General features: G+C 32.7%; 3 protein-coding genes across 6 annotated transcripts in view; 1 reads left to right on the top strand and 2 right to left on the bottom strand.

The window, feature by feature from the left end:
* The window catches only part of LOC114346442 (glutamate receptor ionotropic, kainate 2-like), a 793663-nt gene extending 742859 nt beyond the window's left edge, over positions 1-50804 (bottom strand). For 2 of the 3 annotated variants that reach the window (XM_050656452.1, XM_050656455.1), the window contains exon 1: positions 47235-47365. The gene's annotated coding sequence lies outside the window, so the exon portion shown is untranslated. Of the gene's footprint in view, positions 1-47234; positions 47366-50723 lie in introns of those variants that run through there. The other variant, XM_050656454.1, reaches the window with a different exon arrangement.
* Positions 50805-134139: 83335 nt separating this feature from the next.
* LOC126888536 (uncharacterized) lies at positions 134140-144270 on the top strand. The gene is made up of 2 exons (XM_050656882.1): positions 134140-134976; positions 144208-144270. The coding sequence occupies exons 1-2, from the start codon at positions 134140-134142 to the stop codon at positions 144268-144270; spliced, it is 900 nt and encodes a 299-aa protein (XP_050512839.1).
* A 9708-nt stretch (positions 144271-153978) lies between these two features.
* Positions 153979-274916, bottom strand: LOC114328479 (oligoribonuclease, mitochondrial). 2 transcript variants are annotated; one of them, XM_028277335.2, is made up of 5 exons: positions 274750-274916; positions 274622-274689; positions 268307-268468; positions 261603-261787; positions 153979-154156 (listed from the first exon to the last, which is right to left on the bottom strand). In XM_028277335.2, exons 1-5 carry the CDS (start codon positions 274802-274804, stop codon positions 153994-153996), a joined length of 633 nt encoding a protein of 210 aa, XP_028133136.2. In that variant the 5' UTR covers positions 274805-274916; the 3' UTR covers positions 153979-153993. The 2 variants fall into 2 exon arrangements, with proteins under 2 accessions (XP_028133136.2, XP_050511524.1); XM_050655567.1 differs by lacking the exon at positions 153979-154156 and adding an exon at positions 254407-254712 and having other exon boundaries at positions 274750-274915.
* Positions 274917-288358: the final 13442 nt, after the last annotated feature.

Below are 288358 nucleotides of genomic sequence, written 5' to 3'. Positions count from 1 at the left end.
TTTATAACAGTAAAACTGTTTTATAGCCTGACTCTTAAATGTTCAATTGCCTTTCTTCTAGCTGAATGCTTTATTATTCTCTGTAATTCAACACGTATAGTATGCTTTCTTATAAATAATTTATGTATACAATATTTCAATTATTATAAATTTACCATAAATTAAGAAAGAAACATTACAGGCTACGCCATAAATGGTAGAACACACTTATAATGATGATATCAGGAATTAAGGAACTTCATCATCTTTTCCTTAGGTTAAATATGCAGGAATTGTGCAAAATGTTATCGTTGTTGTATAATAAAGGGAGTTCACAGTAAATTTGGACCCAGCAACACTCCTTATGGAAAAGTGGCCCCGGTCAAATTTATCGGTCGCCAACTTCTTGAAAATATCAAGATCTCGTCTTGATCTTGTCTTGATTTCAAGACAAGAAGTAATTTTAGATTTCAGGACAAGACAAGGAATTTTATGTCAATACCAAGATTTCTTGTCAAGAAAACAAAAAATCTTTAAATATCTTGACTAATAATGAAAACTCTAAAACGTATTTATTTGTGAAAAAGATAACATTATTTTGACATAACATATTTTAATTTATTGAACACTTTTTTTGCTAAATCAATTTACAAAAATTTAAATTAAAAATAATAACTAATGATACTCACCTAATACTGTTGAAAATAAAATTACAAACTAGATTTTATTTTAAATAACTTTAGCACCATTTTGAAATCGTAATTGATAAGCCATGAACTAAGGCAGATAACAACCATGGAGTCAACGCCCAGTCGATTTCTTGGCTTTGTTCTTGTTAAAGCTGCGCTTGAAGATTTGAAAATAGTCTATCCGCTGGTACAGATGTTGTTGGGGTTTCCAGAAAATCCTTGGCCATTTTCGATAATGACTGATAGATATTTTTTTTCGATAGATAGATATTTTTTTTTCGATAATGACTGATAGATGTATTTTTAAATTTCATACTTCAAATATTGTATGTTATCATTATCAGCTTTCTAAATAATATCTAAATCAAGTTCGTTACAATGAACGGTCAACGTTATCTTCTTTTTTCAGACTAAGTGCTGGCTATGGTATTCTTCTTCTTCTTTTTCTTCTTATAATAGGCCTCTTGGCCTGTTCCTTACCGATTTTGAGCTTGTATTCGTAGCTGTGATGTTGACTGCCAGCTATCTCGCCACCTTTTAAAGGGCCTTCCTATTGGTCTCTTGCCTGTTGGCTTCGAATTCCTGGCTATACAGGTTATTCTCTCGCTGTCCATTCTCGTCACATGCTGATTCTGCTCTCGTCGTCTCTGTCCTCCCCACCGTACTATATCTTGTATGTTACATAGATCTCTTATTCTGTCGTTCGGTATTCTGTCTCTCAGTGTTTTCCCAGCTATTGACTTCAGCGTTCTCATTTCTGATGTTCTCAGTATCCTCTTGGTTTCTGCTGTGTCACATCTTGTTTCTAACGCGTACGGCATGATCGATCTTACACATGATTTGTATGTTCGTACTTTCCCTTCCAGCCTCATATCTTTGTTTCTCCAGATGACATCCTTCAGACATCCTGACACGTAATTGGCTTTATTTGCTTGCTTTCGAACGATCTCAACATCTCCATAACTACATATTTCGATTCCCAGATATTCGAATCTCGAGACTTGTTCAATTAGTTCGTTGTTAATTACTAATTTGCATCTTTTGGGTTCCCTTGACACTACCAAGGATTTTGTCTTGGCTGTTGATATTTTCATGTTGTAGTTCTTCGCCACTGTATTGAAAGTTTGTGCCATTCGCTGTAGGTTATCCTCGTTATCGGAGATTAAGATTGCGTCGTCAGCATAACAGAGGATTTTTATTTGTTTTTCTGCCATTTTATATCCTTTTCGAATACCTTTAATGTCTGGTATTGGATTCTGTAAATCATTCTGGGATTTATTACAGTAGTTAGCTTTAATTATTTCTTCAAATTTTTGTACTGCCTCTGATTGTAGAAGCTTTCCCCAAGATGAAAAGGAAAATGCCCCTACTTTGTGCCGAGGATCCAAAATAAGAACTATACAGTATAATTACAATTATGTAGTTTTATTATAGATTTTCAGTATTTTATCTCTCGCAGCTTGAATGCAGTAACGTCTCTATCAATTTTATTATCAAGTTCATGATCCCAATATTTCCAGTTTATCTAAAAGTATTGAAGAAAGTGTTTTAAAGCTTCTCAGACACTGACAAAATTTACTGATCAGAACCCATTCTTCATCTAATATTTTGCAATTATTTAGATTTTTGATGTCGCAAAATATAGTTAAAACATTTTTTACACTTAAACACCATGTTGGCATCTCGAAAGTTGAATGCCATTTTGTAGGCACATCTAATTTCGGCATAGTGATTTAGTTATCTTACAATTTATGGCCTCGCAAGCACTTAAGTTTACGTTGCATTTGCCCTGAGTTTTTGATATTTTTTGACAAGATGTTTAATTTGACTTACAGGAGAGTTGAAATCCAAAGCAGTATCATTTATATCATTTTCTACTTCGATATTATCCTCCAAATAATCAAAATCCTTTTCGATGTCGACACTGTTATGGTTTGGTTCAATCATTTTTATGAAATCCTGGACAGCTAAGTTAAGAATATGTACGAAACATACAAAATACTTATTTTAAGCATGCAACTACAAATCAAATTTAACGTTCGTCAAGGGAACAAATGCAGATCAGGGACTCCCCCCAGTGGCAGTGAAGGCCGTGTTAGCACGCAACGCAATAAAAAGGTCGCCGGGAAATCACTGACCGGGTAATCAAGAAATTTCAAGATCTTGAAATTTCTTGAGTCAAGACAGGATATAAGATGTCAAAATAACGTCAAGACAAGATTTTTTAAATGTCTTGATTTTTTCTCAAGACAAGACAAGAAGTTGTTGTCAAGACAAGAATTCTTGTCTTGTCGACCTCTAGTCAAATTCAAGGAAGGATTGATCAATGACAGTATTCAGTGTGTAGATTAAAAAAGTCCATGTAGCCAAGATCTGAAAAACTATTATTTCGAAGCTATAACCTTCTGAAGTTAATGGATTTACGTGTTCAGTGTACGTCAAGTGCACGAATTCACAGTCAAGTGAACGAAAATATTTATTATTGAAAGAACAGAGGCCCGTTTCTTTCATGCATATTTGCGTGATGCATATGAATCTGTAACAAAAAGCGATGAACTACCCCAGCTAATTGCAATACCATTCGAAAATAATATTGCAACCAACCAAGATAGTTATCGATCGCCCTAGCTTAGCTAAGTCTCCCAAGGTGTGTGTTCGTCTTGTCCTAATCTTAGATATGAAATGAAGGGGTCGGGGCAATAAGGGACCTAAGCCTCATTTAAAAAGTTTTGGGTAAATCACGTTTAAATTTTTTGACAAAATCCTGAAATCACATTTTTATATTTTATAATGTTTACCTTAATTCCTTACATGCATAATAAATTCTTAAATATATTTTTTCAAAGACAGATACAAAATGACACTGCATCTTTTAACAAAAAATTTATTAAACAAATAAATGTGGCTTATGACTTTTTTGAAAATAACAAAATGAACCATTCTAAAATCAAGAATATACCTACAATATTATTTTTTATTAAAAAAATCGGTTTCATCATTCCTGTCTACTTCCTCTGCTTCATCAACTTGGTTATAGTCTTATTAAATGTTACTTGTACTGATTCCAATAATACTGAGATAAAACTGCTGGTTTGTGAGAGGAATATATTGTAAAAGTTTCTTTATATTCTGAATTTTTTTGATGTTCAGTATTATTGGTCCTCCATATGTATATTTTTTAAACTTTTTGTTGTCACCAAACTTTACAACCCTCTTACCAACATTTACTTCATTAAACGTTCCATTTTGGGTGTGTTTAATGAATATGGAATTTGGGTGTTCGCTATCGAATCAAGAAGGGACCAAGCCACCTACTAAATAAAATACTTTTTTGGTCTTAAAATGTGTTATTGACAAACGAATTTACTACAAATATATTTAAAAATTTAATTTTTGACCTTGTTTATATCTCTAACCTATCACTGGAATGTGCTTTACAATTTGGTTTTAGTTTCGTTATAATCGGCGTTCGGGGAAGATCGTAATTTACAGTTTATTATTTGTTGTTTCCGGTGGGGGACAATATACGCTGCGATTATATTAATATAAGTAGTAATATAAGAACATATTTCAATTGTTTTTTAGTTATTATGGCACAAAATATATTTTTCTTTATAAACAATAATTTTTCTTCCGTGAGATATCATATTTCAAAAAAAAATTTATTAGCAATTTTATTTATCATGGAATTCAGTTATTCCATGATTCCAGTTATAAATCCTAACTGGCTTACTGAGAAGGAACTCCAAGTATTCACTGATGCCGAATAAGGTTTATAACAAACAACTAAGTGTATTTAAAAAAAATAAACAAATCCGCTGTTATTGTGTATTTTCTTGTGGCGTATAAAGTACGCCACGCGTGTAGTTATGTCATAACTTGATGCGCGGGTAGTTAAAGGTTAATGGCTCTTTATCAATAAAAAACGTAAAACAGGTTATTTGGGGCTACGTTTTACTAAAAAAGTAAATTTAATGTTATTATAACTTATTAAGACACAAGCCACATATCCTACAGCAAGAAGGTCTCAAGCCACTAAAATGTTTACTTACCTTTTTCGGAGAAGATTCATAACTTTCACTGGAACTCGTATGCGGAGAATATTTTCGATCCTTTACAGAATCGTCAGAGTCAAAATCCGAACCAGAACTACTGTATTTTTCCTTATAAAATAATTGTTTTTCTTTCAACACTCTCCGATCATGTGTCGCCTTGTTGATTTTACTGTGGCTTATGACGTTCTTGCTTAAAAATTTTCCACGATTTAGCAAATCGGCAACATTATAGCCTGGTGGCCACATTTATTGCCCAATAGCCGTAAAACTTCGCTGGTGGCTTGAGACCATTGTTACAGGGCCTGTTTTACTAAAATCTTCAAATTTCAAAAAATGTGGCTTAGGTCCCTTATTGCCCCGGGCCCTTCAAATATGAAAATTCAGAATGGAAGCAAACAAAACAATATTTTAACCAGTCATGTTTATTGTTCAATAAAGATTTAAAAAAATGTGACTTATTAAATGCATTAAACCTTATCCGGGCAAGGCGGGCCCGGTGGGCCCGAGACGCCAATTCTTTTATCATAAACTGATAAAAAAATTTTTATTGAATTTTATGCATCACTGAATTTGTTTAGAAGTATGTTTCCTTCAACATAGTCATGAGCTATTCAAAATATTCATTATCATTTTTGAAATTGTTGCATCGAAAGAATTTTGTCACGTAAAGGGGCAATACGGTCCTGTCGGGCCCTACTTGTATTTATACCTAAACTCTAAATCTTTGTTACAGAAGTTAATCTGGCAGTCAGGTAATGTTTTTGTGGATTTTGTAAAAGACTTTTATGATTCCGGAAGTCCAATAATAAAGTCTAAACGTGCATCAAACAATTTAAACATCTCTTTGATGTGAACATCAAGAAGATGCTCACAATAGGTGTTATATCTGTTCTAAATGAATTGTAAAAACTGATGATGATTGTTGGAATGTAATAGTAATTTTAGGTAGGTACATATACATATTTTGAAATAAATAATGTATCTGCTATCAGTCGTTTGATACCGATGTTAGTGTCGACAAATACTAAGCCAGTAAAATTATATTGAATTACAGTGAAAGTAGATAGTGCGAATAAAATATCCCGAAAACCATTATCAGCTGCAGAACTGCAAGATATTGCTAATAATTTATGAGATTCCGATGATGAAGAATCTCCTGTAGTTGGCATTGAGAGTCACTCCGAAATTGAAGATCATCTTTCGGAAGCAAGTGAAAAGGATGATCAGCAAGTAGTATTGAGTGATAATGAAGAAGAATGTGTAGCTACCAGTTCCCAGATTTCAGAGTGTGTAATTTTTGAAAGTAAGGATGGAACTAACTGGAAGAGTCAACCACAACCGACAGGACGTATGCGATCCTGCGACATAATAAAAAGCAAAGCGCACAAAGTAATGTTATCCCCTGGTCAAAGTGTGTATGATCCTGTTGATTCCTTTTGTTTGGTTGTGGACGAAAAAATTGTGAACGAAATAGTGAAGTGTACAAATAAAGAAGCCGAAAAAGTCGTGGAAATAGAGAACTGGACATATTGCGACTCTACAGAGATGTATGCCTTTATTGGACTCCTACTAACTGCAGGGCACCTGAAGGTCAACAATCATAGTGTAGATATACTTTGGAGTAAGTTTTATGGCCCTACTATATTTTCTCTTTTATACTCTTTTCTCATAAGGGTTTTCACACAATAATGAAAGGCAACAACACCGTAATCTTTTTCCAGGGTATGCGTAAGTACCAATCCTTCTTTTCAAATAAAATGGTCTATTAGATTTACAAAAGATTTTATTTATTTATTAATTAAGTTTTCTTTGGCTCCAAATGTTTATTACTTGTAAATAAATATTTTTTTTACAAAAGTTTTTTTGCATTTCATTATTTTGTGCAGATCCTTCAGGTAGATTGCACCCTCGAAGTAGACCGCATAGGTACTATAGTAGCACCTTTTTTTAATCTAGAGAATTTAAATTTAACTTTAATAAAAAATCAAAAATGAATATTAGATATAATATATGGGTAAATATGAATAGTACATTAAAGAACAGTGGTGGGCCCAACGGATCCGAGTTGCCCGGTTACGTAAGTAAAATGTGTTGACCGGATAAGGGTTAAGAAATATATTTAAATTCTTGCCAAAAACTAACAATTGCTAAATTATACTTATGGCTTTTGGTATTCGATGGAAACTTCTTGATGTCGAATGGTACAGCTGGCGACTTGGTGTAAAAATGGGCAGATGTTGTGGCCCTAGGTCACTGCAGTTCTAGTTTGATGGTTGTCTAGCTGTGGCAACTAAAGATGGTGGATAGCTGCTGGATGTATCTTGTTGTCGTTCTTAGCCTTTAGAGTAGCATCACCAGTGATGTAGACGGCTTGAGGCTCCCGGAGAAAGAAAAGTTGATTTATTCCCAAAAACAAGAAAATATAAAACGCATATGAAACATCAAGAAGAAAAAACCAAAGCGAGCCTTTGCCAAATAATCATAAAAAGTAGCAATTGTCAAAGGAATAAAATAAAAGTAATACTGACGGGGCTAGTTAAATAATTTGATTACTCAATGCATATCAATAAATGAAATGAAATATCCAAAATTGAGATATAAAGACACGTGGAGAGTCGAGGTTAGGTATAGAAACAAAAAAAAACGTTATAAATGATATACATTGTCACATGTCACAAACTACTCACCCCAAGAGAATATGGTCTGATTAAATAAATGGAACCTTATAGGCTCATCTCTTTAAATAAATAAATTTTTCCCTCTCCATTATTACCCGTCCTATGCCCGTAATTGTCACCGTCATTGAAATATGACAGCGCAAGTATAAGGAGATGGACAACCATGTTCCGCATTAAAACAGATACTTACAGAGTAAGAATATATGAAGTACGTCCAGTATGATGACTTAGATGTTAGATGAAAAAAGATATAGTAAATAGAGGATAACAAAAGAGGGCGCCGACGAGTTTTTAACGAAGAAAACAGGTAAAACAAGATTATTACTAATGAAATATTAAATAAAATAATTATTTAAAAATAAAATAGCAAAGATGTGACGTTTGTAACGTTAAAAATCCGTGGTCAAAAATAAATGCATCGTATTTTAATCTTCACAAAATTGAAGAAGAGCAATAGAAAATATGCTGCAAGAGCAACATAATAATTATCATGTTTTCATGAATGTTACCCAAGACCAATATAGTCCAAATCTCCCCCCAACACTGTCCAAAATTAAAGAAAAAAAACTGTTGAAAAAAAAATATATTAGCTGACATAAAACTTTAACCACAAACAGAAAAATTTAACAAAATAAACCCGCTAGTTAGAAAAATTAAGGGAGCTTAATACATATAAGTTATTATTTATATGTTTTGTGTAGTTTGGTTTTATGTTCTTTATGTCTTTTGGTTTGTGTTTCATTGGAAGGTCAGGAAACTAAGGAGCAACTACAACGACAAGTGTTGCTAGAGCGACACAAGACATCTCAAGTTTTCACGCACATACCTGACCTCAGCATGGCAACATCACCATTTAATTTTCAATAAAACGCTAAATCATTATTAAAAAAGTGAAGAATCAATTAAGGAAAGGAAGTTCTCAATTCGGCCAAATTAAGGTAAGACTAGACTCGAACCAGACATTTTAGGAAGAAGGTGCTCCATCCGACCAGTTCATGTAAAGTTGGATTTTATCCAACTAGTAAGGTCATACAAAAGTCATATTAAAGTGATACGCAGCAGAATATACAGAGTTAGTCTGTAATTTGGAATAAATTCAATAGCTCAAATACTAATTGTTTTTTTGAAAAATGCTCAGACCCGTCGATTAGTATTTCAGATTTTATACTGAATACTCGAATTTATACTGGTTGTCCCAATTTAGAGATATGACGCATCGTTGATTTTCTTAAATGGCAACACTGTCATTTTGATAGTTATTTTGATAGGTTGTGTAAAGAACTGCAAAATATCAAAATGTTATTCCCTACCATTTACAAGATACTAAAAAGTAACAAAGTTATGTCTGTAATTTGGAATAAATTCAATAGTTCAAATACTACTTATTGTTTTTTTGAAAAATGTTCAGACCTGTCGATTAGTATATCAAATCGAAATTTTTTACATGCAATATTTATGTATACAGGCTGTCCCAATTTAGAGATATGACGTCATCGTTAACTTTCTTAAAAAGCAACACTGTCATTTTGATAGCTGTTCTGATAGGGTGTGTAAGCTATACAAATCTGCAAAATAAAAAAAATTTATTCCCTACCATTTGCAAGATACTAAAAAATAACAAAGTTATGAAAAACAAGTAATCAAATAATTGAATTTAATTATTTCAATTGAGCAAAAATGCTCATATTTTGTCCAATTTTAAGGATATATTTAAAATATTCTCAAACAGTCAATGGGCAACATTATGAGCATTTGCTTAATTGAAATAATAAAATTCAATTATTTGATTTACTTGTTTTTCATAACTTTGTTATATTTTAGTATCTGGTTAACGGTAGGGAATAAAATTTGATATTTTGCAGTTATGTATAACTTTACAAACCCTCTCAGAATAGCTATCAAAATGACAGTGTTGCCATTTAAGAAAGTTAACGATGACGTCATATCTCTAAATTGTGGCACCCTGTATACATAATTATTGTATATAAAAAATTTCGATTTGATAAACTAATCAGCAGATCTGAACATTTTTCAAAATAACAATTAGTATTTGAAGTATTAAATTTATTTCAAATTGCAGACATAACTTTGTTACTTTTTAGTATCTTGTAAATGGTAGGGAATAAAATTTTGATATTTTGCAGTTATGTATAACTTTACACAACCTATCGAAATAGCTATCAAAATGAGAGTGTTGCCATTTAATAAAATCAACGAGGACGTCATATCTCTAAATTGGGACACCCTGTATACATTAAAATTGTATTTAAAATATTTTGACTTAAAATACTAATTGACAGGTCTGAGTATTTTTCAAAAAAACAATTAGTATTTGAACTATTGAATTTATTCCAAATTACAGACATAGCTTTGTTATGTTTTATTATCTTGTAAATGGTAAGGAATAAAAATTTGATATTTTGCATGTATGTTTAACTTTACATACTCTATGTAAATAGCTATCAAAATGATACTGTTGCCATTTAAGAAAATCAACAATGACGTCATATCTCTAAATTGGGACGCACTTTACACATTAATATTGTACGTAAAAAAATTTGATTTGAAATACTAATCGAAAGGTCTGAGCAGTTTTCAAAAAAACAATTAGTATTTTAACTATTGAATTTATTCCAAATTACGGACTCACTCTGTATAAAAAATGCTAAGAACAAGTATCATGGACACAATTTGTATTCCGCGATACCTTAGGCACTTATACATAGGTGCAAAGATGTCAACTGTAACGTATATATTTTGTTTTATCGACTACAAAAGCATTTTATAGAGTAAAACTAGATAAGCTCATAATCATCTTAAAAAAAGCGGGCTTTATGTAGGGTCACCATTTGAGTTTAAAGTTCTTTGGATGTCTTTTTTTTTTCGATTTCTCCCCATATTATTTCAAACATTTCGATTCTCTGCTATTTACACAATGTCACGAAGATATCTAGCTCTATGGTCTCATATTTTTGGCGTAATTATTGGTTTTCCATACAATATTATTTCTTTATTTGTTAATCTTCTCCAAATATTTATTCTCTGCCTTCTGTATTCCTACGAAGATTTTTCTAAGAAACTTTTTTCCCACATCTCTACATTATTTTTTGTGCTGGTTTATAATCTACGTTTCGCTGGCATACATCATCATGGATCTAATAACTGTCTAGTAGACTCGCAGTTTAGCTATTCTTGGCACATTTTTTGCTTTCACTATTGAATTAGGTGATCCTACTGGTCTGTACTCCTTCATTAATCTTTTATATCGGTATCTATTTTGCTTCTTTTCCCATGTTAGTTATGGTTGCACCTAAATATTCAAATTCTGTCACTTTTTCAAAATTATAGGCAGCCTCTGCCTCTTTAATTTTGATATATTTGCTATCATTTGTGTATATTCCCTATTAGGGAGCTTAGCTCTTCGTAGAGCTTGTTTTGGTTTATTCTAATTCTTTATCTTCAGTGGAAGTATGTTAATTGTACTTATATTTCTATACTTTCCTATTACTCTCAAGTAGCATATTCGATCTGATGTTGCTTGAGAATCTACAACTTCTTTGTTTACTTTCTCGAACACTATCAATCCTACTCCACAATATCTCTTGATCACATCACTCTTGAGCAGTAGGTTCTTTAAGTGCTTTTTTTGTTATTTTATTTCCCAGTTGTTTTCGTTTCTTGCCGGGCAAGGATATCTCTTGTATATTTTTTCATTAATTGAACTAAGTTTGACAAAGCTTCCTGTTCATAAGTACATAAGACCAGTTTCTCTAACAATTTCAAAGAAACAAGATGTGCTCGAGTCTGCGATTTCCCTCATCATATTTTTTAAACATCTGTATGTCTATCTCCTATGTATTTGTTTTTAGTCTATTCTGTGTTGTTTTTTTTAACTTTTTTTACATTTTTCTTAAACTCCAAATTTAGTCACACTCAGGTAACTTTCTCAACAATTAAAAACTTACTACGTGCCCGCATAATAGAAATACTTATTTATTTTATTTCAGATATTTTCAATATCTCACTTGTTAATTACAATTTTAGTCACAATTTATTTTTCAATCACTGCATCATCTACGCACTTGACTATAGCTAGGACCTGTATATGACCCCCTTTTGGACACAACAACTGTAGACTTTAATGTTAGTGATCCCTACACTTGTATATCAGTTGTCAGGTTTTTGAAGTTATACTTCTTTAGGCGCGATTGAGATTGAGGGTGAATTTATATTGATCTGCGCGCATGCGCACACCGACAATATGGTATTAGTCGTTATACGGGCGCTGATTGGGTGTTGAAATGATCTGTCAATAATAAATAATTGTTCAATATAAAGGTAAACAAATGTATAATACATTAGTTTTATTGTTGTGAGGACAGAAACAAAAAAGTTTATAATTGTAGTGACATTTAAACAGTTTTTAAAAGCAACAGGTACGTAATAATTGTAAATGTATCATAGGTGAACTATTTGAACCTACCAAAATACATATAGTCGAGGAAATGAAGCATTTTGGCTCGCAATTTTTTCGTCCAGCATGGATTTACTTGAAATTTTCACATAAGGTAGGGAATAGTCCAAGGATCATTTTATATATCATGCCGCTGTACGCTAAAACCTTGGGGTGGTTGCCACCCCATCTCGGGGCGGGAATTTTTGATTACATTTTAACCATTTTAACCATGTAAATCAATGTAAAAAGTAATTCTAAGAAAAAAACGTTTTTTACATTTTCTTCGTAAAACTAATATTTTTCGAGTTATTAGCGCTTGAAAGTAACAGTTTTTCAATGAAAAAATCGACTTTTTTAGAAGGTTTTTTGAGAACACCTCGAAAAATATGCATTTAATCAAAAAAACTGTAGATGCCAAAATTGTATTTTTGGTAACACAAACCAAATTTTTTTTCTGTAATATTTTTAGGACCAATATAAACCGAGATACGGCATGTTAAAAGTTAGCTTCTTTCGTCAAATACATAATTTGAAATATTCAAAGTAAAATAACGGAAAAACTTTGCATTTTTCGGGGAAAACTTAAAAAATATTTTTTCAAGTATACAGTTGGGTCTTTCAAAAAATAATAATAAAAAGTTTCTAGCCTAAAAATTAAGCAACTTATAATCAAAAAAATGTCGGTACCTGCTTTTCTCTATGAAAAAATCAGTGAAAACAACACCCTAACTACCCTCCTAATTAAAAATGAGTCTTCACCTTTCTGTAATTCCTTTTATATTTGTATTATCAATACACCCAAGAAGTTTGACCTATTTAAAAGGCCTAAGTTTAGAAAAATTAGAGTTAAAATAAAAATTAATTTTTTGGAATTTCCCATTTTTCACCTTTTACTTGAAAATATCTCCGAAAATACTGGAGATACGAAAAAAATGATATACTACTAAATTGTAGCTTTTTTACTAGCTAAAATTCTCTTGTGCATATATTTTCACTATAGTAAAAAGTTAGCGAGATATAGCTGTTTAAACCCTCTATTTAAGGGCAAACACCCCCTTATTCGAGTCCTTTAAACCCACCCTAATTAAAAACTAAGAGATCTTTCGGAATTTAGTTTACACAGTCTTATAACTTTTCAAAAATATTACAAAGTCATTTAAAAAAAAACTTTTTATCGTCAAAAATGAAGGAGCTATGTTTATAAAATCAATTTTTTTTCGAAAAATTCGGATAGTCCGCTTATGGATAATTTTCAATGTATGTATAATACCGCAGAACCGGTTCGTATACTGGAAAATGACTAAAAACTATTTGTATTTGTATTTGTACATATTTGTAAATTCGTATTTTTGTGTAAATAAATGTTTTTGTAATTCTTTAATTCTACTTTTTCTGTATAGAACTATTAAAATATCTACTTATAAGAACTGTAATGTTATTAAGGGTGGTTTTTAAGGGTTGAAATATTATGATATTGTATCCTAAAGTATAAAACAATCATTATTTAACGAATCGAAACCAAATTTTACCCATATTAAAGTTTACAATGTTTTTATATAATTTTTGAAAATAAGGGGTAGTTTACACCCCTAAAAATAATCAACGCCCTTAAGTATGATATAGAATATGAAGTACAGGGTGAGATAACCCTAATCCCAAATTTTTATGTAAATCGATGGAAGCCGAAATTATTCTTTTAGGATAAGTACATTTTTTTATAAATAGCTCCAACAAGGTTGGTTTTAAGGGTTGAAATATTATGATAGTATATCTTAACGTATAAAACAATCATTATGTAACTAATAAGAACCAAATGTAGACAAGATTAAAGTTTAAAAGGGTATTTTATAATTTTTTACAATTAGGGGTAGTTTTCACCCTTAAAAAATCAAAAGCGTACAACGGCTCAATATAGAAAATGAACTAGAGGGTGTAATGAGCCTAATCCCAAATTTTTGTACAAATCGATGCTGGACGAAAAAATTGCGACGTTTTGCCATTTTTTCAGCTTCATTTCCTCGACTAATAGTATTTAATACTTTTATTTACATAATTTGAATACCATCAAAATTTCTATCAATGTTCACCTAATATATTGTTTTCTTACTCTATGTTTTGTTGTATTTTTTCAATTCTAAATCATTTCAATTCAAAATCAAAATAATTTAATTTAATTCAAAAATGTCAAAAGCTTAATCCGTTTAGATAGTCGATCTTCGCACATAATGACACATTGCCTCCGTGGCGAAGCGTTTAAGGCGAATGAACCCCAATATACCAACCGCGCTGATAGCTGGTTCGAATCCCAATAAAAACTTTAATTTTTTTATTTATTTTTTATACATTTTATGATTGTAAGTATATTTATTATATAATTTTATTTTCAGAAAATAGGTATTTAGTTAAAAAATTTTCCGACAATTAATGTTCAGAAATCATTTGTGGCATTTTTAATGTGTTTGTGTGTGTTTTATTCTTTTATTATTTTAATTTTTGGTACTGTTTTAATAAAAATGTTTGAGAAGTAGTAAGTATAAATTAGTTTAATATTTAAATAAAATATAAATAAAAAATATATTAATTTCGTTTAAATCATATAATAGAAGTATAACTTCTTACGTGCGTACAAAGTACACACACATTCTTTTTTTTTTATTTTATTATTTTATTTTAGTTTGTGCACCGGTATGGCTCAACAGCCAACACACCAATCGTGTTGATGCCCAACTAAACCAAGCTTTGCGTATTATATCAGCGACCATGAAGGTCACGCCAACGTATTGGCTACCAGCGCTAAGCCACATAGCCTCCTCACACATCTGCCCAGAATATGCCCTTGTCAGGGAGTATAGAAAAATTAACGCCGATCCTGTGCTCCGCTCTCACGTTGGTATTAACGACAGAGACATAAGTAGGATTCGTTCAACAAAAAACCCTCTGGATTCTGCAAGGATACTAATTGAAAGTAATTTCAAAATAACCGACCGTTGGCGAGAAGATTGGGAAAAGAATGCTTCGCCCGACATCCGGAATATGCCATCTATTACAAGCAAGCCAGAGAGTTTCAATCAACCAAGACGGATCTGGGCGACACTAAACAGAATTAGAACCAACTGTGGTAGGTGCTCTGACTCACTTTTTAAATGGGGGAAAATACCTTCTCCAAATTTCGATTGCGGGGCAGAAAGACAAACGGTTAAGCATTTGGTGGAGGAATGCTCCATCAGATTGTACAATGGCAATCGGTTTGATTTTTTTAGTGGCGACCATGGGAGTCGATTGAATATACAGGGTGTTTGGTAAAGAATAAGCCATAGCTTAACCTTAGATTCCTGATCTTAAAATATGTCGATTTAAGCTAACTTACCTTAATACGAAAGTTGATAATAACCGAAATACAGGGTGGCAAATTTAAACTTTTATTTTATTTATTCTTGAATATTTCCTGACAGGCATGAGCTAACAACACGAAATTTGGCAAGCGAGGGTTTTTTGAGACGAAAAAATCTATATTGGCTACCAAAATGATGTATTACCCAGAGAGCGCCACATACGTCTCTCAGCGCTCATTTAATGCGTTCAATTTTTATTATCTCCCACTCTACATACTTTTTAAATCAAAATTTTTATTCTCTTAATATTTTTACTTAAAAAAGATATACTACATTAATTATTGTAATAAACGCATTTTAAATATGCGTTGCAACATAATTGTTTGCATAATATCATTGTAATTATAGGCTATTGATTATGTACTATAGAAAGGAACTACAACGTTAACGGGGTTTTATTATTATGAAAAAACCGCGGAGTGCTACCATTTAAAGGGGTGCGTTTTTGAGAAATGGGTGAATTAGTCCCTGAGCACAGGTTACATTAGGGTGAGTTCTATGCACTTTTGGTACAAACACGTCTACATAAAAATTGTTCCTGGTTAAATTGCTTATCTAAATATAACTTTTTAGAGTCAAAGATACTTTTGTTTACAAAAATATATTCAAAAGAAAAAGCACAAAGAAACACAAAAGAAAGAAATTTTGTTTTTTGTCCCATAACTTTTGTCCACGGGCATATAGGTATAGACATTGCTTCACAGAGAAAAACACATATTTTCTCTTTAAAATGATGTTTGGTAGAGGTCATTAGGATTTACAGTTTTCTAAATATGATTTTTCAAAGATCGCCACTCAATGCAATTTTGGGCAATTTTCCTTGTTATTTCGCAAATATTGTTCTGTAACTTTTTTCTACGTAGCTTTAGGCATATGCAATGGTACATGTAAGATAAATAGAAATCAATTACCTTTAAAATGTTTTACTGTATAATGTTGTACGACTTCTTTTAAAGAGGTTATCTTTTTCAAAATTTTATACTTTTAACGAGTTTTTATATTTTTTACGATTATTTTTTAAATTTCCCAATATAACTTTTTTTTCTACATTTAGGTATATGTATATCGTATAATAAAAAAGAAAGCTTATTCTGTTTACTTTAAAATGGTGTATTATAAAAAATTCTAGGATTATTTTTGAATAAGATATGCTTTTTCAAAATGTAATAAGTAGGTACTTGCAACGATTTTTGATTTTATAATTATTTTTTAAATTTCTCATTATAACTTTTTTATCTGATTGTCTCTTATGATTTAATCTTATTTTTTATAGGTAATACTTTGGATCCACTTGACTCGGCCGGGCACACTTCAAAATATGGATTAATTCCAATATTTACTGTAAAAGCTTCTGTACCACAAGCTTTGCTTGAGAAAATAGGATGTAAATGTACCAAAGGATGTACAAAAAACTGCGGTTGTAGGAAGATAGGAATTAGTTTTTCAATATTCTGCAAAGGGTGCACGTGCATGGGTACTAATTTTGGGAACTCTAGATAACTGAGGTGTCAGAGGAAGATATTGAAGCTAATGCTAACGAAGAGATGGACTTTGATTTTGAAAATTTTTAAAATGTCAACGTTTAAATAATTTTAACTAAAGTGATTTTCTAAAACTAATGTTTATGTAATTATTGTAGAAGAAATAATTTTAAATAATACAGGTAAAAAAATATCAAAGAATCACTCGGTTTCCATTATTTAATAATTATAGTTGATACACCATTTTAAAGAACAGAAAGTAATCCCTCTTTATTGAGCAATATATAGTATATTCATGTACAAGAAATAAGTTATAATGAGGAATTTCAAAAATAATCGTAAAAAATGTAAAAAATAATATTTTGATGTTAGGTATTATATAATATATTATTTATAATATATAATATATAATATATAATATATAATATATAATATATAATATATAATATATAATATATAATATATAATATATAATCTATAATATATAATATATAATATATAATATATAATATATAATATATAATATATAATATATAATATATAATATATAATATATAATATATAATATATTATATAATGATATTATTTTATTTTTATATTATATTATAAAAAATCGTTAAAAGTATAAAAGCTTGAAAAACCATAATCTCTTTAAAAAATGTCGTACAACGTTATACAGTAGACCATTTTAAAGGTAATTGATTTCTATTCCTATTAAGTGTACCATTGTATATACCTAGAGTTACGTAGAAAAAAGTTACAGAACAATATTTGCGAAATAACAAGGAAAATTGCCCAAAATTGCTGTGAGTGGCAAACTTTGAAAAATCATATCTCGAAAACTATAAACCCTAATTACCTCTACTGAACAACATTTTAAAGAAGAAGTATGTAGGTTTTTTTTCTGTAAAGCAATGTCTATACCTATATCCTCGTGGACAAAAGTTATGGGACAAAAAACAAAATTTCTTTCTTTTGGGTTTCTTTGTGCTTTTTCTTTTAAATATATTTTTGTAAAAAAAAAAGTATCACTGACTTTAAATAGTGATATTTAGATAGGAAATTTAACCAGGAACAATTTTTATGTAGATATGTTTGTACCAAAAGTGCATAGAACTCACCCTGATGTAACCTGTGCCCAGGGACTAATTCACCCATTTCTCAAAAACGCACCCCTTTAAATGGTAACACTCCGCGGTTTTTTCATATATAGATGTCCATTGACCATATGAAATAACAAAACCCCGTTAACGTTGTAGTTCCTCTTAGCCACCTTATTTTGAATATAATCAATAGCCTATTACACCCGAAAAATAAACTTAACGCCATAATAATTTCCAAAAATTTATCGAAAATTGCTTCTGATGGAATTTGCGATGCAATAACATAAATATGAGAACTTGCACAATTATTATTATTTTAAGTTTATTTTTCAGGTGTACCTATAATGATAATATGCAAAAAATTATGTTAAGAACTATAATGATATTATGCAAAAAAATTAAAAGAATAAAAATTTTTATTCAAAAATTATTTAAAGTGGGGAATAAAAAAATTTAACGTATTAAATGAGCGCTGAAAGACGTATGTGGCGCCCTCTAGGTAATACATAAATTGTGGTGGCGAATTTAGACTTCCCGTCCCAAAAAAAACCCGCTTACCAAATTTCGTGTTGCTAGCCTATGCCTGTCAGAAAATATTTAAGAATAAATAAAATAAAAATTTAACTTTGACACCCTGTATTTCGGTTATTGTCAACTTTCGTACCAAGGTAAGTTAGCTTAAATCGAAATATTTTAAGCTCAAAAATATAAGGTTAAGCTATGGCCCATTCTTTACAAACACCCTGTATTTACCAACTAAATTTTTGTTTATAAAAAATAATTATTATTATTTATAATGTATTGTTATCTTTATTTATGTAATAATAAGCTAAATAAATAAATAAAATTGTTTGACTTTAAACAAATTTAAAAATTTCTTGTCAAAATCACATTACATCCTATGCACATTCGACAAAGTACCCCGCACAAACCTTATGGAAATTAGGTCCCAGTGGATTTCTTTCATACTTTGGGAAAATACTCTTTGAAGCATCCTGATAAAAAGTTCTTATGGGCACAACTCAATTGTATGAAGGATTTTCAAGATATGGAGGCACAAACTCGAAAAATTATAAGATTTACTGGGTATTCCAATTCCTTGAGTTACTGGTTATCTGGCAACATGTAGAAGTTTGGATCAAAGAAAAGTACTAGTAGTCTAGGATTTTTTCTGGCTATCCAATGGCGACCTTTACTTTGACCTTGACCTTCAACGGACGTCATCTTCTAGAGTTTCGATAGTTTTCGGCATTAAATTGATATAAACAGATTACTCATGAGTTTTTGGGATCGCTAAACACGAATATGCCATCAGAATTGCCCTCCGGATGTGGTGGCCAGGGCCACTGCAAGGGACGTCATCTTTTAGAGTTTCGATGGTTTTCGGAATTTAATTGATGCAAACGACGTACTGAAGGGTTTTTTAAGGTTATCTTCTGGAGTTAAAAACCTAAGAGTAATCCATTTGATTCCTCCGAAACTCCAGAAGAAAACCTGTCTTAGGCACCAGGTGCTCCTGTGTCTGTGCTGATCGCGTATTCGTGTTCAGTAACCCCAAAAACCTATAACTAATCCGTTTGCATTAATGTAGTACCAAAGACCCTCTAAACTGTTCTGGTGGCATATTCGTGTTTAGCGACCTCATAAAACCCTCCAGAAATTCATGTGCATCAATTAAATGCCGAAAACCATCGAAACTCTAGAAGATGACGTCCGTTGAAGGTCAAGGTCAAAGTAAAGGTCGCCATTGGATAGCCAGGAAAAAATCCTAGACTACTAGTACTTTTCTTTGATCCAAACTTCTACATGTTGCCAGATAACAAGTAACTCAGGGAATTGGAATACCCAGTAAATCTTATAATTTTCCGAGTTTGTGCCTCTATATCTTGAAGATCCTTCATACGATTGAGTTGTGTCCATGAGAACTTTTTATCAGGATGCTTCAAAGGGTATTTTCCCAAAGTGTGAACGAAATCCACTGGGACCTAATTTCCATAAGGTTTGTGCGGAGTACTTTGGTCAAAAATTGCACATCCTTATTAATAACCTTTTCTTTTCTTAAACATACAAAATGACTTTAATAATAAATAAATAATATAAGTATATATAAATAAAATCGATATAAATAAATAAAATGAAATCATAACTTAATATATAACAAACAATCACTTAGGTTTAATGATGTGTTGGTTCTAATTCTATAGAAACTCATTCTATAGAAATCAAATGTAGGATAGAGAAAGCAAGATCTGCATTTCAAAAAATGGCAAAGTTGTTCAAATGTCATGATTTGTCGATACCCATAAAAGTCAGATTACTACGATGTTATATATTTCCTATACTGTTGTACGGAGTTGAGTCGTGGACTCTCATAGACGCCACCTGCAAGAAAATTGAGGCTTTTGAGATGTGGCTTTATCGTCGAATCCTGAAGATATCTTATACCGACCACATTACTAATGAGGGTGTTTTGCTGAGAATGAAAAAAGAAAAAGAGCTGTTAATCAAAATAAAAACAGCCAAAATCGAATACCTCGGTCACATCATGAGGAACAGTGAGAGATATGGACTGTTGCAACTGGTCTTGCAGGGAAAAGTAGAGGGAAAGCGAGGACCAGGAAGGCGAAGGATTTCCTGGCTGAGAAATCTACGAACGTGGTTCAACACAACCACTACAAATCTTTTCAGAGCAGCAGTGTGCAAAGTGCAGATTGCCATGAGGGTCGCCAACATCCGAAACGGATAGGCACTACAAGAAGAAGAAGAAGGTTCTAATTACCACCTCCCCTCAAGATCCAGCCAACTTATTAGTTGACTGTTAAATCCATCCTAGCCACCAATCCTCATTTTAGCAATAACCAAGCAAAAGTATATACAGTGTTTAGTACTAAAATCATCCTTTATACCGACATCAAAATGTAAATTACTTTTAACCGGAACCTGAAGATGCTGTGCAAAGTATAGACAACGAAACCGGTCGCCCGATATAATTAGTTGTGAGAGCGTCTTTTATTTCATTACTTACTAAGTATCCCAAGTGGCAGAATAAAAACATTTTAGTTTTATTTTTAAGGTTTATAAATGTTTTATTGTGGTAAATAAGAAGATAATGGTTTTAAAGTTACTAGATTTTTAGTTGTAATGGCTTTAAAGTTTTAAAGTTGTAGATATACTGCGAGAACTTTAAAACTGTTAAGCATTTGTCACTGGTTTAAAAGTGTCAAATAAGAGTATCAAATAAGACTAACTAATCTTAATAGATAATTTGTCTGATTGTAGATTTAAATCGGTTTATTTTCAGTTCACTTTAAAACTAATCAGTTTTATGCAGAAATTCCGGACAGTTTGGTTTTATTAGGTTCTAGATTGTGCCCCTTTAGTTTTATTGGAGTTTTATAGATTCTCCCATTATGACTAATAAAACCTATTATTGAAACTACCTGATCTCAAGACTATTATGTCGGTAAATCATATGCCTTGAAGCCATTTTTTAGTTTTCTTTAAAGTTGCTTTCTTAAAAGCAATTAGTAGGCTAGGCTATAATAAAACCTAACATTGTTAACTGAATAAATATCGTAAAGACTAAATTATGTTTCTTGTTAGAAACAATAAAACTAAACTCATCTCCTCTTCTTTCATGTCCAAAATGGTCGGCATTTGTTTTAGAGCTAAGCAGTAGTGTAGTGTGTTGTAAAAAGTGGAAGTAGAGTTAGTATGGAAGAAATAAGTTGAAAGTACTTAAAATATAAACGAACTGGTCATTTTAAAAGACAAATACAACACACACAGCACTACGACGCCGACGCCTCGATTTTAGTTTAGATTCACCGGAATAATTCCGAAAAATATGAATTGGAAAGAAAAATAATTTTGTCTACAATTTTAATGTTTTAATGTTATAATAAATCGAAGTTATGTCTTGAAGTCGCTTATTTATAATTTTTATGTGTTTAATTTAATTATTAAATTTTTTTTATTATTATTTTTTAATTGCCAAAAATAAAAAATCTTAGGGGGCCTGAATAATTTAGACCTATTTATGTTAACATTATCAATAAAGTTGGGTGCGCAAGTGTTTTTCTATCTGACAGTATGAAATAACCAAGTTCCTTTTATTATTTTGTTGGTTACAAATACCTATCTACTTATCATAACACATATTATGTCAAAATTTGTTGGCCTATTTAGAGCTTATTATGTTTATAATAACGTAAATTGACTTTAAAAGTCTCCATTTAAGAAACCTAAGTTTGCTATAAAACTGCCTGCTCTTAAAGTGTCTTTTAACATGGCTCTAAAAGTACCCTCACAGCAGCTTTAAAACCAGTTGCTTAAGAAAACAAACTTTTAAAAAGTTTTTATTTTTTGTTTTATTGGCCTCTTTTATGCTGAAAGCGGTTTTATTGCAACCTTAAGGTTTAAATAAAAACCAAATGGTTTTAATTTTATTTTTATTCTACAGTTTAAAGCATACTTAATAAATCCGTTCGGTGCTACTTGGAATGTTGGAATGGACTCACACATGTAACCCATTCATTATTTTATAAAATTAGTTTACCTATTTGTTTTTACCCCCAACGGGTTTTATACTTCTTTTAGAAATAGAAAATTAACACATAAGAAGGTACATAATGGGTAATAAACACACGAATATTCACGGAATCTTGCCCCTCTTCAGATTTGTAAGCTTTGTAATACAGTAATAGCATGATCGTATCCAACTTGGTGTCTATGCATTTTGACGTTGCGACCCTGACAAAAATTGTGGGGGCATCTGGTGACGGTCTTAATTTGAATCAAACATATTTACCTATTCGGCTAACCAACTTTCTCCCTATATAAACAATGATAATAGATAAGGATTAGCTTGTACTATTGAGCAAAAGATAACAGCTACTTTACTAGCGCTGAGTGAATGAAGTCAGAATAACGCGATATTATCAATGGATGTTCTAAGTTTATACAGGGTGTTTCATTAATAACTATCCATATAATAACTGGAGAAACGTTAGCACAAAATACGAAGATTTAACCTAAAACATTTAAATAAAATGTGGTTCCTTACTGAGTTACAGGGTGTTTTATCTACCAATTTAAAAATTATTTTTGCTCAGCATTTTACAACTATTCGACGTATCCTTTTCATACTTGGCCTAAAGTGCGACTACTAGAAAGCCTATTAAATAATGATAAACAAACGTTTCTAGCTACTACCAGAGGCGTACGACAGGGGATGGTGAATGGTTGGCCCTCTCAAATTCTGCGCCACTGGAGGAATAATTATTTTAGTGCCATTTTTAGATTCTCCAGTACTTTTCACGTAAATAATATACTCTTCATTGGTAGCGATAAAGTCATTAGTTTTCGAGATATTTGAAGTTAAATATGAAACGGCACAGTTACTTGATTAATTTATGATATGATTCATATGGTTAAAATTTAAAAATTATTTGTACCCAGTACTTTAAAACTATTTGGCGTATCCTTATCATACTTGGCAGAAAGTGTAGGTACTGTATACCCTACTAAATTAAGATAAATAAACGTTTCTAGCTAATACCAGAGGCATACGACAGGGGATAGTGGCTGGTTGAACCTTCCCAAATTCTACGCCACTGACGAAATTGCTATTTTAGTGTAATTTTTTGATTTAACAATACTTTTATAAAATAATCGTGTCGTTTCATTTTTAACTTCAAAGATCTCGAAAACTAATGACTTTATCGTTACGAATGAAGAGTATATTATTTTCATAGAAAGTATTGGAGAATCCAAAAATTGAACTAAAATAGCAATTTCGCCAGTGGCGTAGAATTTGGAAAGGGTCAACCATTCACTTTCCCCCATCGTACGCCTCTGGTAATAAGCAGAAACTTTTGTTTAACATAATTTAGTAGTTTGTACAGTACCTATACGTCCTGCCAAGTATGAAAAGGATGCGTCGAATAGTTTTAAAATGCTGAGCAAAAATAATTTTTACATTTTTAGATAAAAACACCCTGTAACTCAGTAAGGAACCACATTTTATTTAAGTGTTTTAGGTTAAATCTTCGTATTTTTTGCTAAGGTTTCTCCAGTTACTATATGGACAATTATTAATGAAACACCCTGTATTTATAAATAAACAAGGAAACAGCGAAAAATCGATTTTGACTTCTACTTAACTTTGAGACATTGTGGTATAGTTTTTCAGGCTTTTCTTCATAATTAATCTTTTCCGTTGCTAGTCATGATCTAGCTAAAAGTTTGTGTTTTAATAAATCTTAGTATAAAGTTACATTTAGCAAAGTTTACTAAAAGTTTTCTAAAAAATATTGAATAAAGACAAAATACACTTTTAAAAGGTTAACTCTACTTTCGGATCTAACAAAACAAATTTTTTAACTAAATATATAAATAATTAGGAACTTATCTAAAGTCCATTATCATACATAATATATCAAAAAGGCAGCTCATAAATTAACACGTTTGCTAGCAAGCGACTAATGTGAGCCACATGGATTTTTTCTGTAGACCAGCGGCTCATCCGTGAGCCGGGGATCGTATTGCACGTAATGCCAATTTCAAAAGCTATGATCTATGAGGACGAAACTTAAATACCCCCTTGGTAGCGAACGGGTTAAATCACATATTCTGGAACCAAAAATAGTTCGATTGAACCTAACTTACCTTAGTATAAATGTGCTCATAAAAAAAGTTACAGCCCTTTGAAGTCACAAAATGAAAATAGATTTTTCCAGTATATTGAAAACCATAGAGATTTTTTATTGAAAATAGACATGTCAGGAACATATTAAAATAATAGTGAAATTTAAGCATCCCATAAAATTTTTATAGGGGTGCTGTTTCCTTAACCCCCGCCCTCTCCCCAAATATTTGTGTACGATTCAATTATATAAATTATATTATTATTGTGGTACCATTAAACACGCTAATAATGGCTATTACTCACGGTGATGAAATTTGTGACAAGAACCGAAGGCCAGTGTCGTAATTCATCAGAGTGATTAATAGCCATTACATGCGAGTAGAATACTAGACTTTTTGTACTTAGAAAAAAATAATTATCACCTACTTTCGATTAAAATTATCACTTACAAAAATGAATGTTGTTTACCAATAGTACACGGCTGAATAATTGGTTACCTATTATTAGTAGGCGTGTTCGCTGTGTGCAAGTAGTTGGAAGGGATGCGAGAAACAATCGTGTGTGAGAAGTCACAATATAGACACAGAATAACTAACCATATAGTTAGTTATTCTGTGACATATAGAACAAATTTGTAGTTGTTTATTATGCTATGATGAAGAGGCGAAACTTATTAGCATTATTTATTATTTTTAGCACATTGCAAAAGGACTATCATTGAGGAAAATGAAACTTCGCAAATACTGTCTTATGTATTTTAAAAATACAACAAGAAATAGTCAATTCAAGTTCTATTAGTTTGCGAAAAATTATATGCACAAATTAATGCAAAGTGGAAAACGGAATTTTATCATAATAAAGCAGAAGTAAGTAACGACATAAATTTTGCATTTTTAATATTGCTCCATATGCACTAGGTATAATTTTGCATTCTTAATATTGCTCCATAGGGAGTAGGTGTGTATTGCTCCAAAATATAGATATGATGTGCAATTATTAAATTGTGTTTAATTAATTAATTCTATCTCACTGTGGATATGAATACAATTGGAATCCTAAATGTTTACGCTTATGATAAACATTGTGTATTGACGTTTATGTTAACATTATTTATGTTAACCTTTTAAAAACCTCGATATTAAAAATTTTACCCTAACAACACAAAACATTCCAGGAATATACTACCAAAGTTCTATCAATATTTGAATGTCCTGGACACTCAGTGAACATTCGGTGAACATCTGATTAAATTATTCCTGGAATGTTACCATAAGACATTCTTTGAACATACTACCAATGTTCCTATATTTTAAGCTGCCAAATAATAAATACTTGTAACCGATATAACATTACTTATAACAGAAACTTGTGCAAAAACGAAGAGAGGCATTTATAATTCTTCTTCAATGCGTTCATTTTCAAATTAACCGCGCATGTATTTTTGCACGGCGCTTAGAGACGGCATCACGTAACTAAAAACGACCAACCATTGAACGACCTCGCTTCGACCATCTTGTCGTTCCATTGTTTTCGTTTTGGTAAAGGAAACGCGTGAAGGAAACGTGTATCGTTTTGTATTTGTGCTTTTTTAGAATATTTTTTTAATTCGGATACTTTTATAATAATTTAATAGTATTATTACGATAGTGCATAAAATAGTGTCCTGTTCTCAACGCAATTGCAGTAGCAGAAGCAATGTAGATAAAAAATCTGCAGAAATAACCTTTCATCAAGTTTCATTCATAGGTTAGTGTGCAAATATGTAAACAAAGGAATTACCCATATTTTAGAAAATAAATTAATACTAATACTATTCATAAAAAATCTTTTAAGTAACGTAGATAACGTTTCTCGATTAATTTTTCAGTCATTGAATATTTTTAAACGTTAACAACAGAGTAAAAGTAAAACATATTAAGCGTCTACATATCCATCCTTATCTATTATAGTGTACAAAATAAGCTAATTTTGTAGCCTTTTCCCAACTAAAATAGTAAATTGGTATGACAAATTTTTAATTTATACAGTAGTTCAAATAATAATTCTTCTGATTTATGTATTATATATTCAGTTTGATTTTTTTACTGGCACTGTATACCTACCTGTGTGGCCAAACGATATCATATTTTTTTAATCTTTTCTCAGAACACTATAATGAAAATCTTTACAAAGTGAATAAAATGCATAAATCAGAAGAATTATTCGGAGTTAATAATTGGCCGTATCAATTTAATATTTTAATTGCGAATAAGCCACAAACTGCGCTTATTCCTAACTAAAATAGTAAATAGAGGGATTATTTGTAAAATTAAAATAATTATTCTTCTTTTTGCGTTTTTGCTAATGTATGCGTTTATAAACGTTTATAAACACGACGGTAGACCACACACTATAATGTTACCAATTAATGAATACACAGAATATAAAGATACTAATAAACAATTTCTAAGCTGTTTTATAAAATTTTTGAGTTCATTAATCATAGTTTTTATTTAAAATATAAATTTGTTAATGACGCTTAGTAATGCATATATTTGTATTTTTAGCTTTCCAGCAGATCCTAAAAGGCGTAAAGTATAGATCAGATTTGTTAATGGAGGAGTATGTTCAAAACATTTTTTAGAAAAAGATATTGGCAGAATTTCACTTTTATCTGTTCATTGAGAGACTGTGTTGTTCCAATAGCTTATGTCACACAGGTAATATGCTTAGCCTAATTAATAATACAGTCCATACAATATATATACCGTTGCACTTCATTATTTACATCAGAGATCTAAGTTGACATTGTTTAATTATTTGATTAATATTCAATGTAAATAAATGAAAACATCAGAAATAGAAAACGAGGATTAAGTTATAATCTTATGTTAAAATAAATAATAAAAACAATAAATATAATAAAATAAATACTTATTTGTTTGTGAAAAAGCTATTTCTTTGTGGTATTTTTGTAATCAACTATTCTAATAATTGGGAAATAAGCCACAAGTTACTTGAAAAAATAATTATATTAAGGTTTCTACTTCCACATCGGACGTCATTGTCAAAATACAAAATATTATTTATTGTTTATTTAAATATTATTTAATATTTATTTTATTATTATTATTATTTATCCATATTATTACCTGTAAATAATATTTCTTCTGATTGTTAACATCTTCAGCGACAAGCTAGTTTTAAAAAATTTTCATTCTGGGCCAAAATGTTTCTTTTGGATATGATTTTCATATGAATTTGTAGTTACATACAACCTATCTTTTCATGTCTAAAGCGTCGTTTTCACGCTACGTCTTATTGTACGTTTTGTGTGTCATGCAAAACGTACGTTTTGTCCAGTTTATATTGGTCATGTATAAATCCAAGGTCATATCGAAGATATGATGAGAAAAGCATAAGCGCCGGACTCCACTTACGATTTGTAGTCGCGCGATTGTTTTCATACAACTCAAGACTCTGGATTTGAACTGAGAACTGAGGTAGAGAACGTAAGGAAAAACGTTAATGTGTATCTATACACTTGGCAAAACGTACGTTTTGTCGTACGTTTTGCATGACACACAAAACGTACAATAAGATGTAGCGTGAAAACGATCCTTTAGGCCAAATCCAGTTATACCAGGAAATTGGCTCAGGCCATGTGTATCGTTTTCGGTACACAGCGTTGAGGACAGTGTGTATCTAAAAGGATACACTGGCGCTGAAGGTGTTAATTGTAAAGGATAGAAAAATTACCATTTTTTTAATTTTTTTAGAATCAGCTGAGAGAAGTGGTCTACAAAAAATCAGGAAGGAAACGGAATATGTGGCTACGAAAGGCAAAAGAAAGGTTTGCACAGCAAATGTGACACATTTTTTTATAGAAATATCAGTAAATTAAATTGAAAAAATGTATGAAAAGATATTGTGCAATAAAAATGTTTATATTTATCAAGGATGCATTATTTGGTAAGGCCACATATCGTCAGTGATGTGACAATACCTCCCATCTGTTTTTTCATGAGATTTGTAAGAGAGACTAAACACTTGTTTGAGCCACCTCCTGTTTTCATATATATTTTGACTTGTTTTGTAGTAAATTCAACTATCTATTTACTACAAAACAAGTCAAAACTTACGTATAAAAATAGGAGGTGGCCTTAAAAAATGTTTTTCGTCTCCTGCAAAACTCATGAAAAAACATATAGGAGGTATTGTCACATCACTGACGATATATTTCAGAGAATGTCTAAAAAATATACTGTGAATGTCCTACGAACATTCGTGTACATTCATGGAATGTTCCAACAAGACATTCAGGCTAAAAAAAATACTGTGAATATCCAAAGAACATTCGTATACATTCATGGAATGTTCCAACAAGACATTAAGGAATGTTTAAAATGCTGACACAGTACTTTCCTGGGACTTTCCAGGGACATTCGTGTGCTTTTGGGGACATTCCAGGAATGTTTTCAATGTCCTGTGTGTACCTTCTAGGAACATTCCTGGAATGTTTTGTGTTATTAGGGTAAATGATGAAATTAAAACATAAAAAATATACTGACCCATTTTTACAGTTAAAAATCCTTTAAAATGTTTCAAAGTAAATTATTGATATAAAGTACAATAATTACTGTATTAAATAAACAACTTTAAGTAATTTTATTTGCAGTTTATATACGACTAATACTATTAAAAGTGGCATGCACCACTACTGGAACCTAACTTTAACCCGTGAGTAATGACCCATGAGAAGCCACGGTTAAAGTAATGGGTGTATTATCTATTCAAAAATAGTGAATAATGAGCATGTTATCAAACGATTGCAGAAGAAAGAAACTGGTGGCCGGAGTAGCTCAGGCGGTAGTATGTCTGACTTTCATGCAGGTAGGCCGGGGTTCAAATCCCAGAGCCGGCGAGAACAGCTGACCATTTTTAAAAATATCTATAGGCCCGAAGTCGACTCAGCCTGAATGAAATGAGTACCTTGGGTAAAACCAGGGGTAGTAATAGGCGGTTGAAGCGTAGCACTAGGCCTGTTACCTTCCTTGAATGCAAGTACTTGGAGGGGATACGAGAGTGCGCGAATAGCGGAGAAATATTTTAACTTTCTTAAATAATTCATATTGTCAATTGAAATTGTCAAAATGACGTATAAATCATACCTACTCTAATTGAAGAAGAAAAATTATATGTTGCTCCACAGTATTTATATGATATGCAATATTATTATATAAAAGTAGATTTAATGAATTGTATTTTGCTTGCAGTACTGCTTTTTAATAACTAATTTTATTTACTAATTACATACAATAGGGAACTTGCATAAAATTTTAAATTCGGAAAAAATGTTATAAATCACAACGGAACATAATTTAAAACATGTATCCAATGATAAAAAAATTGTTTTTGTGTTCCGTTTGGCCCCCAAAGACGATTCTAAATTCAAATTATTGCAGCTATCATAAAGCGCGTCGTGACATCATATGATTATAATTATGTTTACATTCTGCACCAACAAAGTAGGTAAACAAAATTGTACATAATTTTAAATTAGACATTATAAACGTCAGTAGAAAATACGTTTGATCGTTTGAACTATTTTAAATCCATATAAACTTTGTACTTTTAGAAAATGGCACTAAACAACACTTATGGTGTTTTCTTTTATTTTCCATAGTAAACCTTCTTTCCTTTCCTTCAAAAACTGTATGAAACTCCAATCTCAACAAACTGGTATATATTATTATTACAATGACATACGATAAATGTCATTAGAATATAAATATTAGAGGCCAATAAACTAAAGAAGAAGAAAATAATACACCTAAATATAACCATAAAAATATAAGTATAACCGTAAAGTTAAACTGTGTGACGTCACGGGTCGCTTGAACTATTTTAAAATACAGAAGACTTTAAACTTGTACTTCTAAGTTATTATGAGTTTTTGAAGCGTGAAATTTTGGAAGTCTCGTTAAAACTGAACAATATTATGTAATAAAAAAATGTTCATGTTCCCTATTTTTTACCTTTTAATAACATACCCTTATCTTACTTTTTCTTCTTATAATTTTTTTTGGGTTATGGCCTTGACAGTTATTCAGCAACCAGCACTAATATAATTGGCCAATATAATTAAAAGTGCTAAGAATGTTGGTGAGCTATGAAACCAGGTGTCGCTTTTTCGAACTTGCACGGTCCCAATCAAAGCTGCGTTAGCAGTATAAAACGGGAGACTATTATTATTATTATAAGAAGGAAAACTGTTAAAAAAATGTTCATGTTCCCTATTTTTTACCTTTTAATAACATACCCCTATCTTACTTTTTCTTCTTATAATTTTTTTTGGGTTATGGCCTTGGCAGTTATTCAGTAACCAGGACTAATATAATTGGCTAATATAATTAAAAGTGCTAAGAATGTTGGTGAGCTATGAAACCAGGTGTCGCTTTTTCGAACTTGCACGGTCCCAATCAAAGCTGCGTTAGCAGTATAAAACGGGAGACTATTATTATTATTATAAGAAGGAAAACTGATTTTTGCTTTTTTCTAAAATTAATATTGTCTTGCGCACATGTGCTTCGTTGTATTGTAACTTCCGGCCAATTACATTCGAAGTCGAATTGTCCAAAAATGAATTACTTACTAAATTTACTAGATATTTACGACTGGGATCAGTGAATCGTGTACTCGTATACAAAGAAAACTTTTATTTTACAAAAAGGACTGTTAAAATTTTGGCGAGAGCGTTTTGACAATGTAAATTTTGGTGAATGCTCCACCTTTTAGAAACTCTGCCAAAATCTAACGAACGTAATAATTTACCACTGCTTGTATAAAAGAAAGGTAAAATCATTTTATGGAGTTCAAAAAACATAAATCTGTACTATTAAATGTAGAATATAATAGAAATAGTCTTTATTGTCATTGAAAATTTACAATTTAACGGATAAAGCTTACAAAGAATCAGAAAATAACAATAACAAAAATACAATTTACTGAAATTGCAAAAATCGTCAATATTATACAATGAAAAATAATGAAATAAAACAAAAACAATATATTGCATAATTTAAATAACTTGAAAATTGCATAATCAACCGGATCCGAATAGGAGGTCGAAATGTACCCACCTGCTTGCCGGATGAAACGTTTTTTTTAATTAAATTTCATACATAGACAAACACGACCAACATTGGTTTACTATCAAAATCGTGTCATAGATATCCTTAAGTGGGGCCGTAGGGGTTAAAATCGACATTTTAAGTACATTTTTGTTTTTTTTTTTTTTGAAAGTATGAGAGAATAATTTTATTTTTAAATGAAATAAGCCCCACACGAATACGAATATGACATAAGATGTCATATTCGTATTCAGCAAACCCACAAACCTCCTGAGCAAACTGTTTGTATCAATTTAGTGCTGAAACCCCTCGAAACTCCAGATGATGTAATTTATTATTTTACCTGAGAAATAAGCCACAATTTAAGAAACCCCCGAAACTCCAGATAACGTGCTCCAGCAGCGTCCCTGTGTACCAGGTGCTCTGGGGTCGGTTCTGATAATGTATTCGTGTTCTGTAATCTCAAAAAGCTCCGAGTGATCTGTTTGCATCAATTTAGTGCTGAACAACCTCAACCTCCAGATGATGTGCTTTAGCAGCAACCCTGGGTACTAAGTGCTTCTTGGGGATCCATTTTGATTGAATATTCGTGTTCAGTGAACCCAAAAACCATTAAATAGCAAAATCTGGCCCTTAAGATACTAACTTTGACATGTTTATGCACTTTTGCATGCATGTTATCCACTTAAAATGAAAGGCATTTTAACCTCTCTTTCTATTGTAGGGTTTTTTCCTGATGTCATTCTGAACACAACGCAAAACGTTGCAAGTATATATGTGCTGATTTAAAAATCGATTTATTTTTTACTAAATGCACTGGTCTATATCACCCTAAACAGAAAACATTCAACTAAATTAATTTGCTCTCCATGTTAAAAAATAATTAAGGTAATTTCTACATGAACTGTTTTAAAAGGCTGTGGCTTAAGGGTTTTTAGGGTATAATTAACTGTAACCCTTTTGCTACTGTCGACAAGTTTAATTTCCAACCACTAGTTTATGTTTACTGATAGAAACAACTGAATCAGTTTTTACATACAGAAGATATATATTTCAGTAATTTATAGTTTACTATTGCAAAAGGGCAACACTGGTATCATAAAAGGATGGAATTACCTAACCTCACATCAATTTTATTGTAGCACGTGCATGGCCGCCTGAGTTATTATTGACGAAATTGAAAGAACCTGTTATTGATTTCAATTAAAAGTAAGAAATTAAGCGTACAGACGTTAATACTATTACAAGTAAGTCAAATTTAGCTTGGAAAATACCCTCGAAAAATTTTATACCTAGAAAAAAACAACGAAGAATGTTAATCTTTAATTATTTCCAAGGAGCTTGTTTATGCTCATTGATGGTAGCGCTAAAATAATGCATAAAGCTCATAAAAAGAAAAAATAATTTGAAAATTAACGGCGCCGGCGAGGAGACTGACATCAATGAATTCATGATAATACAGTGGAGGCAGATGACCTGAAGAAGCACACTGGGTCAAAATGGATGCAAATTGTCCAAGATAGAGAGGCATAGAAGAAGGAAAAGGAAGAGGAGGCCTATATCCAAGGATGGATGTTTAGGGCTGATTAGATAGATAGATAGAACGTAAATCATTAACGTAAAAACTGAAACTATGTATAGTTTATATAATTAGCTACAATCTGTAAAAGTTTCAAGTTTCTTAATTATCAAAAAGAAGAGAATTTAAGCATTTTCCATTAAGAGGCTACAGTAGCGATCAACAGGTAGCAACAAACGCGGTCCAAGATTGCGACTGTAATTTTGAATATTTTGTCGAGATATTTAACACACATATTCGTAATATAGTAAAGAATGGCGATACAGAGCCCAATTTGAGAAATATATTAGTATGTGGAAATTATTCTGTAATTAAAATACAAATTAAAAAACGAGCCTGTACCTCCATTAAGAAGAACAAAAAATACACTTTCTTCAAATAAACTTTTTTATCCCATGCTTAGATTTTGTGTCATTTTGGACCTACTAAAATTTTTTATTTATATCAATAACAAGAAATCTAACATATTATAACTAATAACTAATTAGGCAACAAGGAAATTGTGAAATAAAAATGTATACCATTTTTATTCAGTTGCAATGCGAAGGCAAAACTGTCTTATTTTTCACTTAGAACAGAAAGCGCAAACCAGCACCCTAAATCGATGATTTTCGACTATAATTGGAGTCATTATCAGAGAGGCATAGGTTTTCTGCTCTCTGTCCTAAGTGACGAAACTCCGGGAGCTTATCCCCGCATTGCAACTGACGTTTATGGAGTAGGTGTCTAACGACATCTGGCAACTGAAAGTCAAAGTTTTCAACCTAACAGAAATATTAAAAATATTGAAAAATATTAAAAATATTCCTAAAAAATATTTAATTTAAAATTTATTGGACCATTTTCCTGGTATCACCTTCATGGCTTCTAAAAATTGCAAGCCAGATGTATGCTGAAGCGAAGAAGACAAGAGGGAATTTAAAAGCGACAAATTGTCACTGTCATTTTGAAAAACCTGCGTCAGATTTTCTCTTATCTGTTCTGTTATCTTTATCGATATCTGTTCAGTGCAGTAGTGTATAATTTTAATAATTCGTTATTGTTGTTTCATAGTAGTGTTTATTTATAGTTAATTTATTATATTTTTGTGTAATAGAACTAAGTTGTTGGCCTATTTGAAAAAATAGATTATTGTTAATAATGAGTTTTAGTTCGCGCTACTGTATATTCTTAAAATCGTTTTTTAACAATTAAAAACATAAATAAAAAATTATTGACTATTCGTGTATTGTTCCCGTAAATGCATATGTCTGAAAATTTTCATTCATTTGCATTGAAGAAAGGGCAGTTAAATTAACGTCTGAAGATTTCACCCAAACGATTGAACTAAATAAAAGCGTTTAAAAATTAAAACAAATATTGGAGATCATCTTCCAAAACAAATGAACAATAAAAGATGTTTCAGTTGTCCCCAAAAAAAGTAAAACGTACAAAAACTTTATGTGTTGGAAGCCATGTATATTTATGCAAAAAGTGCTTTTCAACATTACACTCATAATTCAGTTGCAATTATACCTTATTTAAAAAAAATTCTATTGTAAGTAACGTTTTTATAACTCGTGGGATCTTAAAGTACCAGTCAAAACTACTGTTTGAGCCTCACCTCCTTAAAATGGAAAATAAAAAAAAATCAAACTCGAAGGATTATTCGAAAAAAACTGTGAGACAAATTAAATATGTAAAAATAAAACTATGTTTATTTTCAATAAAACCACATTTAGTTATTTTAAGTTATTTATAGTTTTAGGTGGCATGACTGTGTAATTTTAGTTTCAGTGACATTTGTAAATTATTTGATAGTTGTCAAAAACTCATAGCGTAAGAAATAGCATTGTTCTTGATTCTCTTTTTAGGTTTGTATTTTTAAGTTATTTTAGTCATTTTATATTAATGTTTATAATCTTTATTGTACATATTGTAAATAAACTCTTTTTAGATGAATTCATACTACTATCTCTTACAAGAATAAGAGTAGGAAACAACTCTTATAAATCAAGAACTTACGCTGACCAAGCGAAAATAGCGATAAAAATAGATTTTCAAGCCGTTATTTGTACAAATTAAGGATGAAGAATTTGTATTGCTATCAATGAGAATTTGTATTGCTATAGAAGCAAGCAGTAGTAATAGTAAGAATAATGTACAGGGTGCGCCAAACCTCTGGTCTTCTTTGATTACGGCTAAACTATGAGATATACAAAAAAATGTTTATAACAAAACTAATGTGTATCAAAGAGGTCTATAATTTAAAATTATTTTCAATTATACAGGGTGAGTCAGAATGACGGTATGAACCAAAGTTGTATTTTTTTAAATGGAACACCCTGTATATTAAATCATTTTTGAATATATTATTTAAAAATATGAAAAATTTGTATAAGGTCTTATAGGCCTAAAGTTAATAATTTTCGAAATATTTACATTTTTATTGAGAAAAATGGTAATATTTATAGGGTTGTGGATTATGCTTCCAAGGAAATAAAAATTTAGGTGATAGGTCGAAGTTTTTAAAATATAGTGTTATTTTTAAATAATTTAATATTTTTTACTTTTAGCCATAAAATATACAGTGTGATCACTATTTGCAAATACAAAATTTTCTCATTTTTTTTAAATGGGACACCTTGTATATTAGTTTTGCGTTTGGTAGTAAATATTACAACCTTTCTTTTGGTATAAGGTTGTATTTACCTAGCATGTTTCGTTTTGTAGATATTTTAAAAAAACTATAGATTTTACGTTTTGGCGGATTTTTTATTTAAAAATTTTTTTGCAAAAAAAATAATTATAATCTAGTTTTAGAAACATACACTAAAATATAAAATATGAAAATAAAAACGTAATTAAAGATTAAAATAAATCATATGCTAGTACAATTCAATTGAATTTAATAACTTTAAATTATTTTACAAAAAATATTTTACCATATTAATGAATACATAAATTAGTTACTAAATTAAATAAACAACCAAATTTTAAATCAATCGTAGTAATTCTTCTACCGCAGCAACTTTCCTATACCAAATTAATTGTTAGTTATATTGTATTTACGAGTAAGATCAGTTAATAACTTTTTAATTTACCTACATCTTGAGAACGTATAAAGTATGCTTTGAAACAAATGAACGTTATGGAAGTATATTAAGAAGTAAATAGTATCTATGTACCTACTCGTGTCACAAAATCTGGTAATAATTTCTAATGGTTTCGCCCAAAACAAATGTCATATCCAAAAATGTTTCGGTTAAGGTTAAAAAATTAAAATTTAAAATAAAAAAAATTGTTACAAAAATTTCAACTACAAAAGTATTCCCAGTTTTTGTGACACCAGTAAATACTATTTATATTAATAAATAATTTGGATGATACATTTAACATTCATTTGTTTCAAAGCATACTTTATAATAATTTTTATATTCTCAAGATGTATGTAAGTAAATTTAAAAGGTAAATTAAAAGTTTAACTAAATACAATTTAACTAACAATTAATTTCGTACAGGAAAGTTGCTGTAGTAGAAAAATTACTACGGTTGATTTAAAATTTGGTTGTTTATTTAATTTAGTAACTAATTTATGTATTCATTAATATGGTAAAATATTTTTTGTAAAATAATTTAAAGTTATTAAATTCAATTGAATTGTACTAGCATACGATTTATTTTAATCTTTAATTACGTTTTTATCTTCATATTTTATATTTTAGTGTATGTTTCTAAAACCAGATTATAATTATTTTTTTTGCAAGAAAATTTTTAAATAAAAAATCCGCAAACACGTAAAATCTATAGTTTTTTTTAAATATCTACAAAACTAAATATGCTAGGTACATACAACATTATACCAAAAGAAAGGTTGTAATATTTACTACAAAACGCAAAAGTAATATACAGGGTGTCCCATTTAAAAAAAATTAGAAAATTTTGTATTTGCAAATAGTGATCACACTGTATATTTTATGGCTAAAAGTAAAAAATATTAAATTATTTAAAAATAACACTATATTTTAAAAACTTTGACCTATCACCCAAATTTTTATTTTTTTGGAAACATAATCCACAACCCTATAAATATTACCATTTTTCTCAATAAAAATGTAAATATTTCGAAAATTATTAACTTTAGGCCTATAAGACCTTATACAAATTTTTCATATTTTGAAATAATATATTCAAAAATGATTTAATATACAGGGTGTTCCATTTAAAAAAATAAAACTTTGGTTTATACCGTCGTTCTGACTCACCCTGTATAATTAAAAATAATTTTAAATTATAGACCTCTTTGATACACATTAGTTTTGTTATAAACATTTTTTTGTATATCTCATAGTTTAGCCGTAATCAAAGAAGACCAGAGGTTTGGCGCACCCTGTATATAAATTTAAGTGGTTGCAGCCAACAGAGTCCCGTTTCTATTATGAAATGCCTGCTGAAAAGCAACTTCAAGATTATCATTCTGAACTATTTCGTCTGAAAAAAGTAAAAAATGTTTTAGCATCTATGAAATCAAGAGGATGCTTTAGAACATGTACCATTACCTTAGATGATAATTTGAAAGTGATTTATTTTGATTCAGATGATGATGTGGTTTATCAAAATGAGTACCTACAACAGACCTTATTACCAGTGTATGAGAAGAAAGAAGCGATTGAACAATCTCCACCATTAGTCGAGTTGCTCCAGAAACTTGGTGAAACTAGTATACCTAAAGTTGAAAAGAAAAATTACAAAAAAATAAAAGATGATTTTGTACTTCGAAATTTTGATGGTAAAAATGTTCCAATGAATTCATGGCTCAAGACCTTCGAATCATGTTGTTCGCGATGTGAGGTGGATACTGATAAAGACAAGATTTTGATTCTACGTCTGTTTTTTGAAGGAATAGCAAAGGAATGGTTTGAATCAAAAATAATAACATTAGGCTTAGATAACCGTTTTGAGGTATGGAAAGTTAATTTTTTTGATAGTTTTTGTGAAACAGGTTAGGATAATCATAGAAAAGCTTATTCTTTTAAGTATATAGGTGGTAGTCTTGTTGATTATGCATTTCGCAAAGAAAATTTATTGCTAAATATCAAAAATGATTTTCCTATTGATATATTAATTGATTTAATTGTGACAAATTTGCCAATTCATACACAAAATAATATTAATAGAGCTGATGTTACAACAATGGAAAAATTGATAGGTGAGTTACGAAAATTGGAGAATTCAGTTATAAGCAAGAAGAATAAATCAGAGACAAACCCAAATTTTATACAAATACCTACCAAATTAAATACAATAATACCAAAAGAAAAAAATAGTTGTCAATATTGTGATAAAAAAGGATTCCCTGGGAGGTTTCATCCAGAGGCAATGTGTCGTTTAAAGCAAAAAGGTAGAAGGACAATACAAGAAAACAAATAAAATGATATTCAATATGTTAATAATATTGCTATACAGGAGACATTAAATGAAACGGTAACCGACCAAAAAAACTGAATTTGCTGCCATTGATCAAATTAAAAGTATTCCTAAATAATAGAGAATTATGTGGAATCTATGACCCAGGTTCGAATGTTACTCTTCTGAATTCGAAGGTAGCAGGTAAGTTGGGATTAGTTATTCATGAAGATAGGAATATGTTTAAAACGATAAATGGCAGAACAAATTTTACAGGAAAACTAATTGCAAAAATGAAAATTAATAAAATTGAGAAAAATGTTAATCTTTTTGTAATTAATGATGAATATTTCGAGTATGATATTCTACTTGGATTGGATTCTATTTTGAATTTTCAAATGAAACAAGATTTTGATTTAGAAATCTATCAAAGATTAGATCTAGATATTGAAGAGAAGATTGAAAAGTTTAATCACAATGTTAATTTGACAGAATATTCAATAAACTTTAATGAAGGAATTCCCACAGAGCATTTTGAAGCAAAATTAGAACATTTAAAGCCAGAGCAGAAAAGTAAAATAGAAATATTACTAAATAAGTATGACAATATTTTTGCAAAACATAAATTTGATATTGGGCAAGTTCAAAATAATGAAGCTCAAATTAAACTTTTAGAACATAAATTTGTCGCAAAGAAGCCATACAGATGCTCACTAGAGGACCAAAAAGAGATAGAATTTCAAATTGGACAATTGTTAAAAGCAAATTTAATAGAAGAATCATCTTCACCCTTTGCAGCACCCGTTACATTGGCTCTTAAAAAAGATGAAGGATCTAAAACAAGATTATGCATTGATTTTCGTGAATTAAACAAATTAATTGTTCCCGAACCACAACCTTTTCCATTAATTGACGAGATTTTGACCAAAACAAGGAATGCTAAATTCTTTACTACTTTAGATATAAATTCTGCTTTTTGGTGTATTCCAGTTCGGAATAAAGATAAATATAAGACAGCTTTTGTTACACAAGATGGTCATTGGCAATGGAAATGCTTACCTTTTGGGCTTAAAACATCACCAGCAATATTTCAAAGAATTTTAAGTAATATTATCAGAAAACATAATTTAAACCCATTTTGTATAAATTACATAGATGATATTTTAATATTTTCAGTATTATTTGAAGAACACTTAGAGCACATTGAAAGACTCATGGAAGCCATTCTTGAAGAGGGATTTAGGCTTAAACTTCTAAAATGTAATTTTGCAAGAGAAGAGGTAAAATATTTGGGACACATTGTGGGAAACAATTCAGTTCGTCCTTTACATGATAATTTAATATCGATCAGAAATTTTCCAGCACCAGCTACCAGAAAAAAAAATACGGCAGTTTTTGGGAAAAGTAAATTTTTACCACAAATATATAAAAGATTCAGCTAGGTTATTAGAGCCATTACATAATTTAATTAGAAAAGGTATTAAATTTCACTGGTCTTTAAGCTGCCAAACAGCCTTTGATAAGGTAAAGAGTATCCTCTGCTCTGAACCTATTCTAGCTATTTTTGACCCAAATGCTCCTACAGTTATATATTCCGATGCTAGTATTTTAGGAGTTGGTGCAGTTCTCAAACAAAAACAAGAAGATGGAGAAATGAAACCTGTGGCTTACTTTTCAAAAAAATTGAAAAAATATCAGGAAAACAAAAAAGCAATTTTTTTAGAATGCCTGGCAATTAAAGAAGCATTAAAATTTTGGCAATACTGGCTAATGGGAAGAAAATTTGTCATTATTACTGATCATAAGCCCCTTGAGGGAAGAGAAATTCGTACAAGACCAGATGAAGAATTAGGAGATATGACTCATTTTCTTTCACAATTTGATTTCGACATTAAATATGAACCTGGAAAAGAAAATGTAGAAGCAGACTGCCTTTCTAGAAACCCAGTTTTGGAAAATATAGAAAATGCAGAAACATTTATAAAAACAGTGACCTAGTGACATTAACTGAGATAAAACAAGACCAGAATAATAATCGTGAACCGTGACCAGAATAATAGTGAACCTAGTGACATTAACTGAGATAAAACAAGACCAGAATAATAATCGACAAGCTATAGATAAAATGATAGGAACAATTTCCAACCAAGATGTATTCTATAAATTAAGGAAGAACCAGAAAAAAATAATATGTATTATCCAAAGATTTTAGAGTGGAGTTAATAACAAAAATTCACAAATTTTATTGTCATATTTGAGCTGGTAAAGTAATTAACAAAATTAGGAATTTTTACTACATTAAGAATTTGGATTTACTGGCAAAAGATATCTGCCAGAAATGCGAGATTTGCTGTAAAAATAAAACAAGAGTAGGTCCAAAATATGGTCTCTTGTCACAATTAGGTCCGGCAAAAGAACCTTTCGAGATAATGTCCCTAGATACAATAGGAGGATTTGCTGGCAATCGTTCAACAAAAAAATACCTCCACTTACTTGTAGATCATTTTACCAGATATGCATTTGCAGTTACTTTCAAAAATCAGACGACAGGTGATTTTATTAAACTAATCTCTAAAATTCAAGATAAACACCCCATAAAAACATAATTAACAGATCAGTATCCGGGAATTAATTCCAAAATATTTAGAAATAATATGAAACAGTTAAATATTCAACGTGTTTTTACAGCAGTGGACTGCCCATTTTCGAATGGTTTAAATGAAAGACTTAATCAAACATTAGTTAATAGGATAAGATGTAAACTAAATGAAACTAGAAGTAGAGCATGGACAAAAATAGCTGAAGAATGTATAGATGAATATAATAGAACAGATCATTCCGTAACCGGATACAGCCCAGAATATTTGCTTTTTGGAAAAGCGGATCCGATTGTTCCCGAGGAACTTTGTGAAACAAGAAATGTATCAAAAGATAAGCAAATAGCTTATAAAAATTCAGTACGACATCATGAATATAATAAAAAGCTGTATGACAAAAATAGAAAATTCCATGAATTTAAAGAAGGAGATTGGGCATATGTAGAAAATAAATCCAAACTAAACAGAAAAAAACTTGATGAAGTAAGACTAGGCCCATTTCAAATAAAAAAAAACAAATTTCAAATACTTTATATGAAATAGATATTGGATACAAAAGGAACGATATGAATTATTTTCACATCTCAAAATTGTTGCCATGTGACCAACCATAGACTTTCATGGTTTGTCATACCTGTTGGTGGGGGGATGTAAAAATAAAACTATGTTTATTTTCAATAAAACCACATTTAGTTATTTTAAGTTATTTATAGTTTTAGGTGGCATGACTGTGTAATTTTAGTTTCAGTGACATTTGTAAATTATTTGATAGTTGTCAAAAACTCATAGCGTAAGAAATAGCATTGTTCTTGATTCTCTTTTTAGGTTTGTATTTTTAAGTTATTTTAGTTATTTTATATTAATGTTTATAATCTTTATTGTACATATTGTAAATAAACTCTTTTTAGATGAATTCATACCAGTGCCGGTTTATGCACTGGGCGCTTGGGACGGGCGCCCAGGGGCCCGTGCCCCGGAGGGGCCCGTAGGGACCCGTTCCTTTTATTGATAAAAAAGTAAAGTCCGCTAAATAATTTACATATTTTCCAAAATAGAAAAAACGACGACGAAATACCTGCGATTTCGAAATGGTCTGATTTTAAGACTGATAATTTTATAAAAACTATGAACTTTTAAACCAAAGAGTGATGCCTTAAAAAATTATAAAAAAAGGATCAAGATGGAGACAAAGCTTATTATAGAAGATTAAATAAAAGCAACTTTTATAGAGGAAAACTCAATGGAGGCAAAGAAAAGATAGATTGGCTAATATACGCCGCAAGTGCTAAAGCTGTTTATTGTTACCCGTGCAAATTATTTTCAATTGAAAAAATAGTTTAATTAATTTTGGATGAACCCACTGGAAACATTTGAATAGTTTGCTCAAGGCTCACGAACAAAGTAAATTTCATCTGAACTCTATGGTTACATTAATAACAAGATCATCAATAATTTGAGTTATAGACGCTGCCTTGAAAGAGCAAGTAGAACGCGAAGCGAACTATTGGATAATCGTCCTAAGAAGAGTTGTTGTCACTGCTAAATTACTTGCTTCTCAAGGACTAGCTTTAACGAGTCGTCATAAAGGAAATTTTATACTAGGCTAAATTTGACTACTTCTAAGCTGAGCATTTACAACGGAATGCCGATAAATGAAAGGGTTCAGTTAGCTATTTGTCTCACCGAATTTACAATGAGTTCTTGGAAGTAATAAAATCAAAACTTGTAGAAACTTTTGACGCTATAAATACTTTAGTTAAAAACTAGGGATCCATCAAACCTATTTTTTACAGTTAAGCAATAACAGAGACGAAAAATTAGCAATTAAAAGTGAAGCCAAGACATTGCAGAATAAAATGGATACCTTTGAGACAGCTCCATTGACAGTAATTTGGATAAAAACTTTGGAACGAGTTAATGCAACAAGCAAAACGTGAACGTGAAGAAACTGTGGACTTGTGTCAATTGGAGTAGAATTAATGACATCTATTTTGAGATCTGTTGGAGACGTAAGAAATATGTTAAGCGAAATTGAATAGAAACCAAAAATATTTTTTACGAAAACGACGACGATATCTCAAACATATTCTATACGACTGACCTTCAAAGAACAAAGAAGGGAAAAACATTTTTCGATGAAGCAGGTGAAAGTGAAACAATTAAAGGGGCAAGAAATATTCGGAATTGAAGTATTTAATGTTATAGGCCACAATATTACTCAAGATCTTTTAAAGAGAATTAAATGCTACAAAGATGTTACATCAGCTGTTCCATGTTTTTCTAAGCTAGATAAAGAAGCAGTCAAGATGTCAATTAATACTTTGTGTGAAATATAAAAAAGATGTTGATGAAACCAAAGAGAACTCGCATAATGAAATTACTCATTCTATAACATTCTATATGCCAAAAGTTAAATAAACATTTATAAAATTTGGTGTCATCCAAGATATAAAGATTGTAAAGGCAACAATTTCCAATATTTTACCTTTACTACAAGTTTATTTCACGATACCAACTTTAATGCGTCAGGCAAGCGGTCTTTTTCGGCTTTAAAAAGAATAAAAATATATTTAACGCCAAATAGGGTCAAGAAAATCTAGACGCATATCACTATTGTATTATAAAAAATGAAGACCTGGAGCAACTGAATAGTGATAGTATTATATGACAGATTGCTAATGCCTAGTCAATCAAGAAAAAAAGTGATCTAATTTTTGTCACAAGTATGTATTTTTTAGAATATATTTTTTTGTTCGTCATGTGTTGTTTTGTTTAAATTTCTGTTTTTTTTTAATATTTTTAGATGTATTTTTTGGAATATTTTTTTCGTTTGCTATTCTTCTGGTTTGGTTTAAAAAAGTATGGATTTTACAATAAATACATTTGTTTTCTTGTTAAAAAACTGACAACGAATAGCAATTAAGGGGGCCCCTAAATATTCAGCGCCCAGGGCCCGAAGTTAGGTTAAACCGGCACTGATTCATACTACTATCTCTTACAAGAATAAGAGTAGGAAACAACTCTTATAAATATACAAAAAACTCACACATTCGTAAAAAAATTGGCAAAATCTAACACATTCGTTAAAGAAAAGCGTGGGGCGCGTCTTCATCGAATAAACAATTTTCGCCCCAAGCTTTTCTTTAACGAATTTGTTAGATTTTTTCAATTTGTGTGAGATTTTGTATATTTAATCTGTCTAACAGTCTTTTTGCGAATAATCCTTTGAGTTTGAATTTTTTTTTATTTTTTGCTTTTTTGGTTTATTTTTTTATATTTGTAATTTTAGTCACTCGTAACTAAAAAAGCGTTCCATAAATTTTTTTCATATTTTTTATTTTTTACTCTTTAGTCTTACACTTTTCAAACGTTTCAAATATGCAAAAATGTATGTATAAAACATATTATAATGTACAAACATGAAAAGTAGTCGGAATCGGCAAAAAAATTGAAACTGTATTGTTTATTTATAAAGCATAAGTAAACAATTAACGTAAAAAGTGAACTTATGTATAGCTCATATCATTAGCTACAATCTGTAAAAGTAAAAAACAAGAGAATTTGGGCATTTTCTATTAAAATCGTTTTTTTTTTATTTAAACACTCAATAAACCTAAATTGTTTTGACTATTCGTGTATTGTTCCCACGAATGCATATGTCTGCAAATTTTCAATCATTTGCATTGAAGAAAAGGCAGTCAAATTAACGTCTAAATATTTTACCCAAACGATTGAACTAAAGAAAAGCGTTTAAAAAGACAATTTTACGATTAATTATGATATGTAATGTGTACATAAATAAAAGTTTTTAAATTAATAATAATCATGTTTCTTACATGTAAAAATTAATTCAGTCTTGAAAGGGTAAACCAGAATAAGTATTAAAAATTTTCCGCTGTTATACATTATTTATACAGTTGAGGCCTGTGGATGTTGTCACTGCTATCATAAAATTATTAACACTTTTATTTCATTATTAAATAATTAGCTGTATCTTAATATGCAAGGACAGTGTGGTGAAACCTATCTTATTATAAATACAGAAGAGATTGTTCATAAATTTTAGTTTGAATGTATTATTTTCTATAAAAATATAGTTCTATTAAATAAAACGAGTAAAAATATCGCAAATTCTATGTAAAATTCTATGAATTTCGGTACGAAAAATAGTTTAACCATAGAAACAAAAATTAACAACATATACAGAGAGAGTCTGTAATTTGGATTAAATTCAATATCTCAAATACCAATTGTTTTTTTTTGAACAATTCTCAGACCCGTCGATTAGTATTTCAAATTGTGCTTTTTAACATACAATAATAATGTATACCCAATATAATATGTCCCAATTTAGAGATATGACATCATCGTTGATTTTTTTAAATGGCAACACTGTCATTTTGATAGCTATTTTGATAGGGTGTATAAAGTTATATACAACTGCAAAATATCAATTTTTATTCTCTACCATTTACAAGATAATAGAAAATAACAAAGTTATGTCTGTAATTTGGAATACATTGAATAATTAAAATACTGATTTTTTTTTTGAAAAATACTTAGACCCGTCGATTAGTACTTATATCAAATTGTCATTTTTGACATACAATAATAATGTATACAGGGTGTCCCAATTTAGAGATATGACGTCATCGTTGATTTTCTTAAATGGCAACTGTCATTTTGATAAATATTTTGATAGGGTGTGTTAAGTTATACACAACTGCAAAATTTCAAATTTTAATTCCCTACCATTTACAAGATAATAAAAAATAACAAAGTTGTTAAAAACAAGTAATCAAACAATAATTGAATTTAATTATTTCAATTAAGCAAATGCTCTTAACGTTGCCCATTGAAAATTTGACAATAATTGAGGGCAACATTATGAGTATTTGCTTAATTGAAATAATGAAATTCAATTATTATTTATATTATTTGGTTACTTGTTTTTCATAACTTGGTTATTTTTTATTATCTTGTAAATGGTAGGAAACAAAAATTTGAAATTTTGCAGTTGTGTATAACTTTACACACCCTATCAAAATAGCTATCAAAATTATGGTGTTGCCATTTAAGAAAATCAACGATGACGTCATATCTCTAAATTTGGACACCCTGTATACATTATTATTATATGTCAAAAATGACAATTTGAAATACTAATCGACGGGTCTGAGCATTCTTCAAAAAACAATTAGTATTTTAGTTATTGAATTTATTCCAAATTACAGACATAACTTTGTTATTTTTTATTATCTTGTAAATGGTAGAGAATAAAAATTTGATATTTTGCAGTTGTGTATAACTTTACACACACTAACACAATAGCTATCAAAATGATAGTGTTGCCGTTTAAGAAAATCAACGATGACGTTAAATCACTAAATTGGAACACCCTGTATACATTATTATTGTATGTCAAAAAGGACAATCTGAAATACTAACCGACGGGTCTGAGCATTTTCTAAAAAAACCATTAGTATTTGAGATATTGAATTTATTCCAAATTACAGACTCTCTCTGTATATATTATTATATCAAATATTTTTTAAAAATTTTAACAAATTACCATAAAGAGATTGTTGAAAAAGTTATTCCATAGATGCATCTCACTAGAAAATTTATTAAATCCGATTAAGCAATGAAACTTAAAATTAAAACAAATTTTTTATTAAACTATTAAAAAATGACTTGTGATAGGTACATTGAACAATTTTTCTTCAAATAGCTTGTGTTTCCAAGCTTGAAAACCAAACAGATATCGCGAGTTTAATAATGAATGAATTTTAAAAAATGTAACAAAAATGATGTATCTTTTATTTATGTAAAATAATAATTATATTTTATAACTTTATTAGACAAAAATTTGATAAAAAAAATATTAATTAATGAAATTTATTTTTGTTCTAAATTGAAATTTAATGAAGCATTACTATCAAATATAAATGAGATATTCATCAAAAGGATTAACCACGTATAAACACGAGCATGCTTTAGAATTAGTAAACTCCGCTAATCGGATTACGAACAACTTGGAAATTATAAATCTAAACTTGCCAAACTTTATGCAACTCACCTCCTGTTTTTCGTCTGGGAAGCTGGAAAGAACGTCGCGACGCAAAATAACCGAAAGAAGTTGCATGCCAGGCGCACGAAGCGATACTGATAAACTTTCCGGACGTTCAGGCATCATCAAGAGGCGCCGAGTCGTCTACCAATAAGCGCAAAACTTTATGCCCCCAACTTACAAATCATTGCACGTGTTCGTACCTTCTATTTGCCAGAACGGAATTAAATCCGTTTAAAAATTAGGTATTGATAAATCGAGATGCATTGCATAATGGTCAATATGTACCTACTTTAACAAAAAAAGAAAAAAATAATGTGTGTGTACTTTGTACGCATATAAGAAGCTATACTTCTATTATATGATTTCAACGAAATAAATATACTTTAAACAGTTTATTTATACTTTAAATATTAAACTAATTTTAATACTTACTAATTTCCAAAAAAATTGTATTAACCTTCGGATGACCAAGCGGGGGAAATTGTGACCCCAGCGTATGTTTTTCTTTAATAAATTCAAAAGTATTTTCAATTTTTAACTCATTATTTTTTATTTGACTTTAATATCATTCTAGATATCCTCATATTTTGAAATAAAAAAAATTCCCTATATTTTACGAATAAAAAATATATTCTGAAGTTGATGTTTAGTAAAATACCGTCTATTATGTGTACTTCCAAGTAGTTTTACGCTAATGACGTCGACTTTTCAAAGTAACAAGACACTTACTCAACATACACACTACACATGACACTAATACTCATGTTGTGACTGGCTGAATGACATAAAGTCCATGCCATAAAAATAAAAAAATAATAAAAAAAATAAAAAAAAAACTTCATTTTTTGTTAATTGTCATTTTTGACATTTTTGACCTGGGGTCATTTTCCCCCCGTTTGTCATCCGTGTAACAAAAAAAGGTTGGTCATCGGAAGGTTAAAACAATACCAAAAATTAAAAAAAAGTGGGGCAAGCCAACAACATGAGTTGTTCCTAAGCGGTCACCCATCCAACAAATAACTTAGCTAAACACTGCTTGACTAGGGTTATCGGACGACAACCGCGTAAGATTGCTTTTTATCATATTTTAATAATCATCTATTATTCTATTCCCGACGAAGACAAATCCAAAGACACAAAAATTATAATTAATTATAAATTGAATGAAATTCCCATTGAAAGATGGTTTCATTTTCTATCAAATCGCCATTTCATAAGAGTTATAAAAAGATTGAGATGTAATCACGCTCTTACCCCTCTTCATATTGTACAGTTTGTGTCTCACAGAGTCACCTAACTGTGAGTGTGAAAAAGAAGGTGATTTACTACATATTCTCCTCAAATGTTCACATCAATCAGAAAATATAAACAAATTTTATGATAATCTTAATATATTAAAAATTTCACTTCCCGTCTACCTGAACAATTTGATTTTTTCTGAAGATATTAATACATTAAAAACAATTTACGAACATATCAAAAACTGTAAATATAAATTGTAGCAATCAAATTTACCATGTGTTTATGTAATTTTGTTAAAACCAAGCAAGCATGTTTGTCAAAACAAAACAAACATGTTTGTTTTGTTGTTATTATTTAAACCCTGTAGATTTAAGTAATTACTGTATAATATTATAATTGAAAAAAGAAAAGAACAAGAAAAAAAAGAAAAAAAGAGAAAAAAGAGAAAAAAAAGTAAAAAAAAAGAAAAAAAAAGAGCAAAAAAAACAGAGAAAAAAAAGCTAAGAAGATGTAAACCTCCGAGATCTTGAATCGGGTTTATGTCTTAGCGTAGCAAAAAAAATAATAAAAAAGAAATTAAAAATATAATAAAAAAAATACAAAAGAAAAATAAATATTTTCAAAAAAATATTTACATACAACCAAAATAATGTATTATACAGATAATCATTGTAATATGTTATTTTGTTATGTATTTAGAGTTAGAAATACAGAAATAATTCCTCTGATTGAAAAAAAATGTTTGTTTTTAAAATAACAAAAGTCTGGCCAATTGGCTCGGCCAAGGCCATCAAATTCACACAAAAAAATGTTTACTAAGAACACCAATATATTTTTTCCCATTTTATTTGCACTTATACATACGTAACTTGAAAGATTTAGCAACTAACTTCTTACTGTCTGTGTGCGCCTAGTTCATACTGTCGCTATTATAAACGTTCACTTTTTACAACCATTGTCCCAATCGCGCCTAAAGAAATATAACTTAAAAAAAATATTGTTTACTGATTTTAATTTACATATAATTTTTAAATCACTGTTTTTTTAATTTTTTTTTATTTGTTTTGCAGAATGGGGGACAATAAAATCTGAAAGTAAACTTAGATACACTTCAACAACGAGGAAGAATATCCAAATATACAGTCAAACGAGTAAGCGGGTGCAAACCTTGATGTAGGAATGAGACAATTGAGATGTCGTTTTCGGTGGGGTGAGCTGGAGGCACTACCCTTCTACATGCTGGCATGGAGGCGACTTAATTAAACCTACGTTTGTCTTCGACAAACCCTGCAAAATCGAAACAAGACAAAATAGGGAGTCAAACGTGGCAAATTCGTACTGCAAATACACCGATCACTCCAGATCACTGAACCTTAGTATAAAATTGGGTAGGGTCAAAAATGCCAGCGTAATTCAGACTTAACTGACTGGTATCTCCATATCCGCAAAAGAGATAATCCGAAAAGGTATAGGCAGTAAAACCATAATAATCTGCACAGATAACAGACAAGCGCTTCTTGCCCTAAATAGACCACGTGTCACATCAGGGCTAGTAATGGAGTGTCATGAGTCACTAGTATAAGCTTTGGATGGTTACAACATCAACTTGAAGTGGGTTAAAGGGTACAAGGGAAATAATGGCAACGGCATTGCTGACCTGCTAGCTAGAAAGGCAGCAGGTCTGAGACTCTTCGGGCCTGGTGACCTTTTTGGCTGATCAATTACAATAATCGCAGAAATTGCCAAATGTCACTCCCATACGCAAACTGGGAAAAGATGGGAAGAATTGCTAGGATGTAGACTTACCAAGGTGACACTAAGTAACCTTGGGAAGTCAGCATCAGATAACTATTTGAGAATGACTAGGAAAACCTACGCTTGACAGTTGGTTTTTAACTGGCCATTGTCAACTAAGCAAACACCTCCACACACTGAAGCTATTAGACACGTCTCTGTGCAGGAAGTGTGAACGAGATGACGAAACTGTCGAGTATGTCCTATGTAAATGTCCGGAGTTATCGTCAATACGAGAGTTTGGCCTACACCTGCCGACATAGGGGAGATTTGTGCCCTATGTATTCCCTATGGAAATTCACACTGGTGATTTATCCACCTTCCTGGAAATGGCAGGATGGACAATGAGCTAAGAACGACATTCCCCTGGGAGGATGCACAATGAGTTAATTGTGACCTAAGAGCTGTGAAACTTGACTAATCATCCCTACTCTACAGATACAGATTTATGCAACTCACCTTCTGTTTTTCGTCTGGGAAGCTGGAGAGATCGTCACGACGCAAAATAACCGAAAGAAGTTGCATGCCAGGCGCACGAAGCGATACTGATAAACTTTCCGGACGTTCAGGCATCATCAAGAGGCGTCGAGTCGTCTACCAATAAGCGCAAAACTTTATGCCCCCAACTTACAAATCATTGCACGTTATTTGCCAGACCGGAATTAAATCCGTTGAAAAATTAGGTACTGATAAATCGAGATGCATTGCATAATTAGTACGTTCTTTAACGGTAAAATATTCCAAAACCACTATATTTTAAACAACGGCTTGGATTAACATGAAATTTAGCCATAGCTAACAAGCCAAAGAAAAAAGTGATATTTTGGCGATATGTGCTTTTGCTCTGGGGATGGTTTTCACCCCCTTTTGCGGGTGAAAAAATATTCGTCCAAAGTAAGTCCGGAAATGGATAAACTGACTAATTTTAAGTAACTTTTGTTTTCTAGAGTTTTTCACTAAGTCAATACTTTTCGAGATATTTGTCAGTGAATATGTTCATTTTTCAATAAAAGTAACCACGCTTTTAGACGATTTTTCGCAAATAACTCAAATAGTAAGTTAAATAGTAAGTATTTTATCGAAAAAACATTCTTAGCAAAAATATAGCCTGTGAAAATTTTAAAAGAATGGTGTATATATAACGTCTCTATACCTAGTAGAAGCAGAGTTATAACTAATGAAAAATAGGTTCATATTCGTCAAATTCCAAATGGAATACTTTAACGTGAAATAACCAAACATTAAGCACATTTCGGGAAAAACCCATTATAACTTATTTAAAGTGTTTAAAAAAAGCTTCATTTTTTTTATAAAAAAAATTTCTAGCATCAAAAGTAAACAACTTACGCTCAAAATAAAATTAGTCCTTTTTTTGGTAGAAAAAATCGGGAAAATCACCCCCTAGTTAGTATCTCAAATGAACTTAATCGTTACGACTTCACAAGTTTCTTGACTCGTGTATGTATTGTTTATATTATCTGTAAGTTTCATCGGTTCAAAGTCCTTATTTTTGAAAGGGCTGTAGTTAAAAAGGGTTGAACGAGTCACTGATCACGAATGTATGCAAATTTAGAAACACCAAATCTTAATCAATTTTTGTCTAAAAGAAAAATAAATAAATACATGATATTTATAAAAGCAATGCTGACTTTTTTTGTTTTTCGAGATTTTTGGTATCTCTAACAATTTTTAAAGTTATTTTGAATAAAATCATATTTTTCAAAATTAAAATTTTTAAAAATTTTACTTTAAAACCAAATTTTTTCAAAAATAAGCACTTTGAATCGATGAAACTTACAGATCATATAAACAAAATAAGTAAAATAATTTGTGGAGCGGTAACGATTAATTTCATTTAATTTGCTAATTAGGGGGTGGTCTTCCCGATTTTTTTTGCCAAACCAAAAGGGACCATTTTGAGCGTAACTTGCTTAAATTTAATGCTACACACTTTTTATAAAAACAGAATTAAATATTTTCTTAATTACTTTAAAAAAGTTATAATGGGTTTTCCCCAAAAAGTGCTTAATGTTTTGGATATTTCACGTCGAAATATTCTATTTGAAATTTGGTATATATGAATCTATTTTTCATTGGCTATAACTCTGGTTCTACGAGGTCCAGAGACCTAACACGTACACCATTTTTTTTTACTTTTTTACAGGCTATATTTTTGCTAAGAATGTTTTTTTTTCGACAAAATACTTACTTTTTGAGTTATTTGCAAAAAACCGTCTAAAAATGTGGTTATTTTGTTGAAAAATGAACATATTCACTCGCACCCGTATATTAACCCTGAATGTTGTTCTGAAGCTATTTCCTTGTGGCATTTTTATGATTAATTATTTATATGGGAAATAAGCCACAATTAAAATGAAAAAAATAATTTTATTAACGTTTCGACGCCCAAATCGGGTGCCGTTGTCAAAATACAAAATATTACTAAAATAAACAAAAGTGTTGTTGCTAAGCAAAAAAATTCTTCTAATAATTTATTTAATCTCACTCATTTATATTGGCAATTCAGACATATATTATACATTTTAAAGTAGAAGACTTTAAAATGATATTGCCAATATTTATGAGTTGCGTTCCTGGGACGACTTACTGAAAGATAGTTCATTCGATTACATGAAATTAACCCCAACTCAAGAATATCCGTCATAAAAAATTATAGCATGTGATATGTCTTTAAAAAGACAACCAAATGCAACGACAGTAAAATTCTCGAGTTAGAGATTTCATAGTAAATCACAAGGGAAAACCAGGAAAAACCCTGTGATACTATCCCGACATCGTAAGTATTTGGTCTTACATTAATTTACTCTCAAAAAATAATACCAAATTCTGACTTGTAACATGTTTAAATTATAAATAATATTAATAATACTAGATATATAAGTAATACTAAAATATAAAATATGTACTAGCTCGATATTATTGACTTACTAATCTTGGTATTTTCTTTCTATTGACTTCCTCTTTCAGTATGGGTAACCACATCCTACTGCATTCTACCGAGGAATTTGCTACACAATTGGTTTCATTTAGCATCATTAGAGCCGCTTCTTTGATTTTTCTCTTTTTACTATCTGATTCTTTCAGGACTATACTTGAATCTCTCCACTGAACTCTATGTTCATTATCCCATGCGTGTTGACATATTTGAGATCTCTCAAATTCTCTATTTTTAATATAAGATTGATGTTCACTTATTCTAACGTCTAATGGTCTTGATGTCTTTGATTAATGCGAACAATTTTATTTAGGTGAGACATCAAGACCATTAGACGTTAGAATAAGTGAACATCAATCTTATATTAAAAATAGAGAATTTGAGAGATCTCAAATATGTCAACACGCATGGGATAATGAACATAGAGTTCAGTGGAGAGATTCAAGTATAGTCCTGAAAGAATCAGATAGTAAAAAGAGAAAAATCAAAGAAGCGGCTCTAATGATGCTAAATGAAACCAATTGTGTCGCAAATTCCTCGGTAGAATGCAGTAGGATGTGGTTACCCATACTGAAAGAGGAAGTCAATAGAAAGAAAATACCAAGATTAGTAAGTCAATAATATCGAGCTAGTACATATTTTATATTTTAGTATTACTTATATATCTAGTATTATTAATATTATTTATAATTTAAACATGTTACAAGTCAGAATTTGGTATTATTTTTTGAGAGTAAATTAATTTAAGACCAAATACTTACGATGTCGGGATAGTATCACAGGGTTTTTCCTGGTTTTCCCTTGTGATTTACTATGAAATCTCTAACTCGAGAATTTTACTGTCGTTGCATTTGGTTGTCTTTTTAAAGACATATCACATGCTATAATTTTTTATGACGGATATTCTTGAGTTGGGGTTAATTTCATGTAATCGAATGAACTATCTTTCAGTAAGTCGTCCCAGGAACGCAACTCATAAATATTGGCAATATCATTTTAAAGTCTTCTACTTTAAAATGTATAATATATGTCTGAATTGCCAATATAAATGAGTGAGATTAAATAAATTATTAGAAGAATTTTTTTGCTTAGCAACAACACTTTTGTTTATTTTAGTAATATTTTGTATTTTGACAACGGCACCCGATTTGGGCGTCGAAACGTTAATAAAATTATTTTTTTTTTTTTCATTTTAATTGTGGCTTATTTCCCATATAAATAATTAATCATTAACCCTGAAATTTTGGGTTTAATCTCATTTAATATACCTATGCGAAAAACCCGTAATTCTGAGCTGTTTTTTGTAGATTTCCATTCTACTAATAGGTCTGGATCCCGCGTATGAAAAAAAAAGTTGATTAATAGCAAGCTGAAAATTTGTTAATAGCTTAAGGGTGTGTAGTCGGATAAACTTTGATATATGGGAACACTGTAACAGGGGCAGTTTTAATTGTGGAACAGATTAAAAATTTGGAACGGTCAGAACACGAAAATGGCACATTTATTTTGTCCGACAGAACAGACATAAACTCTCCGAACAGAGATTAAACTCTCATGCAAAAATCAGACTGCTATTTACCACTTGTCATAATTTTTGTCATTTGACATATTCTACATGTTCCACTCATTAAAACGCCAATTTGGTGATAAATAGCAGTCTGATTTTTGCATAAGAGTTTAATCTCTGTTCGGAGAGTTTAAGTCTGTTCTGTCGGACAAAATACATGTGCCGATTTCGTGGTCTGGCCGTTCCAAATTTTTAACCTATTCCACAGTTAAAACTTCCCCTGTTCCAGTGTTCCCGTATATCAATGTTTGTCCGACTAGACGACACCCATAAGCTAATAACAAATTTTCAGCTTGCTATTAATCAACTTTTTATTCATACGCGGGATCCAGACCTATAATTTTTTGTAGATTTCCATTCTACTAATTATGGACTTAATGAAGCTATTTCTAGGATGTTACGTACGGCGAACAATTACGAAATAGATTTAGAATTATTTAATACTTCAATTGCATCATTTGAAAAACATGTTAAAAAACTATTGTAGCTAGCTTATGTATCTTACTGTTTTTTATACATATTGTACAAAAACTGAAACTGGGTTTAGCCCGTCAATAAATAAATATAACTCGAAAAGTATTGACTAGGCGAAAAAGCTCTATAGAACAAAAGCTACTTTTACCCATTTCCGAACTTATTTTGAGGGGGTGAAAATCACCCCCAGGGCAAAAGCACACATCGGCACAATATTACTTTTTTTCTTTGACATGAAAGCTATGCGTATGCCAAATTTCATGTCAATACAAGCGGTTCTTTAAAATTTAGAGCAAAAACCGTGAAAGAATGTAGGTACTAAATGGTCAGTATGTAACTACTTAAACAAAAAAAAACAAAAAAATCATGTGTGTCTATTTTGTACGCACGTAAGAAGCTATACTTCTATTATATGATGTCAACGAAATAAATATACTTTAAACAGTTTATTTATATTTTATTTAAATATTAATCTAATTTTAATACTTACTAATTTCCAAAAAATTGTATTAAAACAATACCAAAAATTAAAAAGAAGAGGGGCAAGCCAACAACATGAGTTGTTCCTAAGCGGTCATCCATACAACCCATAACCTAGCTAAACACTGCTTGACTAGGGTTATCGGGTGACAACCGTGTAAGTCAGTCCGCTGGACAAATAATATTAAGATTGCTTTTTAATCTTATTTTTATCATATTTTAATAATCATCTATTATTCTATTCCCGACGAAGACAAATCCAAAAACACAAAAATTATAATAAATATATTTACTAAGAACACCAATATATTTTTTTACACTTTATTTGCACTGATACATACGTAACTTAAGAGATTCAGCAACTAACTTCTTACTGTCTGTGTGCGCCTAGTTTATACTGCCGTTATTTTAAACGTTCACTTTTTACAACGATTTTCCCAATCGCGCCTAAAGAAGTATAACTTTTAAAAAATCTTGTTTACTGATTTTATTACAGTTGGAAGTAGCAGAAAAAAAACGTACCTTTGTGATTATTATACATTGAACTTAGAACATTCTTGTATACGTGTTCCTTGACGGGTATTTGCATATTAAAACAGACTTATTGAATGGTATAGATGCAAAATTCACATTCTCCACGTTTCTCAACTTTCGGAAAAATGAGAAAAACTGTTTACTGTTGAAGGCCATGGTATAATCCTTAAATTTTTTTTTTGTGTAACAACTTTGCTGTAATAGAAACTGTTTGCCTAAACTTTATGGGTGTATTTAATAGAGATTGTTTTGTAAATTTAATTTAAAATTCAGACAATGTGAGTTTTGTCCCAAAATCTCATGGATAATATTAGTTATGATAAAAAATATTTGAACTAACCTACTAATATTTTAGACTACTAACAACTAACCTTGCTAATTTAGATTTGTTTCGTTTCCACTTCTCGGGACTTTTTTCTTTTTCCTTGTTTTACGTCGAAGGCTCTACTAGTCCATCCTTTATGCACCAATAATTTAGTTTATTAACTAGTAATAGAAGTCGTATTATTTAAATCACAATCATAAATGCGTTAATCAACCTTAACAAGCACATGTAAAAGCAACAAGTGAGGAGAAGTTCAAAAAACCGTTGACAAATATCACCAGAGTGACGACAATCACGTGATGCGCCCTACTAACTCTGAATGGTCGAATTGGAGAATGTTAATTTTGCTGCAAATTATGTGTTGGATAATGTGACTTATGTTTCAGAACTTCATTTTCAGTATGGTTTTTCGATATTAAAATGTGAGTTTTGGTTCAAAATATTATCACGGTTCGATTCGCCTTGAAAAGACGAATTCATTAATATACATAATTGAAAATATGAGAATTTGGAGAATGTGAATTTTGCATCTACACAGTTCTTATAGATGTATAATTGGTTGGCGATTACAATACTCTAAATAGAAAACCAATCAATGAGGCGAGTACCTAAAGATAATTTGACATAAAAGTAATCGATCATATGGTAAAATGACAATTGTAATTTATAGGTTAGAAATTTGTCAACGAAGTAAATATAAATATTTTATGTCATTGGTATATTCGAGCATTGTATAGTGAAATTTAATATTATAATTATTTAATATTACATTAAACTATTTTAAACATTAATATTCTGGCAAATATTGGTACAAATATTGATGTTTATACAAATATAAATATTCTGACTGACTATAACAAATTGTGCTGTCAGATATAACTAAAATGTCATGTAATGATTTGCGATATTCTTAAAATCCTATATGACGTCAAAATTAATGGCGCACGAAAAAAAAAGGTTTGGGATCTACTATATATTTAAATTAACAAATAAATAAATATCTAGTTCAAAGGCAATATTAGCGCGTCATCAATATTTTTGTTTTTCGAAAGTTCTGCAAACTTTTAACAGTGCGGCAACAGTAGGTATGTCTTCTCCTTCCTTTTTTTATGGGTTTCGATTATGCAATACGCTATCATTTATTCAGTACATGTATGTAGGTTATGCGCGTCTTGCTCGAAGCAATGCACAGTGTATGTTTTCTTCAAATATCTATTAATTCATTTTAGTGAGAACCAATATATTAGCAACCATGCTCGAAAATAATTCTTCCTTGATAAAAATAAATTGTCATAATCTTACTACAACAACTATAACAGACGAACACTAAGGTACTTTACTTTCACGAATTATAACTAAAAATTAACTTTCCTTTCGGTATTATTTCGATAACTTCAAATAAATTTTTTATTCTACATAAAACGTGTCGGCGGCCATTGCCGCCGAATTTTTTCGCAATAGTGCGTCTATAGTACGATAGTGACTGACATTACACTATCAAAAACAATAATTATTATACTCATAGGCGCGCTAAATGTTGCCAATCAATGGAGTCAATTGCCCCCTCCTTGAGACCTCGCCTGGTGTCTACTCACACTGTTTTTAAGAAAAAGATTACGATTGAACATAAATAGTGAATTTTGTGTCCTGTTGATAAGTGAAATATAAATATGGCAGAATTCCTTGGAATCGAAAATTATTAAAAGTCTTTGGAAGATAATAAATGAAAAACTCCCACAATAAATCTATTCAATTCAATACCAGAGACCAGATAAAAATAGTAATTACCGGTGCTATGTTATGATAATTTGATCATTTAATAAAACCCCCCGAATAAGAGCCGCTTTTAGAAGGATGTTCAAAGTATTATGTAACCTAAAATTGGCATTAAGGATCCGATTACTTCGCTGCTACGTGTTTTCGGTCTTACTGTATGGTGTCGAGTCTTGGACTTTGAATAAAATCGAACTAAATCGCCTTGAGGCTCTCGAAATGTGGTGCAAGAGAAGAATTTTAAGAGTTTATTGGATGGAGAAGATTCGAAACTACACAATACTAGAATATCTCAGCAAGACTACTGAAATTATACAAACCATCAAGAAGAGATAGCTAGATTATTTCTGGCATTTACTGAGAGGTCCCAAATATATGCTAAAAAATATTATTCAAGTGAAAATAGCAGGCAAACGCAGTCCAGGACGAAGAAGAACTTCATGGTTGATTTAGGGTGGCAATAAATAAAATTAAGATACCTATGATGGTAACCAACGTTCTGAAAAGACATGGTACATGAAGAATAAGAAAATAACAGCCCTTCCCGAAAAAGAATCCTGCGTACGTCAGTCACGAAATAGCTATTTGTATAACAAGGGAGGAAAGTGCTACTTTTCCTCCCGAGAATGAAGTTTACTGCCCGACGCGTAGCGGAGGGCAGTAATCATTGAAGGGAGGAATAGGCACTTTACTCCCATGTTATAAATATGGTTTTTCCACCTTCCTCAAATAACAAGTAATTTTTTCATTTTTACTTAATTTATTTATGTAACTAACCAACAAAATTTATTAGAACTAAAACTAACAAGTAGGTACAATATAACTGTCAACTGTCAAATATAAGTCAAATTATTAATGTAAACATTGTTAAATCAGAATAACAATTTACTGTTTTTTACCATTCTGCAAAATAGAGGGTGTTTTTAAATAAACGTTAAAATGTATAGATACTTAAGTAATAGAAAATATATATTGTACAGGGCGTCAATAAGTTATATTTCATGAATGAAATACCGTGACGTCACTTTTACTTTTCCTCCCTAGGGAGGAAAAGTACGACTTTGCTCCCTACAATCAGGTCCGGAAAAGTATACTTTCGGTAGAGGTAGGTGGAATTTTTTTTTATTTCATTGCCCCCACCGTGCAAGGTTGCTGGATCCGCCGTTGGCCGCAACCTTGGAACGCGTTTTCAGTGCGCTAGTGTTGCCTCTTCAAACCTTAAGGCGGAGACAGATATCCGCGCCACGAACTCCGCGCCGTGTGTGCGCCGCGCGTTCGTGGCGCGGTTAATGTTCGTTAAAATTTTTCATTTTGACGATCCAGAGGAAACTTACGAACATTTAGTAATTGTAGATAATCATGTCTCTGTCCTGTACTTCTACTACATTTTATTTTGGTATTGTTCTGAAACTATTTTCTTGTGTCATCTTATGCAATTTACTATTTTATGTGGAATAAGCCACAGTTTGGGAACATTTCGGGAACTACCTTTTTCGCTTCCCGGCAACACAAATATAATGGTAGGGGAGCCCAAGCGGGGATTTTTGCAGTTACTCGAACGCGTCAGATTATCATATGGGGAGAAACGTGGTACCCTGCAGATGTACCTCCACCATATATTGGCTCTTAACACAGGGGAGTTCGTTCAGGGGGGCCCGAAAAAAAATCTATCCTTAAAAATACTCGAAATTGTCAGATTAAGATAAGGTAAGTTAAGTACATGCAAAAGAGTCTATATTTCAAAAATATGACGATTTGAGCGGGGCGTACGGAAATGGGCGAGTCAAAAAGTTTCACAAAAAAAGCGAATATTTCGCGAAATGAACGTCAGATTGAAAAACTAAAAACTACGTGTTCAATATTTTTCAAAAATCTATCGAAAAATACCAAACTTGACCCTCCACGGTGAGGGGTGGGGGTAAATTTAAAATTTTAAATACAAATCCCGCGATCTTTCGCAAAATAAACATCATATCGAAAAACTGCAAAATACACTTTATCAATATTTTTGAAAAATCTATCGAATGGTTCCAAACATGACCCCCCACGGAGGTGAGGTGGGGGGTTACTTTAAAATCTTAAATGGTAGCCCCCGTTTCTTATTGCAGATTTGGATTGTTTGTATAAAAATAAACAACTTTTATTCGAAACATTTTTTTGAATTATGGATAGATGGCGCTATAATCGGAAAAAACATTGTTGGAAATGGAAAATTAAATTAAAAATATGGGAAGTCCCCACTAAAATGGAAAATTTTACTTAACTTTTTTGGTTTTAGGACCTAATAATTACAACCCAATAGGTCCCCAAAGCGCTCGAGTGACTGCACATTTAGCATACTTTGCTCCCCTACCATAATATATCTGCTTGTTCCTACAACCAGAAACAAAATTAGAGAACTATAGGTACTTCCAAGTCATGCGTTACCTTTTTCGTTTTCCGGTGACACAATTGTAATGTATCTGCTTGTTTCAACTGCGTAGCTTCACTAGAAACGAAATTAGAGAACTATAGGTTCTTCCAAGCCCTGTGTTAACTTTTTCGCTTTCCGGTGACCCAATTATAATATATCTGCTTGTTCCAACTCAGTTGCTTCACCAGAAGCGAAGTTAGGAAACTATAGGCTCTTCCAAGATGTGCGTTACCTTTTTCGCTTTCCGACGACACAATTATAACATATCTACTTGTTCCAACTCCGTTGCTTCACCAGAAGCGAAGTTAGGAAACTATAGGCTCTTCCAAGTTGTGCGTTATCTTTTTCGTTTTCCGGTGACCCAATTATAATATATCTACTCGTTCCAACTCCGTTGTGTCAACAAAAGCGAAGATAGAAAACTATTGGGTCTTCCAAGTTGTGCGTTACCTTTTTCGATTTCCGGTGACCCAATTATAATATATCTGCTTGTTCCAACTCAGTTGCTTCACCAGAAGCGAAGTTAGGAAACTATAGGCTCTTCCAAGATGTGCGTTACCTTTTTCGCTTTCCGACGACACAATTATAACATATCTACTTGTTCCAACTCCGTTGCTTCACCAGAAGCGAAGTTAGAAAACTATTGGGTCTTCCAAGTTGTGCGTTACCTTTTTGGCTTTCCGGTGACCCAATTATAATATATCTGCTTGTTCCAACTCAGTTGCTTCACCAGAAGCGAAGTTAGGAAACTATAGGCTCTTCCAAGATGTGCGTTACCTTTTTCGCTTTCCGAAGACACAATTATAACATATCTACTTGCTCCAACTCCGTTGCTTCACCAGAAGCGAAGTTAGGAAACTATAGGCTCTTCCAAGTTGTGCGTTACCTTTTTCGTTTTCCGGTGACCCAATTATAATATATCTACTCGTTCCAACTCCGTTGTTTCAACAGAAGCGAAGTTAGAAAACTATTGGGTCTTCCAAGTTGTGCGTTACCTTTTTCGATTTCCGGTGACCCAATTATAATATATCTGCTTGTTCCAACTCAGTTGCTTCACCAGAAGCGAAGTTAGGAAACTATAGGCTCTTCCAAGATGTGCGTTACCTTTTTCGCTTTCCGACGACACAATTATAACATATCTACTTGTTCCAACTCCGTTGCTTCACCAGAAGCGAAGTTAGGAAACTATAGGCTCTTCCAAGTTTTGCGTTACCTTTTTGGCTTTCCGATGACCCAATTATAATATATCTGCTTGTTCCAACTCAGTTGCTTCACCAGAAGCGAAGTTAGGAAACTATAGGCTCTTCCAAGATGTGCGTTACCTTTTTCGCTGTCCGACGACACAATTATAACATATCTACTTGTTCCAACTCCGTTGCTTCACCAGAAGCGAAGTTAGGAAACTATAGGCTCTTCCAAGTTTTGCGTTACCTTTTTCGTTTTGCGGTGACCCAATTATAATATATCTGCTTGTTCCAACTCCGTTGCTTCACGAGAAGCGAAGTTAGAAAACTATTGGGTCTTCCAAGTTGTGCGTTACCTTTTTGGCTTTCCGGTGACCCAATTATAATATATCTGCTTGTTCCAACTCTGTTGCTTCACCAGAAGCGAAGTTAGAAAACTATTGGGTCTTCCAAGTTGTGCCTTACCTTTTTCGCTTTCCGGTGACACAATTATAATATTCCGCTTGTTTCAACTGCGTTGCTTCACCAGACACGAAGTTAGAAAACTATAGGTTCTCCAAGTCGTGCGTTACCTATTTCGCTTTCCGGTGACACATAATATATATCTGCTTATGAATGTTTTTTTGATATTGATAACTATTCCCGAAGTGAAAGCCGAAAGGTCAAGTAAACTTGATTTCAAACTCGAATTGTGGCTTATGCCCAAATAAAATAGTAAATCTTATTTTTAATACATGTTATTTTTAGTACAACAATGAACTAACATTTTTTAAAAAGGTCCGCATTTACATTTTTTTATTTCAGCTTCTATTTCCGTTCAGATCGGATTTAAGTTGTTTCTTTAAATTAAATGGTTCTTTATTGAGGATCCCACAATAATGATTTTCCACGGTAAACATCAATAAGTTAGATATTTCCTTCCGACAGTTCCGACCATTCCATTACTAACAAATATTCAACCCATGCGCGCCAAAACCAACAAACCACTCGCAAACCCGTCCAAATACGTATTGCGAACCATCAAAGCGTTTGTTGAAAAACCGACAGAATTTAGATCGTGGTGCGCCGTGTGCGTGCCGTTTGTGCGTCACTTGAAAACACGTACTAATCTGACGAATACGCTGCGCGCGAGCGGCTCGCACACCGAGCAGAGCGCATATGTATCTCCGCCTTTATATTTAAACTAAACAAAGAACACTTACCACTTAATTATTATTATCCACTTTCCAGTATTTTTTTAAAGCAACACTCATTAATTAGTCACCCAAACAAAAATTTTCTGAATAGATATATGTTCAAATTGCACCAGAAACAACAACCGTAAACGGTTTCTTAATGTTGCTCTGAAGCTATTTTCTTGTGGCGTTTTTACAATTTTAACTATTTAGATTATATTGTGGCTTATTTCCCATTCTAAATAGTTAAAACCATAAACGGCATTCAAAGCACGTGAATTATCCCGCACCTGAACTAAAAAATAATTATTAAAAGCCGACAACTTACTCGAATACAAGTTTATTTTAGACTGACTAAAATTCAAATATTCGTTCTTTATCGAAAACGATTAGTCCTGTCGCCAGGGGGGGTACAACGGCCTCGTTAATTCAGATGAACTTACTCAAGTTTTTTTTATGTATTTTGACCCGTAGAACACGAATTTTTTGGGTAACAGTTGATCCGGATGTCGATAAGATTGTTATAGACCAAGAACTTGAGGAATCAAATAACAGCGATTTTTGGCAAAACAAAACAATATTTTGTATTTTTTGAGCCATTTTAAGTAAAAAATATTTCTACAAGTTTTTTCGCAGGATGCACAGTTTTCGAGATAAACGCGGTTGAACTTTAAAAAAATCGAAAAATTGCAATTTTTGAACCCGAATAACTTTTGATTAAAAAATAAAATAGCAAGTCTGCTTACCGCATTTGAAAGTTTAAGTCAAATTATATCGGTTTTAATTATTTGCATTGGTAAAAATTTATTTTTTTATTGTTTAACAAAGCTATAAACACGTAGGGTTTCCCGTGCTTTTACATGCGTTTTAACGCATGTAACGTAGAAATAGTCTTGATTGCACTAGTACCTATTCTACCTACTCGTTCGATTTTAAATGAGAAATCATAGAAACATCACTCACGCACTAGTTGTTTGTAGCTTTGTTTAACAATAACACAATAAATTTTTAGCAATGCAAATAATCAAAACCGACATAATTTGACTTGAACTTTCAAAGGCGCTAAGCAGAATTGCTATTTTATTTTTTAATCAAAAGTTATTCGGGTTTAAAAATTGCAGTTTTTCGATTTTTTGAAAGTTCAACCGCGTTTATCTCGAAAACTGTGCATCCTACTAAAAAACTTGTAGAAATATTTTTTGCTTAAAATGACCCAAAAAATACAAAATATTGTTTTGTTTTGCCAAAAATCGCTGTTATTTGATTCCTCAAGTTCTTGGTCTATAACAATCTTATCGACATCCGGATCAACTGTTACCCAAAAAATTCGTGTTCTACGGGTCAAAATACATAAAAAAAACTTGGGTAAGTCCATCTGAATTAACGAGGCCGTTGTACCCCCCCTGGCGACAGGACTAGATGATTCGTCTTCAAAAATGAATCATTTCACATTTTTAAGTTAAACAAAAAACAAAACTGATAAATAATTGTCTTTTACGGTGTATACAGGTCCGTCGCAAGTGTTACTCTGTTACATTACCTTTTTAACTGTTGCGGCAATAATTCATGATTTTTTGAAGGATTTTTAAAATTGAGTAGAAAAGTTCATTTAACACTCTCTAAATTAAACTGGACACTTAATTTATTTAAATAATTATAAATAAAGCCTGAAAAATAAATTTGCAAAAAAATATTATTTGCACTAATATACTATTGCACTAAAATAATCACTAATAACATTTTGTTTTGCAGGAAAAATTGCGTTATATTAAGAATATAAAGCAAAAAAAAATTGGTTAAAACATATTCAATAGTTTATGTAATATTTAATATGGTTACTAAATGTTACTATTTTTCATTTGCATAAACGCGGTTTTTGCCGATAGAGTATACTCTTTTATCTCCTTCTTCTTCTTCAGGTGCGATCTCCGCTACGGAGGTTGGCAATCGTAATAGCTATTTTAATTTTTGAGACAGTGGCTCTAAATAGTTGTTTTGAGCTGCATCCAAACTATTCTCTCTGGTTGTTCAACCATGAAAGTCGTCTTCCTCCGATGCTTCTTCTGTCATCTATTTTTCCTTGCATTATGAGTCGCAGGATGTCATACTTCTCGCCCCGCATCACATGTCCGAGATACTGTAGTTTTCTTTCTTTAATTGTAAGTTCAACTTCCTTCTCTTTACCTATTCTTCTCAGTACTTCGTTGTTCGTAACTCTGTCTACCCAGCAAACCCTCATAATTCTTCTATAGGTCCACATTTCAAAGGCGTTAAGTCGTCTCATTGTCTCTACATTTAACGTCCATGATTCCACTCCATAGTATAGTACACTGTATACGTAACAGTTTGTTAGGCGTACTTTAAGAGCTAATGTTAAATCTTTGCTACATAGGACCTTTTTCATTTTCATAAAATTAGAACATGCTTTTTCGATTCTGACTTTGATTTCTGCAGTGTAGTCATTATTTTCTGTTATAAGTGTTCCTAGGTAAGTGTACTTTTTTACTCTTTTGATCTGCTGGCCCTCTACTATCAAGATTTCGTCTATTATTATGGTTGTTTTTACTAATTTTCATAAACTTCGTCTTTTTGATATTGAGAGAGAGTCCGTACTCCCTACTACACCTTACTATTTTACTCATGAGTCTTTGCAGGTCTTGTAAACTATCGGCTATTATTACTGTATCATCTGCATATCTGATGTTGTTAAATAAGACTCCATTTACTCTTATGCCGACTGTTTCATCTTCCAGAGTTTCTCGCATTACCTCTTCAGAACAAGCGTTAAATAATAGAGGTGATAGTATGCAGCCTTACCTGACTCCTCTCTTTATTTCCATTTCTTAAGATGTTGACGTTTCTTTTTCAATTCTTACTATTGCTCGCTGATTGTAATAGAGGTGTGTTATTAGTCTTAAATCTCTATGTTTTTAGTTTTTAGAATTTCCATGAGTCGATCATGTTTTACTTTATCAAACGCTTTATTGTAGTCTACAAAACAGACGCAAAGAGGATGGTTAACATCCAAACATCTCTGTGTCAGCACGTTGAAGGAGAATAATGCCTCTCTAGTACCCATACCATTGCGGAACCCATATTGAGTGTCACTAATATCCAGCTCCAGTTTAGAGTGTATTCTGGCGTGGATAATTTTCAGCAGAATTTTCAAGGTATGTGACATTAAGCTTATCATTGGTAGTCAGTGCATTCTTTGGCATTCACTTTCTTTGGCAAACACACAAATGCTGATGTCAACATTTCTCTAGGGATGATTCCCGTAGTATAGATAGCGTTGAACAGTTCTACTATTATGTCCAGGTTTTTCTCGTTGACCAACTTTATCAGTCTGGAGCAGCAGATTTATTGGTTTTCATAGAGTCTATTGCCTGACTAACCTCTGATTTGGTTATCTCTGGGCCCACATCTCCGGTTTGGCTATCTAGGGATGTACTAGCTTCTCTCTGGTCATGAAATAGTTCCTCGATGTGCTCTTTCCATTGTCGTAGTTTTCGTTCTGTCTCCATTATAATATTTCCATTTTTGTCGAGCAATAAATTTGAGGTTCTTTTATTTCCTATTCCGGCTAGTTCTTTGACTTCTTTATGTAGGTTGAAGTTGTTATATCTGTTTTGCAGTTCTTCTATTTGTTTACATTTTTCAGAGAAGTAGGTTTCTTTAGCCTCCCTAATTTTTCTTCTTATTTGGTTTTGAAGCTGTTTATAGCGGGTCTTATTGATGGTTTTGTTTTTTCTTCTTTCATTCATTAACTCTAGAATTTCCTCCGTCATCCATTCTTCTTTCTTATATTTGGTTTTTCATACTCTTTTATAGGATATCGTTTTTCCATTTTTTTTCAATAAATTTATTGAGATTATCAAAATTTAAATTAAACTCCCATCAAAAATGGTTAGACCTGGATCCCGCGTACCAAAAAAATTTGATTATTAGCAAGCTGAAAATTTATTAATAGCTTCTATCGAAGCAATAAAGCACTAAACCTCCGAAAAAAAAAGCGACAAGACGAATCTTAATATTTCTTTTTTCATTTGATTTGTGACTGCGCCAGAAAACTTTGAGACCCCTAGTTATGAGATAATATTCAAAAAGTGCATACAAAAAACGCATTCTAAAAGTGCATCTCAAACAGACAATAAAAAAAATTCAGAACTCCTCAATTATCGGCGGAATTTTTTTTTATGACATGTAGGGAGGCATCCAGTGATGCACCCCTTTTTTTAAACTTAGCCTACAACACTGACTATTTCTGACATAAACTTATACACATTAATTTAGTACCTATTGTTCACTTAACTCTAACGGAACTTTTCGTTTTTACCTACGAACAGTACGCGGTTTATTCACTAAATTTTTTGCTAACAGGTTTGGATGCACTTTAAGTTTCTCTGTATGTTTTTCGCGCACTTTTTGATGCCATCTTTGACGTATGGTAGTCCGGCGTCCCGATGGATGGCTTCATTGGTTATGAACCATGGAACTCCTAGTATTGATCTCAATATTTTGGACTGAAATCTTTGTATGATTTCAATGTTGGAATGTGCGGCGGTTCCCCATAATTCTATCCCATAAGTCAACACTGGTTTTAGGATGGATTTGCAGATTAATATTTTATTTTCAGTTGATAGTTTTGATTTTTTGCCCAACAGCCAATATATGGTTCTTAACTTATGACCCAGTTGTTTTCGCTTAGTAAATATATGCTTCCTCCAGTTTAATCTTCTGTCCAAGTACATACCTAGATATTTGACTTCATCTGCTTGTGGGATTCCTTTACCGTTTAAGTATACAGCCGGACATGTTTCCCTACGCGTGGTAAATGTTAGGTGTAGCGATTTGTTTTCATTAATTTTGACTCCCCATTTTGTCATCCATTGTTGAATTTTATTTAGATTATTTTGTAAGATTTCTGAGGCTATTTTGGGATTTTTGTTCGATGATAGTAATAGTATTGCCGTATCATCCGCAAATGTGGATGTAGTGATATGTGTATCTGTCGGTAAGTCAGCAGTGAATATAAGGTATAATATAGGTCCTAGTACACTTCCTTGGGCACCCCAGCGAGAATTTGTTGTATGTTTGTGTATTCATTCTCATACTTTACCTGGAAGTTTCTGTTGGTGATATATGACTTTAAGAGTATGTATTAATTTTTAGGTAAATTCTGTTTTAGTTTACATAATAAGCCTTTATGCCAGACTTTATCAAATGCCTGACTTACGTCCAGAAATACCGCCGAGCAGTACTTGTTATTTTCAAAGTCCTCGTTGATTCTCTCTACAATTCTATGTACCTGTTGTATTGTTGAATGTTGTTTTATAAACCCAAATTGGTGTGGTGGTATTAGTTTTTTGTTTTCTAGTATAGGCATTAACTTAGTATGTGTCAGCTTTTCAAAAACTTTGGATACCACTGGAAGAAGACTAATAGGACGGTAGGACTGTACATTTTCTGGTTCTTTTCCTGGCTGCTTTAGTATCATTGTTATTTGTGCTAGTTTCCACTGTGATGGGAAATGACCTAGTCTCATTATAGAGTTAAATAACTGTGTCAGAAATTGGAAGCATTTCTCTGGGAGTTGCTGAAGAGTTTTTCCTGTAATCAGGTCGTATCCTGGAGCTTTTTTTGGATCGATGTTTTGTTGTATAATATTTTTTACCTCATTTTTTGTGAATCTTTTTTCAGGAAGTTCTAGTTGATAAGGTTTTGTGAGCATCGAAATAATTTCTTCTTCAGTTTGTAGTGAGTAATTTCCCTCATTTGGTGTAAAGACTTTTTTAAGGTGTGTCGCAAATGTTTCGGCCTTTTCTAGAGGACTTCTCGCCCATTGTCCTGTTTGTGTTCTTAGTGGTGGGACTGTATAGTTCTGCCTTCGTAGTCCTTGTAGCCTTCCATAACGAGTAGTCAGTAGCTTGAGTTGCATCTAGTTTTTGTAGGTATTCCTGAAAGCTTGCATTTTTTTCTGCTATTATCAATTTTTTTAGGTCTTTTTGTGCTTTATTGAGGTTTGTTTTACTTTGAGGTGATCTTGATAATTGCCATTGTTTTCTGAGTCTTCTTTTCTCAATTATTTTTTCATGTATTGTATTGGAACAGTGTTTGTTCATATGACGATTTGTAGGTAATGGTGTTGAGTTCCATGCTGCTTCCTGTAAAACTGTGTTAAAATGTTCTACTGCTTGTTCGATTTGTTTATCGGTCTTTAGTGGGATGTCTAAATTGATTTGATTATTTACTTGATATCTAAAATAACTCCAATTTGTTTTGTTGTTGTGTAATATACAGCTCCTTTCTATTTTTGTTATGTTTTTGCTTACAGTTATGATAACAGGTGAATGGTCAGAGAATAAATCGTAACAAGACTTTGGTTTAAAGTATTTTTTATTTATTCCTCTCACTATAGCAAAATCGAGGAGATCTGGAATTTTCGCAGGGTCTGTAGGCCAGTATGTTGGCTCCCTTGTGGTTACTATGTTCAGATTATCTATTAGTATTTCTTTTTGTAGTTCACGGCCTTTGGTATTAATAAGTCTAGATCCCCACATTAGATGTTTTGAATTGTAGTCTCCGCCACAAATAAACCTAGGTCCAAGTGTATCAAAAAAGGTTTTAAATTCTGGTTGTTTAATTGAATGTTTTGGTGGACAATATATAGCTGAAAAAGTTATAGGTCCTGTCCAGTCTTCTACAACTACATTTGTGGCCTGAATATGTGCTTTTTGATAGTGAGTTGTCTGGTAATGTTTGATGTTGTTTCTTATAATGATTGCTGTCCCACCATGTGCAGTTCCATCTGTATGTGTTGTGTGATATATTTTATAGTTGTGAAATTTTATGAAACTTTTTTTCGTGAGTGTGTTTCTGAAATCAGTATTATGTCTAATTGGTGATTAACTATGTCGGCGGAAATGAGTTCAATTTTGTTACTCGGGAGTTTTTGGGGTCGCTGAAAGCGAATATGACGTCGTAAGTTAGCCTCGAAGTACCTGGTGCACAAAGTACCTACTGTTTACCTCGTCTTCTGGAGTTTTCTTCAAACTCATTAGAAGATGAGTCAAAAATCATTACTCGAGGGTTCTTGGGGTCGCTGACGACAAATATGACATCTGAAGTGATCTCCGGGGTACCTGGTTCTGGTTCCCAGGGTACCTACTCTTTACCTCGTCTTATATTCCTCTAATAAATTCCTCTAATAAGTTATGTTACCTCTAATAAGTTCTAACTTATTAATCCATGCACAAAAATTTAAAGAGCGTGCATTTTCTATCGAAGACGTAGTTGAACATGGCTCTCAACTACTTCTCGCGATGTATAATGCTCCAATAAGTTTCAGAAAACGTAAAATACCGGAAGAATTTCTATTGAGTATTAATCAGTTGTCTGAAACGTATTAGTTCAGAGAAATAAGGAGAAAAATATCCTGCTGGTGACACAACCCCCTCCAGGCCGAAACTAATTTTTTTGAGTAGTATGGATATCTATAATATTAACCTATATGTTTCCTGCAGCCGATTTTGATGATGCATAATTATAAACAAATGAAGATCAAAAAACGGTAAATTTTCGTTTTTTTTTCGTCTATAACCAAAAAGGTAGGTATTTTAAACAAATTTGAGAGTGAGAAACCCATGAATCGTATAAAAAACTTCAATATGGCGTTCACTGAATATGTCTATCCTTACTGGTTGCTTAGAAAATTGCAAAATAAATCATAAATTTTGAGTTTTTATAAATATTCATAACTTATGTAAAAATTAACTTAGAACGTTCTTATTACACGCAATGCTGAGACTTCTGGTGCTTAAATCATACCCTAAATTTCAAAGCAATTGGTCAAATAATTTAAAATGTATTTAATTTGTTTATCCCAAATTAATTTTTTTGCAACGCTATTAGTCAGAAAATGATCAAGTTACACTTAAACTTTGGATAGTTTATGAAAGAAGAAAATTTATACTATTAATTTAATTAAAAAATGACAAAAATTTTTCGAAATACAGCAAAATTATTCTACAAAACCATGTGAATTAAAAAAGGGGGGTTAACTTCGTCCCTAATTGTCCTAGGACAATTGTTTTTCTTTTAAAATGTGTATAAAAATTCAGTCTTTCCAAATATGAAAAAATAAATTTTCTACGGATAACGGTTAAAAAGTTATTCTAATTGTTTTTAAGTAAGCAAAAAATCGACGTGTTTGTGCAAAATAATTTTACACTGTTTAAAATTACCTTTTGTCATTTTTTTTTAATTATCTCAATAGTATAAGTGTTCTTCTTCCATAACCTGTCAGAAGTCTTACTGTAACCTCATAATTTTCTGACTTATAGTGTTGCAAAAAAATTAATTTGGGAAAAACAAATTAAATAACTTTTAAACTATTTGACCAATTGCTTTGAAATTTAAAATATAATTTAAGCACCAGAAGTCTCAGCAATTCGTGTAATAAGAAGGTTCTAAGTTAATTTTTACATAAGTTATGAATATTTATAAGAACTCAAAATTTATGATTTATTTTGCAATTTTCTAAGCAACCAATAGGGATAGACATATTCAGCGAACACCATATTGAATTTTTTTAGACGATTTATGAGTTTATTACTCACAAAATTTGTTTAAAATGCTTAACTTTTTGGTTATAGACAAAAAAAGTGAAAATTTACCGTTTTTTGATTTTCATTTGTTTATAACTATGTATATCGTCAAAATCGGCTGCAGGAAACATAAAGATTATTAATATAGATGTCCACACCACTCAAAAAATTTGGTTTCGGCCTAGATGGGGATGTGTCATGAGAAAAATCTTATTTCTCTGGACTATATAGAGACAAAATGTATCTAATGGCAAAGTTTTAAAAATAAAAAAGTTTCTGTTGGTAAAATACTTCCTACTGTAGATGCCTTCACCCAACATTTAATAAGGATTTACTTCTAAGTCCAAACTTGGATGTATGGAGAAGGTGAAGACAGTTTAGATCCAACAGAGTGGGGATGGGAATTAATGGATAAATCGTTGATTCCCATAAAAATGACTCAGATGCCTGATCTACCCAGTATAATGAATTTGATATTCTGTAGTTGCAAGACGGACTGAGAAAACTCAGTTGAGTTGGTGCAGGAAACATGGTCTTAAATGCTCCGTTACATGTAAAAATTGTGCAGGAGTAAATTGTACTATTACAGATAGTCTAATAAATCAATTGGAAAGCGAAGAAGAAGAAGAATATATTGAAATATGAACACCAAATCTATGTATCCATCCATTTAATTGTATTTTTTTTAATAAAGGTTTTTTATAATACAAAATCAAATAATTCGCATTAAAATCAACTGCAATCTGTATGATATACCTTGAAGACCATTAACATTCAGAAATTTATTTTTCGGTGAGTCCAATAACTTCCAAGTTTAGAGGTTTGACTGATTGTATAACGAAAATTCCAGTAGTTGACGTAAAAAGTATGTATCCTAGGCACCAGGTACTCTCGAGATAATTTTCAATATCATCTTCTTTTTCAGCGAGCCCAAAAACCCACCAAGTATTTGGCTAATGTTTTAATGAATTTGCCGAAAACTCCAGAAGACGAGGTAAACAGTAGGTACCCTGGGCACCAGGTACTTCGGAAATCATTTCCGACGTCATATTCATTTTGGCTAAATTTTTAATGAATTTGCCGAAAATTCCAGAAGCCGAGATAAACAGTAGGTAGGTACCCAGGGCACCAGGTACTCCGGAGATCACTTTCGACGTCATATTCGTTTTGAGCGACCCCAAAAACCCCTGAGTAATGATTTTTGACTAATTTTTTAATGAATTTGCCGAAAACTCTAGAAGACGAGGTAAATAGTAGGTACCCTGGGCACCAGGTACTCCAAAGGTCACTTCCATCGTCATATTCGTTTTTAACAATCCCCAAAAACCCCCAAGTAACAAAATTGAACTCATTTTCGCCGATAATTGACGAGTTCTGGTTTTTTTTTACTTTTCAATACTATCTTTTTCAATATTATCTTATGGCTAGGGGTCACAAAGTTTACTGCGGCAGTCACAAATCAAATGCAAAAAGAATTATTAGGATCCGTCTTGTCGTTTTTTTTTCGGAGGTAAGGCCGATTTTAGTTTATTGATTCGCCTATTAACGGTGTCTAGTCGGACAAACTTTGATGTATGGGAGCACTGAAACAGGGGAATTTATAGTTGTGGAACAGGTTAAAAATTTGGGACGTAAAAAATGTTTGGTTTGTAAAAAATACAATTTTCGCTTAACAGATAAGTGCTTTTATCTATAGTTGACAATATTTAAATTAGAAGGATGTAATTGAACATTGAAACATAGTTTTTAATTCCAAACAACTTTTTTTAATAACAATTTTTGATATTGTGAAATATAAAGGTAATTAGCTCTTGATTGAAATTCATATTTTTAACATACCTCGTATAAAATTAATAAAATTTGATATCTGATGATATCTAGACTCTAAATTCACAATCAAGATGTAGTAGAAATAAACAAACCAAGACACAATAAATGTTACTAGGAGCACTACCAAATCATAATTTACAATGTATGTGCATTGTTAATCCCAAATCATGATTTACAAAGTTTATACATTGTAAATTATGATGTGGGAGTGCTCCTTGTAACATTTAACGTGTGCTGGTTTGTTTATTTCTACTGCATCTTGATTGGGAATTTAGAGTATATTCTATACGATGTGGAGTATTTTATCAAGTTAAATTTTTTTCGTAAAACTGATAATAAAAAAGTTATCAATAGGTTTCTATAATTCAATTCTATAATTCAATTTATGTTTTGATTCTATAATTCAATTCGATTCTATAATTAAATTTATGTTTTGACTTAATTTGTTGGCCTATGTAAACCATGACCGCATGGGAAAAGTTATAGCGGACGGACTATACGAACATTTATTATTGTTGAAGCTTACTATTAAATGTATTTTACAATAGGTAAGTTTTATAGAAAAAAGTTTTTATCACTTCGTATAAACATTTTTTTAGCTGGTAATTTTCGGTTTTTTTGTTACATTTTTTTTCTTTCTTAATTTTCTTAAAACGAAATTGTTTGTTTCATTTCTAAAGTAAAATAATTTAGTGGATTTTAAAGATTATATCCTAAGAAAAACACCTACAAATTGTAATAAATCTATTCAAACTTATGTTGGTCCGTCTTAAAGTATGATAAGATTGATCCAAAAGAAGGCATAACCCAGACATCCAAAGTGAAAGTTCTCCTCCAACACCAAATTGTTCTATATGGTCCACATAATGTTCAGAAAAAAGTCACACCATTTTGAGCGTCGGGTTTGGGGGGGGAGGGGGGAGAAATCGGTAAATTCGTAGTTTTTTGCGTTTTTCGTCAATATTTCTAAAACTATGCGGTTTAGCATGAACAACCTTCTATACAAAAATGTTATACATTAAATTTGAAATAAAAAAGGTCCAATACATAATCCTTCTAAAGTATAGTATAAGTAGGTAGTATATGTAGTATAATTGGTCCAAAAAAAGGCCTAACCCAGATATCAAAAATAAAAGTTTTCCTCTTATACCAAATTGTTCTATATGGTCCACATATGGTTCAGTAAAAATTTACACCATTTTGAGCGTCCGGTTTGGGGGGGAGATGGGGGAGAAGTCGGTAAATTAGTAGTTTTTTACGTTTTTCGTTAATATTTCTAAAACTATGCTTTAGCATAAACAATTTTCTATACAAAAATGTTCTACATGAAATTTAACACAAAAAAGTTCCTATACATAGTTGTTATATAATCAACGGTTCCAGAGGTACGGAGGGTGAAAAGTGGAAGTTTTCGATACTTTTTATATTTTTTGGGCAATTGATGATGATTTTGGGTGGTGAGGTTGACGTTTCGTCAAGGACTTATCACTAACATACCATCTGCCACTGAAATAGCCAATTTTATTTATAAAACCCAGTCCTGTTAAGGAAAATCAGTAGCAAATTGCCCAAAAAATATAAAAAGTATCGAAAACCTCCACTTTTCACCCTCCGTAACTCTGGAATCGTTGATGGTATAACAATTATATATAGAACCTTTTTTGTTTTAAATCTCATGTAGAACATTTTTGAATAGAAAATTGTTTACGCTAAAGCATAGTTTTAGAAATATTGACAAAAAACGTAAAAAAACTACTAATTTACCGACTTCTCCCCCATCTCCCTCACAAACCGGACGCTCAAAATGGTGTAACTTTTTACTGAACAATATGTGGACCATATAGAACAATTTGGTGTTACAGGAAAACTTTTACTTTTGATGTTTAGGTTAGGCCTTTTTGTGTACCAATTATACTATACTACCTCCGTAACTTTGAAACCGTTCATTTTAGAAGGATTATGCATAGATCCTTTTTTATTTCAATTTTAATGTAGAACATTTTTGTATAGAAGGTTGTTTATGCTAAATCGTATAGTTTTAGAAATATTTATGAAAACCTTTAAAAACTACGAATTTACCGATTTCTCCCCCTCCCCCCCAAACCCGACGCTCAAAATGGTGTGACTTTTTTCTGAACATTATGTGGACCCTACAGAACAATTTGGTGTTGGAGGATAACTTTCAGTTTGGATGTCTGGGTTTGGGTCTAGTTATACCATGCTTCAAAAACTACATTTTTTGAGAGGTCGCGCGTCGGTCGTATCATTTGAATTAAATTTGTGGGATTTTTGGGATTTTTTTAATGAAACATCATTTAGTAAGGTATTTGAATGGTAAGTTGTGCAAATTTCAGAATTTTATAGGTAAAATTGTATTAGTTACACAATTTTAAATCATTTTTAAACAAAATTCATGTAAGTCTCACTTTCCGCTCACACCGTACTTATGCCCTACATTTTATTTCTTTTTAATATAACCATAAGATAGCTTAATTGTTTTTTTTTTCATGTTCAATTTGTAAAATTTCATTTGTTCCATTACTTAAAGAATTATATTAAAATAACTCAACCGTGCACTACGCCGCACGATATTTACAGTGCGCCAATGTTTGTGATAAGGGTGACTTTTGCGTTATAAATAAATAAAAAATTATAGAAGCGATAGATTTAATTCTAGAAAAATCTTTATATAAGATTTATTTTGTAAAATTTTCTGAATTTTTCAATGGTCAAGTCAGTTTTTTTCTAAGATTTATATTTTAGGAGTAATTTAAAAAACAACTAATTTCGCAGTTCATTTGTTTAATAAAAAATGTTGTACATTAAAGATTTATTAATCAAATTACAAAAAGTTCTATGTTGTTTGATTTTTTCCGTAGCAAAATCTCTATTGACTCCCCTATTATGCTAATATGGGGGAGTCAATAACCACACGTTCTTATCGAGCAGTGAATCATGTTGCCCTTTGAATCATGTTGTTGCCATATTTCTCGATGTCACCTATTTTATAAGGTTGCTAGTTTCATCTACTAAGCAGAACGCACTGAAGATGATCTGATATAGATCGAAAACGTTTTGCGAATCCTTTTGGATGACTTTTTAATAGTTTTTCAATAAACTTTTTATACCATTGTACAAACGAAGTTTTTACTTGTTCTGTGTGATTTTTAATTATGGTATACAGCCAGCTACTGCGATTTTCCCATTGATTTCATTAATTTTATCTTTGTCAAAAGGTAAAGGCAAAAAATTAACTGAAATAATTTTTTGCTTTATTTCCTGGCAAAAATGACGAGAACAGTTTCTAATTTAATTGCCATTTCGTAAGGACACTATATCATTTCCCAGGGTGAAATGACAATCCAATACTTGAAATATCTAAATGATTTACTATCGTAACAAAGAGAAACGGTAGAAGATATGAATTTCGATGTTTTCTGGTGTTCCTATTTTATCCCGTATAGTTGCCAAGTCTGAAATCGGACTAGGGAGTGAACGCAAAGGTTTAATTCTTGTTTGCTGGAGTATTAAGCACAAGAATTCGCAGATAGTGGTTTTCAATTCTCTCTCTGGTTTCATTGCAACGGTAAACGTCATATAACCATTTTTATCGGACAAAGAATTTACTTCAGCTTGTTACAAGCTCTTAAAACTGTTTGAAGTTATATTTTAGTTACATATCTAGAGTTACAGACATATACAGAGGCATTTAATGATTAAATGCGGCTAAAAGAAAAAGTAACGAAAAACATTACTACTAGGAAACAAACTAGACCAGGGCGCATCTGTAAAAATATTAGTACATTTGGACGTTGAGAGGTGACTCAAATTTTTTTACAGAAATTGCTTGAAAATAAATCAAATAATAATATTTGAGTTATCCTCCCTCTCAAAAAGGTCCGGAACATTGTTTAAATAATCAAAATGTCAAAAAATGAAGGAAAAATTCGATTTTTTTCTTGGTTTTTTGATTATAACTTTAAAAGTATTCATTTTCGAGAAAAGTTGTACTAACATAAAAGTTGCGTAATTAAATTTCCTATAACACAGAATTAGTTAAAAATTTAAAAAATAGTGACCCTTGTTGCAAAATAGCAATACTTGTGAAAAAAACATACAAAAACAAGTATTCGCATTATACGATTTTCAACGATTTATGCTATACTTAGGACCTTCATATTTCACCCTGAATAGCTATATGATACAGTAAAACAATACTGTATATTTCATTAAGATCGGTTCGATAGATTTTGCAAAATAAATTTTGCAATCCAGCTTTCGTAAAAAAAAATCATTTTTTCAAAATGTTACAGGACTGAAAATAAAGCACATAGCAAGTTGAAAATTTTTTTGCGTTTAGAAGTGTACTGTACCTTTCATTTGCAATTTTGCAAAATTAAAATCGATTAACACCACGGCGTCAGGAAGTTTTATAAATAAACATTAATTACTGGTGCTACGCGCAGGACAGCGGATAGTTTGTTTTGATTGGGCATTCCAATGACCTGTGATAATGAGATATACATTTTAATTTTTATTACATTTCGATATAAATAAATAAATTGTTTATTGCAAAATAAAAACACATACTCTATCCTTTGAAATAACACTTTTATTAGCAAAAACTTTCTTTGTTCATATATTTTAACTTAAATAATAAAAGTTTATTATTTTTAAACATATGCAATTGTTTAAACAATATTTCACAAACAATAATAAAATTAGTTTGATTTTTGTGGAATTAAAATATTAAAATACAACAAAATCAACTTGTGTGAATCGAACACCGCTGTCCTGCGCGTAGCACCAAAAATTATTGTTTATTTCAAAAATTTTCTGACGCCGTGGTAATTAATCGATTTTAATTTTGAAAATTGCAAATGAAAGGTACAGTACACTTCTAGAAGCAAAAAAAATTCAACTTGCTATCTGCTTTATTTTCAGTCCTGTAACATTTTGAAAGAATGATTTTTTTTTTGCGAAATCTGGATTGCCAATTTTATTTTGCAAAATCAATTGAACCGATCTTAATGAAATTTACAGTATTATTTCACTGTATCCTAAAGTTTTTCTGGGTGAAATATGAAGGTCCTAAGTGTAGCATAAATGGTTGAAAATCGTAAAATGCGAATACTTGTTTTTGTATAGTTTTTTCGAAATTATTGCTATTTTGCAACTAGGGTGACTATTTTTTAAATTTTTAACCAATTCTATATTGTAGGAAATTTAATTACGCAACTTTTATGTCAGTACCACTTTTCTCGGAAATGAATACTTTTAAAGTTCTAATCAAAAAACGAAGAAAAAAATCGAATTTTTCCTTCAATTTTTGACATTTTGATTATTTAAACAATGTTCCGGACCTTTTTGAGAGGGAGGATAACTCAAATATTATTATTTGATTTATTTTTAAGCAAGTTCTGCAAAAAAATTTGAGTCACCTCTCAACGTCCATCTCAAAACAGATGCGCACTGGACTAAACGTGCAAACAGTATCTGAACACTTTTTCAGATTTAGAGAAATAAAAGTTGGCTCACTCACAATCAGTTTAATATTACCTACGACGACCGCTTTTTGTTCTTTTTCTTCGTGTGCCTTGTCCCTTGCGGACGTTGGCTATCATCATAGCAATTTTAATTTTGTTTGCGGCGTTTCTGAATACCTCGATCGATGTTAGTCCAAGCCACTGGCGTAAGTTTGAAGTCTTGAGTGTGTTCTTCTTCCGGGTCCGCGTTTGCTCTCTCTTTTACCTTGTATTATCAGTTGGAGTATATGATATTTATCATATCTCATAATATGACCGAGGTATTCAAGTTTCCGTTTGTCAATTGTGAAAGAGATTTCTTTTTGTTTTCCCATTCGGAGCAATACCTCTTCGTTGGTGATGTGAGTCGTCCAGGATATTTTAAGAATACGTCGGTACACCCACATTTCGAATGCCTCCAGCTTCTTCATTAATGATTCCGTTAGTGTCCATGTCTCTGCGCCATACAGCAAGACTGGAAATACATAGCATTTTAGCAGCCGTATTTTTAGTGGGAGAGATATGTCGCAATGGGTGAATATATTTCTCATGTTGTTAAATGTTGTTCTGACCTTTTCAATTCTAGATCGTATTTTGGTCGTTTGATCCCATTTCGAGTTGACGACTATTCCAAGGTATATATACGAGGTTTTAGGTTAGGTTTTTGTTCAACAATCGCAAAAAACACTGAGTAATCTGTTTGCATCAACTTAGTGCTGAAAACCCTCGAAACTCCAGATGACAAGCCGTAGCAGTTAACTTGGGCATCAGGTACTCCGATGGTCGGTTCTGATGGTGTAGTCATCTTCAGTGACCCCAAAAACCACCGAGTAACAAAATATGTCTCTTAGTACACCTCTTTTGACATGTTTATTTAATTTTGGAGGCATTTTATGCACTTTAAAATGCAACTATGCATTTACACCCAATTTTCTATAGTAAACTGTTTTCTTGACATCATCGTGAACATGTGCTGTATTTAAAAATCGATTTATTTGGTGCTAAATTCTCTGGTATACCCATTCTATACTCACCTTAATTTCTGTGGAAAGTTCCCAGTTTGAATTTACGTTGGTTCCAAACTATACACAATATTCTACATGGTCAATAATATTAGTATATTATATACCTATCCGTAACTTTCAAGCAGGTTGTCATCTTTTTTGTATCATCTCGCTAACTCGTTAACTCGCCGTTTATTTTTATGCCCTCTCTTGCATTTCCATATTTTTCATGTGCAGACACATATTTCTACTTATATATACTTTTTCAAAAAAAAACCTTTTTACCACATAGTAGTGTAAGGCGCCAATACTTATATTATGTTACGTTATAATACAATACAAAAACAAACTTAATCTTAATTTACCTAATAACTGCTACACATTTATATTATGTACAAATTTGACCCATTCCTTCTTATTTCTAGCCAACGTCCTTGCTTCTATACACGTTGTTACACTTTTCTCGATTATTTTGCCTAGTGTTCTATCCCATGTTTGCCGTGGTCTACCTTTCTTCTTTCTTCTTTGCGTTTTTGTCTGCCAAATTGCCTCTGCAGATGACCCCACCAACCAATTTCTACTTACTTACTTTGTCCTAAACCTTTCTACCTTTAGGTGTAAGGCTGGTGGAGTTGAGTTTGGTATTTAGTCTTCATGTTTTCCGATCTTGTGTTAGGTTTATTGCACTTTCCAAAGTCAATCCTTTCTTCTCGACACCATAACTCTTGGTCTTCCTCTTTTGTTTTTCCCCTGCACTCTCGTTTCGAACACTTGTTTTGTTGATCTCTTGTTCGACATTCTATACACGTGCCCGAATCATCTAAGTTGTCCCTCTATTATTTTTTCATTGATTGGTTCTTGTTTTAGGTTTTTTCTGTTTTTTTCGTTTCGTATTTTGTCTGCCCACTTTCTGTTTGCTAATTTCCTCAGGAACCTCAGTTCCATAGCATTAACTCTGGATTTTTGTCTCCCCGTCAATGTCCATGTCTCATTGTAACAAAAAAACTACTTTGCAGTAGTATTTGTAGAACTAGAATGCTAAGGTGAAATGAGTGAGTGGGTGAGGAACTGATAATAGAAGTATGGGGAGACAGAGGCAAACTAAATAGAATTGGCTAGCAAGAAATGCAAGAGAACGACTTGACACTCAAGGATGGGTACGGCTCGTTTGCATGCCTGTCGAAGAACAGTAGCTTAAACTAAAGAGGGATGATGACTAGAACCAGAAATATGAATATAAAAAGAGAGGCTTATAAAATAGATAGAATAAATATTAATATAATAAAAATAGAAAAATATAAGAGATAAATAAAATAGACTAAATTGCGGGCGCCAGAAGTAGGGATGGACCGAACTCCCAGGTATCTTACACTGCTGTAAATTATTCAATATATTAAATTATTAAATTCAAAAATGGGAAAAAAAAATAATTGATATACAAACAAATAAATATTTATTAAAATATAACTACCTAGATTATTGACAACCTCTGAGTTAGAAAAAATAAAACCTATGTAACTCTAAAATGACAATTTGACTTAACTACTTATCTGAATATGAGTATACAACTATAATTACATTAGTTCTGGGGTAGCCCTTATATGGAGCATACCCCCAACTTACACTAAGGTTAAACAACAACCTTCACCAAATAATCGTACGATTGTAATACGTACAGCAACGTTAAATACTACAAGAAATCAATACTAAAATACCTACCTAGGATGAACCATACAAATATATATAACTCAATGAGTTGAATAGGCAACACCTAACTGAACCAACGCAGTCCTGGATGATAAAGATCCTTTTTCTGACTCGTGGTTTTTAATAATGACCAAGTAAAACTAATAGCTATCCTGAAGGGATAGGGATTAGGGATTGAATTTAATTTAATAACAAATGAATTTAAGTTAAGCAAACAGATTGGGAATTTAAATTACAAGAAACAAGCTAATAATATTAAAATATATATATATAGTTATATGAAAAATATGGGAAACAAGTCTAATAATATTAATAAAAAATAAATGTAAGGAACTACTGTATGGGAAAAGGTTATTTGGGCCCAAATTATCCTCTTTTACAAAGAGACATACAGGTGTTGGAGCGCTATTGAATTATGTGTATGTTAATTACTTAAATGTTCTGGATATTATAAAAAAAAAAATTGTATAAGTGTACTGGTATAGGTAGATAACTATTGCACTGTTAAATATAAAAAGTTCCCGAAACAAACCCGATTGACCTGATATTGTCCCCACAAGTTTTCCTTACTACTTCTCAGTAAAGTCTTAAGCACAGAATGGTGCTACGCAGTCAACCGTAACACGGCAATTCTCCAAAATGCAGGATAATGAATAACAAAAATTACATGTTCCTCTAGTACTTGTGCCCTAGGTGACTTGGTCGAAAAGCGGTCCTTCTCAGGTGGTAGGAGTAGTTAAAAGATTTTCCCCAGTGGCAGATAAACCACAAATCACTGCTGCGAACCTCCAACCTCGTTTCTTCAGCCCACTAAACACATACGTAATAAACTTGGATAATTTCTTCTCAAAATAATACTATGACTTGAAACAAGAATGAAATATTCGCCACTTTTACGTGGATAGGTTATCTGCCACTAGGTATTTATTCGGTTGAAGGCTTCGACCAAAAGTGATCCTTATTTTCCGTTCTATCCCGACCATGTCACAATACGGTTCATGGGTTTACCGCCAGGAGTACACAAGGTACAAAACGTACAGGTCTGCTAATCTATAGGTTTGTGATGACGTCAGTGAAAGACGAAATATTTATTAGTAATTGTTTCAAGTAGAATTTAATAACAGAACATTATTAAAATTTAAATCGCATAACAATAAAAATGATTAGAAGTTAACGGAATGTTATAATCCCCTCCTACTGGGAGAAAAAAAAATTTTTAAGCAAAAAAATTTTTTTTTTTTTAACATTCAAATTATCATAACTAAGTGGTAATAATCTATCATTCTACGGTGATCCGCAAGACTATGAGTAACCACAAATTAAGGATCAAGGGAAAGAAGGATGATCACTACACCAAAACTATGAATCGCAAAAGATGACTTGAAGTCATATTAAAATGTCATCGACATTTTGTCTGAAAGCCTAAACATAAGCTAAATAATATACTAAAGTTCATAATGACAAATAAATGTCGAACTGGCACTAAATCCAAAATTGAACTATCCATGGATATCAAATTTATAGAGGGTATATCCAAGGACGAACAACCAGGCCAAGGGATGAGCCAATTCGCACCATAACACAAGTAAATATACTAAAGTATGACAAAAGAAATCAAAACTAAAATCAGTGAAGAATCGAACACTTAATCCAAAATTGAACTACCAATGGACACCAGATTCATAATAGCATATCCAGAGAAGAACAATCAGGAATATTTATGGAACAATTCTCACCAGTGCCAAATAATACAAATAGTAAGCATATCAAAGTTATCCAAAACTCATTAATCAAAATAAATGTGGAATCGGACACTTAATCCAAAGTCGGACTATCAATGGACACCAGATTCATAAAGCATATCCATAGAAGGACGACCAGGAAGATTTATGGACCAATTCGCACCAATACTAAATTAACCAATACTAAATCACATAAATTAATTAGGCCTATGTACAACCACAACTGGTATACGAGCCTATACAACTAAATAAACAAAATAAGTGAGGACTCGGACGCTTTATCCAAAATCGGACTATCAATGGACACCAAATTTATAAGAGCATATCCAAAGAAGAACGATCAGGAAGATTTGTGTACCAATTCTCACTAATACTAAATAAATTAAATTAGGTCGATCGACTAAAGTAAGTCGTTGACTAACAAAAATTGGTACGTGTTGTTGTTCACTAGCTATAGCATGTAGCTACAATAGATGCATGGGAATAAGAGATACAGATAACGTACCAATTGTAATAATAAAATCTAAATGGTGAACTGACAAGGTCTATGACACCATGATACATGATAGAAAAAAAAATATAACGAGAACGAGCAACCAATTTTGAATAAAACTGTAGATTCATGCGCTCTCGCATACATAGAATTATCCAGGAAATATCCCTGAATCTAAATGACAAAACTAATGCCTCAGGAAAGAAGAGGGAATGAAATAAAAAGAAACAATTAATTTGTCGAAACACCCTCAATACTGAATTAAATAAACCTATGATGTATAGGGAAAAACAAAGCATTGATTGATAAATACGTGTACACTAGAATATTTACCATCAACGGTCAAGGTTTAACATACTATGAAATAGGAGATAAAATATAAACTAAGTAAACTTCCCTATCAACCTATAAAAAGGTAAATGGAATAATTGGACTAAATACACTATGTGATGACGAATAGACTTCTGCGTACTCTGCCATGAAAACACAGATTACGAAGTCGTATAGCAATGGCCAGTTGCTGAACTTCGAACCCACGGATTCATTAGCTAGCATTGACAAAGCATTGGCAGACTAGTTCATAAGAAGAAATCCATACATACATCAAAATTCCAACCTAATTACAGAGTCATACCGTGTAGGGCCTAACGATATAAATGATTACAAAGATATCCGTGACAAATGTGGATAAAGTTAACCAATATCAAATTAAAAACCACAACATCTTTCCAATATGGCAAATCCAATAACAAGATAATAAAAGATATATAAAAAAATAGGATGTAATCAAATATCAAAAATACAACATACAACCTAAGATAAGTAGTGTATAATATTGTTAGTTCCATAGTTCCATACCAAATATCAATATTAAACCAACGTACTTGTATGACTCTACATATTCAAATATATACTTAAATATACAATAATCAACATCCCTCCTATGCTAAGGGGTGATGTGCACATACTAAAAAATACAAGTAGGTTCTTATTAACTAGATGATCCAACTGACAGGGTTAGTAATTAAAAATGTTGATTCATAATAATTAAAGTGCAACATTAATAATGAAAAAAAAATGATAAGCTCATGCATAAGAGTACTACATAAATAATTAACCTAATGATTCATAAATTGGAAGTCATCTACCAACCATGCCAAAAGACAAAAATTGTACCTGCTCTATCTGGTGAATAAAATATTAAACTAAAATATCAAATCATAATAAGGATTGAGCTAAAGACAAATAGAGGAAGAGGTTAGCTCTAAACCTTATAGAGTTAATCTTCTTCCGAAGATGACGAATCAACTTCATCCCTGGTGTTATCAGGCAGTAAATCCTTTACGTGAAATTGTCCAATTCGTTTGTTAGTCGCATTGTCCTTCAATTCATAAACTAACGGAGATATTACCTTCACGACCGTACAAGGAATATATTTCTGGCAAAATTTTGCCGAAATAGCATCACCCTTATTGGACTTCACAAAGTTTCGCTTCAACACTCTATCTCCAACGAAGAATCGCAGATCTCTTTTCCTCAAGTTATACTGCTGCTGGTTCCTTAGATAGGAAGTTTTTAACTTCTTGCGAATGTCAGAAAAAATTTGAGGTAGAGTCTGGAGATCATCTAAGCGATGAAGGTTATCGGATATCTGAGGTAGATTTGTGGAAGTGTCTGAAATTGCACCAAAATAGTCATCAGATAAAGCAACATTTCTACCAAAATTGAGATATGCAGGAGAACATTGGGTAACCTCATGGACAGAGGTCCTTATGGCTTGAGCTATGGAATGGATATATTGATCCCAAGCTCTGTGATCTGGGAATGTATAGGACCTTAGGGCTGTGACAATACTGCGATTCACTCTCTCAGTATGATTGGCTTGAGGATGGTAGGCAGCATTATAAAAGGTCTTCTGAACCTTATATTTAGTTAGAAGGTCTTTAAAAGCCTTTGACACAAACTGAGGACCATTGTCACATGACACAATTTGGGGAACACCAAACAACAAAAAGATTTGTTCCTCTAAATATTTCAGAATGGCTGGAGTTGTGGCCTGACGAAGAGGACAAACTAAAGGAAATTTGGTGAAATAATCCACAACTACCAAGCAATAAGTATTACCCTTATAACTACGAGGATAAGGTCCAATGAGATCCAACGAGATCATCTGCCAAGGAAAATTAATATTCCTAAAGGAACCCATGAGTCCAGCTTGTGGTAAATTACTGGGTTTACAAGTTGCACAAACTATACACTTAGAGATATACCTTTTGATAGACTTGCGCATGCCAGGCCAATAATATAATTCGGCAATTCGATTAAAAGTTTTATAAAAACCAAAATGTCCAGCAGTAACTTCATCATGAAACATACGTAAGATGTTCTCCCTATTTGGCGTAGGTACAACTATTTTCCAATCTGACATATTGGATAAGGCCTCTATAGGACTTAAGATATGTTTGTACAGTATATTGTTCTCTACCTTAAAATCAGGATAATTTTGTGGGTCTTGAGTAACCCTATCAATCATATTCTGATACCACTCGTCAGGAGTTAAGGTGGACAAATCTAATACATTAAGATCATGAACACGGGAAAGAGCATCAGCAACCACTACCCCGTTGGCCTTTCGATGAACAATCTTATATGAATAAGCCGCCAGTTTGCATATCCATCGGGAAAGTCTCTGAGATGGGTTTTTCATACTATGAAGCCATACCAAGGAACTATGGTCCGTAATTATGGTGAAATTACGGCCCTCTAAATAATAACGAAATGCTTCTAACCCATGTATGATAGCTAAGAGTTCTTTCTCAGTGGTGGAATAGTTTTTCTGGGCCTTATTCAATTTCTTACTCGTGTAAGCTATGGGATGTTCCAAGCCATCTTTCAACTGGAACAATACGCCACCAGAAGCAGTATTAGAGCAATCAGTCATCAAATAAAAATGCTCATTAAAATTAGGTGACATCATGACTGGTGCGTTAGTTAAAGCCTCTTTAACGCGCCTAAAAGCTTCATCGGCCTCAGGAGTCCAGGTAATGGTCTGCCCCTTTTTCCTGTTCTTCAAAAGATCCGTAAGAGGTGATAACAAGGTAGAGTACGAAGGTACAAACCTGCGGTAATATCCACACATTCCCAATATCCTACGGACTTGGGTGGTGGTCTTAGGTATAGGAAAATTCTTAATAGCAACTATTTTCTCAGGATCAGTCCTTAGACCCTGATTATCAACAACATAACCCAAAAACTTAAGACTAGGGCGACAAAACTGACACTTATCCAGACTAATTGTTAGATTAGCTTCCTTAAGACGTAAAAACAATTTATCTAAAATTTCCATATGAAGGGAAAAATCGGGAGTGACTACTAAAATATCAAAACATAGGGCTCTAACTGTGGACCAATGACTAAATCCATCAGACGACACATTGTCTGAGGAGCAGAAACAAGACCGAAAGGCATGGTGACAAACTGGAATAATCCTTTACCACTGACAGCAAAAGCAGTATATTTCTTGCTCTCTTCACTCAGTGGGATCTGTAAAAAGGCCTTAGACAAATCAATCGAGGAGATGTATTTGGCATTCTGAAGTTTGCTAAAAATCACGTCGATTCGGGGAATTGGATAAGCATCCCTGTTAGTGGTGATACTGTTTAGTTTTCGACCATCAAAGCAGATCCTGAAGGATCCATCCTTCTTCTTTGTTAACCAGAGTGGGGAACAATAGGACAACGTTGAATGTTCTATGATATTTAAAGCAAGCATCGAATCTACTTCTTTTTCTAAATCTGCCTGCCAGGCTTGAGGTATGGGATACTGATATAATCTGAAAGGAGTAGGATTTCCCACCTCAATAGTGTGAGATATTAATGAAGTACGACCTAGTTTGTCATTTGAAGAAATAGTAGTAAACTGAGAGATCATATTCTCCAATTGCCTTTGTTCAGAACTAGATAAACTGGAAAAATCATGTATAGCACTAAGGGTAGACAGGTTGAATTCAGATATGGAAAAAGAAAAATCAGAACAACTTAAAGTGCTATTAAAAGCATTGAAAAAGTCCATACCTAAAATTATAGAATTCTGTACAGAAGGAATATCATAAAATGTAATTTGCCTACATAAATTTGCCACTGTGATTTCAATTTGTAGTTTGCCTGTAATAGACTGAACTGTACCATCTGCTGTAGATACTTGCAAGGATGAAATGGGCATAATGGGAATATTAGCATTTTTTAATAAATTTAATGAATGTGCTCCTATCAACGAAATATTAGAGCCACTATCTAATAAAGCTAAACACGATTGTCCTAAAATTTGGATAGGTAAATATGGCCTATTATCATTTTGTTTCCTAACCAATAAAGAATTAATATCTAAATCTAAAATATTTGGTTGGCTACAACCGTTATATGGAACTACTTCACTATCAAAAACATTATTATACTTAACACTACTCATTAAAGAAGAATTTGTGGGTTTGTAATCATCTGGATCCTGCGAATTCAACGTATCCTGACTCAAAGTTAATTTCTGGACTGATTTTGATCTGTGGTGTGTGCTTGTTTCTTGAATGATACTCTCTTCCCTTTCCGACTGGAAGATGGGTTTGAGTTGCTGGGTGTGCTTGGGCCAGCGGTCTCGTTTTCTGATGGGGTTTGATTCCCTGATTGGGTGTTGGACGGAGAAACGCTCAGGGGACGGACCTCCAACATTTCGTTTCCCGAACACTTAAAACAATTTCTTTTGAGAGTATTTTCCCTACCGCAACCGTGGCAGAAAATACGAGTTTGTGGGATACCACAATCATTGAACTTATGATTAGACTGGTGACAATTCCAGCAAACAACAGAACTAAAAACAGAAACATTATGTTCATGGCCCTTATTTTGCCAAGAACGTTGTCTATAGGAAGTTGGCTGAGAAGAGGAATTAGAAGAGGGTCGAGATGAAGATGAAGGCTGAGAAAACCAGGATAACGTTTCCTCCAAACGTTTGCACTTTACAGTGAGATCATCAATACTCTGGATGTCCATAAGAGCTAACTGTTGATGGTAAAAAGGCAATAAACATTTTAAGATGATTTTTATTTTGGACAAATCAGATAAAGGAGTATCTAAACGGCTACACATGCCTAATATAGTATTAATGAACATAGTGACAGACTCTCCTGGTTTCTGCTTACGGTTTTTGATTTCATCCAAGAGATCATCCTGGTATGAGTAAGGAAGAAAATCTGACCTCAACTTGCGAACGAGATCAGACCAGCAAGACAAATTACCCCTATTATTCATGAACCAGGTGAAAGCAGGACCGGTAAACAATTCGGCTGAAGCCGCAAACAAATTTTCCTCGGAGACCCCTCTAGATACACGAAGACACTCAACCTTTTCTAAAAATGAAATCACATCCGTGTGCTATTTTTCACCTGAAAATGAAACACCCCATTTGTGTACTTGAACGGGTTTGGAGTATGTGAAACTAGGAACGACACTTACTGGAGCATTAGGAGTAGATGTGGCTATGGGGTTAACCTTAGAATCAAGCTCACCCTCCAATGTAAGGATTTTAAGAAAAACAGACTTTTTAAAAGGTTCCTGCTCTTCCGTAGTACAATGTAACAAGTGTACACGGCCAGAAATATGAGTTAGACGAGATATTAATCGAGCATATTCAGTGTCTTGTACAGTTCCCCTAAACTTCTCTATTTTCTTAGACAAGCTATCCAACGTTTCGGATATTCCTTTCCGTTGGTCCTCAAAAGGGATATATACAGCTGAAAGTTGAGTGAAACTCCTATTTCCTGCTTCTTGCTTCAACGCACCCCGCAAAAGATTGCGTTTTCTATCGACTGTTGCCGACTCCTCTGTTACTATGTCCCTAATTTTTAACTCATAGTCCAATTCGTCCACCAGAAGATGTTCAACTTTAAAAGCACACATGTTGAAACAAAAATTATTGACAAGCAATCCAAAGGTCAGAAATACGAAATATACTTAAATTTGTACGCAAAATATATAAGTTCGGAGAAAATATTAGCAACACACCAACAAATCAAAAATGGCCAGCAAAATATATGTATCAAATAAATAAAGTAAATAAGGTATAATCAAGTAAATATAGTACCTAAATATTGGAAAAAAAAATAGTTATTATACTTGTACTAGAAAAAAAATATGTAAGTATTAACGATTACTGTACGTACAAATACAACATTGGCTGAAAGAGTAAAATAATATAATCTAATATATGTTAGTTACTTATACTTCGTTTCAAATTCAACCCAGAATGTAAGCTGTATAACAAAACTATAAACGAGGTTTCAAAATCTCAACTAATTAATAGATACAGCAGTGACAGTGTACCTGTTCAGTATTAGTAAATAGTTAAAGACAAAATAAATCAGAACATAATGTATAAAAAGATATCAGAAGGGAATAATATAACTAAAAGAAAAAAAAATGAACTAAAAGAACTACTGTCTTAGAACCTATAAAAGGTTGGCACCAAGTTGGGCTGCCGATGTAACAAAAAAACTACTTTGCAGTAGTATTTGTAGAACTAGAATGCTAAGGTGAAATGAGTGAGTGGGTGAGGAACTGATAATAGAAGTATGGGGAGACAGAGGCATACTAAATAGAATTGGCTAGCAAGAAATGCAAGAGAACGACTTGACACTCAAGGATGGGTACGGCTCGTTTGCATGCCTGTCGAAGAACAGTAGCTTAGACTAAAGAGGGATGATGACTAGAACCAGAAATATGAATATAAAAAGAGAGGCTTATAAAATAGATAGAATAAATATTAATATAATAAAAAGAGAAAAATATAAGAGATAAATAAAATAGACTAAATTGCGGGCGCCAGAAGTAGGGATGGACCGAACTCCCATGTATCTTACACTGCTGTAAATTATTCAATATATTAAATTATTAAATTCAAAAATGGGAAAAAAAATAATTGATATACAAACAAATAAATATTTATTAAAATATAACTACCTAGATTATTGACAACCTCTGAGTTAGAAAAAATACAACCTATGTAACTCTAAAATGACAATTTGACTTAACTACTTATCTGAATATGAGTATACAACTATAATTACATTAGTACTGGGGTAGCTCTTATATGGAGCATACCCCCAACTTACACTAAGGTTAAACAACAACCTTCACCAAATAATCGTACGATTGTAATACGTACAGCAACGTTAATTACTACAAGAAATCAATACTAAAATACCTACCTAGAATGAACCATACAAATATATATAACTCAATGAGTTGAATAGGCAACACCTAACTGAACCAACGCAGTCCTGGATGATAAAGATCCTTTTTCTGACTCGTGGTTTTTAATAATGACCAAGTAAAACTAATAGCTATCCTGAAGGGATAGGGATTAGGGATTTAATTTATTTTAATAACAAATGAATTTAAGTTAAGCAAACAGATTGGGAATTTAAATTACAAGAAACAAGCTAATAATATTAAAATATATATATATATATATATATATATATATATATATATATATATATATATATTTTTTTTTAAGATAACAGCTGACCTGGTAGATAAAAATGGGGTTGAGGTTTATTGGGTATACAGCTGAATAAAACCAAGTGGTACTCTGTTTAACAAATCGTTATATTTCGCTGATTTTCATCAGCATCATCAGACGAAAGCTACAATATTTAAAAAATGGTACAATGTTATAATATGATCTTTTTTTAACAATTTTTATCTTACCTAATTGAGGTTAACGGTATTAAGATATTAAGATGACATCGAGATACTGCAATTTTGATACTTTTGTGACATTAACGATTTATACCTAACTTATTTCTCACATAAAACACTCAATAACATTCAATATTTAGTATATCTAGTACTTCACCTTATTGACATTCAATCAACTTCAAATCAAAAAATTTTCCTTCTTGTCAATATAACAATAATTTAAATTAATCCCAATACATCACTATTAACAAAATTTCATCCATTTTATATCAAAATTGCAGTATCTCGATGTCATCTTAATATCTTAATACCGTTAACCTCAATTAGGTAAGATAAAAATTGTTAAAAAAAGATCATATTATAACATTGTACCATTTTTTAAATATTGTAGCTTTCGTCTGATGATGCTGATGAAAATCAGCGAAATATAACGATTTGTTAAACAGAGTACCACTTGGTTTTATTCAGCTGTATACCCAATAAACCTCAACCCCATTTATATATATATATATATATATATATATATATATATATATATATATATATATATATATATATATATATATATATATATATATATATATATATATATATTGTTAAGATATGTAAAATTTGAATTAATATGGTTTCGATCTTAATATTTTAGAAAAGTTAAAACATATAATAAAAATATACCAAAATTCATTTCGAAGAAATGAAAGTCAATTATCTTTGGATGGCCGTAGGTAAACAAAATTTAAATAGGGATTAAGTATTTCCTTTGTACAGTTAGTATGATAAGGAAGTGGTTATGTGTTTGGACAATGAGACCGGGTTAGGGAACAATTGTATTTAGAAATTTAAATGAATGTAATCTCCTTAAAAACCGATTGGCATGTAATTAGTTTTAGGAAATTTCTAATGGTAGGAAAAGTTGGTGTTGAATCTGACATTGACAATTTGGAATTTAATTCTTTGGAATCGTTGTCAGTGGACTTTCATAATTTTTTTACATAATTTAATTTTACGGTAGAATAATTTTTTCAACGTTACTGTTTAGTGCTGGCCTTTAAACGAATGTGATTCTAGATGATAGTTGTTAAATGATCGTCAAGTCGAATAGTGGTGATCTCTGAGAGTCTCCTGAAGTAGTAAGGCAGATAAATGAATAGCTGTGAGTTTGTTGAAATAAGTGTCCTGACGGAGGCTCATCACGTAAAGCATTGTAAGTTATATTGTTCTACTTATATTCCAAGAGTCACCGTTGCATGCCGGAACGAGAAATAGATTCAGTTTATTGAGAGGAGAAAAGGCTAGCATTGTTTTTTGAAAGATACGTGCATCTGTAGGGGGTCATTGATGACAATAGGCTTGCAATAGTTTGTTGCGAGATTGCTGACTACATAGGGGGCTGCTAAGAGTAAATTGTAGGCGACCAGAGACAAGAATTTGGACAACTCATCATCCGAGAGACAGTTTTATTTTTTTTTTGTAGAATTATTCATAACGCAAATTTCAATAAGTACTTTAGATAGTGGTAGGAGTATTTCAATAATCAGAATAGGAGATATTATTTTTAGAGGATATTTTGAGGGTGAATTTATTTCAATAGATGTTTTTGTACCATATATGTGTTTTATTCCGTTAGTCTTTGACCTTATTTATCATATGTAAAGCAAAGGAGATATTGAAGCACGAGAATATAAAACCCTGAGATTAGAGCATTAAATAGTGTGATTAAATCATAAGTGCATCATTAAAATTAAATTTAATTAATTAATTAATTATCTAATCAATTGCTTTGAGCACACCGATCTTTGAATATCACATTAACTGGAGCCCAGAACGTGGTGGCTTAAAAAATATCGCAGCTTTGCATTTGATGGTAGGGAAAGAGATAAGGAATAACTACAGGTGATCCAGAGATAATTTGACAATTTTTCCAGGTGTAAAAATATTTTTGATTTATGAATTGATCGTAGGTAGTTGATATTTACTGCTATTGAATTATTTAATATTTTTACCAATCGTACATTTGATATTTATTTTGAAATTTACTGATTGCATATTTGATATTTGTGGCGAAAATTTATTAAATTTGGGGAGAAATATTTGTCGTGTTCTGCAACTTATAGAGTGTTGTAAAATTTCACATTTTGGCGGGGACAAAGAAAACAGTAACAAAAAGAAACAACATGTCGACCACAAGGAGGCAAAGCAAAATGCAAGAAAGCAGAGAGAATAACAGAGAAGAGGAAAAAATTGTTGAAGAAGGATTGGGTAATGAAGGAGATACAACGATTATGGAGAGAAAAGAACAGGAATTAACAGGAATAGAGAAACTATTGCAACTGATGCAACTCCAATCACAACAAATGGATAGAATTCAACAGGAAACAAAAAGGACAATGCAAGAAAATCAACAGGAATCAAAACGAGCCACCATGGAAGAAACACAACAAAAAATAAAGAAAAATCAACAGGAAGCAAAACGAGCCATGGAAATAACACAACAAAAAATGGAAGAAACACAAAGAGAAATATCACAGAGAATAGAACAGAAATTGGAAGAGAATGATGGCAAATTGGAAAAGCGTTTGGAAAAATATGAAAATGAAGTGAAAGCCTGTTTAGAAAAAGTTAGAGAAGAAACAGAAAGGAAACTGAAGATGCAACGAGAAGAAATAGAAACTAAAATGAAGGATATTAAGACTGTGCAGAAGATGGAATTAGAACAGTTAGAAAGCAAATTTGAAAATGCAATACAAGAAGACAGGCGAGAAATAGAAGAAAAATTTAAGCAAAACGAAAAACAAATTGCGGAACTCAAGAATCAACAGAATTGTGGAGAAAGAAGGGAAATGATTATCCTTGGTACAAGCGACGCGAAAATACAATTTGGAGGGGATATTAGAAAAACACACCCAGTACCATTTGTTAAAAATTTGAAAACCAAATTGCAACATATTAGATATTTTGACGACTGCAAAGAAACAATTAGAAACCATCTGAAAGAAGGAGCAGCGTTATGGTATGAAAGTAAAGAAGATGAGTTTGAAAATTGGACAGATTTCGAAAATAAATTTCTCAACTATTTCTGGGGGAAAGTTAAACAGAGGGAAATCAACCAAGAGCTACAGAATGGAAGATATCACGAGAAAATGGGAATATCGGAAGAAAGATATGCTTTGCAGATATATAACAATTCCAAATATCTAGACTACAAATACTCTACCGAACAACTGGTAGAAATGATAAGCAGACATTTCGAAGAAACGCTGGAGGACCACGTGATTTTGAGAAACTATCAAGATATTGATAGTTTGTGCCAATTCCTTCAAGTAAGGGAAGCAAAAAGAAGAGAAATGCGAAACAGAAGACAACATGAACAATATAATGGACCGGCAAGAAGGTATCAATCAAATTATGACCAGAGAAACCGACATGCCCAATCAACAAACGAAGATAGGCCGAGAGAATACCAAAATTACAATAGACAACAAAATTATGATAACAGGAATCACGCAAAAAATAGAACATATGAAAATCACAACAGAAACAGAGATGCACAAAATCCTCCGACTAGGAATACGAACGAACAAAGGGACGGTAGAAACAATCAGAATTTCCAACGACAAAATAGAAGGGAGATGAATCATGTAACAATAGAAAACGAGGAAGAAGATGTATGCAATGAATCCAGACAGGATTTTCAATAAAGCATCCACTGAACAAACATAAACAACTCTCCGGTATATTTTGTCATCCGAGAGAGTTTATACAGTTGGCGGGAAATGAAAGACAAAGTTCTAATTCAAATTTAATATTCTTAGATGCATTTATAAAACATAAAGCGATTAAAATTTTGATTGATTCTGGATCGGAGATATCGTTAATCAATAAGAAACTAGTAAAAGAATTAAATTTGGACAGATTTGTGTATAAAATTCCTAGGGTTGCTTTAGTGGGTGCAAACAACAAAAAATTGACGACAGTAAATGAAGGTTTGGGAGTGCGGATCAGAGTGGGAGACAAATACTATATTATGCAATGTGTGGTGATCGAAGATTTAAACCATGATATGATAGCGGGAATTGATGAATTGAGTGAAAAACATATCACCATAAATTTTTCGGAGAATAAACTGGAAATCAGAGCAGAACCAGACAACATAGAAGAAGAAATGGAAATAGATAGGAAAATAATTGTTGAAAAGATAAATGAACAGGAAAAACATAAAGAAATCAATATGACTGTAGAGGAAAAACAGAAAGTACAAGAAAAAAATCAACCAGAAAAAAAAAAGAAGGAAGAAAAAGAAGAAGAGTTCAAAAAGAAAGAAGGAAAACAAGGTGGATACAAGAGAAAGACAGGAAATCGAAGGTACGGAAGAATTGTCGGCAATCGACGATAAAACAGAAAGGAAGCAGGAAGAAAAGGAAGTTCTCATAAGAGAAATGAAAGCAGTAGAAACATGGTGCTCGGGATACCAAATGGAAATTGAAGATAAAAAAAAACAGAAGAAGAAATAAAGGATGAGGACAGAGAAGAAATGGCAATAATGGACGAGAATCCAGAATTTTATGAAGAAATATTATGGACAGTGAATACATGCGAACAAAATGAGGATGAAAGAAAATTAAAATGTGGAGAAAACATGGAAAAGGAAGTAGAGAAGATTCTAGAAAATTATGGAGATTTGATTAATGAAGAAAGTCGAGTGGCTAAAAATTATGAACATTCTTTTAAAGTTAAAAACTTAGAAAATTTTAAATCCAAGACATATCCAATCCCGTATAAATACAGGCAAAGCGTCGGACAGGAAATTGAAAAAATGATCGAAGACAAGGTGATAGAAAGATGTGACTCTCCATATATCAACCCGATAGTATGCGTTAAAAAATCGAGTGGTGATTTGCGATTATGTTTAGATGCAAGAAACATTAATTCACACACAATCGCGCAATACGAAGCGCCTTTGAACATCGAAGCCATATTTGGACGAATCACAGGGTCACACATTTTTTCCAAAATCGATTTGAAACATAGTTTTTGGTTAATACCTTTGGCAGAGAAATGTCGAAATTATACCGCTTTTTCGATCGACGGAGTGGTATACCGATTTAGGGTGGTACCATTTGGCCTACAGAGTGCATGCGCTGCTTTGGTTCGCGCATTGAACACAATCTTAAATAGGCATGGAGAATTTGTTGTACATTACATAGATGATTTATTAATTTTCTCACCAGATATAACAAGCCATCTACGACATATTCACACTGTGCTAGAAGAACTGGATCAAGCGGGATTGAAATTAAATATTCAAAAGTGTCAGTTTTTCCAAAAGGAAATACTGTATTTAGGATTCAAATTAGACACAAAAGGGATTAGTCTTGCAGAAGATAGAATCGAAATTATAAATAACTACGCTAGGCCAACCAATTTAAAAACATTGCGGGGATTTTTGGGAATGGTAAACTATTTCAAAAAACTAATACCAGACATCAGCACAAAAGAAATACCGTTGATAGCATTACTTAAGAAAAATGTTAGGTGGAAATGGGGAACGGAACAAGAAATGGCTTTCAAAAATTTAAAAGGAGCTTTCTCCACAGCTGTAAGAGTACACCACCCAAGATATGATCAACCTTTCATTCTCCGGACCGATGCTTCCATAACAAAATTCGCAGGGGTATTATCACAGATCCAAGACGATATAGAGGTGCCAATCTGTTTTGTCTCCCGTGTAACCAAAACATATGAGAGAAAGTACAGCGTTACTGAATTAGAGTTCGCCAGTGTGTTATTTTGTGTAAATAAATTACGGTTTTACCTACTAGGGGCAAAATTCACCATTGAAACAGACCATGCAGCTTTGATACATATAATGAAAAATAGGCTGGTAAATAATAGAATTCATAGGGGCATTCTTTTACTTCAAGAGTATGATTTTGAATTTAAATATATCAAAGGAACTGACAATATCTTGGCTGATGCGTTGACGAGAGATGAACAATTCCGCAAAGAGGACCACAAAACTCTCCACGTTGGCATGAACATAATGAGAGAAGAAGCAGGCTTATTTTCTTTGGCTCAGATCAGGGAAAATCAGGAACAACTGGATGAAAGAGAAAAGCAAAGGGTCGAACAAGAGGATAACTTATATTTTAAGAGGATCGATGGTAGAGAACTATCCCTAATAGCACAAGGACGTCCAATGGACGTCCATTGGACGTCCTTCACGGACTTTAGGGACGTCCTTTGGACGTCCGTTTTCGTCCGAGGAACGTCCTTTATACGTCCTATTTTGGTCCAAATGTCGCGCTACCGAACGTCCATTGGACGTCCATCTAAGGTCCGAGGGGACGTATATTGGAACTTAATCGGACGTAAATTGGACCTTAATCGGACGTCCTAGGGGACGTAAATTGGACCTTAATCGGACGTAAATTGGACCTTAATCGGACGTAAATTGGACCTTAATCGGACATAAATTGGACCTTAATCGGACGTCCTAGGGGACGTAAATTGGACCTTAATCGGACGTAAATTGGACCTTAATCGGACGTAAATTGGACCTTAATCGGACATAAATTGGACCTTAATAGGACGTAAATTGGACCTTAATCGGACGTAAATTGGACCTTAATCGGACGTAAATTGGACCTTAATCGGACGTAAATTGGACCTTAATCGGACGTAAATTGGACCTTAATCGGACGTAAATGGGACCTTAAGCGGACGTAAATTGTACCTTAATCGGACGTAAATTGGACCTTAATCGGACGTCCTAGGGGACGTGAATTGGACCTTAACAGGACGTCCAATTTTGGTCCAAAGGCCAAGTTGCCAAACGTCCAATGGAGGTCCACCTAACGTCGGAGGGGACGTTCGGTGGACGTCATTTGGGCATTCATAGGATGTCCCAGTTTGGTCCAATGTCTTGCTGCTGAACATCCATCTAACGTCCTGAAAGGTCATTCGGTGGACGTCTAGCGACGATATTTAGACCTGTGGAGAATGTATTGTGGGAAATAAAAAATATATTTTTTAAGGAACTTATATTTCATCTTATATCAAATTACAATTATTGGATATTACATTATTTACATTAAATTACAATACACTTCTCCAAGAAATTAACGCACCACCTTAAATATGGGGTATATTTGATGTCTCGTATTTCCTAAACCTGTTGTCCCATCTAAGTGATGTTTTTATAATATTATAGCCTAGGCTATAGGTTACCTCCTTAAGCTTGTCATGCACAGGGAGCTATGCTGTAATATATGTATATTATATCATATCGCTCTCTATAGTAATGTGATATAATATATATTACAGTATAGCTCCCTGTGCATGACAAGCATAAGGAGGTAACATATTCTAGGGCCTAGGCTAGAACATTATAAAAAAAATCACTTAGATGCAACAACAGGTTTAGGAAATTCGAGACATCAAAAATGCCCAATTTTTAAGGTGGTGCGTAATGGGCTGTATATACAGGGTGTAACAAAAATACAGGTCATAAATTAAATCACATATTCTGGGACCAAAAATAGTTCAAATGAACCTAACTTACCTTGTACAAATATGCACATAAAAAAAAGTTACAGCCCTTTGAAATTACAAAATGAAAATCGATTTTTTCGATTATATCGAAAACTATTAGCGATTTTTTATTGAAAATGGACATGTGACATGTGGCATTATTATGGCAGGAATATCTTAAAGAAAAATTATGGTGAAATTTGTGCACCCCATAAAAATTTTATGGGGGTTTTGATCTCTTAAATCCTCCCAAACTTTTGTGTATGTTCCAATTCAATTTTATTATTGTGGTACCATTAGTTAAATTCAATATTTTTGTTTCTTAGTATTTTTCAGATAAGGCAGTTTTTATCGAGTTGGGACTTCTTTTTTAATATGTCCACGTAAAAATTTTAGGGGGGTTTTGTTCCTTTAAACCCCCCAAATGTTTGTGTATGTTCCAATTAAACTATTACTGAGGTACCATTAGTTAAACAAAGTGTTTTCAAAACTTTTTTGCCTCTTTGTATTTTTTCGATAAGGCACGTTTTATCGAGTCTGGCTTCTTTTTTAATATAGTTCAAAATATACCTAAAAATGTAAAGCATAAATAAGTTTGCATATTATTACCAAGTCTCCATAATCGTACTTAACCATATACAAATATGTGGTGGATTTGACAAATATTCAAAATATTTCGATAAAAATTGACTTTTCGAAAAAGCAATAAGAGGCAAAAAAGTTTTTAAAACGTTGTTTAAATGGTAGGTACTACAATAATAATTAAATTGAAACGTGCACAAAAGCACATTGTTTTCGATACATTGGAAAAAATCACTTTTCATTTTGTAACTTCAAATGAGTGATAAAGGCACAGAGACTTAGATCACGAGGTCACATTGAAAGGATGCCAAAAACGAGGACTCCGAAAAGGGTACTAAACTACACTATAGCTTCAAGAAAGAGAAGAGGAAGACCGGAAAATAGATGGAAGCAAGAGGTTGAAAAAGATTTGGAAAGAATGGTGTTACAGGGTCAGAAAAGAAAAATGAATAAGAGGAAGGAATGGAGAAAAATCACATATCAAGCCAGAGAAGATCTCACTACATAAAGAAACGTGAAAATGAAGAAAAAAATAAACTTTTCAAGCCATGGGCCTCTAAGGCCCTTGGTGCTATTAATATATAACTTCAAAGGGCTGTAACTTTTCTTTTGTGCACATTTGTACTAAGGTAAGTTAGGTCCAATCAAACTATTTTTGGTCCCAGGATATGTGATTAAATTTATGACCTGTATTTTTGTTACACCCTGTATATATATACAAAGGTTATATTTGGTTCTTGGGACATCAAAGTATATTTTTTAGACATTCCCTGGATATAGTCACTGATGTGACATACCTCCGATTTGTTTTTTCATGAGTTTTTTAAGAGAGACTAAAAACTTTTTTTATGGTCACCTCCTGTTTTCATATATTTTTTGACATGTTTTGTAGTAAATTCAACTATCTATTTACTACAAGACATGTCAAAATTTACATGTGAAAGCAGGAGATGATCCTAAAAATGGTTTTTCGTCTCCTACAAAATTCATGAAAAATCAGATAGGAGAATTTGTACATTACAATTCTCTGATGTTTGGGAAAAAGGGCTTAAGTCAGAAATGCACATCGATAATGTTTTGATGATTTCTGGACCAGAAAAATCGACTCTTTTTATTGGTACATACAGTTTACGTCTACAACAGTTTTTTGCTGGTCCAGAAATCATCAAAACATTAGCAATGTGCAATTCTGACTTGCGCCCTTTTTGCCAAACATAAAAAAAGCAATCTGGTCATAACTGACCAATGAGCAATTTTAATTTAACCTAAATTACTACTGTTTCTTAAAATGAAGAGCTTACCCGATAGCGTCTCTTATCTAATCTAACAAGATCGTGCACTATTCTAACATACACAGCCACATCACGCACTATGCTCTGCTTTTCACTATCACATATCACTCAAACTAGTTCAAAAGGCTTTGTCCTCTTCAATCTTCTAGTTTGCCCAGTAGTATCGAGGAGCTGGATTTCCTCAATATTCTTGTACTTATTTAAGTTGTTTGTCGGGATTCCTGCTATCTTCTTGATGATTATATCCAGGTTCCATTCCTAGGTCTTAATATTTGTTTATAAAGTAATAACTTATTATGCACGGACAATGTTGAGTTTCTTCCAATTAGCCAATACACTTTTAAATATCTTTATTTTGGTTATATCTGGTTTTTTGTAGACCCCTTTCAGCTGATTCTAAAAAAAATTAAAATGAACGGTAATTTTTCTATTCTTTACAATTAAAAATCAAAATATTTACAGGTAATACATGCATAAATGATTCGTTTCATAAAGAAAATTGAAAACGGATTTTATAATACTTACATAATTGTTTAAGAGATCCAGCCATAGCCAAAACTAGCATACTAAACAGTACAGTTGAGTACAGCAAAAAAAAGCCACTAATTTCCATTTTTCACCCCCTTATCGATGCATTTTTTTCCAATCAAAATTTTTACTAAATTTTTAGGTTATCTTATGATGAAAATGAAATAATTGATGACTTGATGACCAATGACCACGCGACGCTACATAGATACTCGCGCGGCAAATTTGAAAATGAACGCAAATTGAATAGTAAATGGCCTCTCTTAAAATCTTGTAATGGAAAATTTTACCCCTCCAGGAAGACATTGTACTATGTTCATAGAATATCTTGTGGTAACTTTCCACCCATAATTTAATCAGATAGATGTTCACGGAATAGAACGGTAGTACCTACATTCCTGGAATGTTTTGTGTTGTTAGGATTAAACTTTTATTTTATTTATTCTTGAATATTTCCTATTGTTAAACATTTGTAACCAATAATTTACAAATAAGATTTTCATTACATTACATAAAATCAAAAACATGTTTTGGATTAAACTATATATAGTTTATAATTGTAATAATTGTATATACAATTTTGAATTAAGATTTAATCTTTTCGATTTAAACTACAGTAAAACCTGTGTTACCGGCCCCCTGCAAACACCGGCCACCTGTACTAACGGCCAGTTTAAAAATTCCCCAAACCAATTACAGTAAAACCTGTCAGTAACGGCCACTAAAAATGAAAAAGCTATTGGCCGATATAGAAAGGTGACCGGTATTGCCAGTTTTTGTAGTCTAGATATAATTGGTTTGGGGAATTTTTAAACTGGCCGTTAGTACAGGTGGCCGATTTTATCAGGTGGCCAGTAACACAAGTTTTACTGTATATCTAGACTACAAAAACTGGCAATAACGGCCACCTTTCAATATCAGCCAATAGTTCTTTCATTTTAGTGGCCGTTACTGACAGGTTTGACTGTATTTCATTAACGTAAAGTTAACGCGTAAGTTAATATTTTATTGAATTATTTTGCTATTTGATCCCGTAATAATGTGTCCAATATAAAATATATAAGCGTTCATAAAACGTCCGTATTTCGTCCAGTATGGACGTCCAAAGGACGTTCAACGTCGGACGTCCAAAGGACGTCCATATTTATTCCGTCCGAAGGACGTCCAACGTCGGACGTCCAAAGGACGTCCATATTTATTCCTTCCGAAGGACGTCCAACATGGGACGTCCAAAGGACGTCCGTTTATAGTCCATGGACGTAAGGACCAAAAATGGACCTATTTTGGACGTCCAAAGGACGTCGTGTGCTATTAGGGATATGTAATCAAGGAACAGATGGCAAAAGAAGTTTTAGCAAAATTACACTGTGACAACGGACACATTGGAAGCAGGAAGGTGTGGCTTATGTTCAGGGAGAACTACATTTGTCGAAAGGACTATACAATAGCCAAAGAGATGACTCGAAATTGCGAGACATGCCAAAAGTGTAAAAGTAAGAATTTCAAAAACGAAAACATCACAAAAAACGTCATAGCTCGGAAGAAACTGGATATTGTCGCCATTGATATGTTGAGCGATTTAATAACAACAACACAGAGGAATAAACACATATTAGTTATGGTGGATGTTTTTTCAAAGTATTTAAAACTGTACCCATGTAGAACCACGAAAGGAGCTGAAATACTTCGGAAGATAGACGATTTTATCGAAACAGTGGGAAGACCAGACAATATTTTGTTGGACAATGCAACATATTTTAGGAACGACCGTTTTAAAGGGGAATTAAGAGAGAGAGGCATAAATACAAAATTTGTAAGCATCCGACATCCACAGAGCAACCCATCAGAGCGTTTTATACAAGAAGTCACAAAATTTCTAAGAATTGCTGCGGAAGAACATCATCGACATTGGGACAGAAAAGTGTTTGAAATAGAGACGTATTTGAACTGTGCACCAAATACGGTTACCAAGGAGACGCCTTTATATGTAATGAAAGGAACAATGCCTACGAGACCGTGGGAAGACACCGCCCCCAGACAATACGAAGAAGTGATCGAGGTGGTTCAACGAAGATTGAGACGAAGTGGAGAGAAATATCTCCAAAGGCAAGAGAGGACCCGAAGAAGAAGGCCGGTTACATTCCAGAAAGGGGATAAAGTTTTAGTGAGGGCACTAAGGGTGTCCAATTTACAAAATGGTATTTGTGCTAAATTGATGCCGGTATTTGAAGGTCCATATAGGGTCAATACGGAAAATGGGGTAAATAGTTATGAATTAGCGCATATAGAGACAGGCAAGATACGGGGTATTTTTAACATTCACGACATTTATAAGTATCATGAGTAGAGTTTGGTAACATAATGGAATAATTTGATCCTAAAAAAAACTTGTGTCATTTAAATAAATAACAGAGTTTTTCGGCAGATCAAATGGCGGGGAGTTGTTAAGATATGTAAAATTTGAATTAATATGGTTTCGATCTTAATATTTTAGAAAAGTTAAAACATATAATAAAAATATACCAAAATTCATTTCGAAGAAATGAAAGTCAATTATCTTTGGATGGCCGTAGGTAAACAAAATTTAAATAGGGATTAAGTATTTTCTTTGTACAGTTAGTATGATAAGGAAGTGGTTATGTGTTTGGACAATGAGACCGGGTTAGGGAACAATTGTATTTAGAAATTTAAATGAATGTAATCTCCTTAAAAACCGATTGGCATGTAATTAGTTTTAGGAAATTTCTAATGGTAGGAAAAGTTGGTGTTGAATCTGACATTGACAATTTGGAATTTAATTCTTTGGAATCGTTGTCAGTGGACTTTCATAATTTTTTTACATAATTTAATTTTACGGTAGAATAATTTTTTCAACGTTACTGTTTAGTGCTGGCCTTTAAACGAATGTGATTCTAGATGATAGTTGTTAAATGATCGTCAAGTCGAATAGTGGTGATCTCTGAGAGTCTCCTGAAGTAGTAAGGCAGATAAATGAATAGCTGTGAGTTTGTTGAAATAAGTGTCCTGACGGAGGCTCATCACGTAAAGCATTGTAAGTTATATTGTTCTACTTATATTCCAAGAGTCACCGTTGCATGCCGGAACGAGAAATAGATTCAGTTTATTGAGAGGAGAAAAGGCTAGCATTGTTTTTTGAAAGATACGTGCATCTGTAGGGGGTCATTGATGACAATAGGCTTGCAATAGTTTGTTGCGAGATTGCTGACTACATAGGGGGCTGCTAAGAGTAAATTGTAGGCGACCAGAGACAAGAATTTGGACAACTCATCATCCGAGAGACAGTTTTATTTTTTTTTTGTAGAATTATTCATAACGCAAATTTCAATAAGTACTTTAGATAGTGGTAGGAGTATTTCAATAATCAGAATAGGAGATATTATTTTTAGAGGATATTTTGAGGGTGAATTTATTTCAATAGATGTTTTTGTACCATATATGTGTTTTATTCCGTTAGTCTTTGACCTTATTTATCATATGTAAAGCAAAGGAGATATTGAAGCACGAGAATATAAAACCCTGAGATTAGAGCATTAAATAGTGTGATTAAATCATAAGTGCATCATTAAAATTAAATTTAATTAATTAATTAATTATCTAATCAATTGCTTTGAGCACACCGATCTTTGAATATCACATTAATATATATATAGTTATATGAAAAATATGGGAAACAAGTCTAATAATATTAATAAAAAATAAATGTAAGGAACTACTGTATGGGAAAAGGTTATTTGGGCCCAAATTATCCTCTTTTACAAAGAGACATACAGGTGTTGGAGCGCTATTGAATTATGTGTATGTTAATTACTTAAATGTTCTGGATATTATAAAAAAAAAATTGTATAAGTGTACTGGTATAGGTAGATAACTATTGCACTGTTAAATATAAAAAGTTCCCGAAACAAACCCGATTGACCTGATATTGTCCCCACAAGTTTTCCTTACTACTTCTCAGTAAAGTCTTAAGCACAGAATGGTGCTACGCAGTCAACCGTAACACGGCAATTCTCCAAAATGCAGGATAATGAAGAACAAAAATTACATGTTCCTCTAGTACTTGTCCCCTAGGTGACTTGGTCGAAAAGCGGTCCTTCTCAGGTGGTAGGACTAGTTAAAAGATTTTCCCCAGTGGCAGATAAACCACAAATCACTGCTGCGAACCTCCAACCTCGTTTCTTCAGCCCACTAAACACATACGTAATAAACCTGGATAATTTCTTCTCAAAATAATACTATGACTTGAAACAAGAATGAAATATTCGCCACTTTTACGTGGATAGGTTATCTGCCACTAGGTATTTATTCGGTTGAAGGCTTCGACCAAAAGTGATCCTTATTTTCCGTTTTACCCCGACCATGTCACAATACGGTTCATGGGTTTACCGCCAGGAGTACACAAGGTACAAAACGTACAGGTCTGCTAATCTATAGGTTTGTGATGACGTCAGTGAAAGACGAAATATTTATTAGTAATTGTTTCAAGTAGAATTTAATAACACAACATTATTAAAATTTAAATCGCATAACAATAAAAATGATTAGAAGTTAAGGGAATGTTATATCATGTCTCGCTGCTTTTCATGATTGTTGGTCTAACTACTGATCTAACGACTGCCGCTTTTACTTTCTCCGGTTTCTCTTTTTTCCCCAAAAATTTGTTTTCATGGTGTTAAATAAGCTTCCTGTTCTTTCCATTCTCTCGTTTTTTTTTATGTTTTTTGTCATTGGATTCAATTATTACACCTAGGTATTTAAAATATTCCACTTGCTCTAGTTGTTTTTTATCTAATTCTAATGTGTGTCTTCCTCGCATTTGAAATTATAATTGTTTTTGTTTTCTCTTTACTAATTTTTGTATTTTTATGTATCGGAGATAGTCCAAGTAATGAAGCTTAAAATACGTCAAAACCTCGCAATTTTTACAGAATGGATCGATTTGCTTGAAAATTTGAGAATAAGTAGTGGATAGTCCAAGGATCAAAATCATGATGCCGAAAGGCGCTTTAACCATGGGGGTGGTTGCCACCCCATCCCGGGGGTGAAAATTTTTTAGTATATTTTGACAGCAAAAGTTGGTAAAAAAATTCATTCTAAGCAAAAAACGGTCTATAAATTTTTTTGATAAAATTAATATTTTTCGATTTATTCGCTATCGAAAGTGTCACTTTTATATCAAAAAAATCAATGTTTTTCTTCTGTCTTCTGCTAATAACTCAAAAAGTTTTCGTTTTATCAAAACAACTTTACTTAACAAAAATGTAGCTTTTGAAAAAACAAACAAAACCGTTTTTTTAAATTTTCTTTAAGACCAATAGTAATCGGGCTATACTTTATTATATGCTAGCGCTTCTTCGTCAAATGCTATTAGGTAACTTATTTAAACTAATTTAAAGTATTTAAAAATATCTATCTCCAGAAATAAAAAAAAGTCTCTAGCTTAAAAATTAAGTGACTTATAATGAAAGGAATGTCAGTCCCTATTTTTTCTGCGAAAAAGTGATCGGAGTCAACCCCCTAATCACTACCCTAATTAAAATTATTCATTAATTTTATTTGGTCTTCTTTATTTATGCATTATTAATAGGTTCTAGAAGTTTTTAAAAAAATGGACTTAAAAACGAATAAACAAATTTTTGTAGTTTGGTAAATAATGCCCTTTTCTTCAGAATAGAAAGATTAACATCAGGCATACGAAAAAATGTTTAAATATAAAATTGTAGCTTATTTAATTCCCAAGAACATGGTTTGCAAAAAACTTTTCTGCAGCCAAAATTGAGTGAGGTATTGACAATTAAAACTTGTAATAACATGCAAAAACCACCTTTACCAACCCTTTCAAAGTCACCTCTTTTTGCGACTGAGGATTTTAAAAGGATTTAGTATTAATAACCCTATAGATATTGTTAAAACCTACAAAATTATTTGTTATCAAACTTTCTAAGATAAAAAATAATAAAGTTACGGTTAAAAAATCGATATATTTTTTTGAAAAAAAAAAAGGAGAAATCGAATTGGAAGCATAATTATGTAAGTTAGCGGTGTTCTTAGTTATTTCCTTTATTAAGTCTTCTTTATTTATGTTTAATAATAGAATCTAGAAGTTTGACCGGCTTAGAATGAACAGTTTTTAAAAAAAATGGATATAAAAGCGAATAACGAATTTTTGTTGTTTGGTAAAAAATGCCATTTTCTTCAGAATAGAAAGATTAGCATCAGAGATACGAAAAAATGTTTAAATATGAAATTGTAGGTTATTTAATTTCCAAGAACATGGTTTGAACAATTTTTTTACGGCAACAATTGAGTGAATCGAAAATGAGTATATCGAAAAACATTGATTTTTTAGATAGGTATAAAACTAACACTTTCGATAGCGAATAAATCGAAAACTATTAATTTTATCAAAAAATGTATAGAACAATTTTTGCTTAGAATAAATGTTTTTATCAAATTTTGTGGTGAAAATATAATAAAAAATTTCCACCCCGAGATGGGGTGGCAACCACCCCCATGGTAAAAGCGCCTTTCGGCATCATATAGATTTTGATCCTTGGACTATCCAATACTATTCTTAAATTTTCAAGCAAATCGATCCATTCTGTAAAAATTGCGAGGTGAAAAGCTTCAGTTGCTGGACTAAGATCTTCTTCTAGGATTTCAAGACTGTTCTGTAAGTCTTCTGTGTTTTCTGCTATCAATACCATGCCGTCTGCAAATAGTAGCTCCAATAGTAGAGTCTGTTTCATTTGCCAGTATCCTAATGTTAGTTTATTCATTCTTCTCTTGGCTTTATTTATTGCTTCATCCAGTGCCACTGAGAATAGCAGTGGACTCAACACGCATCCGTGTTTGACGCCTTGGCTTGTAATAAATTCTCTGGACTCCTCGTTATTGGTTTTTACAGTATTTGTATTATTTTTTCACATATCCTTTATTACTTCTATTATGTGCCTGTTGACTCCCCTTTCTTTTAGTGTCTTCCATACGTCCTTTCTTCGGATTTTGTCAAACACATTTTCCAGATCGATCAAGCATATATGTATCTCTCTATTCTTATTTATTACCTTCTCACTTACTTGTCTTATTGTGAATATTAGGTCTTGTGCTTCTGTCCTTCCTGAATCCACACTGTGTATCTTCCATAGTTTTTTCTATTTGGATTTTTAGTCTTATCTCTATTATTCTCTATTAGAATTTCTCTATCTCTCTATTAGAATTAGAATAATAGAGACATGTTTTTAATCATTGTTTAAATTGATATACAGGGTGAGCCAAAGAAAAGAGTCCACCTCGATATTTGACAGTAGTTCTTAGATTTTAAAGAAATGCCGAAACCGGTCGATTTTTGTTCTAAGGGTTTACCAAACATTTTTACGATACATACATCTGTCATTTGTCAACCCCCTTTTTCCACGCCAAAACCTTATTTTTAAATAGGGAATAGGGGTCGTGTGGTAGCTCATTTGAAAAGATATTCAATTCTCTATTCACTAATATAAACGATGTCATAATTATTTATACAGGGTGTCCAAAAAAAATTTAATTAAATTAATTGACAAAAAAAAAGAAGAATGTATGTAATTTATTTTATTTCAAATACATTTTACTGTTGTCAGAAAACAGAAATAAACGTTTATTTCACAAATAAACATTGCTTTTAGCTTAAATTAAATATTCAAACTTCCAAGAGAAAGGTAGATAGCGGGAGCTGGCTTGAACAGTGAATTTAAGCCAAAAGCAACGTTTATTTGTGAAATAAACATTTATTTCTGATTTCTGACAACAATAAAATGTAAATTGTCGAAAAAATTCAAATTGAACTGCCAATTTTTCATTATCGGAAGAAAGTTTTTATACTTTTTCAGTAATATGTATTAACACTTCTGGAGTTATTTGGAGGTCATTTTTGGATTTGTTCAACGTCCATCTACCAGAGAAAGGAAACAAAGGTTGGTGGAGGATTAAGTGATTACAGAGTGTGTAAACGGTAAATATTAAGTATTAATACATTCTAAATTTAACTTATTCTTTCTCTGAAATAAATTACAAATTACTTAATTGAATTTGAAGTACGTAAAAGTAAAAATTTCTACTAACTAAGGAGTTTAAGGGGGTTTCCACTATGGCAAAAATTAGCGGGGGACCTCCCCGTTAGACAAACTTGAAAATCAAATTAAAAAAATATCTAATAATATAGGCGAAAAGATGGAATCTGAAAATTTAACCTCACGTGGTGAGATAAATACTGAAAAACCACTTAAAAAATCTTTACAAAAGGTTTCTGAATATAGTTATAAAGATAAAGGTCCGTATGAAGTATACATTTCCAGCAATACTAACAAAAATATAGGAAATTATAATTACTTGGCTATTGCACGAGAAATTTTTGATCTTCAATTAAATTCTATTAAAAAATTAATAAAAAAAGTAAGAATCGAATTAGTGTGGAATTTATAACTAGTTCAGAAGCCAATAAATTTTTAAAGAATAAAGCAGTTATAAAGAAGGGTTATGATTTATTTATTCCATATAAAAATGTTACCTGTACGGGGGTAGTAAGATTTATCGATAAGAGTTTTACAGATGAAATGATTGTCAAATATTCTGAAACAAAAATTGATAATTGTAAAATTATTGAAGCTAGAAGATTAAGTACAAAAAAAGAATTCCAATAGAATCACGACATCTAGTCAGGAAAGTTCATTAGAAAATAATACTACTAAATACACTACTAAAAATATAGAGGCTGAATATATACCTACAGGTACCATAAGTATCACTTTCTCATGAACTACATTACCAAAAAGTATATATATATATTTGTGGCATAGAACATAGGGTTCTTCCTTATATCATTGATTAATAAGTACATAGATACCTCACCTTTAGGTAAAACCGAATTCAGTGTTAAATTCCGCCCACTTACACCTCTTTGCCCCTCAAGTCTAAGTACTAACTGGCTGGACGGTGGCGACATTTATTGAAATTTTTGCCAAGATTGAAAAATAAATTTGAGTCGCTTGGCTGGCGTAATAGACAACGATATAAGGGTAGTATTCAGCATTTTAACAAATAATTTTAACGCGATTGTAATCTCTATTTTGGAATTCCGATTTTACTTCAGATAAAACGCTAAAAATTGATTAATAAAAATAGTGAAGAGGTTTCTTAAAAATTATTTAATTATTAATACACTACAAAAAAACAACAAAATAGAAAATACATAATAAAATTAGCAGTGATAATTCACATGTAAATTATTTTTTGCAATTTGTAAAAGAATGATATTTTCAGAACTAATGCGAAATAAACTATTTGAAGTTGATATACAGAATTTATTTCCAGATCTAACCCATTCACCCCAGGTAAAATATTGCAAAACCTCCGAATTTTAAAGAATCCATTGGATTGGCATGAAATTTGGTATACATATATACTGATAAAATGACAGGGAATTTCCAACATATAAATAGTTGAGGGCCATCTGCCTAGGAACAATAGGTAAAAGCTGATAAACGGACAGGATTAGAAAGTTTAAAACATCACTAATTAGATCATATTTCAAAACAAAGTAAATAAGTATATTTGAATGTTAATTCTTTTCAAACTAAGATAGTAAAATTAAAATTTTAGGAAATAAAGATATTTATTATTTCTTGTTCTCAAGAAGTACTTTCATTATTGACAATATCGAAACATTTTATTATTAAAAGTCGAGAACAATTAAAAACCACGTTCATGTTTATATGAAAGTACTTTAAAAATGAAGGTATATTACTCTTGAGAAGAATTAATATTTTTTAACAAACTTGGTATACGACTCATAATATTTGACATCTGATTCTTTCATTTTGAGTTTTAGGACGTGCAAGTTTTTATCAATAATACATTTTTCCCTAAACTGAATAAAAAAGTTTCCATATGATTCCAATGTTTTAAGACATACTGATATTGTTTTCCTGATATTATAAAATACTTGTTAATATCTACTGTATATATAAACTAAAGCTAATAGTGTAGTTTAACATTCAGTTGAGTCCACGAGTATTTACCCGTGCGTCATTAATACCTGACGAGATAAAGCACATACTTTTGATCTAGCATCATTGTCTTCCACGCATGAAACTAAAGACAAACCAGCTACCGCCTGTTATTAAGTAAAAACACATGTTTTTTATGAACGCACTAGACTAACTCTATTGCGCACAATAGAGAAAAAATTTTCTAGAGGATTTTGGTTCAGAAAAGATGTTAAAAGATATGACACATTATATTATTTTTGAAGTTCCTCCCACAAACATAAAACTGAGAAAATGGTCCACTGAAAGCCGTGTAGACAGTGAATATTATTTCTCTCTTTTTGATTTTCAAAAACTTTAATTTTTTTAAAATATTCTAAACCTGCTTTTAAGTTTTCAGTTGACTTGCTTAAAGTTGACATTGGCTTTCTGTTTGGATTACTATCACTACAATATTTGCTGTTAAGACCATCAAAAATATTATTTATAATTTTTAAAAATTCGGCAGTAAGAGAAGCCGTTTTGGTGTGTAACTGCCCTACAGACATTGCTGTTGATATTGCTGAGGCAATTGAGTTGGAAAAAATTTGTGCTGCTAATTTTACACGCATTTTTTGAAAATTATTAGGGTTTATATGAACGTTTGTCATTTTCACCATGCATCGTGCTCTCACACTGGTTCTATCGATGTTGTATGTGTATTCAATATCTTTCCACGATATTTGTTTATAATCGGCAAAAAACGTCAACTTTTTGTTAAGAAAATTATTTCTTAGACTTTTTAATAAGTGGGGTGTATCGAACACAGTTAAAATCCTCTGATTTCCTATTTCTATTGCAGACTGATCCTTATATGCGCCTAACATCGAGATTTTTGGTATCTCTAACAATTTTGTAAGTTATTTTGAAAAAAAGCATATTTATCAAAATTTAAATTTTTAAAAATTTTACTTTACAGATCATATAAACACAACATAAGTAAAATAATTTTTGGAGCGGTGACGATTAATTTCATTTAAGTTGCTAATTAGGGGGTGGTCCTCCCGATTTTTTTTTTGCAAAAACACAAGGGACCAACTTTATTTTGAGCGTAACTTGCTTAAATTTAATGTTAGAAACTTTTTGTAAAAACAAAAATAAAGCTTTTTTTAAACACTTTAAAAAAGTTATAATGGGTTTCTCCAAAAAGTGCTTAATTTTTTGGATATTTCTCGTCGAAATATTCTATTTGAAATTTGGTGAATATGAATCTATTTTTCATTGGCTATAACTCTGATTCTACGAGATCCAGAGACCTAACGCGTACAACATTTTTTTTTTACTTTTTTATAGGCTATATTTTTGCTAAGAACGTTTTTTTCGACAAAATACTTATAGGTCTGGATCCCGCGTATGAAAAAAAAGTTGATTAATAGCAAGCTGAAAATTTGTTAATAGCTTAAGGGTGTCGAGTCGGACAAACTTTGATATATGGGAACACTGGAACAGGGGCAGTTTTAATTGTGGAACAGCTTAAAAATTTGGAACGGTCAGACCACGAAAACGGCACATTTATTTTGTCCGACAGAACAGACTTAAACTCTCCGAACAGAGATTAAACTCTCATGCAAAAATCAGACTGCTATTTATCACCTGTCATAATTCTCTAATAGAACTAATAGAATAATAAAGCTCTATAGAACAAAAGTTACTTAAAATTAGTCAGTTTACCCATTTCCGGACTTATTTTGGACATATATTTTTTCACCCAAAAGAGGGGGTGAAAGTCACCCCCAGGGAAAAAGCACACATCGGCACAATATCACTTTTTCTCTTTGACATGTAAGCTATACGTATGCCAAATTTCATGTCAATCGAAGCGGTTCTTTAAAATTTAGACCAAAAACCGTGAAAGAATGATACGTCTTTCAGGGGAAATGTAAAGAAAGATATATTATTATTTGTTCCATCGTTTCTTTCAAAACATCCCGCGTAAACACACTTATGCGTTACAGAGGCCATTTTATCTAAAATGTGAGTCCTTTTTTTAATTTTGCTATAACTTGTCACAACACTTGTCACAGATAATATACCTATAGGGTAAGTTCGGCCCTGACACTACTCCTACCTCCTCGCAAGTCAGAGAGGGAATGAGAAATCTCGATACGGTTTTCGAGTAGCGCCATCTAGTTGTTGATACGTCTTTCGGTTACCAAGAGGTGAGCTATCTAGAGGAATATTTATAATCAATGCTTATATATTACCGGTTGTTCAATGTTATAATTGTTTAAATTATGGTCACGTAAAAAAAATATGTAAAAGTAACAAAAGTAAATGCTTAAATTGCGGTTCTTCAGAACATGAGAGGGGGTCCATAATTTGTTTCACTAAATGTATACATTGTGATAGTAATGAGCATAATAGCACAAACAGGAGCTGTCCAGAGTATAAAAGACAAAAAAATATTAGGAAATATATGTCACTAGATAATTTATCATTTTATGAAGCATCAGAATTCTTTCCTAAAATAAATAAAAACCAAGAATTTGTAAAATACAAACAGGATTTTCCTGCTTTAAAAAATATTAGATCTGAAGATAATGAGGTAGCTATTAATCAGAGAAGGGGCATACATAACATTGACGTGAACCGTAAGAAAAGTACATACAGGGAGACAGTAAGTAATAAAAAAAGAAAAAATACAGATATAAAACAAACAGATGATAAAAAATCCTATCAAGAATGTTTAATAAGTCCAAACGGCAGATTATATAATACATCTCCAATAATAGGAACAAGTACAAATAATACATATTACGTTTCTGATTCTATAGAAGGATCTAGTAGGGGAATGACTTCTCAGCGACTGGACTCATATCGGATTGATAAGGACCACTCTAATATGTTAGACGATATAATAAATCTAGCAAGAAAGCTAGAAGATTCTGATAGATCTCATGTTTTAAGTTTTATGAGCCGACTAAAGAATGTTACAAATTTAAATACCTCAAATAAAATAAATGATGACGATGACTCAGAATATTAGTAACTGTAAATTATCAATTTTACAATGGAATTTGCACAGTGTTGATAGTAATAGAGATAGCTTGTTAATTTTTATCAAAGAAATTGACCCGGACATAATTATATTAAATGAAACCTGGCTGAAACCAGATTTTTATTTTACCATTAATAACTATATAATACATAGAGATCATCGTAATTATAATTATGGGGGAATTGCAACTTTAATAAAATCAAAAATTATACATAGCAGAACTAACATAGATAATTCAAGGTCTCATAAAAATTTTCAAGCCATAGGTATTCTCTTAGAAGAATATGATATACAGATTCTGAATGTATATAACCCATCTGGCATTAAGATACAGGAAAATGGTTTTAAAGAGGTACTATTCTCTTCACCATCCATTCATAATCATGGGAAATCTGGATGGCCATCATCCACTGTGGGGAAGTAATCATTCTGATATAAATGGTAAAATTTTAATAAAAATCATTGAAGAGGAAAATTTAGTAGTGCTTAATGATGGTACACCTACAAGATTGGGTCAACCAGGTCAAAATCCATCCGCAGTGGATCTGACCATTTCGTCTGCTGTATTGGCTATGAATATTGTATGGGAAGTATATTAGGATACTGGAGGTAGCGAACATTTTCCAACGATTTGCAAAATTAATATAAATCAACAAAATTTAAATAATGTTAGCCAACTAAAAATCTCTAATGAAAGAAATTACAAAATGGCTAACTGGGGTCAATATTATCAGTGTATAGAAAACTCATTAGTAAATAATTTTAGCGATGAGGTAGATTATAAAGAGTTAATTAATATTATTAATGATGCGGCTTCTAAAACTATTCCTTTTTATAAAACTAGAACATCCACTACAAAAAGTAATCCCTGGTTGGATGCATAGTGTGATGAATTAATATGCTTAAGAAGGAATGCTATCAAGAATTGTCAAAGTAATTCAACCATATAGAATTATATAGAGTATAAAAAAATAAAAGCATATGTCAAAAGGAATTTAAAACGCAAGAAAAAGGATAGTTTTAGAGAATTCTGCTATTCTATTAACAGGGATACTCCTACTAGTAAAGTTTGGAAAACCGTTAAAAAATTTAAAAATAATCAAAATTCGAGTAATACAAATAAATTACCAAATCCAACTGTAGCATTACAAATATTAGATAATATGTCAATCACTAATATAGATCCCAGCTTTAATATTCTCCCTTCAACAGTAATTACTGAACCATTCTCTATGGCAGAGATACAAAACATTTTAAACATAAAAAAGGATAAAGCCTCTGGTTTAGATAAAATTTCCTACTCAATGATTAAAAATCTTCCTAATATTGCTTTGTCATTTCTTTTAAAGTTTTATAATAAACTTTTATTAACAGCGACTATTCCACATCAGTGGAAACAAATATTAATAATACCTATATTCAAACCACTGAAAAATATAGGATTGTGGGAGAATTATAGACCTATTGCATTGTCATCATGTGTGGGAAAAATAATAGAAAATCTTATAAAAAATAGGTTAGAGTGGTTTATAGAGGGCAATAGATTACTGCCTAAATTACAGATAGGATTTAGAAGAGGAAAAGGAAGTATGGAGGCAGTAAATCTACTAACACATAAAGTACTGGAAGCCTTTAGTGATAATAAAAAGTTAATTGCAGTATTTTTGGATATCAAAGCAGCTTATGATAATGTTAATATATATTTGATGTATGAAAAACTAATAGAAATGAATATTCCGATCGATTTAGTAAATCTTTTTTTTGCATTTTTAAATAATAGGGAAATTTTTATTAAAGATTGTAAGAATAATATCATTGGCCCAAAGGTATCCAATTTAGGTTTAGCGCAGGGATCACCACTAAGCTCACATTATTTAACATCTATACCAAAAATATTCACCAAATTCCATTAGGTCGGGCTCAATTAATTCAATATGCAGATGATATAGTTATGACAATAGTAGGTGAAGATCCAAATAAACTAATAACAGAGATAAATGATAATTTAAAAAATATTCATGTTTGGGTAACTGAGCATAATTTACAAATTTCTATTAATAAATCATCAGCTGTATTGTTCAGAAAAAGTAAAAGTTACAAATATATTCCTTATATTATGTATAATAGGTGCTTAGGTGCTAATTTAACTGGGTCTTTAAACTGGTCAGAGTTCATTCAAAATACTTGCAATAAATCGGAGAAAGGGCTTAATATAATGAGAGCATTATGTGGAACCTGGTGGGTATCGGATCCTAAGACCCTAATAACCATTTATAAAGGTTTAGTGAGATCACATCTAGACTATGCTGGTAGTATCTTAACACCTGGAAACAAAACAGTTTTAAAAAAATTGGATTCCATACAATTTCAAGCTTTAAGAATCGTTACTGGCTGTATGCGTTCCACTCCTACAAATGCATTATTATCTGAATGTGGTAAAATGTCTCTAGAATATAGAAGAAAAATTCTTTCTATGAAAATGTTACTTAAAATTAAAGAACTAAAGGGTAATCCATTAGAGGAAATAATGAATAATATTACAAATTATTGTAAATCAATTATTGGCTATTGGAAATATAGAAAATATCCATATTTAATAGAAGCAAACATTAATTCGCAAAATGAAATTATAAATATTAAACAATCAGAAATAAATCCTATTTATGAAATAGAATTAAAATATCTTGTAGAACCAGTCAATATTATCTCATCTAAAGTTACCAAAACAGAAATTTTTAGTCAACAAAAGTTTTATAAGTGAAAAATATCATACATATACATGGATTTACACTGATGGTTCAGTGGATCCCATATTAAATACTTTAGGTATGGGTGTACATATCCCATCCTTAGAGTATAATTTTTCCGCCAAGTTATTCAGCCATACTCAAATTTGTAATGCTGAAATAATCCCAATAAATAAAGCAGTATCAATTTGCATAGAAAAAAATATTAACAAAGCTATCATTTTTACAGATTCTCAAAGTGCTATCCAGAAAATTAATATTAAAACTTTAAAGGTAGTAAATGGTTGTTCAGGAATGACAAAAAGACTTATATTAGAAGCAAAAAATATTAATTTAGATATTATCATTGCATGGATCCCAGGGCATTCCGGAGTATTAGGAAATATTAAAGCTGATTCACTTGCTAATGTAGGTCGTTGTCTCAATTGTCCAGTAAACATAAAGGTGGAGAAATATGACTATTTTCCTTTTTTTTAATGTACTGGGATAAATTTAAAAAAGAGTGGAAGGAATCTTTTAAATATAAAGGTATTTGGTATCAGCAGCTACAACCAGTTTTCAAAAATAGTCCTTGGTATCTCAATGTTCCTTACATAGATAGAAGACATATAACAACTATTATCAGAATGCGTACAGGTCACTGTTTGGTTCCAAATCACCTATTTAAAATGGGGATAGTAGAACATCCTTATTGTGAATGTGGTCAATTAGCAGATTTACAACATGTGATTCTTGAATGCCCTATTAATACTGTGCAAAATTTTGATTTATATAATGAATTAGCTAAAAATGGGTGCCCAACACCCATATCCCTTACAACCCTTCTTTATAAACCGCAGTTGGTTCTTATTAAACTTTTAATACATTTTTTGAATATACACAAAATTAAGTTATGAGGAAATAAAATATTGAACATAAATAGATAACATAAATGAATATATAATAATAAATAATTTGAAAAATATGTCAAAAGTACACGTGAAAACATAATTCATATAACCGAATAATATAATCTTTTGTTTCTATATAAACATTCTGTAATCACCTGGGTTTTTCACTATACCTATCTGAGGCAACAACATGGGATTGTGTAATGGTCAGGTGTTGCCCTGTATAAGAGAAGTTTGTGCCTTTGTTGTTATTATTCCATGCCAACTCAAAATTGCCTGTAAAAAAGGCATAGAAGAATAAGATTGTATAATGGTCGGCGCAGTTACCCCTGAGAGAAAAAAGTTTGTGTCTTGTTATATTTGTCCCATTCCAACTCAAAATTGCCAGTAAACTCAAAAAAAAAGTAGAAGAATAAGATTGTGTAATGGTCGGCAGTTGCCCCTGAGAGCAAAAGTTTGTGTCTTTGTTGAATTTCTCACATGCCAACTCAAAATTGCCAGTAAACTAAACAAGAAGTAGAAAAATAAGATTGTGTAGTAGTCGGCAGTTGTCCCCGAGAAAAAAAAGTTTAATATCGTTGAAAAAAAAGTTAAGTTGTTGTATTTGCCCCATGCCAACTCAAAATTTCTACTAAATCAAAGAAGAAAAAGAAGATTGTGTATTGATAGACAGTTGCCCCCTTAGACAAGGAAAGAGAGGTTGCCCCTAGCGTGAAATTTTTTTTTATCTTGTCATGTTTGTCCCACACCAACCAAAATTGCTAGTTAACTAAAGAAGAAGAAGAAGAAGAAGAAGAAGAAGAAGAAGAAGAAGAAGAAGAAGAAGAAGATGAAGGAGAAGAAGCAAATTGTACAATGTACTAACTCCAAATTGTAAGTGAATAAGGGATTTTTCCCTTGTTCCGAGATGATGAGCTGGCCAAATACCCAAGTAGGTGGAGGCCAATAAACTGAAGAAGAAGACAGTAAAATGTATTTTAAATAAAATAAATTACATACATTCTTCTTTTTTTTTGTCAAATAATTTATTTAAAAAAAAATTTGGACACCCTGTATAAATAATTATGATAATGTTTATATTACTAAATAGAGAATTGAATACTCTTTCAAATGAGCTACAAGACGATCCCTATTCCCTATTTAAAAATAAAGTGTTGGGGACGTGGAAGGGAGGGGGTTGACAAATGACAGATGTGTGTATCGTAAAAATGTGTCTCCTTTAGAACAAAAATCGACCTGTTTCGGCATTTCCTTAAAATCTAATAACTACTGCCAAATATCGAAGTGGGCTCTTTTCTTTGGCCCACCCTATATTTCAGAATAACGGTTAAATAACAAAATTAAATACTCTGACAAAACATTATTTATTAAATAACATTAGATAATAACAAAATATTTAAAAAAAATAGCAACAATATTAGATAAATAAACGTGTGTTTGTTTGTGTTGTGGTAAAAGATGTGCTTGGTATCTACATTTAAAACTATTACTACTAATTTTTTTCTCAATTTTTTTATTATATTTTTTTATTATCTTTTTCTTATTTATTTTGCTTTCTTTTGTTGTTTTTTATGTATTTTTGTATATTCTTTTTACTACGTTAAGATATAAACCCGATTTACCATCTCGGAGGTTTAGATCTCCTTAGTAGGTAACTTTTTATTTTGTTTCACTATTTTTTTATAATTTTAGGTAACTAAACAATTAGTGCTACAGTGAATAATGTACTTGCTATGTTCGTTATAGTCTAAGCTAGTTCGCATGTCTAGTTCTCCTTATTAGATAATATTATCTTCCTATTGGGCTGGTCTAGGTTGTGTTATGCAAAAGAGTTAAATAGGAGTACGACGATTTTGCGATCTAAAAATAAAAATAATTAAGTGCATTTAAAAGTTATTGAATTTTTAACAACATTATTCTGAAGCTATCATATTAGGTCTACATCATCTGGACCATCTCAGAGTGGTTGGGGGTAGTTACCCCCTACGATAGGGGTTGATGAAGTAAACACTACTCACAGTATATTCATTTATTATCAACTCGGAGTACGACTGTAAAGAGTTGGTGTGCTAATGTACGTTCACCCTCTGGTGTATCTCAATTATCAATGATGATTGATCACTAGAGAGCGGAATATATGCAAAGTGCATATAGATGCATATATTGCATATTTTCAGACAACAAACACAACATTGCATATTTAAGCTAAACACGATTTATTTTGCATATTTTAAAAATAAATTATATAAACGTTTAAAATTTTCCTCTCTTAGTTGGAATTTTATAACTTCGATATAAACGAGCTAGTTATTTATCTATCTATCGCTGATTATTATCTATCTGGACTTTCCCATTACTACCTGAATTTAGCAATTATGGGTGTTCCCAGAAAAATATTATTTTATTAGCGTAGCAAGTCGTAAGTACCTACCTGCTTTTAAGGTTATAATATTTATTTTGTCAGTTTCCGGCCAACATTTGTTTAAAGTAAACCTTGTATCGTATTTAGTGTTTTTGAAGTGATTGGTATATATTAAATTTAAATATGTCTACCATTCAAAAAACTGCTTGGATAAAGTGTTTTCCCGAGTTAAAGCTAAGTGGAGAAAAAGTATTTTGCAAGGCCTGTTCCAAAATCGTAAGTTACATTCATTTTCACATTTCATTTTTTAAATGAGGAACTGACAAACAAAAGCATCATGTCCCACAAAAGAATGTTTTAGAAAAAAATGAGGGCTTCGATTGTTTGAGGAAAGTTGTACATATTTTTGAAGGCAACTTTTCTGAAAATCTTACGACTTGGCAAATTAGTTTAATGCCTAAATTAAAATATTGTCATATAACATCAGTAGATGTAGAACGAACTTTTTCTGTGTCCAAACACGTTTTTAGTGATAGAAGGCAAAAGTTGCTAGTTGAAAAATTTTGAAAAATATTTGATTATAAATTCATACTATAATATAGATTCTTAATTTAATTATAATATCAGTTTTTGTGTGTCATTTCATTTGTTTTTATGTGAAAAATAAATATGTATTAAACATAAATGTAGGTTGAATTTTTTAAACATAAATGTTTATATTTAATATATTGTTTTATTTTTGAGTATTTTTAATATGCATTTGCATATTTAGACAAATTTAGAAGAAATACCTGCATATTTGTAGTAAAAGTAATGCATATATATATATATATGCGCATATTTTGGTAATGTTGTGTTGCATATATTCCGCTCTCTATTGATCACGCAATGAAATTAGAAGTTAGAATGCCTCCCGATGTTTTCTGTGTATATAAATAAAAGAGAAAGTGTTAATATTATTTATGCTGAGTCGGCTTTGGCCATGAATTAGGAATATGTAATATTGAATCGCTGACACCGCAGGATTGACAACTGGTACACTTGTGTGGAGTAATCTGGGTCACGTAATATGTATAATAAACAAACGTTTGTTTGTTTACCAAGGACATTTAAATTTTAAAAGAATGTGTCTTGCTCTTAATTGGATGCTTAATAATGGATGCTGTGAATCCCAATACACTATTTTCGTGTGACATCTTAATGCAATTTACTAATTTTGTTGGGAATAAGCCACCATTTTACTTTAAAATTAAGTTTATTTGACGTTTCGATTTCCATTTCCATTCGAATTTTGTTTTATATGATAGTATAACGCTCCTGTTTTTTATAAGGTTTTTAAATAAGTTTTTAATATTAATTCACCAAGGCGGAGAAGAACTACAACGGAAAATATACGACCTAATAATAAGAATTTAGGAAGAATGAAGAATGCCTCGAAGAATGGAAAGCTGGATGGATATTTCCGATTCTAAAGAAAGGGTACACCACCAAATTCAACAACTATAGAGGAGTGAGGAGTATTATAGGTAATGGATTTTGGGAAGAGTTATAAACTTAAAAATATCACATAAACTTTTGTACTAAATCGGCATAATTCATAGCTCTTGTCAAAATTCAATCCCTTAACAAGATAATGGCTGTTCGCTGGTTCCCTGGGTTGGCTGTATACCATGTAGTTAAAAAACTCGTAACATGAAGTAAAACTACTTCCATGTAAAAGGTATATTTATTAAGGTAATTTTATAAAATATTCCTTTTACATAGAAGTGGTTTTACGTAATGTTACCAATATAATAGCCCGATCAAAGAACAATCTGACCCAAAAAAAATAAAGGAAGGATGAAAATTAGGGAATAGCTAGTTGAAATTGTCTATTATTATATCAGAAAAAGTTTACAATTCTACTTCCCCTCTTAAAGGTAAAAAAATACATTCAAAATAAGACCGGAGTTAGATAAAATGACTAATTCTAAACAACTTTTGTTGTATAGAGTTTTTTCACTAAGTCAAAACTTTTCGAGTTATTTGCGAGTGAATATGTTCATGTTTAATAAAATAAAACATGTTTTTGAACGGTTTTTCGGAAATAACTCAAAAAGTAAGTATTTTAGCGAAACAAAATATTCTTAGCAAAAATATAGCGCATAAAAAATTGAAAAAAATGGTGTATACATGAGGTCTGTAGACCCAGTAGAAGCAGAGTTGCAGATAATGAAAAGTAGGTTCTTCTTCGTTAAATTCCAAATCGAATATTTCAATGTGAAATAACCCAAATACGAAGCACTTTTCGGGGAAAATTCATTTGAACTTTTTTAAAGTGTTTAAAAAAAGGTTTATTTTTGTTTAAAAAAAACTTGTAACATTAAAAGTAAGTGAGTTAGGCTCAAAATATTGTTGGTCCCTTTTATTTTTTGGTAAAAAAATCACGAAAATCACCCCCTAATTAGCATGACAAATAAAATTTATCATTACCATTTCACAAGCTACTTTGTCTATATATTATTTATATGATCTGTAAGTTTTATCGGTTCAAAGTGCGTATTTTTGGAAAAGATGTAGTTAAAATGGCTTGAGCGAGTAACTAATCACGAGTTTAGGCAAATTTGGAACAGCCCTAGCATAACCAATTTTTGTCTAAGAAGAAAACAAAAAATCGAAAATATTCAGAAAAGCAAAAGGTACATTTTATTACTCCTTGAGATTTTTGGTATTACTAATAATTTTTAAGTTAATTCCATAAACAATTCCGATTTTTTTCAAAGTAAAAGAAAATGTTTTATTTTAAACCCCATTTTTTTCAAAACTGAGCAGTTTAAACCAATGAAACATATATATAATATAAATAATACATAAATAAAGTAACTTGTGAAGCGGTAACGATTAATTTTATTTAAAAAGCTAAATAGGGGGTGATTTTCGCAATTTGTTACCAAAAAATAAAAGGGACCAACAATATTTTGAGCTTAACTCACTTACTTTTAATATTAGAAGTTTTTTAAAAAAACAAAAATAAACCTTTTTTTAAACACTTTAAAAAAGTTGTAATGAATTTTCCCAGAAAAGTGATCCGTTTTGTGGTTATTTCACATTGAAATATTAGATTTGGAATTTGACGAAGAAGCACCTATTTTCATTAGCTGCAACACCCGTGTTGAGCTGCCCCCCCCCCCCACTTGCAAAAATTAAAAAACAAATAGCCCTGATTTATGAGCTATTTATGAGCTTTCATATTCCGCAAACTAAAAATTTTGAGCTTGTTCCAGTGAGCAGGAATTTAATACTTTACGGGGGGGCTGAGTCAGCCCCCCACTACTTAAAAATAGGAATATTGAATCGGTTTTTGTGGCAGAATTACGAGCTATTTATGAGCTCTTAAAATTATATAGTTTCGATTTTTGAGCTCATCCCCTTCACCCCCAAACAACCCTTTAATTGATTTAACTTAAGAGAAAAATGCTGAGAAAACTTAAAATATATCGTATAGCGGATATAATTCCTATAGCTTATATACTCTAAGAATAAACTATTAAATCACGTGCATTTCGATTATTGAGCTACAACCCCTTCGCAAGAAAACCACCCTATCTTCCCGGCTTAAGAGAAAGTTGTACTTGAAATGCATTAAATTGATATTTGGCGACTATCATTTAATAATTTATAAGCTTCCAAATTACGCGCATTTAGATCAGTAAATTGCAATTTATTTTGTAAAGTGCAGTCACTGAAGGTAAAAATCAACGATTACCTTCAATTTCGATGAACCTTCATCGATTTTCACGAAAATTGGTCAGTGGTTAGAGGAAACGTCAAGAAACAAAGGTGACATAGTACCACCTTGCACCTTTACTCTGAGGGTGGATACCGCCCCTTCCCGGGGGTGAAAATTATTTTTTTAAAAATAACTGCACAAATCAATAAAAGAACAAATTAAGAGCAAAATTTATTATAAAAAGTTATTAAAATAAGCCAATACTCTTTAAGTTATTAAAGATCAAATATCTTAATTATTCGTGAAAAAAATGCATGTTTTGAAGCGGTTTTTCGTAAATCACTGAAAAACTGTAAGGTTTTACAAAAAAGTTAATAGTAGTTTAATTGGTATAGCTTATATTCTAAGAATAAACTCTTAAATCACGCGCCTTTCGATTATAGAGCTACAACCCCTTCGCAAGAAAACCATCCCATATTCCCGGCTTAAGAGAGAGTTGTATTTAAAATAATTTAAATTAATTATTTGGCGACTAAATATCGTTTAATAACTTATGAGCACGCAAAATGTAAGCATCTCAATTATTGAATTGCCATTTTCTTTCTATAGTGCAGTCACTGAAGGTAAAAATCAACTATGACTTTCGATTTAGGTAAATCTCCATTAATTTTCACGAATTGACAATAACAACTTGCGGTTTTAGCCTGTGGTATATGTCACCCCTTCTTGGGGGTAAAAATTACTTTATTAAAAATAACCCCACAAATTGATAGAGGGACAAATTGTAAGCAAAATTTGTTATATAATGTTATTAAAATAAATCAATACTTTTTGAAAAAAACTCATACAGTAGTAAAAAACTTCGAGATGTATTCTGGTATAAAATCGTTTATTTAAAAACTATCTAAAATGTCATGGATTGCAAAACGTTTTCGTTCTAATACAGAACATCTTCAGTGCATTCTGCCGAGTAGTTTGAAACTAGCACACTGTATATAGTGGTAACCCCATAATATATGGTTTACATAATATAATTTGGTAAAATTTTATGACTAAAAGTCGATGTTGATAGATATAATGGAACACATGCTAAAAGGGCACCATGTTTCCCTGCTCGAAGATGCTAGGTACTTGCCAATTCAATGGGCATAGACCAACACAAAAATTAAAATATGTGATCTTTAATAACTCAAAAAGTATTGATTTATTTTAATAACATTATATAACAAATTTTGCTTAGAATTTGCCCCTCTCTTGATTTGTGGGGTTACTTTTAATAAAGTAATTTTCACCCCCGAGAAGGGGTGACATATACCTCCGCTCACCAATTTTCGTGAAAATGAATGGAGATTTACCGAAATCAAAGGTCATAGTTGATTTTTACCTTCAGTGACTGCACTATAGAAAGAAAATGGCAATTTAATAATTGAGATGCGTATATTTTCCGAGCTCATAAATTATTAAACGATATCTAGTCGCCAAATAATTAATTTAAATTATTTTAAGTACAACTCTCTCTTAAGCCGGGAATATGGGATGGTTTTCTTGCGAAGGGGTTGTAGCTCAATAATCGAAAGGCACGTGATTTAAGAGTTTATTCTTAGAATATAAGCTATACGAATTAAACTACTATTACCTTTTTTGTAAAAACTTACAGTTTTTCAGTAATTTACGAAAAACCGCTTCAAAACATGCATTTTTTTATGTACATAAAGTTAGCGAATCACTTCTCGCAAATATTATGGCAAGCACAATGGGAATTTGCCGCTTTTCTGCCGTTAATTAGTTGTGAAAAAACTAATTTTGTCGCTCTTTTATTTTTCTTAATATTCGATGTTTCGCTAACTTCATATGAAGTTAGCGAATCACAACAGCAAAAAATGGTTCAAATTCAAATCGAGTTGGTGCTGAGTTTGCCGCTTTTTTGCCGTTAATTAGTTGTGAAAAAATTAATTTTGCCGCTCTTTTATTTTTCTTAATATTCCATGTTTCGCTAACTTCATATGAAGTTAGCGAATCACAACAGCAAAAAATGTTTAAAATTCAAATCGAATTGGTGCTGAATTTGCCGCTTTTTTGCCGTTAATTAGTTGTGAAAAAATTAATTTTGCCGCTCTTTTATTTTTCTTAATATTCGATGTTTCGCTAACTTCATATGAATTTAGCGAATCACAACACTCAAAAAATGTTTCAAATTCAAATCGAGTTGGTGCTGAATTTGCCGCTTTTTGCCGTTAATTAGTTGTGAAAAAATTAATTTTGCCGCTCTTTTATTTTTCTTAATATTCGATGTTTTGCTAACTTCATATGAAGTTAGCGAATCAAAACAGCAAAAAATGTTTCAAATTCAAATCGAGTTGGTGCTGAATTTGCCGCTTTTTTGCCGGTAATTAGCTGTGAGAAAATTAATTATGCCGCTCTTTTATTTTTCTTAATATTCGATGTTTGGCTAACTTCATATGAAGTTAGCGAATCACAACAGCAAAAAATGTTTCAAATTCAAATCCAGTTGGTGCTGAATTTGCCGCTTTTTTTGCCGTTAATTAGTTTTGAAAAAATTAATTTTGCCGCTCTTTTATTTTTCTTAATATTCGATGTTTCGCTAACTTCATAAAGGGTGGGGAATTAGTGTGAAGAAGTCCAATTACTCGTTTATCGTAGGAGATACAAAAAAAGTTATTTAGTTAAAAGTTGGTGCCTAGACAGGACCATAATCTGAAAATATTTTCAAATATACAGGGCTATCCGTATTGACAGAGTGACACAAACTTATGTTTTTTTAAATAGAACACCCTATATATTTTTACGTTTTTGGATTCTCCTGTACGTCTACTTTCCTAAAATATAGGCTTTTGTAGTAATATACGAAGTAGTTTAAAAGATAATTACGTTTTTTGTTAATTTCGTAGCAATATTCACACCCTGTAGAATTGTAGTAACTTGACATAAAAATTTCTATTTATATTGAAAATATTTTTAATATAGTCTACTATTGTTAAACATTATTAATATAGAGAAACGTTTAGTTTTAGTATACAAGGTTGGTCAAAACTAGGAATGAGTATTTTTTGAGCTTTCTTAAATGGATATTAGTATAGTATTTTGGTATTGTGAACCAACAAATTTGTGATAATTATAGAGCAATAACACTACTAAGCACAACATATAAAATATTGACTTCAATAATAAGAAAAAGATTGTCAAAGATCACGAAGAAGAGAGTGGAACAGTACCAATGTGGAGTCACAGAAGGAAGATATGGAGGAAGGAAGAATAATGGAAAAAGCAAATGAATACAAACTGGAATTAGAAATGCTAATCATCGACTTCAAACAGGCATTTGATTCGATTAAGAGAAAACAACTAACGATTGCCTTGGAAAAATTAAAAATCCCACATAAACTCAGAAAATTAATAAATATGACAATGAGAACTACCAAAATTAGCATAAAAACGCAAAGAGGCGAGACAGATGAAATCATTATAAATAAAGGAGTGAAACAAGGGGATGCCTTATCCACTGTTTAATCTAAATTTAGAATATGTACTACGAAATATAAACAAAGGAAACCTAGGAACAAGAGGTGGACAAATAATCGCCTACGCAGACGACATTGTTATTATTGCAAAGAATAGAAACATAATGAAAGAAATGCTAAAAGAAATAAAAGAGAAAGGGGAGACAATGGGACTCAGATTAAATGAAGAAAAGACAAAAATATTAAGACTAGGGAAAACAGCAATAAAAGGAAAATCCAAAATAGGAAATTCAGAGTTTGAAGATGTAGAACATTTCAAATACCTAGGAGTGACAATAAGCAAAACGGGTGAAAGAATACAAAAATAAAAGAAAAAATATTGGCAGCGAACAAAGCTTATTTTGCAAATAAAACACTACTTAAAAGCAAAATACTGTCTATTAAAACCAAGATAAGAATGTATAACACCATAATTAGAGCAATATTATTATACGCAGCGGAAACAATGACGATGACTAAAAAAGATGAAGAAAAGTTAAGAATAGTGGAGAGAAATATCATGAGAACCATACTGGGACCAATCAGAACAGAGCAAAATGAATATAGAAGCCGAACAAATGCAGAGATTAAGAAAGTACTAAAAGGAGATATCGTGACCAAAATAAAGCAATGAAGAGTTAGATAGTTAGGTCACATCTGGCGGGCAGGAGATGAAGCAGTGACATATACTATGATAGAATGGAATCCAGTAGGAAGAAAGAAAAGAGGAAGACCAAGATCAAAATGGTTGCAAGAAGTTGAAGAAGACTTTTGCTGCTCTTTTATTTTTTTTTAATATTTGATGTTTCGGTAACTTCATATGTAGTTAGCGAATCACAACAGCAAAAAACGTTTCAAATTCAAATCGAGTTGGTGCTGAATTTGCCGCTTTTTGCCGTTAATTAGTTGTGAAAAAATTAATTTTGCCGCGTTTTTAGTTTTTTTTGATATTAGGTGTTTCGCTTATTTCATAAAGGGTGGGGAATTAGTGCGAAGAAGTCCAATTACTCATGTATCGTAAGAGATACGAAAAATGTTATTAGATAAAAGTTGGTCCCCAGACAGGACCATAATTTAAAAATATTTTGAAATATAATTTGAAGTATAATTTGAAGTATTTGAAATATAATTTTTAAATAGAAGTCAACTTTATATCGTGTCTCTGGATCTAGGTCCATACTTTCATCTTTAACCTCATGGCCAAATTGTCTTTTCACTTTCCTCTTTCTGGCTATTACTGTGCCTCCTTTTCGGGTTCCCAATTTCTAACTTTGATGAGCTCTTTTGCGTCTGTCAAATAGCCCTGGAATTTTAAATCACTTCTGAGAGACTTAAAATGGATTTCCGATTTTTCTAATAAACTGATAGCTTGATACGCTTCCATATCAATACTCCGCATACGCGACTACGTTGATGTGAAGTAAAATGTTAAGCTATATTACCACAGAGCAAAGAAAAGTAAAATCACGGATTTGCTTTCCAAACAGCTTGCCTCATGAGCAACCATTATATCGTTGTTTTTATTCACAGTGATTTCTACAAAAGCATCGTATTCCGATCTAGTTTCGGACAAAGGTTTCATAATTTATAATAAATATTTATTTATAAATATATGTTTGCGCCAATATGAATATATATTTCATTTATTTTAATTCGGGAACGTCTTGGCAACACAGTTCTAAGTAAGCATAATCTTCTGTCCTTTATGTTAAGTCAGTCAGTCGTTAACAGACATACGGTCAGAACATATAGTACACTTTGACAATTTTAATTTGATTTTGTGTGTGTTTTCCGTGAGACAAATTGACGATACCAGACAACATATTTTCGGTAAGTTCCCTTCTTTTATCCCATCCTTCATTTTCCTTAATGCCACCGAAAATAGTGCTTCAACATTTAACAACACGAAGAAAATCTAAGAAAATCTCGGTAAGTTATTATTATTAAATTTTTTCCATTTGGTTTTCCTAAAAGCCAAAACATAATTGGTCAATTTCGAGCTCGGATATTCAGCGTAGGTTTACAGTTTGCTTTGCTTAGTTTTGTATTATTAAATAATAATATTCTTATTTAGAAACAAATTGTTCGGTAAAATTTAATGTCGGCACGTATCGGAAAAAAAAAACTCTGTGATAACTTTTTGCTGATTTTTGTATTTGTATCGTTTTTGTTTCTCGGAACAACTTGGGCTTCGGGCGTGAAAGAAGTTAGGTTTTTAAATATTTGCGGTGTTGTCAAACGTGAATATTTTTCGACTCAATCGGTTACGGAAAAATTCGGATGTATGAATAAAAATTATTTTGTAAACAAATACTAAATTTGATTCACGGTTCTAAACAAAATAAAGAGTTTGCATAATAGTCCTGTCGCCAGGGGGGGTACAACGGCCTCGTTAATTCAGATGGACTTACCCAAATTTTTTTTATGTATTTTGACCCGTAGAACACGAATTTTTTGGGTAACAGTTGATCCGGATGTCGATAAGATTGTTATAGACCAAGAACTTGAGGAATCAAATAACAGCGATTTTTGGCAAAACAAAACAATATTTTGTATTTTTTGGGTCATTTTAAGCAAAAAATATTTCTACAAGTTTTTTAGTAGGTTGCACAGTTTTCGAGATAAACGCGGTTGAACTTTCAAAAAATCGAAAAACTGCAATTTTTAAACCCGAATAACTTTTGATTAAAAAATAAAATAGCAATTCTGCTTAGCGCCTTTGAAAGTTCAAGTCAAATTATGTCGGTTTTGATTATTTGCATTGCTAAAAATTTATTGTGTTATTGCTAAACAAAGCTACAAACAACTAGTGCGTGAGTGATGTTTCTATGATTTCTCATTTAAAATCGAACGAGTAGGTAGAATAGGTACTAGTGCAATCAAGACTATTTCTACGTTACATGCGTTAAAACGCATGTAAAAGCACGGGAAACCCTACGTGTTTATAGCTTTGTTAAACAATAAAAAAATAAATTTTTACCAATGCAAATAATCAAAACCGATATAATTTGACTTAAACTTTCAAATGCGGTAAGCAGACTTGCTATTTTATTTTTTAATCAAAAGTTATTCGGGTTCAAAAATTGCAATTTTTCGATTTTTTTAAAGTTCAACCGCGTTTATCTCGAAAACTGTGCATCCTACGAAAAAACTTGTAGAAATATTTTTTACTTAAAATGGCCCAAAAAATACAAAATATTGTTTTGTTTTGCCAAAAATCGCTGTTATTTGATTCCTCAAGTTCTTGGTCTATAACAATCTTATCGACATCCGGATCAACTGTTACCCAAAAAATTCGTGTTCTACGGGTCAAAATACATAAAAAAAACTTGAGTAAGTCCATCTGAATTAACGAGGCCGTTGTACCCCCCCTGGCGACAGGACTATAATAACTGCCCGGAAGGCTTGTTTTTTAACAAATCTCTATAATTAATTAATTTTATTCAAAATTTATACTCAGACCTGGTTTGTTATATGCTACAGTTTTCTTAAAGTAGACTTTGGTTTTTTTCTGATTTTGCGGATTGATTTCAGTAACAATGACTACTTACGAAAGGCAATTTAAAATATTAACGGCTAAAAAAGAAACGCTTTATACAATCATTCACACTTTATATGACTTATCGAAAAACTTAACTACGGATAACACCATTAAAAAATTCACAAACTTGTATCAGTCGATGGATTCGACAAGGACAGAAATTCTCAAAATTTTGGATGAAATCAACGCAGTCGGGTTTGACGTCGATGAAAACTATAAACCAGATTTTCAGGTGATGTCTGTTATTAACGAAATGTGTTGTGAAGCAAGGGCGGCTTATACAAAATTAAAACCAAGCACCAATATTGTAAATCCAACTTTACAGCAAAGTACACAACAACAGTGTAATGTACACAGTCTTTTGCCAAAAATCACTATTCCAGATTTCCACGGAGAACCAAAGGAATGGGAAACTTTTTATTCGATTTACAAACCATTGTACACGATAATTTCCAGCTGACGGATGCAGATAAGGCTCGGCTTTTGGTTTCACATTTAAAGGGATCGGCCCTTAGTATTTGTGCGGGAATAGCTACTTCTGGGGATAATTATGACACGTTATGGAAAGCACTTTTAGAAAAATATCATAATAAAAGGTTGTTAGCAAACACTTATTTACAACAAATTTTTAATTTTAAATCCTTGCAATCGGAATCTGAAAAAAATCTAAACAGTTTTTTAGAAATCTTTGACGCCTCGGTTAATGCCTTAAAAAAGTTGGATGTCCCGGATTTAACGGATTTTATTTTACTTTATCATGCACTCTCAAAACTGGACAGGGAAACGGTAAAATCTTTTGAAAATCACATGCGCGGAACGGTTATTCCTACTTACACGGATTTAATTAAATTTGTTAAGGATCAAACAAAAATTTTGCATAATAGTGACTCACAAGAGGCTAGCTCCGGTGGCTATCATAAAAATAAAAATTCGAAATCATTTTTTGTAAGCCAGCATGAGAATAAAAACAATAACAGAATGCCTTTTTGTGTTTTATGTAAAAAATCGTCACATTTTTTGGGTAGGTGTGATAAATTTAAAGCTATGAATCCTACACAAAGGTACGATTTGGTAATAAATAATAATTTATGCTTTCTGTGTTTTTCCCAGTCACATGGTGTAAGACAGTGCTTAAAAAGACCGTGTGCCCAGTGTGCCAAGAATCATCATTTTCTTTTATGCGCAGGAAAACCGGAAATAAGGGGTGCGAAGGAAAATAATCAAAATAATCAACCAAATTCTGGTGTCGGTATTCCAGAAACGGGTTCCAATAACCACAATTCGGGTTCAGTTAATTGTGCGTTTCAAAATTCTAGTTTTTTGAGTAGAAATCAGGAAAAAACGGTTCTATTAGCAACGGTAACGGTATGTGTGTTAAATAGTCCTTTACAAAATGCAACGGCGCGGTTTATTTTGGACAACGGTAGTCAGTGTAATCTTTTGACCACGGAATGTTGTAAAAAACTAGGTCTTAGATATACAAAAATTAATTCTTCGGTACAAGGTTTGGGACAAAACTCTCAGTCGGTAAGGGGAGTAACGGACATTATTATCGCTTCGCGTTTTGATCAGACTAAAAAATACGATGTTCAAGCTTTAGTTATTGATCATATTACAGATAAATTGCCAAAAACGAAATTAAATTTGCAAACTTTATCGGAATTTAAAAATTTACAATTAGCGGACGATAAGTTTTTTGAACCTAAATCAATCGATGGCATAATCGGTGCGCAGTTTTTTCCTATTCTTTTCGGCGGTAATCGGATTTTGAGTTCTTCAGGTTTAGGGGCGGCTTTAGAAACAACGTTCGGGTATGTTATTATGGGTCAGGTGGATACGGAATATTCCACTCCCATAAATTTGCTCACTTTAAGGGAAGAAACATCGATTGAACAAATTTTGACAAAATTTTGGGAATTAGAGCAGGTTCCAAAACGGGAAATTCCGGATTTAGACGCTATAGAATGTGAAAATATTTATAAAACCACGGTTTCCAGGGATATATCGGGCCGGTTTACTGTTGCATTACCTTTTAAAAGTTCACCAAAAAATTTGGGAAATTCAAGGGTTTCGGCGGAAAATCGGTTAAAAACCTTGGAAAAACGGTTAACAAAATCGGACAGCTTGCGTGCGGATTACAATAAAATTATGCAGGATTTTTTGGATCAAGGATACTTAAAATTATTGGAAAAAGAAGATTGTGACTTATCCTATTATATTAGTCATCACCCTGTAATAAAATTAGAGAGTTTAAGTACACCTATACGTATCGTATTGGATGCATCTTGCCCTTCAGACAGTGATGTCTCCTTGAATGATTTATTGCATAGCGGGCCTAAACTGCAGGCGGACATATGCACTTTATTAATAAATTTTCGGCTTTTTCCAGTAGCATTGAGTTCGGATTTAAAAAAGATGTTTTTACAAATAAAATTAGTACAAGATCACTGGCGGTTTCAAAGAATATTATGGAGATTTGATCCAAACGAGGAAATAAAAACGTATGAATTTACGGTGGTTGCGTTCGGTTTAAGGTCGTCACCTTTTTTTAGCGCTACGGATGGTTCAGCAATTGATAAATGAAGATGGCAAAGATTATCCTTTAGCTAAAAAATATATTTCTTCGGGGCTATATATGGATGATTTTTTAACGAGTGTTCCGGACGAAATTGAAGCTAAAGAATTATATAATCAATCGGTAAAGCTCTTCAAAGGTGGTTGTTTTGACTTAGTTAAATGGTCGACTAATTTGGACAATTTGTTATCAGAAATTCCGCTGGAAAAACGTTTACAAAATTCGGTTACATTTAAATCGGAGACTAAAGTTTTAGGGATGCAATGGGATCCGCAGAGGGATGTTTTGAACTATAGGTTAACCACCCCCGATAAAAATTGTACAAAACGTAAGATTTTATCTCTTACTGCAAAATGTTATGATCCTATTGGTCTGATTGCTCCATTTATTTTGCATTTAAAGTTAATGATCAGGGAGTTATGGCAACTAAAATTGGGTTGGGATGACTCACCCCCGGATACGATTAAAAAATCATGGAAAAAGGTATGCAATGAATGGCAAGATTTTTCAAAATTTGAGGTCCCTAGACATGTAGGAGCCATGAGGGATGTTCCGATTATGATTTTGGGGTTTGCGGATGCAAGTCAAGACGGTTACGGTGGGGTAGTTTATTTAAGGGTTGTAAATTCTAGCGGTGAAGTGAGTGTGAGACTGGTTGCTGCAAAATCGAGATGTGCACCTTTAAAAAAGACCATGACCATTCCGAAGCTAGAATTATGCGCGGCTTTGTTGTTATCATCTTTGCTGAAGTTAATATTTGAAAATTATAGCAAACTTACTCATATTTCACAACTAGTTGCGTATTCTGATTCGACCACGGTGGTGAGTTGGTTAACTTCGGCAAATACCAAAGATATTTTTGTAGCTAATCGAGTGCAGCAAATTAAAGAAAACCTTCCTAATATTTCATGGCAACATATTGAAGGTAAAAATAATCCCGCGGACTGCTTGTCAAGAGGGTTGACACCCTCACAATTAATAAATCATGAACTTTGGTTACAAGGTCCTAGTTGGATAAAATTACGGGAATCGGACTGGCCTTCTTCAATATTAGAATCGGATATTTCGGAGGTTAAGGTTTTGGTTATTGAGGAGGAGAAGCAGGGTGAAAAAATTCATCCCTTACTTGAATTGGTTGAACGTCATTCTAGCTGGCATAAAATTTTACGGATTACGGTTCGGGTTTTAATGTTGTTAAAATTAATTCCTGTGCAAAAATTAATTACGGCTACTGCGCTAAGAACAGCAGAATGTTATTTAATTCAGTTAATTCAGTTAAAACATTTTGAAACTGAAATAAAAATGATAAAAGAAAACAAACAATGTAAAACACAGCTTAAGAAATTACGGCCATTTTTACAAGACGGTTTACTTATGGTGGGGGACGACTTAATAATTCATCCCTTAGTTTTTCGGGAAAACATCCACTAATTTTACCGGGAAAAGAAACGTTAGTTGAACGGATTGTTGATTTTTATCATATAATTTATATGCATACGGGGGCATATTTGCTTGAAGCTTTATTGCGTCAATAGTATTGGATTCTTGGGGCAAGAAATCTTATAAGAAATCGGGTTTTTAAATGCAATCGTTGTTTTAGAAATAAACCGAAAATTTTGACACCGCTCATGGCAGATTTACCGGTATCGAGGGTTACTGCTACTAAACCCTTTTTACACGTAGGGGTTGACTATTTTGGGCCAATAAATATTACATTAGGTAAAAAACGTAATGCGGCGGTTCATAAATCGTATTGTTTATTAGCGGTTTGTTTAAGCACAAAAGCGGTTCATTTAGAATTGGTGAGTTCTTTAAGCACACCACATTTTATGCAAGCATTTAAAAGACTTTTAGCAAGAAGGGGCCCATGCAAGGTTTTGTATTCTGATCAGGGATCATCTTTTGTTTGTGCGAAAACGGTTTTAAGTGAAATTAATCGGTTTGCTAGTTCGGAAGAATATCAAAATGCACTGTTATGTGAATTAAATTTGAACGGTGTGGAATGGAAATTTATAAGTCCACAAAGTCCGAGTCACGGGGGTCTTTGGGAAAGTAATGTAAAGAGCGCTAAGTCGCATCTCTATAAGGTCATAGGGAATCAGTTGTTAACATATGAAGAGTTAAATACTCTATTAATTCAAATAGAGGCAATCTTAAATTCGAGACCTCTTTGTCGTCGACCAACTGATTCATCTCAAATATCGGTATTAACTCCATCACATTTTTTAAATTTAACACCGTTAGGAAGTTTGCCGGCCGACGATTTAACAGATTTAAATATAAACCGGTTAGATAGGTTCCAGTTAATCGATCGAATGGTGCAAGATTTCTGGAAAAGGTGGCGTTTGGAATATTTGACTACCTTACAAACTAGAAAAAATGGAATATAGATTTGCCTAATGTTAAAATCGGAACGGTTGTTATTTTAAAGGTAGACAATGTACCTACACTTTGTTGGCCGTTGGCCATTGTTACTGAGGTTCATCCGGGTAAAGACGGAGTTGTTAGAAATGTTACTGTAAAAACTTCGAAAGGGACATTTACACGACCAGTTTTGAAGTTATGCCCTCTTCCGAATCAATAAATTTACAGTAATATCTTTTGTATATAGTTATAGGTATTTTTCATTAGAATTTATTTATTTTTTTTTCGATTATTTTTTTTTGAGTTACGGTAATTAACTCTGAAAATTTTGGTATATTAATTTATGCCTGGTCCTTTGAGTATTTATTTGGAACTAGTTTTTTTATTGTGTTTTCGGCACAAATTGCATACAGATTTGGCTGAAAAATGGGTTTTTCAGGGCGGGGGCTATGTTTGCGCCAATATGAATATATATTTCATTTATTTTAATTCGGGAACGTCTTGGCAACACAGTTCTAAGTAAGCATAATCTTCTGTCCTTTATGTTAAGTCAGTCAGTCGTTAACAGACATACGGTTGGAACATATAGTACACTTTGACAATTTTAATTTGATTTTGTGTGTGTTTTCCGTGAGACAAATTGACGATACCAGACAACATATTTTCGGTAAGTTCCCTTCTTTTATCCCATCCTTCATTTTCCTTAATGCCACCGAAAATAGTGCTTCAACATTTAACAACACGAAGAAAATCTAAGAAAATCTCGGTAAGTTATTATTATTAAATTTTTTCCATCTGGTTTTCCTAAAAGCCAAAACAATATATATTTTATAAATAATTTCATTTCGTTTCCAAGTGTAGTCCGTAGTAGAAGGAAGTTTTCGTGTGTCTCTTATCGTGAGAAAAGTAATTAGTATTTTTGAAAATTTAAACGCAGAATAAAATATTACAGTATTATCGAGGGTTTGAAGTCCCTGAGAACTTCTATAATGATTATTTTAATAAGTCACAGGGTGAAAAAGAGAAAATTTAGTATGATTTTTAATTTCAAATAAACCATTAAAAAAAACTTTTTGTTTATTCTAAGGGACTTTTTGCCCTCGGTAATAATGTATTCTTTTATTCTGTGTTTAAATTTTTCAAAAATACTTATTAGTTTTCTCAGGATTCCAAAAAAAATGAATGCGTTTAAAAAGAATTCGATAGAAATTTTGCACCGGCGCTCTCAAAAAGGATTAAAGTGTTTGGAATCACTATTTCAAACGCTTTTCAATGAGCTGTCACATGACGTACTTTCCCGTTTAAAAAAATCAAAGTTACGCCTGTCACCTGAAGAGGAGTCGTGTAAAGTTTGAAAAATTGATGTTATAATATACTTTGATTATTTTAAAAATCGACCTGTCCGAGCGTTTTGCTTATGTGCTAAAAATAAATAAGTTGATAAGGGGATGGGGGAGTGTAACACTTATTCCAATGCACTGTATAAGTGAAATCATATGAGAAATCACACAGTGTAAAGTCCATTAGGTTAAGGACAAAAAAAGGGATTTAAAAAATTATCATTAATCAATTAATATCATACAGTGGGCTAATGCATTCAGTAATTATTAATATAAAATACGTTCATAGTAGGAATGAACGAAACTGATTGTAAGAATGAATAGAATTGCTTGTAAGAGAAACCGTATTTATCGTTGGAATGAACGGAATTAATTGTAACAATAAACGGAAATAATTGTAGAAATAAACGAAATACGTTAGGAGAAATAACAGTGTTATTGACACAACGAATAGTCTTCGTCGGTCAATTAATGACGTTGTTTCAATAAATAGTGTTCGTTGACTCAGTGAACAGAGTTCGTAATATCAATAAATAGTGTTCGTTGACTCAGTGAACAGAGTTCGTAATACCAATAAAGTGATATTATGGTATACATAATGAATGTTCATCCATTCTATCTAATCAGCCCTAAACATCCATCCTTGGATATAGGCCTCCTCTTCCTTCTTCCATGCCTCTCTATCTTGGGCAATTTGCATCCATTTTGACCCAGTGTGTTTCTTCAGGTCATCTGACCATCGCATCTGTGGCCTTCCCCTTTTTCTTTTGTGGTTCCATGGTCTCCAATGTATTACCATCTTAGTCCATCTTTCATCCTTCTGCCGTAGGGTGTGTCCGGCGAACTTCCATTTAAGCTTTGCTACTTGGGTAGAGACGTCTTTCACTTTTGTTTTGTTACGGATCCATTCGTTTCTTTTCCTGTCTGATAATTTAATGTTCAGCATTTGTCTTTCCATGGCTCTTTCTGTCTTTGCTATTTTTTCCATATTCTCTTTTGTAAACGTCCATGTCTGAGAGCCATATATTAAAACAGGGAGTATACATTGATTGAAGACTTTTGTTTTTAGGTATTGCGGGTATTTTCTGTTCTTTAGAATATAAGACAATTTTCCGAATGATGCCCAGGCCAACCTTATTCTTCTCTTTATTTCTTCGGTCTGATTTTCTTTATTTAATCTAGTGATTTGTCCTAGATATATATATTCTTTTACTTGTTCTATTCTTGTTTGTGCCACTGTAATTACTAGTTCTTCTTGTTGATTGGTCATGGTTTTTGTTTTACTGTAATTCATCTTCAGTCCTATCTTTGTCGATTCTCTATCTAGTTCTTCCATCATTCTTTGTAATTCTTCACTTCTTTCTGCTATTAGTACAATATCATCAGCATATCGTAAGTGATTCAGATATTGCCCGTTTATGTTTATACCCAAACCATCCCAGTGCAGTTGTTTGAACACATCTTCTAGCGCTTGGTTGAATAGCTTGGGCGAGATGGTATCTCCTTGTCTTACTCCTCGGTTTATTTTAATAGGCTCCGTTTGTTTCATTAGCTTAATATATGTTGTTGCCTTATTATATATATATTTGTAATTAAGTCGGTATATCTGTAGTCTATTCTGCTGTTTTGTAGGGAATTCTTTACTGCCCAGTGTTCCACACTATCAAATGCTTTTTCGAATACAATAAATGCCATGTATAGCGGGATATGATATTCGTTAGCTTTTTCGATTAATATCTTCATCGTTAAAAGGTGGTCACTTGTACTGAAGCTTTTTCTAAATCCGGCTTGTTCTCTTGCCTGGTATCCATCTAATTTGGTTGTTAATCTGTTTGTTAATATCTTGGTTAATAGTTTGTACATCACATTTAGTAAAGGTATGGGTCTGTAATTCTTTAGATCCTTTTTATCTCCTTTCTTAAATAGTAACAATGTTACTGCTTCATTCCAAGTGTTGGGTATTTGTTTTGTCATTAATATTTTATTCATCCATTCAATAAACGTAATACATTGCCTCAACTAACGAAAATAATGAATTGATGAACATCTCTTTGTTGTTCCAATAAAACCAAGAATTGGACAAATTTTAAGGATTGCGCTTGTTGTCTGATTTAACATTTTTATTGATATTACGTACCTTTTTCGTTGAGTGTTTGCTCTTATCACCAATCTCTCTGACTTCTGTGCAGTAAACTCACGTGGTCTTCGACATTTTGGTAGATTCAGCCATGGTATTTCCTAGGTGCACTCCGTTATTGTTCTATAAATGGTTCTGCGTGTATTATTTTCATCATCATTATCATCTTGGTGCTACAGCCCTTAGAGGGCCTCAACCTTCTCAAGCTTTCTACGACATTCTAAACTGAAAGACGGACGGGAGACCACAGTGTCGAATCGTCATCTGGCTCCAATTGGACAATATCAGATACCTGAATTGCAACTGAATTAAATTGAAAAACTTATTGGTCCATTTCCCTGGTAACACCTCCAAGGCTTCTAATTTTTTTATAGATGTTACCAGGGAAGTGGACCAATAAGTTTTTCAATTTTAAAAATATTTTAGTAATATTTTTAATATTTTTCAATATTATTAATGTTGCTATTAGGATTGAAAACTTTACCTTTCAATTGCCAGATGACATTACCTAATCCATACACGTCAGTTGCAATGTGGGGATAAACTTTCATGGTTTGGTCACTTCGAGCAGAGAGCAGCAGGCCTACGCCTCTCCGATGATGACTCTAAAGGTCGCCTCATATTATAATGCACGTCGCGTTTTCGTCACGTAGCGTTTCGTTTGCGAAAAATATAATTTAATGGATTTTAAATTGAACCATTCATATTGTGCGTATAAGACACGTAACGTAGCGTATAAGACACGTTTCATCTGCGTTCGGTTCATTCGAAAACAATATTTTTTGGATAATAACAGATACGGGTCGTTTTCCCCTTGTTGTTTATGTAGGTATTTCTTTGAATTTGATACCGAGTATTTAGACCGGTCAATATCGTCGCCCTCGCTAGCGAAATTATTCCGATTCGATTTTTTGCAAAAAATTTACTCAAAGAGAGGTGCTTATAACATATCCACAGGGTGCCAGGCGGTGCCGTGGTCGAAAAATTGTTTAAACAATCTTTTTTAAACAAATTCACAAAAATATTTTTTCATTCGAGCAATATTTTTTTTAGATAATTTGGGTAATTTTGAGCAAAAAAGGTTTCTTGTCATTTTTCTCTAAAATTGCGAAAAATCAAGGCTTAATAACTCGATTAAAAATTATTATTATGAATTTCAATAAGTGACCAAATCAAGTTTCAAACAACTTCTTCAAGGTCCTGAAGAGATTTTTGTCATTATTTTATTACAAAGCTGGTATTTTTAACTATTAACAATTACCGCTATAGTCCAACTGTATCGTCGCCCCCGTTAGCGAAATTAGATTTTTTTGCACAAACTTACTCAAAAAGAGGTACTTATCAACACACATCAACAGGGTTCCGGGCGGTGCCGTGGTCTAAAAATTGTTTAAACAATTTTTGTTAAACAAATTCACAAAAATAATTTTTTATTAATAATTTAATTAAACCCAAATTAATAATAATTTGAGTTATTCTGGGCAAAAAAGGTCTCTTGTGATTTTTCTCTAAAATTGATTGTTGTCGAGTTATATGGCCATTTCCGCATTTTTGCAGGATATGTTTTTTTCTAAGAATAACCCAAATTATCTAAAAAAAAATCGTTCGTAATGAAAAAATTATTTTTGTGAATTTGTTTAATAAGAATTGTTAAAACAATTTTTTGACAACGGCACCGCCCGGCACCCTGTGGATGTGTTTGTTATAAGGACTCTTTTTGAGTAAGTTTGTGCAAACAGTTGGACTATAGCGCTAATTGTTAATAACTAAAAATAACAGCTTTGTAGTAAAATAATGACAAAAATCTCTTTGGGACCTTGAAGAAGGGGTTTGAAACTTGATTTGGTCACTTATTGAAATTCATAATAATACTTTTAATCGAGTTATTAAGCCTTGAAAATGGCCTTTTCGCATTTTTCAAATTTTTAATCGCATGTAACTCGACAACAATCAATTTTAGAGAAAAATGACAAGAGACCTTTTTTGCCCAGAATGACCCAGTTTATCTAAAAAATATTGCTCGAAATGAAAAAAATATTTTTGTGAATTTGTTTAAAAAAAATGTTTAAACAATTTTTCGACCACGGTAGCGCCCGGCACCCTGTGGATATGTTATAAGGACTTCTTTTTGAGTAAGTTTGTTTAAAAATATCGAATCGGAAGAATTTCGCTAGCCGGGGCGACGATACTGCCCGGTCTAATTTAAAAAGTAGTTTTCGAGGCAATTTGTCATGTAAACATGTGTTGTGACAATAAACACATCTGCACCACACCAAACTGAAACCAACGTAAACGTTCTATGTATGATAATGTGAATGGGCAGTCCGATTGACGGTCTGCAAACGCTACGTGCCGAAAACGCGACGTGCATTATAATATGACGCGACCTTAATAAGAGTCGAAAATCGTCGATTCAGAGTGCTGGACTGCGCTCCCTGTTCTAAGTGAAAAATAAGATTGCTTTGCCTTCGCATTGCAACTGAATAAAAATGGTATACATTTTTATTTTATGTTATAGTAGTATTACTCATATAGAGTAACTAGGTCCATTTTCCGTTGGAACTTTACCAAGCTGCAGACGGGGGTTTTGAATTGCAACTTTTTAGAATTCCCTCCCTTTGTCTTCACTGCAGCATCCATCTGGCTTGCAAATTTTAAAAGCCTTGTAGGTGTTACCAGGTAAATGGACCAATAAGTTTTTCAATTTAAAAATCTTTTAGTAATATTTTTAATATTTTTCAATATTATTAATGTTGCTATTAGGATTGAAAACTTGTCACAGGCTCTTGTTAGTAGAGTGTATGACCACCTCTGTTATTAATGACAGTTCAATATCGATCTGGCATACTTCTTATCAAATTATAAATTTCGTCTTGCTCAATTTTTTGTCTTTGCTCTTGCATACAGTTTAGTAGCCCTTCCCTTATTTAAAACAATAATAAATTGCTGTAGTATACGTCGTTTTAGCGTATCCTAAACTTGTTCAATGGAATTCAAGTCAGGAGATTAAGCAGGCCAGGGAAACACCGGAATATTGTTCTGCTTTAAAAAATTTCTCACGATACTTGACACATGCGGCCGGGCATTCTCGTGCATCAGCACAAATTTTTCTCCACATTGTGCACCATGTGGACGAACAATAGGTTCAAGAATATTGTCTCGATATTCATTTACTGTTAAAAATCCTTTAAAGCGGAGAACACATCTAAGCGACCACGATCGCGATCGCGTCCACGATCGCGATGGCGATCTCGGTTTCTGTAGACAGCGAACACATCGGTGCGATAGCGACCTGCGATTTCATTAGTATAAAATTATTCAATAATACAGTTGGAAATATATTATAGTACATAAATGTGCCATTTACAAGAAGAAGAAGCATTGCTTGTTGCAGTATTGTTGGATGAAGAAAGGCAATTCAAATATTGAATGGGTTGCATATGTGAGTCCATATTAAATGAAGTAAAGAAACACAGACTTACTCACAATCATTTAAGAATACTTTGTCAAAGTATTATTAAATGATTGTGAGTAAGTCTGTGTTTCTTTAATTCATTTAAATGCAATTCAATTAAATTCGAAGGTATGTAACATAATTAATTCCGAAAAAGAAAGAAATTTAATTAAAGATATAGGGCTTTTCAACGATTCTCTAATTGAAACGTTGCACCACTTCTGAGTTCTGAACGTTAACTAATTATATCGCCGCGATCGCCGTCAGAACGCTGCACAAATTGCTTTGATCGCCAACAGGTCGCGACAAGTATGTGCGGATCCACTTGATTGTTTGAGACGAGTCGTATCGCGATCGCGATCGTGAACGCCATCGCGTCGAGATCGCGTTGGTATGTTCTCCGCTTAATATGAACGAGATCAGTTCGAAAACTTATTCAAACTCCAGCCCAAACCGTCAAAGTACCTTCTTAATATCTGTCAACTTCTTGAACGGTTTGCAAGCGAGATGCGTTGCCTGGTGTACCTCGATCTACGTGACACGGCTCGTAAACCAGACATGGATTCATCGGTGAAAACAATGTTTGCTTATTCTCGTTCTTGGCAAATTTGATGTTCATCGGCCCATTCTAATGTCCTTGTGCGGTTCCCACAGGATAATACTGAAACTCTAATGGGACCTCTAGCGTGAATATTACCCTCATACAACATATTCCTGACTTTTTGAATAGAGAAGTTAATACCATGAATGTTTTAAAGCTCACTTCTGCTCATGAAGCTCGGCTTGTCAAACGAGCCGAACCTCGAGCCAAGCCGAGCTAAGCTCGAGCTTGTGACCATACCTATTCGTATTACAAGCCGTGAAAGTAGACATATTATGTCTTAACTTATTAAGTTTATTAGCAAAATAAACAAACATAATAATTATATCTCCATGTAAATTAAATAGATTTATGTTTAACGATTTTTTTTATTTATAATATTAACGTTAACAAATATTGTTTACTATTTTTATGTGGCATTATAAACATTGTTCCATGAATAAATTGAAAAAGTTTGATGAAAAAATAATGATACAAAAAAGTGTTTAAATATCAACAAAATCCATTGTATTACCTACCACTGAATATTAGCCTCTACCGAAAATTACAGGGGATTTTTCACTTCGGAAAAAATCAAACAAGATAAAACTTTTTGTAATTTCATTAAGAAATGTTTAATAAACAACATATCAAAAAGTTCTACTCGAGAAGTGGGTGCTTCATTTTTTATTAAACAAATGAACAGCGAAGTTAGATGTTTTTTAAATAAATCCGAAAATATAATTTTTAGAAAAAAAATGACTTTACCATTGAAAAATTCAAAAAATTTTACAAAAAAACCTTATATAAAGATTTTTCTAAAATTAAATCTCTAGCTTCTGTAATTTTTTATTTATAACGCTAAAGTCACCCTTCTCACACACATTGGCGCAATGTAAACTAGCGTTGGAAGAAGGGCACGGTTGAGTTTTTTAAATGTAATTCTTTAACTAATGGATCAAAAGAAATTTTACAAATTGGACATGAAAGATGATAAAATAAGCTATCTTATGGTTGTAATAAAAAGAAATAAAATGTATGGACATAAGTACGGTGTGGGCGGAAAGTGAGACTTACATGAATTTTGTTTAAAAATGATTTAAAAATGTGTAACTAATACAATTTTACTTACAAAGCTCTCAAATTTGCACAACTTACCTCTCAATCATCTTACTAAACGATGTTTCATTAAAAAAAAAATCTCAAAAATTTAATTCAAATAATACGCTGTCTCAAAAAATGTAATTTTTGAAAACTTAGTAGTTCTACAGAATTCCCACCATTTTAAGACGGTATTACTCAAGTTTGATTAAATCTAATACAATTTTTTTAATATTTTTTTAAAGCCTAGGATGTAATCTTTAAAAAACACTGAATTATTTTAGATTAAAAATGAAATAAACAATTTCTTTTTGAGAAAACTAAGAAAGATAACAAAAATGTAATACAAAAACCGAAAATTACCAGCTGAAAAAATGTATATACAGAGTGATCAAAACTTTTTTCTGTAAAACTTACTTAAAATTAATTTAATAATAAGCTTCAAAAATAATAAATGTTCAACAAAAAAATTTTTTTTAGCTCTTATACAGTATGTCTGCGTAACTTGGAACCTATTGATAACTTTTTTAATATCAGTTTTACGAAAAAAAGTTATTCTTTATAAAATACTCTGCATCGTATATAACATAAGATGCAACCATCAAATATCAAATTTTGTTAATTTTGTACGAGGTATGTCAAAAAATATGAATTTCACTCAAGAGTAAAGTACCTTTATATTTCACAATATCGAAAATGTTTATAAAGAAAAGTTGTTTGGAATTAAAAACTATGTTCCAATATGTAATTATATCCTTCTAATCGAAAATTTGTTTTTTTTTAATATTGTTTCAAATTAATTATACCAAACATCATTAAATTTTCACTTATTATTTATGATAACTGATTTATTATTAATTTTATGAAGAAAGTTATTCGTCATAAATAGCTATGCATGGTCTAACACTTAATATGCAAATATAAAATGTTATATTTTATCAATATTATACGAGGTATTATGTAAGAAAATTGCATAAAAGTGTAATTGCATATTGACACATCGTTTTTAATTCTGAACAACTTTCCATAATAACAATTTTCAGTATTATGAAAAATATAGGTATTTTACTCCTAACTGAAATTTTTATTTATTGACATATCTTGTACAAAATTGATATTTTATGATTGCATTTAAAGTTTTAGAATATGCAGAGCTTTTTACTAAGAATAACTTTTTATTTAGGATTCCATTGCAACAATTTTTTGAATATTGAAGAGATAGATTTTGAATAATTGGTTCTTTCTTTCTAATACATTTTAATTTTTAATATTTTTGTGAAAATTATTTGTTTATCTTTTTTTTAAGAATGAAATTCCATATTTGTTTGATTGGATTCTACTTGTTTTTCATTTAAAGATCCGCCATTTTGGATCCGCCATTTTGAAATTTAAATTTTTAATCTTTAATTCAGATTCAACAACCTGTTAAAAATAAAGAAAATAAATGTTTTAGAAAAATGTTCTTTATGTTCTTTTTAGAAAATCCGCATTTTGGATCCGCCATTTTATAGTTTGTAATGTTAACGTTTAAGTTAGGTTTATCAAAGCTCTCAAAAATAAATATATGTAGAAATAAATACATTTTGTAAAGAAATTATGATTTTACAACTATTTTTTAAGTTATCCGCCATTTTGGATCTGCCATTTTATAATTTAAATTATCAAAATTTGATTCAGGTTCAGCAACCTCTCAAAAATATCCACATATATGTAAACAAACACGTTTTATAAAAAAAATTCGGATTTTACAACTGCTTTTTAAGGAATTTTAGGAAAAAATCCGCCATTTTGAATCCGCCATTTTGAATTTGCAAATTGTAATGTCTGATTCGGGTTCAGCATAATCAAAACTAAAATAAAAACATTTTTTTATCAAAATAAAATGTTGAATTCACCCATATTCTTAACATTATTTATACAAAACAATTGTTATTGTTTAAACAATTAATAAACAATTAGCGGCGAAATTTGTGAGTAGAACTTTTTACTTTAACATATTTATAAACTAACAAAAAAGTTTTAGAAAAATATAACCTTGTTTGATTTTTTCCAAAACATTGTATCTTCTCGTTCTAATTGCACTCCCCTAAGAGTGAATGTATGCTTTATTATTTTCAATTACTTATATAAATATTTACATACCCGATAAAATGATTTCTAATATATTGTTAAATACTTAATTCATATGATGAGCTACAAGAGACAATGAATAGATAACAATTAAAATTAAAAATAAATTATAATTAAAAGCAAGAAACTAAGTAAATATAAAGTTACATAAAGCTTTAAATTAAGCAGTGATGCTCCCACATCACTGAAATTAAGTTTCTTAATAAAGTAACCAATATTTTTTCAATTTTGAGAAAAAATTAATTACTGATGAAGTATACTGAATTCGCTCAGTCGAGATTCATTTTGACATATTCGGAATAGGAAACATACAGCACAAAAAGTCCTACCTCACACTATTAACTGCTGAAATCAATTTAATCTTTCATTAATTGGAAATAGTGGGAGTGTCTACTAAACCCATAAAATCTTGTGGAATTTATTTCTACAAAATATTTTAATTTTGAACAATAAATAATTTTCTCATTTTTTATCAATACATTATAATGGTGTATATTAATAATTATTGGTTGGCGTAAGGATTATGTTATTTATGTCTGTTTAATATTAATAATATAGGTTATGAGCAGGTATGTTTGGTTGTGTAGTAATTTTCAGTTACGTTTAGCAACCTAACTTCCCAAAAAAGAAATTACTAACGTCACTAGACAGTTGTGTCTCGGCTGAGAGGATTCAGGATACCTACAGTAAATAAACTGCTCCTCAAAAGTTGGGGATATAGAAAATTATGCTCATTTTCATAGCTGATTTTTTTAAGAATAAATTAACGGATTCCGCTAATTTTTTTATTATTTTAGATTTTTCTTTAGTATTTACACAGGTGTGCACAGGTTTGCTCAAATTTCTTTTTTGTACTTATACCGGGTGGAAGAAAAGACATGTTTTTCTTATGTTAAGTTTGAGACGCCCTGTAAAGAGGACGAGGTACAAATGTGAGTATTCATCAGAATCGTATTGTAGCCTTATGTTTTGTGAACATTTTGTTTTTTGAATGTCCCTGATATTTTTAGAAACAAAGAAAATAGACGGTTTTGTAATGTAACATGGGTTTTAACCGAAACAACAGTTTGAGACGCCTTGTAGGGAAGAAAAGACACAAAGGTGGGTATACATCGATATTTTGTTGCAGTCTCATATTTTGCGAATATTTTTTTTTAATTTCTCTGATACATTTAATAACAAAGAAACTAGACGGTTTTATTCTTTAGTATGTGTTTTAACTGACGACATGCGATACGTGAAGTGGCCATGTCTCATACTACTAAGATGAAATTATTTTCTACATAATATAGTGCGAAAGGTTTAGAGTGTTTACCCCCCGTTAGTCGCTATCGGTGTCACACACCGACGACAGAATTATTCATTCGGGATTTACAAAATAACTGTTTTTTTCTATCGCCACTTTCTGTACCTCTTCCTATCAACTAACCTCGTGTTAGTGTACATTCTTACCTACTGGGGTACAGTTGTGCGAGTTTTATAGCTATTTTCGGTGCAAGACTCCGTAGCGACTAACGGTGTGGTTGTTACTTTATTGGCATAACTTGCAGTTCAGGTAAAGATTTAGCATCTTATTATTGCATTTTATCGGTAAGTTTTGGTCAAGTCTTATTTAGAGATGTCCTTTGAAGCCGAACAAAAACGTTGGAATGGAATTATGGGAAATGGTTCCTAGCGACGATGAAAATTATTTTGACGATGACGGAAGTGAAAATTAAAGCGGTTTTTCATTTTATATCTGTTGTTTTTCAATAAAACATTTTCAAAAATATTTTTCAGTCATTCCTATACACAATATAAAATATTTGTACGAATTATATAGCAATAACTATTTTTTTTTAATTGTCGGTCTCTGACACCGTAGCGACTCTTGATGCTCCGTTTACCCTAGCGACTAACGGAGGGTTAAAGAAAAAAAGTCTGTGTAATTTACCTCTCGCTATTTAAAGAGACTCCACGTAGGCACCAAATCCGTACTTATTCTCAAGGAAATTCCGCCCCAAAACAGCACTGGCCCTCCATTAAACAATCTCGTCTCTCTTATATTATGCTGTACATACCGCTTACCTTATCAACAAATAACTCTTCTAGGTGTCGATAAGAATTGTTTACCTTATGTGCCTTTCTTTTTTTAAAGTTTTGTTGACTTATTTTTTATTGTTAATTTAGTTTTATTTCAGTTAAAACACCTGTTAAAGAATAAAACCACCTATCTTCTTTGTTTCTAAAGCTATCAAGGACATTCAAAAAAAAGTGTTCGCAAAACATAAGACTACAATACGATTCTGATGAATACTCACATTTGTACCTCGTCCTCCCTACAGGGTGGCACAAACTTAACATAAGAATAACATTTATTTTCTTTAAAAAGTAGTTTGAGTAAACCTCTGTACAACTATGTACATACTAAAGAAAAATCTAAAATAATAAAAAAATTAGCGGAATCCGTTAATCTGTTCACGAAAAAATCAACTATGAAAATGAGCATAATATTCCATATCTCTAACTTTTGACGAGCAGTTTATTTCGAGGAAGGATATTTCAATCGTCAACGTAAAACGTATTATTATGTCTATGAAAACGACATGTAAAATATATGGGGAGTCTATTTAGTATTTAGTCCCTTTCAAGGGGAAACCGTTATACAAATGTAAACATAACCTTTTTAAGGTTATTTGTTAATAAATTCCTGTAAACCATACACAGATTATATTTTTAAACGTCTTATTTATTTAAGGCCATCGGTACATAATTCGCAAATATTTTACGGGTATCCCTACTTTTTCTGTCTTTACAGGGCAAATTACCTGTAGTAAAATTCACACTGGTATGGATACGTAAACATTACTAGAATGTCATTCTACTTGAAAATGTCATCATTAATTTAAAGAGATGGCTTTTGAATGTTCTTGGATAACTGTTATTTTTATAATTGCAAATTATTAATTCAGTTAATAAATGTGATAATTTTTTCACTAACTATATATTCAGTGATTGTAATAATTTATATGTACAACAAAAACTAATACTCAATCGAGAAAAAAAGAAAAGTTTAAAGTGATTTTTTAATAATATATTGTTACTATGGAACGCTTACAATTTTGAACATATTTAACAACAAAATACTTGGATCACAGAATATATTATCCCGATGTATTCTCTGCTTGGATCTTCCACAAATAATACACAATAAATAACTTTTTATTATGTTTACGTCTTAAATCAATTATCTATTTATCAAATACACTATATATCAATATTACTTAATCAACAACTCAAAATATTCCCGAAGCCATGTCAAATATTTAAAATTGTCACTGATTGTCACTGTCTGACTGACAGTATGCTGACAATATTCTATTCTACTGAGTGCGTTGTATGACAAAGATAGATTTGGAAATATTACCACGGACATTGTGTTCATTTTTTTCGAATCCTGAAAAAACCAATACACATTTTTGAAAAATTTTAACGCAGAATGAAAGACTATATTATTACCGAGGGCCGAAAGTTCCTTAGAACAAATTAAAAGTTTATTCTGAATGAGATATTGTAAATTAAATATCACACAAAATTTTCTTAGTTTTTTACCCCTGTAACTTATTAAAATAAACATTATAGAAGTTCTCAGGGACTTTTGGCCCACGCCAATAACGTAATATTTCATTCTGCGTTTAAATTTTTCAAAAATACTTATTAGTTTTCTCAGGATTCGAAAAAAATGAATCTCCATTTGAATAGCATTTCAGCCGAAAATACGTACCCATCCTCTTAATACAATAATTAAATTCACAATTTAATGATTTTTTTTATTATTAATAATTTTAAATTGAGTGTGCCTTTGACGGATATGTCAAACCCAAATTTAAACAACGTACGCTTTGTTGACGACATGCAAACATAATAATTTATTATTATGAATATAACATTATTTGTACAAATAGGGAACTTGTACATTTTTTATTACATAATAATGTTCAGTTTTATTTAAAAATGAGATTTCCAAAATTTCACGCTTCAAAAACTCTTAATAACTTAGAAATACAAATTTAAAGTCTTCTGCGGTATAAAATAGTTCAAACGACCCGTGACGTCACATAGTTTTATAATATAGTTATGATTATGGTTATATTTAGGTATATTTTTCTTGTCCTTCTTTAGTTTATTGGCCTCCACCTACTTGGGTATTTGGCCAGCTCATCGTCGAGGAATAAGAGAAAAATATTTATATTCTAATGACATTTATCGTATGTCATTGTAATAATATATACCAGTTTGTTGAGATTGGAGTTTGATACAGTTTTTGAAGGAAAGGAAAGGAGGCTTACTATGGAAAATAAAACCATTTTGTAAAAGTTCAAGTCTTCTATGAATAGTTCAAACGATCAAAAACACTTGTGACGTCACATCGTGACGTATTTTCTACTGACGTTTATAATGTCTAATTTAAAATTATATACAATTTTGTTTACTTTGTTGGAGCAGAATGTAAACATATAACCGGATGACGTCACGACGCGTTTTGAGCTGGCTGGTATAATTTGAATTTTTAGTCGTCTTTAGGGGCCAAACGTAAGACAAACAAAACTTTTTTATCTTTGATACAATGTTTTAAATTATGTTGTTCTGAAGCTACACACACCGGCAAAATTAGCCGAACACCTTAAAAATGGGACATGTTTGATGTCGCGAATTTTCTAAACCTGTTGTCCGATTTGAGTTATTCTTTTAGTCTGTTATAGCCTTATTAGTTAAGAATATCGGTGTAATAATATTGTTGCTAGACAGGTAAATGTCATTTTATACCGGGTGTTACAATCATACTGTGTTTTTTTCTTAAAGTTCGGAACACCCTGTGGAATATTCTAGAATATATAAAATATTAAAATTAAAACTTGATTGTAGACTTAGGCTTTCTTAACATTTTATTTTTTGATTCATTTTCTTATGTTGGGAAATAAAAAAGTTATGTGCTTTAACAACTAGCCATGCTTTTTATCAATATATCCTCATTGTAGGGGAGGAAAGTATGCTAAATTTCCAGTTACTCGAGCGTTATGGGGACCTATTGGATTGGAAGAACTATATCAAGAGCCAACGATTACGACGACGATCAAAGCACAGAGAATACGATACTTGGGGCACATAGAGAGAATGGGAAGTAAACGAATGCCAAAAATGGTACTCTCACGAAGACCAATACAAAAGAGGAGGAAAGGCAGGCCAAGGAAAAGATGGAAGGACAGTGTATATGAAGACTTGAAGGAAAGTAACATTGAGAGATGGAAAGAACTAGCATTGGACAGAAGGAGATGGAGAGAGGTGGTGAAGGAGTGTATAAAAAGACTGAAGTGTATTTAAATAAAATTTACAAGTTTTATAAGTTATGTAAGTTATACTAAGTTATTTATTATATTATTTATGTAATTAGAAATGTAAACATTTTAGCCCTAGGCCTACAAGGCCTGTTCCGCTTAATAAATAATTGGATTGTGAAGAGTGGGTGCTAAAAGCAAAAAAGTTAAGTTTTCCATAAAATGTGGGACTCTCCATTTTTTAATTTAATTTTCTATTTCCACCAATCGTTTTTTCCGATCTATCCATAATTGGAAAAAATGTGGCGAATAAAAGTTGCGTATTTTTACGTCAAGGATCCAAATCTTCAATAAATATTGGGGGCTCCTATTTAAGATTTTAATGTAACCCCACCCTACTTCCGTGGGGGGTCGTGTTTGGTGCCATTCGGTAGATTTTTGAAAAATATTAAATAGGTGTATTTTGCAGTTTTTAATTTAAATTTTAATTTTTAATTTTCCACCCACCCCTCTCCGTAGGGTGTCACAAGCCCCTACGGAGGTGGGGTGGGGGATTTAATTTAAAATCTTAAATAGGAGCCCCCAATTTTTATTGCAAATTTGGATTCTTTACGTAAAAATAAGCAACTTTTATTCGACACATTTTTTCGAATTATGGATAGATAGCGCTATAATCGGAGAAAAATGATTGTTTCAAATGAAAAATTAAATTAAAAAATGAAAAGTCCCCCACTTTATGGAAAACTTAACTTAACCTTTTTCTGATTTTAGCACATACTCTTCACAATCCAACAGGTCCTCATAACGCTCGAGTAACTGCAAATTTAGTATACTTTCTTCCCCTACTATGAGGGTTTATTAATGAAAAACATGGATAGTTGTTAACGAGCATAACTCATTTATTATCTCACATAAGTAAATGAATCAAAAAGGAAAATGTTAAGAAAGCTTAAGTCTACAATCGAGTGTGAATTTTAATATTTTACATATGCTAGAATATTCCACAAGGTGTTCCAAACCGAACGTAGCACTTCAATACTCACGTGTGGTCAATGGCAGACTTCTACTGCACAATACAGAAAGCAAGTTAATAAAACTTTTTCGTTCAAGTTCTATTCTGGTCAAAATTTCCTCGTTACTTTCAACCCTGCAGTCAATCCAGCTTGAACACAAAAAGCAACTTTGACACAAAATAAAATGTAAAATTAAGAAAATGATTAGTATCAGGCTCTGATCCATACTCTGAAAAAGATAAGGTTTTTTTGAGGTAATAAAATATAACACATTAATAAACGACGAATTTATTACAAATCTGAATCATTTTAGTAAATATGAGGTCGATTTGTCGATTTCAGTAGGTTTGTTTTAAAAAACTTAAAAACTATTATTCATAATGCAGTAAATCTATTAAACAAAATTTACTTTTGCTTGAAAAAATTTTCTTTGTAAAATTTAAGTTCTTCTATACTTTCTTTAATATCACTCAAAGCCCTGTGTGTAAACTGTTTGCTAGGATCTTTTTTGTATACTTCTAAATTCCATCTTCTACAGAGTTCCTTAACCGTAGAAACGTCTATTAATCTAAAAAAAATTGTTAAGTAAATAAACCTACTAAATAAAAAGATCTGTATTAGTTTCAAACCAAAACTTCTTACAGTTAAACCAAAACTGTTTTATTCGTTCTCTGGATTAACTCTTTATAGAAGTTAAGACTAATTTTAATAGTTTTATTTTAATTAAAATACAAATGTATTGTTACAAACTTATCCGTCATTCAAAAAACCTTCTTCTTCTTCTTTTTCGTTTTTGGTTTCGCTGCAAGGCGATTACCAGCACGATTTATAAGCGATCTTGACGTAGTCTGGCTTTAAGCCATACCAAAATCGCTGACTATGTTCTTGGAAGCTTTTGATGAGGTGTGATAATTATAATTAAATGAGATTAACTGGGTCAGGTTAAGTATGATTAAAAATTAAAACATAAATTAAATGACAAATAGCAACATAATATAACACGGATACATATAAACAGTTGAGCCTTGCAATTTGTAAGCTTATTTTGTTAATTGCTAGAAAACGCATTGCAGTTTATAAGCTTATTTGGTTAATTGCAAGAAAACGCATAATTACATTGACTGATTCTTCCGTTAAGGAACTTAGAATATTGTATATAGAGAGCGGTGTTTTGAAGTTCATGGAAATAAATTTTGTGTATATATCAAAATTAGGAATCACATTAATCGGGCATTCAAAAAAGATGTGGTTTAGATCCTCGAGACGACCACATTCACAAAAAGGATTATCTTTTATATTCATTTTATACAGATGTTGTTAAACAATGGCCTGTGCGCATTCTAATAATGGTGGTAGTGTGTCTTCTATTTCTATATGGAAAATTTGAATACCAAGGTTTTGTAGGAAAGAAGTCTTGAATTGTTTTGTATTGCGAAGTCTTCTTCTGGACTAAAGATTTCCATTTTTCTTGGTACTCTTTTGTAATTTTTCCTCTGATGACTGATAGGGCATCCTGGGAATTCAGTTGTACTTCCATGGGTACATTCAGGTCTCTTCCTATTTATTCAAAAAACCTAATAACATCTTATAAAAGTCAATAGTCAAAAGGAACTCTTCTTCTTTTTTATAATCTTGTTTAAGGTAGGTAATACAACATCCCCCCTCAAGATGATACATCTTCAACATAACTACTGACTAATCTTCACGATGGCGTAAAGGTCTGACAACCGCTCTCCCAGAGCGCGTTGTATTCTTACTCTGCTCAATATTAAATGATCCATCAGTTTTCGTTGGCGTTGGAAGTCGTACAGGCGTTTTGGGTTGAGTTGGGTAACTTTCCACTTCCTGACTACCTTTCTCAATGTTTGTTGGTCTTTGGGATGTTAGTTGTTGAGTAGTCGGTGTAGTTTCTGGAGTCGAATTTGTTTGTTGAATCCCTGGCAGTTGTTTCAATACTCCATCGGGGATACTGCTTAGATATGGAGCAGGGATCAGATGAAAACGGTTTCTCCTTATGGTGCTTATGGCGGTCTTAACTATGTATGATCTTGGATTAACTTCGTTAATGATTTCACCATGTCGTTTCAGGTCTGTGATCCATACAAAATCACCAATTTGAAGTCGACTCAAATTCTTCGGTCCATGTTTTCCATCATATAATTTTTTACTAGCTTTTTGATGATTTAAATTCAGCTAATGCGATTGATGGTAGATTATCTCTCAATTTTCTTCCAAACATCATTTCGGATGGACTGAATCCGTTCTCTAGTGGTGTGTTTCGATAGAACAGAAGTGCTATCTCTATGTTGTTCTTATTCTTCTATATTAAGGTTTTTGCGACTTTTACAGCAGCTTCTGCTGCGCCATTTGCTTGGTGGAATTGTGGGCTACTTCTCGATGTAGAGAACCCCCATTATCTTGCGAACTGTTGGAACTCTGATGTTTCAACAGCATGAAATTGTGTTCCAGTGTCGGACCAAACCAACTGTGGTATACCATATCTTGCAAATATTGTTTTGCAGATGTTTATTACTTCCTGTGATCTCATGTTCTGAACAGGAAGTACTTCAAAAAATCTAGAATAGTTATCAGTTACGACGATATACCATTTTCCTTCAGTTTTAAAAAGGTCCATTGATATCACTTCATTGCCCTGAGCTCACATGGAATGATCATACGGTTTCCTCTAAGAAGGATACCATCCACAACTGATAGTTCATGACGTACTGGGTAGTATGGTTTAACATCACCTGATAATGCAGACTTGTGAGGCCAGTCTCCCATTATGTAGTTCTTCAGTTGATTACAGGTTTGATCATTGCTTTGTGAGTTAGCAACTTGTGTTACATTCTCGTCAGATGTGTGAATACCTGCAAGAGTGACTCCATGAATGAAGGCATCGATTTCTTCTTCTAATTCTTTGTCATCTTCTGAAGGTATGGGTTTACGAGATAAAGTATCAGCAATATATAAATTTTTCCCTGGGGTATATACAATATTGTAGTCATAACACATCATGCGCATTCTAAACCTTTGAAGTCTTGGGGACAGATCATGGAGATGCTTAGTTTTAAATATTTGTATAAGTGGCTTGTGATCGGTCTCTATGGTATATTGTTTTCCTATCAGAAAACTCTTTAGTCGATCGCTTGCCCAGGTCAGAGCTAGTGCTTCTCTTTCTATGTTTGCATAATTTTGTTCAGCTGGAGTCAAAGTCCTCGAGATGTATGCTACAGGTTTCTTATGACCACCTTCAACTTGAAGTAATACAGCTCCCAGTCCTTTGGTAGAAGCGTCACTGGATACGATTGTAGGTTTATTTGCATCATACATTGTTAAACAAGGTGCTGATATAAGCAATCCTTTTATTTTCTGGAACGCCTCTTTTTGTGCTGGGCCCCATAGAAATGCATTGCTTGGACTAACTAAACTTGTAATTGGTTGCATAATCTCACTCCTATTAGGGATAAATTTCGCTAAGAATGTTACAGTACCCATAAGGCGTTGAACTTCCTTGACATTTTTTGGTGCTTCCATGTCTACAATTGCTTTCACCTTGCCTGAATCTGGTGCTACCCCATCCCTCGACAACACAAATTCCAAGAAATCGATTTTCTGCTTACAGAATTCAGTTTTGCCCTTATTCAAGGTTATACGTGCTTTTTTGATTCTCTCGAGCACTTCTCTTAGGCGGTCATCGTGTTCCTCTTTTGTGTTTCCCCAAACCAGCACATCATCCATATGGACTAGAGTATTTTTTGCTCCTTCAAGGACTCGTGACATTCTTTTCTGGAATTCCTCTGGTGCCGATGTAATGCCGAAAGGTAATTTCTGGAATTTAAATCTTCCAAATGGGGTTAAAAAGGTTGTGTAGTTTCTTGATTCTTCGGCTAAATTAAGTTGACAGAATCCATGATTTGCATCAAGTTTGCTAAAGTATTTAGCCCCTCTAATCTCTGCAAGTTGTAGCTCTACTACGGGAATTGGGTGAAACTGACGTTTGACACTTTTATTTAATCTTTACAGATCGACACAGATACGGACCCCTTTTCCTCCTTTCTTTATGTTTACTACCATTGGGGCACACCATTCGGTCGCATGATCTACAGGAACAATGACACCATTTCTCTGCATTTCTTTCAAAGCTTCCTTTACTTGGTCTCTCAATGGAACTGGAACAGTTCTTGGTACAGAAATAGCATATGGTTCAGCATTTTCCTTTATTTCAATTTTGTATTCACCCTCCATATTGCCTAGTCCTTGGAATAATGAGGAGTATTCTGCGACCCAATTTGTCTCAGTGCTTATAGAATAAATTCTTTTTAAAATATAAGCCTTGGCATGCTTTCCTACTCAACAATGGGACATCAATCTCTACAGAGATAAATACATTTTCTGTAATTTCCCTATTTTTATATTTTAGTTTTAATTTTACTGTACCTAGCATTTTGAATCTTTCTTGCTTTTTTGCACTAAATACTTTATTCGAAGATTCATTTAGAGGTAGTTCATTTATTACATTACTCAGCACTTGGACAGATACCATTGTTACATCAGCAGCAGTATCCAGTTTGAATGTGATAGGTTCAAGCATTCTCTCTTTGCAGCTTACTTGTAGTTTTTGTGTCCACACATTCCTGTCATCACTCGCTTTAATTTCATGTACATAAGAGTTTTGTTTTCGTCAATATCAGGCTCTGAATCTTGCTGAATGGCATGTACATTTTTGTTTTTGGACTTTTTATTTTTATAACACATCTTGCTGTAGTGTCCTTCATTTTTGCATGTACCACATTTAGCATTTTTTGCACGACAGTTTGCTAAGTTATCATGCCAATCATATCCACATCTAGGGCATTTTTTCGTTTTCTCACCTTTACTTGACTGTTGGCAATTTTGGGGCTTCTGTGAATTTTTGTAAGTTGATTGTTCTCTTATAGCAGAAACATTTGGATCATTTAGGTTTTGTTTTTGACGGATCAGCTCTTCATGTTGTCTTAGACAGGTTACAGCTTTTTCGAGAGTAAGTGCAGCATCAAGTTGCAGTTTGTCACTTATGCTTGTATCTCTCATTCCGATAATCAACAGTAATAAAACCATATCATTGTTTAAAGTCCCCTAATCACATGTTTTTGATAGACTATGTAAGTCAGTAATAAATTTCTCTGCAGTATCACTCCCTTGCTTATGATTTAGGAATTTGGCCCTTTAAGTAAGTGTATTTTATTTTGCCACTAATTTAGATACAAATTTAACCTCATTCACACAGGAATAGTTTTGTTTAAGTTTCCGCAAAAGTGAAAGAAATGACAAAAACAAAATATTTTATTGAATTTTGCTAGATTATGCCTGGAAAACTCTTGCCTCACAAGCACAAGAACTCGTTTTAAATCTGGTTAATTAATTAAACTGTCTTTAAAATTCGTTTTAATGTTATTTGCATTCTATTTATTTGGTAACGTCAAATTTTATATATGTAATATAATCCGTGATCGGAGCAGTAGCGACTTTCTGTCACTTGCTATTGCGTGGAGTAAATTTCCAACTTATGTCATGTTCTTTAAATGATGCACGGGTAAAGAACCATGGACTTAACTGTAAACAACTTGCCCTATGGATGTTTCCCTCCAAATTTACAGTGTATGGTGGTTTGATTTATCAATCATTGTTTATGGACCAGCAAATTTTCAGTCAGACAATGGTCAGAGTAAGTAAGTTCAAATAGTGATAGAACAAAACAAGATAGAAAATAGATATTTGAGTAAAATAAATATATTTGTTAAGGTTTTTTTGGGGTTATGCAATTAATATACAGCAGACTCCTTCTATAACGAGAACTGAAATGGCGGACTAATTACTTCGTTATAAACGGATCTCGTTATATCAGACAACAATAATATTGTGCATACATATGAATATATAGTTTTATAAAACATTGACTTCCTATAGTGAAGCCATTCGGACCAATATAAGATGCTAAATATTGTTTCTACAACAATAAAGCTTCGCCATCATAAATTATAAATTTCCTACAACATTTCAATATCGGTCGATAGATAAACAGAACAGAAAGAAGTTTATTATAACGGTGGATTTTATTACAGCACTGGCCTCGATAACCCCAAAGATGTGGGGATTTCTGTATACAGGCAGTTGGGGTATTTATTTATAGCCATAACTGCGCTAAAAATGGGTAAAGAAACATATTCTTCGATTTCATGTTTCCTCGTTATAACCAAATATGCCTCGTTATACAGGTGTTACAGTACCTCGTTATAAGCGAAACCTCGTAATAACCGTGTTTGTTATAGAGAGAGTCTACTGTATATTTTCATTGAGGGAAGCCCAAAATGGCATGGTATATTGGAGTAAATTGTTAAATCAACTAACAGCATACTGAAAACCCTAAAAAAATTAGTATAAGAGGCACGTTGGGCTTGTCATTCGGAGGTAGTGTCCGTTGTATGTGAACAGCTTGAAGCTATAATAGAACCGATTGAAAAATGTATATGATCCAGAAGGTTTCTATAAACGTTATTCCCATTTTCGCTATTGACATTTCACATAAATAGGGCTTTTAATTCACAGTCATTTGTTTCGAGCTTTTTGTCATGTGTCACATAATATTAATGTATCTACGTCATACGTTATTGGTAATACCAATGATACAAATCAAAGACTAGATCTATACTAGAATAATCAGATACTAGAATCTTAGATATATTAATATTATGTGACACATGACAGAAGCTCGAAACAAATGACAATCGATGAAAAGCCCTATAGTCTGACTGTCTGATTTGTCCACGCTTCTAAAATATAAGTCAAACTGGCAGCAGTTGTATTTTTTCAAATAACTTTGATACTGTGTAAAATCAGTTGAGTGCTTTCGGCATATCATATGCCATCTTTACAGTTTCGTCTTATAGGTTATAAATGCCTCGAAGAAGAGTAATTGTTGACTTACAATATATTAAAAATAATTAAAGGGATAAAGCCTCCTTTATTAGGTTAAAAACCCCTTTAAAACAATACAAATCATATTTAAATGCCATTTAAACCAATGGTTACATAATATTACTAGGCTGTTCCTATTCTATGGACATGCCATAGATTTGTGGAAAGACTTTTTCTTTAAAACCGAAAATAATCTGGTAACTCATAAGCATGCGCCTTGCAAAAATGCGACACAGCCACTAGCACCTTAAGACTACATCAAACACAATAATGAAACTGATTGATATTCATACTTTGTTTACCTAAAGTAACAAGTTATAACTATTTTTCCAGTTGACTAGTGTTCTTTGATATTGTAACGAAAGAGAACTCTTGGCCGACCCCCGTATAACGCTACACAACTCGAGGATGACGTAATCGAATATTCGCGGCATCGATGGAGGAGTAAAGAGAAGTCTAGACCGTACCTCGAGTCGGCGGCGTAATGAGCTGATAGCCAGGGATGGCTTGGCCTGGAAAGATCGAGAATAACGTGATTTGCTATTTAAGGCGGAGCGCGCTTTTATTTAGTTAGTTTTAATATAAATTCGATCTGTAACTTGTATAAATAAATTCGTATAAACGAACCGATGGTATTATTTTAACAGTAATTATGTGGCTGTATGAGACATTGTATAATATATAATGCGAAATTGCAATATTTGTAATCGCTTTACCTTTGATAATTTCAAGCATTGTAACACTGTGTATTGTTTGTGTATATTTTCGTGTAATCTGTTCTTTATCTATAAATTGTATTTAGGTATATCCATTTGCCGGTGGCTCGCCGCTAAAGAAAAAAGCTTCTTTGTTTACGCTCCTTTTCAATGTCTATTCATCCTTGGCTTGAAAAAACTGTATCTGTTTTAAAACAATGAGTCTCAATTCAAATCTGTTTTTCGACTTTGGATTATTAGAGTTTATTAGATTTATTATTATTATCTATACCTATTTGAGTGTTATACGCCTAACTTATTAGTTCCTAAGGTTGTATTATGCAATTTGTAATTTATTTAAATTTTGCAATATACAGGGTGTTTCATTAATAATTGGAAATAATTTAACTGTAGATTCCTGGGCTCCAAATATGTATAAGATTTAACCCAAATCACCTAGTCTGAAAATGCTTCTTACAGAAGCTAGATATCTTTGAAAAAGGCGTCTTTTAATTAGTTATTTAAATACCTTCAGAACGCTTCTATTTAGAGAAACCAAAGCTGGTACGCGTATTTATCTACCTTTTTTATCTTTAACTTTTAAGCCTTTGACTTTTGACACTTTTTATTTCAGAGATGAATCGATTTCCTCAATTGCGAATTTCTAGTACCGGTCATATGCGTCTGTTTTGAGTAGGTCCACGGTTATTTTATCGCATTATTTTTTGTGTCTTTAATTTTGAAACATTTTTGACACCATGATTTGATTACACTTTGATTTTATTTGATTTGACACTTTGATTATTAAATTATGAGGTATATTAATTTTTTTTAAATTTTGATCAAATTCAAAAAACGAAAAAATTAAAAATTGATTTTTCTAGAAAATGGTGTACCTACCGATATAAAGTAAGACTAACTTTTAGTAGTAGAATACCATACAATTTAATAATGCAGTGTCAAAAATGCTTAAAAGTTAAAGACAAAAAAGTTATGCGATAAAATAACCGTTGCCCTACCCAAAGAGGACGCATATGACCGGCACTAGAAATTCGCAATGTATGAAATAGATTTATCTCTGGAAGATAAGTAGCCGTACCAGTTTTCTTCTTCTTCTTCTTCTTCATGTGCCTTGTCCGTTGCGGACGTTGGATATCATCGTAGCAATTTTAATTTTGCTTGCAGCGTTTCTGAATAACTCGATCGATGTTAGTCCAAACCATTGGCGCAAGTTTTGAAGCTATGAGTGCCTTCTTCTTCTGGGTCCGCGTTTGCTTTCTATTTTACCCTGTATTATCAGTTGGAGTATATGATATTTATTATGTCTCATAATATGACCGAGGTATTCAAGTTTCCGTTTCTTAATTGTGTAACAGTTTTAGTTTTTCTAAATAGATGTGCTCTAGAGGTATTTTAAAAAAACTAATTAAAAGGCACCATCTTCAAAAAGCTCCAGCTCCCTTAGGAAGCCTTCCCAGGAATATACAGTTAAAATATTTCCAATTATTAATGAAACACCCTGTATTGTTTTGTTTTATTTCATTATCTTTTATTTTGTAATAATAGTGACGATTTGTGTAATTTCAGTAAACTGTATTTGTTGTTGTTTTTTTTTCTACTCTTTGTATTTACCTACGCTTTGTCCATAAAATTGTAAAATTTTCAGTGACAATAAAAATTATATTTCTATTCTATTGTATACACACGTTTTTGCTGCTTTTGTTGAACATTTTTTAGCACTATCCCATATCAGTCGTGGAAAAGGGCCACGCGACAAGCTTTGATAGGGGGCCCCTGTGGGGCTACCTACGCCACTGCATTGAAGAAAGTGACGAACACAACGATGAACGTCTGGAGGAAATGATACGGAGAGTATTTCGTAACGAGATGCCAAAGAGACGCGAGCCTAGATGTTGGAATTGCGGCGACGTAGGCCACATTCGTCGTAATTGTAAGAAGATCGTACAGCCGTCGGAAAACTAGAGCGGGTCGACACCAAGGGGCAACTGCTGACCTCAAGAACTAGACAACCTTACGTCCTCCGGTGGAATTCACAACTTATACATCGAAGGTCGTATCAATAATAGATGTAGATCGTTTTTGGTTGATACAGGTGCAACGAGAACTATCGCACGTCCAGACGTAATACGAGGTCATCATAAGATATCACCTGCAACAGTAAAGCTTAGAACAACGACTGGTGAGCTAATTAATACATATGGCTAGACTAATATGTCAGTATCCTTTGGCCAGACCAAAGTTGAACACCAAGTATTAATTGCCGAGGTCTCCGACAAGTTCATATTGGGGATGGACGTACTAAGAAAAGTTGGGGCAATATTGGATGTTCAAAATGGAGTTCTCAGGATCAATGGTGAAGAGTTGCCTTTTCACTACGACAAAGAAGATGTCATCCGCCTACTAACTACATGCGACGTAACCATACCCGGTAATAGTGAGAAAATTCTGATGACCATGCTTGATGGACACTGTCGAGAGAGAAGTTTAAGGATGGTCGAAGATGTGGACAATGTCGAGTTCTTAACGGCGAAAACTTTGGTAAAAGTTCGAGATGTCATCCCTGTAAGAGTTATGAATTTAAGGAAAACTGCTATCAAGTTAAGTAGAGGAGCTTTGATCGGACAGTGTGTTCCCGTGGCTTCAATTTGCTCTATGAATACCAATGAGAAATCATCGAAGTCAAAGTATCCAAAAGACCTTGTCGAGATGATCATTTAAAGATGCCAAGATCTTGATCATGAACGAACGGAAAAAGTGAGGTCTATGCTGATAGAGTATCAAGATGTTTTTGCTATTGATAAGAAGGATAAGGGTAAAACAAGCATAGTAACCAATAAAACAATAGTAACAAACAAGCATAAAATAAATACCGGAGACGGTCAGCCAATCAGACAACGGCCTAGACGGCTTCCATTTGCGAAAAGAGATGAGGCTGAAGAGATTATCAAGGATATGGACAAACAAGGGGTAATTGAACCATAGAACAGTCCATGGACATCACCAGTAGTTCTAGTAAAGAAGAAAGATGGTTCAACGAGTTTTTGTATCGACTACCGCCAGCTCAATGCGGTAACAAAAAAAGATAGTTATCCTTTGCCCAGAATAGACGATATATTGGATACTCTCTCCGGTTCTCGTTGGTTCTCCACACTCGATTTAAAAAGTGGATATTGGCAAGTAGACATGGAGCCAGCCGATTGAGAGAAAACCGCATTTTCGATAGGATCAGGGCTTTGGCAGTTCACGGCTATGCCGTTTGGTTTATGTAATGCTCCTGCCACATTTGAAAGATTAATGGAGGCAGTTTTAAGAGGTCTAAGCTGGAAAACATGCCTGGTTTACTTGGATGATGTAATTGTGGTTGGAAGGTCCTTTGATGAACATGCCAATAATCTAATAGAAGTCTTTCAACGATTGAGGGCAGCGAACTTGAAGTTAAGTCCGAAGAAATGTCACATGTTTCGACGAGAAGTTAAGTACTTGGGACATATTGTATCGAGTAAGGGTGTAACAGCTGATCCTGAAAAGATTGAAGCGATTAAAGATTGGCCAGTACCAAAAGATAAACATGAAATTAAAAGTTTCCTTGGCCTATGTACATATTACCGACGATTTATCAAAGGATTTGCCAATATCTCCAAGCCCCTAACAAAGTTGACGGAGGAAGGCAAAGATATACATGGAGTGAAGAGTGCCAAAAAGCTTTCGAACAACTACAAATGGCTCTGATCAGTGCACCGATATTAAGCTACCCGGGACAGGCAGGAAAATTTGTTTTGGATACCGATGCTACAAACAGTGCCATAGGAGCTGTTCTCTCCCAAATCCAGGATGGGCAGAAAAAAGTCATGGCTTATTTTAGCAAAGTCCTGTCGAAACCAGAAAGAAACTATTGCATTACCAGAAGAGAACTGCTGGGTGTAGTGAAGGCTTACGAACATTTCCATAAATACTTGTATGGCAGAAAGTTCCTTCTTCGAACAGATCACGCTGCTCTAAAATGGCTCATACAATTCCGTAATCCAGAGGGCCAGATGGTAAGATGGTTAGAACGATTATAAGAATATGATTACGAGATAGATCACAGGGCCGGAAGAGTTCATTCAAATGCTGATGCCCTTTCGAGACGACCATGCAGTGCAAATTGTAATCACTGTGCCAAATTAGAGGAACGATTTTGCCCCGTGAGACGAACCACCTTAATTAATGAGCAATGGCAGCCCCAACAGTTACAAGACGCCCAAGAAGATGATCCATGTATAAATAGAGTATTGGATTGGATGCGGCAAGGTGAGAGACCTAGTTGGCAGAACATTAGTGCATGTAGTCCAGATGTCAAGGCCTACTGGAGCCAATGGAATTGCCTGGTACTAAAGGATGATCTTCTGTACAGAACCTTTGAGAACGATGATGGTACAGAATCTAAGCTTCAGTTGATTGTACCTAAAAGTAAAGTGTCAGAAGTATTGCGTCAGTTGCATGACGGTACATCAGGTGGACACTTTGGTATTACGAAGACTCTGCAAAAGGTTCGATAACTGTTCTATTGGATGAACTGTAAAGATGATGTAAGAAGATGGTGCCGGAAATGTGAACTGTGTGCATCCAGTAATGGTCCAGTTGATAAAAAGACAGCACCCATGAGACAGTACAACGTTGGCAGTCCTATGGAAAGAGTAGCAATCGACATTGCAGGTCCATTTCCAGAAACCGATGCTGGAAATAAATACCTCCTGGTAGCCATGGATTATTTTACAAAATGGACTGAGGCCTATGCATTACCAAATCAAGAAGCTGCTAACATTCCAGAAGTACTTGTTAAAGAATTCTTCAGTCGATTTGGTGTTCGAAACTTTGAGTCAGCCCTTTTCCAAAACGTTTGTAAATTGATTGGTGTCAATAAGACCAGAACGACACCCCTGCATCCTCAATCAGATGGAATGGTCGAGAGGATGAACCGAACGATGGGTAAACACTTGTCCAAAGTTGTATCTGAACATCAGAGAGAGTGGGACCAACACATTCATTTATTCCTGATGGCCTACCGCTCGGCCGTGAATGAAACTACAGGTCAAACACCAACCTGCCTGATGTTGGGTCGTGAAGTTCGTTTGCCCTGCGACCTAGAGTTTGGCTGCAGACCTTCCGAGGAACATGTTGCAGGCGAAGAATACGTCGACCGCATGAAGTTACGAATGAACAACATTCATGAACTTGCCCGACAACACATCCAGATAGCCGGTGACAGAATGAAAGATCAATATGATTCTCGATGCAAGAATGAAAGCTTCGAAGTAGGTGATCTTGTCTGGCTGTATAATCCACAACGTCGTAGAGGCTTGTGTCCTAAACTGCAAAGACAATGGGAAGGTCTGTATGAAGTTAAGAAGAAAATAAATGACGTAATATACAGAATTAAGAAGTTGCCAAACGGTAAACCAAAAGTTATTTACATAAATCGTCTTGCACCATATGCTGGCTCCAATGAAACAGAAGAAGCAAGAGTCCTCCAACAGGAAATGAAAGATGCCGCACAGCCAAGTTTTAAGGAATTTATGTCAAATTACGCAGATAGAAAGAGTGCTAGATTCGGAGTGACCACAGAAGTTCAGCAAGATCTGTTTAGCGTTCCAGAAAACGTCTCTCTAGCCCACTGTGTTGCCCAAGACCTCGAGATGACTAAATGAATCTCGTCCGTATTCAATAGAAAGTTCGGCCGCCTGGACGAGTTAAGAAATCAGCAGCCTAAAATTGGAAGAATACTGCGATTGGAAGATGGTCCTCGATCTTTGCTGTATATGGTGACCAAGAAGTCTTATACGGACACGCCAAGCTACGAGAACATATGGTGTGCTCTAACCAATTTGAAGAAAATCGTGTGTAATTATGACATCAAAAATTTGGCTTTACCAAAAATAGGCCATGCAGTAGAAATCTAGATTGGAAGATTGAGGACCCTTCAAAGACAGTAGACTGTTACTTCTTCTTGAGAGGTATATGCAGAGCTGGAGAGTCGTGTAGATTCCGCCATCCTAGGCCTTCATCTAGAGTTGCTAATCGGGACGCTCAGCTCTTAAGAGGGGAGCAGTGTAACGAAAGAGAACTCTTGGCCGACTCCCGTATAACGCTAAACAAAACGAGGATGACGTAATCGAATATTCGCGGCGTCGATGGAGGGGTAAAGAGAAGTCTAGACCGTACCTCCAGTCGACGGCGTAATGAGCTGATAGCCAGGGATTGCTTGGCCTGTAAAGATCGAGAATAACGTGATTGGCTATTTAAGGCGGAGCGCGCTTTTATTTAGTTAGTTTTAATATAAATTCGATCTGTAACTTGTATAAATAAATTCGTATAAACGAACCGAGAGTATTATTTAAGAGTAATTACGTTATAATATTTTATAATCAATATTAGGCACCCTATAGTTCCATTAAAGAGAAGGGACTGATTAATGTTAGGCCTATCTCGAACAATCAAATAATTAAAGTAAAGTAGTGGGTTGTACTCGTATTTGTACTGTCTAAAAATGTAAATATAAATTGATCTGATAAATTTATTTATTATATTAATCTTTCTTTGTGCATTGGAGTTATTAAAAGCCATAGAGCACGAGTGATTAAAGTAGCAATGGTTAGTTTTAGAAAAATGCTTTTAATAATGGAAACACTGTGTAGTCACATGTATGTTTCATATCCAGTTAGAAGAAAGAATATTCCAAAAAGCTACGTCTTGCGATGGATAATATTTTGGACTTTGGTTGCTTCCTGTGGAAGTTTTGTTATATATTTCAGAAAACAATGGTTGTTAAAAAATTGGCCCATATCAATTATAATTTTAGACCAGTTTACAACTATAACTCCGGCATTTGTTAATTTTATTTTTGCCTTTGACCTTATGATTTTAAGAAGAACGAAATTTACAAAGTGCTTTCTTTATTTAGGAACATTGAAGACAAAGATCGAAAACCGTTTATCATATTCAACGAGCATTAAAACTAATCCACTATTATTGAAGTGTGGAATAGTTTGGTTACTAAACTGTATAACTATTATTTTTTGGATTGTCAATTTTTCTTTTGTATCAAACATAAGCTCTGTTATTCCTGGTGTTTATGGTATTCTCAATGCATCGTATATGTCTTTAATTACTTCTAAGGTAGTTTTGGATTTTAAACTAGTTTCTGAGATTATTTACTACTTCAATAAAAAGGTTAAAAACCATGTCAAACACTCATTTACCTGGATTATCATATCTGATGATTTAAGCAAATATGAAGAAATACAATTTTACTTGCTTGTCTACATGGAATTTCTTGAAATATTTAAATTGTTAGATGGGCTATATGGATACCATATCTTAATTATATACTGTGAAATAATAGTAGTTAATATTAATATGTGGAATTTAATATTAAAATCAAGTTTTCAATCTTTTCAATCTACTTTTCTTGCCTCTCCACTTGTTTGGCATATTGGCAGTTGTTTATGTTTGGCGTTATTATTTTTAGTAAGTAAAAATTAATTAATTCAGTATGTTATAATTAATAGGTATTAGTTATAATATGAACTAATAACTGTATAGATTATTTATGTATGTTTTGGGGCTCAAAACGATGTGGACCCCTCTGGCCCGTTTTTTGGATTTTGTTAGTGTTTTTGTGGCTTGCGTCTTTTATTAGTGTTTTTTTTTTGTAGCTGAAGCCGTTTTTTGTTTTTGTAGACTTTTTTTGAGGGCTGTCTAAAACATATAAAACCAACATTAGTAAATACACGGTGATGCAAAAGTTGAGCGCGTTGTTTTTATTTGATAGAGCTACGATTATCTAGAATCTAAACTTTATAACATGTTTGATATCTAAGGTTTTCTATTTGTGTCTTCTGTCAGTAGCGGATCCAGCATCGTTAAGAGGGGGGCCGATTGGTTAAATTTCTATAAAAATAATTGAATAATTTTATAATCTTTATATATATTAAAAAAAATAAATCACTTGGTTTGAGGGGGGGGCAATCGCCCCCATCGCTTCTACCTGAATCCGCCACTGTCTTCTGTACTTCCATCTATGGTACACATCTTACCTTAGTATCTCTCGCAGGATTCGATTTGGGTGGTCTTCTAGCTCAGCCAATTTTATCTTGGTTTTTCTTCCATAATATCCAGTACCCTTATTTGTTTTAGGTCTCTGAACAGAAACCGTTCAACGATTTATCTGGGCACATTTGCAGCTTTTCTAATCCGGCAGGGAAATAAGGCAAAAATATACCATGTTTGGGATACTTGAGCAGCCAGGTTACAAACGGGTTTTTTGGGTATTATATACCTAATACATTATAAATACAAAAATGCCCGTCACAGTTCGGACGAGAATTGTAGTTATTAACAAATAACGGGCAAAATGGAAGTTTTTTCTCTTAAATAGCTACAGGTAAAAATAGGGTAAATAAATATCTTATTTATAGTATTCTTCTTTTAGTAGATGAGCAAAGGTTTATAATGGCAGTTTCTAAATGTTGGTCCGATCATTTGTTGCTTCGGAAATTGCAAAATAAGACTACTATAACTTTTGTAAAAACTTCCTTAAGACTTTCGTATTGCATGATAAGTTAAGTCAAATAATCTATATAATTCACAAAAAAATTCAAGACGATTTGTCCTTTAGTTTAAAATGTATTCAATTTGTTTATCCTAAAGAGCTTTTTTTCGCAATGTTATTGTTCAGATAATAATAATGATATAGCAATTCTGTGAAAACCACATGAAAGAAGAATACTATATTTTCAAAGTATTTAAAAAAATCATTAAAAATTCATTCTTAACATTCCGAAAACATTTTACTAAAGTAGAGTCATTTTTTGGCTTAAAAACAATTTGAATAACTTTGTTAATATTCACTGTAGACTGTAGACTAAAACTACTTTAGGATTTGAAAAGCTGGTATTTTTACACGAATTTTCAAAGAAAAACTTTTTGCTAGGTTAATAATTACAGTCAAAGTTGGCCACTTTTTTTATTTAATTTACAGCTCCTTTGTTTATAACAATTAAGCAACCTAACTGCCGCCATTTTGAAGTTCAAAGTATGTAGTTTTGTGTAAAAGTTTGAGTAAACTTTGAGCTTTAAGAGAGTGGTTAATAAAGCTTTAAAAATGACGTCCTAACAAAATCGATTCGTGGTCGGTGGAGGGGATACATTAAAATTCGTGCACTCAAAAAATAAAATTGATTCTTCAAACATAATATGCTGCGATTAATATCTCCGGAGCTTGTTGATGGATTTTGATCATAATTTTTTAAATTTGTATATACTCGTAGTTTTATAGAGTACGTTATGTACACGTATCCCCACCTAACAATACAAAATGTCAGGGGGAATCCCCGTTATCACTCAGGGTTATGAAAAATAGATTGCGACAAATTCTACAAGATCTACAGAATTGCGACAAGATCTACAGAATATACATATATTATATGATTTCATATAAATCGGTCAAGCGATTTCGGAGGAGTATGGCAACTAACACTGTGACAGGAGAATTTTATAGATGTAAATATATAGATACCTATTAAAAAATAGGGGTTGGTGATAAAGGAGTGAAAACTAGGGTTGTATGTATTTTTTAATTCTACATCATAAAAAAGTATGGTAGATAATTTTGTCTAAAAAAATATAAAAAATATCAGGGGCAACCCCCCTTATAACTTATGGGTATGAAAAATAAATTACAACCAGAGCCGGCCCGAGGGCCGTGCGAGCCCTGCGCCCAAACAGGGCGCCAAGAGTTTGGGGCGAATTTCCCCCCTCCCCAAAAAAGATTACAATGCGATAAATTATTTAAATTATATCAATTTTTTAAGCCAATTATTCATTCATTTATGATGAATCAGTAATATTTCAGAAAGCCTTAGTAAGTTTTAATTTTATTATAGACAAATAATTTCCATGTTCAGAATCATCCAGCAGGTCTACCATTTCTTCGCAGGATCACCACATCGTTGGGATGTTCTGAAACAACACGTAACAAACTTGACCCTGAAACCTTTGAGTGAGACTAGGTGGGAGACTCGAATTAATGCGGTTGTGCCACTGGGATATCAGCTTGAGGAAGTCTATGACGCGCTTTTTGAATGTAGTCAAGACCAAAAAAGACCAGACGCATATGCAAGAAACACAGCTATAAGTATGGCCAACAAGTTGAAAGATTTCCGATTCGTCTGCTGCTTAGTAACGTGGCATATGATTTTGTTTAAGATAAACCTCATAAGCAACAATCTTCAAGAGGTTGACATGGACATAGCAAACTCTCTTGCTTTGATTTCATCAACGAAGCAATTTTTTCAAGAAACAAGGAGTTATGCAGGATTCAACAGAATATTAGTCGATTGCAGGGAAGGGGCCGAAATGATTGAAGTTGGCCCAGCATTCCCTAAAGAAAATGAACTGCGGCCGAGAAAAAAGAAGAAAATGATTTCTTATGAATCAACTGATGAAACAGTTCTTGATCCTGAGATCGTGTTCAAAACTAAATTCTTCTACGCGGTATTGGATCAGTGTATCTCTTCTCTAGGAGACAGATTTGAGCAGCTTCAAAACTATCACCAAGTGTTTGGGTTTCTACATTCATAGACCACAAGTAATGACAAAACCATAGTCATTAAATTTGTATAACCATTTTCCAATAGTATAGTATAGTTGATCCAAAAGATGGCATAACCCAGACATCCAAAGTGAAAGTTATCCTGCAACACCAAATTGTTCTATATGGTCCACACAATGTCCAGAAAAAAGTCACACCATTTTGAGCGTCGGGTTTGGGGGGAGAGGGGGGAGAGGTCGGTAAACTCGTAGTTTTTTACGGTTTTCGTCAATATTTCTAAAACTATGAGGTTTAGCATGAACAACCCTCTATACAAAATTGTTCTACATTAAATTTGAAATAAAAAGGTCCTATTCATAATCTTTCTAAAATGAATGGTTCCAAAGTTACGGAGGTAGTATATTATAACTGGTCCAAAAAAAGGCCTAACCCAAACATCCATAGTAAAAGTTTTTCTCCAACACCAAATTGTTCTGTATGGTCCACATATTGTTCAGTAAAAAGTTACACCATTTTGAGCGTCCGGTTTGGAGGGCAGACGGGGGAGAAGTCGGTAAATTAGTAGTTTTTTTAGGTGTTTCGTCAATATTTCTAAAACTATGCTTTAGCGTAAACAATGTTATATACAAAAATGTTCTACATGAAATTTAAAACAAAAAATGTTCTATACATAATTGTTATAAAATCAATGATTCCAGAGTTACGGAGGGTGAAAATTCGAGGTTTTTGATACTTTTTATATTTTTTGGGCAATGTATGGTATAACTATACCAAAAACCCAGACATCCAAAGTGAAAGTTATCCTTCAACACCAACTTGTTCTATATGGTCCCCATAATGTTCAGAAAAAAGTCACACCATTTTGAGCGTCGGGTTTGGGGGGAGAGGGGGGAGAAGTCGGTAAACTCGTAGTTTTTTACGGTTTTCGTCAATATTTCTAAAACTATGAGGTTTAGCATGAACAACCTTCTATACAAAATTGTTCTACATTAAAATTGAAATAAAAAAGGATCTATGCATAATCCTTCTAAAATGAACGGTTTCAAAGTTACGGAGGTAGTATAGTATAATTGGTATACAAAAAGGCCTAACCTAAACATCCAAAGTAAAAGTTTTCCTTTAACACCAAATTGTTCTGTATGGTCCACATATTGTTCAGTAAAAAGTTACACCATTTTGAGCGTCCGGTTTGGAGGGCAGACGGGGGAGAAGTCGGTAAATTAGTAGTTTTTTTAGGTTTTTCGTCAATATTTCTAAAACTATGCTTTAGCGTAAACAATGTTATATACAAAAATGTTCTACATGAAATTTAAAACAAAAAATGTTCTATACATAATTGTTATAAAATCAATGGTTCCAGAGTTACGGAGGGTGAAAATTCGAGGTTTTTTATACTTTTTATATTTTTTGGGCAATGTATGGTATAACTATACCAAAAACCCAGACATCCAAAGTGAAAGTTATCCTCCAACATCAACTTGTTCTATATGGTCCCCATAATGTTCAGAAAAAAGTCACACCATTTTGAGCGCCGGGTTTGGGGGGAAAGGGGGGGAGAAATCTATAAATATAAAAAATATCGTAAACCTCCACTTTTCACCCTCTGTAACTATGGAACCGTTGATTTTATGACAATTATGTATAAACCTTTTTTGTTTTAAATTTTATGTAGAACATTCTTCTGTAGAACATCCTTTACGCTAAAGCATAGTTTTAGAAATATTGACGAAAAACGCAAAAAAACAACTAATTTACCGATTTCTCCCCCATCTTCCCCCCAAACCGGACGCTCAAAATGGTGTAACTTTTTACTGAATAATATGTGGACCATACAGAACAATTTGGTGTTGAAGGAAAACTTTTACTTGGGATGTCTGGGTTAGGCCTTTTTTTGGACCAATTATACTATAGTACATCCGTAACTTTAGAACAGTTCATTTTAGAAGGGTTATGCATAGGGCCTTTTTTATTTCAAATTTAATGTAGAACAATTTTTTATAGAGGGTTCTTCATGATAAACCGCATAGTTTTAGAAATATTGACGAAAAACTAAAAAAACTACGAAATTACATATTTCTCCCCCCTCTCCCCCCCAAACCCGACGCTCAAAATGGTGTGACTTTTTTTTAACATCATGTGGACCATATAGAACAATTTGGTGTTGGAGGATAACTTTCACTTTGGATGTCTGGGTTTGGGTCTAACTATACCATACTACAAACTGTATTCAGGATTTTTAAATAAAATCTAAATGTATAACTTGTCAACTTAAGTTCAAATAAAACATGTTGTATACTACTTTGCATTTACAACCATAATTACAACCTATTCTCAGTCAAACAGAATATACGTGTAAAATTTCATAAAAATCGGCCAAGCCGTTTCGGAGAAGTATGGTAATTAACACTGTTACAGGAGAACTTTATGTATATAGAAGTAACTGTGAATGAAATAATAAAAGTGGCTAACTTTGACCGTGATGAACCTAGGCGAAAAGTTTTTTTGAAAATTCGTGTAAAATTACCAACTCTTGAAATCCCAAAGTAAAACTCTACAGTCAATATTAACAAAGTTATTCAAATTGTTTATAAGCCAAAAATGACTCTACATTAGTAAAATGTTTTCGGAATAATAAAAATGTCATTTTATCGATTTTTTTAAATAGTTTGAAAATATAACTATTCTTCTTTCATGTGGTTTCCACAGAATTGCTATATCATTATTATTTTCTGAACAATAACATTGCAACAAAAATTCATTGGGATAAACAAATTGAATAAAATTTAAACTAATTAACGAATCGTCTTGAAATTTGTTGTGCATTATATGTCATAGTTGGCTCAACTTTTCGTGCAAAATCAATTTCTTAAGTTCATTTTTGCAAAAGCTGTAGCAATTTTTTTATTTTCGAAATTTTAGTTTCATTTTGCAATTTCCGAAGCAACAAATGATCGGACTAAAATTCAAAACTGCCATTTTAATCCTTTGCTCATCTACTAAAAGATCAATATTATAAATAAGATATTTAATTACCCTATTTTTACCTGTAGCGGTTTAAACGAAAAAACTGCCATTTTTGACCCTTATTTGTTAGTAACTAAAATTCTCGTCCGAACTGTGACGAGCATTTTTATATTTATAATGTATTGGGTATATAGTACCCAAAAAACCCACTTGCAACCTGGCTGCTCAAGTGTCCCGACCAAAACCTTATTTCTCTGGACTATAAAGCAGTTGTTGTGTATTGCTTGTATCTCCTTTTTGTTGCTTTTACTTATGTGTCCCCATGCGAGATATTAAATTATCAGTAGTAATTGCACAAGAGCTCTGAAATTATTGAATTTTTCCCGAGTGACACTTTGACAGTTTTAATTTCACGAGCCGAAGGCGAGCGAAATTATGTCAAAGTGTCACGAGAGCAAAAATTCTATATTAATTTCAGAGGTCGAGTGCAATTTGTTGCGATTATTTCATGAATAAAACTGTTCAAAACCAAAATTTTATTGTAACTTATTTATGTAAGTACCATTAAACGCACAGTTTTTATAAATATTTGACGATTGAAAGCCATCACTTTTATAATTTTTAAAACATTAATTGTCATTAATGTCACTGAATGTATTTTTTCAAAGCAACGAAGGGCATCTGACGTAATATGCTTAACCACGGGAGATTATCAAAAATTATCACCTTAATTTGCATCTCTGTAGCTTTCTATTGGTCAGAATATCCTATGAATGAAATAATCATCTTAATTTTGTTTTGCATAGTTAATTTGTTTCTTCTTCCTGTGAGTCCTCTTATTGAGACTGTGGCCGTTGCTGTTTTCTGGACGATCATAGCACTACTAGATATTTTGCTTTGTTTTGCCATCCGACGGGTCTGCCTTGCACTGTTAGCTGTTCTTCTGGGTCACCCCCTCTCTTTTTGAAGATGACTGTTATGTCTTCTCTGGATTTATTGATATTTTCCATTGGATACTCCATTCTGCTATTGTATCTACACTAGGTTCGCTTTCAAGATGCAGTAGAAATAAACAAACCAAGTCACGTTAAATGCTACTAGGAGCACTCCCGAATCATAATTTACAATGTATAAACTTTGAAAATCATGATTTGGGATTTACAATGTATATACATTGTAAATTATGATTCGGTTGTGCTCCTAGTGGCATTTAACGTGTCTTGGTTTGTTTATTTCTACTACATCTTGAAAGCGAACCTAGTGTAGAGCCGTCTGTTGTTATAGGCTATTGATTATGTTCAAAATAAGAGAGCTAAAAGGAACTACAACGTTAACGGGATTTTATTATCTCATATGGTCAATGGATCTCCAAATTTGAAAAAACCGTGGAGTGCTACCATTTAAATGGGTGCGTTTTTGAGAAAGGGGTGAATTAGTCCCTAGGCACAGGGTGAATTAGAGTTAGTCCTATCCACTTTTGGTACAAACACGTCTACAGGAAAATTGCTCCAGGTTAAATTTACTATCAAAATATCACATTTCAAAGTCAAAAATATTTTTTTTCAAAAATATATTCAAAATAAAAGCAAGAGAAAAACACGAAAGAAAGCAATTTTGTTTTTTGCCCCATAACTTTTTCCACAGGTATAGGCATTGCTTCAGCGAAAAATAACTATCATCAATCCTCTTTAAAATGAAGTTTGGTAAAAGTCTCTAGGTTTTATAGTTTCCGAAATTAGTCCTGTCGCCATGGGGGTACAACGGCCTCCTTAATTCAGATGGACTTACCCAAGTTTTTTTATGTATTTTGACCCGTAGAACACGAATTTTTTGGGTAACAGTTGATCCGGATGTCGATAAGATTGTTATAAACAAAGAACTTGAGGAATTACATAACAGCGATTTTTCGTAAATCAAAACATTTTTTTGTATTTTTTGGGTGATTCTCAACAAAAAATGGTCTTACAAGTTTTTTTGTAGGATGCACAGTTTTCGAGATAAACGCGGTTGAACTTTCAAAAAATCGAAAAAGTGCAATATTTGGCCCGAATAACTTTTGATTAAAAAATAAAATAGCAATTCTTATTACTGCATTTAAAAGTTCAAGTCAAATTCTATCGGTTTTGATTATTTGCATTGCTAAAAATTAAGTTTTTGTTTGTTAAACAAAGCCATAAACACATAGTGTTTCCCGTGCCCAATGCATGCGTTTTAATGTAATACGTAATTAGTCCTGTCGCCAGGAGGGTACAACAGCCTTCTTAATTCAGATGGACTTACCCAAGTTTTTTTTTATTTATTTTGACCCGTAGAACACGAATTTTTTGGGTAACAGTTGGTCCGGATGTCGATAAGATTGTTATAAACAAAGAAGTTGAGGAATTACATAACAGCGATTTCTCGCAAAACAAAACATTTTTTTGTATTTTTTGGGTCATTCTAACCAAAAAATGTTCAAAGTTTTTTCGTAGGATGCATAGTTTTCGAGATAAACGTGGTTGAACTTTCAAAAAATCGAAAAATTGCAATTTTTGAACCCGAATAACGTTTGAATAAAAAATAAAATAGCAATTCTGCTTACCGCCTTTAAAAGTTTAAGTCAAATTATATCTGTTTTGAATATTTGCATTGCTAAAAATTTATTTTTTGATTGTTAAAAAAAGCTATAAACACATAGTGTTTCCCGTGCCTAATACATGCGTTTTAATGCATGCTACTTAGAAATAGCCCCTCTTGCACTTTTACCTCCTCTACGTACTCGTTCGATTTTAAATGAGAAATCATTTTAACATCACTCAAGCACTAGGTGTTTATAGCTTTGTTTTAACAATAAAATAATACATTTTTAGCAATACAAATAATTAAAACCGATATAATTTGACTTGAACTTTCAAATGCGGTAAGCAGAATTGCTATTTTATTTTTTAATCAAAAGTTTTTCGGGTTCAAAAATTCCAATTTTTCGATTTTTTGAAAGTTCAACCACGTTTCTCTCGAAAACTATGCATCTTACGAAAAAATTTGTAGGAACATTTTTTGGTTAGAATGGCCCAAAAAATACAAAAAAATGTTTTGTTTTGCGAGAAATCGCTGTTATGTGATTGCTCAACTTCTTGGTTTATAACAATCTTATCGACATCCGGATCAACTGTTACCCAAAAAATTCGTGTTCTACAGGTCAAAATACATAAAAAAAACTTGGGTAAGTCCATCTGAATACAGGAGGCCGTTGTACCCCCCCTGGCGACAGGACTAAATCTACTTGCAGTCACTGAAGGTGGATATGAGCTATTACCTCCGATTTCGTTGAACCTCCATCGATTTGCTGGAAAATTGGTGAGTGGTTAGAGGATATATCAAGAAACAAAGGTGACATGGTGCCAACTTGCGCTTTTACCCTGGGGGTGGGTGCCACCCCTTCTCGAGGGTGAAAATTATTTTATTAAAAATAATTACATAATTCGATAGAGGGACAAATTCTAAGTGAAATTTGTTATATAAAGTTATTAAAATAAATCGAAACTTTTTGAGTTATTAAAGATCAAAGATTTTAATTTTTCGTGAGTAAAATGCATGTTTTTAACCAATTTTTCATAAATAATTTTGTTTTGTTTTGCGAGAAATCGCTGTTATGTGATTCCTCAACTTCTTGGTTTATAACAATCTTATCGACATCCGGATCAACTGTTACCCAAAAAATTCGTGTTCTACAGGTCAAAATACATAAAAAAAACTTGGGTAAGTCCATCTGAATACAGGAGGCCGTTGTACCCCCCCCCCCCCCCCCCCTGGCGACAGGACTAAATCTACGTGCAGTCACTGAAGGTGGATATGAGCTATTACCTCCGATTTCGTTGAACCTCCATCGATTTGCTGGAAAATTGGTGAGTGGTTAGAGGATATATCAAGAAACAAAGGTGACATGGTGCCAACTTGCGCTTTTACCCTGGGGGTGGGTGCCACCCCTTCTCGAGGGTGAAAATTATTTTATTAAAAATAATTACATAATTCGATAGAGGGACAAATTCTAAGTGAAATTTGTTATATAAAGTTATTAAAATAAATAGAAACTTTTTGAGTTATTAAAGATCAAAGATTTTAATTTTTCGTGAGTAAAATGCATGTTTTTAACCAATTTTTCATAAATAACTCAAAAACTATAAGTTTTTAAAAATATTGAATGGGTTGCATATGTAAGTCCATATTAAATGAAGTAAAGAAACACAGACTTACTCACAATCATTTAATAATACTTTGACGACCGGTTTCGATCTCTACACTATTCAGATCATCTCCAGGTCGTCGTTACAAGTAGTTAAATGCTACAATTAAAAGAAAGCCAGAGTTAGAACATTGTCTGGTTGTATCAAAATGCAAATAGAAAGCCAAAAAGCCAAAAAGCCAAAAAGAAAGCCAAAAATGCCATAAAATTTTTCAAAGTTCGCCGCCCACAGCATTTTTGGGTCATTTTCCCCATTATTTCGCAAACATTGTTCTGTAACTTTTTTCTACGCATTTCTAGGTATAAATAATGGTACATTAAGTAGAAAGAGAAATCAATTACCTTTAAAATGGCCTATTGTATAAGATTATATGGCTCTATTTAAACAAGTTATGCTTTTTCAAGATTTTATACTTTTAATGATTTTTGATATTTTTAATGATTATTTTTTAAATTTCTCATTATGACTTTTTTTCTTGTACATGTAAGTATATACATTGTGGAATAAAAAAGCTTAGTTTCTTTACTTTAAAATGGTGTATTGCAAAAAATTCTAGGACTATTTTCAAACAAGATATCCGTAGGATATCCAAGGGTATCCGTAGTTTTAGAAAAATTTTATTTTTTTTTTATTAGGAGAATATAATTGCATATTAGAACGTAATTTTTAATTCCAAATAGCTTTTCTTAACAACACTTTTCCATATTGTGAAATATAAAGGTACTCATAAGCGAAATTCATATTTTTTTACCTACCTCGTATACAATTGATAAAATTTTATATCTGATGATTGCATTTTAGGTTTTAGATTATGCAGAAGAGCATTTTATAAAGAATATTTTTTTCATAAAGTTAATAATAAAAAAGGTTTCCATATGGTTCCAACTTAGTGGGACCTATTATTTCATGTGTATATAATATGTCACATTTTGAAAAAGCATATTATCTTGTTTAAAACTAGTCCTCGAATTTTTTGCGATACACCACTTTAAAGTAAAGAAAATATGCTTTCTTTTTTATTGTACAATGTATATACCTAAATATACAATAAAAAAAGTTATGAGAAATTTAAAAACAATTGTAAAATATATCAAAAATCATAAAAAGTATAACACTTGAACAACCATATACTGCTTAAAAATTGCCATGCAGCCTTCTACAATAGACCATTTTAAAGGCAATTGACTTTTCTTCCTATTAAATATAACATTGCATATACTTTAAGCTACGTAGAAAAAAGTTACAAAACAATGTTTGAGTGTAAGTGGGGAAATTTGAAAGATCATATTTTGGAAACTATAAAACATAGTCGTACCATCAATGCAAGACTATCACAACCCAAAAATTTCCATTTTTTGTTTTTTATGAATCTGTAATGGTAATGGGTAGTCTAACATAATGCAAGAGTATTATAACTTAACATTAATATTGTTTAATAATGTCTTATATTAAATTTTGAGTTATAATTCTCTTTCATTATGTTAGACTACCCATTACCATTACATATTCATAAAAAAAAAATGGCAATTTTTGAGTTGTGATAGTCTTGCATTGATGGTGCGTAGTGATTTCTACCAAACGCTAATTTAAAGAGAGGAAGAATGGAAGTTTTTTTCCTGTGAACCAATGGCTATGCCTATATCCCCGTGGAAAAAAGTTATGGGGCAAAAAACAAAATTGCTATGTCTCGTGTTTTTGTTCTTGCTTTTCTTTTGAATATATTTTTGTAAAAAAATATTTTTGACTTTACAGTGTGATGTTTCGATAATAAATTTAACCTGGAACAATTTTCCTGTGGACGTGTTTGTAAAAAAAGTGCATAGAACTCACCCTAACTCGCCATGTGCCTAGGGACTAATTCACCCCTTTCTCAAAAACGCACCCCTTTAAATGGTAGCACTCGGTGGGTTTTCCATATTTAGAGGTCCATTGACTATATGAAACAATAAAAGCCCGTTAACGTAGTTCCTTTCTAAAATACATAATCGATAGCCTATTGAAGTATTGGTTGGTAGGTACATAGTATATACAGTGCTAGTCAAAAGTCCGTACCCCCCCTCGTATCTTTTGAACGGTTATACCTATAATAGTGAAATTTGGAGGGAGGAAATAAACGGACATAAGCTTCTTAACTAGTCATGACAGGTGACGTAATAGTGACAGATATCTTTACAGCGGCACTGTGACAGATAATTTTAAATGGGACCTTATGACAAGTGATACATCGTTTGAAAGGTATTGAAAATACCTATTCAGACATACTAATTTCGTTTGAGTTTAGGCTAATTTTGATGAATAAATGAAATAATATAAAATTGTAGTTTCGCATTTAATTAATAAAAATTCTAAATTCCGCCTATGATTACTTGTCTAAAAGGTTGATGTTGTCGTAAAAACTACTAGAGAATTGAAAAACGTCAACTTTTTTGACAAAAAAACCATAGGCGGACATTTGAATTTTTATTAATTAAATGCGAAACTGCAATATTATATTTATTTAATTTATTCACCAAAATCAAAATCAACTTAAACCCAAAAAAATTAGTATGACTGAATAGGTATTTTGAATACCTTTCAAACGAGGTATCACTTGCCATAAGGTCCCATTTAAAATTATCGGTCACAGTGGCTCTGTAACGTCATCTGTCACTATTACGCCACCTTTCATGACTAGTTAAGAAGCTTACGTCCGTTTATTTCCTCCCTCCAAATTTCACTATTATAGGTAAAACCGTTCAAAAGATAAGAGGGGGGTACGAACTTTTGACTAGCACTGTAGTATATGGTAGGTACATAGTAATAGGTTGGCTACAGTATAGTTATGATATACGTCAATGACAAGAATTTTAAGCAAGACAAAATGGTTGTATCATGTTGATTTAAATAATAAATAAATAATCCATAAATAAAATGAACTTATTTTGTCATTTCTAAACTAAATATCCCAAATCTGTTGGTTCCTTAGAGGTACATCATAGTTCATGTGTTTTACCGCCATTGCAGGGTCATCTGTATAAAGGTCGAGTCGTGTTCTGAGTGTTCTGGAATATCTATACATATGCTATATTTATGGAAGGGGTGTTAAGACCTCACCTTGTGGTACTCCAGCTTGCGGGGCTTTATGTTCAGATAGAACTGGACCTAACTGGACACTGAACCTTCGTCGCTTAGGTACAAGGAGATCCAAATGATCATACATAAGAATGCATTATATGCTACATATAACATTCAATAAGTTTGTGTGCCTACTTAATTAACGTCAAGCCATATACAGTTTTGGAAATGGCTTGAAGCTCCAAACAATATTTTGAGCTTTCATCACGTAAAATCTAGATCTAAATAAATCATACCTGGTGTAAGTGTTAAATTTCATACTTCATATTAATAATAAAGATAATATTTACAAAGAAAGTTTAAAACAAAAAGCAATTTAAAAAATTTTGATTTTAATAATAATACTATTAAATTTTAATAAAATTTAATAAACTGTAATAAACTTTTTATTTCTCTTTTTCAGTCTTTGGGCGCCCTTATTATGTCAGCAGCTGACAAAATAAACAGAGAGATTAAAAGAATAAACGAAGTTCTTCTTGATTTACTTCAATTCGATCTAATTTTTATTAAGGATAAGAAGAAAGCAGAAATTAAAGAATTGGTGTTACTAATGATTAATATAAACTTTGCGGAAAACTATGAAATGTCTGCTGCAGGATTTTTTCCCTTAAATTTTAATTCTCTCTTTTTAATCATTGGATGTATTCCTGCATACTTACTAATTATCCCTAGACAAATTTAACTTATCAAAAAGTGTACACACGCAATTGTCCTTGGGCCCACTATTTAAAAAAAATGATCACCTCCATCATGAGACTTTTTATATTCAGTTATTCATGACGAGTCGGACAACTTTTTCTAATACGGAAAATTTTCGGGAGGGGGCGTTTCGTAAATAAAGAGGTTTCTAAACTTGGTGCATTCGACAACTGCAATACTAAGTCCAAGTAATGAACCTTAAAATAGTACAAAACCTCGCAATTTTTACAGAATGGATCGATTTGCTTGAAAATTTGAGAATAAGTAGTGGATAGTCCAAGGATCCAAATCTATATGATACTGAAAGGCAGGGCTGCTTTATCCATTAGGCAATATAGGCAGCTGCCTAGGGCGGCAAATTGTGAGAGGGCGGCACAGGGGCGTCATATGAAATTTTGATTGTGGGGGGGGGCAAGCATTAGGTATATAATAGCATCATCATCATCAACCCGTACGCGTCCACTGCTGGACATAGGTCTCCCTCAGCTCTTTCCATCTTTCTCTGTTTTTTGCGGCTTGCATCCAGTTGCCGACAATACGTTTCAGATCGTCAGCCCATCTGGTTGGTGGTCGTCCTCTGCTCCGTAGTACTTCTTCTCGTGGCCTCCACTCGACAATACGTTTTGTCCATCGGTTGTCTGACAATCTGGCGACGTGTCCTGCCCAATTTCACTTGAGCGACGCGATTCTTTCGACGGCGTCCGCTGTTTTTGTTCTACGACGTATTTCTTCGTTTGGGATTCGGTCCCTCAGGGAGACACCCAACATCTGGCGCTCCATAGCCCTTTGAGTTATGCGAATCTTGTTCACTACCTTTTTTGTGAGTGTTAATGTTTCCGCTTCATAAGTGAGTACAGGCAATACACACTGGTCAAAGATTTTCCTTTTCAGGCATATGGGTAAGTCCGATTTAAATACATAGCTCAGTTTACCAAACGCTGCCCAGGCTAATCCTATGCGACGTGGGAGCTCGCACGTCTGGTTATCTCTTCCCAATCGAACTTCATGTCCCAAGTACTTATAAGATGCAGTCTGCTCAATATTCATTCCATCAAGAACAATATTATGATTTACCACCAGATTAGTCATTATTTGCGTCTTGTTGATGTTAATCTTTAGTCCCAGTCTTATTCGTACCTTCGAATCGATCGCAGGCTATCATTTACAGTGAGAACCGGATTTATCAATTTTTGTTGAATTATTAAAAACTCGTTAAAAATTTAATACTCGTTAAAAATAAAATTTTATAGTCCAGTGAATTTTTAAATAAACAAATTAAATTGGTTCCCCCATTATGGGGGAACAAAGTTCATTAGGGACGTCCTCTCAGACGAAAGACATAGATAGTGTAATGGAAAATAATAGTTTTCAACCTAGTGCTACTTTGCCGATAGAAAAACAAAAGGATATCAAATATTTCAACTTGGTCTCAGATAAGTACAATTTAGATAATATTTGGGTTTATATTGTAAAAATTGGGAATGAAAGTGGTCTGTCCAGATTGCATCCTATGTCGATAGGTCACCTACTATTTAAGACCCTGAAACTTACACATATTAAAGAGATAAAAAGCATTAGCCGTAATCGTATAAAAGTTTTGCTGTCATCACGTTTAGAAGCTAATAATCTTGTCAAAAATAAATTATTAGACGCTCAAAATTTAAGAGCTTACATTCCAAATCACTTGTTGGAGGTTAAAGGGCTTGTAAGGGATGTAGACACCCAATTTGACATTAATTATCTTATGGAAAACATTGAATCTACCTCCAAAGTTTTAAATATTTATAGGACAAAGCGTAGAATCCAAAAAGAAGAAAAAATTGAATACGTAGATAAAAAAACTATAGTTGTCACCTTTGAGGGTAATATCTTACCCAACTATATAGGTTTTAATAGAGTTTATTTTCCGGTAGAACAATTTATTGGTAGGGTCGTTCAATGCTATCGATGTTTGAAATTTGGTCACGTGTCAAAGCAGTGTAAAAGTTCCCAGGAATGTTGTATTTAATGTGGGCAAACTAAAACTACTAACCATACTTGCGATAAAGCTATGTATTGTATACATTGTAAAAGTAATGAGCATGTTACGATCTCAAAAAGGTGTCCCTTTTATGAAAAACAAAAAAGATTAAAAGTATAATGATCGAACAAAAGACTACTTTTTTAGAGGCAAAACATTTGTGTGAACAATCATTTTCTGGTGTTATGAATCAAAATTATTTTTCTTTGCTTGAAAATAATGAACAAGAATTTCCTTCGCTTCCAAAAATTAATAAAAATTCTGTCTCCACTCAGCTAGGCCCACAGACCAATAAAGCGCGCTCTCTAATATCTTCTCAATTGAACAATAATTCACATGCATCTGTAGGAAAGAAAAGGAAACCAAATTCTCCTATCATACAATCTCCTATTCATAAACCTATCTTTCCCTTTACATTTGGACCTGCCCAGCCTTTACCGGCTAATCCACATAAACCCAATTATAACAAAGTTGAAAATAAAAATCAGTTGACAAAAACTATAACAAATTTTATAATGAACCTCTTAGAACATATTCGTTCAATTGAAGATATAAAAACGTTAGACGATAAGACTATAATTAATGAATTAGAACAGGTTTTAAATACTGTAAACAATAATAGCTTCTAATGGCTGTACAAAATATTTTAAAAATTGGTCAATGGAATCCTAGATCTATTATGTCAAACAAAAACAGTTTAATGCAATACGTAAACAATAAAAAAATTGATATTTTGCTAATTAGCGAAACATGGTTTAAAAAAGATTCCCATTACAGTTTTAATGGTTATAACCTAATAAGAAGAGATAGGAAGGAAGACCGGTTTGGTGGCGTTGCGATTCTTATCCGTAACACAGTAACCTTCAGTGAACTAAAACTAAATTATAACTTTAATTCTGATATTGAAGTTTGTGGCATCAAAACAAACTTTAAAAATATTGAACTCAATATATTATCTATATACAAACCTCCTAAATGTAAAAGTACAGTATCTGATTGGGCAAATATATTTTCACAGGTCATTGGTTCAGTAGTTATAGGTGGAGATTTCAATGCACATCATACGATTTGGGGATCTAATTATAATGATGCAACTGGAATACAACTTATTAAAACTGCAGATAACTTAAATTTTACAGTAATTAATAATGGAGAACCTACCATTTTAACTAAACCAGATCAAAATAAATCGGCTATTGATGTTACTTTCGTTACAGCTGATCTAGTCAATAAAATTAATTGGTCTATACATACAGACACCTTGGGATCGAATCATTGTATGATCTATATGGAAATTACCGACATTCATTTACCTGAAGAAATTATTCCTAAAAGTAAATGGAATACAAGAAAGGCTAATTGGTCCATGTACGAAATTTCAGCAGAGCAATTTTTCAATAACTATTACCAAATGGAAAATACGTCTGACAAATATAATTTTTTAATTGATTGTATAAATTATGCAGCTCAACTATCAATTCCACAATACAAAGCTTATAAAAACAAAATCAGAAATTCTCCGCTGTGGTGGAATACAAATTGTGATAACATTATCAAGGAAAGAAAAGAAGCACTTTCAAATTATAAGCAAAACCGTAACTTTGAAAATTACTTAAAATGCCAAGAGAGCATGGCTAAAAGTAAAAAAAAATTAAAGGAAATAGCTAAAGAAAGTTGGAAAAACTTTGTCTCAAACTTAAACAAAAACACTCCTTCCTCAACATTATGGAATCAAGCTAGAAAGATCAATAGAAAACCAATTACTAATCCAACATGTCTTAATGATACATTAGTCGATGAAATTTTTGATCAAGTTGTTCCTCCATCAGTCCAATTACTAAAAAGCTACAGCTATGCTTCAAATGAACAAAACCATTTTTTGCTAGAACCGTTCAACATTACAGAATTAGAATATGCTCTCAAAAATCGGAATAACACAAGTCCAGGTTTGGATAATATTAAATATCCCATGATACAACACCTTCCAAAAATAGCTAAACTCTTGCTGCTGGAAATATTCAATGAGATGGTCAAAAATGGGAGTTTAGTTCCTCAATTTCAGGATGTCATTATAATACCAATACTGAAACCAGGTAAAAATCGCAACGTGGCACAATCATATAGACCTATATCTCTTATGTCATGCCTTCTTAAAACAGTCGAACAAATGATAAAACAGAGATTGGAATGGTGGTTAGAAAAAAAGAAATTACTTCCCAACCTTCAATTTGGGTACAGAAAAGGAAGAAGTACTTTAGACGCCCTTTCAACATTAGTGGTAGATATACAAGATACATTTACAGACAACAATTATTTACCTGCAATATGTATGGACATAGAGGGTGCATATGATAGAGTCTGTCTAGATATATTAGTTGAAAAATTAGTCAAAAATTTCCAAATACCAGCTCAACTAGCAGGAACAATATATAATTTTTACTCATGTAGAAAGATATATCTCAGAGCACATAACAGTAGTCTCATAGGTCCACGATACAATAACTTGGGGCTGCCCCAAGGATCAGTATTGAGCCCTTTGTGGTTTAATTTGTACACTGCTGATCTACATAATAGCCAAATTGAAAACTGCACTTTGAAGATTATACAATATGCTGACGATTTCCTTGTATACTCTTTTTCAAAAAAATTTGATAATTGTATACAAACATTAGGTAAAATGCACAACTTGTCAAACAATTGGTTCCAACAAAATGGATTTGAAATTTATTTATTTATTTATTTATATATATTTAGGAGCAAAGCTCATTACAATAAAACATTACAGAAGATATGAAGAACTAACAAAATATTACAAATATACGTAAAATACAATAAGATACAATAAACACTACGACAATAAAGCAAGTCAAAAAGTAAAAATAACAGGTAAAAATATATAATCACAAGTTTAAAATATTCAAGAACATAAAACTAGAGGGTGCAATCCTTTAGCGTTTTTAAAAATCGCGAACTATCCGCAAAGAAATCCACACAATTGGAGCAAGCATTTGCCTGTCTAGAAACCCTCGAGATGAAAGAATTTGCAGTGAAGTTAGTTCTGCTGATGGGAGTATGAAACGTAGATCTTGAACGTGTGATTCTGGAGGGAATATGTAAACCTACTTCCTCCAGGAGCTCAGGGCAGTCGTGAATTGAATTTATAATATTATACAACATGTACATGTCCTTCTTTTTCCGTCTGCTTGATAAGGTGTCAATGTTAAGTTCTAGTTCAAGATCCATATAATTCCAGTCTCTACGGTTTGTTTTGAATGCGACGAACCTAAGGAATAGGTGCTGGATCCTTTCAATCTTACAGTTGTATGTCTCATAGGCGGGTGACCAGACGCAAGATGCATATTCCACGATCGGCCTCACCATTGCACAGTACAACAGTTTAAACGATCTCAACTGCTTAAAGTCTTGGGAGCGTCTTTTAATAAAACCTAACAGTTGAAGCGATTTTGAGATGATATTGCTTATATGAATATTGAAAGATAGTCCAGAGTCAAGTGTAACTCCAAGATCTTTTATGGATGTGACTGTTGTGATATTTATATCACCTATTTTGTATGTGAAAGAGATAGGACGTTTCGAACGCGTGAATGAAATGTGAAAACATTTGCAGGAGTTGAGAACCGTGTCATTGTTGCTGCACCATTCATTCAACCGATTCAAATCGGACTGAAGCCTTAAACAGTCGAGTGGATTCCTAATGTGGCAGTAAAACTTAACATCGTCAGCAAATAAAAGAAATTTCGCATATTGGAAACAGTCTTTTATATCGTTAATAAAAACATTAAACAACAAAGGTCCAAGATGAGATCCCTGCAGTACGCCCGAAGGGACAACTATTTCGTAGGAAAAATAGCTGTAGAGCTTGACGATTTGTTTTCTGTCCAGAAGATATTTCCACAAACAAATCTAGTGTTTGCATTTTCACACGACACAACTTACCAAATATTGATAAATTACAATTAAGCAATCATGAGTATAGTTTTCAAACTTCTATCAAATATTTGGGGATGATACTTGACCGAAAACTAACATGGAAATCACATATTGAGTTTATGCTAAACAAATGTAATCAAGGAATAAATTTTTTAAAAGCAATTTCAAAAACGTGGTGGGGAGCAGATGTTGAAACATCATTACTTTTCTACAAAGCTTATATACGATCAATCATAGATTATGGTTGTGTACTCTATGGCTCTGCATCTGATCGGGTCCTAAGCAGAATCGACGTAACACAAAATACAGTTCTGAGGATTTGTTTAGGTGCTATGAAATCAACTCCAATTAATGCGTTACATGTCGAAGCTTTAGAGATGCCACTGAAATATAGAAGAGAATATCTAAGTAAAAAATTTATTATGAAATTACAACATAAAGATCCTTCCCTTCATATAAAAATAAGCAAATTGAATGAAGCTGATTGGACGAATAAATATTGGACACACAAGAATTCACCTCCACTTTGTGAAGCTTTTCGCAGAATGTCAAACTTTGATGTTACTTCAAATCCAGACGAAATCTTAGACTTTGAAGATTTTCCTTCTTTATTACATTTGCTAAAAGTAATTAAGCCAAGTTATCATGAAAATGCAGCTATCAGTCATAACATCTTAAGAAGTATCTTGGACGTTTTTTCGGAGTCTATAATTATCTACACAGATGCGTCGAAGTCAACTTTTGGCACTGGATGTGCCTTTTATGTCCCATCAAACAATACAGAAAAAATGTATAAAATAAATAATGCTTTCTCAATATTCAGCGCTGAAGCAATTGCAATTTATCAAGCTTTATTATATTTTATGAATACAGAAAATAAGTCTACAGTAATTGTTTCTGACTCACTTTCCGTACTGACAGCTATTCAGACAATAATATTTCCAAGTCATAATTTAAACAACTATATCTTCCAAATTAAAAAAATACTTTATGAAATCTATAAAAAACGAAGAGAAGTGCATTTCCTATGGGTTAAAGCACACATAGGTATCACCTGTAATGAACATGTTGATTTATTAGCAAAAAAAGCCATCACACATGGATCGTTAACCGGACATAAACCTTCTAATCCAGATATATGTGCAATTGTTAAAAATGAAGTTAACGAACAATGGAGACGAACATGGAACGAATCTAGCAAACATAGTTCCTCACAATATGCGATGATTCAACCTAAAGTGCCTACTGAGTACTGGTTTAAAAATTATTCGGTTCCCCGTAGATATATAACTTCCATTATTAGAATAAAATTTGGGCACGCCTGTTATCCTTTTCATCTGGCGAAAATTAACATTTTATCTTCAAATCTATGTCTAGACTGTCAAAAAGAGGGAGACTTAAATCATATATTTTTTGAGTGCTCAAAGTATACTCAACAAACTAATAAACTAATTGAAAATTTATTAAAATATAATATATTTCCACCTCATAATTTATGTTACCTACTTTCTCTAAATAAGAAAAAAATATATGACTGTTTAATGGAATTTATTTGTAAAAGTAAAATCAACCTTTAAGCATTATCCACACATGATTATTTACCTTTGTTTTATCCCATATGTATTTACCTCCTATCCGCGACCTAGCCTAGTTATGTCTAAACGAAATGTCTTGAAGGGTCCCTAGACGAGAAGAAGCAAGTGACCCTGTCTTATTCCTACCTTAACTCCTGAATACAATAATTACAATATTAACAACCACCTTTACGGTAACGTTTCTTTATCTTTCTTATTTTTGTGTTGTTATATATTTTTGAAATGTTTTTAGTTTTTAAAATATACTTATTGTGACTGGCTGAGTGGCGACAGCCCATGCCAAAAAAAAAAAAATCTTTAGTCCGACCTCTAAGGAAGCGTGATATAACTTGTTCAACATTATTATTGCATTATCCATACGATCGGCTATAAGGACGATGTCATCTGCGAATCTCAAATGACTGAGCTTCTCTCCATTTATGTTGATACCATATTCGTTCAGATCTGCCTTCTTAAAACTGTGTTCTAAAAGGGTTGTGAACAGCTTTGGTGAGATGGTGTCTCCTTGCCGTACTCCTCGCTGTATATAGAATTTATTTGTTTGTTGATCAGATAGTCTTACGCTAGCCGTTGCGTTGTGGTAGATATATTTTATCATGTTAGTATAGCGATAATCTATTCGGCATTCTGTCAATGCTTTTAACATTTTCTGCTGGTTTATGGTATCGAACGCTTTCTCGTAGTCCACGAATATCAGTGCCAATGGTTTGTTGTATTCCGCAGACTTCTCGATCAAGTTTTTTATTACTAGTAAGTGGTCGTTAGTGCTGTATCCGGATCTAAAGCCAGCTTGTTCTCTAGGCTGATAGAAGTCTAACTTAGCCTCCAGTCTCTTTTTGATAATTTTTGAGAAAAGTTTATATATGTGTGATAGCAGACTGATAGGACGGTAGTTTTTTAGATCTGTTATGTCACCTTTCTTGTGCAATAAAACAATGACTGCATTGTTCCATTGAGAAGGCGTTTTTCCTTGGTAATGCATTCGGTGAAAAGTTTGGCCAAAACCTGGATAATTTTATTTCCACCTTGTTTGATTGCCTCGACCACTACTCCGTCATAGCCAGGGGATTTATTATTTTTCATTTCTGAAAGTGTCTTTTTAACTTCGTATGGTGTTACTTCTGGCATTAATTCTGATCCCTGGTTTGTGATTTTGGACAGGAGCTGATCTTGCTTTGCGTTGGTGCTCTCATACATTTCGCGATAAAACGATTCGACAACCTTAAGGATTTCGGCTCTATCTGTAGCAATGCTGTTGTCTTTATTTCTTATTCTGTACATATTTTTGTTGCCAATGTTATTCGTATTTCGCCGCAAAACTTTTAAACTTTTGTTTTCTTAAATTATTTGAGTTATTTCTCTTGTATTGTTTTCTCTTATGTCTTTTCGGATTGACCGGTGGATATAATATACAATACATTATATATGATGTAATGATGAAAACTGAAAGCATTTTTTGTAAATTTCAGTCATTTTCAGTTTCAGGGGGGGGGGGCAACTGCCTCCCCTAACCCTACCAAATGACGCCCCTGGGGCGGCAAAAATACTGTACAAAAAATATTTGTATTTAAAAATTAAAATCGAATAACAAATATGTATATTCATCATTCATCCATCAATGAAATAGAATAGAAGTGAGCATTCATTTCTAAATAAAAGAAATTGCATTCATATCAAAAATAAAACAAACATAGCATTATGTTATCTTAAACCTAACACTATTCATCCAAAAAGAACGGAAGTAATAAATTTAGTGATTATTGGGCCGCCAGAAGCTCGGCAAAGACGGTGAATTGACTGAACACATCAATATTGCACATATTGCAGAAACTAAAGATTACAGTAGGAAATCGAGTTAGAGTTGGGATTTTCAAACTGTATTATTACAAGTAGATAACATTCGTGTCGTCGCACTGACATAATACTCCAGCCAGGGAAATAGGCAAGAAATAGACCATGTTCGGGACAACGAAATATCAAGATAGCTGACTTCTTTAGTTATTGTTGACTTGACCTATAGGATGAAAACCTACGTGTTTCCTGCCTAGAGTTCGTGTTTTTTAGTTATTAACAATTTAGTGCAATCAACGCGATTTTTTCCATTTTTGCACTCAATTAAAAAGCTAAATAGTTCATATAAAATTACAAAATTTATTTTTTTAGAACATTGAAAAACCTTCAAAATGGCAATTTTTGAAAGTCAAAAAGTAATTTGTTGCTTCGTAAACTGCAAAATAACTGAAAATCGTTATTTATTAATAACTTTTACTAAAACTAACTTAGAACTGTAGTGTTTCACTTTACTCAAAGTTGGGTATTGGGATACTTAACAAACTCCCAAAATTTGACACCGATCCATTAATTAGTTTAAAAGTTAGGTATTCTATTTGTTTATCCCAGATACCTTCGTTTTGCAATAACAAATGACAGAAAATAATGAAGATAGGACAATTCTGCGTATGCCAAATGAAAGTAGAAAAGTGATACTATCAAAATGTGTTAAGAAAAGATAGAAAATTATCTAATATGTATAGTAAAAAATATTAGTTTATAAACATTTACAATAACTTTAAAAATTTTGTCCGTAAAAAACATCTTCTTACATAGGTATTCGTAAAGATGATATTTTACTCGAATTTTTAAAAATGTAGTTCAAATGATGACTGGTCATAGTAAGTGAAGGGGGAGCTTCTGCGTTGATTGCACTAAATTGTTAATAATTAAAAAACGAACGCGAACTCTAGGCAGAAAACATGTAGATTTTCATATTATAGGTCAACAATTAAAACAGTTGTCAGCTACCTGGCGGGAGCCGAAAAATGCACGAGTTCAAAAACTAAAAAAGCAACTTAAAACTACTACCATTTTCTATATCTTGGGATCTACTCAATGGATTTTGATATTTCTTCTTTTAATTTGTATGTACTTTTGTGTACATTACAAATTTGCAATTTGTCTAGACATTTATTAATTATAATAAACAGTCTAATTTTTTTAAACAATTTTTGAAAAAATAAACTTTTCTCAAAAATCCATTTTTTGTAATGATACTATCATTATTAATCATAGAAAAAGTTGAGGTATATTTTAATGAATAAATTATGTTCAATAAATTATTATTTAATAAAAATAATTTATTTATTAAAATATACTTTAACTTTTTCTATGATTATTAATGATATGATTAAGAAAATAGATATTTGGAAAAAAATAATTTTTTCAAGGAATGTTTAAACAAAGTAGACCCTTTATTAATTAATACATTTATAATAAAATTGCATGAAATGTATGTAGAAATTACCTACAAATTAAATTGTTAATAATTAAAAAAAACGGAGGTGAACTCTAGACAGGACACGGGTAGGTTTTCTTCCTATAGGTCTACAATAACTAAAAAAGTAGTCAGCTACCTGAATATTTCAGTTATTAGGAAAATGATGTAACAGTGTGAAACAGCTTCAGTGAAATAACAGTTAAAAATAACGGCTACTGCTATCGCAACACATTCCTATCTTATACTAGTGCAAATTGCAAATTATACATAATCAAAATTTTTCATTATTATGTAAAACATTATGTGTTTGTTTTCACCGGTCAAAAGTGAATTCATACCATACTGTGATTTTTGTTCTTCTCACTTGTGTAATAGTACATTATATACCGCGGGACTGAAGTAGTACATTTAATCCTGAAGGTAAAGTTTATGGCCCGACCGCAGGGAGGGCCATAATTTACCTGAAGGATTAAATGTACTTCAGTCGCAAGGTATATACGATACTTTTCGTACTTCCGGTATGATTTTATTAATTATTTCAATAATTTCAATCAGTTTTTTCTCTCTTCAACTCATTTAATAAACTGTCTTTAAAATAAGTTACCATAGTAACATTGCGTTGTGACAGTTATAATTTAGAAACATTGTCATTACTAGTGTCATTGTAAAGAAACATTGTTATTGATAATTATTGGTATCATGAGTGAAGAAGGTGTATCTGATATTGATAAAAGAGCAGCCGAAGTAGGTGAAGAATTGTTACCACCGAAATCTAGAAAACTATACGAGCAGCAGTACGATGCTTTTAAAAAGTGGTGCCGCTTAAAAAATGTGAGACAACCTACTGAAAATGCGCTGTTAGTCTACTTCGATGATAAATCAAAAGCGGTTTGTGCCTCAACTCTCTGGGCACATTACTCAATGCTGAAATCGGTTATTAACATTAGAGAAGATATTGATATAAGTAAATTTCCAAAAAAATATCCCTTAAATTCGTTTGTTTGTGATTTAATCGTTCCGGGAGTTTCGTCAATATTTAATCCCGGAGGGATTAAATGTGACACTTTAGTACCTGTCACAAGGGAGTGAAGTTGTCACTTTAGGCCCGGAAGTACGAAAAATATTATTTTTTATAAATTCTACGTTCCACTCTCGGCTCGGTAAGTAAGAAATATTCAGATTTTAATTCGGAAAAATGAAAGAATACCCATGAACGAACATATAAAACACGCTGTATTTTCCTGTCACCGTGTCACAAAGAAAATTGTCCAGTGCAAGTACATGAAACAATAATTAGGTATTACATGTACTTGCACTGGCCAATTTTTTGTGTGACACGGTGACCGGAAAATACAGCGTGTTTTATATGTTCGTTCATGGGTATTCTTTCATTTTTCCTACTGTATGTATTATATTTACCTATATTTATTATAACTACTGGACCAAGAGCTAGCAACGTCGGAAAAAAAGTATTTTGACAACTGGTTCTTTAATATAATATTATTCCCTATGCTTCCTCGAACACCGTACCGGCCATCTGGCTACTGATACAGGTTTACCTGTACAGGTAAATATATCGAATTTAAAATTATTTTTTCTACAACCGTGTTAAAAATGCAATTTTTAGCATTCCATTGGAGCGTTAAAAATGCTACTTTAAAGCACTAGCAAATAAATTAGATGGTATTTGGTATTATTGTACAACCGTGTTAAAAATGCAATTTTTAGCATTCCATTGGAGCGTTAAAAATGCTACTTTAAAGCACTAGCAAATACATTAGATGGTATTATACCGTCTAATGTATTTGGCACTAGTGCTTTAAAATTTTTAAGCCACTGCAGTTGCAGTTAAAAGTGAATTGTCAGTAACATTAATATAAATAGTACAACTTGCGCAATTTGAAAAAGGTGGTTTAAAAGAATTTTTAAAATTTAATTTAAACTGTATTATTGCATTTTTAACACGTTTGTAGAAAAAACAAGTTTATGTAACGGTATAATATGTTCGCTAAGAATTTTTAGACATTCCCCTCGAGTGTAGACAACCAGTTCTACCTTTTACAGGTCATAGGTTTTATGGTTTCAGCAATTAACAAAAATATTGTATTTTATAAATTTATAACGTTTGTAGAAAAAATATTGTATGATATACGTGTTAAAAAGTACATTTTTAAGGCACTCATGTGAATTGCAGAATTCGCTTCGCTCATTCTGCAAACTTTCACATGCGTGCCTTAAAATTGTACTTTTAACACTTATATCATAAATAACTATTTGGGCAAAAAATTTTTTGTCATTACTTTTTAAACATTATTAGAAATATGAATTATAATTGCCAGATATTTCTGTGGTTTAAAAAGTAATGACAAAAAAATTTTGCGCCATAAAATAATTTTAAAATCAATATACAAGTTGATTGATTAGTGTGATAATGCTCAGTAGTTCCGCTATAGTAATAGATAGCAATAAAAGTTATTAACAAAAATTGTAGCCAACTTTGATCTTCATATTACGAAATTAGTTAGAATGTTACAGGGTGTTCGACAACATAGTGGCAGACCAAACTTATGTTTTTTTTTTAATGGAACACCCTATATTTTATTTTATATTCGAAATCCTCGTAACTTATCCATCACAAAAATATAAAGGTTTGTTATGTTATAAATATAGGGCTTTTACAAAGGTATAATAAATTTTCTATGAAAATCGTAACAAGTTCAGCTCGCTGTATAAATAAAAATAAGCACAAAAGCAATGGTTTATTGGTGCCATATATTCTTTTGTTGGTTGTGAAAATTTTTAAGAATTGTTGATATTACTAATTTTCTTTATATCGAATACAGCGTGAGTTAAAACGCAAGTACATTCTTTTCCCAGAAATTTTAAATGGAACACCCTATATTTTATATATTCGAGATATTTTCATTTTTTAGCCCAAGATATTAATTAGGATGTTCGATTTAAAATTAATGCAAAAATAATGTACTTGCGTTTTGAATCACCCTGTGTTCGATATGAAGAAAATTAGCAATATCAACCATTTTTATAAATTTTGACAATCAACAAAAAAATATGGCACCAATAAGCCATTGCTGTTGTGCTTATTTTTATTTATACAGGGAGCTGAACTTATTACGATTTTCATAGAACATTGGTTATAACTTTGTAAATACCTTGTATAACAAAACAAACCTTTATATTTTTGTGATGGGGAAGTTAAGAAGATTTTGAACATAAAAAATAAAATATAGGGTAATCAAACAAGCTTACATTTTAGAAAAATTTAAGCTTGTTTGATTTTTTCCGAAATAATGCAAGTTTTCGATCTGCATTGACTCCCCTATGAAATAAATTTATTTACCCTTATTGTTAAAGTATCACTTATAGTAATATTGTCAAAAAAAAATGCATGTCGTCTTTTTATAATAGTAATATGTAACATTACGCTTGATGTAAAATAAAGAATATTTTTAATACATTTCCAAACAAAACATTTCTTATTTAAGGGACCGTTCAAGTATTACGTAACGCAGGTTGGGGGGGGGTCAAAAATCTTCAAAAATCTTCAAAAATTGCGTTACATAGGGGGGAGGGGGTCAAAAATCTTCAAAATTCGCGTTACGTAATACTTGAACGCTCCCTAAATAAAAAATTCTGCTTGCATTTTTTTTTCGCAAAAATGGTACATATTTGAAGGGCGGCTACTAGAGAATTGCCTAGGGCGGCAATTTACCTAAACGCGGCCCTGCTGAAAGGCGCTTTTACCATGGGGTTGGTTGCCACCCCATCTCGGGGGTGTAATTTTTTATTATATTTTGACCGCAAAAGTTGGTAAAAACATTCATTCTAAGCAAAAAACGTTCTATACATTTTTTTGATAAAAATTAATAGTTTTCGATTTATTCGCTATCGAAAGTGTTAGTTTTATATCGAAAAAATCAATGTCTTTAATAAGCTTTCTGCTAATAACTCCAAAAATTGTCGTTTTATCAAAGCAACTTTACTTAACAAACATGTACCATTTGAAAAAATAAACAAAACCGTTTTTTTTTATTTTCTTGAAGACCAATAGTAATCGAGCTATACTTTATTATGTGTTAGCCCTTCTTCGTCAAATGGTAAATATTGTAGTTTTAAAGTCAAAAGACGGGAAAACTATGCATTTTTCGAGGATAACTTGTTCAAACTAATTTAAAGTACCTATTTAAAAATATCCATCAATAGAAATAAAAAAAGTATCTAGCTCAAAACTTAAGTGACTTATAATGAAAAGAATGTCAGTCCCTATTTTTTTCAGCGAATATCTAATCTTCGGGCTCAGTGGAGGATGATATTCAGTAATTGAAACACCAATAGCACTTAGATTGTTTATTGATAGCGGTAGACACCAGGGTAGTTACCCCGAGAGAACGTTATAGTACTGATATGTGGCTTGTACGCGAATTAGTTGAAGACTCTTATAATGCTACATATTGACTGTATGAAGGAATGAAATTAAAGGCACATCTGGCCTGGTTGAGCTGATTCTAGTGAATGATTCAAAAAGTATGTTCTCTCTTGTTGGCAACATGAATTGGATTATAGCCCACACGACAAAAGAACAATGGTTTTTACTTAGTCAGCTAAATTATTGTCCATTGACGAAAATATTGTTTGTGAATTGCAACAATTAAACAAATTAAATAACCCGCACATGTTTAAATATAATAACAAATTGGTTGATGTGATATACGGGGTGATACAAATATACTGTTAAATATCAGATATGAATAATGAATGTTTGAGATTTAACATACTGCCGGGCGAAGTAAATAATAACGAGCCATCAGTACAACAACGCTTACAATGATAATGAATAATGATGAATAAAGTATTTATAACATAATAGGTTAATGTAATGTGTAATTTAAAGACACTAGTCTTTGAACAAATTATTAATACTCCAACTGCAACACCTTAGGTAATATTATCAAAATTAAATCTGAATCAGAATTTAAATCAACAACATTCAAAGTTAAACTTCCGATTCGGTAAAGGTAAATGAAAAGGTATTGAGTGGGATATATATTTCAATGTGTTAGGTATTGTATTATAATAATTGTATTATCTTATTATTATTATCGAATTGTATTATTAGTTATTTTATTATTAATATTCTCGAATTTTACTACGAGCTCTCACGAGCTTCATAACATGCCAGCTGAGTTTTTGTAAACTCGTGTTATATGGCACATATTATGCTAATATTTCCTAAACGCTAATGCATTTATTAATTCAACGCAGCCTTGAACGACATAAAAGTTATTAATGATTGTTTTTAGTAGAGGGTTGTATTATTCTGTATTTAATATTCTTATTTTATAGCATTGTGTTTATGTGTTTATGAATTAATTATATTGGTCACCTTTTGTCTTATCTTCTGGTATGACCCTAATTGAAGTATTAAGTTATCAACCCTGTAGTTGTAAACAAGAGTTGTATAAGTATTGTAGAAAGGTGTAAAATAAAGTGCAAATAAAATCTACTGTAGTTAGTAGATTCCTTGGAGCGGGGCAAAAAATCCCTCCATCTGCAAAAAATTATCATAATTCCATAATTCCAAGTTCCGTTAGCTTATTTTATCCATCATGTAAACAATCCATTGTCGTGCTAGATCTGCAGGACTCAAAGTGGGATCCGAACTACCACCCTAGGTCTTCCTCCTAGCATCCTCCCACACGACTTAGTTTTCAACCCTTAAGGTCAATCCCTATCTAGTTTGCATACATTCCCGAAAAAATTTGCATCAGGCGCCGAATTCTTCTGTTGCTCACGGTGGTTGTAAGTCACCCGAGTCCATTGCCTGTTTCTCCCACTGTTAATAGTTTTTCTTTGTTGAGCTTGCCATGCTCCTCTATTATTTTGTATTCTAGTTTTATTCCGATAAGTTCTTCTTTCATATGTTTCATGTTTGTTTGTATTTGTATAGTTTACATAATGATTCCTCCTCATATAATTTCCTCTTTCGTATTTATTAGTATTCTTGTAATATTTTTTCTTGTTTTCGTTAATTTACTAAAAGTTTGGCCCCGATACATGCTCGTATAACGACGTCCATTTACTTTTGTGTTTCTGTAATCACGATAAGTCCTCGTGCCACGTCTTCCGTTTGCGTTAGCAGTATTGTCTTTGCTTCTGCATCTCCCTCTTCTTTCAGTGTTATTTTTGTAATTTTCCTGTATTACATTTTCACGTTCGTTCCGTCGATCGACGTTTTGTATTGAACTGTATTGTTTTGTGTGTGTATTCTTATATTCGTGTCCGTTTGGTACACTTTTTCTCCTCCCTTTATCCCTACTGTTTCTTCGGGTTTTGGAGTTTTCTATGTTTTCTGTTTGTACAAGTGTTTCTTGAACCTTAACGTATACAGTTGCCCCTGATAAGCAGCTTTAGTTTTCTGCTTTCACAATTGTCATTGTTTTATGCTCTGTTTTTTGAGTACTGGATTCCTTTCTTTGTGTCGTTCCTGACACTATCCATCCTAGTCTCGTGTTTTGGCTGAGTAAGCCGTTGCTTAATCGGTCCATATCCTTCATCAGTATGTAGCTATATTCTTTGACCCCTAGCAATAAATTTATTTTCCCTACCTTGTGGTATCTTGGGTCTGCAAGTAGTGCATTGTTCTCGTTAATATATAGTCCTGTAGGATTATGTCCTGTTCCAGTAGGTATCTTGTTATTTTTTGGAAATGAGTTCCGATCAAAAGTTTCATGCTCCAGTTGGCTGTCTTTTCTCCAGACAAGCATATTCCCGATATGGTTGCCTGTATTGGCTGTCTTTTTGTTCCTAGCGCTGTCGCCGCTTGTTCCGTTATAAATGCGCACTGTGACCCTTGGTCAATTATTGCTCTCATTATGTGAGAATCTCCCTTCGCATCTCTTATGCGTACCACTGCTGTGGCAAGGAGTGCTTCACCTTCCTTATGGCTTGCACAGTTAGCTAAGTTCTGACCTCGGTATTGTGTATTGCTGTTCCTCTTCCCATTGTTCTCTTGCGTATTTTCTCGCCTTCCGTTATTTTGTTCTCTGGCGTTATTCGAATAACTATTTCCTCCCCTGTCCCTGTCCGAGTGGTACCCGTTTCTCCTATTGTTCGATTCTCTTCCATTTCTTTCTTGTGCTTGTTCTCCTTTCGTCTCATTTGAGCTCCTTCTATTTCCCGTGTTTCCTCTTTCATAATGTAACATTGTGTGGTGGTCTCCGCCACATTGTCTGCACCTCTGCTGAGAAAGACATTGTTTTTCTTTCTTATGTGCTTGGCAGTTCGCACACCATCCTTTTTCTCTTATTATTCTCTTTCGGTCTCTTGTATTGAGTTCCTGAAATTCTCTGCATTGTGCTAATCCGTGATCTCCGTTGCACATCACGCAATTTATTCGTGTTTTTCTACCCATTCCTCCTTGTTTCTCTTGTCTCTTTTCTGATTCCAGCAGCTCCAGTGTTTGGAATCTTCTCTGTATGAATGTTTGTGTTGATTTGTACGTCGGTATCTCTCTACTGTCTCCGATGTGGTTTTCGTATAGTCTCCTGGTTTCATTATCCCATTTTGTTATGCTTATTCGAGGTATCAATGGGCTCCATGCTTCCGTGTCTGTTCCTAATCCTCCGATGGCTTCCAGACACTCATGGAAGGTGTCATGTAGCAATTTCAGTGCTCTATAGAAAGCTTCCTTTACTTCCTGCGCTAGTAGCATCCTGTCTATTAGTTTAAATAGTATCATCCTCGGGTTTTCATACCTTTACGGTTTGAAACTTACGGTTTGTTTCCGTTTCTGGACGTTGTATCGCTCCTCTGTTTGTAGTTTCTGCTCTGGATGCTTTGCTGATCCCCTGTTTGTAGTTTCTGTTCTGGATGCTCTGTTGATCTTTTGTTTGTAGTTTTTGTTGCGGATGCTCTGCGGCTCCCCTGCTTGCAGTTTCTGTTCTGGATGCTCTGTTGATCCCATTGTTTGTAGTTTCTGTTCTGGTTGCTTTGCCGATCCCCTGTTTGTAGTTTCTGTTCTGGATGCTCTGTTGATCTTTTGTTTGTAGTTTCTGTTGCGGATGCTCTGCGGCTCCCCTGTTTGTAGTTTCTGTTCTGGATGCTTTGCTGATCCCTTGTTTGTAGTTTCTGTTGTGGATGCTCTGTTGATCCCTTGTTTGTAGTTTCTGTTCTCCCGGGCCCAGTGTCGTCTATCTGCTACTGGGGTTGTTAGGTGTGGACTGTAGCTGTAGGTTTATTGAGTCTTGTTATTGCCTCGATGTTTTCTTTTGCTCGATGAGGACCATGTCTAATCACTACCACACTCTAACTCCGGGAGCATTAAATACCTCGAAGAAATGAACTTAAAGGCACACCTTGCCTGGTTTAGTCGATTCTAATGAATGATTCTAAAAGTATGTTCTCTCTTGTTGGCAACATAAATTGGGTCATAGCCCACACGATAAAAGAAAAAAGGTTTTTACTTAGTCAGCTAAATTATTGTCCATTGCCGAAAATATTGTTTATGAATTGCAACAATTAAACAAATTAAATAACCCGCACATGTTTAAATATAATAACAAATTGGTTGATCTGATATACGAGGTGATAAAATATACTGTTAAATATCGGATATGAATAATGAATGTTTGAGATTTTACAGCGAAAAAGTGATAGGAAGCAACCCCTTATCACAATCCTAATTAAAATTAGTCATTGACCTTAATTGGTCTTCTTTATTTATGTATTGTTAATAGTATGGTGGTTAGGGTGGTTACCCCCTATGATGGGGTTGATTAAGTTGAACACTATTTACCAATCATATATTTATTTGCCAACACTAGATATACCAGTAACGAGTTGGTGGACGAAAGTCTATATTCTAACTACATTGATGGTTAAATAATGAATGGCGAATAACGAATGAACTCCCGTTTACTTTCTCTGTATCTATAAATAAATCGTAATTAAAAGATGAAGTTTGATCCTAATAGCATTATTAATAGTATTTAAAAAATATTAAAATATTACTAAAAGATTTTTAAATCGAAAACTTATTGGTCCATTTCCTTGGTAACACCTCCAAGGCTTCTAAAATTTGCAAACCAAATAGATGCTGAAGCGAAGAAGATAAGAGGGAATTCAAAAAACTTACAATTCACGACCTTGTCTGTTCAGCTGGTAAATTCGAAAATAAAATGGACCTAGTTACTCGAAGGAGTAAAGACCAATATAAAAATAAAATAAAAATTTTATTTTTAATTCAGTTGCAATGCGAAGGCAAAACAATCTTACTTTTCAATTAGAATACGGAGCGCAGTCCAGTCCTCTGAATCGCGATTTTCGGCTCTTATTTGAGCCTCATCGGAGAGAACGTAGGCTTGTGTTACCAAGGAAATGGATCAATAAGTTTTCGATATAAAAATCTTTTAGTAATATTTTAATATTTTTTAAATATTATTAATAATGCTATTAGGATCGAAAACTTCATCTTTTAATTGCCAGATGACGCTAGTCACCTAATATTTTCACTTCAGTTGCGATGGGTGGGAAAAGCTCTCGGTGCTGATCAATTGGAGCATGGAGAACAAGCCTACGTTCTCTCCGATGAGGCTCCAATAAGAGCCGAAAATCGCGATTCAGAAGACTGGACTGCGTTCCGTATTCTAATTGAAAAGTAAGATTGTTGTGCCTTCGCATTGCAACTGAATTAAAAATAAAAATTTTATTTTATTTTTAAATCGTAATTGTTTTGTTATGATTTCACCCCTGACTGTGGCCATGAAATATTAATAATACCAAATTGCTGACTCCTTTGTTTTTCAAAACGAGTGGTCTACATTGCAGAATCAATGTCACCTACTTTTACGAAATCAAAACAATGCGTGTATAATATTTGTTTGAGACTTTAAAAATTAAATCGATATAGATTAATCTTATTTTTGAATGCTAATATAAATCCTGTCAATAGGTTCTAGAAGTTTGACCGGCTAAGAGTGATTAGTTTTTAAAAAAATTGAGTTAAAATCGAATAACGAATTTTTGTAGTTTGGAAAAAATGGCCTTTTCTTCAGAATACAAAGACTAACATTAGCGATACGAAAAAATTTTGTAATATGAAATTGTAGCTTATTTAATTTCCAAGAACCTGGTTTGCAAAATTTTTTTCTATGGCAAAAATTGAGTAATCTATTGACAATTAAAACTTAAAAAAAATAGAAATCCATTTGGAAGCATAATAATGTAAGTTAGCGGTGTTTTTAGTCATTGGCCTTATTCATTCTTCTTTATTTTTGTATTAATAATAGATTCTAGAAGATTGACTGGCTTATTATTCTGGGCTGATTATCGGAGAATAGGCCATTTTTGGGAAAAGTTATTTACCAGCAATTTTATTGCTGGAATCAAAGCTTATGATTATATATATTAATAATATAGGTATGCAAAGTCCGCAGCTAGTGTGCTACTTTTTGTAAACAAAATGGCGCCCGAAAATCGTGTTTTTTCAATTATTGCTCTATAACTCCGAAGATTTTAACTTTACAACAAAAACACTCAAATAAAAATTCACCGCAATTAAATTCTGCATAGAGATATGTTTTTCCCGATCTGCTCCGACGAAAATTTTCTTTGGAAAATGCGGGTTTTCCCAACAAAATCTTTAATTTTCAAATAAAGTTTTAGATAAATAATTATCTACCAATAATTAAATAATTTCGTGACTTAAAGCCTTCTTGGTTTAGATTATAGTTCCAGAAGCTGGTGAAAATTGAACGAATATGTTAGCAACAATTCAATTGTTAATTAATAATTTACGGTCGCAATAATAACCAAAATAATTATGATACACTGATCAAACTTTGAAATCTTATAAAGATGAGATGCCTATTTAATATTTTGTCGACAAAATATAAATTTTTTATTTTTTTGCATAATCTTTAAATGTTAAAAAAAATAGTTATAAACAAATTATCGTTTCTCAGAAAGTTTTTATTATATTTTAATTTTAAAAAATAGTTAAAATGCGTATTTCAAATATCTTGAAATTGAATGCTTTTAAACTTTTTTGCAACCATTTGCAAAAAAGTTATGAAACAGCAAAGTAAACATACGATTACTAGGGTGTTTATAATTCTTTTTTAATTCTTTCAAACCGTAAAAGTGAGTTTAAAGTACAAGCTAATTATTTACAAAAAATATCGATTATTAGGTTAAGGGTTATATATTAATTAAAGATTATAAATATATTTTTTTGTAATTTACACGCGCTTAAGTAGACTAATACAGTATTGTAGCTAACATTTTTACTCGAAGCGACGGCCGCCGCGCGACGTACACTTAATAAATAAAATTATAGTATTATGTATGCTGCGTGTCAGTAGCTTCGAGTGAACATTTTAGCTCCGGCTCAGTATCAAGCCTACTTTCGCGCTAAAAATTACAAAAAAAAAGTATTTTAATCTTTGATTAAAATATAACCATTGAACTATCCTTTGTGAGTAATTAGATTGTACCACAGACTCACTTTTAAGCTTTGAAACAATTAAAACAAATTATAAACAACGGAGCAATCGTATATTTATTTTGTTGTATCATAACTTTTTTGCAAATGGTTGGAAAAAATTTTTAAAGCATTCATTTTCAAGACTTTTGAAATACGCAGTTTAAGTATTTTTTAAAATTAGAATATAATAAACAATTTCTGAGAAATGTAAATTTGTTTATAACTAATTTTTTTAAACATTTAAAGATTATGCAAAAATAATGAAAAATTTATATTTTGTCGACAAAATATTAAATAGGCCTACTTTATAATCTTTCTAAGTTTGATCAATGTCTCATGATTATTTTGGTTGTTATTGCGACTGTAAATTGTTAATTAACAATTGAATTGTTGCTAAAATATTCGTTTAATTTTCACCGGCTTCTGCAGTTATAATCTATACCAAAAAAGCTTTTATTTCACCAAATTATTTAATTATTGATAAATAATTACTTGAACAAAAAATTTATTTGAAGATTCGAGATTTTGTTGGGAAAACTCTCATTTTCCGAGGAAAATTTTCATCGGAGCCAATCGGGAAAACATGCGTCTATATAGAATTAAATTGGGGTGAATTTTTATTTGAGTGTTTTTGGTGTAAAGTTAAAATCTTCGAAGTTGTAGACCAATAATTGAAAAAACACGATTTGGGGGCGCCATTTTGTTAATAAAAAAAGTAGCACACTATCTGCGGACTTTGCATACCTATATTATTAATATATAGCAGGGGTCACCAATTAGCGGACCGCGGTCCGCATCCGGACCGTGAGCTACTTTTGTGCGGACCGTCATTAAATTCATAATATAGCGTTTGGCAATTTTGAAAATGTTTGGCCATGAAATTGTATATTATTTTTAGCTCAACTTCTGTATGCGAAGCCGCTTTATCAAGAATGAACTTTATTAAAAATCGGTACAGATCTCAGCTAACAGATGAATATCTCAACTACCCAATGAGAATCACTTGCACCAAACTCACTCCAAACTTCAGACAGGTTTTACATAATAAAAAATTAACAATTAACAATTGAATTATTGCTAAAATATTCGTTTAATTTTCACCGGCTTCTGGAATTACAATCTATACCAAGAAAGCTTTGATGTCACTAAGTTATTTAATTATTGATTAATAATTACTTACCTAAAACTTTATTTGAAAATTAGCGTTTTTGTTGGGAAAACCCGCATTTTCCGAGGAAAATATTCGTCGGAGCAAATCGGGAAAAACATATCTCTATGCAGAATTTAATTGCGGTGAATTTTTATTTGAGTGTTTTTGTTGTAAAGTTAAAATCTTCGGAATTATAGAGCAATAATTGAAAAAAATACGATTTGTCGGCGCCATTTTGTTTATAAAAAAAGTAGCACACTATCTGCGGACTTTGCATACCTATATTATTAATTTATAGGATATTATAATTCGATTCAAGCAATAAAATTGCTGGTAAATAACTTTTCCATGAATTTTGCTAATTAGCCCAGAGTATATGTATATAATGATTAATTTTTAAAAAACTGAAGGTAAATGCAAATAAGTAATTCTTGTAGTTTGGTAAAAAATGCCATTTTCTTCAGAATAGAAAGGTTAGCAATGAAAATACAAAAAAATGTGTATGTGTGTGTGTGTGTGTGTGTGTGTGTGTGTGTGTGTGTGTGTGTGTGTGTGTGTGTGTGTGTGTGTGTGTGTGTGTGTGTGTGTGTGTGTGTGTGTGTGTGTGTGTGTGTGTGTGTGTGTGAGTGTGTGTGTGTGTGTGTGTGTGTGTGTGTGTGTGTGTGTGTGTGTGTGTGTGTGTGTGTGTGTGTCAGGGTGGTAGTTGGCTTTGGACATAATCCATTAGCCACAGATTTTTTTGTTTTAATTATTTTGTTGATTAGTTAAGATTAAATGGGAATTTGAGCTTGTTTCAAATCAAACTAATATCATTTCTAAATAAAATTTAAAACCCAGAGTATGGTGGAGATATGTAGATGATTTGTTTTCAATATGGCCTCATAGATCAGAATTGTTGGATACATTCCTGAATATTATAAACGATCAAGAAGAGACAATAAAATTTACAATGGAAAAGGAATACAATAACACCTTGCCTTTCATCGATGTTTTAGTCTCAAAGAAGGATACTGGATATGAGACTCAAGTGTATAGAAAACCAACACACACCAACAGATATCTCAATTACAAATCAAATCACAACTTCAACGTTATAAAGAGAATCATTAAATCCTTATATGATAGAGCCAAAATTACTTGTTCTAACGAAAATTCATTTTTAGCAGAAAAACAAATTGTTAACACCTGTTTTATTAAAAAATGATTATCCTTTATTGTTTATAAATACGGAGTTGTCAAGATTGGATCGAATGGAATAGAACAACTTAGAACGGGATCCTACAACATTCACAAGAAATAATACGAGGAGAATATAAATACCATATATAAAACGACTATCCGAGAAACTTAAAACAATAGGAAATAAATTCAACATTTCAACAACATTCAAAACAACAAGCACATTCAGATCTATTCTATCTAAAACTAAACCTAACAATGAACAAGAAAGAACAAAGAATTGCATTTATAAAATACCTTGTGAATGCGAACAATTTTATTTAGGTGAAACATCAAGACCATTAAACGTTAGAATAAGTGAACATCAGTCTTATATTAAAAATAGAGAATTTGATAGATCTCAAATATGTCAACACGCATGGGATAATGAACATAGAGTTCATGGGAGAGATTCAAATATAGTCCTGAAAGAATCAGATAGTAAAAAGAGAAAAATCAAAGAAGCGGCTCTAGTTATGCTAAATGAAACCAATTGTGTCGCAAATTCTTCGGTAGAATGCAGTAGGATGTGGTTACCCATACTGAAAGAGGAAGTTAATAGAAAGAAAATACCCCGATTAGTAAGTCAATAACATATCGAGTTAGTACATATTTTATATTTTAGTATTACTTATTGTATATTTATGTAGTATTAATATTATTATTTATAATTTAAACATATTAAAGTCAGAATTTGGTATTAGTTTCTTGAGAGTAAATTAAATGTAAAACTAAATACTTACGATGGCGGGATAGTATCATGAGGTTTTTTCTTGGTTTTCCCTCGCAATTTACTATGGAATCTCTAACGCGAGAATTTTACTGTCATCGTTGCATTTGGTTGTCTTTTTAAAGACAGATCACATGCTATGATTTTTTTGTGACGGATATTCTTGAGTTGGGGTTGATTTCATGTAATCTTTCAGTAAAGTCGTCCCAGGAATGCAACTCATAAATATTGGCAATATCATTTTAAAGTCTTCTACTTTAAAATGTATAATATATGTCTGCATTGCCAATATAAATGATTCAGATTAAAGAAATTATTAGAAGAATATTTTACTTAGCAACAACATTTTTGTTCAATTAGTAGTATTTTGTATTTTGACAACGACACCCGATTTGGGCATCGAAACGTTAATAAAATAATTTTTTTCAATTTAATTTGGCTTATTTCCCATATAAATAGTTGATTTAAATTAAAATTAAACTTAAAACACTTTACAAATAATATTCATTTATTACCTACATATTATGTTAGGGGAGCCCAAGCGGGGATTTTTGCAGTTACTCGAGCGAGTCAGATTATCAGATGGGGAGAAACTTTGTACACTGTAAGTGTACCTCTACCATATATATTGGCTCTTAATACAGGGGAGTTTGTTAAGGGTGGTCTGAAAAAAATGTCTATCCTTAGAAAAACTCGAAATCGTCAGATTAAGATAAGGTAAGTTAAGTACATGCAAAAGAGTGTATACTTAAAAAATCTGACGATTTGAGCGTGGCGTAAGTGAATGGACAAATCACAAAGTTTCACAAGAAAAAAGCGAATATTTCGCGAAAGGACGACAGGTGGAAAAACTAAAAAATACGTGCTCAATATTTTTCAAAAATCTATCGAATTATACCAAGCACGACCACCCACGGAGAGGGGTGGGGGTAATTTTAAAATTTTAAATACGAACCCCGCGATATTTGGCGAAATGAAATCAGATCGAAAAACTGAAAAATACACGTAGTAATCAATATTTTTGACATATCTATCGAATGGCACCAAACACGAGTGGGGGTTACTTTAAGAGGGTGGGTACGTATTTTCGGCTGCTATGCTATTCAAATATGGATTCGTTTTTTTTTCGAATCCTGAGAAAACTAATATATATTTTTTAAAAATTTAAACGCAGAATTAAAGATTCTGAGAACTTCTATAATGTTTATTTTAATAAATTACATGTTTGAAAAACTAAAAGAAAATTTAGTGTGATTTTTAATTTTAAATATCTCATTCAAAATAAACTTTTTATTTATTCTAAGGGACTTTCGGTCCTCGGTAATAATTTAGTCTTTCATTCAGCGTTTAAATTTTTCAAAAATATTTATTGGTTTTTTTCAGGATTCGAAAAAAATTAACACAATGTCGGTGGTAATATTTTCCAAATCTATTTTTGTCTTACAATGCACTTAGTCGAATAGAATATTGTCAGCATATTGTCAGTTAGACAGTGACAATCAGTGACAATTTTAAATATTTGACATGGCATCGGGAATATTTTGAGTTGTTGATTAAATAATATTGATATATATATATATATAGTGTATTTGATAAATAATTGATTTAAGACGTGAACTTAATAAAAAGTTATTTATTGTGTATTATTTGTGGAAGATCCAAACAGAGAATACATCAGGGTAATATATTCTGTGATCCAAGTATTTTGTTGTTAAAGATGTTCAAAATTGTAAGCGTTCCATTTATATATCCAATCGTGTTACTCCGTGAAGGAGCATAGGGCATCCACGAAACTTCTCCATTCTCCTCTATTTCTGGCCATGATTGCTATTTCTCCCCAGGTTTTCTTCATACTTTTGTGGTCTTCTTCAACGGTACTCCTCCATGTTTTGGTCGGGCGTCCTCTGCTTCTTCGTCCTACTGCATTCCATTTAAGTGCCTGTTTTAATATGTCTGCATTTTCTTTCCTCAGTGTGTGTCCCAGCCAGTTCCATCTTTTCCTCTTTATTGTTGTTCTGATGTGTTCTTGTTTGGTTTTTTTCCATAGTGCTACATTTGTTACGGTATTTGGCCAATAAACCTTTAGAATTGTACGTAGACATCTATTTACAAAAACTTGGATTTTATTTGCATTTCCGTCAGTTATTGCCCATGTTTCACTCCTGTAAAGTAGCACAGTTTTCACGTTACTATTAAATAGCCTTATTTTAGTATTTTGGCTGATCTGTGTTGATCTCCATATATTTGCGAGGGTTCCAAAGGCTTGTTGTGCTTTTCGTATTCTCTGTTTAATATCTGCTTGAGCTCCACCTTTTGCACTGATTATACTGCCTAGGTAGCAAAATTCTAGAACCTGTTTTATTTCTTGTTGGTTGATGTATAGTTTGTCACAGTTAGTTACTCCTATTCTCATCTCTTCATTTCTAGCTTCCTTTCATGCTCTTCATATCATCTATTGTGTTCGCTACGAAAAAGATATCATCTGCGTATTCCATATCTGCTAGTTTCTTGTTCTGAAGGTAGTTTCAAGGGATCCCATTTTTTTTTCTTTCAATTGTTTTTTTCCAGTATATGATTAAGACATATATTGAAGAGCAATGGTGACAGTATGCAACCTTGTTTTAAACCTACTTCAATTGGTATTTTATCTGTCATTTGCCCTTTATGCAATACCTGACATGTTGTTTGCTGATACATCATTTTGATTATTCCAATGATCTTAGGAGGTAATCTATTTAGCCTTAAGGTTTTCCACAGGGCTGTATGTTTTATGCTGTCGAAGGCTTTAGCGAGGGCCTAAAGTCCCTGAGAACTTATATAATGTTTATTTTAATAAGTTACATGGGTGAAAAACTAAGAGAAAAGGACATCGCACACATCTTATGGAAAATATAATGTCACTCAAATTCAATAAAATTTATACCAATAGATTCGTTTTAAATTAACGATCAAATCTTATCATTGCGCCAACTCTCTATTTTCAAAAATAAGAGCAGAAATTGATATAAATAAATCTGAAATCAAATGGGTAGGTACATAAGTTAGAGAGAGAAAAAATATTTTAAAATACCCAGATTTTCGGTACTCCATAAATCAGCGGATTAGTTACACTAATCCGCTTAGGCCCAGCGGGATTTAAGCTGTTATGAATAGCAATAAATGAATAGCAATAAAGAGCAATAATGATTGTAAACTAACATTTTATGGACTCCAAAAATGTGATTTCGATAAACTTTAATTGCAATTTGCGGCGTAATTAATCATAATTAAGAGTTGGCGCAATGATAAGAATTGATCGCTATATTAAAACAAATCTAATCGTATACATTTTATTGAATTTGAGTGACATTATATTTTCCATAAGATGTGTGCGATGTCCTTTAGTGTGATTTTTAATTTCAAATATCTCATTCAAAATAAACTTTTTATTTATTCTAAGGGACTTTCGGTCCTCGGTAATAATTTGTCTTTCATTCAGCGTTTAAATTTTTCAAAAATATTTATTGGTTTTTTCAGGATTCGAAAAAAATGAACACAATGTCGGTGGTAATATTTTCCAAATCTATCTTTGTCTTACAACGCACTAGTCGAATAGAATATTGTCAGCATATTGTCAGTTAGACAGTGACAATCAGTGACAATTTTAAATATTTGACATGGCATCGGGAATATTTTGAGTTGTTGATTAAATAATATTGATATATAGTGTATTTGATAAATAATTGATTTAAGACGTGAACTTTAAAAAGTTATTTATTGTGTATTATTTGTGGAAGATCCAAGCAGAGAATACATCAGGATAATATATTCTGTGATCCAAGTATTTTGTTGTTAAAGATGTTCAAAATTGTAAGCGTTCCATAGTAACAATATATTATTAAAAATCACTTTCACACTTTTCCTCTTTTCTCGATTGAGTATTAGTTTTTGTTGTACATATATATTATTATTATTACAATCACAGATATTCAAAATATAGTACTTTGAGTGGTTATAAAGATTTGAATTATTTACAATACAAAAAAAGTTACATGCAATAATATCAGACTCAAAAGTATATTAGTCCAATCGGGATAGCATTTGACCTTGCATGCCGAGCTGCCCAAAATTTTATTTTTCTTACAGTTGAATCCCTTAATCTTTACCCGTGCGTCATCATTTAAAGCATACGAAATAAGTCGATGATAAGTCGGAAATTGAAATTTACTAAACGCAACAGCAAGTGACAGTAAGTGACTTGCTGTTGCGTTTAGTAAATTTCAATTTCCGACTTCTTATCGACTTATTTCGTATATTTTGAATGATGACGCACGTAAAGATTCAGAGACTCAACTGTAGCTTTAGGGAGTCAATAGTAGATTAAATTTAAAATCGCAAATTAATTCATCGGTTACGTTAGCCGCCATCTTGATTTTAAAGGAGAACTGTTGTTGCTCAATATCTTGGCCATTTTTAACTTTTCGACAAAAATGGTAGAAACTGAAATTGTTCCAAATAAATCGTATTTACAATTATTACAATTTAAAGTTAATTGTACTTACAGTAGACGCCTATATTTTTTACTATGATATTGCATGTATCTTTTTTAGTACATACTGTAAAATAATTCAAATCGTTTTAACAACTTAAAGTCCTATATTTGGGCTATCTGTGGGCAAATTTTCAGCCAAAACGAGTATGATGTATTTTGGTAATGGAGGAAAAGTAAAAAAACGGTATTTTATTAACGTTTTCTACACTATAAAATTTGATCAAAAACTAGTTTTGAATCAAAATAACTTGTTATAATGCAATATGACATTTTTGAGTCCCTTCTATTAAAATATTATTTTCTCCATTGATACTTTGCGATAGAAAATGCAAATTTGTTAAAATAAATACCAAATCAGTGGAAAATCGCTTAAAATAACATTTTGATAAAAAAAGAAGAAGAAGAAGAAGACAATTCGACCTTAAATATCTTATTTTTACATTCCGCAGATGCAATATACCAATTTTCAGACAAATCGGAGATCCAAACTTTTTTTATCCAAAATTGCGTGATTTGAAATGGAATCACCCTTACCTAAAGTAATAAGTTATAATTTTTTTTCCTGTTGACTATAGTGTTCTTAGATACAATATTTTATAATAAATGTTAGGCACCATCTAGTGCCCTTAAAGAGATGGGACAAATTAATGTCACGCCTATCTCCAACAATCAAATAATTAAAGTAAAGTAATGGGTTGTACCTACTCGTATTTGTACTGTCTAAAATGTAAATATAAATAGATCTGATAAATTTACTTATTATAGTACCTAATATTTCTTTGGTTATTGGGGTTATCAAAAATCATCGAGCACCAGTGATTAAAGTAGCAATGGTTAGTTTTAGAAAAATGCTTTCAATAATGGAAACACTGTGTAGTCACATGTATATTTCATATCCAATTAGAAGGAAGAATATTCCAAAAAGCTACTTCTTGCGATGGATAATATTTTGGACTTTGGTTGCTTCCTGTGGAAGTTTTGTTATATATTTCAGAAAAGATTGGTACAATATGCCATATATATCAATTATAATTTTAGACCACTTTACAACTACAACTCCGTCATTTGTTAATTTTATTTTTTCCTTCGACCTTATGATTTTAAGAAGAACGAAATTTACAAAGTGCTTTCTTTATTTAGGAACATTGAAGACAAAGATCGAAAACCGTTTATCATATTCAACGAACATTAAAACTAATTCACTATTATTGAAGTGTGGAATAGTTTGGTTACTAAACTGTATAACTATTATTTTTTGGATTGTCAATTTTTCTTTTGTATCAAACATAAGCTCTGTTATTCCTGGTGTTTATGGTATTCTCAATGCATCGTATATGTCTTTAATTACTTCTAAGGTAGTTTTGGATTTTAAACTAGTTTCTGAGATTATTTACTACTTTAATAAAAAGGTTAAAAACCATGTCAAACACTCATTTACCTGGATTATCATATCTGATGATTTAAGTAAGTATGAAGAAATACAATTTTACTTGCTTGTCAACATGGAATTTCTTGAAATATTTAAATTGTTAGATGGGCTATATGGATACCATATCTTAATTATATACTGTGAAATAATAGTAGTTAATATTAATATGTGGAATTTAATATTAAAATCAAGTTTTCAATCTTTTCAATCTACTTTTCTTGCCTCTCCACTTGTTTGGCATATTGGCAGTTGTTTATGTTTGGCGTTATTATTTTTAGTAAGTAAAAATTAGTTAATACAGTATGTTATAATTAATATTAGTTATATGATGTCCACAATATGTCTGCAACGAATTCTGCAATTCTTTGGTCACGTGGTTCGCAGAGGTGACGACAGTTTGGAGAGATTAGTTATTTCTGGAAACGTTCCGGGGAGAAGATCAAGAGGACGATCACCAACTAGATGGTCCGATCAAATTAAGAATTCAGCTGAAAACTCATTCTGCGAAGCTCTTAGAGCAGCTGAAGATAGAGACCAATGGAGAAACATTGTTAGGAATATTGGAAGAAATCACGATCCTCAGTAATGGGGAAACGACAGGAGAGAGAGATATGAACTGATAACTGTATAGATTATTTATGTATGTTTTGGGGCTCAAAAGGATGTGGACCCCTCTGGCCCGTTTTTTTGGATTTTGTTTTAGTGTTTTTGTGGCTTGCGTCTTTTATTAGTGTTTTTTTGTAGATGAAGCCGTTTTTTGTGTCTGTAGACTTTTTTTAGGGCTGTCTAAACATATAAAACCAACATTATTAAATACACAGTGATGCAAAAGTTGAGCGCATTGTTTTCTTTTGATTGAGCTACGATTATCTAGACTTTATTACATGTTTGATAATATTTTCTGTTTGTGTCTTCTGTCAGTGACGGATCCAGCATCGTTAAGAAGGAGGCCGATTGGCTAAATTTCTATAAAAATAAATGAATGTTTTTATAATCTTTATATATATTCAAAAAAAATCGCTTGGTTTGAGATGGGGGTCGATCACCCTTCCCTGGATCCACTGTCTTCTGTACTTCCATGTATGGTACACATCTTACCTCAGTATCTCTCGTAGGATTCGATTTGGGTGGTCTTCTAGCTCAGCTAATTTTGTCTTGGGTTTTTCTTCCATCATATCCAGTACCCTTATTTGTTTTAGGTATCTGAACAAAAAACGTTCAGCGACTTATCTGGGCACATTTGCAGCTTTTTTAAGGCAGTTGTTGTGTATTTCTTGTATATTCTTGTTGTTCCTTTGACTTATGTGTCCCCATGCGAGAAATGAATATGAAATTATTTGTAGAATGATGATATTAATTCATCAGTCTTAATTTTGTTTTGCATAGTTTTGTTTTTTCTTCCTGTGAGTCCTCTTATGGCGACTGTGGCCGTTGCTGTTTTCTGGACGATCGTATCACTACTAGATATTTTGCTTTGTTTTGCCATTCGACGGGTCTGTCTTGCACTGTTATCTGTTCTTCTGGGTCACCCCTCTCTTTTTGAAGATAACTGTTATGTCTTCTCTGGATTTATTGCTATTTTCTATGGGATACTCCATTCTGCTATTGTATCCAGGGTCGTCTGTTGTTAAGTATTGGTTGGTAAAGTTTGTTTAGCAGTAAATGGTTGACTTCAATTAGTGGGTCGTAAATATTATTAAATTTATCTGACTTAGCCCATTGTTAAGACCGGTCCGGAGCAATAAGGAAACTAGGTAGATAGAGTTGGTGTTTTGACAATTAACACTGACTAGACGGTACTCCTATAATAAAGCAAAGGATCCACAAAATTTACAATAATTACGACGACAAAAACAAAAAAAAATGGATGTAAAATATATTACTTTGCCTTACCCACATAACAATTTCATGTTCATAGTAGATTCATAGAACATACTTTTCAGAAAAAGTATATACTGAGAATATGCGGAATTACTAGTGAGTATATACTACATTACAGTACTTAAACGTTCTATGTATATACTCAGAATGTACTACCGCACTTCTTTTCAGTATATACCAAGAATATACTTTTTAGAACATTCAAAGGAAGTGCTATAAACCTTCTATTTTATATATATAGAACGTACTACCGCACATCTTTTTAGTTTATACCAAGAACATACTTTTTAGAATATTCCAAGGGTGCCATAAACCTTCTATTTATATACTTAGAACGTACTACCGCACATCTTTATATGGGAAGAAAATATTTTTAAGAATATTCTAAGAACGTGCTATCAAGTGCTATATTACTCAGAAGTATGTTTTCAACATCATCTAATCTCATCTTAGGTTCTACTGGTTCTACCAAATACCTATTATATTATGTACGTATTCTAATTGCATATGAGAATGTAGTCAGTAGGTACCTATATTCTACAATATTACTTAAAAAGTAAATACATATTTATAAATTTTAGTTATTTATATAAATTATTATATATTATTTAGTTAAACTAGACTATGTATAAGTAACTAAAATTTATATACTTATATGTACTTACCTAGATACCTACTATTTAAGTAATATTGAGTTACCAAAATAGATTATATTTTGAAGCACCGCAAACAAAATAAAAAGATTATGTATATTCTTTAGTCCTAGTACTTTATCATTTGTCTTCATCCTTAACACTTCATAGATACAGATACAAATAATGCCTGTTTTCGTTTTCATATTTTACAGTTGTTTCCTATCTCTAATCCTTATTCAGGTAGGAATAGACTGGCCGTGTGGCCGTTTGCAGTTTGGTCACCAAACAACATCGGTGCATCGGTGGTTAGTGTTGCCAAACGGAGGGAAATTTCCCTTTTTGCGGGAACTTTCAACATAAAAGATGATAAAGAGAAAAAGTTAACTCAAAAGGGCATTCTTGCTCCAGTTAAAATTGTATAATATTAAAAAAATAAAATATTTGAAAATAATTAAACATATGTTCTCAGATTTTGTAAACAGGAGAAAATGTTTTTATAAAACTGGGAATTTTTAAGGTAAGTTGACGGAAAAAGCTTACGCGATGGTTGGCAACACCAGTCTTTGGTTGTGGATTTTGGCACGTTTTGGTGCTGGAATGGCCCATATTGAATTGAATGTAACTAAACTCATTTCAATTATGAAAACGAATTTTTAATAATAAACGTTAATACAATTCATGTTTAAACTTTTTTACCATACAACAATTTTGAAATGAAATTTGTCCAATACTACCTACATACACAAATTTTATTAATTATTCTAAATTATAACGAAGTTGATAATCTATAAGGCTAATATTATACTTCCTATACATACATATTATTTTTAAGATATTTTAAAAGTATCTACTTATAAGTATGTGTTAAGAATATTCGATAAAGATATATTCTAAGAATAAACTATTACGAATATTCCGAGATACTACGTACACGAATGTGTTCAGTATATTCGGTACGAGAATATTCTTTGAAGTATATGCAAAGAACACGAAATTTAGAATGTTTCATACATACTATGCTTGTACTACGCATATAGTAAAAAGAATATACTCCGACGAATTTTGGTAGTATTTTGAACATGATGCGAACATCATTGTTATGTGGGTATACAGGGTGTTTCATTAATAATTGTCCATATAGTAACTGGAGAAACCTTAGCACAAAATACGAAGATTTAACCTAAAACACTTAAATAAAATGTTGTTCCGTACTGAGTTACAGGGTGTTTTATCTAAAAATTAAAAAACTATTTTTGCTCAGCATTTTAAAACTATTCGACGTATCCTTTTCATACTTGGCAGAAAGTGCGGCTACTAGACACCCTACTAAATTATGATAAACAAACGTTTCTAGCTACTACCAGAGACGTACGACAGCGGATGGTGAATGGTTGACCCTTCTCAAATTCTACGCCACTGGAGTAATTACTATTTTAGTGCAATTTTTAGATTCTACAATACATTCTACGTAAATAATATACTCTTCATTGGTAACGATAAATTCATTGGTTTTCGAGATATTTGAAGTTAAATATGAAACTGCACAGTTATTTTGATTAATTTATGATATGATTCATATGATTAAAATTTAAAAATTATTTGTACCCAGTACTTTAAAGCTATTTGGCGTATCCTTATCATACTTGGCAGACAGTGTAGGTACTGGACACCCTACTAAATTAAGATAAATAAACGTTTCTAGCTACTACCAGAGGCGTACGACAGGGGATAGTGACTGGTTGACCCTTCCCAAATTCTACGCCACTGACGAAATTGCTATTTTAGTGTAATTTTTTATTTTGCAATACTTTTTATGTAAATAATATACTCTTCATTCGTAACGATAAAATGATTAGTTTTCGAGATATTTGAAATTAAAAATGAAGCGACACAATACACTGATCAAAATAACCGTGTCGTTTCATTTTTAACATCAAATATCTCGAAAACTAATGACTTTACCGTTACGAATGAAGAGTATATTATTTTCATAAAAAGTATTGGAGAATCCAAAAATTGAACTAAAATAGCAATTTCGCCAGTGGCGTAGAATTTGGAAAGGGTCAACCATTTACTTTCCCCCGTCGTACGCCTCTGGTAATAGCCATAAACGTTTATTTAACATAATTTAGTAGTTTGTATAGTACCTATACTTTCTGCCAAGTATGAAAAAGATACGTGGAATAGTTTTAAAATGCTGAGCAAAAATAATTTTTAAATTTTTAGATAAAACACGCTGTAACTCAGTAAGGAACCACATTTTATTTAAGTGTTTTAGGTTAAATCTTCGTATTTTGTGCTAAGGTTTCTCCAGTTACTATATGGGCAATTATTAATGAAACACCCTGTATACCCGAAATTAATGTTTTAAAATGAGTTTTAAAATAAATTAAATCTATTTTATTTGCTAAGATTATTGAAACACAAACATTCAAACATATTTAAATTTTACCTGAAACCGGGCCCTTTATACTATTATCGGTTATCGGTAACCGGTACTACTTGAAATAAACCATTTATTGCTAAACAAACTTTAGGTAAATAGTATAGGTTGACTGCATAGTATAGTTATGACATACGTCAATGTCAAAAATTTTAAGCAAGACAAAATGGTTGTATCATGCTGATTTAAATAATAAAGAAATAATCCATAAATAATGAACTTATTTTTCATTTCTAAACTAAATATTCCAAATCTGTTGGTTGCTTAGAGCTACATCATAGTTCATGTGTTTTACCGCGATTGCAGTGTCATCTGCATAAAGGCCGAGTCGTGTTCTGGAATATCTGTACATATGCTATATTTATGGAAGGGGTGATAAGACCTCACCTTGTGGTACTCCAGCTTGCGGGGCTCTATGTTCAGATATAACTGGACCTAACTGGACCCTGAACCTTCGTCGCTTAGGTACACTTCGCGTCAAAAAAAAACTGGTACAACTCTTATAACCAAAAATCGTGTTTTTCACGTTGTGTAAGTTGGTCTTGTGAAATGTGTCATTCTAATTTCTAGGACATCGTTGCCAGTTCAAAGAAAATATTATTCAACTCTTAAGCCAGTTTTCGGACAGACCAACCATCTTCTATTTTAGAAATTATTCTCGTTTTATCACACTGACGTGGCATCGTTAAAAATTTACTTTGACCAACTTGTCAAATCTGACAGATGTTAAGTAATTAAATAAGTCATCGAGGACTGAACCTATTGCTTTTTATTATGTTTAATCGTTTAATTATTCAGTTCTAAGTGGATTTTTTAAGATTTACCCTCTCTCTGTTCATTAAATTTATTAGATACGGTTTTTTGTTATTAATGATAAAAATAATACCTTTCTATAAACTTTATACAGGATGGTTCATCTTATTCGCCTCGGTCTCTGTACGGAAAACCACTTGATATTTAAAAAAAAATTCTTGGCAGAAATATACAGGGCCTTTAATACTACAATCTAAAGATAATGTGAATTATACAGGGTGTTCCAAAAAAGAGTGGTATATCAAAGTTTTATTTTTTCTTATGGAATGCCCTATATCTGATGACATTACTGAATTGACCTTAAAAAATAAGCTATACTTTTATAAGGGTTCCCTATACCTAAATACAGGGTGTTTTGATTTATTTAGATTTTTATGAAAATGTAAGGTTTTAGAAAAAAATAAATATCTACGAATCTAAGAACCAATAACAACTTCTTTCTCGGATCTTTATAATAGACTATTTAACATACTTAGAGAGATGCTTACTTCAACAAAATTTCTTACACGGTGGTCAAAATATGAGATTGTTTTATTAACAAATTCAAGCTGTAATAACTTACTTATTTTAAATGGAACACCCTGTATCTTACTAGACTATCGCGTAGAAAATTTACTTGGCTTTCAATTTATATTAGGGTTTCCTATTCCTATCTCCCTTCATTTTTCAAATATTTAAAGATTTCCTAATTTGTAAGCTTTAAAAATTAGAATTAAGTACCGATGTCGTGGTTATGTACAACACATCAACAACACCGGCAATATACTTAAATATCTTAGTCAAGATACTTTCGTTAATAAAATTCACATTTTTATCATTTAATCACACATAGTGTTCTTATTTTAAATGATCTACTCGATATTCTATTCTTTATAATAGAAGATATTTAAAATCTCTTCAATTCCATGTAAACATTCTCAATACACATGTTATTCTGTAAATACCCATTATTACATATTTTTGTACAATAGTCTCGTTTTCGTCATAGTAGCCATTGCATTTAATTGTTTGTAATTGCGATTCAAAGATTCAAACAAAAAGTGGTGTTCTTAAATTTACTTAATAACCGTCGGCATTGATTAATAAGTACAGGAATATTTATAATCAATGCCGTCGGTTTAAGATATGGAAAATACTTATACGGAATGAAATATAATTTAAATATCTTCCAGAATATGGCATCTAATATAGGGTGTGCAGTTTAATATAAACATTTTATTCAATGTCACATGTAGGCCAAAATCAACTAAAATAATACAACACGCTGTGTGATTACATGATAACAATGAAAATTTTATTAATGACAGTATTTTGAATAAGTATATTGCCGGTGTTGGTGATGTGTTGTACATAACCACGACATAGGTACTTAATTCTAATTTTTAAAGCTTACAAATTAGAAAATCTTTAAATATTTAAAAAATTGAGGGAGATAGGTATAGGAAACCCTAATAAGAATTGAAAGCTAAGTAAATTTTCTACGCGATAGACTAGTACGATATAGGTTGTTCTATTTAAAATAAGTAAGTTATTACAGCTTGAATTTGTTAATAGAACAATCTCATATTTTGACCACCCTGTAACAATCTTTGTTACCATAAGCATCTGTTTAAGTATGCTAAATAGTCTATTATTAAAATCCAAGAAAGAATTTGTTACTGATTCTTAGATTCGTAGATATTTATTTTTTTTTTTCTAAAACCTTACATTTTTATAAAAATCGAAATAAATCAAAACACCCTGTATTTAGGTATAGGGAACCCTTATGAAAGTATAGTTTATTTTTAAGATCAAAACAATAATGTCATCAGATATAGGGCTATAGCGATACGCTTTAATTACTATTTTTGCTAATTGTAATTTTAATATTTTTTCTCAAAAACAAAACAACGTTAGTCATTCAAACTGCATATTCAAATACGAAGGTTATGGCCTTACCCTGTGACATCTGTTGTTCGTCTATGCGGCAACAAACTGCACCCTCATTAATTAAGTATTTTATCAGACAGTTAATGTGTCAACACTAGCTATGCATTCGAAATTGTTTTTCTTAAAACCGTAAAAGTAGACGCCAGACTTGATAGTGATTTATGTGATCATCTGGTCAGGGGAAAAGGAATACAAACATTATCATCGTTTGTGGTTGCTTTCTTTAGTCACTACGCAGCATGCGAACCATTCACACATACCGACGCGACCCTCTCCGAGAGACCTAAACAAACACATTTTCGTTGCAAAAATAAAATTACCGTTTGTTTTATTATATCCATTTTTAATTAAATTCCGCAACTCACCCATCGGAATATTGGTGACCCTCGCGAGTATTTTAAACCGCCGCGAAAATTTAAAAAAGAGTTAGTGTTAATAATATTACATTTTTGCCGGTTTTTTTAAATACAGTGAATATCGAAAATGACGGACGCTAACACCAGTGCCAATACCAGTGCCTCAGTGGATCGTATTTCAGTTAAAATCCCACCTTTCTGGCCCAACGATCCTGAAATATGGTTCCTGCAAGTAGAAAACCAATTTACACTGGCAAATATAACAAGTGACGCAACCAAATTCAACTATATAGTTGCCAATTTAGACACAGCCTACATATTAGAAGTTAGGGACATCATTGTTTCACCACCAGCCACAGAGAGGTATGAAAAATTAAAATCAGAATTAATTAAGGGACTTAGTGCATCACAGCAACAAAAGATTAAAAGACTACTCGAGCATGAAGAACTGGGCGATCGAAGACCTTCGCAGTTCTTACGACATTTACAGTCTTTAGCAGGCACAACGGTACCAGAAAATATTGTAAGGTCTCTGTGGTTAGGTAGACTGCCAGCGTCTACACAGGCTATTTTAGCTACTCAAGCTAAAGCTAGTTTGGACGCAGTTGCCGAGCTAGCTGACACAATATCTGAAGCGATAGTTCCTAGGGCCCAAATTTCAGAAGCTTCTAACGCTCTTGAAAGTACCATAGAGAAATTGACAGCCGAATTAGCTGAAATGAAAACCCAGCTATCCAGCTTGTCAAATGCTCAAGCACAAGCTAACACATACCGTCGAAACCGCAGCAACTCAAGAGGCAGACCTTATCCTAGAGACAGGAGCTACAGCAGGGAACGTAATAGTGATATTTGTTGGTACCACTACCGTTTTGGTGACCAGGCTCAAAAGTGCTCTCCTCCGTGCAAGCACCAGGGAAACGTCGCGGGCAGTCGGTAGATGCGGCATCCGATCGAAGCCCAAAGTCTCGCCGCCTTTACGTAACAGACTATGATACAAAAAAACAGTTTTTAGTCGACACCGGTGCCGATCTGTGCGTTTTCCCGCGGAAATATGTACGGGGTGCACGCGAAAAGACTTCATACGAACTATACGCGGCCAATGACACTAAAATCGCCACATACGGCTATGTGAACTTGACATTAAACATCGGACTACGGCGTGATTTTACGTGGCGATTCGTAGTGGCGGACATTTCAAAGCCCATTATCGGAGCCGATTTTCTTTCCCATTTCGCGCTCCTAGTGGACATTGCTAACCAGTGCTTAGTAGACAGTACGACAACCCTTCGAACAAAGGGACTCGTTAAAGAGTGTTTCGACGGCAGCATAAAGACTATCGAGGAAGCGTCGCGTTACCACGAACTGCTGCTACGATTTCCGGAAATCACGGGACCCGCCGGTATCGTGAAAGACATTCAACATCAAACGAAGCACCACATCGATACAACACCAGGTCCACCCGTTTTTTCGAAGCCTCGACGATTAGCACCTGACAAACTGCAATGGGCTAAAAAAGAGTTCGAAAATCTTCTACGGCTAGGCATCATAAGACCATCGAAAAGTAACTGGTCTACTCCACTGCACATGGTCCCGAAGAAAGGTGAGGAATGGAGACCCTGCGGAGATTATCGACGTCTCAACCAAAAAACAGTTCCAGATCGATATCCAATTCCGCACATCGAAGATTTCGGTCAGGCGCTAGCTGGTAAGACAATTTTCTCTACAATAGATTTAGTGAGAGCATACAACCAGATACCAGTAGCCACCGATGACATACCAAAAACCGCCGTTACCACACCATTTGGGCTGTACGAATACTTATATATGCCTTTTGGTTTACGAAACGCAGGACAGACATTCCAGCGTTTCATAGACGAGATTTTACGTGGTCTAGACTTCGCCTACGCCTACATCGATGACATTCTCATTGCATCAGAATCCGAAGAGCAGCATATGTCGCATTTAGAAGAGATTTTCAAAAGGCTCAAGCAGTTTGGCGTTGTGATAAATCCAGCGAAGTGTCAATTCGGCAAAAACGAGATTACCTTTTTGGGATACACAGTATCAGACGGAGGACTCACACCTCCACAAGAAAAAGTAGCAGCTGTACAGAATTTCACTCAGCCAAAAACAGTGAAAGACCTACGCAGATTTCTAGGTATGTTAAACTTCTACCGAAGGTTCATACCTAGTGTGACCAACTCCAATTCAGTTGGATACGGGACAAGACTGAAAAAAATACTTGAAATCCGGGACTTTTCAATGAAAATCGGGCCATTTTTTATTGTTTAAATATAGGACTATAATATCATCATTTTATTGATTTTTAACATTTTTAGGTTGACAATGATATTTTTAATTTGATTGGTTATAATAATAATTATATGTTTGTTAGTTTTTGACGTTTCGACTTCCAATCATTCTCAAAAAAGGAAAAATTAAAAAATAAAGTGATGTTGGACTTCCATATAAATATAGGTTAATATAAAAATGTAATTATCATTACAACCAATTGTGGGTTAATCCCATCAAAAATATAATTGCCAAACAGGCCACAAGAAAACAGCTTCAAAACATTTAAAAATCAATCCATTCATATTTTAAATTGACCTCAACAAACAAAATATGATGTATTCTTGCAATGTAATTCTTTACTTGCTTATTTTTTAAAATCATAATTGTCGATTTTTTTTTCATCCCAACAATTTAATTTCATGTGTATTCTTAAAAGAATAACGAAAAAATAGAATTTTACCAGAAAGTTGAAAATTCGGATGGCCCGAAAGCCTTTTCCGGGACGGCGGGACACGACTTCGTAATTCGGGCCATGTCCCGGATTTTTCGGGCTAGTTGGTCACACTATCATACCCAATGCAGCTGAGCTACAAGCACCACTACATGATGCCCTAAAAGGTAATGTCAAAGGAAAAGCACCAATCGAATGGACACCACAGCGAATCCAAGCCTTTGACGACTGCAAAAACAGTTTAGCTAACGCTGCTTTACTGAGCCACCCTGTAAACGATGTTGATATCTCCATCACTTGTGACGCTTCTGATTTTTGTGCGGGAGCTGTACTACAACAAAAAACGAATACAGGTATGAAACCTTACCTTTCTTTTCTAAGAAATTCTCACCTAGCGAAAAGAAATGTAGTGCATACGACAGAGGACTATTAGCTATATATCTAGCCATAAAACACTTCAGACATATGATCGAAGGCAAGGACATAACGATATACACAGACCAGAAACCAATCACCTTCGCCTTTACTCAGAAGCTAGATAAATGTAGTCCTAGACAGTTTAGATATTTAGACTATATAGGACAGTTTTGCACTAACATTCAGCACATTTCTGGTTTAACAAATATTGTGGCAGACGCACTATCTCGAGTCGATAGCATCAAGAAAGATATCGACATCACTGACTTAGCTCTCGCACAAGAAACTGATCCAGAACTGCAAACTTTTTTAAGTGAGAAAACATCACTACAAATGAAGAAAATACGTTTTTCCGAGCAAAACGTGAGTTTGTACTGCGACATATCAACATCTACAGCCAGACCATTTATACCGAAACCACTTCGAATGGCAATTTTTCGCACCATGCATAACCTAGCACATCCCGGAATCAACAGTTCTGTGAAGATCACACAGCGATATGTTTGGCCATCCATTAAATCAGATGTGAGGAAATGGACTCGAGCGTGTCTACAGTGCCAAAAAGCGAAAATATCGCGCCACATTGTTTCACCTAGTGGAAGTTATTTACCACCTTCCAGCCGATTCGAACATGTCCACATAGACATTATAGTGATGCCGATTTCAGAAGGAAACAGATACTGTTTAACATGTGTCGATCGTTTCACACGTTGGCCAGAAGCTTTCCCGATGCCTAATCAAGAAGCAGACACAGTAGCCAGAACATTTTTTTCTGGTTGGATAGCTCGTTTCGGCACTCCCAAGCGCATCACAACAGATCAAGGCCGACAATTCGAATCGCATCCTTTCAAGTCATTATGCAAATTAACTGGAACTTCCCATTTAAGGACAACCGCCTATCATCCGCAAGCAAATGGTATGGTAGAAAGGTTTCATCGACAGTTAAAAGCAGCAATTTGATGTCATGAAAACATCCGATGGACCGAAAGCCTACCTTCAGTGTTACTGGGCATACGAGCAGCGTGGAGAGAAGATTTAGGTACTTCCGCCGCCGAACTCGTGTACGGAGAACCATTGTGTTTGCCAGGTGAACTATTGTTTTTGTCACAAAGAAACACCGACGACAATGCTCACATTTATTTAAAAACACTTCGAAACCATTTCGAAAACCTCCGTCCTACGCAACCGTCGCATCATGGATCCAAAAGTACCTTCATTTTCAAAGACATGAAAACCACCTCTCACGTTTTCATCCGCCGTGATACAATCAAAAGCAGCTTAGAAAACCCATATCACGGTTCTTTTTCAGTTGTTAAGCGAGATGACAAGACTTTTGTAGTCCGGGTAAACGGGAAGGAATCAACAATTTCCATAGACAGATTGAAACCTGCTTACGAACTTCACGACTCCACCCATCACGAAACAAAAGAAATGACCAGCAAAACAAACAACAACAGACCGAAGAGGAAAGTAAGATTTACTGGAACTTACCAAGAAAATGTTAGTTCAAAGTGAATCAAGTGATTTTTTTTCTTTCTCCTTGGCAGATCTGTAATGGCAACAACGAAGTGATTCACGGACCATTGTGTCAAGTTTGAACATAGGTTTACATTGGGAAAAAAGTGTACCAGTTTTTTATGACGGGAAAAGTACAAGAAGATCCAAATGATCATACATAAGAATGCATTATGCTACATATAGCATTCAATAAGTTTTTGTGCCTACTTAATTAACGTCAAACCATATACGGTTTTGGAAACGGCTTGAAGCTCCAAACAATATTTTGAGCTTTCATAACGTAAAATCTAGATCTAAATAAATCATACCTGGTGTAAGTGTTACTGTTCATACTTCATATTAATAATAAAGATAATATTTACAAAGAAAATTTAAAACAAACAGCAATTTAAAAAATTTTGATTTTAATAAAATAATGATAATAATATTAAATTTTAATAAAATTTAATAAACTGTAATAAACTTTTTATTTCTCTTTTTCAGTCTTTGGGCGCCCTTATTATATCAACAGCTGACAAAATAAACAGAGAGATTAAAAGAATGAACGAAGTTCTTCTTGATTTACTTCAATTCGATCTAATTTTTATCAAGGATAAGAAGAAAGCAGAAATTAAAGAATTGGTGTTACTAATGATTAATATAAACTTTGCGGAAAACTATGAAATGTCTGCTGCAGGATTTTTTCCCTTAAATTTTAATTCTCTCTTTTTAATCATTGGATGTATTCCTGCATACTTACTAATTATCCCTAGACAAATTTAACTTATCAAAAAGTGTACACACGCAATGGTCCTTAGGCCCACTATTGAAAAAAAATGATCACCTCCATCATGAGACTTTTTTTATTCTGTTATTCATGTCGAGTCGGACAACTTTTTTTAATACGGAAAATTTTCGGGAGGGGGCGTTTCGTAAATATAGAGGTTTCTAAACTTGGTGCATTAAACAACTGCAATACTAGTCCAAGTAATGAACCTTAAAATAGTATAAAACCTCGCAATTGTTACAAAATGGATCGATTTGCTTGAAAATTTGAGAATAAGTAGTGGATAGTCCATGGATCAAAAACTATATGATGCCGACAGACGCTTTTACCATGCGGGTGGTTGCCACCCCAGCTCGGGTTGGAAATTTTTTATTATATTTTGACCGCAAAATTTGGTAAAAACATTCATTCTAAGCAAAAAACGTTCTATACATTTTTTGATAAAATTAATAGTTTTCAATTTATTCGCTATCGAAAGTGTTAGTTTTATATCGAAAAAATCAATGTTTTTAATAAGTTTTCTGCTAATAACTCCAAAAGTTTTCGTTTTATCAAAACAACTTTACTTAACAAAAATATACCATTTAAAAAAATAAACAAAACCGTTTTTTTATTTTCTTTAAGACCAATAGTAATCGAGCTATACTTTATTATATGTTAGCTCTTCTTCGTCAAATGGTAAATATTGTAGTTTCAAAGTCAAAAGACGGGAAAACTATGCATTTTTCGAGGATAACTTGTTCAAACTAATTTAAAGTATTTAAAAATATTTATCTCCAGAAATAAAAAAAGTATCTAGCTTAAAAATTAAGTGACTTATAATGAAAAGAATATCAGGCCCTATTTTTTTCAGCGAAAAAGTGATCGGAAGCAACCCTCTAATCACCATCCTAATTCAAATTAGACATTGACCTTATTTGGTCTTCTTTATTTATGTATTGTTAATAGGTTCTAGAAGTTTGACCGGCTTAGAGTGATTAGTTTTTAAAAAAATGGAGTTAAAAGCGAATAACAAATTTTTGTAGTTTGGAAAAAAATTGCCTTTTCTTCAGAATACATATTTTCAATATGAAATTGTAGCTTATTTAATTTCCAAGAACCTGGTTTGCAAAATTTTTTTCTACGGCAAAAATTGAGTGATCTATTGACAATTAAAACTTTTAAAAAAATTAGAAATCCATTTGGAAGCATAATAATGTAAGTTAGTGGTGTTTTTAGTCATTGGCCTTATTCATTCTTCTTTATTTATGTATTAATAATAGATTCTAGAAGATTGACTGGCTTATAATGATTAGTTTTTAAAAAACTGAAGGTAAAAGCGAATAAGGAACTTTTGTAGTTTGGTAAAAAATGCCATTTTCTACAAAATAGAAAGGCTAGCATCTAAAATACAAAAAAATGTTTAAATATGAAATTGTAGGTTATTAATTCCCAAGAATTTGGTTTAAAAAAAATTTTTCTGCGGCAAAAATTGAGTGAATCGTAAATTAGTAGGATATCGAAAAACATTGATTTTTTCGATATAGAACTAACACTTTCGACAGCGAATAAATCGAAAACTATTAATTTCATCAAAAAAATGTATAGAATATTTTTTGCTTAGAATGAACGTTTTTATCAACTTTTGCGGTCAAAATATAATAAAAAATTTCCACCCATGAGATGGGTGGCAACCACCCCAATAGTAAAAGCGCCTTTCGGCATCATATAGATTTTGATCCTTGGACTATCCACTACTTATTCTCAAACTTTCAAGCAAATCGGTCCATTCTGTAAAAATTGCGAGGTGAAAAGCTTGGGTTCCTGGACTATACCTACCCTTAAAAATTTATCGGACCGTATTACTAGGAAATTGTAAGTATTTTTATCAATCAATCCTGAAAAAAATCATTATTTATGACTCCATGGTCCACAGTGCGGCCCCTCCCCCTCCCACCCATAGGAGCGCCGCACGCATCATAAAGAGTCATAAAATGTATACACTCACAACTGATTTTTGCAGGATTGTTTGATACAAACACTTAGGCCGTCCACACATGGGTCGATCGAAGACACGTCTCGAAGTTCGCGCGTCTTGTACGAACCCTGCGGCACAAGCGATTGTTCTCCGCACACTGGTCGATTCAGTTTGCTCACATCTTCCAACCAGGAAGAACGCATTTTTTATGTATCAACCAAAACGACTATTTCGATCTATGAAAAGTACGGTATTGTTACATTTTTAGTATAATTTGAATACAATGAGCATTATACTGAGGACATTTTTCTACTTCCCAACGAATTTTATATTAAACATCTTGAAACAGAAGTTCAATGTTTTCAGAATTTTATATTACAAACAATATATTTCCACAAAGTTAGTAGTTAGTACTACAACTACAATCAACGAACATAACATGCACCGATATTTAAATAAAAGTAAAATTTCATTCAGCGCAAAAAGACAACAAAAAACGAAGGAAACAAATAAAATAAACTACCTATATGACTGAAAACGTGCGTCTCACTGGAACTTTCTCGTACACTACGGATCGCAAGCGACGAGAGTCGTACAAGACGAAGACCGTCCGCACATGGGGCGACGCTCGAACTACTCGACTCGATTCCAGTCGCGTAGGTCTCTTCCCGCCAGTCAAGTTCCTTCGTTGTGACATTGAGCTCCGTACACGGAGCGTTTAGGATTGCAAATCTCCTCGTCTTGTACGACTCTCGTCCTTTGCGATCCGTAGTGAACGAGAAAGTTCGAGTGAGACGCACGTTTCCAGTCATATGGGTATTTTATTTTATTTGTTTCCTTCGTTTTTTGTTGTTTTTTGCGCTTAATTAAATTTTAATTTTATTTAAAGATCGGTGCATGTTATGTTCGTTGGTTGTAGTACTACCTACTAGCTTTGTGGAAATATATTGTTTGTAATATAAAATTCTGAAAACATTGAACTTTTGTTTCTAGGTGTTTATTATAAAATTCGTTGGAGAAGTAGAAAAATACCCTTAACTGTATAATGCTTATTGTATACAAATTACAAGAATAAAAAACCGCTAAACGCCGTAAAAATGAGTGGCGCATAAAATATTCCAGCTACAAAAGATCTGATATGAATGTTACGTGGCGCGAAAATGGATTTTCATTTGATGCAAAACAAAATTTTAGTTTTCTTTTAAAATATTTTTCCATAATATTTGCTAAATTTGAAGTAAACGCGCCACAAAAGAGTAACTTTGATACAGTTTGAATTTTGAAACTCTTTTGTGGCGCGTTTACTTCAAATTTAGCAAATATTATGGAAAAATATTTTAAAATAAAACTAAAATTTTGTTTTGCATCAAATGAAAATCCATTTTCGCGCCACGTAACATTCATATCAGATCTTTTGTAGCTGGAATATTTTATGCGCCACTCATTTTTACGGCGTTTAGCGGTTTTTTATTCTTGTATCAGGAGTTTTTCAAAGTTATTTATAAATTAAATGTATGAAGTTGAATGCAATGTTCCTCTATTACACGTCAAGCTTTATAAATTGTCACCTTTGTTGCATTATCTCCCAAATGATCTAGTGTCCATCGAATGTACACTAGATTTTTTTCTATTCGAAATAGATTGAAAAAAAAATATATTGAGATGGCCGGTAAATGAAGTCGGATTGCCCGTTGCCAGATCAAATTTAGCGTCGTAACCACTACAACTACATAAAAGATTTGGGGAATGATCGTTAATTGGAGTATACTTTTGTATCTTAATAACTTCTAAACGGCTTAACCGATTCTGATCAGTAAACATGAGTTTGAAACGTATTAACCAGTAGTATCTGATGGATCTAAGGTCAAGTATGATAACTGAAGCTATTACAGGAATTATTGAGCTTTCGAAACCGTTTTTCCCACAGGAAATAGATTTTATCATATTTATGAAGAGATTATATAGATTTTATCATAAAAATTCGAATTTTCCCGGATATGAGGTATACATCGTTAGATTCGTCTTGAGTCCTTCTGCAAACGCTAAGTTATTGGCGTAATTCGTACGTTGAAATGTTGAGTAATTGTCGAAAAACCAAAATTTTCAAAGTTTAGTTTTTCAGTTTTTCGGCTATACTGAGCAGTGTGTATGTCTGATCCTGACGGCTTAGACACCATTTGAAAGCTTAAGTCAACACTATTGATTTGATGTATTTGCGGTTCTCCTGCCTCTTCGTGATCCGAATATACCCCCCAAAAATATGCCGTTTTGTACCTACCAAGTCCTATAGCTGGCTTATGGGTGGTCAAAAGTAACAAAATACACCGGTTCTAAATTGGCCCTTACTCCCTCTTTAAACACAGAAAAATATCAAATCGGTTTAACTTTCAAACACATATCCACAAACATTTTCCCTTTTTTAAATAAAAATTTAGTCACATTTCTAAGCTCTATAACTTTTGAATGGTATAACCGATTTTCAAAATTAGACATGCGTTGGAAAGGTAATGATCAGTTCTATTAGAAGCCGCAAAGGTTGGACAAATTTTTAAACTTTTTGGGAGTTTTGGTGACGAGAACGAAAAAGAGGCCCTAAATAGGAAGGGCCGTAAAATCTACACCCTTGGACCAAAATCGATGGTTGACATATAAATGGGTGAGTCTTTTCTGAACTTTAAGATAAGAGTTGGCCCAATTTTCAATTCAGTCAGATTTAGAAAATCGAAAATTTTGTGTATATATAGTGTCGCGTGTAGGGTGGTGTGGGTGTGCGCCACTGACGAGAACTGCCGTTCTCTGGTAATGTTCAAAATTAGCCATGCGTTGGAAAGGTAATGATCAGTACTGTTAGAAGCCGCAAAAGTCGGACTTAAATTTTCGAAGTTTTTGGGAGTTTTGGGGACCAGAACGAAAAACAGACCCTAAATAGGAAGGGCCGTAAACTCGACACCCTTGGACCAAAATGGATGGTTGACATATGAGTATTTTTCTGAACTTGAAGATGGGAGTTGGCAAAATTTTCAATTCAGTCAGATTTAGAAAATTGAAAATTTCGTATATATAATAGTGTCGCGTGTAGGGGGGTGTATTTCTGCGCCACTGGCGAGAACTGTCGTTATCTGGTAATCTTTCCGATATAAAACTAACAGCTTCGATAACTAATAAATCGAAAACTATTAATTTTATCAAAAAAAATGTATAATGAACATTTTTTGCTTATAATTAATATTTTTACCAGCATTTGCGGTCAAAATATAAAAAAAAATTTCCACCCTCGAGATGAGGTGGCAACCACCCCATGGTAAAAGCGTCTTTCAGCATCATATAGATTTTGATCCTTGGACTATCCACTACTTATTGTCAAATTTTTAAGCAAATCTATCCATTCTGTAAAAATTGCGAAGTGAAAAATTTCAGTTCCTGAACTAATTATACTTTTGGAGCTCTATAACCTCTGAACGGCCTACCTGATGTTGATCACTAAACATGAATTTGAAACGTATTGACAAGTAGTATCTGATGCATCCAAGATCGAGTATGATAACTGAACGTATTACAGGAATTATTGAGCTTGAAAAACCGTTTTTTCCCATAAGAAATAGATTTGATCATACTTATGAAGCCTATAACTTAAAAATTCGAATTTTTCCAGATATAAGGTATACACCGTTAGACGCGTCCTGAGTCCTTCTACAAACGCTCAGTTATTGGCGAAATTCGTAGGTTGAAATTTTGAGTAATTGTCGAAAAACCAAAATTTTCAAAGTTTAATTTTTCAGTTTTTTGGCTATGGTGAGCCTCAGTATGTCTCAGCTTGATCGCTTAGGCGCCATTTGAAAGCTTAACTCAACCCTATTGATTTGGTGTATTTACGGTTTTCCTGTCTTTCCTTGAACCTAAGATATATACGCCCAAAAAATATGCTATTTTGTATTTACCTAGTCCTCTAGCTAACTTACGGGTAGTCAGAAGTCAAAAATTAGACCGGTTCTGAATCGGCCCTCACACCCTCTTGAAACACAGAAAAAAAAATTCAGATCGGTGTAACTTTTCCACACACATACATACATACATACATACATACATACATACATACATACATACATACATACATACATACATACATATCCACAAACATTTTCCATTTTTTAAATAAAAATTGAGTCACATTTCTGAGCTCGATAACTTTTGAATGGTATAACCGATTTTCAAAATTAAACATGCGTTGGAAAGGTAATGATCTATGCTATCAGAAGCCGCAAAGGTCGTACTTAAATTTTTGAAATTTTTGGGAGTTTTGGGGACGAGAACGAAAAACAGGCTTTAAATGGGAAGGGCCGTAAAATCCACACCCTTGGACCAAAATGGAGAAGTAACATATGGATGGAGGAGCCTTTTCCTAAACTTTAAGATGGGATTTGGCCCAATTTTCAATTCAGTCAGGTTTAGAAAATCGAAAATTTCGTGTATATATAGTGTCGCTTGTAGGGGTGTTGTGCGCCACTGGTGAGAACTGCCGTTCTCTGTGGATAAGTAATATGTCCGGCTAAATCTTGTTTTGGCTAATAATAAATATGGTTTGTATGTACATTGTATTTTGATTTCTCTAACGACCTTATTTTCTCTTGGACCACATATAAATAATTGTCAACAAGTTTGCTGAACGAGCATACAAGGTAGGTGTGATTATTGTTTGTTTATAATAGGTTTGTTCTAGCATCAGTTTCAAACGTTTTGAAACCATCAGCGAATAGTCGACCAGTGCGAGTAGAGGGGATAGCACTGGTGACTGTATTATGTTCTCTCACTGACCAACTGTTTGCTGGCGGTTTCTGACTAGTTTGACTGTTTGCTAGAACAAACTCAATATGTATTTTGGTTTTAAGAGTTTTCTTTGTCTCTCGACGAGAAGTCAAAATTTTTTTGTCGGAAATTATGAAAAGGCTCTTTACTGAGTAAAACACACCAAACTCATTTACCTATTTTATTACCTTTTTTAAAGACCACGAAAACGAAGACCATGATAGTAGCCCAAAAGAAAAGGGAAGAAATAAACCAAACGATATTGTAATGATACGCTGATACGCGGAACACACATCGACACTTGGAACCGTGCGATTCTCTCAAATCGCGCAGATGCCCCCACCCAGTTCCACCTCTCCGAAACAACACCGGCACGGCCGCAAGCAGAGATCTGACAGTCCTGAGAAACGACAGTTCTGGGCTCCAAATACCAGCCAAGCGAGGTGAGCTAGGCAGGCCGACCTGAGTAGCGAAGTGCACCGTGCTGACGTGAGTCGCAAACTTAGGCAGGCCAACTCGAGCCGCAAGGTGCACCGTAGTTACGTGATTTGCGGCTCACAAGTAAACGGGGGCACGCGTAGTGAGCGGGCCCCCGATAAACGTATATATTTGAATAACATTGGTAATTTTGTTCTTCTTTTCCAGACGTCTAGAGGACTTCGCTGCGACGAATAGAATGAGATATAATTTCTTTATTTATTTTGTAAATAATTAGACTGAATAGATTTATTTTGTTTTAACCTGTGTTTTACTGAGTCTGTCGTCTTAGAAGAACTAACCATCACAAAAAAATTAGAATATACGCAGGTAAACGTCGTTACTCGACGCCCGGAAAATACCAAAAATGCCGACAGATAAAGACACAGACTCACACAGGTGCCACGACAAGTACGTCATGGATAAATCGTCTTTCCAAAGAGGAATTACAGCGCGACGCCGAAAGATGCGGAATAGATTCCAAAGGAACAGTCGACGAGTTAAGGTTAAGACTCAGAACCTTTTATAAAGAACGCGGGGAAGCAACAGGAACAATCCCAAAAATCAATACTTCCAAGGAAGCCGAACCAGACACACTGACCCAGGAAATTTCGATAATAAGAAGCCGATAATAATTTCGATAATAATTAGGTGCAAAACCGAAATAATAGAAACAGTCTCGCGACGTTTGAATACCTGGGAGTAATAATATCAGAGGATGGAAAGCTAGATCAAGAAATCTCATACAGGGCGAAAAAAGCAAATAAGATCTACTATGCACTAAATAGAACAATATTTGGAAAGCAAGAAATAAATTAAGAAATAAAACTGAAGGTATACAATGCAATATCTGTACCAACTTTAATATATGCAAGTGAGACATGGGTAAACAATGCAAAAATAGACAGTACAATAAACGCAGCGGAGATGAAGCAGCTGAGAAAAATAGCAGGAAAAACGAAATTGGACAGAATAAGAACTGAAGATATTAGACAAAGACTGAAACAGGAATCGATAATAACCAAGATCCAAAAAAGAAAATTAAAATGGTATGGACACATTAACAGAATGGATCAAGGAAGACTACCAAAGCAGGTGATGGGATCAAAAAGATATGGTAAAAGAAGGAAAGGGGGGCCAAGGAAGAGATGGATCGATCAGATTATAGAAATTGGACAGGAAAAAGGAAAAACACTTCAACAAATGAAAGAGTTAGCAAAGGACCGAAAGAAATGGAAGATATGGATAGAAGATGAATAAAACCTCCGACGCCCCTGAGAGGCATAAGGAGTTTTGAGAAAGAAGAAGAAGATTACCTTTTTTGATTTGATTAAAAATCTGTATTGGAAACACACAACATTAGTCAAAATAGGCAAAATTCCTGAGCAAGTATTGTCCCCATAACAAGAGGAGTACACCAGAGGTGTGTTCAGTCACCTCGTCTCTTAACCTTAATATACATATACATAATATTCTAATATACATATATATTCTCTTACATGGGACAGAGGCCTGGACAATGAACCTAGTGTCATGAGAAGGTTGAAGGCCTTCGAGATGTGGTTGTTTAGAAGATTGTGTCGAGTTGTAACACCAGAACTCAACGCTTCTAATTTATTAAGATTTTTTATATTTGTTGTCCAGGTCTTCCAGGTTGAAGTCGACGTTTGTTGCTTTACCAAAGAAAACAAAGTCCGTATCCTGCAGTGATTTCCGAACCATCAGCTTAATGAGCCATATTTTAAAACTATTTCTAAAAATTATACATCAAAGGATATATTATAGACTGCGAAGAAAAAATCAGCCGAACACAGTTTGGTCTTCGAAATGCAGTGGGTACAAGAGAGGCTCTATTTAGTATACAAGTGCTATTTCAACGATGTAGAGACGTAAATTGCGATATTTACGCATGTTTCATTGATTACCATAAAGCGTTCGATACAGTAAAGCACAAGCTGATGGAGATATTAACCAATATTGGAATTAACATCTGTGATTTAAGGATTATCAGCAATCTGTACTGGAATCAAACATCCTCTATCCGGACAGAGGCAGGAGAATCCGATGATATCAAAATCAAACGTGGGGTCCGTCAGGGATGTATACTATCCCCACTGCTGTTTAACATCTACTCTGAGGAAATATTTCAAGAAGCAGTGGATGATGTTCAAGCCGGAATTCGAATTAACGGAGAATGTATCAATAACATAAGATACGCAGACGACACTGTGGTATTCGCTGACAGTTCTGAAGCTATACAGGAGTTAATGAACAGAATCGCAGAAGTCAGTCAAAGATACGGACTTTCACTAAACACTAAGAAAACAAAATGTATGATTATCTCTAAGAACAAACAGCAATTTGGACGAATCAGTGTGAATGGTCAACAAATAGAAAGAGTAAAAACATATACCTACCTTGGTACGAACGTCAATGAAAATTGGGACCATTCTATAGAAATCAAATGTAGGATAGAGAAAGCAAGATCTGCATTTCAAAAAATGGCAAAGTTGTTCAAATGTCATGATTTGTCGATACCCATAAAAGTCAGATTACTACGATGTTATATCTTTCCTATACTGTTGTACGGAGTTGAGTCGTGGACTCTCACAGACGCCACCTGCAAGAAAATTGAGGCTTTTGAGACGTGGCTTTATCGTCGAATCCTGAAGATATCTTATACCGACCACATTACTAATGAGGGTGTTTTGCTGAGAATGCAAAAAGAGAAAGAGCTGTTAGTCAAAATAAAAACAGCCAAAATCGAATACCTCGGTCACATCATGAGGAACAGTGAAAGATATATGGACTACTGCAACTGGTCTTACAGGGAAAGCGAGGACCAGGAAGGCGAAGGATTTCGTGGCTGAAAAATCTACGTACGTGGTTCAACACAACCACTACAAATCTTTTCAGAGCAGCAGTGTGCAAAGTACAGATTGCCATGATGGTCGCCAACATCTGAAACGGATAGGCACTACAAGAAGAAGAAGGTAGCACTTCAATACTCTTACACGTGTGGTCAATGACAGACGTCTACTGCACAATACAGAAAGCCAGTTAATAAAACTTTTTCGTACAAGTTCTATTCTGGTCAAAATTTCCTCGTTACTTTCAAGCCTGCAGCCAATCCAGCTTGAACACAAAAAGCAACTTTTAACACAAAATAAAATGTAAAATTAAGAAAATGATACTTGTAAAAATCATATAAATGCTAATAATCCTAGTACTATGCCTCGGAGAACGAACGAACTCAAACGAAGGCGAAACTCGCTACGAATAAGGAAAATGATTTGGGCAACATGGAATGTCCAGTAGGGTGTATCACAAATTTTTTTTTATTATTTAATTTTTCAAGTTGATAAAAAGTTGTTACTACCATCATAGATCTACCAAAAAAAATATTTTTGAATTCCAACAATATTTAAGTCTCCCGGAATGTACAAAAAGTTTATAATTTTTTGTAAAAAAATACGTTTTTGAAAAAATAATTTACACAGTTTATAAATTACAAATGATGTAATCAAGTTAAAAAATGTGTATTTTTACATTTAATTTATCCATAGTAAACATTTTGGTTCTGAGTTAAATTATTTAGGTAACCCGGAATTACCCTTAGGGCCGGTTGTTCGAACGCTAATCAACAATGATCATTATCAAATAATTAATTACTGTCAATGTCAACTTTGTTTGGGTTGTTAAAAAGTATGTGGAGTCTATAATCAATTAATATAACAATAATTATTAACATAATTAATAATAAATCTCATAATTATAATTAATTATGTTTTTAGCAACCCAAACAAAGTTGACATTGACAGTTTTGGTGACAGTAATTAAATATTTGATAATGATCATTGTTGATTAGCGTTCGAACAACCGGCCCTAAGGGCCGGTTGTTCGAACGCTAATCAGCAATGATCACTATCAAATATTTAATTACTGTCACAACGGTCAATGTCAACTTTGGTTGGGTTGCTGAAAACATAGTTAATTATAATTATGAGATTAGTTAGTCAATTAACATAGCAATTATTAACATAATTGATTAACTTATTTCATAATTGTCATCAATAATTATGTTTTCGGCAACCCAACCAAAGTTAACATTGACAGTTGTGACAGTAATTAAGTATTTGATAGTGATCAATGTTGATTAGCGTTCGAACAACCGGCCCTAAATATATCACAATTTTCATATTTAATTCAAGTTTGACATGAATTAGAAACAGTAAAAAAAATTCTAATACAATCATTACAGTGCTGTATTTTAAGGCAATGGGTCAATGAGACGGGCAGCTGGCACTGACTTGTGAGTCACCGGATGTCTGGCGTCTGGCTAACCTCCACCACTCACTCACACCCTTTGTTTCTGTTAGTCTGACTCCACCGTTCAATCTGACAACACGTGGTTTGCGCGTTATTACATGTATTTCAGTGTGTTTTGTTTAGTGTGTGTGGTTTATGACTTGTGAATTCCGTGTGGTTTTGTTGTTTTTCTATCATGAGTAAAAAGACAAACACTATAACAACGAGGAAATGCACTGAAGCTCCTATAGTCGGACAGCCTCTTGACATTAGCGATATTCATGTTTTACCTACTAAAAGTGGCGTGCTGAGGTATTTTGAATGGGTGAGAAATCAGTTGAAATCAGAAAGATGCTACCAACCACAGAAAAAGTTAATTGCAATGCGAGTGACACATAAGTTAGAGCAAATTTGGAAAAAATCATCAATACCTGTTTCATCTACTAACAATATTGTTTTTATGATTCTACAATTGCATGAGAGGTGTGAAAAGATTAAAAAATCTTCAGGTTGTAATACAAAAAATGCCAAGAGTTTTAAAGTTGCAGTTGAAAAGTTTAGATCTGACATTGATAATAGTCTTTTTGATATTTGTTCATGCAAATGTAGTGAACTAGACAAATGTTTGTGTCCAGCTCCAAGAAAAGTACCAAAATTAGAACATGCATTCTTGACAGACCAACGGAACTTGAGGATGATGATTATCGGAGGTACTGACCAAGCAGAGACTAAAAAAATTGCAAACTGCAATCTAAATTAAGTAGGAATGTGGAACTAACTACTCCACCTGATTTAATAAATGTGGATATTCTTAGTAGTGACTCTGATAATGAATCCATGGAAGAAGAATCAAGTAGGCCTGATGAAAAAGTTCAAGGTTCTAAAATAACTCCTCTAAGAAACAAAATTGAAAGTCCAAGCGTGAAAGTAAAACAAGGCCTGCCAGTGAATATGTCATTGTTTTCTAGGGCATGTGATCGCAGAGGCATTTCAAACAGAGCAGGTGCTCAACTAGCAAGTGCTCTTCTACAAGATTTGAATGTCATATCACCAGAAAACCAAGCCGCAGTTATTGACAAGTCCAAGCTTTTTCGCGAAAGGTTAAAGTACCGCCAAAGTATTAATTCAACTCGCACAAACGAAATAACTGCTCTTTACTTCGATAGTAGGAAGGATGAAACCATAATCAAAGAAATTGTACGTGGGAAATCTGTCCGTAAAACCATACAAGAAGAACACATATCTTTGGTCGAGGAACCAGGTTCAGCATATTTCGGTCATGTAACTCCAAACAGTGGATCTGCGAAAGATATAGTATCATCAATATTAAGTTACATGAGTGATAACTCCATTGATAAATCAAATATCAAAGCGCTTGGATGTGATGGTACAGCAATGAATACTGGAACATCACAAGGAGCAGTTTTGTTGTTTGAACGCGCATTGAAACATCCGGTCCAAGTAGTAATATGTATGTTGCACTTAAACGAATTGCCTCTGTAGAAAGTTTTTGTTGCTCTTGACGGTCCAACCACAGTACCAACATCATTCAGTGGGCCAATAGGCAAAGGTTTGACCAACTGCCAAGACTTCCCGGTTGTTAATTATGACAAAATAGATAGCACCCTCCCAGAAGTCGATAGTAAAGACTTAAGTACGGACCAGAAATACCTTTGGGATATATGTCAGGCTGTAGTCAAAGGTGAATGTCCCTCTGAGTTGGCCAGTAGAAACCCCGGAAACTTGTCCCACGCCCGGTGGCTGACATTAGCAAATAGAATCTTACGTCTGTATATTTCAACTATTGAACCAACCCCACAACTTAGAAAGCTTGCTGAGTTCGTCATGAAAGTCTATGCTACCTCATGGTTTACCACAAAATGTCGTCCTAAAATTATCCACGCATCACAACACTTTTTCTTCATCGTACAGTGCACCAAGTTTTTAGACAGTGAACTGAAGGCTGTGGCTCAGTCTTCCTTGCAAAGAAACGCCTTTATGGCTCATCCTGAACACATCCTTTTAGGGATGTTGTTTGACTCTCGAAAACATATAAGAACTTTGGCAGGCAAACGGATAGAAAAAGCTCGACAGACAGAAACAAGGGCACATCGAGTCTTCAAACCACCACAAGTTAATTTTGAGGCAGTAGACTACATCGATCTCATTGACTGGCAATCCACCACAGTTACAGAACCACCACTTGTAGCTGACTTCAGCAAAGAAGAGATTGAGATGATTGTTAATTCAGGAAGCAGTGATAGAAAAGAGTTCAAAATACCACTTCACACTCAACCCAGCAAACAGACCGACGTGTTAATTACGTGAATTTTGGGTACATTTGTCACCAATATACGTAAATTGATAACGTGAATTTCACGTGAAAATTTGGTTGGAATGTCACATTGAAAATACGTCTTTAAATTACGTGAATAACTCGTCTTCAATAGACGTGTTATTTACCTTAAATAGCAATAAAATCTTTCGGGAAATTCACGTTGCAAATACGTGCTGATTAACATATCTTTTAGGGAATGTATATATTAGTATTCACGTGAAAGATACGTCCTCGGTTCACGTAAATAATTCGACCTTAATTAACTTATGAATCACGTAATTATTATCCTCATAATACGATATAAATAAAACAAGCATATAAAGTATTAACAATGTATTTATTTAGTAGAATTTAGAGATTTTAAAACATTTGTCCTGTATAATTATTATACAAGATAATGAACCAAAAATGGTACCGACCTAAAGACACATTAAAAAATTTGCCAACATAAAACACAACACAGGTCACTTTTAATTTCGAGGACACTTCGACACTTTCTTGTTTTTTCTAATTGCATCAAGGCACTTCAACCCTCGAGCAGTGAGGTAAACGTTAATACGAAAGACATTACTATAAATAAACCCGCCTAAAATAAAACGAGGGAAATAAAGCCAAATAAAGCTCTTCACGTTTCACTTTTTGTTTTGTTGTGAGAAATGTGAGAAGCCAGAGAAGCTGATATTAGAGGTAATGATCATCGATTATAAAAATCGATTATTTTTAAATTACAGTTAAACTATTCTACTTACTTTAAATTAGTATTACGAATTTTCTTTTTGTTTTTAAATTTCTTCTACTATTAACTAATTGGTCTTACTAAAAATCTATTTCAATACCAGAATAATATAAAAAAATAATCCTATCGAAACGTATCTATTATTCGATAAATCGATTAATTTAGTTTTCGAACCAACTATGTTAGTCACGTGATGGTATTTAAAGGAGGAGAAAGGCTTGATAGTACTTCATCACCGCGCGCGATTTGAAAATAAGACTCAATATCATTTTAGCTCCTGTGATATTTTTAAAGAAAAAAATAGCTTCAAATCAAGGTTGGATTGAAATAGTTATGCTAAATGATCTTAAGGTGAAACAGTAGCGATCAACAGGTAGCGTTCCAAGATTGCGGCTGTAATTTTGAATATTTTTTCGAGATATTTGGCACACGTATTCGTAATATAATAAAGAATGGCGGTACAGAGCCCAATTTGAAAGATATAATAATATGTGGAAATTACTCTGTAATTAAATACAATATTAAAAAAAACGAGCATGTACCGCCATTAAGAAGAACAAAAAAATACACTTTATTCAAATAAACTTTTTTATCCGATGCCTAGATTTTGTGTCATTTTGGAACTACTAATGAAATAACAAATTTTAGTAGTTCCAAAATGACACAAAATCTAGGCATCAGATAAAAAAGTTTATTTGAAGAAAGTGTATTTTTTTGTTCTTCTTAATGGCGGTACAGGCTCGTTTTTTTAATATTGTATTTAATTACATAGTAATTTCCACATATTAATATATTTTTTAAATTGGGCTCTGTACCGCCATTCTTTATTATATTACGAATACGTGGGCCAAATATCTCGAAAAAATATTCAAAATTACAGCCGCAATCTTGGAACGCGTTTTTGCTACCTGTTGATCTTTACTGTTTCCTCTTAAAAGCGAAATCATAAACTTTTTGTTTAAATATTGGTATTATTTACATTACTTTTACGTGAAATATATCTAATTTTTCGACGTCCATAAAATACAATGAGTAAAATTCAAGCGATACGTATTTAACCAACACCGTTGTAAAATTTTGTTTCCAAATATTTCTCAACATTAAACCAAAGGAAGTTATTTCTGTTTCGTGATTATTACGTGAAATAAACGTACCTTTGCGATGTAACCAAAATTCACAAATATTATAAAAAACATGTACTATATTCGTCATTATGATTTTATATTATTCTAATGTCAAACATGTATAAAGAAAGCACTAATATATAGGTGAATGATTTGGCACTGAAATACGTTTTTTTCCCGTCATAAATCACCGAGTTACGTATTCGTTGAAATTTGCCGTAAATTTAACGTAATTATCACGTAATTGGGCTCAAGTCTGTTTGCTGGGAAGCGGTAGAACGAGTTGTAAAGGAAGTTACTGCAGCTTCTAAGCACGTTTGTGGCGTTCAAGAACGAGAAGGCTTTATAAGATCAAGATTATTGGACAGAAAGTATCTTCCTAAGTTTGAAACTAAGCGACAGTATACATCTGCTACATACATCTGTATTGCAAAAATAAATTACAGGTAAGATTTATTTCATACTTATTTAGGATTACATCACAGCATTATATTTTGAATAGTAACTTGGTATTAGTACTATAATTACAATCTGACACTCGCCCTAACAAATTCCCTTGGTTCCAGATAGAAGAAGCATTACAATACCTGTGGCTTTGAAGGCTAAATGGATTTGTTTAGCCAACATCCTCCAAGATGAAATAAAGAACCATTTTAAAGATTTTTCTTTGTCAACTTTTTATCTATAATCTTTAAGTAAACTTTTGTATTTCTTAAATAAATTTCGTACCTCGATTTTTCGTTGTTACAATTGAGATTTTCATAAAGATTCCGGGTGACTTTATGCTTAGTTACAGATATTATCCTAATTTTTATTGTTCACTGTTATCACGTACTTAATATTTTTTAAGTTGACAATAAAAATATAAAATTTAATTTTCAATAAAAAAAAGATGAAAAATCGTGTTTTTGAGAAAAAATTCTAAAGTTTAAGTCGATTCCGGGAGACCTAAATATGTTTTAATTAAAACAAAACTTTTTTTCCCTGAAAGAGTAATGTAAGAGGCAACTTTTTATCAACTTGAAAGTTTGAATTTCGAAAATTCATTATTTGAGTATTTATTATGATACACCCTGTGATGTATGCAAATAGGTAGTATTCGGAACGCACTCAAGTTGGTAATATTGTAAGAGTGACGTGACAGTGACAAGGACAGTGAAGCGGAAATAAAACCATTCTGAATCTAGACACGATAGATACAAGTTGTTTCATTATAACCTATCCTCCAAAGTTAACCTAGGAACCCTACCACGTGTTACATTATAACATTACATGGTGCCGAAACCGTAACCAAACCGAAGAAAAACGTATATAAGAAGCATAATGGAATTCAAGGCAGCAATAAATTCCATGCAGATGTCGGGTAACGTGTATGAAAATTGGAAATTCTTCATACAAAGATTCAAAAACTACTTACAAGCTACAGAATTAACAAAGAAACCTGAAATAACCCAGTGTGCACAGCTATTACAGTTAATAGGGGACGAAGGGTTCAAAATATATAACACTTTTAAGTTCTCAACAGAAGAAAAAGACAAGTTAGAACTGTTAATAAAAAAATTTGAAGCACATTTCAAGCCAAAAAGCAACGTGTCAAATGCAAGGTATTGCCTGTTCACCAGAAAACAAGAAGAAGGTGAGTCAGTAGACAAATTTATAACAGATATTATAAACAAGGCAAAAAATTGTGAGCTAGAGAATTTGGAGGACAGTCTGATTAAGACTTGCATAACTTGTGGGGTAGCAGATGAAACGATGAGACAGAGACTATTAGAAGAAGATGAGATGAGCTTGGAAAAAGCAATCAATCTGTGTAAAAGTATAGAAAGTTCGAAAATCCAGTCTGAAAAAATGAAGTCAGAGGAGGTGCACTACGTAAAGAAAAGAAACTTCAATAAGAAATATGAAAATAGAGAACAGTGGGAAGACAGAAGAGTGAATCCAACTCATTCGAAGTCCCAAGACGGCCAGTTCAATGGTAAATCTGGAAGCAGTTCAGGGTGCAGTAGGTGCGGAATGGAGCACAGAGGCCAACTATGCAAAGCATATAAAGCTAAGTGTAATTTATGTAATAAAATAGGGCATTATGCAAAAAAATGTTTTCAAAAACAAATTAAGTATGTAGATGTAGATGATTCAGAATCAGATGATTTGTTTATAGGCTTGGTAAATACTAAAAATAGCAGTTTTGATGATGATTTCATGATAAATTTTGAAGTTAACAAGCGTAAATTAAGCTGTAGATTAGATACAGGGGCAATGGCAAACGTAATATCAATAAATAAGTTAAATTCTCTAGAAGTTAATGTTGAACTACAGAAAACAAACTGCAGGTTAACGACATTTTCGGATGAAACACTTAGGGTCATTGGAAAATGTAGTTTAGAATGCAAGTATAAAGATAACATGTACAACATAATGTTTTATGTGGTAGAAATTAATTCACCAACGGTATTAGGTCTTCCTACATGTAAAGCTTTAAATATTTTAAAAAGAATCAATACTATAGAAAAAATTGAAAATAATTTGAATTCTAGAGAAGTTACATTTAAAAATGATTACTCTGATGTGAAAAAAATATTTAAAGAAGTTTTTTCAGGTATAGGCTGCTTGGATGAGCCATACAAAATCATGCTAAATGAAACTGCACAACCAGTTATACATCCTCCAAGAAAGATTCCACTACAATTAAAGGAGAAACTAAAACTTGAATTAGCTGAAATGGAGAAAAATGGAATAATTGAGAAGGTTGATGAACCTACAGATTGGGTCAACTCGATAGTCTTGGTAAGAAAACCAAAAAGTAATTCCATAAGAGTTTGTATAGATCCTAGAGACTTGAATAAAGCTATCAAAAGAGAGCACTTTCAACTCCCTACGATTGATGAAATAGCTGCAAATTTAAAAGGTAACGTTTATTTCAGCAAGCTTGATGCCTCAAAAGCATTTTGGAGCATAAAGCTTGATGATGAAAGTAGTAAATTATGTTTTTAACACTTGCTATGGTAGATATAAATTTTTAAGACTGCCTTATGGCATTAGTTCAGCAAGTGAGGTGTTTCACAAAAGATTCAGTAAAATATTTAATATGGAGGGTGTAGAAACATATATTGATGATTTAATTGTTTATGGCTCATCAAAACAACAACATGATAAATGTTTATATCAAGTTTTAGAAAGAGCTAGGATAAATAATGTCAAATTTAATTATGAAAAATGTAGTTTTGGTGTAAAAAATGTAAAATTTTTAGGATTTAATTACAATGAAGATGGTCAAAGTGTTGATAGTGATAAAATTAAAGCCATTCAAGATATGAAAAAGCCAGAAAATAAAAAAGACATACAGAGATTATTAGGAATGATAACGTATTTGTCTAAACACATAAAAAATTTGTCAGACTTAACCGCACCTCTTAGGGAATTAATTAAAGAAAATGTAGAATGGCATTGGTCACATAAACATGATGAATGTTTTAGTAAAATTAAGGAAATAATTTCAAAAAGCCCAGTATTAAGACATTTTGATATAAATGAAAAGTGTTTAATATCAGTTGACTGTTCAAAAGACTCAATAGGAGCTGTACTCTTACAAAAAGGTCAACCAGTAGCTTACATATCAAAGGCTTTAACTTTAACACAACAAAATTATGCACAAATTGAAAAAGAACTTCTTGGAGTTCTGGTGGCATGTGAGAAATTTCATAATTATATATATGCTTCCAAGTTTGATATAGAAACTGATCACAAACCATTGATATCCATAGTAAAGAAACCCTTAATAAATGCGCCACCACGACTTCAAAGAATGTTATTTAAATTGCAGAGGTATGACTATAATCTGATGTATAAAAAAGGTAAAGAACTATATATAGCTGATACGCTATCGAGATGTTGTTCGGAATTGCCTGTAATAAAGAATGATTTAGATATTGAACTAGAATCACAAATTTGTTTAGTAAGATTAAACATTAATGTTTCAAACAATCAACTGCAAAAAATCAAAGAAGAGACTAGCAAAGACAAAACTTTAATTGATCTAAAGACTTTCATAAAAAAAGGTTGGCCAAAAGAATTAAATAATGTACATAAAGATTTAAAAGCATTTTTTAAGATTAAAGATGAAATAACCTTCTTTGATAGTTTGTTGATGAGGAATAGTCAAATTATAATTCCTCATGTAATGAGAAAAGAAATGTTAAAAAGAATTCACTATGGCCATCAAGGAATAAATAAATGTAAAATGTTAGCTAGACAATCATTATATTGGCCTTCCATGACAGTTGACATTGAGAATGAAGTTAAAGGTTGTCCAATTTTCCCACAATTTGAAAATTCAAAGAGAGAACCTTTGACTCCACACAATATCCCAGAACTCCCCTGGGAGGAAGTTGGCTCTGATATATTTTACATAGGTCAAAAAAGTTATTTAATGGTGGTAGATTATTACAGTAAATGTCCAGAAATTTGTCTGTTGAACGATACAACCAGTTCAACTATAATTACACATTTAAAATCGATATTTGCTCGTCATGGAATACCAAAAATATTTTACTCTGATGGTGGACCACAATACACAGCCAATGAATTTGTTAAATTTTGTCAAGAATGGGAATTTAAAAGCATAAAGTCAAGCCCAGAAAATCATAGATCTAATGGTCTAAGTGAAAGATATATTCAAACCTACAAAAAAGCGCTAAGAAAATCTCTTAGAGATGGTAAAGATACATATTTAACATTGCTACAACTTAGAAATACACCAATTGATTCAAATTTACCATCACCATCTCAACTTTTAATGTCACGAGTACTTAGAACTCAGATTCCCACCACTGACAAAATTCTAAAACCAAAATTATGTAATGCTAAAATAGTAATCAGCGATTTTCAGAAAAGACAAAATAGTCAAAAAGCTTATTATGATAGAGGGACAATAAATTTAAAACCGCTTAAAAATAATGAAAAAGTTTATATTAAAGATAAAAACAAATTGAGAGAAGGTCTTATCACACATAAATTAAGAGATAAAACCTACTCGATTAAATTAAGAGATTCTGGGTCAGAAATTGCAAGAAATAGACAATTTTTAGTTCGCATTCCTGCAGCTTCTGACGATGAACATTCAGATAACGAATCTGAAACTAGTGAGTCACAAAATTTTGAAAGTGTCTCTGATAACCATTCTGATCATCACTCTCCAATAAACTTACCTCCACAAACCTCTTCAGGTCGAATTGTTAAAAAACCTGATAGACTAGATTTATAAGTAATTTTATTATAAAATAAAAGGGGGTAAAGGGTGAATGAAACAATTGTGGAAATTTATAAATGTTTATTTAAAGATTTGTTAAAGAAAGTTATGTTTATTTTGTCATTATAAAAAGAGGGGGATGTGATGTATGCAAATAGGTAGTATTCGGAACGCACTCAAGTTGGTAATATTGTAAGAGTGACGTGACAGTGACAAGGACAGTGAAGCGGAAATAAAACCATTCTGAATCTAGACACGATAGATACAAGTTGTTTCATTATAACCTATCCTCCAAAGTTAACCTAGGAACCCTACCACGTGTTACATTATAACATTACACACCCTAATGTCCAGGGATTGAGAAATAAAACTGAAGATGTCATGAGAAACCTTGCAGAAATGAATATTGACGTAGCAGTGCTCACAGAAACCAAAAAGAAAGGAAACGGGATTGATCAACAATCAGAATATTTACATATACACAGTGGAGTTCCCAAAAATAACAGGGCTGCAAAAGGTGTATCAATATTGATACATAAAAAATATCAGAAAGGTCTTACTAGCTGGGAAACAATAAATGAGAGACTAGCCTCAGTAAATATTACGATAAAAGGACACAAACTAACAATTATAGGAATATATGGTGTAAACGATGACGCAAATATAGCAGAAAAAGATCAATTATATGATCAACTGAACGATACCCTTATAAAAGTGGGAAATCAACGAGAAATAATACTCCTGGGGGACTTTTAACTCTAGAGTAGGAAAAAGGGAAAAAGATCCTGTAATCGGAAGGTATGGTGAAGAGACTGAAAATGATAATGGTAGGCGACTAATTGAATTATGCCAACAACCCCAGTTAATAATATGTCATCCATAATGTCATCATAAAATCTATTATCGACTATGTCATTACAAAACAAAACAATAAATTAAACATCCAGAACAGTAGGGCTTACAGGGGTAAGGAATGTGGATCTGATCATTATTTGATTGCGGCTAAGACTCTGATTCCATTTAACCGGCATGTTAAAAACATCAACACTCCAAAAGAAAAGGATATAAATCTGAAGAGATATAAAGTCAGAAGCCTACAAGAATATAGCACTCAAATCTTATACCAAAACAGATTAAACGAGAAACTACTCGAGGAATACCTAACTGCTGAAACCAACCAATTATACGAACATATAACGGAATGTATTCACAACGCAGCCCAAGAAGCTCTAGGCGAAGAGACCAGTACAGTCCACAGATCAGCGGGAAAAATCACTTGGAATACATAGTTGGAAGAGCAAAGAAATAAGAAACAGGAAGCGTACAAAAGATGGCTGAACACTAAGAACCCTGAAGATAAAGTGATATACAAAGATCAACAAAGAATATTTAAAGAAATGACAAGGAACAACAAAAACGAAACATGGGATGCAAAATGTAAAGAAGTTTACTGTTACATCGGAGGAGCGCGATCATCAGCGGCTTGGAAATTAATAAAGACCTTGAAAACCGACACATCAAACAAAAGTCAAATACAGCTCATCCAGATAGATGCATGGATGGAAGGAGCATTGTGCAAGGGAACTAAATGAAGACAGAGATATCTATAACACTGATTCACCCCAACGTATACGAGCACACGGCGAATATGTAAACGTGGAAGAAGAACAAATAAAACAAGCACTTAAATCCATGAAGAACAACAAAGCATCCGGGCCGGAGAACATACCAGCAGAACTTCTAAAACACCAAAACTAATAAGGTATCTTAAAGTGATATTCACAAAATACTTGAATGGGGAAGAAATCCCGAATAGTTGAAAAGAAGCATGGATTACTCCAATTCACAAAAAAGGTCCAAAAGATATCTGCGGAAACTACAGGTGTATCTCGGTCACTAGTACTTTTAGCAGGCTGTTTGGTAAAATCTTAAAAAAACATGATTGAGCAAGAATACGAACCTCATGAAATTGAACAGCAAGCAGGTTTTAGAGTTGGAAGATCTTGCGTAGACCACATATTTACCCCAACACAACGTAATGAAAAGAAAGTTGCAAGAAGCCAGGAAATACATCTTTTATTTGTGGATCTCACAGCGTCATATGACACGATTCCTGTGAGACAGCTGTGGCAGTCTCTTGAACGATCTTCCTTAAATAACACTATCATCGCCGCGGTCAAACAACTATACAATCAAGCTACATCAAAAATCAAACTAAACAACAACTTATCAGAAGAATTTACAGTAACAAAAGGATTACAACAAGGATGCTGCCTCTCCCCAGTACTATTTAAGATCTATTTAAATGAAGCACTAAAGCACTGGAGACGATCTTGTTCAGGGATGGGAATTCAACTTGACGATGATACAACTTTGTATACTTACTCTGGGCTAATTAGCAAAATTCATGGAAAAGTTATTTACCAGCAATTTTATTGCTGGAATCGAATTATAAGATCCTATATATTAATAATATAGGTATGCAAAGTCCGCAGATAGTGTGCTACTTTTTTTATAAACAAAATGGCGCCGACAAATCGTATTTTTTTCAATTATTTCTCTATAACTCCGAAGATTTTAACTTTACAACAAAAACACCCAAATAAAAATTCACCGCAATTAAATTCTGCATAGAGATTTGTTTTTCCTGATTTGCTCCGACAAAAATTTTCCTCGGAAAATGCAGGTTTTCCCTACAAAAACTTTAATTTTCAAATAAAGTTTTAGGTAAGTATTAATCAACAATTAAATAACTTAGTGACATCAAAGCTCTCTTGGTATAGATTGTAATTCCAGAAGCCGGTGAAAATTAAACGAATATTTCAGCAACAATTCAATTGTTAATTAACAATTTACGATCGCACTAATAAGCAAAATAATCATGATACATTGATCAAACTTATAAGGATTATAAAGATGAGTGAGATGCTTATTTAATATTATATTATAGACAAAATATAAATTTTTCGTTTTTTTTTGCATAATCTTTAAATTTTGAAAAAAAATAGTTATAATACGCTGGTCTAATTGGTAAAGTAGAAAAGTAGCAAAGACACTCATATAAAAATTCACCCCAATTTAATTCTACATAGACGAATGTTCTTCCCGATGTGCTCCGATGAAAATTTACCTCGGAAAATGTGGGTTTTCCCAACAAAATCTCGAATTTTCAAATAAATTTTTTGGGCAAGTAATTATTTATCAATAATTAAATAACTTGGTCAAATAAAAGCTTTCTTGGTATAGATTATAACTGCAGAAGCCGGTAAAAATTAAACGAATATTTTCGCAACAATTCAATTGTTAATTAACAATTTACAGTCGCAATAAAAACCAAAATAATCATGAGACATTGATCAAACTTAGAAAGATTATAAAGATGTGATGCCTATTTAATATTTTGTGGACAAAATATAAAAATTTTATTTTTTTGCATAATCTTTAATGTTTAAAAAAAAGTAGTTATAAACAAATTAACATTTCTCATAAATTCTTTATTATATTCTAATTTTTTAAAATACTTAAAATGTGTATTTCAAAGGTCTTGAAAACGAATGCTTCAAAAAAAAATTTCCAACCATTTGCAAAGAAGTTATTAAACAGCAAAGTAAATATACGATTGCTCCCTTGTTTATAATTTGTTTTAATTGTTTCAAAGCTTAAAAGTGAGTTTGTGGTACAATCTAATTAATCACAAAGAATATCAAATATTAGTTCAATGGTTCTATTTTAATCAAAGATTAAAAATACTTTTTTTTGTATTTTTTAGCGCGAAAGTAGGCTTGATACAGAACCGGAAATGTTTACTCGAAGCGACTGACACGCTTTAAACTCGCGCGAGTTGTGTACGTGTACGGGTAAATACATAATACACAGCTACGGTATTTATAATCTTTTAATTAAAATATAACCATTAAACTTATAATTGATATTTTTTTTAAGAAATTAGCTTGTACTTTAAACTCGGTTTTACGCTTTTAAAGAATTTAAAAAAATTATAAACAACGCGGTAATCGTATGTTTACTTTGCTGTTTCATAGCTTTTTTGAAAATGGTTGTAAAAAAGTTTTAAAACATTCATTTTCAAGATATTTGAAATATGCATTTTAACTATTTTTTAAAATTAGAATATAATAACTTTCTGATAAACGTTAATTTGTTTATAACTATGTTTTTTTAACATTTAAAGATTATGCAAAAAAATAAAAAAATTATATTTTGTCGACAAAATGTTAAATAGGCATCTCATCTTTATTAGATTTCAAAGTTTGATCAGTGTATCATAATTATTTTGGTTATTATTGCGACCGTAAATTATTAATTAACAATTAAATTGTTGCTAAAATATTCGTTTAATTTTCACCAGCTTCTGGAACTATAATCCAAACCAAGAAGGCTTTTAAGCCACCAAATTATTTAATTATTGGTAGATAATTACTTATCTAAAACTTTATTTGAAAATTAAAGATTTTGTTGGGAAAACCCGGATTTTCCGAGGAAAATTTTCGTCGGAGCAGATCGAAAAAAACATATCTCTATGCAGAATTTAATTGCGGTGAATTTTTATTTGAATGTTTTTGTTTTAAATTTAAAATCTTCGGAGTTATAGAGCAATAATTGAAAAAAACACGATTTTGGGCGCCATTTTGTTTATAAAAAAGTAGCACACTATCTGCGGACTTTGCATACTTATATTATTAATATATATATTCATAAGCATCGATTCCAGTAATAAAATTGCTGGTAAATAACTTTTCCCAAAAATGGCCTATTCTCCGATAATCAGCCCAGACTAACACTACATTTCGCGGATGACCAAGTCGTAGTAACAGCGGTTAAGGAAGATTTAGAATTCATGACGAGACGGTTATTTCAAACATATGAAGAGTGGGGTTTTTCTGTAAATAAAAACAAAACGCAATACTTATGCATCGGGACTGAAGTAGAAGATCTAATAGTTATCGAACAAGAAACAATCAAGAACTGTGAGGAATATGTATATTTGGGAACAATCAACAAAAGTGGGCGCATTGAAAAAGAGAGAGCAAAGGATCCTCAAATAAAAAAGGGTGATTTGATGCCTAAACTCGACGCTATGGTCAAAGGAACTATCTAACCAAAGAAAACATCTTATCTTTAACTCCATCTTTAAAAGTATAGTCTATGGATGCGAAACATGGCAACTTATTAAATTTCCTGGAACGACGCCTACTTGCATTGGAAATGGACTTCTGGAGAAGATCGGCTAGAAAATCAAGGCTTGAAAGAATACAAAATGACCAAATCAGAAATATAATGGGAGTCAAGTCAACCATCATAGACGAAATTCAAATGGAGACAACTGATTTGGTATGGCCATGTAGAAAGAATGGACGACAACAGACTGCCAAAACAAATTCTAAAATGGACGCCAAGGGAAAGAAGAAAGAGAGGAAGGGCGAAACAATCCTGGCTAGGCGGCATTCAGAAGGCAATGTCGGAAAGGAATCTTCACCCTGACGAATGGAACGACCGACGAAGCTGGAAACTGGGAACCGGAAGGCGAAGAACGCTATAAAAAACCGGGATAATAAAAAATAAAAAAGAAAATGATTACTATCAGGCTAATCAATACTCTGAAAAAGTTAAAAGTTTGTCAAGGTAATAAAATATAACACATTAATAAACGACGAATTTATTACAAATCTGAATCATTTTAAAATCATTTTAGTAAATATGAGGTCGATTTGTTGATTTCAGTGGTTTTGTTTTAAAAAAATTACAGCTATTCTTCATGATGCAGTAAATCTATTACACAAAATTTACTTTTGCTTAAAAAAATTTTCTTTGTAAAACTTAAGTTCTTCTATACTTTCTTTTATATCACTCAAAGCCCTGTGTGTAAACTGTTTGCTAGGAGCTTTTTTGTATACTTCTAAATTCCATCTTCTACAGAGTTCCTTAACCGTAGAAACGTCTATTAATCTAAAAAAAAATTGTAAATTAAATAAACCTATTAAATAAAAATAACTGTATTAGTTTCAAACCAAAACTTTCTACTGTTAAGTCCATGGGTCTTTACCCGTGGGTCAGTAATACCTGGCGAGATAAAACACATACTGAGATCTCCTCAACAACCCGGCAAAAGACAATAAGGTGTCTTTAGTATGGGTGCCGGGTCATGAAGGGGTGCATAAGAATGAACGAGAAGATATTTTGGCAAAACAAGGCTCGAGAGAAACTTTTGAAGACCCAGAACCTTTCAGTGGGATCACTAAAGATGCTACGAAAAACGAGGTTCAGAAATGGCTGATAAGGAATCATCAAAAGAAATGGAGAGCCAATCAAGTGCAAATCCAGACTAAAAAAATAATCAAGAATATGGATAAAAACTCTCGGAATAGTGTGATGAATCTCAGTAAATGGGAGATTAAAACGGTCACTGAAATGGTGACTGGCCATTGCCGTTTAAGAAACCACCTATACAAACTATGCCATATGCTAAGAGACTGCCATACACATACTATGCCATTGCAATGTGCTAAGTGATGTAAGGCAGTGTTCACTGGTCAACTGAGGTTTGGACCAGAAGAGATACTAAAACTACCAATAAGTAAACTGTTGACCTTCGTTGAGGCCACAGAACCTATTACAGTTTTTTTGTATTAGAAAAAACAAGACTTACCAGTCTCACTTGATCTAAGAAGAAGAACACATACTTTAATCTAGCATCATCGTCTTGACGCTTAAAACTAAAGACAAACCTGCTACCGCCTGTTATTAAGTAAAGACACATGTTATGTTTATGAATGCTGTAGACTCAGTACATCAAAAAGAGATACAAAGGTACAAAAAGACACTGGGGACGTTTTCAGATTTTAAGTACAATGTGTCACATTTCTGGTTTGTTTACTTGTGGCTGTCGGTTTGTTGAATTTTTTACTGTTTTTGCATTTAGAAGTTATTTATATTACACAAACAGTTGTTTTCACAACCAATTTTTATATTGGATTTTCAAATTTTATGGTAAGTGCATTTTATTTTGCCACTATTTACATATAAAGTTAACCTCATTCACACAGGAATAGTTTTGTTTAAGTTTCAGCAAAAGTGACAGAAATGACAAAAACAAAATATTTTATTGAATTTTGCTAGATTATGCCTGGAAAAACTCTTACCTCACAAGCACAAGAACTCGCTTTAAATCTTGTTAATTATTTAAACTGTCTTTAAAATTCGTTTTAACATATGGCGTGCCACGTCGCTCATACATGAGAGACAGATATTTTGCCATGGGCCACGTCGCTCATTTTTGATATACACGTATGACTAACTTTCATGGCCGTGGATATCAATGGCCCCTGAGAGTAGTATCCCGATTAAAGCGTGGCATGCAATGTGTTAATGTTATTTACATTCTCTTTATTTGGTAACGTCAAATTTTATATAACATAATATATAATATAATCCGTGATCGGAGCAGTAACCACTTTCTGTCAGTTGCTGTTGAGTGGAGTAAATTTCCGACTTATGTCGTGTTCTTTAAATGATGCACGGGTAAACAACCATGGACTCAACTGTAAACAACTTGCCCTATGGAGGTTTCCCTCCAAATTTAAAGTGTATGGTGGTTTGATTTATCAATCACTGTTTATGGGCCCGCAAATTTTCAGTCAGGCAATGGTCAGGGTAAGTAAGTTCAAATAGTGATAGAACAAAACAAGATAGAAAATAGATATTTGAGTAAAATAAATCTATGTGTTAATCTTTTTTTGGGGTTATGCAATTAATATACAGTAGACTCCCTCTATACCGAGAACTGAAATGACGGACTAATTACCTCGTTATAAACGGATCGCGTTATATCAGACAACAATAATATTGTGCATACATATGAATATATAATTTTATAAAACATTAACTTCCTGTAGTGAAGCCATTCGGAGCAATATAAGATGATATATATTGTTTCTGCAACAATAAGGCTTCGCCATCATAAATTATAAATTTCCTACAATATTCAATATCGGTCGATAGATAAACAAAACAGGAAGAAGTTTATTATAAGCGGTGGATTTCATTACAGCACTGGCCTCGATAACCACACAGATGTGGGGATTTCTGTGTACAGGCAGTTGGGGATTTATTTATAGCCATTACTGCGCTAAAAACAGGTAAAGAAACATATTCTTCGATTTCATTTTTCCTTGTTATAACCAAATATGCCTCGTTATACAGGTGTTACAGTACCTCGTTATAAGCGAAACCTCGTAATAACCGTGTATGTTATAGTCAACTGTATATTTTCATTGAGGGAAGCCCAAAATGGCATGGTATATTCGAGTAAATTGTTAAATCAACTAACAGCATACTGAAAACCCTAAAATAATAGACGGTCGGAGTATGACGTCACGGCCAACTGCGGCTATATTCAGTGTTATGATCACTTTCCAAACAAAGATTGTAAACACGTTGAAAAGTAAGGTTTTGCCGAATCTCAACTTTTTAATTAGTATAAAATCTAAAAAAATATATATAAAATCTAAATGTTGTTCTGAAGCTATTTCCTTGTGGCATTTTTTATGATTAATTATTTATATGGGAAATAAGCCACAATTAAAAATGAAAAAAATAATTTTATTAACGTTTCGACGCCCAAATCGGGTGCCGTTGTCAAAATACAAAATATTACTAAAATAAACAAAAGTGTTGTTGCTAAGCAACAGTAATATAATAACATAAGTCGTCCCAGGAACGCAACTCATAAATATTGGCAATATCATTTTAAAGTCTTCTACTTTAAAATGTATAATATATGTCTGAATTGCCAATATAAATGAGTGAGATTAAATAAATTATTAGAAGAATTTTTTTGCTTAGCAACAACACTTTTGTTTATTTTAGTAATATTTTGTATTTTGACAACGGCACCCGATTTGGGCGTCGAAACGGTAATAAAATTATTTTTTTCATTTTTAATTGTGGCTTATTTCCCATATAAATAATTAATCATAAAATCTAAAATTTCTAAAAATCAAATAAATTCTAACCTTACTTCACCCATACATAACATACATTTTATTGAGATTTATATAAAACATCATGACTTATTATTTACACAACCTTGTAAAATTGTTGTAGTAACTATAACAATACTTACATATTGCAAAAAACGGAAATATTCTCTGTAAAAACTGAAAAAAGAATAAAAAATAAAAATTTGCCACACTAAACAACGTTTGTTTGGAGAGGTTTGGAAAAATCTGACATGACATATGTCAATAAAAATTGACACTTCTACGTCATCACTCCGGCCGTCCATTAAAGAGACACGTTGGGCTTGTCATTCGGAGGTAGTGTCCGTTGTATGTGAACAGCTTGAAGCTATAATAGAACCGATTGAAAAATGTATTGAAAATGTATATGATCCAAAAGGTTTCTATAAACGTTATTCCCATTTTCGCTATTGACATTTCACATAAATTGGAAAAAGACTGACTTGTCCACACTTGTAAAATATAGGTCAAACTGGCAGCAGATGTATTTTTTTCAAATAACTTTGATACTGTGTAAAACCAGTTGAGTACTTTCGACATATTATATGCCATCTTTACAGCTTCGTCTTATAGGTTATAAATGCCTCATGGAAGAGTAATTGTTGACTTACAATATATTAAAAATAATTAAAGGGCAAAAGCCTCTTTTATTAGGGTAAAACCCCTTTAAAACAATAAAAATCATATTTAAATGCCATTTTAAACCAATGGTTACATATTATCACTAGGCTGTTCCCATTCTATGGACATGCCATAGATTTGTCGAAAGACTTGGTCTTTGAAACCGAAAATAATCTGGTAACTCATAAGCATGCGCCTTGCAAAAATGCGACACAGCCACTAGTACCTTAAGACTAGATCAAACACAATAATGAAACTGATTGATATTCTATTGAAAACCTTGATCCAAGTAACAGACACCAGTCATTTGATGTTATTCTAGAAGATTAGCGAACATTTACTGAATCTGAATCACATCTAGAGGTGAATTCACTAATTTGGTAAATAGATTATAACAAAAAATAAACATTTGTCATTTTTACAATCCTAGTTTTTCTATTCATATTATGGGGTGTAATGCTAGTTCGCCTCCATGTGGTGCACCCTGGGTAACGCTAAATGAACTAGCAAAAATTTGGCGGCAGACGAACGAAAACAAAAACAATATCCTGCCAACATCACAGATCACAAACAGAAATCTTATCTATACGTAAACATACGATGGGAACAAATAAAGGTTCTTCTCAGAACCAACTGACTAGAGATCTCGGACCGTGTATCCGAGTCTGTCACCTTAACATCGAGGGCATAAGCCAGGCAAAATGCCACGTGTTGCAAAAAATCCTACACGATAACGACATTGACCTGGTTGCCATACAAGAGACCCATACTGAAGACAAAGTCCAGCTTGATTTAAGGGGAAAGATACCTGGCTACGATTTACTGGGAGCCACCTATGATAAACATTACGGCGTCGCAACCTACATTCGCTGCAATATAGAAAATGGTTTCCTACTTTCTGCTTCCAATGAAAATAATATACATGAAGTAGTCACCAAGATTGGAGATATTACCGTAGTTAACGTATACAAACCTCCAGCCACTGCATGGAACCCAGAAGTGCTAAAGACTCATCCACATCCTACTATATACATCGGCGACTTCAACAGCCACCACGAAATGTGGAAGTACACCACGAATGATGAAAATGGGGAGGCACTAGTAGAATGGTCCGAAGAGCAAAACACATACCTAGTTTTTGATGCCAAAGACAGAGGAACATTTAAATCAGCTGCATGGAGAAAAGAATATAACCCAGACCTATGTTTTGTCTCAAAAGATACCAATGACAGACCACTAACAACTGCGAGAAGTGTCCTTGCAGACTTCCCACATACTCAACATCGTCCGGTCCCACATACTCAACATCGACCATCGGAATATCAATTCCAATAATTAGATCATATCCTCGACCCAGGTGGAATCTTAGAAAAGCAAACTGGAAGAAGTTCTCTGAACAACTAGACCGGACCTTGAGCTGGGTCCCTCCAACCAGCAAACATTATGAGAGGTTTGTGGGCGCAGTAATAAGCACTGCCAAGAAAACCATCCCTAGGGGGTATCGCAAAGAATATGTGCCTGGATGGACTGAAACATGTGAAGACTTATACACGAAGTTTCTCGAAAGTGGTGACCGAGAAATAGCCGATGAGCTTTTACACAACATCGATACAGCTAGACGCCAAAAATGGATAAAGACTGTCGAAAACCTTGACTTCAAAAAATCAAGCCGGCAGGCATGGTCCTTGTTGCGGAAAATTGGAGGAGCTAACCAGCTGGAATCCAGAGAGTCTAAAATGTCTCCTAACAAGGTTGCCTCCCATATAGTATATCTATCCAGAGCTCCACGAGATCGAACACATACTACCAACGTGAAAAGAGACTTAAGGGCATTAAAACAAATGAACAGAACGAACTCCGAATATTCAGCAAGAATACTTATTTCTGAAATCACACATGCGCTGAAAGAAATGAAATCAGGTAAAGCACCTGGCTTTGATGGTATCCATCCAGAGTTCTTGATACACAGTGGTGCATGCACGAAACAGTGGCTTTCAGCCTCTATATTGCTGACATGCCTGAAACCGAATCTCGGAAGTTTGGATATGCTGACGACTGGACCCTTGCAACAAGCCACCAATCTTTAGAAACTACAGAAATCACTCTCACGAATGACTTATCCATCCTCAGCGAATACCTTAAGAAATGGAGACTACTACAAAAACTGAAGTATCAGCTTTTCATCTAAACAACAAGTTGGCAAACAGAGAATTGCGAGTGTATTTTAATAACATGCTGTTAAAACACAATAAATACCCGAAATAACTTGGGGTTACTCTAGACAGAACGCTCACATTCAGAGAACACCTGACGAAAACAGCAGCAAAATTGAAAACACGCAACAATATAATACAGAAACTCTGCGGCACTACATGGGGGTCCACAGCATCAACATTAAGATCCTCTGCTCTTGGCCTGATATATCCGGTGGCAGAATACTGTGCTCCAGTGTGGCTAAATAGCAGGCATACCCACCTGGTCGACACCCAACTAAACCGTACTATGCGTATGATAACAGGCACAATTAAGCCCACCCCTACAATGTGGCTACCTACCCTTAGTAATATAGCACCACCCAACCTACGCCGCGAACATGCATTGGTTAAAGAATATAACAAAATAATGGACAGTCGCCAGCTTCTAGTCCACAACGACATCCCCGATATTCTTGGAAACCGTCTCCGATCCAGGTTACCCCCTCTACAATCTGCTCAAGCGCTGCAGCAATCCAACTTTGACTTAAATACCCGATGGAGAGATTGGGAAAGTAGGACAGATCCGCATTACCATAGTCTACCGGACATCATAGGGAAACCTGGCGAATTTGAACGTCCCCGTAAGATTTGGGCAGCCATTAATCGAATTCGAACAAACTGTGGAAGATGCGCCGACTCCCTCCACAGATGGGGTAAACTCCCCTCGCCTTCTTGTGACTGCGGCGCTGCAAGACAGACGATCAGTCACATTGTTCAGGACTGCCCACGCAGAGCATACACAGGCGACCCTATAGACTTTGTAATGGCAACCGAAGGGTCAATCGAATATATAAAAAAATTGGACATCTGTTTGTGATGCATTGTATAATGCATAAATCTAAATATATTCTGTGATATACTTAAGCCATACGCTAAATAAATAAATATTCATATTAAAAAATTTTCTCGTCTACTTTGTAATAATAATTTGAATTGTAGTTACCTATAATGTAAATAATTATGTAAACTTGGCATGTTTTTAATGAGAAACATTCGGTCCATATAAACACTATTTCCTGCCAGGGGTGACATTTTTTCAGTGACATGTTGCTTCACAAAATCAAGAATTTCATTCTCGGCTTGCTCCAAATGGATCATTGAATTCAAACAAGCTGCAGTCAAACCTGTCTAAATAAACATATGGTTATAGGTTATGAAGTAACTTAGAAAGACAATAAAATATTTATTTCTTACATGAACGAAAAAAGAAATCTGACAGAATCTGTGATATTGTTTAAAAATATATCGCAAGCCGACTTCAATAGTACCGTAATCATAAAAAAATGGAAAATCTGTTTTTGGCGTAACACATTCCTTTAGGAGTTGCCTTCATTTTGGAATAGTGTCATATAATTTATGGATGTATACCGAGAGTGGATTTGTGGTAAGGGCCGTTCATTTTGAATATTGCTCTAGCATGTAATAATGCATTACCCGTGTTGAGCTGCTCCCCCTCACTTGCAAAAATTAAAAAGCAAATAGCGCTGATTTATGAGCTATTTATGAGCTTTTATATTCCGCAAATTAAAAATCCCTCCCACTACTTAAAAATAGGGATATTGGATCGTTCTTTGCGTCAGAATTACGAGCTATTTATGAGCTTTTGAAGTGATATGGTTTCGATTTTTGAGCTCATCCCCTTCACTCCCAAACAACCCTTTAATTGATTCAACTTAAGAGAAAAGTGCTAAGAAAAATTAAAATATATCGTATTGCGGATATAATTCGTATAACTGATACACTCTAAAGATTAAACTCTTAAATCACGCGCATTTCGATTATTGAGCTACAACCCCTTCGCAAGAAAACCACCCCATCTTCCCGGCTTAAGAGAGAATGGTACTTAAAATGAATTAAATTAATTATCTGGCGACTACATATCGTTTAATAATTTATAAGCTCACAAAATACACGCATTTAGATAATTAAATTGCAATTTCTTTTGTATAGTGCAGTCACTGAAGGTAAAAATCAACTATTACCTTCATTTCAGTGAACCTTTATTGATTTTCACGAAAATTGGTGAGTGGTTAGAGGATACCTCAAGAAACAAAAGTTACATGGTGCGACCTTGCGCTCTTACCCTGAGGGTGGATATCACTCCTTCTCGGGGGTGAAGATTATTTTATTAAAAATAACTTTAAAAATCGATAGAGGGGCAAATTCTAAGCAAAATTTGTTATATAAAGTTATTAAAATAAATTAAAACTTTTTGAGTTATTTAAGATCAAAAATTTTAATGTTTTGTGCCAAAAATGCATGTTTTAAAGCAGTTTTTCATAAATAACTCAAAAACTAAGTTTTTACAAAAAAGTTATGATTACCAAAATGTAAGCTTTGAAAAACCTTTTAATATTAATTGAAAGTGAGTTATAGGTACCTAATTGAATGTACATTTTTTTGGCGAGTACTCAAATCTAAATATTTAAGCGTAAATAATGGGAAAACGATGCATTTTATAAAATAGATTTAATATACGCTTGTCAAAGTACACAGGAATAACTAACAATTGACCTACGGACGAAGATGATAGCATTAAAAAAGCAAGTTACGAGTTGAAAATAAGACGACCCTTTCGAATTTTTTAGGAAATAGCGAAAAATAAAATATACGCCATTTCTACAAAAATTAAAAATTTTAAGTAAGCCCTATGAGACTTTCTTTACTTTGGTATAGGTATCTAATGACCTCAAATATATGATTTAAAAAAATCATAATTTTTCAAATTTTCGTAAATTACATTTTCTTTTGATAATAACTATAAAAATACTCGATACACGTAAAAAATGATAGACAAAGAAATTAGAGCTTTTGTGTTAGCAAATATTCTACTTGTTTTTTATCTGTGTAGGATACAATATAACCGAGATAGAAACGTTTAAAGCCTAAATTTTATTTCCATAACAATGTAACTGGGGCCCTCTAACCGTTTATTTTAAAAGAATAAAAGATGTAAAAGATTAGATTTAATACAATTTTATAGCTCTTGAAATTACCTTTCAAATGGTTTTTGAATACCTGAATACCAAACCTGATCTCATAAAAATTAACTGAGTTATTCTAAAAAAAAATAACATTTTCTTGGAAACATTTTTGAAGCATTTTAGATGTTATCAACTTCTTCTGGAGCTGATTTGATAGGTATTTCTAAGTACTTTGGCAAGTATTTAGTTGTATAGTAGTGTCAATTAACTATATGTTATAGAATGCATCGTTTTCCAATTATTTAAACTTGAATAGTTAGATGTGAATTGTGACTTTCGGTACTAGCCGAAAATTAACTCACTTTAAATTAATATTAAAAGTTTTTTAAAGTAAGGAGTTTATTCTATTTTTTATTATCTTCAATTTTGGTAATGAAATCTTTTTGTAAAGACTTATAGTTGAGTTATTTATGAAAATCCCCTTTAATATGCACTTTTTTCACGAAAATTAAAATACTTTATATAACAAATTTAATTGGTGTGACAAGGTTGCACCATGTCACTTTTGTTTCTTGAGGTATCCTCTAACCACTTACCAATTTTCGTGAAAATCGATATAGGTTTACTGAAATAAAGGTAATAGTTTATTTTTACCTTCAGTGACTGTACTATACAAAATAAATTGCAATTCAATGATCGCGTATGTTGCGAGCTCATAAATTATTAAATGATATGTAGTCGCCAAATAATTAATTTAATAATTCATTTTAAGTACCAGTCTCTCTTAAAAGGGAAGATCGGGTGGTTTTCTTGCGAAGGGGTTGTAGCTCAATAATCGAAATGCGCGTGATTTAAGAGTTTATTCTTAGAGTGTATACGTTATACGAATTATATTCGCGATACGATATATTTTAATTTTTCTCAGCACTTTTCTCTTAAGTTGAATCAATTAAAGGGTTGTTTGGGGGTGAAGGGGATGAGCTCAAAAATCGAAACTATATCATTTCCAAAGCTCATAAATAGCTCGTAATTCTGCCGCAAAGAACGATTCAATATCCCTATTTTTAAGTAGTGGGGGGGCTGAGTCAGCCCCCCTACCCCAAACTAAAATATTAAATTCCTGCCCAGTGTAACGAGCTCAAAATTTTTAATTTGCGGAATATGAAAGCTCATAAATAGCTCATAAATCAGCGCTATTTGTTTTTAATTTTTGCAAGTGGGAGGGCAGCTCAACACGGGTTAATGCATTTGTTAGCCAAGAAAAATTACTCAATATGCGATATCATGAACACTGAGTATGACTGTGTAGCCAAATATGATATATTCTTTCCTGTTAGAACCTAACTGTGGTAGAAGCTGGGCCGTTACATCCCGGGGGTGCAAGGGATGCGCGACAACTGGGCAGTAAGTCAAGGAGCGACGCGAGCCGCCCTAAAAATAATTTTAAATAGGTAATTAATTTAATCATTTTAATCTTGAACGTGATGTAATGTATAACAACTTTTATTACATATTGTGTTGTGGTTAGACAGACGGAAGAAATTAAAGGTAAATAGGTACATATAATATGTTAATTTGATTCCATTTTGCTTTTGGGCGATTAGGGACCGTTCAAGTATTACGTAACGCAGGTTGGGGGAAGGGGGGTCAAAAATCTTCAAAAATCGCGTTACGTAATACTTGAACGCTCCCTTAAATAAAATAAACTTTCTACGCTGTGGTGGCGAATAATAAAATTAATATATTTTCTAACTTTTCAAGCTCTGGTGGCATATAGTCATAATTTAAATAATAGGTATGTTTTTTAACGAGTGAGTTCTCTACTTTTTTTTCCTTTTCCTCTAGTATTACACTTCTTCCTTCAATATTTCAACCAGCAGTCCGCGTTATACTGCGTGTTTATTATTTTTTAGTTTCTTTGATTAATTCGTCTTGTATTACCTGTTTTTGTTTTCTTTTTTGATTTTTTATGTTTCTGCTGTTGATATTTTGTTCTTTGTAATTTTATAAGTCTTTGAAATATTTTGCCCACCTGTTAAGTTCTTCTGTTATATACCCCAAAAGTAGTCAGTCTTTCTACAAAAATGTGTATAGCTCTTTGATGGTACCTCTTTAACTTCTTTATAAGCAATACTTAAATACTTTAAAATGAGTAGACAAAACGTATTGTATCCAATTCCAAGACGTACGAGTACATATATGTAGAGGCCCATCATGAAGTCACCATTATTTTCTATTATTATATTATTAAGTCACTATTATCTTAGTATGTGGCTAAGTTTAGAGATTTGTTTTTTCTTGCTCCGCAATACTGAGAGTCAATTACTGGAAAAGATTTGATACGGGACCTCACGAATTCTTTTTCATCATCTAGCACCTTGGTCGCACAGCATTTTTTTTTCCTCCTCGATTGTCATTCTGTGCAAACCTGTGCAAACTCTCGTTTTTTTTTTAATTGCTGTGCATGCTTTTTCATTATTATCCTATTCGAAATGTTTAAAGTGTTCATAAAGAAAACTTTATACATATACTGTAATTTTTTCATTTCTCATCTCAAAAGTAATAAGCTATATTTTCGCTTCTATGACTCCCTTCTTTCTTATATCATTATTTTGGCTTAACCGGTATTACATTGTTAACTATAAAATCTCGCTGCCTATTTAAATCGCCAAGACCCCAGTAGTTATTTAACACTTCTTCTCTTTCTGTATCACTAAATTTTTCCGAACATTTAATTTAGCAACGGTCAGTGCAAGTAGCTTTCACACACCATTTTGAGTTAGTAGCTGACAACAGTTCTACCAATCAAGTTTCATTATGCACTAACTCAAAGTGATGCGGTATGAAACTACGACGTTGTAAAAAAATATTAAATTCTGCATGTTGACAAGTCAAAATTTTTACAATGGGGTTGGAATTTTGAGATGGTGTAATTTGAAACTGATAAATAAAAATATTTTAACCATTTCCTCATACTTATCTCAATATTGAAAAATTTTGAGTTGGTGCAGTCTGATACTGACGTATCGACATGCAACGGTGGAAAATAGTGTCGCGAACGCTTGATTAGCAATTAAAAAACAAAGGAGTTCTGAATATTGTATTGCAAAAAACTCTTCGGGATTTCATCAATCGATGTTTAAAGAATATCTACCTACCTTGACAACGTTCAAATTTTCAGTTTTTCACATAGTTTTTGAGGGTTAAAAATGGCCGATTTCGCAATTTTTCAATTTTTAATCGCTTATATGTCAAAAAATATCAACTTTAGAGAAAAGTCACTAAAGACCTTTTCTGTTTGAAATGATCCAAAAAACTGTGTTCCATGCAAAAAAAATAATTTTAGGGAAAAAACAAAAAAAACGTTTACAAAATTTTTGACCCACTTTTGGTCCTGGCAACATGCAAATATGCAAATTTGTTAAAAGAGGTCCTTTTTGAGTAAGATTGTGCAAAAAATCCGAATCGGAATATTCTTCCTAGCGGATGCGCAGTGGTTTTCTGGACTATCTTCTATTTGACAAAACCTGATCAAAACAATAATCAAACTCCGCTAAAAAAACAAAGATTTCAGCAAAATTAGGTACACAGAAAATGGAAAATTTAATCACGAAAACAGTTTCTTAATAAGTTTTTTACTGAATACACTTCTCACAGCAGGCTACGATAGGACCCATGCATAACCAACATTTGCTAAGTGTGCAAAATATCTGGTTTTCCTTTTATTACAGTATTTTCAATGATTTTTACCTGGTGGTGGATTAGGTCAGTTATGTGTATACATTCCAGAGTATTTCAAAACAGCTTATCGAATATGAGAAAGTAATCCTGAGGATGCATAGTTTGAAAATAACTTTTTACTAGGTCGATTCCTAATTATTTAATAAATTGTCTTCGTTGTTTAGTGTATTTCCTATTAGGGTTATTATGTTTGGTAATTACAAAAGCGTTTATACTGGCGATATTTAGGACCCCATAAGAAAATTACATGTGGACATTTTATGTACAATACCTTCTCCACATTTGGTATCATTATAGAATAAAATCATCTCTGGCGTGATGCTAGTTTCGTCTATTCAGTCTGCTGTATCAGTGTGATGAAATGATGAAACCAGTAATACATTGCTATTCTTTTTGGGTAAATGCGATGTCACCTTCATATGTGCTCCAAAACCAAAAGTAAAGGATCCTACAGGGCGGCCTTTCACATTGGTCATAATTGGGGGGCCAATCCATTTGTTTGTGACTGGATCGTACCCACAGACGTACGAAATAAATTACATAAATGGACAACGGTGGTCTATCAGGACAAATTATTTCTTTTTGAAAAAAATAAAACGATATACTTTGTAAAATATAATGTAAAATGTAAGTGTTCATTTTTATGAAACGTAGCCACACTTTTCGATTTCGTCTTTTTTATTAGATTTTAAAATGTAATATGACAGAATTCCTATAACACAAAGCATCTTCTCTCGACGACATCGCAATGCAGTATGAGTAAGTTTGCTGTGTGTCACCGACGCCGACGTCGAGCTGAGTAAGTCAGCGATCTTTAAATTCACGTACTTAAAGTTTGCGTGTCTGTCACCCCTTTAAAAATGAGATTATGTATAACAATGTTACATATTACCAGTTTTGGCTAAAAGCTACTGCCTTTGAAACTACATTGTTTAATATGTATAATACAATAAAACACAATATATGCTACATTAAACCATACCTTCTTATGTTGTTTCTTGCACCAAGCATTCATTTTTTTAAGTACACTATCAGGTTGGTGTATTATAATATCTGGTCCTTCGGCAATTATATTTAAATCTGCGTCTGTTACAAGACAGGCAATTTCCATTATTTTGTCCTGATCTACATTTAAACCTGTCATCTAAAAAAATATAAATACATCATCTATGAATGAGCTATTCCAGGTCAAATCAACACACTTTGAATTAATTTTTTCCTGACCCATCTAGATTTTGTTAAAATTAAGAGTACTCATAGTGGATGATTAGGTGAAGAAAAATACAAAATTTTAAATTTTTATCTCAAGCCGTTTCCGAAATATGGTTATAAAAATTTTTCCAAAAAAAACCAAAACACCGCCACCATACTCTTTTGGAATGGTTGTAAAGCTGTCCTAATTGAGCTAGAATGCCGTGAGAGGTGTCATTTTGCAGCATTTTTAAAACTCTTTACAGTGATATATACAACATGATGTTATGGTAAACAAGTTGTTTTCAAACAAACAAAAGATATTTTTGATTTAGATTTTTTCCAAAAAGTAGATAATTTAAAATTTTCATAATATTCCTACAAATACATAGTACTGTTATTAATAACATAAAAATCGTGGGATGTACCTAATTACATAATTTATCGTGGGATGGTGATGGGTTCAACATAAAAAAAATTAATTTCACACATACAGTATGGTGCAAATGAAAGGAATAAATTCGTAATTTGACAAGCTGTCGACTTAAAGAAAAAATCCCGAGACAGATCAATTTTTCAACATCAACAGGACGTCATCCATCTGGGCGTGATGACGTAATCCATTATTTTTTAATGAGACTAGGGGTCGTGTGCTAGCTTATTTGAAAGGTTATTCAATTCTCTATTCAGTAATATAAACATTAATATAATTGTTTATACAGGGTGGCAAAAAAAGTTATTTTAATTAAATTATTTGACAAAAAAGAATGTATGTTAATACTGTATATGTATGTATGTTAATTAATTATATGTTAATTAATATAATGTATGTTAATTTAAAATAGATTTATAAATATATAAATATATTTTAATCTAAATTAATTACATAGGTACATTCTTCTTTTTTTGTCGATTAATTTAATTGAAAACTTTTCTTTGCCACCCTGTATAAACAATTATATTAATGTTTATATTACTGAATAGAGAATTAAATAACCTTTCGAATGAGCTAGCACACGACCCCTAGTCTCATTTAAAAAATCATCGATTACGTCATCACGCCCAGATGGATGACGTCACTAGTATGATATATATGCCAAAAAATTACAATTTAAAAATAAAAATTGACCTGTTTCGGTATTTTTTTAAGTCGGCAGCTTGTGAAATTACGAATTTATTCCTCTCATATGCACCATACTGTATGGGTGAAATTATTTTTTTTTATGTTGAATCCATCACCATCCCATGATAAAATTGTTATATGTTATTAACAACAGTACTATGTATTTGTAGGAATATTATGAAAATTTTAAATTATGTACTTTTTGGAAAAAAACTTAATCAAAATATATTCTTTTTGTTTGAAAAAAACTTGTTTACCATAACATCATGTTCTATATTTGACTGTAGATTTTTAAAAATGCTGCAAAACGACACCTCTCACATTATTCTAGCTCAATTAGGATAGCTTCTACAACCATTCCAAAAAAGTATGGTCGCAGTGTTTTGGATTTATTTGTAAAACTTTACATAACCATATTTCGGAAACAGTTTGAGATTAAAATTTCAAAATTTTGTATTTTTGGTTACCTCATTAGCCACTATGAGTATTCCCAATTATAACCAAATCTGAAGAGGGGTGGAAAATTAGGTGTGTTGAGTTGATATGGAATGGCCCGAATGGGGTAATTTGATTTAAATTTTTTCACAATTAAAATATTTTTTTTAGAATTTCGCAAGATATAAAATAATTAAAGAGAATGCTGCCTGTATTTTTCCTAATACCCATTTAAACAGGGAACAGTCGCGCTCTCTTCTGTCACGTAAGCAGTCACGCGTTAGATTAAATCTAAGAATACGAATTTAAAACAAATTTTCATTTTATAATATTTTCATTTACCTGTTATTTTAAAACTATTTATTTCTAACAATTTTAAAGCTAATTGGTTCTAACCAAAGCCATAAATTCCACAAAAAAAAATGAAAAAAATAAAAAAAAAATACCTGCTCATTACTACAATTTTCCTCGAGGCACTTACGAGTGGAAAGTTATGCTGTAAAATTTTTCATCAAGTTATCACAGAAAAGGATAAATTATTAGATTTTTTCTAATGCCGCGACTGCTCCCGGGTTAAAAATATAACTAGTTTAATGGATTCAATTATCAACAAGAAATAAAAATATTATAATAATAATGACAGTGTACATAAAATTGCATATACAGTCGAACCTGCTTATTAGAGTACCGGTTATAAAATATCCTGGTTTAAGGAATAGAAATGTGAGGTCCCGAAACGTTTCTATTTCCTCCTTAATAAATTTATCCGCTTATAGGAAAACATTTTAGTAAAATAATACCACTTAATAGAATATTTTTCAGGTAAACCAAAAAGTTTTTATGTACAAATTCCTAAAAATTTAAAAGATGTCTGGTTTATAGGGTCTGTCAGGTAATAAATATTTTATAACTTTAGTATGGGCACCAATTCAACCCTCCGCCAAACATCACAGATCATAAAGTACTTTTTCATTTATGTTAATGTCAAACAGTTAATTTAGAAGTCCTAACCGCTTTTAATATTCAATTTTTTAATTATTATAATTTAGGGCAACAAGTGACCAATAATTTCTGTAACAAAAAAAATAGTCTAAGAGTACCAATTAATTTTCCACAAAAAATAAGTAATTCAGTTGTAAGTATTTTAACAAGAAAATAGGTATAGTATATATATCTACATATTGCATACATTTCATACTTATTAGTGTATACATGCATAGATAATGTAATTTGGATTTTTAATAAAATAAGTAATAATTACACTACCTACTGTATTATTGACACAAAAAGAAATAAAATGATATACATAGAAAAAGCAAGAACAAAAATGAAAAGAAGAAGAAAAGCAGTTCTAAACAGTTAAGGGGCTATCCTAGTGTAAAAGTATGAAATTCATATACTTTTTTTGGGAATTTTTAAAATAAAAAGTACTGTACCAATTGTTTTGAAACTTTGCATGAACATTTATTATACAAAGAAGTATGTGTAGAACAATTTTCGTATATAATATCACAAGAGAGAAAATTTTGCCGGCAATATTCTCCACTGGTATGAAAGTTTGTTGCCTGGCAATTTTCGCGAAATAAATTTTGACTTAAATCACGAGACGTCAGTCGAGTGATTTTGTCAAAATTTCATAAGCGAAAATTACCAAAAGGCAACGAACTTGAAGAAACCAGGAGAAAATTTTGCCGGTAAATAATTTTCTCTCGAATGATATTCGACAAGACTATTTCACGAGACAATTAATGCACCATATCAACGAAATATAATCTTTATTTATTTGTTATTGCCAGACACTTTCGTGACACAGCTGTCATAATTTTGTCGCTGAGAAATCACGTCGCTAAGGAGTTTTGTCAGTAGAAAACGATGCGTTGCTATGCCGTTTTATCAGTTAAAAACAGTCTAGTGAAATAGTCATAAGAAAATATTGAAAATTAAACGATTTATATGTGTCATCTATGGGCACTGTGAAAATAAAAATATAGGTCCACTGCTGCAGTGATTGGGACTAATAGAGATCCTGAAACATAAAATTTCAAACTGATTATTGAAATATAAGTTATTTCCTATAGGTACCATCAACTAGATTTTTGAAAAATAATAAAATTTGAAAAAATGACGAAGTGTTGAAAAATTTTGTCAAAATTAGCTAAAACATTTTCAGTTTCAAAAACCGCCAAATTGACATTTTTTTATCTGATTAAAACACCCCTAGTTGATATAGACAATAACTTATATTTCAATAATAACTTTGAAATTTTATGTTTCAGGATCTCTAATCTAATCTCTAAGTCCCAATCACTGCAGAAGTGGAGCTATGTTTTTATTTTCACGATGCCCGTAGATGGCGCATAAATCGTTTATTTTTAACATTTTTTATGAAAATTGTTTTACATGTACTTCTTTTTATAATAAATGCTCATGAAAAATTTTCAAAACAATTGGTACAGTACTTTTTATTTTAGAAATTCCCAAAAAACTATATGAATTTCGTACTTTTACACTAGGATATATAGCCCCTTAAAGAAAATAAACTTTTGTTAGCTGAGATGGGATCAAGAATTTATAAATCCAGTAAAAGACCAAATGACATAATATGCATCAGAAGCAATACCTGATGCAACCACACCACAGGCTATTGGAAATGGCTGAGATGAGAATATCAAATAACAATTACAGAAATATTCTGCCAACGTGAAAACATCAGAAAAAATTGTAACATACAGGATATAAATGAGAGAATACTAAAGAAAATAAGACTTTATTAAGCTAATAATAGTAAGTTGAATGGAGAAAACCAGAGTGATTAAAAAAAACAAGATCTAAAACACCAAAGAATAAATTATTAGCCGGCTCCACAACAGATCCTTTAATGGCAGTATCAATCTGCCAATGAACAAACAGAATTGCTTATTCGGAAAAACAGAAATTGAATCAAACTAAGACTATATAAACATAGAAGGTATTTAGTTTATATCAAGTAAAATAATTAAATACTTTTTACAGAGCTTACGAATGAAACAAAATCTACACATGTGATATTCACTTCATGCAGAAAAACATGTCCACCAATAAAAATCAACCACTACCCACTCTCACAAGTTGACAATACTAAATATCCTGGCATGGATTTGGACAGACGGCTGACTTGAAAGAAGCATTTATATTCACCAAAAGAAAACAGCTAGGCCTTAAATTTAGTAAAATGTATTGGCTCATTGGACGCAAATGTAAATTATCATTGGACAACAAATTATTGTTGTATAATTCCATTCTCAAACCTGTGTGGACCTATGATATATAATTTTGGAGAACCACCAATAACTCAACCAGTGACATCCTTCAAGATTTCAAACAAAAATGTGGAGAGCCATCACTGATGCACCATTCTACTTTCACAATAGGGTCATTCTACATTAAGTAAAGTTGGAATCCATCAAGGAAGTCATCTACCAATTCAGTGTTTGTTACAGTGAAAGAGTGTGAGTGCACCCTAAGGTGTTGGCCAACCATCTAAACGTGCCTGATGACAATGAAGTGCATAGACTTAGACCCATGCCGTCTATGGGACCCAGATAAATTTGTCTATGGGAAATAAATAGAAGGCTTGTGCTGGCAAATAAAGCCTATTTCGCGATGGGCCACATATTCAAATTGCAAGACGTACACCAGAAAACAAAACTCCGGGTCTATAAAACAATAATCAGGCCCATAGTAAGTTATGGCTGTGAAGCATGGGTGGTGACACAGAAATCTGCCAATGCATTAGATGTGTTTGAAAGAAAAATATTACGTAGGATACTGGGCCCAATAAGTGAAAATAACAACTGGCGAATTAGGTATAATAGAGAAATATACGAGCAATATAGCGAACCAACTCTAGCACAATACACTAAACTGGAGAGATTATGGTGGGCAGGGCACATGGTCCGCATGCATGAGAATAGAATCCCCAGAAAATTGCTAAATGCAAGAATGCAGGGAAAAAGACCTGTTGGAAGACCTAAAAAGAGATGGGAAGACGAAATCGATGAGGATGCCAGGAACTTCCTGGGAACGTGTTCATGGAAAAAGAACAGCGGTAAATCGAAATGATTGGAGAAGCTTGTTGAAGGAGGCCAAGGCTCGATTTGGGCTGTAGTGCCATTGGATGGATGGACAATGAAGTGCATAGACTAGACCCATGCCGTCTATGGGACCCAGATAAATTTTAGCTTCTAAGGAAATATAAACACTAATAGGTACTCTCACAGTCAAAAAACACTGAGCTAGTTCTTAAAGGATATCACTCACTGGATGGATACTCTACATGTCAGTCTCAATAAGACTTATTGCCCTTCCTGCAGATTGTAGAATCCATTACGAAATATAATAAAAGAGCTTACATTATATCCTATTTTATCAAAGAAAATGTATGATTACATTATTCCTGTTTGGATTTTTTTTTCGTATTAATAAGATAATAAGATTTATGGGAAAGTGTGTCATGTAAATTTAACAACAAAAAATAACCAAGTAAATAGTTTACATAATTTAACTTACTTCCATATCAACCCATACTATTCTATTTACTTCTAAATCTAACATTGGTGGAGTAATATTGACCATGGCTGAAATAATATAGCTTATAATAGTTTAAACAGCTACTGTATTTTATATGAACCTATTACCAGAATGGAACCTCTTTGAATATCTTACTAATTGTTTTTGTACAAGCTTAAACATGAGTATAAGTTAAAAAAGATCAAATACAACTGGTATTTAAAATTAAATAATTATTTATGTGGCGCGTTTTTATTTATCTTAGAATTAGGTTAGGTTAAAATATGGTTATTTGTTCTCGTGTGAAGATAGCAGACAATGGCTGTGCAAATATACATAGCCGTAGAAAAAAAACTCTTCAGGGGAGATATTAAAGCAAAATTAGAAAGATTTTAAAAACGTTGTTCGTCGTTGTTTCGTTTGTGTATGTCGTTTTATGTAGAATGTTAAATGTATTTGTTATCTGTTAGTTATTATTTGAAAGTTATCTAACATCCTTAAGAAATAGTACATTGTTTACCGGGTAGGAAAAGCTTAACATTCCTGGACGACTGTGAAGATTGCTAAGTCGAGGCGCAAGCCGAGACTTAGCAACACAGAGTCCAGGAATGTGGCTTTTCCTACGAGGTAAACATACTATTTTTCCGCAAATCGTTTAAAATTCGACAGATATTGATTGATTTAAAAAAACGCGATAATTTTATTCCCAAATAAATGGTGCTTTGAAATTCCTAATAAAATTACTTGGGTTACTATGGAAACGTATTGAGGTTGAATTGTCAAACTTGACGCTTATAAATTTAATTGCTGGTGTTCTCGAAAGTAAAATGATAAGTGATGATGAAATTTCCATTCCTGGGACTCCTCCAGAGCTGGTTGAGGCAGTGAATACTGCTTCATTAGAATTATTGCCAAAGAAATCAAGAGAAAAGTACGAAAATGCATACAGACGTTTTATGGATTATTAATAATTTTCTATCATTTATGTAGAACACTAACAACTGTACGGAAATATCATTTCCTTACAGTAAGGAAATGACATTTCCTTACAGTAAGGAAATGACATTTCCTTACAGTAAGGAAGTCCTGGTGCGGGAGCACGCCAAATAGAATTCTATTTTAGTGACGTCACGTTGCGTAGCAACCGTCGATTCTCCCATTATGAAATTCTATTTTGTGACGTCAGCAAAATAGAATTCTATTTGGCGTGCTCTGGGCCCTGACTTTTTCTTCAAGAAATTTTGACAGGAATGTCAAAATTTCCTGGCGATTTGCGGAAAAAGTCAATTTTTAGTTACAGTTCGTAAAAGTGAAGTATACTTCGTCTAATTTACTTACCGTTGCACGTCATCCGCATCATAGCCTGTGACGTCACATAAAACCAACACGAAATATTTAGGCGGTAGGTGTGTTCTCTTTAGAATCATTTTGCCGAGTACACTGGAATAACAGCCACTAGACATATTTTATTATATACGCGTAGAAATAATATTTGAAGACTTCTATTAATGTTTACCTAAAGAAATACACAATAATATGTTTCATTTAATTTGTATAAATGGATTAGGTATAAATCGTTTTTATAAAGCACATTTGTTCGGAACACACTGAAACTATAATCAAAGGAAGGTGACATTTAAGAATAAATTGGTAACATTTATTTGACAGTTGCGGTGATGACACTTCGTATTTGTTTACATTCTTTTACTGTTTTTATTATTTACTTTAACGTAAGATTATAACTTATTCTTGTCCTTTTTTTTTAAGTTTTTATTTATTTACATTGAATATTAATTTGTTTTGTTGTATAATCCACATTTACAATAATTTTATGTGATCTATTTGATTTAAAATGGATTCAGGATTTTTTATACTTTGGCAACTATGTCAATTTAGATCTCTGGCGTATATAATGACGTGCAACGGTAAGTAAATTAGACGGACTGTACCTTAGTACTGTTTTTTGTAGTTTTTGTAAAAAAAATCATTGGAATGTATCTTTATTAATGGAAGAAAAATTTTCGAGCATGTTTGCTAATGTTTTATTTCTTAGCTAAATGGTTATTTGAAGATAAATTATATATTTGCAAATGTCAGCGGCCCTGATATGGTTTAGAACCAAATTACATCACGGACAAATAATAGTGCTGGCGAATCGCCTCGTAGCGAAACCATAAAAAAACAAAAATAAAGAAAAGAAAGATTAAAAAAATGTAATGTAAAAACGCATTAAACATTTAAGGCTATGGGTACATAATTCGCAAATATTTTACGTGTATCCCTACTTTTTCTGTCTTTACACGGCAAATTACGTGTAGTAAAATTCACACTGGTGTGGATATGTAAACATTACTAGAATGTCATTCTACTTGAAAATGTCATAATTAATTTAAAGAGATGGCTTTTGAATGTTCTTGGATAACTGTTATTTTTATAATTGCAAATTATTAATTCAATTAATAAATGTGATAATTTTTTCACTAACTATGTTTTCAGTGATTGTAATAATTTATTTGTACAACAAAAACTAATAATCAATCGAGAAAAGAGGAAAAGTGTTAAAGTGATTTTTTAATAATATGTTGTTATTTTGGAACGCTTACAATTTTGAACATCTCTAACAACAAAATACTTGGATCACAGGATATATCTGATGTATTCTCTGCTTGGATCTTCCACAAATAATACACAATAAATAACTTTTTATTAAGTTCACGTCTTAAATCAATTATTTATCAAATACACTAATTTAATCAATTTCTCAAAATATTCCCGATGCAATGTCAAATATTTAAAATTGTCACTGATTGTCAGTGTCTGACTGACAATATATGCTGACAATATTATATTCGGTTGAGTGCGTTGTAAGACAAAGACAGGTTTGGAAAATATTACCACGGCATTGTGTTCATTTTTTTCAAATCCTGAAAAAACCAATCAATATTTTTGAAAAATTTAAACGCAGAATGAAAGACTAAATTATTACCGAGGGCCGAAAGTCCCTTAGAATAAATAAAAAGTTTATTTTGAATGAGATATTTGAAATTAAAAATCACACTAAATTTTCTCTTAGTTTTTTCACCCCTGTAACTTATTAAAATAAACATTATAGAAGTTCTCAGGGACTTTCGGCCCTCGCTAATAACGTAATCTTTCATTCTGCGTTTAAATTTTTCAAAAATACTTATTAGTTTTCTCAGGATTTGAAAAAAATGAATCCCCATTTGAATAGCATTGCAGCCGAAAATACGTACCGATCCTCTTAATGAAATGTGGTGTTACAGTTACAGTAGCGGATCTACGGGAGAAATAGGTGAAATCCCCCCCCCCCCAACAAGGTCCAAAATCAAAGAAAAAAAGAAAAAAATTGTTGAAATATGAAAATATATTAGCTGACATGAAAGTTAAACCTATGTAGACACCTTAATGAAGACACCTAAACTTAAACCTTAAACTTAAGGGAAAATTCTGAAGACGTCATTCGCTTCTTAAATCACAGACGCATGACGTCTTTCGACGCCATCCGCACGTCAGCCTCAAGTGAACGAGGTCTTTCGAGTTAGCCGCAGCGAAAGGGTTAATGCAGATAAGTTATTAATTATTTATGTCTTTTATGTAATTTGGGTTCTAATAAAAACTGAAAACCAAGTAAAAATAAATAATGAAATGTCAGGCAGTATCTTAATAAATGAAGGAGTAGGTATTATATATCACATAAGAAAAAGAATTATATATCACAAAAAAACATCAATGCCTGGAGTTTTCTGATGATATAGCAATAGTCGCAAGAAGCAAACAGGAAGTGATACGGATAACTAAAGAATTAGAAGAAAAAAATGAATAGGTATATATTAATGACATAAAAACTTACATAGAATGTATAGACCAAGAATATGTAAAAGGAAAGTATTCGATAGTACAAACAAAATACACACAAAGAGGTGCCAAATTAAGAATATACAGAACGGTTATTAGGCGTATAGAAACTAGGGTATGCATCGGAGATATGGACATTAAATAAAAAGCAACAAGAAATGGTTCAGATATGGGAACGCAAAGTAGTAAGGAAAATATTTGGAGGAAAATGGAGATCGGCGTTTGAATCATAAAAACAAATTTAGATCTGATATATGGGGAGCCCAGCATTCAAGGAGTAATAAGAACCCATGGGCGTAACCAGGGGGGTTTTGGGAGTTATAACCCCCCATTGGGATGTACTTAGAGCTCTATACGCTTAACACCATACCTGCCAGACACCTTCCAGTAGTTGTAACCCTTAGGGTCATCCTGGTTACGCCGTTGTAAGAACCCAACGACTAAGATGGCTAGGACACATATAATACAGAGGATGGCAGAGGGTAGACCACAGAGAATTCTACTGTCTAGTACAATTTATTATTGGAGGACGCCAGAAAAGAGGTTGACTCAGAATAAGGTGAAAAATGGATGTAGAAGATGGTCTAAGAAGACTTAAAGTCACGAATTGGAGGATGTATTTACGTTATTTTTATCCTACAAAAATAATAATAAAAATAAAATATTTGTGAAAGAAAAAACTAAAATCTGGTTTACTATTATTTTTTACGTATATCGAGTGATTTTTTGTCATTCTATACCGGTCAAATTTTTTGAGGTCATTACTTATGCTAAAATAAAAACCTTCCTATAGGGATTACTATAAATATTAATTTTTGTGGTAATGGCGTATGTTTTATTTTTCACTTTTTCCTAAATTTAAGGGTTCTCTTATTTTTATTATAACTTGCTTAATTTTCTATCAACTTCTTCTGGAGCTCATTTGATAGATATTCCTGAATAGTTTGACGTGTGAAGTGATTACAGTAAATATATTTTATAAAATGCATCGTTTTCCCGTTATTTAAGCTTAAATACGTAGATTTGAGTACTTGCCGAGAAAAATATATATTTAATTACCTATACCCATACACTTTGAATTAACATTAAATAGTTTTTCAAGTAAGGAATTTATTCAAGTTTTGTTATCTTCAATTTTGGTAATGATAATTTTTTTGTAAAAACTTCTAGTTTTTGAGATATTTATGAAAAACCGCTTTAAAACATGCATTTTTCACGAAAATTAAGATCTTTTATATTTAATAACTCAAGAATTATTGATTAATTGTAAGAATAAATATATAACACAATATATAACACATATCTAATTGTAAGAATAAATATATAACACAATATAAAAGATATAACAAATTTTCCTTAGAATTTGTCCGCAATTGTTCTCTATCGATTTATGGGATTATTTTTAATAAAATAATTTTCACCCCCAAGAAGGGATGGCATCCACCCCAGTATAAAAGCGCAAGGTGGCACCATGTCACTTTTGTTTCTTGAGGTATCTTCTAACTACTCACCAATTGTCATAAAATTCGATGAAGGTTCAACGAAATCGAATGTGAAAACCTTCAGGGACTGCCTGGAAAGATCTCCTCCACAACCTGACTATTAAAGTTTTTTAATATGGGTGCCGTGTGATAAAGGGGTGCATGGGAATGAACGAGCAGATTTGTTGGCAAAACAAGGTTCGACAAAAACCTATGTATAACCAGAATCATTGTGTGATATCACCAAAAGTGCTGTAAGGAACGAGTTTCACAATTGTCTGATAAGGAATATTCAAATTAAATAGAGAGCCACTCAAGAGCAAATCCAGTCTAAGAAAATAATCAAGCACATAAATAAAAAAAACTCTCAGGCAATTTGATCCTCATTTTTGAACCTCAATAAACGGACAATTTGATCCTCGTTTTTAACCTTAATAAACGAAAAATTAAAACGGTCTGAAAAAAATAAAAAGTACCTCAACCTTGCACAATAAGTTGGTACATTTTGGAACAGGTCAATAAATTTAAGTACAGTATCTGGGATGTTGCATCGATAGCAGCCTAAATCAGGGCCGCCGCTACCATGTGTGCAAAGTGTGCATCGTACACGGGCGGCCGATTATAGGGGCAGGCAAAAGCAGTACACTGATGATAATTTTTTTTTAAACGAAAATAAATTCAAAAAACAAATAGTAATGGTTCAGATATTTCTATAAACTGTAATATTCCAAACAATCTAAACAAAAATGTCAGAAAGTGTTATTTATTATATGAACTGCCCTATTGCAGCTATAGTCATAAAGTAGTTCCGGGAGTGCTTTTTATATTATTCTTTTATGCTTATGTATGGTTATATGTAGATGGGTTATAGTTCAGTCTAACTTGAGAATTTGATGATTTTAGACACGCTTTTGATAACCGATTTTGTTTGTAATAGATGTATAGTAGTGTGCCCGTTTCTTTTGCACGCTACTGTATTTCAAATAGGCCTGGAACCCGCGTGCCAAAAAAAAGTCGATTAATAGCAAGCTGAAAATTTGTTAATAGCTTAACGGTGTCTAGTCGTGGAAACTTTGATGCATGGGAACACTGGAACAGAGGAAGTTTTAATTGTGGAACAGTTTAAAAATTTGGAACTTCAGATTACGAAAACTTCCCATGTATTTTGTCGGACAGAACATCCAATTGATTTGTTACCCTTTCATTAAACTCTCATGTAAAAATAAGACTGCTATTACTAACCAACATGATTCCTGTCATTTGACATGTTCTTCGTGTTTCACTCATGTTAAAATGCCCAGTTGGTCATAGACACCAGTCTGATTTTTCCATGAGAGTTTAATGAAATGGTAACAAATCAATTGGAAGTTATGTCCGACAAAATACATGGAACGTTTTCGTAATCTGACGTTCCAAATTTTTAACCTGTTCCACAATTAAAATTTCCCCTGTTCCAGTGTTCCCATACATCAAAGTTTGTCCGACTAGACACCGTTAAGCTATTAAAAAATTTTCAGCTTGCTATTAATCAACTTTTTTTTGGTACGCGGGATCCAGGTCTAAAAGTAACGTCGAGATCAGAGCAATTATTTTTCATATACCCGTTATGGTTACGATGTATCTCCTGCACATTTCTTTAAATACTAGTACCTATGTTGAAACGACTAAAGTGTTAAAAGGGGGGCGGCAAATATTAAGTTGCACACGGGCGGCCAACACTTTAGCGGCGGCCCTGGCCTAAATCCTAATCTAGAAATAAGGTCGTGCATAGAACAGGCCAGAAAATCTTTCAAAAAAATCAAAAGACTGCTATGTCATTCTCGAATAAAACTCAAATTAGGACTAAGAGGAAAAGCCATTCGTGGCGTAGCTAAGAAACATCTAACAATAGACAGGGCAAAATTTTGAACAGATCATGGAAAAGCTGAAGACAAAGAAGTGTTTGAAATTATAGTAGCCAACCTTTACTGAGGAGAGCGCACTTTAAGAAGAAGAATAAACGAGAAATTAAAACGATCACCGAAATGATGACATTGTCGTTTAAGAAATTACCTATAGGTAAGGTGAATGAAAGATGTTGCAGAAATTGCGAAATGGAAGAAAAGACTGCGATACACATCATATGCAATTGTAATGTGCTGCGCGATATCAGACGTGAATTCACTGTTCATCTGAGGCGAGGCTTGTACCAGAGAAATCCTTAAACTACCAATCAGGAAACTGGTTACCTTCGTTGGGAAAACATGATTTATTAGAGTTTTATGGAAAAAACCGGGATTTCCACAAAGGTCTTATGATTAGGTGACAAAGATTAAAGTGTATCGTCAGAAGTTAAAAGAATAAGGAAAATTTTTGTAGAAGGGAACTTTAATTTGTAATGTTTATTACAAATTAAGTATTACAAGTTAAGTATACCTACCTTCTTTTATGTATGAAGTATACAGTATACCTATTAAGTATGTTTAAAAAATCGTATTTTTATTATTAAAGTATATAGCTGAGATGAGTTTCTTCTCATAAAACTTTTAAACACCATCTTTTATATCAAGCAAAGTCTGAATTAAAAAAATGATTTTGAATTTCCAACTAAAGGAACAGAGCTGGAACAGAGAGTATATATTAATACCTACAGGTATATCTTCATTTTTAAATTCCATCTCGGCTCCGAAGGTTGGCAATCATCATTGCTATTCTGACCTTTGAGGCAGCTGCTCTGAACAGTTTCCTTGAGCTGCAACCAAACCGTTATCTCAGGTTCTTCAACAAGGAAACGCGTCTCCTTCCTACGCTTCTCCTACCCTATATTTTTCCTTGAATTATGAGTATCTAGATGTTATATCTTTCGCCTCTCATCACATGTCCGAGATATTGCAATTTCCTTATTTTTATTGTGTTTTCAATTACGCCCCTCTATGATAGTCCAGGATTACTAGGGCTATCTTCTCCCGGTAAGGGTGGTTAACTCTTATCCGAGGGGTGGAATGATTAATAGTCGTTTCACTGTTGAAGTTGTTTTATTATACTGGCATTAGTACAAGCTGGTAGCAACCTACGTAACGTCGTCTCGCGGAGTGTAGATGACACTATCTTTTAATGTGAATAATCTTACATCTAATAAAATAGAATGACGAATGTGGAATGTGTAATGAGGATTCCCTTATTATGTTTTGGTTGTATAAATATATTTAAAAGTGCAAAGTCAGCGTCGACCCTGAAAAGTGTTTATAGTGGCTGTATGTATAATTACACCTCACGATCTAGGTCAACAATGTTTATGTAACGAAAGAAGGTTGGAATTGTTTATGATGACATTTAAATAACCGAAAGAAATTAGCGTAGATAATTAAAGGGTGTTTTTAAAAGATATCTAATGAGTACAGATGAATTCTTGTACACCTCTCTCTGTCTATTCTCCTTAACACTTCCATGTATATTCGTGACTCTATCTATCCATGAAATCTTTAACATCCTTCTGAATGTCCACATTTCAAACGCGTTAAGTCGATTTGTTGCATTTTTATTTAATGTCCATGATTAAGCTCCGTAATAAAGCACACTGTGTACATAACATTTATTAGACTTATTCTGAGGGCCAATGTCAAATCTTTGCTGCATATAATCTTTTTCATTTTTACAAAGTTAGCACGTGCTTTTTAAATTTTCACTCTCATTTCTGCAGTACAATCGTTATTTTCTGTGATTATCTTCTGTATGGTTGTTCTTGCTAATTTTCATAAATTTGGTTTTTTTGTGTTAAGAGAGAGCCCGTGTTCTCCACTATGTTTTAATAATTTGTTCGTTATTCTTTCTAAGTCTTCCAAGTTGTCGGCTATTATGACTATCGACGGCATATCTAATGTTATTAATTAAACTTTCATTCTCTTTTATATCGACTGACTCGTTTACCAAATCTACTTGTATGATTTCTTAAAAATAAGCATTAAACAATAACGGCGACAGTATGCAACCTTGTCTGACCTCTTTTTCTGTCTCCATTTCTTCTGACACTTACCTACCAATTTTTACATTTGATCGTTGGCTATAGTATAAATTGGATATCAATGTTACATCCTGGTTCAATACTGAAATAAGAGATCTAGCGTATGAGAAGAGGAAAGCATACCTACAATACTGCACTAACAAAATACCAAACAATTACCAACAATACAGAGACACAAGAAATGACATTAATTCTAAGATTAGAAATATAAAAAGGGAATATTGGACACGCTTTACCAAAGAAATGGAACACGATTTGTATGGGGCGCAAAGAAAAGATTGGAAAATACTAAAAAATAGGAAAAAACCCATTAACGAATATAGAAGTTTAAATAGAATAGAAGCAGAACAATTGACCGCCTATATAGAAGAACTATATCAGGAAGATACTATAGTACCTGAAGAAGAGGAAGAAACAGGAAATGAAGACGAATCCAACATAGACACAGAACTAGAAATCACAAAAGAAGAAATAAGGAATAACATACGTAAATTAAAAAACAGAAAAGCACCAGGACCCGATGGGATACCAAATGAACTCTTGAGATACGGAGGAGAAACCTTAATCGAAAACATAGAGATCCTCTTTCAAGAAATAATATGTAGCCAGCGTGTACCATACCAGTGGAGGACGAGCATAACAATACCTATACACAAGAGAGGAAACAGCAAAGACCCTAGCAACTACCGTACCATCACCTTGCTGAGCACAACTCTTAAACTCTTAACAAAAATACTTGCCAATAAAATAAATGAAGAATACACAATTAGTGAGGAACAAGGTTTTCGGAAAAATAGGTCCACAATAGACGCCATATTCGTAGCCAGACAAATTGCTGAGAAAGCACTGGAATATAATAAACCTTCATTTATGTGCTTTATAGATCTGACTAAGGCCTTCGATTGTATAAGATTGGAAGATGTGCTAAGATTGCTAAAGGAGAAAAATCAGCCCAACAAGATGATAAGGATAATTAAAGACATTAATACGAAGAATAAAACCAGAATAAAAGTCGAGAATGAACTAACATCGGAAGTAGAAATCAACTCGGGAATCAGACAAGGGGATAGCTTGAGCCCATTGCTTTTTAATTTAGTAATGGACAAAATCATAGAAAACATTAAAGGTACTGGAAAAGGATATAAGATGGCGGGAAAACAAATTAAAATCCTCTGTTATGCTGACGACGCCATCTTAATCTCCGATAACGAGGATAACCTACAGTGAATGGCACACACTTTCAGTACATTGGCGAAGAACTATAACATGAAAATATCAACAGCCAAGACAAAATCCCTGGTAGTGTCAAGGGAACCCATAAGATGCAAATTAGTAATTAACAACGAACTAATTGAACAAGTCTCGAGATTCCAATATCTGGGAATCGAAATATGTAGTTATGGAAATGTTAAAGAGGGCATCCGAAAGCAAGCAAATAAAGCCAATTACGTGTCAGGATGTCTGAGGGATGTCATCTGGAGAAACAAAGATATGAGGCTGGAAGGGAAAGTACGCATATACAAATCATGTGTAAGACCGATCATGACGTACGCGATAGAAACAAGATGTGACACAGCAGAAACCAAGAGGATACTGAGAACATCAGAAATGAGAACGCTGAGGTCAATAACTGGAAAAACACTGAAAGACAGAATACCGAACGACAGAATAAGAGATCTCTGTAACATACAAGATATAGTACGGTGGGGAAGACAGAGACGACGAGAGTGGAATCAGCATGTAACGAGAATGGACAGCGAGAGAATAGCCCGTATAGCCAGGGATTCGAAGGCAACAGGCAAGAGACCAATAGGAAGGCCCTGTAAAAGCTGGCGAGATAGCTGGCAGTTAATATCACAGCTACGAATACAAGCTCAAAATCGGTAAGGAACAGGCCAAGAGGCCTATTATAAGAAGAAGAAGAAGAAGAAGAAGAAGAAGAAGAAGAATGTTACATCCCTCATATCCAGATAAGTAAAGTAAGTGTTATAGTATATAAGAGTACTTCTATAAGTCGGTCATGTTTTACCTTATCGAATGCTTTGTTGTAGTCTTTAAAGCATACATAAAGATCTCGATTAAGTTCCAAGCAGCTTTGGGTCAACACATTAAAAGAAAATGGTGCCTCAAACTGGGAATCACTAATATACATCTCCAGCTTAGCGTGTACTCTGTACAGGAATATAGGATCTAGATATTAGCACTTGGAATCATGAGAGTAGCCCTTTAAACATTAGTAGAACTTACTTAAAATTCAATCTACTACTACATTATAATAATCTCACACTGTATAGATACACTCACCGGCAAAATTAACCGTCCACCTTTAATTTCTTTCAATTTGCAGAAATTGTCAATCTTGGACCACATTTTATGATACGGTGAAAAAAGCCTTTGATGAAAATAAAATAATAAAATTATTAAAAAAAATGTCGTTTATCAAGGGATGCTTAGCAAGAATCCAATGTTTAAAAATCTTCGGAGAAAATTCAAACAAACATAATTTTGAAAATCCTAGTCTAATTATGGTTATAACCATGCTTTCAGAACTATACACAGAATCTTCTAAAATAGGACCGAAAATGAATTTAAACAAAACAAAAGTCATGCACTCCGAAGAAACGATGACAATAATAAACAACAAAGTTATAGAAAAAGTTAAAGAATATATATAGTTAGGACAAAAAATAATACTAAATAGGGAAATTCAAACGGAGGAAATAAAAAGAAGAAGAAAGTTAGCATGGGCAGCATTCGGCAAACTGAACTATATACTCAGAAATCAGAAAATTCAACTACATCTTAGATCTAAAGTTTTTGATGCATGCATTATTCCGATATTAACATATGGGGCACAAACATGGACAATCACAAAAAAAAATATAAACATACTAAGAGTCACTGAACACGCGATGGAAAGAGCAATGCTTGGCATATCACTAAGCGAACGGCTCCACGGGCGAGAAATTGACGCTAGCAGTAGCAGTAAAATGAACTTAAGGTTCCGCGGAACGGAATAGGAATAGCCGAACTGTGCCGACTCCAGGACTTGTGCGTAGTCGGTTCAGTTCGGCTATTCCTATTCCGTTCCGTGGAACCTTAAGTTCGTTTTACGGCTACTGCTAGCGTAAATTTCTCGCCCGTGGAGCCGTAGCCTTAAGGACAGGAAAACAAACATATGGATAAGACAGAAAACCAAAGTCACCGATGTGGTACAAAAATCACTAAAATTGAAATGGGAATACGCTGGACATGTAGCTAGGAGCGATCTTAACAAATCTTCTTCTTCTTCAGGTGTCATCTCCGCTACGGAGGTTGGCAATCATCATAGCTATTTTAATTTTTGAGGCAGTAGCTCTAAATAGTTATTTTGAGCTGCATCCAAACCATTCTCTCAGGTTCTTCAACCATGAAATTCGTCTTCTTTCGATGCTTCTTCTGCCATCTATCTTTCCCTGCATTATGAGTCGTAGGATACCATACTTCTCGCCCCGCATCACATGTCCGAGATACTGTAGCTTCTTTTCTTTAATTGTAAGTTCAACTTTCTTCTCTTTGCCTATTCTTCTCAGTACTTCATTGTTTGTAACTCTATCTACCCAGGAAACCCTCATAATTCTTCTATAGGTCCACATTTCAAATGGCACAGAACAATTCTAACCTGGAGACCATATGAACACAAAAGACCCAGAGACAGACCTCCTATGAGATGGACAGATGATCTGAAACGAACTGTCGGGAAAAATTGGCTACAAGTAGCGTACAACAAAAAACAATGGAAAGGAAGACTTTAAGAGGCTTATGTTCAGATGTGGACGTGAATGGCTAGACGAAGAAGAAGAAGAAGAAGAAGTCTAATTATAAAAAATATGAGTATTAAAAATAAGTGTTGCCGCCTTTGGCTCTCAGGACTTCTTGAAGCCGGTTCGGCAGTCCATTCACGCAATTCTGGATACCCGATTGGGGGATATTGTGCCAATCCTCTACCAAAGCCGTCTCTCCGAAGGATATAGGAGCTGAACTACGGTACAGGATGCTATCAGACGATTTCGGGAGACAGGTGCATAAACCCGCAGGCCAGGTCAAGACCGACATCGATGCACTACAATTTAAAGTGACTGCTTCATTGTCAGTAACGTGTTAAGAAATCGCTTCTGTATCTGTCCTGTAGCTCGTACGCGTATTTTTGAGCTAAGAAATGTTAGTGTCAGTAACCGTACCATGTACCATTAGAAGAAAATTAGCAGAAAGAAATTTAAGGGGTTTTCCATCCAGCTCTCGCCCCACAACTCCTCTCACAACACGTTAGAGCTAGACTTGGTATTGTGTGAGAATATGCTGACTGGACTGTGACGGAATGGAAGAACATACTGTTTTTAG

Source organism: Diabrotica virgifera, chromosome 7 (genome assembly GCF_917563875.1).
Source record: "Diabrotica virgifera virgifera chromosome 7, PGI_DIABVI_V3a".
NCBI classification, from domain to species: Eukaryota; Metazoa; Arthropoda; class Insecta; order Coleoptera; family Chrysomelidae; genus Diabrotica; species Diabrotica virgifera.
This window is presented reverse-complemented; position numbering and strand designations above follow the sequence as displayed.

Bases quoted from the DNA above. Each gene is read 5' to 3' on its own strand.
- LOC126888536 (XM_050656882.1), top strand. From the start codon at position 134,140: ATGGTTCAGCAATTGATAAATGAAGATGGCAAAGATTATCCTTTAGCT. The intron at 134,977-144,207 runs GTGAGTTGGTTA...AATGTTTTAAAG, and splicing joins ATTCTGATTCGACCACGGTG to CTCACTTCTGCTCATGAAGC.
- LOC114328479 (XM_028277335.2), bottom strand. From the start codon at position 274,804: ATGTTTAAGCTTGTACAAAAACAATTAGTAAGATATTCAAAGAGGTTC. The intron at 274,690-274,749 runs GTAATAGGTTCA...ATATTATTTCAG, and splicing joins TTCAAAGAGGTTCCATTCTG to CCATGGTCAATATTACTCCA. The intron at 268,469-274,621 runs GTAAGTTAAATT...ATATTTTTTTAG, and splicing joins TAGTATGGGTTGATATGGAA to ATGACAGGTTTAAATGTAGA.